General features: G+C 42.6%; 12 protein-coding genes and 2 long non-coding RNA genes across 24 annotated transcripts; 8 read left to right on the forward strand and 6 right to left on the reverse strand.

Annotated features, from left to right (window-relative positions):
• The first annotated feature begins 1,606 nt into the window (after positions 1-1,606).
• LOC127599428 (low choriolytic enzyme-like) lies at positions 1,607-12,145 on the forward strand. The gene is made up of 9 exons (XM_052063400.1): positions 1,607-1,807; positions 1,921-1,948; positions 2,067-2,114; positions 2,291-2,422; positions 5,367-5,487; positions 6,028-6,206; positions 9,359-9,440; positions 10,857-10,981; positions 11,235-12,145. Exons 1-9 carry the CDS (start codon positions 1,754-1,756, stop codon positions 11,237-11,239), a joined length of 774 nt encoding a protein of 257 aa, XP_051919360.1. The 5' UTR covers positions 1,607-1,753; the 3' UTR covers positions 11,240-12,145.
• A 12,674-nt stretch (positions 12,146-24,819) lies between these two features.
• LOC127599392 (low choriolytic enzyme-like) lies at positions 24,820-32,084 on the forward strand. Of its 2 annotated transcripts, XM_052063340.1 has the most exons (9): positions 24,820-25,032; positions 27,381-27,414; positions 27,511-27,561; positions 27,808-27,957; positions 30,077-30,206; positions 30,743-30,921; positions 31,205-31,286; positions 31,694-31,818; positions 31,921-32,084. In XM_052063340.1, coding segments are annotated over exons 1-9 (807 nt in total). In that variant the 5' UTR covers positions 24,820-24,978; the 3' UTR covers positions 31,923-32,084. The 2 variants fall into 2 exon arrangements, with proteins under 2 accessions (XP_051919300.1, XP_051919299.1); XM_052063339.1 differs by lacking the exon at positions 31,921-32,084 and having other exon boundaries at positions 31,694-31,826.
• Positions 32,085-45,788: 13,704 nt separating this feature from the next.
• atp6v0d1 (ATPase H+ transporting V0 subunit d1) lies at positions 45,789-57,338 on the forward strand. The gene is made up of 8 exons (XM_052063288.1): positions 45,789-46,006; positions 47,187-47,358; positions 47,655-47,833; positions 48,583-48,662; positions 48,915-48,992; positions 51,312-51,488; positions 54,326-54,403; positions 55,956-57,338. The coding sequence occupies exons 1-8, from the start codon at positions 45,880-45,882 to the stop codon at positions 56,115-56,117; spliced, it is 1,053 nt and encodes a 350-aa protein (XP_051919248.1). The 5' UTR covers positions 45,789-45,879; the 3' UTR covers positions 56,118-57,338.
• LOC127599437 (uncharacterized) lies at positions 52,280-54,267 on the reverse strand. The gene is made up of 3 exons (XR_007962106.1): positions 54,181-54,267; positions 52,441-52,496; positions 52,280-52,366 (listed from the first exon to the last, which is right to left on the reverse strand). It is a non-coding gene; the product is annotated as an uncharacterized LOC127599437 (long non-coding RNA).
• Positions 57,339-57,945: 607 nt separating the features above from the next.
• Positions 57,946-62,439, forward strand: foxr1 (forkhead box R1). Of its 2 annotated transcripts, none has more exons than XM_052063331.1 (7): positions 57,946-58,085; positions 58,697-58,789; positions 59,465-59,676; positions 59,889-59,951; positions 60,059-60,186; positions 62,029-62,261; positions 62,368-62,439. In XM_052063331.1, exons 1-7 carry the CDS (start codon positions 57,965-57,967, stop codon positions 62,394-62,396), a joined length of 879 nt encoding a protein of 292 aa, XP_051919291.1. In that variant the 5' UTR covers positions 57,946-57,964; the 3' UTR covers positions 62,397-62,439. The 2 variants fall into 2 exon arrangements, with proteins under 2 accessions (XP_051919291.1, XP_051919293.1); XM_052063333.1 differs by having other exon boundaries at positions 59,889-59,945.
• Positions 62,440-70,456: 8,017 nt separating this feature from the next.
• Positions 70,457-99,423, forward strand: LOC127599427 (lymphocyte-specific protein 1-like). The gene is made up of 14 exons (XM_052063399.1): positions 70,457-70,690; positions 77,665-77,802; positions 79,000-79,258; positions 80,693-80,793; positions 81,332-81,521; positions 82,787-82,909; positions 83,626-83,649; positions 84,501-84,542; positions 84,632-84,663; positions 85,474-85,555; positions 85,692-85,823; positions 86,239-86,331; positions 89,179-89,281; positions 99,140-99,423. Exons 1-14 carry the CDS (start codon positions 70,632-70,634, stop codon positions 99,142-99,144), a joined length of 1,383 nt encoding a protein of 460 aa, XP_051919359.1. The 5' UTR covers positions 70,457-70,631; the 3' UTR covers positions 99,145-99,423.
• Positions 99,424-105,400: 5,977 nt separating this feature from the next.
• On the forward strand, positions 105,401-108,224 carry LOC127599429 (uncharacterized). Its single transcript, XR_007962098.1, has 2 exons — positions 105,401-105,660; positions 108,184-108,224. It is a non-coding gene; the product is annotated as an uncharacterized LOC127599429 (long non-coding RNA).
• Positions 108,225-111,210: 2,986 nt separating this feature from the next.
• On the forward strand, positions 111,211-121,293 carry LOC127599380 (troponin T, fast skeletal muscle-like). 4 transcript variants are annotated; one of them, XM_052063318.1, is made up of 12 exons: positions 111,211-111,454; positions 115,112-115,129; positions 115,351-115,371; positions 115,932-115,950; positions 116,027-116,072; positions 117,931-118,047; positions 118,133-118,210; positions 118,469-118,582; positions 118,707-118,816; positions 118,924-119,014; positions 119,548-119,588; positions 121,051-121,293. In XM_052063318.1, exons 1-12 carry the CDS (start codon positions 111,226-111,228, stop codon positions 121,088-121,090), a joined length of 924 nt encoding a protein of 307 aa, XP_051919278.1. In that variant the 5' UTR covers positions 111,211-111,225; the 3' UTR covers positions 121,091-121,293. The 4 variants fall into 4 exon arrangements, with proteins under 4 accessions (XP_051919278.1, XP_051919281.1, XP_051919279.1 ...); XM_052063321.1 differs by lacking the exon at positions 115,351-115,371; XM_052063319.1 differs by lacking the exon at positions 115,112-115,129.
• A 1,686-nt stretch (positions 121,294-122,979) lies between these two features.
• On the reverse strand, positions 122,980-124,780 carry LOC127600092 (myoblast determination protein 1 homolog 2-like). The gene is made up of 3 exons (XM_052064425.1): positions 124,077-124,780; positions 123,677-123,749; positions 122,980-123,417 (listed from the first exon to the last, which is right to left on the reverse strand). The coding sequence occupies exons 1-3, from the start codon at positions 124,644-124,646 to the stop codon at positions 123,254-123,256; spliced, it is 807 nt and encodes a 268-aa protein (XP_051920385.1). The 5' UTR covers positions 124,647-124,780; the 3' UTR covers positions 122,980-123,253.
• Positions 124,781-140,081: 15,301 nt separating this feature from the next.
• otog (otogelin) lies at positions 140,082-193,067 on the reverse strand. 3 transcript variants are annotated; one of them, XM_052063429.1, is made up of 57 exons: positions 192,507-193,067; positions 192,297-192,354; positions 191,902-191,956; positions 189,201-189,987; positions 187,894-187,992; positions 187,563-187,720; positions 186,509-186,630; positions 185,810-186,018; positions 184,994-185,124; positions 184,618-184,724; positions 184,242-184,351; positions 183,900-184,025; positions 183,704-183,812; positions 183,497-183,543; positions 182,702-182,847; positions 182,214-182,346; positions 181,787-181,964; positions 180,137-180,261; positions 179,646-179,858; positions 179,275-179,440; positions 177,392-177,466; positions 176,807-176,850; positions 176,436-176,601; positions 173,300-173,407; positions 172,650-172,788; positions 171,531-171,665; positions 170,430-170,576; positions 170,079-170,198; positions 169,520-169,636; positions 168,452-168,608; positions 168,289-168,315; positions 167,524-167,685; positions 166,922-167,200; positions 164,065-164,182; positions 160,034-160,113; positions 157,492-159,827; positions 157,119-157,296; positions 156,286-156,437; positions 156,123-156,212; positions 155,824-156,010; positions 154,355-154,575; positions 153,873-154,011; positions 153,270-153,458; positions 152,979-153,188; positions 152,777-152,881; positions 151,541-151,645; positions 151,307-151,408; positions 150,214-150,312; positions 150,038-150,078; positions 149,253-149,328; positions 148,717-148,901; positions 148,209-148,313; positions 148,019-148,138; positions 147,577-147,622; positions 147,171-147,242; positions 144,276-144,355; positions 140,082-142,353 (listed from the first exon to the last, which is right to left on the reverse strand). In XM_052063429.1, the coding sequence occupies exons 1-57, from the start codon at positions 192,583-192,585 to the stop codon at positions 142,153-142,155; spliced, it is 10,071 nt and encodes a 3,356-aa protein (XP_051919389.1). In that variant the 5' UTR covers positions 192,586-193,067; the 3' UTR covers positions 140,082-142,152. The 3 variants fall into 3 exon arrangements, with proteins under 3 accessions (XP_051919389.1, XP_051919390.1, XP_051919388.1); XM_052063430.1 differs by lacking the exon at positions 147,171-147,242 and having other exon boundaries at positions 140,083-142,353; XM_052063428.1 differs by lacking the exons at positions 140,082-142,353; positions 144,276-144,355 and having other exon boundaries at positions 146,316-147,242.
• Positions 193,068-199,470: 6,403 nt separating this feature from the next.
• aph1b (APH1B gamma secretase subunit) lies at positions 199,471-206,908 on the reverse strand. Its single transcript, XM_052064027.1, has 6 exons — positions 206,634-206,908; positions 205,857-206,027; positions 204,836-204,909; positions 204,325-204,447; positions 202,590-202,717; positions 199,471-201,910 (listed from the first exon to the last, which is right to left on the reverse strand). Exons 1-6 carry the CDS (start codon positions 206,744-206,746, stop codon positions 201,743-201,745), a joined length of 777 nt encoding a protein of 258 aa, XP_051919987.1. The 5' UTR covers positions 206,747-206,908; the 3' UTR covers positions 199,471-201,742.
• An 883-nt stretch (positions 206,909-207,791) lies between these two features.
• LOC127599807 (troponin I, fast skeletal muscle-like) lies at positions 207,792-213,066 on the reverse strand. The gene is made up of 6 exons (XM_052064050.1): positions 212,990-213,066; positions 212,872-212,908; positions 212,204-212,332; positions 209,347-209,436; positions 209,051-209,227; positions 207,792-208,901 (listed from the first exon to the last, which is right to left on the reverse strand). Exons 1-6 carry the CDS (start codon positions 212,995-212,997, stop codon positions 208,815-208,817), a joined length of 528 nt encoding a protein of 175 aa, XP_051920010.1. The 5' UTR covers positions 212,998-213,066; the 3' UTR covers positions 207,792-208,814.
• Positions 213,067-224,312: 11,246 nt separating this feature from the next.
• On the forward strand, positions 224,313-254,385 carry LOC127599706 (Golgi apparatus protein 1-like). Its single transcript, XM_052063862.1, has 26 exons — positions 224,313-224,671; positions 239,393-239,422; positions 240,114-240,200; positions 241,010-241,225; positions 241,322-241,525; positions 242,894-242,965; positions 243,074-243,260; positions 243,736-243,953; positions 244,412-244,533; positions 244,674-244,775; positions 244,885-245,038; positions 245,679-245,816; positions 246,682-246,768; positions 246,862-246,924; positions 247,179-247,292; positions 247,949-248,037; positions 248,233-248,350; positions 248,441-248,533; positions 249,664-249,801; positions 250,977-251,100; positions 251,190-251,332; positions 251,427-251,528; positions 251,598-251,705; positions 251,900-252,020; positions 252,124-252,230; positions 253,093-254,385. The coding sequence occupies exons 1-26, from the start codon at positions 224,354-224,356 to the stop codon at positions 253,258-253,260; spliced, it is 3,423 nt and encodes a 1,140-aa protein (XP_051919822.1). The 5' UTR covers positions 224,313-224,353; the 3' UTR covers positions 253,261-254,385.
• A 2,018-nt stretch (positions 254,386-256,403) lies between these two features.
• On the reverse strand, positions 256,404-286,355 carry pacsin3 (protein kinase C and casein kinase substrate in neurons 3). Of its 4 annotated transcripts, none has more exons than XM_052063973.1 (11): positions 285,967-286,354; positions 280,483-280,560; positions 273,242-273,342; positions 272,585-272,741; positions 271,107-271,342; positions 270,855-271,010; positions 269,200-269,375; positions 264,313-264,433; positions 262,258-262,400; positions 259,908-260,080; positions 256,404-257,754 (listed from the first exon to the last, which is right to left on the reverse strand). In XM_052063973.1, the coding sequence occupies exons 3-11, from the start codon at positions 273,293-273,295 to the stop codon at positions 257,639-257,641; spliced, it is 1,332 nt and encodes a 443-aa protein (XP_051919933.1). In that variant the 5' UTR covers positions 273,296-273,342; positions 280,483-280,560; positions 285,967-286,354; the 3' UTR covers positions 256,404-257,638. The 4 variants fall into 4 exon arrangements, with proteins under 4 accessions (XP_051919933.1, XP_051919931.1, XP_051919934.1 ...); XM_052063971.1 differs by having other exon boundaries at positions 280,478-280,560; XM_052063974.1 differs by lacking the exon at positions 280,483-280,560 and having other exon boundaries at positions 259,981-260,080; positions 285,967-286,355.
• Between the last annotated feature and the right edge of the window lie 2,003 nt (positions 286,356-288,358).

The raw sequence follows: 288,358 nt of genomic DNA on the forward strand, positions 1-288,358 counted from the left end.
TAGATTATTTGGTGCATTTTGTTGTGATCCTGATAGCAAACACACAAATGTATCTTCTATTATATTAATAATGCTTCTTACCAAACTTCCAGTATATATATTTTTGTTTTAAGCCAAAATTTGGAAGATAATAAAATGAATCACGGCGGCCCGGTCGTCGAGTGGTTAGCACGTCGGCTTCACAGTGCAGAGGTACCGGGTTCGATTGCAGCTCCGGCCTCCCTGTGTGGAGTTTGCATGTTCTCCCCGTGCTTGCGTGGGTTTTCTCCGGGTGCTCCGGTTTCCTCCCACATTCCAAAAACATGCATGGCAGGCTGATTAAACACTCCAAATTGTCCTTCGGTGTGAGCACGGATGGTTGCTCGTTTCTGTGTGCCCTGCAATGCCCGAAGACGGCTGGGATAGGCTCAAGCACTCCCAGCGACCCTACTGAGGATAAAAGCGGTTCGGAAAATGAATGAATAAAATGAATCTTTTTTGTGTGTGTTAGATTTAAAGAAAATTTGTAAAGTCACTCATTTCTCATTTTTGACTGCCATTTGAAAATGGACAGAACAAATAATGGATGGATTCAGCAGTCGTAAAAGGTCACACACTATGATGTAATTGTTATCATGAGCAATTACTGCAAGAAACTTAAGAGGCTGTCAGTTCACACTGGTTGATGCTATTCATTCGTGACACCGGAATGGATAATTAAAATGTTTGGATAAAAGCAATGTGTCATATTTACGCAGGACGGTGGTATGTAGCAATTGGTGGTCGGTAGACAAAAAGTACAAACCCTTGCTGTGTTACACATAAATAGAAGTGGATAATAATGATTTGCAAATCACGTTTACCCTATATTTTATTGAATACACTCCAAAGGCAATGCATTTAGTGTTCAAACTGATAAACTAGTTGATAAAAATAGTTTATGGCAAATAATCTTTAACTTTGAATTTTATGTCTGCATCGCGTTTCAAAAAAGATGGAACGTGAGGCAAAATAAGACTGAGAAAGTTGAGGAATGTCCATCAAACACATGTTTGGAACATCCCATAGGTGAGCAGGCTAACTGGGAACCGGTGGGGGTGCCGTGATTGGGTCTAAAAGGAGCTTCCCTGAGCTGCTCAGTCATTCACAAGCAAAGATGGGGTCAAGTTCACCTCTTTGTGAACAACTACGTGAGAAAATAGCCGAGCAGTTAATTTTCACCCCCACTCCCCCTTTTTAAATGACACAGCCACCTTATGCAGCATATATGCAGTTGCACATCTGCTGAAATCTGATATTTTATATTGCATTCTGTACTGCGGACAGTTCATTTTTCAAATGTATTTTGTGCATGCAAATACTTCATAGTTTTCTACTTTCTTCCCTCCAAATTTTGCTGCTGTGAATTGTGAATTTTGCCATTGTGAGACAAATAAAGGTTTTCTTATCTTATCATATACTGACTTGGTTGTGCTGAAAAATATAATGGTGGTTGTTATGCCAAATGTGACCTCAAAAATTCCCTTGTGATAAGGCTGTCAAATTAACATAGTTTGTCTGAAACGGATGCACTGGTACAGTATTGCTTCAGAACTCAGACACTCCCTCTTTGAAACCAATATAAAGATGATGAGTCGAGCATCTGCATTCAAGGATCAAGACCCTGCTACGAAAGGTACATTTACTTAATTCATTATAACCTTATTCTTGCTCTATCCTCCCAGATTTGAAGATTAACAACAAACGACAACAGAGGGCAATCGTCATTCCAACCATGACTCCAATATTTCCCTTGATAGTCCAGCTGTTGCTGATGCTTCTTTCTCCAGTAAGACTACACACACTCGATAAATATGTGTGAATGACTTGAGTTATCGTACCTCATTATCGTACCAAAAAAATAACTACAGTATATCATATAAAATTTACTTTGTGTTTCAGACAGTATCTGTGACTGGCGATGACATAGGCAAGTGAAGCCATTCACAAAACCATTCTACTGGTCTAACTTGACATAGACACGATTAGCCTACTTGTGCTAATTCTGTGTGTTTTGTCAAATCGTGTTCGCTCTTTTCCCCACCCAGAAAACCTGGATGTCAATGAAAGGATTGCAAGGGCAAATGCTAACACAAGTAAGAGAACACACAACAAGCATTTCTCAACAACTACATCATTGAAGAATACAATGGTTTGATAGATTTCGGGATTTCTTGTGTCATATTTGAAAAATGGCAACATGCAGACAGATTCAACAAACCATCTTGATTGCTTGACGGAAAATTGCATGCAACTGCTTGTTCTTTGACAGCTACACCTTTGATCCACGGTGACATTGCGATCAATCTGCAAAGGAATGCGGATGCCTGCATAGCCGCAGGATGTAAATGGCCTAAAACTGGGGGTTACGTTTACGTGCCTGTCATTATCTCCAGTGGATTCAGTAAGTCACACATCCCACTTGAACACTTATTGGTCGTGTGGACAACTGTTGTCACTTTGAAGAATCGTAAATATCAAGTGGTGAGCTGAATATTATCTTCGGTCAAACATGGCGCCTTAGTTTTGAAGTATTACTCAGTACACATAAACATTTGGTCAAATAGAATTACTCTATGTAACGCATAACCTCGGTTTCCACTGATATAGACAACTGTAAACTTTTCGCTACGACCTGTAAGAACCTTGAAACGTCACTTTTTCAATAACTGTTTTTCCAGCTTATGTATTTGTTTTTAACTGTTGCATAGTTATCTGCGAAAGCATAAAGTAAGGTTGCTGATTATATGATTAGCACTTCAACCTGGAGTGAACAAACGATACAAGTACTGTGGACATCTTTTTTCTATTTTTTTAACCTGCTGGATGCTTCTAATTTAATTGGAAATCTGTATTTCCAAATGATAACAATTCATGCCGTATCCACAAATGTAGCAATTTAATGAAAGAAAACAATCTGCTTTTCCTGAAATGCATTAAAAATAAAATCGTCAAAGTTGAGTTTAGCATGTTGACTTGGCACTCGGCAAGCGTTCAAGTTTCTCATGTGGCCCCTTAGAAAAATTATTTGCCCACCCTTCCTCTAAAATCAAACCACAGACGTGTCTCAATACATTTTGTCATGTTATAATCGCATTCGTTATCCTTCAAAGATGGACCATCTGAAATCACACAGAGAGCAAGAGATACAGAGAACAAAATAGTGCTTTCGAGAATACAATCTCCTGAATTCCCAAATCAAAGTGTTCATTTGATATCCCCGTAATAATAATTAAAAATATACTGTATATAATTTGGTTTTCACAACATGAAAATCAAGCAAACTAGCTGTCAGGAAACATTGGCAACCACCACAAGTTCGATTTTTCTGCAGGTGGCCTTTGGAAGAAAAAGTTAAGACACTCCTGCCTCAATCAAAGAAGTTAATCTGTTCTTTTTATATCTAATTAATTCATGAAAACTACCATCTTTTTCCTTTTTATGAATGTTACGATAAACTTCTCACAGGCTTGTTCGAGGAATCTACCATCATAATGACATCATGTTTAAAGTTTCATTTAATTTGGTCCTGTCTAGACGTTTGTGTATGTAGTGTTCCCAAATGTCTGCGTGCTTGGTTGTCGGGCCGTCTCGGCCGAAGGGCGATTTGCGGAAGTCCACAGTTAGTCGTTTTACAGCAAGGGTGCAAACAGATAGGAGGAGGCTAGACTCGGCTTGGGATGGGAGTAAACAGTTTCGCAACAAAGTGTATTAGAATATCAAAAGAGGGTTTGGGAGCTGGTAATAAGTGACGCGGCCCAGGAGAACATTTGTCATCTGCAAAGTCTGCGACCAGGCATGCAGGTGTCGGAGTATTTGTGCTTCAAAGCATGACAAAAGTTATTCAAATCTCTGACCAAAGGAGGCGTGATATGCAAATATAAGGGGGAAGTGTTTTTCTTGTAATTTGCCTATGTAATCAATAAAAGTTCGACGAGGAGCACGAAGAACTTAGAGCTCGATTTGCGGCGCAACTGCCGTCAGTCGCTCTGGGTAATCGTGCTCCCGTTGGCTGCAAAGTCAATCTTCCCTGAGTCGAGTTCTTGAAGGATACACTTCCACAAGCGAGCTTTATTTTTGAAAACCTCATGATCATACATGTAGAGATACCGGGTTCGATTCCAACTCCGGCCTCCCTGTGTGGAGTTTGCATGTTCTCCCCGTGCTTGCGTGGGTTTTCTCCGGGTCCTCCGGTTTCCTCCCACATTCCAAAAACATGCATGGCGGGCTGATTGAACATTCCAAATTGTCCCTAGGCGTGGGTGTGAGCGCGAATGGTTGGTCATTTCTGTGTGCCCTACAATTGGCTGGCAACCGATTCAGGGTGTCCCCCGCCTACTGCCCGAAGATGGCTGGGATAGGCTCCAGCACCCCCCGCAACAACCCTAGTGAGGATAAAAGCGGTTCGGAAAATGAATGAGCGAATGAATGATCGTATGAGTGATTGATGCCGCAAGTGCTTAAAATGTGTTACTCAGCACTGGCATAATATATCTTTTATTGTTTTATTCCCCATATTTTAGTTGTGACTGCCTTTGGCGGCAGTCACTTACTTCTACACCACATGTGTCCTTCTCTGGAGGTCTTACCCCATGTTAATATCACAAAACCTCCTTTGGACAACATAATCTTCTGGAGGTGTCCCACTGAGCCAAGCAGTCTTTTCATTAAAGTGAAGCCACACTTTGGATCAAAGTGTTTGTGTGCCACTGTGCACCGGTCTTCTTTGTTGGTGGTCAGTGGCCTTCAGACCTTTGTTCCCCCAACCAGGGCCAGTGGATGTCAGGTTCTAAACTGAACGGAAACATGTTTTGGATTCCAGAAATGCAGGCTCAGACAACGTGTGATAAAAATATTCATGACAGAAAAGCACACAGACAAAGTACAAAGTGAAATTGCTGCTCGCAAGGAGCCTGGAAAAATGAACAACGCATAAAACAAAAAGCGCTTGCAAAGAGAATACACAAACGAGACACCAAAAGTCCAATAACGTGAAACCAAAGATCAAGATCGATACAAAGGAAGAATCACACTATTTACAAAGTTCTATGACGTAACGAGAGCAACTAAGAAATATATCGAAAGGTCTAGAATACAACACTTTAAGCAGAACAGCGAGCAAGCTCAATAATCCGACAAGAGACGAGGCAGCTTGGCAGTCCATCAATAGATGGCAAGGCTTGATGGGGAAATGCGGAACAGGTGCCCCTTTTGCAGAGAAACTCCCTTCACTCCAGCTGAAACAATCAAAACAGGCAGAACATGACAGCCCATTTACCATTTACTCTCATAACTGGAACTCAATTGACTCTCTGTTTTTTTTTCTTGTTTGACATTTGACTCCACAGGCTCACAAGAGAGCTTAATCATCATGAACAGCTTGATCAGTTTCTACGAAAAAACCTGCATTCGCTTCATGTGGAAGCGCCACTGGCATAGAGATTTTTTGTTCTTCTTCCCCGGATCTGGGTAAGGCGATGCACACAGGGCATTGACTGTCGATGCGATGTTGGTGGCCTTTTAAAATCTGATTTGGCCAGAGAGCGATGGCTCTTATGTTTTTTAAACCCGCTCATCATTTTATGTCAGGTGTGCCAGAAAAGTTCCCTGATTGGTGTCACCAAAGGTAGATTCCAAATCCAAACTGTCCATTTTGACCTTCGAAATATCCCCTCTGGAGTCCAACACACGTTCACATCTCCATCGCCACAGCCATTTTGACGTTGTCCATGCCTTCAAAACAGGTCTGCTGATAAACCCGTTGAATAGAAAAAGGAAGAAATCAGAAATCAGGGCCAGGTCAGGTGCGTATAGGGAGGTTGTCCAAACATGAGTTGTCCTCCCACAATTCTTATCTCTTCTTGTGCACCAAATGAAGCAAAATGCCAGATTTCTTGGCGGATGCACTGGTTGATCAGCTGGCCCACAGAGAGGGCAATTAGGTTTGAAACATATCTTTTGTGACACCAGTACTGTGGCCCTTTTGAAACATTTCCGATATATGCTTAGGTGTTGGTCGCACCTTGGACGTCTGCCGGGTGGACAGGCGATCTCCTTGCAGAAATTTAGCTGTATGAACTTCGGCATTGTGCAGCACGAGGTTCTTCATGCTCTTGGGTTCCACCACGAGCAAGTTCGGTCTGACAGAGATGATCACGTCTTCATAAATTTTGAAAACATCAAAAGAGGTGAGCCTACCTGACATGACGAGGCCTTGTTTAACCACACTGAAGTTTGTCAAACACACAAAGTGCACTCAGAACTACTCCATTGTTTTCAGCGTATTACCATGCAACCGAAGTGTTGCATCATGAAGTAAGATGTATTTTAAAAATATATTTTCACTGATGTCTGGAACCTCCTCATATTTCCAAACATGATTCATTTTATATTTTTTCCACAAATTGATTCTCATAATCAGTCTTCACATGGCCTATTATTATTATGATTACAATTATGATTATTATAAATACTGTAATTAACTAATCTGAAGTCAACTGCTACAGGGCCAAGTATCTCCCTCCAACACATCAACTGGTCGAGAATTCAGTTGTACAACTCGACCTCTTCCTCACTTACAGTACGTGGTATTATGTTGCCTCAAGATGATGTTGGTTGGACAAAAATTAGTTAACATCCGATTGGATCGGTTTCAGCAGGCCTATTTTGTTGAAACTGGAAAGCCAAAATGCTTGAAAGGTTTAGTCGAGTCAGCTGACTGATTTTCTTAATTACATCGCTTTGTAATCGAGTTGAGGATGACGGAGCCGCAGTCATTAGCTTTTGTCAAGTTCTGTGGCTCATCACAAGTGCCAATGTTCGTAACGTTCTCATCAAGGAAAGGTGATGAACTTACCGTATTTTCCACACTAAAAGGTGCACTGGATTATAAGGCGCACATTCACTGAATAGCGTATTTTGTAATTGTTTTCAAATATTAGCACCGCAGTATAAGACGCAATCTACAATGCATCCACTAAATGGAGGTACGCTCAAGGAAATGCGTTGCAACCGACCAATAGCAACGTCACTCCAGTAAAGCGCGCCTCAGCAGTCCATAGTCCACTGCTCTCTGCTGTACACGCGAGCACGTATGAACATGGTTCGACCAATCAGCGCCGACGCAACTCACGTCACAGATCAAAGAAGCTTTGAACAAACGACAACAGCTATGATAGCTTAGCTGTTGACTGGCATTGCTACACAACGATCAAATGTCAGTAAAACGTATTTAATAAAGCAGCAACACAGCTCACTTAACCAACAGCAAGTTAGAACATTGACTCGTTTACATTAAACTCTCAACTGCGTAACCCGATTGCCGTAAGTTTGAACTCTGCGTTGTATGCATGTCTCTTGCAAGGAGCCATTTTGGGATAACGTATTACCGTAATAACCATACAGAATCAGAATCATCTTTATTGGCCAAGTATGGAGAACACACAAGGAATTTGTCTCCGGTATAACACGCTGCACTAGTATCATCGTAAACAACAAAATCATTGAACCATTTTAGAGTAACCAGTAGTTTTGTAGTACCATTTTGTGGTGCAAGAAGAGTGACTATGTCAGTGACTGTTTAAGGAGTTAATGGCTAGAGGGAAGAAGCTGTTTAAGTGTCTACTGGATTTGGTGCGCATGGATCTGTAGCATCTGCCTGAGGGGAGTGGCTGAAAAAGGTGGGAGGGTGCGGGGGATCCAGGAGGCCTATAGTCGTTCAGTTCCGATGTTGCCGATTTCTTGGGAACTGGGATGATGGTAGACTGTTTGAAGCAGGATGGGACCTCACACAGCTCCAGGGATCTGTTGAAGATTTGTGTGAAGACCGGAGCCAGCTGGTCAGCGCAGACTTTTAGGCAGGAGGGGGACACTTTGTCGGGCCCCGGAGCTTTCTTGATCTTTTGCTGCTTGAAGAGACATCTCACGTCCTGTTCGTGGATCTGTAGTGGAGAAAAAGAGGGTGGGGTAGTAGGTAGAGTGGTTTCTGGTAGAGGTGGGTGTGTGTGGGAAATGGGGATGTCCTTTTCAAATCGGCAGAAAAACATGTTTAGTTCATTAGCAAGACCCTTATTGTTCACTCTTTGGGGGGATGGCATTCTATAGTTAGTGATTGCTTTCAGGCCATTCCATACAGATGCAGAGTTGTTAGCAAAGAACTGGTTTTTCAGCCTCTCTGCATAGCTTCTCTTTGCGATGTTAATTTCCTTTGTCAATTGGTTTCGGGCATGTTTGTACAGTGCCCGATCTCCACTTCTAAATGCGGCCTCTTTCTCTTTCCTGAGTTGCCTGAGTTTGGGAGTAAACCATGGCTTGTTATAGTTGAAGGAGCGGAAGGACTTTGTTGGTACACACATGTCCTCACAGAAACTGATGTATGATGTTACAGTGTCTGTGTATTCATCCAGTGTGAAGTTTCAAAGACGCCCCAATCAGTGCAGTCTAAGCATTCTTGTAGAGCTAGCTTTGCTTCATCTGTCCATTTTTTCACAGTCTTAACAACCGGTTTAACACATTTGAGTTTCTGTCTGTATGTAGGTATTAAGTGGATTAAATTGTGGTCAGAAAGACCCAATGCTGCACGGGCGACCGATCGGTATCCATTTTTGATTGTTGTATAGCAGTGGTCTAGAATGTTGCCTTCTCTGGTGAAACAGTCGATGTGCTGCTTATATCTGGGAAGTTCACGGTTAAGATGTGCTCTTTTAAAATCGCCCAAAATGATCAGGGGTGACTCTGGGTATTTTAGTTCGAGTTTGTTTACTTGTTCGGCTAGCGTTTGTATCGCCGTGTTAGCGTTAGCTTGTGGCGCAATGTAAACACCGACTAGTAAAAAGGAGGTGAACTCACGTGGCGAGTAGAATGGCTTGCAGTTTAAAGACAGCGACTCCAGGTCCGGGCTGCAGTGTGCGTCGAGCTTCGTGACATCAGTGCACCATTCTTCGTTGATATAGAAGCAAATCCCACCACCTTTCCATTTCCCCGATAGCTCCGTGTCGCGGTCGGCTCGGAGAAGGCGGAAGCCGGGTAGATGTAGTGCGGGATCTGGATGGCGGTCACAAGGCGCATCGGATTTTAAGGCGTGTGAGCTTTTAAGAAAATGGAAGTTGCGCATTTTAGTGTGGAAAATACGGTATTGTTTTTGTAACGAATGAAATGATCAATTCAACATGATTATGTTCAGATATTGCCAAGGGACAGTATATGATAGCAATACACGGTGTAAGATCAACTCTAACGACGCAGTGTTTCGGAGACTCAAGCAAGATGGCATGTCTTCGATTTCATGCCTGATAGCGCAATATCATTTCACTGTTGTATTCTTGTCTCCTTCTGTGTGCAGGCATGGAACACAACTTTGAGAAGGAGGAGACGAATAACTTGGGTTCTCCCTATGACTTTAACTCCATCATGCACTACAACAAGTGAGTGTTTATCTACTGTGAATTATGTTGCTCTCTCGTCATGCATCATGAAGAAGGATAAAACATATAGAAACAGCACAAGTGGGTGGCCCAGTGGTCCAGTGGTTAGCGTGTGGAACCGTGACAGTGCAGAGCTTGTGGGTTCAATCGCCTTCCCATTCCAAAAACATGCACGGCAGACTGACTGGACACTCCACTCTAAATTGTCCCTCGGTCTGAGTCTGAGTGTGGATGGTTGTTTGTCTGTGTGTGCCCTGCAATTGGATGATAAAAGCAAATAGGAAAATGGATGGATGGAAATAGCACAAGAATACAGGTCACATTTTTTTGGAGGGAAATTTTATTTGTAAAACTGCCCAAAAAAACATTGAGTTAGACTCTCATCCAAAACTCCCTGTTGCCTAATCGCAGGTGTATTCAGAAATTGGTTAGTCCAGAATTGGAGGACATTTTGGCTTGAAAATTGTTGACCGATGAACTTTCAATTTGCTACATATTCATCAATACTCGGTAAGAAACGATTAATCGGGCGTAACAACTGGTGTATGATGATTTTCATGCTGGTGTGAGCCTCGTTTTGCCTGTTGCTGGGGAAACACCATTTCCAGATCTGTGATGGAGCGACTCCCCAAGCAGTGGGGTGCGGTCCCTCCGATGACATGTTGTTATCTTCTTGGGAGGGGTTAAAGTCTGATGCACAACCTTGCCCAGCAACAAAATTGCACAGCAACCACTTTCCAGATAGCAGGATGTGTGATACAAGTTAAGAGTTAATCATAACAGACAAGTTAATAATGTTAAATGTCCAATTTCCACCACAACTCTCGCTCGAATTGCACTGGCAAGATAATAGAGCCTGTGGTCTTTATTTCTTGGAATTAAAATGCAAAGAATTTTCCCTAAAAATAAATAAGAAAATCATTTGTCTTCTGTCTACATGGAAATTATTATTTGTTTTCTGCACAATTAACAGCTTTGCATGACTATATGTGTCACGTTCATGGCGGTGGGTCCCAAATAAAGCAGGCGAGAGGGAGGAGCAGGGTGGACTTGAGGAATTGTATCTTAATCAAAGAGAAAAACTAAATCCAGAACTCAGAAATGAAGAAAGCAAAAATCCAAAGAAACAAACATAAACCATGGCTGAAGCTAAAAACTAACTGTGACCGTAGCATGATCGAGAACAAGAGCGAGAACATGAACAAAACATGAGCTAGAAACAAACATGACAGGAGCAAACAATAATGACCCGACACCGAGTGGTCGTGCCGGGAGTCCTTTTTAGCAACTCATGACATCATGACCAACAGTTGTGCAGCTGTAGGCAGAGCCCTACAGAGCCACCTGTTGGCCACAAACAGAACCATGACAATACTTTATGCAAAGCTGTTGATTTTGATGTTTCTTTTCACACAGCTTTGCTTTCTCCAAAAATAAACGACCAACCATCATCGCCAGAGGTAACCCTAGCCTGGTGTTTGGTCTTGCAAGAGAGATGAGCAGCAATGACATTGCACGTGTCAATGCGCTATATGGATGTGGTAAGTTTAAAACCACAGGTGATAACACATAAGATAAGATATGTGATAACACAAACTTGCATTTATCATAACATCTCATCTAATTTATTTTGCCTTGTGATGAAACCTAAAAGTAATCAAACTGAGATGTGTTGTAATCTGACCGATAAAAAAAATGTGTGCATATTTAAAACGTGAAATATTTTATATTAGCAAGGATCAAATAAGTTAGTCATTTAATCTGTTAATAATATTCAAATGGGTTTCTTTCCAGATTAATAAAGAATAGAGGGCAACGGGTTGGCTGTCATATTCGCCCAACTCTTACTAAAGCTGACAACATTGGTTGTGTGAACAAAATGAAGACAGAGAAATACACGCCTGTGTTCGCTGGCATCTACACTTTCTGATTACCTTTGCTTTGCTTTTCGCTCTTATCCTATTTGAACAGTGGCGTACTGCTGTATTTGCCAGGTTAAGATACATGTATTGACTCAGAAACTAAAAAAAACAAAACAACGATCAAGTCTACAAATGTGTATCTGTAACCAGTGTTGCACGTATTAAGCGTTCACTGCCTTTGACAAGTGTACTTTAACACAGGGATGGGTGGAGGTACGTCTGATGCTACTCCACTGTAAATTTTAGACATATACACAATTTTACTCATGCGCAAACACCAATAGATGACATTTTAGATACAGTATGACATCAGCAGAGTTTGTGAGTCCACTGGAAGAAATGGTTGCATTTTGTGCAACCTCCCTTTTTTTCTACTGCTGATTACAAAAGAATAGAAAAAAGTAGAAACTACTTTTTTTTAACCAATTGAGAAAAGTCTATTATTTTATTGATTAGTTTGGTGTATAAACAATAATCGACCATGATATCCTGTGGGTCTTGAAAATGTTAAAAAGCTCTGAAATGTCTGGCAGATGTCACTTCAAACTGGAACGTATCAAACAGAGAGGTGTAAGTAAAATAAAATAACCGAATTGAAATGAAACAGTGGTAGCTCGCCAAAGCAACTAAAAATGGCGTCTCTTCTCTTGACTGGCAAGTGGGCTTTTCATTTGAAATGTTTTTCTTTACTTTGGTGTATGTCTCCAACATCATGACTTTTTAGTGATGTTCAGTACATGGTCAATGGAGATAATTGCGAAACAATAAATAAATCTGATCAGACATGTTGTGTATTTGTATTAATGGTGGGTATTTCCTTTGCGCTCGTGTTCGTGAATTCGACATTGTTAATCAATGACACTCATTTGCATAGATGTGGTAACTCTCGGCTTCACACGGTGGACGAGAGGGTTGCCTCCTCTGCCTTTCCTGACTGTTGTTTCTGCCGATATACAGAACAACAGCTCAGTCAGCGTACCCACCCTTTTTGGAATCCTTGGAGGATGTGCTCGGGAGCGCTCCCACTAGGGACTCCCTCACTCTGCTGGGGACTTCAATGCTCACATGGGCGATGACAGTGAGATCTGGAACGGTGTGATTGGGAAGAACGACACCCCAATCAGAACTCGAGTGGTGTTTTGTGATTGGACTTCGGTGCTCATCACGGATTGTCCATAACGAACACCATTTTCAAAAATAAGAGTATCCATATGTGGACTTGGCACCAGGACACACTTTGCCACAGTTCGATGATTGACTTTGTGGTTGTATCATCGGGTTTGCAGCCAGGTGACGAGAGGGGCAGAGCTGTCGACTGATCACCACCTTTTGGTGAGTTGGTCTCAACGGTGGGGAAGATGGCAGTCTAACCTGGCAGACTCAAACTTGAGTATTGTGAAGGTTTGTTGGGAGCATCTGGTAGAATCCCCTGTCTTGAAGGATTTTCAACTACCACCTCCGGCAGAGCTTTTCCCACATCCCGGGAGAAGCGGGGGAGATTGAGTCCAAGTAGACCACGTTCCGCGCCTCCCTTGTTGAGGCGGCCAATCGGAGTTGTAGCCTTCAGGTGGTTGGTGCCTGTCGAGTCGGCAACCCCCGTACGTGCTGATGCACATTGGCACTAAGGAATGCCATCTAGGTGAAGAAGTCCTTACAGGCCATGAAGGCCTCTATTGGCTAAGTGGAATACAGTTTCTTTTTTTGCCTCAGCGGCCGCTGAGACAGAACCTCTGGCGTGGGTGAAGTTTGGTGAGGCCATGGTGAGCCAACTTCCGGAATGCTTTGAGTAAATTCTGGTCCACTATCTGACGTCTCAGGAGGGGGAAGGATTCATTCATCTTCCGAACCGCTTCATCCTCACTAGGGTCGCGGCGGGTGCTGGAGCCTATCCCAGCAGTCTTTGGGCAGTAGGCGGGGGACACCCTGAATCGGTTGCCAGCCAATCGCAGGGCACACAGACACAAACAACCATCCACGCCCACAGTCACACCGAGGGATCATTTAGAGTTCTTGTATTCTTTGGCGTTCGACTCAGCATGACTTAGATTTGTTCTTGATTTTACTGCTTGGTGCTTTCTACCGCCTTTATTACAGATTCGTCTTACTGTTTATTGTGTATGTTAAATCGCTCCATGTACAGCACTTTGTATGCAGCGATGGCTGTTTGAAAGTGCTCTATAAATAATGTTGACTTGACTTGACTAGAGTGTTCAATCAGCCTGCCATGCATGTTTTTGGAATGTGGGAGGAAACCGGAGAAAACCCACGCAGGCCCGGGGAGAACATGCAAACTCCACACAGGGAGGCCGGCGCTGGAATTGAACCCGGTACCGCTGCACTGTGAAGTTGACGTGCTAACCACTTGACGAGCGGGCCGCCCGAGGGCCAAGCAAAGCATCATTAACACTGTGCACAGTGAGAATGGGGCGCTGCTGACCTCGACTCCACCAACACGCCATCCTTTGAGAAAGCAGAGTCTGTGTACTCTGAGATGGACTCAGAGTGCATCTGATTATAATACCTCCGGACACCTCCCTGGTGAGTTGTTCTGGGTATGTCCCACCAGCAGGAGGCCCCCTGGATGACCAAGGACACCACTTGAGGGACTATGTCTACCTATTGACCTGGGAACAACTCGGGATCCCCCAGAAATAGCCGCAACAAGTCGCTTGGGAGAAGGAAGTCTGGGCTTCCCTGCTCAAGCTGTTTCCCATGACTCGACGCTGGGTAAGTGGTCAAAAATGTATGTATGGATGGATTTGAAGTTTAAGTTTTTATTTGATTTAACCTTTACTTATCCAAGTGTTGTGGCTCAGTGGTTGACTGGTTTGCGCGCCTGCCTCACAGCGAAGAAGTGCAGGGTTTGATTTCGGCTCCGGCCTTTCTGTGTGGAGTTTGAATGTTCTGCCTGCGTGGATTTTCTTCGGCTCGTCCGGTTTCCTCCCACATTCCAAGAACATGGGTGACAGGTTAATGAAACATTCTAAATTGTCCCTTGGTGTGAGTGTGAGCGCGAATAGTTGTTCGTCTATATGTGCCCTGCGATTGGCCTGCAACCAGCTTCGGCGTGTACCCCGCCTTCTGCCTAAAGACAGCTGAGATAGGCTCCAGCACGCCCTGCGACCCTTGAGAGGATAAGCAGATCTGAAAATGGCTGTATATATTTTTTTTCAGACTTAGATTTCCTGTGAATCACTTAAATAATATTCAGTTGTAAAACAGGCAACGTAAAGCAATTTCTTTTTTTGAAAGATTTCAAAAGCGGAGGAGATCTTGCACCAAGTGGAGGAGTTCAAGTATCTTGGGGTCTTGTTCACGAGTGGGGGCAGGAGAGAGCGGGAGATCGACAGGCGGATCGGTGCAACGTCTGCTGTGATGCAGACGTTGTATTAGTCTGTCGTGGTGAAGAAGGAGCTGAGCCAAAGGGCAAAGCTCTCAATTTACCGGTCGATCTACGTTCCAAGCCTCATTGACTGTCACGAGCTATGAGTCGTGACCGAAAGAATGCTATTAAATTAATAGCCTTCGAGGAAAAATGGATTGCAAATACTTCCCCCTATAAAAAAGAATTGAATGACGGGGATAACTAGATATTGCCTCAAACGTCAGCCACACCCTTTGTGAAACAAAAACAGCGCTTTGACTGCACATCCATAAAATGAGGCCCTGGTGAGACAGATTGTTGAGGAATGGGAGCTGTCAATTTGCTCTTGGCCCATCCTTGGTTACAGATTCTTTTATCTCTCTATAAGGTGGAAGAAGACCCAACACCACGTAGTCTTTTCTTCAGTTTATCGCAACGCAACACGAATCGATTCGGGCTCCTGTGGGTCTCAGATTTCATCAGGAAGCCCCGAGCAACTTCAGTCACACGTACATATGGGCATAGTACCGTATTTTCACGACTATTCGACGCATCGTACTAATGGCCGCAGTCTCATTAATGGGTGACATTTCTGTATTTTACACATACACAGGACGCATCGTACTAATGGCCGCAGTTTTACAGTGGTAAAACATACGCCAGCTTAAACATACGGCATGCATGCGCGGACTCTATCACGTTAGCTTGAAGCATACGGTAGCATGCCAAGATATACAGATAAGCTAAAAACACGTTTTTAAAAAGGCAACGAAAGCAGAACTGAGTTCAGGTGTATTTTATTTAGCCATCGTACAATGTTCTCACGTTTATCGATCAATCATCACCCAGAAATCCATCAAAGCCCTCATCATCTGTATCAGAAGCAGAGGACTGCACATCCCAGTGAATTGCTACGCATTGCCGAGCGGAAAGAAGGAGCAGCAACAGCAAAGTCAACATTTCTCTCGTGTGAAGCTTTCCCACATTTGAAAGTAAAGAACAGAGCGAAACATGGTGGCAGCGCGTGTGTGTAGAAAGAATTGAACAATTGTGCAAGTACCGTAATCCATCAAAAACGCCGCGTTCCCTCTCGTTGTTGCGTATTGTGGCGTAACTCGCCAAGCGCTGCCTCTCACTCTTTGTAAAGTTGTGTTTGCCGCCGATCATCCATTGTTCCCATGCCGTTTGCAACTTTACTTTGAACGCCCGGTTGATGCCAATGTCCAGCGGTTGGAGTTCTTTAGTCATTTGCTTGACTTGTTTTTTCACCACTGCTGTGAGATGGGCACGCATGCCAAAAGCATAACCGGTGGCTTTAAGTTTGAACTGAGCTTCGTAGGCGTGTCTTTTTGTCGAATTTATTTTCAGGGGTTCTTAGAAACCAAAACCGGAGTTGTTTTGCAACAATGCACATTGCCACACTCTATACAAGTGTTGGTACTGGCTTGAGGCGTCCACTTACACGCCCACCCTTCACCATTGGCGGACTAGCTTGTCTGTCCTCTCTCTCCCTCTCTCTGTCTCTCTCCCTCTCCATATATGTATATATACACGCCCACCCTTCCCTGATTGGCCGACTTCTCTCCTGCATGCCTGGCCACAGTCACTTCCGCCTTTTCTCTATAAACAGCGTGTCGGCTCTCAGTCAGATTTTGGAACTCAGCGCATATAAAGGACGCTCCGCACCATAAGGCGTCCTGTCCATTTTGGAGAAAATTTAAGACTTTTAATGGCGCCTTATAGTCGTGAAAATACGGTATGTTAATTATGTTAATTAGGGGCGGGCAGTACTTCCCCTTATGTAAAAATCTGAAACAAAGAAAGTCAAGCAAAGTTCGATCTTGGCATTTTGACAAAGTACAGAGAATATCTGCTGGTCCACTAATTTTGAGATGAGGTTTCCTCTTCGAAGGCACTTGACAGCCTTCAGGGACTTTTACGATGTGGGGGACGCAAAAGAAGACGGCCAGGGGGCTGTTAATCACTCAAGGGGAATTAGGGCCCCAACTTCACCCTACACTCTTTGTTTAAGGACAAGCAAATGTTCAGGACAGAGACTAGTGTCAATAGTTCTCATAGCAAGATGAAATTCATCAACAATGTTCTACTACTACTTCTAGCGGAATAATTCCTTAACACAGATAAACCTGGTTCCAACAAGTACATTGCATGTACTCATTACAAAGTTATTGTTGTCGCTTTATATAGACTGTAAACGTCACAGTTCGACTGCAAACATGACTGCAATTTTTTTCCATTCATCTTACTCTCACGAAAGGGTGTGAATCCAGTCAGACCACAAAAACATGTATTTGTAGCTGTAACACGTTTTATTTATCTTGCATTAGAGAGACAATAATATAACATTATGCAAATTATATCACATGATGAAAATTAGTGACCTAAGTATAACTACGCAGTACTTGACCCACAATCTTCCTGTGAATTTACAACATCCACAAAGACAGAAGTACTTGTTCAATTGTTATTTCATGCAGTATTTGCCGTTCTTTTTTGTGTTCTTCACAGAAAACCACAATATAAATATTGCAAAGGCAAATACACAAATGAAAGTAAAATATACATAGTTTTAAATGGCAAACTATAGTATTGTTTAAGAGTTACATATGCCTCTTTAAAAGCTGTCTGCTGTGTGTGCAAATGTTTTAAATGACAACATGTCAGCATTGCTCTTTTCATGTTTTCATACAAAAGCCAAGAAAACAATATCATGCTTACGTCAAGTTCTACGAAAGGTTTTACCCATCAACTGTGAGAATCTTAAAGTGAAGGAAACGCCGCCGAAGGAAGGGGAAGCGAGCCGGCGTGCTCATCAAGCTCCGGCAGCGCGGATTTCGAACCCCGCTCCCATCGATCCATCTTGCTAATCTACGATCTCTGCCAAACAAGATGGATGAACTTCTCCTCACAAAGACCAACAAAACCTTTGCACGTTGTGCTGCGCTCTGCTTCACTGAAACCTGGCTCAGTGACCGCCACCCAGATTCCGCGCTACATCTACCCGGCTTCCGCCTTCTCCGAGCCGACCGCGACACGGAGCTATCGGGGAAATCGAAAGGTGGTGGGATTTGCTTCTATATCAACGAAGAATGGTGCACTGATGTCACGAAGCTCGACGCACACTGCAGCCCGGACCTGGAGTCGCTGTCTTTAAACTGCAAGCCATTCTACTCGCCACGTGAGTTCACCTCCTTTTTACTAGTCGGTGTTTACATTGCGCCACAAGCTAACGCTAACACGGCGATACAAACGCTAGCCGAACAAGTAAACAAACTCGAACTAAAATACCCAGAGTCACCCCTGATCATTTTGGGCGATTTTAATAGAGCACATCGTAACCGTGAACTTCCCAGATATAAGCAGCACATCGACTGTTTCACCAGAGAAGGCAACATTCTAGACCACTGCTATACAACAATCAAAAATGCATACCGATCGGTCGCCCGTGCAGCATTGGGTCTTTCTGACCACAATTTAATCCACTTAATACCTACATACAGACAGAAACTCAAATGTGTTAAACCGGTTGTTAAGACTGTGAAAAAATGGACAGATGAAGCAAAGCTTGCTCTACAAGAATGCTTAGACTGCACTGATTGAGGCGTCTTTGAAACTTCAACGGGCACACTGGATGAATACACAGACACTGTAACATCATACATCAGTTTCTGTGAGGACATGTGTGTACCAACGAAGTCCTTCCGCTCCTTCAACAATAACAAGCCATGGTTTACTCCCAAACTCAGGCAACTCAGGAAAGAGAAAGAGGCCGCATTTAGAAGTGGAGATCGGGCACTGTACAAACATGCCCGAAACCAATTGACAAAGGAAATTAACATCGCAAAGAGAAGCTATGCAGAGTGGCTGAAAAACCAGTTCTCTGCTAACGACTCTGCATCTGTATGGAATGGCCTGAAAGCAATCACTAACTATAGAATGCCATCCCCCCAAACAATGAACAATAAGGGTCTTGCTAATGAACTAAACATGTTTTTCTGCCGATTTGAAAAGGACACCCCCATTTCCCACACACACCCACCTCTACCAGAAACCACTCTACCTACCCCCCCCACCCTCTTTTTCTCCACTACAGATCCGCGAACAGGACGTGAGACGGCTCTTCAAGCAGCAAAAGATCACGAAAGCTCCGGGGCCCGACAAAGTGTCCCCCTCCTGCCTGAAAGTCTGCGCTGACCAGCTGGCTCCGGTCTTCACACAAATCTTCAACAGATCCCTGGAGCTGTGTGAGGTCCCATCCTGCTTCAAACAGTCTACCATCATCCCAGTTCCCAAGAAATCGGCAACATCGGAACTGAACGACTATAGGCCTGTCGCCCTGACGTCTGTGGTCATGAAGTCCTTTGAACGCCTTGTGCTGAACCACCTAAAGAACGTCACTGGACCCTGCTGGACCCTCTCCAATTTGCCTACCGGGCAAACAGGTCTGTGGAAGACGCAGTCAACATAGGTCTGCACTACATCCTCAAGCACCTCGACAGCACAGGGACAGTCACTGACGGAGTCACTCTTCTTGCACCACAAAATGGTACTACAAAACTACTGGTTACTCTAAAATGGTTCAATGATTTTGTTGTTTACGATGATACTAGTGCAGCGTGTTATACCGGAGACAAATTCCTTGTGTGTTCTACATACTTGGCCAATAAAGATGATTCTGATCCTGTGATTGGCTTCACATTGGCAGTGCGTATGGTTCTGTGTTTAACATTTATGTTCACAGTAAAATACATTAATTCATTTTATGATCCGCTTGATCCTCACAAGGGTGGCGGTGGATGCTGGAGCCTATCCAAGCTGTCTTCGGGCAGTAGGTAGGGGAAAACCCGAATCTGTTGCCAGCCAATCGCAGGGCACACAGAGACGAACAACTGTCCATGCTCACACTCATACCTCGGGACAATTTACAGTGTTCAATCAGCCTGCCATGCATGATTTTGAAATGTCGGAAGAAACCGGAGTACCCAGAGAAAATCCACGCAGGCCCGGGGAGAACATGCAAATTCCACACAGTAAGGCCGGAGCCGGGATCGAACCCAGGACCACTGCACTGCAGGTTGGGGAAATAGGAGGGGTCCACCCCAAACTGGTTGACAGCCAATCGCAGGCACACGCAGACGAACAACCGTTCGCCCTCACAATCACACATTTGGAGTGTACAATCGACCTTTCATGCACGTCTTTGGAATGTGGGAGGAAAGGGGAATACCCTGAGAGAACCCACGCAGGCATGGGGAGGCCTACCTCTCTGCGCTATGAAGTCGATGCACTAACCACTGGGCCACCCTGTAAAAGCATTGAAAGATACAGAAAGACCAATACCCTCAGAAAAACTGACATGGTCACTGGCGAGTGCAGAAAGCAACTCCGCACAGATTGACCGTGAAGCCCTCAGTCTGGTATGGGGCATTAAAAAGTTCCACCAGTACCTGTACGGACAACGGTTCACTTTAGTGACGGACCACTCACCGCTGGTGTCCATTTTCAACCCCACGAAAGGAATCCCAGTGATGTCAATGACCCGTTTACAACGCTGGGCACTTTTCTTGGGAGCTCAGACAATAGTGAGTTCAAGGGACCAAATTGTCATGCTGATGGATCACGCCTGCCAGCGGCAACAACAGCGGAAGGAAAAAGTTCCTCTGAAGACCCAGCAAAAGTCTTCCATCATACAGTGATAGAGAAGCTACCTGTCACAGATGCCGAAATGCAGAGAAGCACCAGAAGTGAGTCAACATTCTCATCAAAGTTTGAAATGACAATGACATGGGCAGCTCACAGTGATACTTTCAGTCAGACTGGACCAACACTGTGTGTCGAGGAACCTTGCTGTGCGTCATTCCGTCAAAACTGCAAGTCCAGAGGCGTGATCCTGAAAGGCACAGAACGCCTCCCAAGAGATTGTACTTATAACGCCATCTATTACAAATATGGGTGTTGTTTGGTGAGTGTGGAGTGTTTTGAGTTATGGACTCCCACACACAGATTTTAAGTCAAGAAAAATAAGGTGGAAAAAAATGGTTCTTCTGTATTTCATGTCTGAATGCATGCAAAGTGTTGATTTATGTTTGATGTGGTATTCCTCCAAAGAGGGAAGAAGTGTGGTGTATGGACCTACTTTCTAGGCGCAGTTCTCTGCCCCTCCTGCTCCTCAGTGGATACATGCGCGGAGTGATATGCATTGCTGTCTGTCAGTGATTTGCCCCACTGTCTGTGTGAATTCCGTTCGCCACAGTACAGAGCTATTTGTACCCGAGTTCCGAGTCTGCCTCCTTTATTTTTAAGTTGGTCGAGACACAACACTTCCAAAGACAAGTAAATTACACTTTAAAGTGCAGAACCAAATTCATCTGAGCTCTAAGCCTTATTTTAGGTGTGGCAGGAACTAACTGCTCTCAGGGAGGGCATTTCCTGGATGCTACAACAAGTGTTGCACAATCAGACGTCTGTGAAATACACACGAGTCTCTGTAAATATTTTTTATGTGTCCAGCGTCATAGATTGATCAATATAATTTTGTTATTTCTAAAAGCTATCTGATTTTGTTGTTTTTAATGTGATAGGCCCAGATAAAGCTAAATGAAATGCAGGGTAGGTCGTTCATGTTTTTATTTCTCAAATAAATGTCTTGGCCTGGAAACAAGTTTCGATCCTTGCTTTCGTTCTACAATACAGAACGTACTCTTTTAAATCGATGAAGGTGCGAACTTTGAGTATCGAAAGAGAGTGAAATGTGAGAAAATGTTAATGCTTATCTGCGAAAATTGTCCAGTATCAGGTTGTGGAATTCTCTGGGACAAATCAAATCCCACAACTGAAGACAACATTAAGAATTGAACAAAAAGTTTTATCAGAGAAAAACGCAAGACTGACAAAGTACAACAAATGGCACTGGTAACAGGGAAAATGGATGAAATAAGACAAACAAAAAGCCCTTGCAATACGTAATGAAAAAAATTCACACGAGGCGAACAAGATTAGCAAGGTACAAAATACTATTCTACTCCGGCGATCAACTGGTTCGGCATGCACGGATGCACACACAGGTGCGCACCCGATGCGCATACCCATGCATGCACACACGCATATCATAATGAGCATAGCTGTCACAGACCCTGCAGGAACGAAACAGAAAAACAAAGTAGGGAGAGAGTTTGTGAGTTTGTAATAAGCAAATCACTGCCTACCTTAGTAGAGACCCGACGCAGAGGAATAGGACGCACTTTTGCAGCGTGTTAAGTGCAGCAAAATCACGATTGTAGCTCACGTGTACCGGTTTAAATGATCCTCCAGATTCACATTCTTTGCCTGTTCCATCGGTGAGTTACAGATGTAACAAACTTTGAATCAGAATAATAATAATTAAAAAAAAGATATATCACAACAGTTGTGATGGCACGGTGAGATTGTAGACTGTTGACAGCGAACAACTTCCGGTGAAGCAGGCCATGTGCCAACCATAGGTTAAAGGTGACCGGTCTTTTTGCACTACTTTTTTGTGAAAGTTAAACTGATCGAATGCTTAGGGTGCAGTGTACACTAACGCGAGACAGATGTGGCACTGGAGGGAAGGCCCTCCGATCCTGCCAGAACTAGAACACAATACAATACAGAGACATGACAATACCTCAATGGAAGCCTCCTGGCAGACGACCTGGTTTTGAAGCAGGGGCTGAATGGGAGGTATGCCAGAGAGCTGGGTTCGACAGGCTTCAGTCTTGACTCTCAGTCGCCTCCATCTTTAACGGTGCCCAGTTTGCGTGAGATGCCGGCCACATGCAGATTCCGGTTCAAAAGCCAGACCATTCGCCCGGGTTGGTGGAGTGCGTCAGGGCATCTTCGACGGTCTGGGATCTGCCGGTTACATGACACTGCACATGACAATGCTGCTGGTCTCCCTCCAGAACTGGTGGTCCCATCGCTGGTGGAGCTATTCCGATGGGATATCCACTTCAGGGAAGGGAACAACGAGACCGACCTGTGGCAGATGAGACGAGGGTGTTGAGCGCATATTCGTCCCAGGGCAGGTGGGCGACCCAAGACATGGTGGAGGCGCACACAGCGGAGAGCTGCATGTAAGTCCTGGTCGACCCTCTTGGTCTGGCCATTTGTTTAAGGGTGAAAGCCAGAAGATGGGCTCACCTGTGCTCCCAGGAACTTGAAGAATTTCTTCCACATTTTAGACACGAATTGCGGACCTTGTTTGGAGACCAGGTCCACAGGAATACTATTGAGGCAGAAGACATGGGTAATTAATATATCCTTTATTTGTCCCGCAATGGGGAAATTACAATCAGAATTCAGAAATTAAAACGCTGGGTAGGGAAAGGGAAAAAAAAAAACACGCTCAGACTATCCTCTTCGGAGGATAATTTAAGTCCAAGATAAAAAAAGACCCTCGCACATAAATAAGCATATGACAGTTACAACAAGTCACAAGACATAACATGTAATAAGGGGGAAGATGAATGGGAAGGGGGGGGGGGGGGACCGCGACACGGCCGAAATGACCACCGTTGCGCTCCGCATATCGAACCACGTCATAGGGGAAAAAGAATCGGAGACGGTGATAATAAAGATGTGTATGCTCGTGTGGTTGTCCAGTTGTATATGTGTATGCGTGTACAGGTCATAGCTGCTTCGTTGAGGTCTGCTCATCATGAAGACAGTCCCGGCTTATCAGTCCATGGCCGAGAAGGAGGGTGGTGGTGGTGGGGGGCCTTAGACTCCACGCGCATTTCCATCCAGCGGAAATGCCAGATAGCGCTGTTTGTTTTGGAGGGACGACCGCCAACAATTCCAGTCACCGCTTGAGTCTGAGTGTTGGACATTCGCGCCAAGCCATCCAGAGTGACCGGCAGCTTCTTCACTTCCAATAGAGCCGCTCCCGTCGGTTGAATTTTGCGATAGAACAGAACGCTGCCAACACCAAATACCATCTATACCCGTTATCAAAAGGCATACCTGTTATCAAAAGGCCAATAATGTAGATGTCTTCCACATCCTCCACGGACAGTATGCCAGGCACACCGGTCTCCACTTTCTCCATGGATCCAGGGCGTATCCGGCAGCAAGACCGCCCGCTCTTTTCGGCGAAAATTTTTTTGTCGATTACATCGAGACCAGCCAACTAATTCCATGGTTAGTTCTTCGGATGAAAAATACGGTAGGAGGCTAGGAAAAAAGTTAGACAAAGACAGCACAAGGACTAAGTGGCGAGCATGGAAAGGGTGGGGTGAGGGCAGGGGGAGCAGTGCAAAAAGTGTCTGCCTTTGTCGAGAGCCAAGCAGCTCATCGGTTTCTAGTGCAGACAGGAGCTTGGGAAAGGCCACAAAGTCAGCCAATTTGGAGACTTGGTCGACCGCAGTGAGTATGAATGAATTGCAATGTGATGTAGAGAGACTAATGAAATAAAATACACATAAAGCCAGAGAGAGAGAGGGGCGCGGATATGGGCAGAGTAAACAAACAAAACAGGAGTTGAAGTCCCCATACATGTCATGTCATTTTGATTCTCGTATTGATTGCGCTGTTGCAATTCATGTGACTCAAAAGCTCAGGTATGGGATGAAACTACAGAGATCCGACCAACTCACTGTGGTTTCATCTCTCCTGGCCAGTGTCTTGCCATGTGTCCGTGTTCTTTTGTCTCTGAACTTCCTACTTGTCGTGGTGAGGGTTATTCCAACGCATTGGGCAGGATTCTCCCATGATAGAATGTGTGAATATATTTCCTGACTTTTTGAACTCAATTTATGTACAGTATATACTCGTATTTTATGATCAAGAGCATTCTCCAATTTGAGCAGACTGACTTGTATTATGTGATGGAGGGAAGCCACACTGGTGAAACAATAAGATGGCAAAGGAAAGCGTTGAGGTCATGACAAGTGAACTCAACATGATTGAAACAATGCAGTTCAGCCGGAACGTAGCATTATGCCAAACAGGAAACCATGGAAAGTCAACTGGGATGATCACAGATAGAATACATCAGAGACACGCCCAATGTAAAACCTATAAAATGTGACGAATCATCAGCGACCTCAAACACCTGCTTACACCCGTAAGACAAAATTACTCCACTGTTACCTGCTTTATTTTTCTTTCACTTCTCTCCCTCTCTCAATCTGAGACACACGCGAATGCAGACCAATGTGATTTTAACTTTTAAAATTTTGTTTTGTCTTTATTTTCAGACGACAGCAACACCATGACGCCAGTTGTCATCATTGTTCTCCTTGTGTCTGTTACGGCCGTTTCTCCGGTAAGATCAACTTGACAAAACTACAATTATCTCCTGTTCAACTTGGAAAATCACAATCCATTTGAGAGTCATGTCTGTAGTTTTCATGTCATTTGGTCAATGGTGGTAAAGAACACTGAAAAAAAGTTGTGGGATGAATTTGCGCAATTTAATTGTGTCAAGTGGCTGCATACAATAGAATCATCTGGATTTAGATGCAATTTTTAAAAATGTATCGTCTACTTCAAAAAAAAAAAAAGATTTGGATCCGAATGATTTTGTTTCGTGCAACCACTTGAAATAAAGTATTTGAATTATTGGCAGGGCAGTTATCAGTGAAAGAGTAATCATCGTTTCTGAGCAAAAAAAAGTGTTACTTTTCAAACTTTTAATGCTAAAAAGTCTTTCCTGCTATGAGATTAGCCTTGATTATTTGCAACGTAGATTCAGAAGTTTCAAATTCCAGTTTTGTATCTGTAGGATTTTTCTCTTATTATTATGCATTTTCACTGAAAACGACTGAAAGTCTACATCGGTGTCTTCAGAGTTATTTTTTGGAGTGGGCAGGTGCATCTTTTTCATTCAAGCTCTCTTTACCATGAATGCCATTGTAGCTAGCCTTGTCATGTTACATACAATACGCCAGACACTGCAAGCTGAAGTGTCAGGATGAAGCAGCCATTCATTCATTTTGAATTTTTAAATCATCAAGGACAGTGTTTCTCAATCTTTTGAGGAGAGGCACATCACAAGCTGAAAATGTGAAAACCGCTTATTTTTACAATTAAGTGTTACTTTATTATTATAAGCATTTTTTTAAACATTGAAAAATAACGCTATATTATTCTCACAATGCGTGGTGGTGGAGGACCCCAAAAAGCAGGCAAGAGGGAGGAGCAGGGTGAACTTGACAAATTGTATTAACACTGAAAAATAAATACCCAAATAAGCAAAGTACCAAAAAAAAACAAAACCCATGACATAAGCAAATAATCTAAAGTGACAAAACAATAGAAGCAGGGACAGAAACAGTAACAGCGACCGTGTGGGGGACCTGCGAATCCATTACACCCCACCCAGACAGCACCATGGGAGGCGCCTCTCCCGCTCTTCTCTCCCCCGCCCTCCTTTTTTTTTTTTCCTTGAAGCTGTACAAGCCGCCCTGCACCTCCAGTCCCTCCTTCTTCGGGCCCGCAACGTTGAGCAGAATCCCGGCCCTAATTGTGCCACCTGCTCGAAAACAATCCGCTATGACTTTACTCCTATCGTCTGCACTCTTTGCCAACGGGAGTACCATAGAACAGGGGTCCCCAACCGCCGGTTATGGCCCAACTGATCTCGAGATTACCGCCCTACAGTCCCTTTTCGCTGCCCTCGGCTCCAAGGGCCCATTTCAGGTTATCTGGTTGCCTGGCCATTGCAATCTCCTTGGCAATGACCTGGCAGACGAGCAAGCCAAACTCTGCTCCTCCCTTCCCCATCCAAACTCGGATCCTAACACTTCCACAAGGCACGCCATTATACGCAGAAGCTGCATCCCTCACCCATCCCGCCACCCCGTCTTACCTCCCTCTCTTCCCAAAAACCCAACCCCTCCGAGGAGGCCTCACTGTTGAGGAAATACCTCGTCGACCTGATGCAGGTCCGGCCATCACCGCTCTCTCCGATAATGGCAACATCTGTTGGGGATGTGTGATGACTTATGCGGTGAGGAAGAAGAGTCGGCCAAACACCTTTGGCTACGTTCCTGGTTGATCGGCACCATCGACAACTCCTTCGGAGAACTCAGGAGCCTCCCATGCGCTAGTCTAGTGCTACTCAGGATCAACCTGAGGCTCCTTGGATGACTCAATAACAACAACAACTACAACAGCAACAGCAACACCGACCCAACACTGAGTGGTAGGGCATAAAGCCTTTCAAAGTGACAATTAACGACACAATGACCAACATGAACGATAGCTTTCGTGGTATTGTCTCGAGCCGGGAACTTGGCTTGTCTCGAAGTACAAGGCAATCAGCTAGCTTCTGCTCCTAGCTACCAGTATGGAAGAGTACTACATGATTACTCGGTCAGGCGATTGACTGCACAAGCATACATTTTGGATCATTTCCCGCGTCACACCTGCACAGGTTTCGAAAAACACCGATCAATAACATTTTGAAAATAGAACCTTCAGCATGGCTATTTCAGCACGGGAGATATTTACACAGATCAAACCAAGGCGGGACACATACAAATCTTGTCTTTACTATTATTGGTCAAAATGAAAAGGACCAATAGACATAATATATCTTTAATTATGTGTGCGTGGATGTAAAATGGAGACTTAAAAAAAGTGATTCAAAAAATGTTTTTTTCTTTCCAGGTCCCAATGAGTGAAACCGCCAGAAAGAAAAGAGGTGCCTAAAATCAATTGTACAATTAAGTTGTTAAATTCAATCTAAAATTTCTAAAATGCTACTTTTTGATTTTATTTTGTCTCTTTCTTTTTCCAGAAGTCACATCCACTTTTACGAAAATTGCAAATGCAAATGAAAAGGTCTTAGGTAAGTGACAATGGAATGATTAGGATGTGCTGAGCTGTTTCTCTGTGCAATATTCAACTTGAATGAGAGAATCTAATTTTGAATGGCATTCTCATAGGTTTTTTTTGTAATGCTGATTGGTTTTTAAAAATTTGAACTGAAAGTAATTAATCAGTAGGTCATACTGAAAACTTAGAAATGAATATAAAATATTTTCAGACACCCTGTTCAAATAACACTGTGTATTCTCTGTCTGTGATTCTCCAGAATCCCACCTTATACATGGAGATATTATGGCTAGCACGAAAAATGACGACGGTATTTTGAGGAATGCTATCCCTTGCACCAACGCAGGCTGTAAATGGCCCAAAACTGGAAAAAGAGTCAAGATACCCTACGAAATTTCCAATGAATTTTGTAAGTCATCATAACTCAGCTTTTGTTGTGATTTTCTGCCTCATCCGGTGTTGCTAAAGCAAGTCACTCGCATGATTTGCTTGGGACGATTTTAACGCTGTAAATCCTTCCTGACACAACCCTGCCATTCTCATCAGGGCTTGAAAACAGCAGTGGATTTGGGGCCCCTGCTATCTGCTACTGTAACATCAGTGTTAAGTGTAAACGCGATCAACGATGAAGCTTACCATAGGCCTATGTGTGTAGCATTTGGTCCTGTAAAATCAAAAACTCCAGCAAAATAAACAAAGCGACTGTGTTGAGACCAGTCACACTGCAGAAACTACTTGCAGGACAACTTTAAAGTCTGCAAAATGAACCACAAAACACACACGTAAACCCACCGAAGAAGAGTAAAAAGTAATGACAATCATTCGCCTACCACAGCTGTAACTTGTTCAATACACTGTTAAACAGGATAAGTTAAGTTAAGAAAAGCTTTATTAGTCTCGCAATGGAGAAATTCCCAATTAACAGCAGCAAAGCTATGAAAGGAAGAAGTAGAACAAAAAAATATAGGAGCTGCTGGAAAGGCAGCCACTCTCGCGGCGCCATTTTGAAGTTAAAAATAACACAACACAACACATAGGACACAGACAGTCGTGCAATCTTCACCAATTTTCTGCATACACGTTGTCTGAAGCAGTTATAGATGAAAGAGGAGAGGATCAAAGTGTCCTTTCACCAATGGATCAGAGAGGCCATGCTGAAAATGTGCACACGTCTGCTACAAGCTACGTTTTTAAAGCAAACACAAAGCTGTAGCGTCCATTGACGAAAAGAGATTTGTTCACTTCTCCTGTCCCACGTAATCCGCTTCAAACTACAAGCCGCGACTCCCAGTTCCAAATCCGCATCGGCGCTCCGCGCTAACACTCCTTTCTTCTCATCGTCGGCTCCTCAAGCCTTATATCCATCCAGCCGCAGACCGTTCAACAGCACCGATCTCTCCGCTGAACAAAGCGGGGCTTTGAAAAATGCTGCCCATTACAAGCGCAAGACACAAGCTCCCCGGGACTGTCCAGCAATGAGTCAAATGGCGCCGACATTCCTCCCAGTCAAAAACAATGCTGGTATACCCAACTACCGAGCACAGAGTCTCCTCCTTGATGAATGTCGTGGCCAAAAAAATGCTGAAAAAAGTCCATATCAGGTCCACACGACGTAACAACAAACACAAAGTGACAGAACAAACACAAAAACAACAAAAAAAGCAAGGCTCATGAGAGCACTTGCCGACGGCTGCCTACTCGGGCGCCATCTTGACTTCAAAGAAACATGTAAACCCTGAATCGACTTAACTTGTATAAGTTCAGGTAACTTTATAGCAGCTTGTTCAGGATACATGACCAAAGTTATACGAAATATCATTTTCTAATATCAATCTAACGCAATTATTTATCCACTTCAGAAGTCAGCCTGAAGTTGCAATTCATCCCTCCCGAGGAGTTACTTTGTAGAATGCTTCTGGCTTTTGCTATATATGACACTAATGTGTCCAAGGCACGGGTGGGCAAACATTTTCGCTCGGGGGCCACATTGATTTCTCAATTTGACAAGTGGGCCGGGTCAGCACAAGATACGGCACGTATAAAAAAACTGTTGACAGTCCTTACCAAACATTAAAAAGCATTAAAGTATTACCATACTTTTTTTTAATGACAACATTGAAACAACAATGGTATACTGTATGTCCTGTATGAAGGTCAGCATACAGTACAGGTATATGACAAAATATAACAAAGGACTATTTGCAACAAAATCAGATGAGTAAAAGACCTGGTGGATGAACAATAGCACCATGATTATTTAACATGAGGATATTTAAACAACATATATACATATTGATATTATTTTTTTAAATAATGCCATCACACATATTGAAATTTGGTATTTGAGGTGCTGTTGTGGACTTTAAAGTATTCATAAGAGCAAGACATGTATCCCTTGTAAGATTTCCTTTAATTTTGAATTATATTTTGATTTGTGTGGCAGACAAAATGAGTCATCCTTCAAGGGTGAATTTAGGTGTTATTTTTGATCGACAAAACTTTGCAGTATAATGTGCGTGTGTCTGCAGCAAGAAAAGAGAAGAGAACAATAAAACAAGCCCTGAAAGAGTTCAAAAAAGGAGATCGTAGGACCTGCATTCGCTTTGTCAAGAAGACTAAAGAAGATGTGGACTATATATCCTTCATCTCTGGCACTGGGTGAGATGTGAGCATTTAGAACCTCTATGACCTTGACTCAACCCGTTAATCAAACACATTTGCTGTCTTTTCTCTGTCAGTGCCACTTCCCCAGTTGTTTTTTTTTCTAATCAATTCAGCGGATGTGCACCAAAAAAGCTCTCCATCTTTGAGTTGATATATTTTTGCCCTGTTATTTATCTTTGTATTGACATGGTGTAAAAATGTTATTTGGCTTACCAGCTGTGGCAGTGTCCACACAAATCTTGAGGGACCACTATGGACTGTGAAATCACTTGCGGGGTGTTGTTTATTAGACATAACCCAGAAATCTTTCAACAAGATTTGTGCTCTTGCGAAAATCATTTGCCTCGCGTGGTTAATCAGACTAGTGATTCTTTTCCATGTTGAGTTCACTTGAGTTTCGTGAAATGACAAAAGCTCGAATCCAACAATTCATCATTGTGTCTTCAATTCAAGTGGTGCTGCAATTCTGAAAATATGTTCTACATCAGCCGGTTTTTGAGCTCACCTGATTTTGTGCGTTTTTGTGCCAGGTGTTGGTCCTACCTTGGTCGCCGAGGAAACAAGCAGGAAATTTCCTTGCAGAAAAACGGTTGTCTGTACAAAGACATTGTGCAACACGAGGCTCTCCATGCACTCGGATTCCACCATGAGCATGTCCGCTCTGACAGAGACGAACACGTCATCATTAATTTTGAGAACATCATATCAGGTCAGCTTGCCAACAGACCTTTTACAGAAGTGGCATTGGAAGTAATTTGAGAGCATATTGTTTCAGGCTTTCTTTCGATATTTTTTCCTGGATTTGGCTCACACCCAGTCCAGGGTGCAGGCGACTTCCCACTCACTGCAAAAGGGATGATGGATACCAAAAACTAAAAACTTTACTTTTTGTCCCAATGGTGTCGACACCATCGTGTTTCTAAATCTCCCATCTGACTGAACGATATTTAACTGCAGTTCAACATGATGCTTTGCTCTCTCCTTTTATGCAGGATTTGAAAACAACTTTGAGATTGTGCCAACAAACAACTTGGGTACACCCTATGATTTTCAATCCGTGATGCATTACAGCGAGTGAGTACATTTTTCCAGTCATACAAACATGTGATCCTTTTCCATCCTACTCACAAAAGGTTCGGGATATTAGGTTTCACTCGGAATAACAATCACCGTCACAGTTGAACTTGAGCTGAAACAGACCTTCTCCCAACATTGAATCTCATGTCCGACAGCTCCAGGATTCAGTCCTTTTTGCACAACTTGCTGTTCTCTCACAAGGAACTGCACACCAGCGTTAACATTTGCCTGATCCAGATCCATATGTGTGTATTCAAAAATATGAATGATCCCCAATGCGATGTTCAATTAACGATGGAGAGTGTGTTGTTATTAGTTTAGGATTGTATTGGTTCAAGTGATGTCAATTGATCACTACCAAAAGACACATGATATTCTTTTTGCTTTAATTTTATTTTACGTAGAAGTGCCTTCTCCAAAAATGACGAGCCAACCATTGTTGCCAGGGATAGTGCTGTCACTACTTTTGGCACTGCGACAGAGATGAGTGCCAATGACTATGAGCGTGTCAACACACTTTATGACTGCTGTGAGTGAGCATCTCGTCTGATACTTTCTGATACAGTATTTGTTAATGAACAACCAAAATTCAAAGACATTTGCCTTTGTTTTGTTTCTTCTCACCAATCAGGAACTTCATGACCATCACAGGGTTTCCAGGTCTCGTCCAATTCTCCAGTGGTCAAAAAGTGAAGGAATCGAGCGTCATTTTACCTGAATAACATTTAGTTAACCACAAGATTGAGTAACTTTGACTATAGCTCAAAACAAGAATAAACAGAATGGAAATGAAAAGTATGTGGCTTTTTTCTTTAAAGGACTCTTTCTATGACAGTCCACAGCCAGACAAAATAGGTGAACTGTGGGTTGCTAACTCACATTTGAGGTCAGATTGAATGATTCATTTTAAAAATGAAGGAAAAAAGGCTCACTTACTTCCATTCCGTCTTCACTTTATCATCTTTGAGTACTTGGCGATGACGGAAAGTAAAGACATGTCAAGGACAAAGCGTCTTTTAGCGGTGGTGTTGATGTTAAAGTGTTAAATCCACTTTTTAAATTGATATTGTTGAGGATTTTCGCCTTACTATGAGTACTATTGATACCAGTCTCTCACCTGAACATCTGTTTAAACTCTAAAAAACAAAGGATGTAGTGTTTACATCTGCTTCCCCCTTGAGTGATTAACGGCCCCTAAGTGTCTTCTTCTCAACACCCACCTCGGGAAAGTCCCTGAAGGCTGTCCCTTGAGGAGAAACTCATCACAGCAGGAGAGGTGTGGACTTTCTCATCATGCCAAGATCGAATTGCATTAAACTTTCTTTGTTTCAGATTTTTACATAAGGGGCAGAACTGCCCGCCACTCATTATCATATCGTCTCCATACTGTACATTCACATGACCATATTTTTTCTGGGCTTCCTGATGAAATCGGAAACTCTCAGGATCCCGAGTCGATTTGTAAACTGCAGAAAAGAAAAATAAAACCTTCGAAGGTGCTGTTCTTTATCTCCAGCCTGTATTTGGATAACCAACATCCTCATCATCCGAAATTAACGAACACGCGGAGGCAAAGAAAGGCCGACTCTCCCCCCCCAACAATATCCATGTTAAAATGCTAATTCCTCACCAAAAGCAACCTCTGAGTGGTGTTTTCCTCCAATCATCTATCACAGAGCAGTCCTCCTCATTCCACATATCGAAGCAACAGCTCCACCCAATTAAAGAGAAGGTCCTCACTTTTATAAGTCAAAAAGTGAATAAATTAGAATAAGGTTTCCGGCCGCCAGAGGTGGATCTTGCAGCCATGCTGCTGTCATCCTTTGAAACGTAAATTTGGATTGTTCTGGTGTTTTTAATGATCGTTTTTATGGTGTTTGATGATGTACAACGGCGGGACGATGAGACAAAAAATCTTCAAGAGTATTTCTACTTCTAAGACTAAGAGGAAGTCAACCCAATTTTTTTCTTGACAGTACTACTAATGTAAGCATGGCATTCTGATTATTATTGTGCTTGTGGAGTCATGGATGTCAATTTGGTTCAATCAAGTCAGTCAAGTGTACTGTTTAGCTATGAGTGACTCCTTTGAAACAGTTTCAATTGTACGGGGACTCTTAGGCTGAGGTGAGCAAACTACGGACTGTGGGCCGAATTCAGCCCGCCGAAGGTTGGTGCACATTTAAGGTTCGATGGAAATGATTGCATTCATTTTATTTGGACTTGGATCTAAAACAGTGACATGCAAGTGACTCTATATTGCAGTGAGTTTTATTGGAATTGCGAAAACTTTTACGTCGTGGAGATCATGGCATCCAAACGAAGAGAAAAGGTAATGGCCGCGGAAAAGAAAGTGAAGCGTGTCTGATTCAACGAAGCGGGTTACAAAGCATGAAACATTCACGAGACGTTTGAGTCTGAAAGACTCAAATCTACGAGACTTTGAAAAACGAGGAAGCGACTCTTGCTCAGTCCGATCCTGGCTATTTCCATGCTCAGAGTAAATTGGTTGCGGGTCGACAGTCACCGTGATTGGGTTGTAATGTCTTTAATTGACACCTTTATTTGGCTTCATGCTGTCCGCTGCCAACATTTTTAGACACCGGTAAGAAAACCGGTCTTTCCTCGTCCCCCACCGTTGTCACAGTGAAGCCAAGCAGTACATACGCTTCGTCATATTTCCTCGTCTTAGCTTTAGGGAGACTTTCATTTGTCTCTGTATCTCCGTCTATTCATACCCTGTGCTGTGTGCAAAGCGCGCATGCTAAGTGCAAATAAAACACAGAGTGAATGCTCCTTGCGCACACTCTGCCAATGAGAGCGCCACTGCCCCCTAATTTAGTGGAGGTGCAATTGCACTTTATTCTCGGACAGTCAAAAAATTCCAAATAAAAAAGCATGTTCCCTGAGGTCAAACGCACTGCTCCCAGGGGGGCGCACCCCATTGTTTGAGAATCACTGCCCTAAGGGGACATGGAAGAAAAAAGTCACCCTTTGCATTCCCTCTCTGTTTTGCATTCCCTCGCAAAACTTTGCATTCCCTGGCAAAGTTTTGCGTTCGTTCGAAAATATTGCGAGATCCTCGCAATTTTTTATTAATGAATTTATTTTTATGCGCATTGATGTGCTTCCGGGTCAGCTTGGCAAATGTAGACTCTCATGCACGGCTCTTTGAGAGACGCCACTACCTCCTTGGAGGAGAGAATCATGGAGGAGGACTTGGAACCCTTCCCTGCGGTCAAAAAATGGCCCTCATGTGGACATTATCTGTATGAAAAGTGACAAGGTGGGCATACAGGCACACACTCGAACGCAGTGGTTCTTAACCTGCGTTCGATCGAACCCCAAGGGTTCGGTGAGTCGGTCTCAGGGGTTCAACGGAGCCTCTGCCATGGAGGGTAAGACACACGGCTCATCATGGCAATTAGTTATGACACGCCCGCTTGGCCATTATGAGCTGCAGATGGCCACATTACATGCTTGTCCAATCAGTGCCGTGGGAAATTTAATTAGCTTCGTACAGTGTGTGACTGTCGTGATTGTATGTCGTACAATTTAAAAAGAAAAGGTTTTTTTATCTCTTGAAACTTTATTGAATTATTCCTGTTTTTAATAAATGTGTTTTTTTTATATCTTGAATTTGTAAAAAAAATACAAATAAATATTTTCCACTCATAAAGTGTTTGATGAATGTGCATCTTCACTGGTTGGGTTCGGTAGTACCTCTAAAAAGGTTAAGAACCACAGATCTAACGTAATAAGTGTAACGAGAGCAACATAGACACTGACTCCCACACACTCACTTTCCCAACTGTTGATTTTCTGTCTTGTAAAAAGGCTACTGTAGTGCAAACCGTTTGACTCTTTTGAGTGGTAAGACAAACATGATATAAATTGTATTGTTATTATTATTATTATTATTACTGTAGTAGTTGTCGTAGTAGTAGCAGTACTCGTAGTAGGAGTCGTAGTAGTAGTTGTAGTAATAATTAGTAACACTGACCTCCAAGTACAGTGAGAAACGAACTTGGTTGGGAAAGTGAACCCAGCATTTCTATCTACCTACCTGTACAGTTAATGTTCTTATAATTATGACGTTATGAAACTTAAACGTTATGTCATTTAAAAACGATATCAGTTAGTAAATTTGCTGCCGCTTCCTGATGTATTACAGTATTATTCTTATTATATTATGTAATATTGAATACAAATAGGGCGGCCCGGTAGTCCAGTGGTTAGCACGTGGGCTTCACAGTGCAGAGGTACCGGGTTCGATTCCAGCTCCGGCCTCCCTGTGTGGAGTTTGCATGTTCTCCCTGGGCTTGCGTGTGTTTTCTCCGGGTGCTCCGGTTTCCTCCCACATTCCAAAAACATGCGTGGCAGGCTGATTGAACACTTTAAATTGTCCCTAGGTGTGAGTGTGAGTGCGAATGGTTGTTCGTTTCTGTGTGCCCTGCGATTGGCTGGCAACCGATTCAGGGTGTCCCCCGCCTACTGCCCGAAGACAGCTGAGATAGGTTCCAGCACCCCCGCGACCCTAGTGAGGATCAAGCGGCTTGGAAGATGAATGAATGAATGAATACAAATAATGATGACTGCTGTGTACCATAACTCATGTCAATATGTTAAATTTATTTAAAGTTATTATTAGGCAAACAATTCAAGTATCCTCACAATTTATCTCTGCAGGCTGACATGGCAGTAATTTCTATGATGACTGAAGAGCAACTGGGCAAATATATCACTTCCTATGGTGATCGAATAGCTGTCCTTTGCTTTTGTCAACAAAAAATGAAACTGGTGAAAATGAAATGTGCCTCCAAAAATTAAGAAAAAAACATGATCAAGAGGAAAAAAGTGTATTGTACTGGGTGGAACTCCAGGTGTGCTCCAAAACCATGATGAGGGAATGGCAAGACAAAAAATGTTTCTGCAGAAAAGACTCACAGTGAGATTGAAATTGGATGGCTCAGTTTTTATGGCAATAATTACCATCAAGTGAGGACAAGCAATGGTGCAGGAACAAGGCATACCATCATGGAAAAAACAGCAACTGTCCCTCAGATCTTGGAGTTGGGAAAATAGCTCTTTTCCCAGATGGAAGCTCAACCAAAGGACCAGTTGGTGACTTTACTTTTGAGGTCTGTGATTTTAAAAGAAATCAGATATCTTTCGATGAAACGGGTGGCAGACTCTATGAATAAAAGAAATTGAAGCTGCTTAGATTTTACATTTGCCCAAAAGAAAATCCCCCAAAATGTCAACTGGATGAATGCAGTGAAGCTCCTCTATTCGTCACCAACATGGTGGGAAAAAGTTCACAGTTGATTGAAGATGAATCTCACCTTTACACAAATGATGGACACTCGTCTGGCAGTGACATAAGGGAAGTCATTTTGCTCTTTTGGAAAACTAAAAACATTGTGTGTCCCAGCAATGAACATGTTCGCTCAAAATTACATCTGAGGGAAAATTCACAACAATCGAATACTGTTACTGAAATGTAATCGTAATCTGTATTGGTTGCACAACAATGAATCACTGGGCACTTGATTTGAGCATGAAACCTTGTAACTGTTAAGTGGATGTGATAACTCTCATCTCGCGCTGCACTTATACACTATACGTACATTAGATTTATGCTGATTCAGGGTGGCATGGTGTGAATGATAAGCAATGTCTCACAGTTATTGTCACGCTGCGAACGAAGCAAGGACGTCACGCTTCGTTCGAAGTGAATAGTGTTTTTTGGATCCGCAAAATAGCAGACTCCAACAAGAGCTCCGTACAAAAATGTTTATTTCAAAAATCCCACCGTAAAAAATGGAAACAGAAATCGCTGGTCAAAATTAAGGACCAGGAAAATACCCAAAAACCCAAATAACAAAAAGCACTTGCACGAAAGGCAACGATGAAAATAAATTCAAGACTCTCAAAACGAAAACCATATTCACAAAGATATCCGACGTGTAAAACGAGAGCAACTATGACGAGAAGGAGAATAATTGACACATGGGCAACAGCAGTGGCACGGCATACAATACTCCGGCAAACAAATGCCAGTTAGTCGGTCCTAAAATACAGAGATACCAAGACAGATTGGCACCAGGTGTGCAACCAGCAAGAATGCTGCCTGGCTGTTCCCTCCCTAACACACTATTGTCATTCGGTCTGACCTTTGATGTGATGGCAGGAAAACAGATGCTCGAGATAACAGTTACTCTTTTGTTGTCAAACATGTCCTCTGGAGGGGGCCCTAAAAGTAGTGGGGGTCGAGGGGCACTGAAGGTGATTGTAATCACAGTGAGCAGTAAATACCTCCAACAGCATTCTACATTCTTTGTTTTCGTGTGTGAACAGAACCAACAAGAGAGAGGGGCTAAATAAAATCACAGTAAGGAATAAATTCCTTAACAGGGCGAACGGTTGTTCGTCTCAGTGTGCCCTGCGATTGGCCGGCAACCGATTCAGGGTGTCCTTCCCCCCCACCCCGCCTACTGCCATAGGATAGCTGGGATAGGCTCCAGCATGGCCCGCGACCCTTGTGAGCACGAAGCGGATCATAAAATGAATGAATGTATTTTACTGTGAACATACATTTTAAGTACAGAACCACTGCCAATGTGAAGCCAAACACAGGATCACTTTAAGATTCTCACAGTTGATGGGTAAAACCTTTCGTAGAACTTGATGTAAGCATGATGTAGTTTTCTTGGCTCTTCTCTGAAAACATGAAGAGCAATGCTCTAATGTTGCAATTTAAAACATTTGCACACACTGCAGACAATTAGGCATATGTCACTATTAAACACTGCTATAGTTTGCCATTTAGAACTGTGTATCTTTTTCTATATTTGTATATTTGCCTTTAGAAACTTTTTATTGTGGTTTTCTGTGAAGAACACCACAAAGAACAGCAAATACAGCATGAAATAACAATAACACAAGTACTCCTGTCTTTGTGTATGTTGCAAATTCACAGGAAGTTTGTCTGTCCATTACTGCCCAACGGTACTTGGGTAATCATTTTCATTATGTGATGTAATTTGTATTGTGTGACAGTATTACCTTGTCTCTCGTATGCAAAATAAATAAAACGCGTTACAGCTAAAAATACATGTTTTTGTGGTCTTACTGGATTGACACCCATTAGTGACAATAGGATGATGATAGAAAAAAATGCAGTCTAATTGCATGACTCTCCCATTCTGGTGTAAAGCAACAACAATTACTTTGTACTGAGCATACTCAATGGACTTGTGGGAACCAGGTTTCCCTGTCGCCCCAGGGCTCCATTTGATGGATGCACTGTACATGCTTTGTATTTGTTTCACAAAGGGTGTGGCTAACGTTTTAGGCAATTTGTAGTTTCATTTTCATTTTGTTTATTTGTTTATTGAACATAAAAACATACAGTAATAAATTGACAGAAGTAAGGTAAGTAAAATAGTAAAAAGGAAATAGAAATCAGTTATCATACAACACAATTATTATGTTCAAAGGAATAGGAAGAAGTAAAAAACTTATCTCGTCTGACCGCAAGCTATGTATTTATAAATAATAGATCATTTTTATATCAATCAAAAAAGAAAGAAAGAAGAAGTCTCCATCAAGGCTCATGCTTTTACCCTTAACCTTGATATTTTTACAAATATAAATAGTTATTTCTGTCATTCAATTCTTCAAAGTATTTGCAATTGATTTTTCCTCAAAGGCTACTGTTTTAACATTCTTACATTCCATAGCGCACAAGGTTAAAAATTATTTTGCAAATGTACGCACAGTAAAACACATAACATTTGACAAAAGAACACAGCTGAAGTACGATGAGGAAGTATTGTAAAAAGTATTATGTAGAAGTAATGTAAAAATAAGTCATTGAAAAAGAAAGCACACACATGCCGAGAGTTAGTTATTAATTGTTTACTTCGCTATGGTCTTGCAACATTTGCTGATATCTTGCAAAATAAGCTAAAGCATAAACCATTTTTGCTTGAAAGTTTTCCTCTGATTTAAAATCAGATGGTCCCAGAAAACAAGGTCATAAAAAAAATATCTCAATAGAAGTTGCCTGTTATGTCTCCACTGTACAGTATATAAAAACTAAACAACATTAAACATTTCCAAATTTCACCAATTCATCCCACATCACCTCATGATTCATCAGCAGTTCTGTACAAAATAATAGCAGTGAGTTGCAAATGTGAGTTTTCCTAAAAGTATTTTCACGCCTTGGCAACACTGTACGGTAATGTAAATCAAAACATGTAGATAAATGTTCAAAATAATATAATATATAAAGTACAGTCTCAAATATTTACTGTAAAAAGGGGTTCTCTAGATTTATTTTGATTTATTTTTTGTTTCGGAATTAATATTCCTGTCAATCACTGAAATAATATTGAATTGGAAAAGCACATCCGCGCTCACACCTTGGGACAATTTGGAGTGTTCAATCAGCCTGCCTTGCATTCTTTTTGGAATGTGGGAGGAAACCAGAGTACCCATATATACCCGGGGAGAACATGCAAACTCCAGACAGGAAGGGTTTTGAATTTCCCAACTCTGCACTGTCGTCGGTGTATACGCTAACCACAGGAGCACCGGGCCACCCACTTGTGCTGTTTCTATGTTTTATTCTTCATCATGATGCATGAAGAGAGAGCAACATGAATCACAGTAGATAAACACTCACTTGCCGCAGTGCATGATGGAGTTAAAGTCATAGAGAGAATCTAAGTTATTTGTCTTCTTCTCAAAGTTTTGTCCCATGCCTGCACACAGAAGGAGACAAGAATACAATAGTTAAATGACGATGCTATTTGGCATGAAATCAAAGAAATGCCCTCTTGCTTGAGTTTCTGAAACACTGCGTCGTTAAAGTTGATATTATACCATGTAATGCTTTTATACACTGCCCCTCGGCAAGAACTAAATCATGTTGAATTGATCATATCATTCATTACAAAAACAATAAGTTTGTCACCTTTGATGAGAATGTTACGAACACTGGCAGTCATACCCATTCCATTTGTGTTGAGCCATCCAACGGAACAAAAGCGAATGACTGCGGCTACGTCTTCCTCAACTCGTTTACAAAGTGAAACCCCATCCATCCATCCATTTTCCGAACCACTTGATCCTCACTAGGGTCGCAGGGTGTGCTGGAGCCTATCTCAGCCGTCTTCGGGCAGTAGGCGGGGGACACCCTGAATCAGTTGCCAGCCAATCGCAGGGCACACAGAGACAAACAACCATCCACACCCACACTCACACCTTGGGACAATTTAGAGCGTCCAATCAGCCTGCCATGCATGTTTTTGGAATGTGGGAGGAAACCGGAGCACCCGGAGAAAACACACGCAAGCCCAGGGAGAACATGCAAACTCCACACAGGGAGGCCGGAGCTGGAATCGAACGCGGTACCTCTGCACTGTGAAGCCGACATGCTAACCACTGGACTACCGGGTCGTCCTAAAGAGTAGACATTGTTGCAACAAGCAGGGATCAAACACTCAACCGCTGGTGTGGTACTCCATCACGCTACCACTGAGCCAAAGTACCACCAAAGTGAAACCATGAGATGCAATTCAGAAAAACAGTTAGCTGACTCGGCTCGACCTTTCAAGCATTTCGGCTTTCCAGTTTCAATGAAACAGGCCTGCTGAAACGTATGCAATCTGATGTTAACTCATTTTTTGTCCAAACAACATAATCATGAGGCAACATAATACCACGTGAGTGAGGAAGAAGTCTAATTGTACAACTGAGTTCTCGGCCAGTTAATGTGTCGGAGGGAGATACTCTGCCCTTTAGCAGTTTTCATTGACTCAGATTAGTTAATTACAGGATTTACAATAATCATAATCAAAATTATAATCATAATAATGACAGACCATATGAAGACTGTGCCCTGCGATTGGCTGGCAACTGATTCAGTTCGTCCCCTGCCTACTGCCCGGAGCCAGCTGGGATAGGCTCCAGCACCCCCCACGACCCTAGTGAGGATAAAGTGGTTCGGAACATCAATGAATGAATGTGAAGACTGATCATGAGAATACATTTGTGGAAAAAATTGTAAATGAATCATATTTACTCTGAGATTTTGTACATGAACTGTACTGTAGTATGGATTTGGAATCGACCTTTGGTGACACCAGTCAGGGAACTTTTTTGATACACCTGACAAAGTGATTTGGGAGCCATCGCTCTCTGGCCAAATGAGATTTAAAAAGGTCACCAATATAGCATCGACAGTTAATGCCCTGTGTGCATCTCCTTACTCAGATCCGGGGAAGAAGTACAAAAAATCTCTATGGCAGCGGCGCTTCCACATCAAGCGAATGCAGTTTTTTCTTGTAGAAACTTATCAAGCCATCAATGATGGTTAAGCTCTCTTGGAAGCCTGTGGAGTCAAATGTCCAACAAGAAAAAAGAAACTACAACAAAACCAGAGAGGTCATTGAGTTCCAGTTCTGTGAGTAAATGGGCTGTCACTCCAATGTCATGTTCTGTCTGTTTTGATTGTGTTTGAGCTGGAATGAAGGAAGTTTCATTCTTTCCCCATCAAGCCTTGCCGTGTATTGATGGACTGCCAACCTGCCTCGCCTCTTGTCAAATCATTGGCCTCGCTCACTGTAGTGCTTCAAGTGTTGGATTCTAGACCTTCCGATATCTTTCTTAGTTCCTCTCATTATGTCATAGGACTTTGTAAATATTTTCATTCTTCTGTTTTATCGATCTTGATCTTTGGTTTCGCGTTATTGGACTTTTGATCTTTCGTTTGTGTATTCTCTGTGTTCTCTTGCCCCTTTCCTTTGCAAGCGCTTTTTGTTTTATGCATTGTTCTTTTTTCCAGGCTCCTTGCGAACAGCAATTTCAGTTTGTACTTTTCTGGAATCCAAAACATGATTCGGGTGATTCAGAACCTGACATCCACTGGCCCTGGTTGGGGGAACACTGGTCTAAAGGCCACTGACCAGCAACAAAGAAGACCGGTGCACAATGGCACACAAACACTTTGATCCAAAGTGTGGCTTCACTTTCATGAAATGACTGCTTGGAGTGGGACATCTCCATAACATTGTATTGTCCAAAGGAGGTTGTGATATTAACATGGGAAAGACCTCCAGGGAAGGACACATGTGGTGCAGAAGTAAGGGACTGCTGACAAACACGGGCATTTTTGATGAGCTGTCTGCAGGGGGCACCTCAGCATCGCAATGAAAATAAGAGGAGTAAAACAATAAAATATGTATATTATGCCAGTGCTGAGTAACACGTTTTAAGCACTTGCAGCATCAGTCACTCATATGTGCAAATGTATGATCATGAGGTTTTCAAAAATAAAGCTCGCTTATGGAAGTGTATCCTTCCCTAAGTCAATAGATAAGTCACATTTCAATTGGAATTCAGAGGTTTGATTTGAAAATTGATGGAAAATACTCCTGTGAGAAATTCGTAGCACCATTCATAAAAAGGAAAAAGATGATAGTTTTCATGAATTAATTAGATCCAAAAATAACAGATTAACTTTAATCTTTTACTTCCAAAGTCCACCTGCAGAAAAATTGAACTTGTGGGGGTAGTCGATGTTTCCTGATAGCCAGTGGGTCCCCCTTCTCATGGTCTCACCACCCATGAGAGGGGCCAAAGGGGTCGGATGCAGTGTGAGCTGGGCGGCAGCCAAAGGCGGGGGCCCTGACAGTCCAATCTTCGGTTATAGAAGCTAGCTCTAGAGACATGGAATGTCACCTCTTTGGCAGGGAAGGAGCCTGAGCTGGCGTGCGAGGTAGAGAAGTTCTGACTGGATTGAGTCGGACTTGCCTCCACACATAGCCTGGGTTCTGGTACCAGTTCTCTCGAGAGGGGTTGGACTCTCTTCCACTCTGGAGTTGCCCACGGTGAGAGGCGCAGAGCAGGTGTGGGCATACTCATTGCCCCCTGGCACAGTGCCTGTACACTGGGGTTCACACCGGTCGATGAGAGGGTTGCCTCGGGTCCTGACCGTTGTTTGTGCATATGCACTTTTTGGAGTCAGACAAACTGTGTTAATTTGGCAGCTGTATCGCAAGGGATTTTTTTTAAAGATTAAGATATCCTTTATTAGTCCCGCAATGAGTAAATTACAATGCTCCTCTGGGGATAATTTAAGTCCAGGATAAAAAAAAAAGACCGTAGCACATAAATAAGCATATGACAGTTACAACAAGTCACAAGACATAACATGTAATAAGGGGGAGGATGAATGGGAAGGGGAGGGGAGGAGGAGGCATATATGCTGCATAAGGTGGCTGTGCTATTTAAAATGGGTGAGTGGGGTTGAGTCCAGGTTTTCAGGTGTGTCTACTCAGTAGCCTGACAGCAGTCGGCAGGAACGAGCGGTGGAACCTCTCTTTCTTGCAGTGTGGGTGTATCAGTCTCTGGCTGAAGGAGCTGTCCAGTGCTGTCAGGGTGCCCTGGAGGGGGTGGGAGGGTCTGTCCTTCATTGCTGTTGGCTTTGCTAAACATGAACGTAAGAGGTAATTCTTTGGATAATTTTACAGTTTTAATGCTTTGCTAACTTGTCGAAAGCCAATCACTTTCGGCTTTAAACTGCTTGGCTATTTTCTCACGTAGTGGTTCACAAAGAGGTGAACCCGACCCCATCTTTGCTTGTGAATGACTGAGCAGCTCAGGGAAGTTCCTTTTTGACCCAATCATGGCACCACCACCGGTTCACAGTTAGCCTGCTCGCCTATGGGATGTTCCAAACATGTGTTTGATGGGCATTCCTCAACGTTCTAGGCAGAGAACTAACAGCAAAACTGTCTTGGTATGCAAAGACTAGATTGAAGCTGCTTTTGACCTTCCACAAGGTGTGAGTCAAATATGAAGACTGCAAATTGCCCGGACATGAATGATTTATTGAAATTTGAACTAGACTTCCTGAAATGTTTAGGTACTGCATAGCCACTCCCGCCGCACACTCCTAGCACTGTCTGGATCGCAACATCTATTGTGCTGAAAAATTCGCTCCTAGACCCATTTAGCCTCGGTCGACTCAAGCCAACTTTTGATGGTGGCACATCGCCGACAGCCAATCTGCGTCAAAAACATTCTTGTCACATGCAGCAGCAGCTGCACACGTACAAATCCACAGTTAAATAAATTTAAAATGTGGTGAAATAAAAACAATGAAGATCAATATCATTGCGGTCTGTGGGACTCAGCAATGTACCAAACAGCCAGCTTTCAATCCAGGACAGGCACGGCAAAACCAAAAAGGATCTGACTTGGAGAATGGGGTTAAAATACAGGCACTTGGAAACGAGGGTCGTGAGCAATTAGACAGCTGGACAAAGTAAAACCTCTCCTCTCTCATGAACACTTTGAGACAGTAATTCTGCCTTTGACCCTAGTCAGGATCAAGCGGTTTGGAAATTGGATGGATGGATGGATGTATATGTTAAATTGCTCCATGTACAGCACTTTGTATGCAGCGATGGCTGTTTGAAAGTGCTCTATAAATATAGTTGAGTTGAGTTGTCTGACAGCAAGTTATTGGTGTGGCTGAGCTTTTAAAGGCTGATGGAAAACAAGGATATCCGTGCCTCCAATCCTGCAGGGGACAGGATCATGACATACCGCTCTATGTTCAAAATACTTTTTTGTAAGGCTTTTACATTGACCTCCCAATGTTCGCAGCTCTCAGTGAAAACATACAACAGAGAATGCTTTGTTAAAAAATGGGAGTGCCGGCAAATGAGCCATTTATTGTAAATTGCACAAGAAATCTCTAAAAAATAATATTTTTTGCCAGGCGTGATGTGCTTGCAAAGTTTCATTTGTTTTTGCCAAGGTTTACACCCTCATAAACGGCATATTTTTCCTTTGCAAAGTGCACCTTCCGTGTTCTCACATGAGGAAGAGCCCCTTTTAAGCAATGACTGGAAGCTTTTAGCCTTACACCTATGTACTGTCATACAAATCCTCCCTTTTGAAAGTCTCGCTTTATTCTCGCGCATACGTAGAGGAGATCCTGAAGTGGTTTCGCTTTTCCGCCTGCAATACTCCCCACTGTACACCAGGTGTCAGTCGAGAATGAATGTGAACCGAGCATCGAATAATGAACCTTAAAATGAAGCAATAGTTTTTATTTTGCCCATCACAACGGCTGTGCGCTGTTCCTGCCACCACTCAATCGGGTCGCCATTTTCAACCACAAACTGTGCTGTGATAACAATGCAAGGTTATTTTACAAAACATAACGTAGTCTATACGTAGGTTATTAAAGTCAAATTTACAGCGAGTTAGATGAGAAATTGTTTATTTTGAATCTGAGGACAACAGTTACTTTATTTGTAACAGGATGCTTGGAATCGGTTCTAAATGTACTGCAACTTTACTGTCACGCTATTAAAATAAAGATTCGGCGTAATCTAGTGTTTATTTCTTCAAATGAAATCCAGAACAGATGGAGAGAGCGGAAGAGAAATGATGACTGATCAGGTGACAGTCGGTCACATGGTTCGGTCAGCTGATGCTAATGCTAAAGCTTAGCAACTAGTCGGACATTCTGCGGCAGAGAGAGATCTAACGATCAGATAAAATGCCTTTCTCTGAGCTTTATTTTAACGTCGATAACGGCTATCTTGAGGGCCTTGTCAGGGGATTTAAAGCCGGAATACTGTCTCAAGCTGATTATTTAAACCTTGTACAATGCGAGACCCTCGAAGGTGAGTTTAATGTGATAACTGTTCGCTATCCGTGCAAGCTAACTTCACGAAAGCTAGATGTCATTTTGTACTCAATGGCCAGTTAAATTAACAAAAATGAATACGAGAAGTTAAGAACTGCCCAACGTTTATTCAATTTGGGGAGTAACAGTCTATTTGTTCTCCTTGTTTGCTTTGTGTCACTCGTAAAATGGGAACTACAGTGCTAACGATCGAATTCGTGCGAGCGTCCTTGCAGTCATACATTCACTGTACAAGAATCACCTCGTACCTTAGCAAACATGATACGAACGTCATTTCCCCCCTTCTATTGTGGGTAAATGATGGGTTTGGGGTAACCTTTGTGTTCGTGAAACTACCTCGTTTTCGTTGCACACGTTAAACAGGTGTCTCGGGAACATCTTTCTTTTGACTTTTTATGATCAACCCGTATTCGTTCGTGAAATGTAACCTGTAAATGACATCCAGTACGTTGTGGTGTGGAAAAACAAACGAATAGCACTTATACGTAATTATTTATTAATGTTTACATCTGCTATGTAGTGTTTCCGGATGTTGTACTTTTATGTGCTGCTCATCTTTGAGCAAACATTCTTGTTTTAAGGATAATATACGGTCCTCATTTCTGTCTAAAGGACGACACAGTTGCTGATGCTCTGTAGTTCTTTTATTCCCATTAAAGCTATAACAAAATGCACATTTATTCAGGGGCTGCTATTGGCCACAGCTCACGCCCACTCAAACACAACGAACTAGCTGCCTGCTTAAGACAGCTTTCAAGTTTATATGATATGCCTACCCTTTCCGTCGACAATGTTCTTTTGTTATTCCATCCCAAAGACATCTATCTATCTATCCATCCATCCATTTTCCGATCCACTTCATACTCACAAGGGTTGTGGGGGCGTGGGTGCTGGAGCCTATTCCAGCTGTTTTACGCCAGTTGGTGGGGTACACCCTGAACCAGTTGCCAGCCAATCGCAGGTCTCAAAGACATCACATACACATTTTTGACCAAGTAAATAAAGAGCAACTTTTAACTTAATATCTATGACAATAATATAAAACCGTTTACTATCCGGACAAGTGCGTGTCTTCACCATTGCTACAATACTGTAATTTTGTCTTTTGTAACTGCTTATCTTGGCTAAACCCATCAGTTTTTTTCTCTTCCCTACAGACCTCAAACTTCATCTGCAGAGCACAGACTATGGCAGCTTTCTGGCTAACGAGGCTTCACCTCTCACCGTGTCCGTTATTGACGACAAGCTGAAGGAGAAGATGGTTGTTGAGTTTCGTCACATGAGGAACCAGTCATATGAGCCACTGGCCAGCTTCATGGATTTCATTACGTGAGGAAGTACAGCTTGTGTTCCAAGACTTCACACACTAACATTTCCCATACACATAAACTGCACTCAACAGTATTTTGACCAGTTCTCATGACACAATCTCATGAGGTCCAGTAGAAGGGTGCAACAAATAGAACTTAGGGCAGAACATAGGTCTGTGTAAAACCAATAAATGCTGAAACATCATTAAAATAGGTACCCTAATTGTAAAGGGGAATGGAAATACCAGCTGCGCTGCTCTGTTGGGTGTTTAAAAACATTCCTGATACCTCTTGTCCCTCTGATTGTGACCACAGGTACAGTTACATGATTGATAATGTCATCCTGCTCATCACCGGAACCCTTCATCAGCGGGCCATTTCTGAGCTGGTGCCCAAGTGTCACCCACTGGGCAGCTTCGAGCAGATGGAGGCGGTCAATATCGCTCAGACTCCAGCTGAGCTGTATAATGCCATTCTGGTGGACACGCCCCTTGGTAATTGCCCTCTTACCCTTAATCAACAGACACGAAAGCCGCTTTTCCATGACTGGTTTCAGACTTACTCGACACCACACTGCAAGAGGCCACTTGGCCTGGCCTCCTTTGCCTCTCCATTACAACAGGTGTGGGGTGGGATTCTGGTGGTATCAATTGAACTGTGTAACAGTCACAGTGTGCAGGGTTCACCTATATTTCCCAAGTGGCAAGTCTCGGCCACTGGTATTGCGAAGATTCAAAATACGAATTGCCGTTGCATTATGTGCCGATGTCGCAAATGACATGCCATCAAATTTACAGAAGTTTCACATATACCTGTAAACGAAAAACCCATAAGCGATACACAGCTGCCCACCAACTGACAAGACAGAAATACTGTGTGAGTGTGAGCTTCAGTGAATGATATACTCTGTAGACCCACTTTTTTTGTGGGTGGGGCTTGCCAGGCTATGTGTGCAGTGGCATACTTGCTGCATCGCTTGAACTCCTAGATTTTTCAGCCAATCAGTTGACAGTGACATAGTGGCTCAAGTTGACCTGTGAGGTGGTTCTGCCAAGTGGTTCTATTGTCCCGCGCAGCCCTAAAAAAGCTCAATGGAAAAGCGACCCCTCAGAGCCGAGCAAGGCCATTGCGGTGTAGAACCAGTACAATGGGAAAGCGGTTTTAATAGCCTTGTTAGCTCATGAACAGAGGGTGCTTGCAAAATATGAGAAGCAATTCATTTCCTGTTTTACTTTGCTTCCAGCTGCATTTTTCCAGGATTGTATATCTGAGCAGGACTTGGATGAAATGAACATTGAAATCATCCGTAATACACTCTACAAGGTAAAACATTTTCTTGTGGTCACAGATCTTTGTTATTGCATGAAGAATTTACCAACCAAACGGAGAAACACAACAACAGCAGGAGAACCAACAAAGTACAGTGGAAATGATGCAGTTTTATTACCGATAACTTCTGATAAGATGTTGAGACTTTTATGTGGGAGCTAATAGAGACACAATCTTCAATACTGTTGAAGTTGGTTTTGCCCCTGACAATCATTTTATTTTCTGTCTGTGTATTGATTTTCTCAGGCTTATCTTGAAGCATTCTATAAGTTCTGTTCCAACCTTGGAGGAACTACAGCTGACACAATGTGTCCCATCTTGGAGGTAAGTATCTGCTGGGCTTTTAAATTGAAGATAATGCACGGCATTCAGTTGATGCACTTGCAGGTTGTGGCTTCAGGCCTTCTTAATGGGGCTGCTAAGCTCTGATCATCATCATAATTTGCACTCCATGAAAGAGGCATGAAACATTCAGGGTTTTCGCTTGATTATAAAAGTTATAATATGAGATGGTGAGTCATTCTCCGTTTGTTCCCTGGGAGTCTGCCAGGGGTCATTAACCTCCAGAATATTGAATTTATTTGCATGAAATTAGAAAGTGATGTCTTAGGATCTGAATTTGATAGAAATGTAAACTTGATGTATTTCCATGTTTCTGCCCAAGAAACTATTTCATAATTAATCCAATACCTCCATAGGTCAATAATAGTCAGCCTCAAAGGACCGGGGCCAAAGGTCGCATACAAAAAAGAAAATTGCACATATTGGTCTCTTTAGATCAGTGGTTCTCAATTATTTTCTGTCATGCCCCCCCTAGGAAGAGGAAAACATCTCGCGCCCCTCCTTCCCCGCACGACTATAAATAGTATCATTTATCTATAAAATTGTAAAAGTACACCTTTGCATAACACTGTATCCTTATTAATGTATAAGAGAATAAAAAAGAGAGAAATACGGACCAACTTACAACAAAGAACAGCTTTAGTAACTGGAACAGGAAAGATATAAAGTGCATCTGAAATTCAAAAATTACATTAAATCCTTAACCCATTCAGTACCAACCGATTCTAGACAAAGTCTGAAAAGACGTGTAAAAACGTCTTTGGCAGTGAATGAGTTAATTTAACTAAAAATATTTTTTGACTGACCATGTCAAACCATACGATACTGAAAAATAAAATTACATAAAATCATTCAAACTAATCACCAACATTATCTCAGGAGCACAATATTATAACAAAAAACTTTAACCAGCAAAACAAAAATATATAAAATTATTTGTGCTTCTTTTTTTAATTTATTATTTTTTTTAAATCAAAGATGATGTCTGGATTAATGGCTACAATGAGCACGTTTTGCAATGCACAGCTTTTCGAAGCGAGGTTTGAAGCAAGACACAGCAACTCTCGGCTCCTGCTCAATGTCTAGCCGGGACCTGTATTTTAGTTTACTGAAGTAGCAGTCACAAAGCGGCACGATTGTTGGCAATATTCGGCACATTTTCGCTAAATTTTCGCGTGATTGGGGTGTAATGTTTTTAACTGGCGCTTTAATTTATTTAGCTTTTTATGCTGTCTGCAACCAACATTTTTAGACACAGTAAGCTCGCCAATCTTTCCTCGTCTGCTACCGTAGTCACAGTGAAGCCAAGTGCTACATACGCCTTGTCTTATTTCCTCCCTAAGAATGCTCCCTGCGCAAACTCTGCCAATTAGAGTGCCACCGCCCCCGAACGTAGGAGGTGCAACTGCACGTCATTTTAGGATGGTAAAAAAATAAAAAAGCATGTTCCCCGAGGTCAAACGCGTCCCCCTTGACGGAGGGGCGCACCCCACTATTTGAGAAGCACTGCTCCAGATATAACACGTGTAGCTCCTTTGTGTTTTTTCAATTACGTGTCAGTACGGACATGACAAAAAGAGGCTTATGAATATGGATACAACAAAATGTACCGTGTTTTTACGACCATAAGACGCACATAAAAGTCTTAAATTTTCTCCAAAATGGACGGGGCACCTAATAATGCTAGTTGTCTTGTGTATGCACCGAGTTCCAAAATTAGTGAATGCTGTTGTGTGACATCGATGATGAGTCCACTTGACAGACTGGTGTTGTGTTGGCACCTTGCTCATACAGAGAAAAGGTGGACGTAACTGAGGTCAGCATGCGGACTTTAAAGTGGGAAGGGTGGGCGGTAAAGAGGACTGCTCAAGGCACGCCCTCAGTCGGTGCCGGTCCGTGCATTGTGCAAAACAACATCCCGAAAATGGCGCCTACGAAGAGACGCACTTACAAAGCAGAATTTAAACTGCAAGCTACGGGTAGGACCATGGGACTCGAGCAGCCACAAGAGAGTTCAAGATCAACTAATCCATGGTGCTTGCTGCTTTTGTTTTTTGATGATTTAAAGGGGTTTGTTGAAAAAGGACTTGCCACAGGGTTTCCAACAGTTTTAGTGACAGCAGTCACCAGAACATGTGGACACTGCTCTGCATTTTAATGTATGGTTCTTACATTGCCAGTGCACAACGCATATTTCCCATGTTTTGACTTGATAAAAACTGTCTTGTCTGCTCATAGAACGTGGCCGGTTGTGGCATCTGCGGGCTGCGCTGTACTTTAACCTTTCTGTCTTTGCTGTAGTTTGAGGCTGATCGAAGAGCCTTCATCATCACCATCAATTCATTTGGCACGGAGCTTTCCAAGGAGGACCGTGCTAAGCTCTTTCCACATTGTGGCAAGCTTTACCCCGAAGGTCTCGCTCAGCTGGCGCGGGCTGACGACTATGAGCAGGTCAAAGCTGTGGCTGATTACTATCCCGTAAGTTCGAAAGCTTTTTGGTCGTTTTTCGGGCTGCATCTATCGAATATCACTAGTAGACACAGTGATGTCAGAACCACAGGAGGCTTTTGATTTTTGCTGGGGCCATTCAGAGTGGCAGTAGGAGCCACATACAGACACGTCTGCTTCTGCACAAGCTCTCCCTCCTCGGTGGAGCATCGCTTAAATTGGGTTTGGAGCAACAACACTCCAAACACTGTGGGAGACGAGTCAAGTCAGCCGTTACAATGCAACACGCTCCCGGCAACAACTTCAAAATAACAAATATGGCATTGAAGTGGGCGCTCTCACCACGTTGGTTACTGTCATGGAGTGTGTGAACAGTTGTTGCTGCATGCGCCTTGATTACTTCTTCCTGAGGTTATGGCCCGACACACGTAAATGAGTGGGTACTCAAGGCGGGGGAATTTTTTTTTTAATCAAGGTCCTCAAGGTTACTCTGTGATTCGTTTTACCCCAAGTCATCTTTTTCACAGTAGGCCTGCTCAATGCACGGTTATTTTGTGTGGGATGTTTGATAAGTAAATGACAACTTTCAAAATCCCTCTATTTTCTTTCTATTTCGCGTTCAGTTAGTGAGCAGCCGATTGTGCAATTAAACGTGTGTGTGTGTGCGTGCGTGCGTGCGTGCGGGTGTGTGTGTGTGTGTGTGTGTGTGTGTGTGTGTCTGTGTGTGTGTGTGTGTGCGTGTGTTTTTCCTCACACACATAATTATGAATGGCGCAAAGGAGCAAGCCACGATGTGGTCTAAAATTAGCATTATAAATTTACCTGCTTCCTTTGTTTAGACCCATGTGGTTCAGTTGAGTGTTGTTATTTCTCTTGGCCTTGTTCTCAAGACGTCGCTTAATCAGTGCCTTCAGGGTGAAATGTAATATTTAAAACGCATTTGAAGTAATTGACGATTATGTTTGATGTGTGCCACACTCACCCGGACACCGCCATCTTATTTCTTCGGTCGTGGGCTCATGTGGTCAGGAGTACATTCTAAAAGGTACACATGCCAGAGAAAAGAATATACCAGCATATCACTTATTGTTATTTCAATAACTATATTATTATTGTTATCATTACTATTTTAATGTGCTTGTTTGAAAGCGCTCTAAAATGTCTATGGTCACTCCTGCTGTAAATTAACACGATGACTCAATTGTGCATTTCCACTGGAGTCAGATTGGCATTATAAACATTTGACAGAACAGGATGTGGTTTTAAGCAGAGGTGGCAAAAGGACTCACACACTGTATTTGTCACGTCCCGTGCCCACCAGCAGGTGGCGGGCTTTTCCCTCCGCCAACTGCACACCTGTTTGGTTTGGTTTGGTTTGCTTTGGTTTGTTTATTGAACATACCTGTCCGTAATTTCGGGCTGATTACCTGCCTTTATGAAGAGGCTCCGGCAGTCCACTCACTGCCGGAGAATTCCACGCCGTGCCATATTCTCTCGTGCTCTATTTCGCTATTTGTTATTGACTCATTGCCTTCTTGCCTTACGGCCGATACTCTTGTGATTCGCGCTTAGACTCTAAGATTTGTACTTATCGTATTTTTCGCCAATTCAGGCCCTCCTCGTGTTTTGTTTTCCGCGAGCATTTTCAGTTGTTTTTTCCTTCTTTGTTACTCCTGGTCCTTATTTGATCAGCGTTTTTCCCTGTTACCGTTTTTCCCTGTCGGGCTCTTTCTGTTTTTTGTCATTAAAGACACTTTTTGTTCGACAAGATTTTTTCGTTGTCTGCTTTCCGGGGATCCAACCCTTTATTTCCTTGTTCTGCACGAGGCGATCTGGTATCGCCTCGAGCAGAACGTGACAGTATTTCAGTCGAAGGGAAGATACTTGAAAAAAAAAAAGATAGCACAAAACAGATATTGATTCTATTCATTTAGTTAAAGAAAAATACAAAAAAACGCACCCTGAAATGTATTTAAGGACAAAAAGAAAATACTGTCAGTGATATACACTTATGTTTTCATAACTTGGCACCATGTGAAAAATATTTCCCCACATACAAAATAGATGCCCTAATTTATTAGCTTTCATACTGCTTGCATGGAGAGAAAAAAAAAAACAAGTTAACTATCATTGGCTCAAGCTTAAATGCCATCAAAAATATATCCTATTATCTGTTTTTAAATATGGGGAGAAAAGGTCAAAAGTCAAGCAACATTCAGATGGCCGAAAAATCTGAAAAGGTTTGCTTCTACACTACACTCTCAGTCTTGCCACTTACCCAACGCCCCACCACAGACGATCCATCGTTTGAAACCCATCATTTGGTACAAATGGTCTTGTTTCAATCAATATGTCCCCATGTACAAATTTGCGGAGTCCTAATGTTGTTCTAGAACCAGCCAACTCAGCTATCACCAAAAAGCACCGCTAACTCTATGCACCCTCTGATCTTGAATGGGGACTATGCCTCCTGCTTTCACTGGACCAGAAGAACATCTAGCGATGCTATCTTCCACCCGCCTTAACCCCCTCCCCCAAAAAAAAAGAGGAAGCAATTTGACATTCATCCTCGGATAAACATTGTGCTATTTCCTCTGAGGATGTCTGCGGGAATCAAACATCTCCTTGAGCTGATGTCAGTACAGGTAGCGCTTCTGTTTTTGAGGCAAGTGAGGATGGAAACGGTCACCCTGTTTGAAAATTGAATGATTCTTTGATTGACCTGGGTCGATGTCCACAAGATTCTGCATGCTGATATTGGACAGGCAGCTGTTAACACGGTTTCAGGTCCACGTTGTTGGCTGGGGACAGAGGCAAAAACCTTTTTTTTAACTGAAAAGAAGATTTTGTGTGTGTGTGTGTTTCAGGAGTACAAGCTGCTGTTTGAGGGTGCTGGCAGCAACCCAGGCGACAAAACTCTGGAGGATCGCTTCTTTGAGCATGAGGTGCCCATTTGCTGATAAATCCCTTGTTTACTGTTTTTGTTTTGACCTTATCCACTGAAAAAAAATGCTGTGATTTAAACATACTCCGTTTGACATCATGTGATCAAATAGTCCTTTGCAGGATGCATCTTCATGTTTTCAACAGAGTCCCCTCCAAAAGCACCGGAATGGCAAGGTCAATTCCTTCATTTTTGTTCTTATACTGATGACATTTGGGTTTCAGATCAAAAGATGAATATGAGCTCAAAGTTCAAACATCCAGTGTTTATTTGATAGCATTCACATCTAAGTGTGTTGAACATTTCCTCCCCAACCAATACACTTGTTATCGGGCTGCATAGAGACAAAAAATAAATAAATTTCATAGCGCATCAGCTAACCTGTCTCCCCGTCGATGAGCTTCCAAGGTCAATCTAAGTAGGGCTTGGTGATTATAAGATTGAGAAATGATCCCACGTTACCAGCTGCGAGCCATGTGCATATTTCCTCCATCAAATGCGGCAGAAATGTGTGCAGCCAATCAGATTCCAGCTCTTCCTTCTAATTTTGGTTTGCAAGTTGACGTCAACAGAATCCGTCAATCGGTGGTGGAAGACGCAGTCAACAGATAGTAATGGGAACAATCACCGAATGTGCAACTAAACGCCCAGCTGGTGGGCAGTGTTATTTTCTGTTGTTCTACATTTGAAATGACGGGGAAAAAAGTCATACAGAAATTAAATGTTGAATTACTTTGTTGTGAGTGCCAATGCTTCCAAAGTGGCAATTTAAAAGCAATGAAAAATCGATTTTTATACCCCTACACATCGACACATCGTCATGCAAAAAGACGATGGCCGAAAACAAACTGCCATCACAGCAAAGGACTTTGAGGGGGAAAAGTGGACGTTCTTAGGCTGGCCAAGTCAGTCACCCGGCCTGAACCCAATCAACCATGCATTTCACCCCCTGAAGGGGAGATTGAAGGGAGAATCCCTCAGAAACAAAAAAGAACTAAGAGAGGCTGCAGTAAAGGCCAGGAAAAAACATTCGAAGAATTTGTTGAAGTCAGTGGGTCGCAGGCTTGATGCATTTATTGCAAGTAAGGCTTATGCCACCAAATATGAAATGTATGCAAATTAAATTGGGTTAATGTCTGTTTCAATACTTTTGCTCTCTTGACAAGTGAGTGGCTTCAGACAAAGGTTGCTCTGGCCAAGAGTTGTTTAATATATCTTTCTCCAAGCGAATACCATGAAATAGAAGCTGGTATCCTCAATTTCTGTCTCATTTTCTAATCTGAAACCCAAATGTCTTCAGTACACAACATAAACCAAAGGAATTGACCGGAACTATACCTAGTGTGACACTTTTTTTTTTGCGGTGTACTATGAGAGTTTTGTCATGTAAAATGTGCCTTGGCTGCGAACAGCCTGGGAAGCCCCAATCAAAAGCGCCACTTTGCGAAATAAATGGCAAAGGGAATACCTCTCTTTGAGTGGTTGCAACTGATATGCTGATGTTTTGGCTCACTAAGGTCTCTCTCTTCCCGTTCTACTTCCTCCTCTTTCAGGTGAAACTGAACAAACTGGCTTTCCTGAACCAGTTCCATTTCAGTGTTTTCTACGCTTACGTCAAGCTGAAGGAGCAGGAGTGCAGGAACATTGTCTGGATTGCCGAATGCATTGCCCAGCGGCACCGTGCTAAGATTGACAACTACATTCCAATCTTTTAAGTTCCCTCCTTAGCTTTCATCCGACCCATTTCATTCAGTGTTTTGGCTCAGTCGATTCACTCCCGCCTCGGTGTTCAAGCATCTGATGCCACCATGCCAAGCGGCCTTCATTCTTTCATTGTTGGCAGAAGTTGGTCCTCCATAAACCATGTTATGGCCCTTTATACAAGTCTTCATTCGTTGGTCATTGGTGAAGCACTGGTTCTAAACTTTTGGATGCATTGTACTGTATATTCTTCGTAACTCTGTGCTATGCGTATTCTTTCTGATGCCAGGTTGTGGAAAGCATCTTTTTGAATAGTTTGGATGGCATGACTGGAACTGCAACCAAGTTCCGAATAAGAGACTAGTAATGTAAGCAATGCAGGTGACGGTCATAAAATGTGAATATCATGAAAACGTTGATTCAGTCCAGTAATGCCATTCACAAAGTGAATATTTTATATTATATTCATTCATAACATCCAGGCCGATATATTTCAAATGTAATTTTTTTTAAATTTTAATTTAGAACTGACAACTAATGACAATCTCATATTCATTAGCTCCGAAAATTTGAAATATAATTATAATGGTCTGTGTACAATAAGTAATAAACACGTTTCACTTGTTGAGGGAAATTCCTTAAACGGGTCAACTTTTTCATTATATTTTCATTTGGTGACCAACAACCTGCACAGTCAGGGCCAATAATCAAATTAGATTTTCAGAATTTGAAAAGGTTGAGCATTTTCATCCCTAGGCTCAGCCACTAAGGTACCTTGTAGCATAGACGGAGATTAATCACCTCTGTAAACAGTAAAATGGAACCCACAAGTACCCTGACCATCTGTCTGAAGCAAACATTCCGCTACCCCAAGTTGTCTATATTTATGTTATGGGCAAGGACCTGTAGCAATGTTTTGTTGTGCTCCACCCCCAACCCCCAAAAAATCTATAGAGTAAAATGTTAAGTCGCTACCTTCTTGTTGGCTAATTGAGTGTTGTTCAATATAAGATGTGGAATAGAAGATAAGTTTTCATTCTGCATCCAACCTTTTGTGTGATGTTTGAACTCCAGATTGACATTGCAGTAAGTGTATGAAAGATATAAACGTAAGATATTTAAAAAAAGAATCACTATTTGTGTTTTTCCATGCTGTACAAATTACGTGATACAGATTTTGATGTTTCCTGTCAAGTGTGCTGTACATGTAACAAAAATAAATAAGAATCCAGGTGCACTTGAGTCCAATGTTGCTTCTGGTAGATCCATGATTTCTTGTAAGATTTGAATTCGACAGGCAAAACGTTTTACAGAATGGCTCCGCTCACAGAATTCCAGACTCGGCAAATTCAATTTTTCTAAAAGACACCTTATTTTTTTAGACGTTTTTAAAAAGAGTCACTTATATTTTAGTTGCAGACGAAGTTGAATACCCTGGTGAAAATGTGAGAATAAATGCTTGTTTGTGTGTGCCACTGGCGACCAGTCTAGGGTGATTAGACCTTTTGAGTCAGAATGGGTTCATTCCAGCTCACCCAAAAGCGTGACAAGGACATGCAGTGAAGAAAATGGATCTGAATGTCATTTTTTGAAATGGTTCACTCATTTCCTATCAGTTACTTTTCACTCCAAAATGTGAACTGTGGCTGGTTTGTGTCACTTAAAGAACAAGCATCAGTTTCACTTCAAAGTGTTTTGAGTGTTGTCACAATTCGATTTTTGTCCTCTGAATCTTGATACAAATTCCTTCTTAAATCTTTCAATGCAAAGCTAAGGAGCAAACGATATAAAAAGTGTCTCAGGAGGCTGAACTTTTTCTTGCTTTCATTAAGTGCAATGAGCTCCAGCTGCAGCACCACACATGACTTTCCAGCTTCAAACCACTGCCCGACTTGTTGACCTGCACTGCTCTGTCGGTTTGACAGACTGGGATATGGACAAGGAGCTGAAACTGCTCACAACCACTGACCAGTTTTGCCAAGGTGAGTATTTGAACTCCTCTGGTTTCCAGTCACCCCAAATTTTAACTCGTTTGCAAAATAAATGACCGTGCGCGTCTTGCTTTGATGGGTGTTGATGCACTCTCAGCCTTTTGCCGAAACTCCTTTCGCAAAGTGCGCCAACCAACAAACTGATAATAAATGGGCTGTTTAATGCTAACCTAAAATTGTACTGAATGCTTGGATCAGATCCGGATGAAATTTTGACATCCTCTTTAACTAATTCACTCCCAAAGACATATTTAGATGTCTTTTCAGACTTCACACATTCAGTCCCATGTACTTAAGTTTTTTCCAAGATTGAAAGTCTTTATTTTTTTTATTTTATTTTTTTTTTTTAATGGATCTGGAAATGGCTGGTACTGGATGAGTTAATTTTCTGGTTGATTTAGAGTTAATTGAATTCAATGTTTTGCTTACTTATAAATGGGTGGGGGTGGGGGTCTGGTTTTGGTTGATTGGAATTTTATCAATTCCGGAATAAGCTGCATTTGCTCAAGTAAGAAATAAAGAATGTTACTGTCCCCATACAATTCATAAAGGACAATATGATGGCTGTGTGTGTTTTTTTTATTTCGTTTTTAAACCTCAAGATGATAAACTTGGTGACCAATATGTGGCACAGAGGCCTTTGGCAGGAGCGTCCAGAAGAAAAGATGAGTTCATTTGGTATGACAAAATATCAGGTGAGTGTAACTTTTTGACGACAAAAATGTCTGCCCTGAAACAAGGGGCGTAATGATGAGCACTGTAATCAATTCTAAAACAGATTTCTTAGTGACAACCTTAGCTATTATGAGTAATTGTGGCATGCACGTGTTAATTTCTCACAATTGGGGAAAGGCTAAAGACCAATACGCAACACGTTGTTTCCAAAAATGCCTTCCATTGTTTCCATCCATCCATCCATCATCTACCTTTTATCCGGGGCCGGGTCGCGGGGGCAATAGCTTTAGCAGGGAAGGCCAGACTTTCCTCTCCCTAGCTACTTCTTACAGCTCTCCCCGGGGGATCCCGAGACGTTCCCAGGCCAGCTGGGTGACCTTCCATTGTTTACATTTTCAAATGATCACTGATAAAACATTTGTCGAAAATTACTACGTCCTTTGTGAGATATTTTTAGAACATCCCTGCAGGCTACTTATTTGTTCCTTGTGTCACCATGTTGGTGAACCCTTCCTTAAAGCAACAAATTAACAATAATAATCATTTTAAAAAAGGATCATTTCAAAATAAAACATGATGATGGAAAAAGGGGAAATTTATCCTTTGACAGGGTCTGTAGTTTCACTGTCTATGTGCCTGTTTTAGTCTGTTTTTCCCCTCCTTAATCTGTGTGGTTTTTTTTTTTTTTGGGTCAGACACCTTTGTGAAGCCAAACCTGTGGCTCCTCGTCAATCCTAACATTGCCTGTTCGATCGTCGATGGAGAACCTTCAGCAGGTCCGCTGACTCTCCAAGACCTTCCAGAGGAAACCCAAAATCCACTGGCTGTGTGTTCACAAGTCACAAAACGACACGCGTTCTCTCCCCAGAGCAGAACACGCGTTGTTTCCTCATCCACTGACTGCATGGTACAGTATATAACTGCATGTGTCCATAATGGACATGTTACAATACAATTGACATACAATGATTTATAGAATTTTCAGAGCATGGACTGTCCAGTGTGTCACATTTTAGTCTGTACTAAACAAATATTCAGAAAGATTTGGTTGCAGAAGAATATCACATGTAGATTGAAAGTGATGCAAACAATGTTTTGCTTTTTATCTGTGACGCCAAGGACGAAGGCCCCTCTAGCCAGAAGAGACATCGCAGACGCAAGGGGAGAACCCCCAAAGTATGGGTGAGGAGACCTATCACATGGCATGTTCCTAAAAGAACATTCCAAAATGTTGTCAAGAAAACTTGAAATCTGGTTGTTGTTTGTTTGTTTGTTTTTTTCTTTCCCAGGACAACAAATCCTTGAAGCCAGGATGTTGGCCTCGTCCACCAGTGAATTATTGCATCCTCATTGCCCTGGCACTTAAAAGCAGTCACAATGGGAGCCTCAAAGTTCAACAGATTTACAACTTCACCAGGTCAGAAAATGACCACCGCATGTGGCAAATGGAGTCCAAGATGGATGCTTTCATGTCATGATATTAGCCACAACTGATGAAGATTGCAAATATGATAATTACCTTTATCGTCATTGTAGTCCTCCTCACTTGCACCTTTTTGGGAGATGGGGGGGGGGGGGGGTCTTACTGCTTTAATGGGCTTTGGTTGGCGGGAAACAACAATACTGAATTATCATGGATTGCTTTCTTTCACATTTGCGAATACACAGGAATAGGTATGTGTAGTAAGGGTGTGGAAAATAATCGATACATCGATGCGCACGTGCGCGATGCGAGTGCATCGGCTCATTCATTGGGTACGACGCGATTGACGGGTGAAATCGAGATTCATCACGATGCATTGGTGGGTATCGGTAAAATCCGATTCAAGCGCCGTTTTATTCATGTTAAACGTCACCTATCTGCCCATTCCTCGGCGCAATGGATGCACCATCATTGTTTTGCGTTTTGTGTTGAATACGGACGGTAGCCGTGCGTCACATACAGTCCAGTACACAACTAGCGAAGGATTATGGAAGTTAGCGCAAGCAGCAGCAAGGAAACTACTATATTTAATGCAGCCGCAACATTCAAATCTTACGTTTGGAAATACTACGGCTTCGAAAAGAAATACGGAAAGATTGATAAAAGCTCCGTAATTTGCAAAGAAAGTCGCACTACGAAGCCATACAACGGCAGCACCACAAATATGCAGACCACTTAAAACGATGGCAACAGATCACCGACAGGTGCCCCACCCGCCTCCCCGTCCAGTTCCTCGTTGGACACCGGAGAAACTCTTGGCAAACCAGGTCAGGATCAGAAAAAAATCGCCTCTTATTTTGGGGCTCCCCTTGCAGCTCACTGTGACCGCGCAAGTAAAAACTATATATGGATGACTCTTTTGGACATTTCATTTTGACACTCAGTGAGAGTGGTCTGTGTACGCTACAATACACACAGCAGCTTTGAGGCTGTGACTGCCACATTGTTTCAATTGTATTTTTTTTCTGTCCTATGGAAATGGATATTTCATATAAGACACTCGGTGAGTAGTCTGTTTGTGTTTACGCTACAGCAACAGCTGTGAGTCTCAGGTGCCAAATTGTTTACATTTTCTTTGCACAAAACCCAATTGTGAAAGGGCTTAAATAAGTTGTTTTACACGTTCTACTATTTATAAGGAATACATTGGTCTACTTTTTGCAATACCATACTGAATTCCATCTTTTTAACTTTTTCTTTGTATTTGCATCATGTTTAATTGCACACAATATCACAAAAAATTGTACTGTATCGGATCGCATTGATTTGAACTAAATGTGTATCGCGTCGTATCACATCGTGAAGACGGTGAAACGTATCGAATCGTGTCGCCAGAAAATTCCATGTATCATTTAAGTATCGCATCGCTTGTAGTGCATCGATGTATCGAATCGTCCTCAGTGCTGAGATTCACATCCCTAATGTGTAGACACCATGATGACTGCAAACGACTTGCTGACAACAATATGGAAAACATTGGTAAATATTCAACAGAAAGGCAGGAAAAGAAACCTTTTGAGACTCACTTGATGAGCTTGTGATCCAAGGTACAGCACATCATAAGGAGGACTGGCGCAACATTGAGAAGGAGGAATCTCTCAATTTCTGGTTGACTGCAAAACGGTGACATTTGTTGTCTTCACAAACGTCGGAAACCCTCAGTTTATTGTTAACGGCACATACTCAGTAGAAATTAAGTCAATATTTAGGATTTTTGAAAAACTGTAGACATGAATGGCACTGCAGCCTGACCATACACTTTTTGTCATTCCGCAGAGAACACTTCCCTTTCTTTCAGACGGCTCCTGATGGCTGGAAGAACACGATTCGACACAACCTGTGCTTCAACAGCAGCTTCCGCAAAACCTGTCATCAGATGTGCAGGGATGGTAAAAGGAAGTCCTGCTTTTGGCACCTGACTCTAGACGGCCAACACCGACTGAAGGATGAGCTCCACACGTTGCCAGTGGAATCGTTAAAGCAGTTGGAGAGGAGCATGTCCTGTCCAGGTGAATGTGATCAAACTAGAGTACGTGAAAGAGCAAAACAACTAATGTTACTTCGAGATGATGTGATGACCAGTTTGCTCCCCCTTTCTTATGTTCTTTATTACAGATATAATTACAAAACTACTTGGAATGTGATGGCAATTATCAAGGGTATGAAAGAATAAATGATGCAAAAACATTTTCTGCCCCCCGCCTGCTTCATTCATTCAAATAGGCATTGGGAAAATTTCATTTGTATGTTGTCAAAATTCTGAGATAATGCTGAGAGATTTGTGTCAGAATTATTAACACAATTACATCCGCGAAAGTAAAGATCGTGGATGCATTTGTTTCCAGATCCACAAAAATATTCGTCACTATTCACGTTTTTGACATTCATAAATTGTGTGGTATTTCACCCTTTTCAGATCATGAGTATATTCGTAATTTTGACGTGTTTTTGAGACTCAGCAAAAAAATAATCCCCCCCGCCCCCACACGCACACACTTATTTGTGTGTTTATCATTTTGTGCATTTTCTTTTCTGACTGTGGATTGTCGAATATGCGTTTAGGGATTTGCGAACACGCGTGGTTATTTTTGACACCAACATCACGGTGTAGTACGTACGAACGAATATCCACGCATATCATATATTCACGTGTTGAAAGGCCAGTCCCTCCTCTGTCCACCAAGTGGTAGTGTTGTCTCATCCATAAACGCAGTCCAATAGACCAAACGTGATATATATTTTAGATAAACTGACTAAATTTAGTTTGAATTAATGTAGTTCATTAATAAACACATGTAGAGTCGACAGTCGTTTGCAGCTAATGTTTAAACGCTACTAAGCCGTTTTTTTCCTATTTCACAAAAAGACGAGGAGGGTAATTTATGTTTTTATTTAAATTACTAATGGCAGAGCTGTTGATTGTCTTTGTTCAGCTATGGTTGGTTTAACTGAGATTTCAGACGGAAAGTAGGACGGAGACCGTTGGTTTTCCATAAAGTAAATGGCAGTCAACAACGCTGCCTCTTAGTGGACTGAGAAGGGAGAGAGAGAGAGAAATTGTTCTATTTATCTTTTTATTATTTGGCTGATTAATTACGCATGCTGGGGACATCAGCAGAGATACCAGAAATATTTTGATCTGTCCTTGACCTAATGATGCAATCCAAAAAAGACAATGGAAGGTTTGGAGATTGGACTTTCCGAAGAAGCCCCCGTCTGCGTGCAAATTGTGTGCCGTTGCCTGAGGCACACAGGATGCAATGCATTTTGCAGTCGCTATTTTTTAATTGAAATCAATGACACTAGGTTTGTTACAGCTGCCGCTGTTGTGAAAGCGCTATATAAATCAGCATGTATTGTATTGTATTGTACTATAGCATTGGGGGAACAAATATATGTAAAATGGACAATTTGTTTTATTTTTTCAACTTTTGGCTCAGGTAAGGGGGTGAGGGTGCTTACTCTGACTGAATGTACAGATTAACCTACATGTCCACATACAATGCAAGTACCTTCAAAGTAGTTTGCAATTAAAACTAATTACGTTCCGTGACATGTCACAGCCATGACTTGACAGTAGTACATGATAAATGTGAGGGGGGGGGGGGAAATCTGTTTTCTCTGGCTCACTCTTGGGCCTTCAATTTGATCTACAACAGGGATGTCCAGCTTGTCCTTAAAAGCCCTTGAAAGGGAAAACTGATGTCATGTAAATGTAGTGTCTGTTTTATATTAATACTGTGTTAAACCACGTTAATAACCCATAGCTGATAGAGAGAAAACGGGCATACGGTTGTCAAACAGAGGAATTAATGTCAAGCAAGTGCAGAACCCAGAAGCTAATGATATATTAACGAAGTGTATTAGCTACCAGCTTTTGATCTCTTCTAATAGGTTTCATTCGGACAAAACATTCAATGCATTGCTATATCATTTCACCAACGGCTTACTCGGCAAAAGATGAAGTGCAAGGACATAAGGATATCCATCCTATGTTAAACGGTGTGGGTGAAAAATGCAAACCTTGCACTTCCCTACGAAGCAAGTGGAAAATAAGTATGGTTGTCAAGAGCAAAAGAGGATGGTCGCCCCTAAAAGGTCACTGTTAAGAAAAAAACAGAACCTAGCAAAGCAAAGTACCCATCCTTAGAGAAAGACAAGTTGTCTGTCATCTGTCCCACATTGAGGAAGTCTACAGGCACCACCTGCACAAGATAAGCAGAACACGGCGAAAACAAATAATCACCCCGAAACGCCATTGCTGAGATCAGCAAACAAAAAAAACGGTCATTGTCTACTCAGGAAGGATCAATACTAGGCAGCCACACATACAGACATGGTAAAAGCCACAGGCAATCATAAAAAGGCCCAGTAGGGGCCCTTATTATATTTTAATAAACAAAACAACTGTGATACCATTATAATCTACAAACTAAGTTATGGAGTAATTATCAATACCATTAAAATCTAGATAACAAGGAAAGCCAAAGCCAATCAGAATACACAACGCAGTATGACACCATTAAGTTAACAAATGATCTTAGAAACTAACCAATGGAAAGAGAGGGGTTGCCCCTCATATCGCTAGAGGGGTTGCCCTCATAGCGCTATAAAACCTGTGTATGTTCCGGGGAGTTTTTGAGAGTTCTTCCAATGTGCACATCTGTACCTCTCGAGGTTTGATTGAATAAACTCGTTTGTGACCAGCCTGCACCTCGGCCTCTGGACTTAGTTTATTTTTGGACTTTGAACGATCTCGGCTTCAAGGTCTTTGAAACTTCTGGTGTGTCCTCTGATCTGCGGTTTGATTAAGAAACCTTTGATTTTCGCTTCTTTGGTGTCGGCCCACCGGATCCTTCAGCTGACGCCCGGGAACGCCTCGGCGCGCCCCTGGCGTGGGATCTGGCTCCGGGCCGACACATCATAAACTTGAAACATCACAGACAAGAGTATTGTTGATAACCTCGGCAAATTTGAAAGCCTGCACGCAAAAGGGCTCATCCGGGGGGTCACCTCCTTGCTCACATTTATTGCATAATCGATATTGTGGGTTTTTGCTGCTTATTGTATGTTTTAATCTATATTTTATTTTCACAGTTTTGGCATGCTTTCTCCAGGTACTCCGGTTTCTTCCCACATTTCAAAAACATGCGTGGCAGGCTGACTCAAAATTGTCCCTAAGTGTGAGTGTGAGCGCGAATGATTGTCTGTGTGTGCCCTGCGATTGACTGGCAACCGGTTCAGGGTGTCCCCCGCCTACTACCCGAAGACAGTTGGGATTGCCTCCAGCACCCCCTGCAACCCTTGTGAGGAAAAAGCGGATCAGAAAATGGATGGATGGATGGATGTTTTGGTGTGAATTGTACAGCCCATCGATCCTTTGTTTTGTTATGTGGGGAGTACAGCAACTACCCTCCAATGCTATATTGATCCATACATTGCATTTAAATGGACTGTCCCCCCTCATAGATTCTCTAGATTTGATGTGTATTTTGATGGGGGGGGGGTCCATATTTTATTTGAGGGCTGTGTTAAAGGTAGTGCATGAGAAGTACGGTACAAAGTGCAGATTTTCAGTTTTTATGTTCTCTCAGTCAGTGAGTAATCCCAGCCAGTGTTAGCTTCCTCAAACATTCGCAAAACATAATTGAGGACAAGTAGATGTAGAAAATGGATGGATTAAAGTTTCTGTACTTTGCTATTTGTTAGATCTTTGATTTATTCTCAATTTGGACCACACATACTGCATTGAATTTCTTCATGTCATTCATTTTGAGTATGCTTGTATTCCTTCATTGCTTTTCATGTTCCCTCAGGCAGCTTTCTTCATTACATCACCTTTATGGGACAGCTGGCAACATTTACTGCACTGAGTGGGACAAACTTTAGCTTGTAATACAGACCGATTGAAAATTGTATCATAAACATTTAAATAGCTACGCGACTGATAAAATGTGGGCTGATTGGCAGTCTGAAGAAACGCTTAACTGTGTCAGGAATTCACCCATTTTCAACACCGCTTATCCTGAACAGGAATGCGGGTGTGGTGTGCTGGAGCCTGTCTTCGGGCGGAAGGCGGACTACACCCTGAACTGGTCGCCTGTCAGTCGCAGGGCACATATAGAGACGGACGAGCATTCGCATCCACACTAAAATTGACACCAATCCCAATTTTTCTGTCAGCTAGGTCTGTCCAAACTGGTGCTAAATTGTGTTTGGGATCGAAAGATATGTCTCTTAGAATTTTCTGGTCGAGGCTACATGTTACATTAAACAAAATCTTAACATGAAGAATTGGAGACGCAAATGGCTCAATTACTCCATGCAGAACTCAGTCTTGTAACTGGCGAACACTATTCAGCTGCATCAACAAGCAAATGTAGCATGCTCTTCAAGATGATTGAAAGTTTTGGGGGCGGGGACAACAACAACAGCAATCCTCTTCATAGCAAAGCAGGACGTTTGGACACATAAAAGGTGCCATCAAGGTCATCCCGCCACTGTACCCACACACTGCTTTGCCTGGAAGTGCGGAACACTAAGTTCACAATGCACTTTGCTAATGTGAAACAAAACCAGATTTGCTATATAACTATGTATAAAACTGTATTCTGTTACAGTGACAGAACAAAAACATGTCGTTAGATTAACTTGTACATTTCGCAAAAATGTGGATGATTTTGCAGCATTACATTTTTAATGCTGGGAGGGAGGTGGTACAATCACCCGCTCTTTACTGTTGGCAGATTTCCCCAAGTTAAGTGGATAACTGCTCACACTATAGCTCAATAGCCGACTCAAGTATAATTTTTTGTTGGCCGACGATTAAATTACACAGTTCCCTGGCATAGTACGCGTTGGTTTTAGCACGGTCAGTTTGGAAAGTGACTCAAAGGAAATGGAAGATGGCTGTTATGGAACATATTCTCTGGAAGATTTATTTAATCAGTTTAAATATCATTTACAAAGAAACGTGTGAGCGATCAGATTAATGCGGACTGCTTGGTACTGTATTAGGCGCTTGCAGACAGAATACTTTGGAACTAAATTCTTCACTACTTCCCGTTCACCCACAGCTATATTTATGTGTGTAGAGATAGATAGATGCTGTTGACAAAGCATGGTTTCAAAGTTACGAATGTCTGCATGTGTACACATGTATCTATATGGAACACGTCAGGTATTTATCATTTCACAGCTTTTATGTAATTATAATGCAAACTGGTAAGTATTTGAGTTTAAAAAAAATTTTTTTTTTTACTGGCCCTGTTACATATATACGCATGTGCCCGAGTGAGTGTATGAGACGGGGAGGATTGAATCTAGGTCCTTTTTTACCATTCACTCAAAACAAACAATCGTCATGTGGAAAAGTTTGAAAAACGTGAAGCTATCAAAATTAACTTACCTCTTGAGACGAAGTTATTTGTTTCTATATATCCATCTATTTGTCTGTCTGATCTTCTAAAAACAGCTTTGGTTATGCAATTCAGCAATTGTTCGAAATGGAATGTATCTAGCTGTCAAGCAACCATGCTATCTAGACATGGGAAGAGTCGCCTTCAGGGACAGTTCATCCATCCATCTCTGTGCACAAGTGGTTAGCATGTCTGCTCTGCCTCACAGTTATAGTGCTTTGGATTTTTTTGTTGTTGAATCTTTTAAAAACATATTTGGTAATCCAAAGGTTATTGACAGCATCGAAGTTAGATCACTTATTATGGTTCTTGGATTATGCTACTCAATACATTTTATAACAGGCAACTAGTAAGTGTAAATTTTAAAAGTGAACCCTCCGAAACACTGCTAATTTGTTACACCTCTCGATGTTTCATATTCAGCTCTGTTAATTTTCCCTAAGGTACAGGCTGAAATTCAGCTCCGTCGACTTCACGAACATAATCGAAGCTCAGAAAATGTTTGACAAACCAAACTTAATAAACGTTGCACATTCCAACCATACATGCTGCAACAGACACTTTTTGTCATTCTTCATTTCTTTCATTGTACTGTAGTCACAATGTATGCAGTTTATTTTTATATTTGTCTGCAAATTCATCATTAGGTTTTCTCATCACACCTGCACATTCTATTCCTGTGATGTTATTGTGATGTTGATTTTGTTATATTGTGTGAAATAAAAAAACATAAACAAAATCACCACTCTTAATTTACACAACTGACTGATTTACATGTTACTGTGGGCTTCCGCAGCCTCGTACACATACAGTATTCGCGTAACAGCTGGTACCCTGATAGACTCGTGAAACTCCGTACTTACCCTTCACACCAACATCCGTGAAAGCAGCTTCTTTTAGAAAGGGGGTTGGGTGAGGGCGGGTGGGTTGTTTTTATCTTATATCTGTATGCTGTAATAATCAAGTGCGATTGAATTATATGCCACACGTTAACATCCAAGAGCAGAATATTATTCAGATACGTATTGACTGTCTGTTATGAAGTTTTGAGAAAAGAAAAGTGTTGAATGTGACACATTGGTTGGGAAGGGAGCGGGGCATGCTGAGTTGGTTGAGGTAGCGGCTCTGTCCTCTGTCAGGATCAGATTGAGCTCTTCCAACTGTCAGATTGTGTTATTGTGTGGGTGTTGCCGTGGCAACTGTTTAGTGGAATGAATTTGAGTGTTTCAAGTTCCTCTGGGATTTCGGAAGGCTCGCAAGCAAGCAAAAGAACTTATGTTTGAGTGTAAATAAGTGTTGGCTGGAAATGCCTGGGTGACCTAATGTGCATCTGTGGGAGCTGGAAATCTGTTCCACTTCTCTCTTTCCTGCTGCCGGAGAAAATAAGACCAGAGGGATACATATTCAACACTTTAATATCTACTGGACACAGAAAGAATGGCTGCAAAGCTGCTAATACAATTGTTATTAGTATTATTATTGTTATTACCATGATTATTTTATGTCAATGTATCATTTGACACTATGAACCACTACAGTTTGTTCCTGGAACACATTACAGCACATTTAATTAACTAATTCAGTGGCAGGCATTTATATACAGGTATATATACAGTATATATATATATTTTAAATACGTACCCATCTGAAAAGTCATAAATGTCTTTGCAAGTGAAATAATGCCAGAATAACTACAGAAAGTGACCAAGAGTTTGCAGTGCCAATAAAATGTATTGAAAGGAACCAGGTTTTGAGTTACGTTGCGACTCGAGGAGAACTGTGCTGCCCATTAAGTGTGTCAGAACTTGCTGTGGGGCTAGCTGGCACATAATCCATTTTAGGAGAAAGGAAAAAGAAAAAAAGCTCCATTGTTCACATTTTTTTTTCACAAAAAATGGATTTCAACTTTGTCTTGTGGACTACATTTCAAAACTGGTGTTGAACATTCGTGTGTAATAGTGCTAAAGTTTATTTGATGTCATTAAAAATCGAAAGTCATTTCACGATAACCTCAAATGAGGCCAATATACTGAACTTACGACACTGTATTATACATACTGTGTACTTTATATTATATAAATATGTATTGTATGTATGTCGTAATGAAGTAACAAAGATTGGGAGCAATAACTAAACTGTCATGTTTCGGTTTGGGACCAATAGGTGGCACTGTAGGGCTCTACCTGGAGCTGCACACCTGTTGCTCGTTATGTAATTAGTGCTTTAAAAGGACCCCCAGCCCGAGAGCGCTCATTGTTGGGTCATTGTTGCTGTTTGTTGGTTGCTGTTATGTTTGTATCAGTCATGTTTCGGTTACTGTTATGTTTTAGCTTCGGTCATGGTTTTTGTTTGATACTTTGGACTTTGTGTGTTGTTAGGACTTTGTTTGTTTCGGATTTCGTTTTCTGTGTTTTATCAACACAATATCTCAAGTACACCACGCTCCTCCTGCCTGCCTGCTTTTTGGGGTCCACCACCACCTCGCAACGTGACAAAAACAAAGAAATAAAGAGAGACAGTGAGAGGATGAATATTTTCTGTATTGTAGCAGATTCAGTAACATTTCATTTGATTACAGATAATTGCTCTCTAAAATAACAACTGATCAGGGAAGAAATAAACATTCTCACTCCCTTCCAAACAATTTCCAAATGTGCCATAATGCATGCATGCATTGTGATCATAGTTTCTTGGGAATACATTCATCTTGCAAATCCTCTTGGGAGAGTCATGTGACCCCTGTTGTTTCGAGAGGTTGGGCTCAGTCAACACTTGGATGGAAACCTCAGAGAGGGAGGAGTGAACTTTTGCTGAACATAAAGACCTGATATGAAGGGCTACAGATACAGAGTTGAGTGAAGGACGAAAGGAGCAACTGTAGGGATAAAATTCCTGAACCTGAACCTGGAAATAGGCTGGAGGCTACAATACTATCAGGACAAAGAACGGGTCCAGTCCACCATGTCTGAGTCCATCAGAAGAAGAAGCTCCAGCAGACAGCTCCTGGAAAACCTCATCCAGTGAGAAAAATATATGTTGTTTGTGCTGTTAGCAGTTCATGTTTAAAGCATTATTTAAAGTACTGTGTAGTGTTATCCTTTTCACAATCACTTCTGCTTTGTTTTACAAAATTATTTGCATAAGCTATATGTGTCTTATTGATACAAATGTCATTTCATATGGTGTTTAATACAGTGCATTCTTTTTTTTTCTTCCATAAAATTTGAGAATGAATGACATTGGGGTCTGACTACATACATTACCAAATTATGTTTTTTTCTACGCTAATACAAGGGGATTTCAAATTATGTTTTATATTGCAGCTGCTCCTCAGCTCAATGAACGAAAAGGGGTGCTTCATTTTGCGGTTTGTGCGTGTCATTGAACAATATAAAAACCAAGCATGAACGGAGACTAATGAACATTATCACGTGTTGCTATTTGTAAACAAGAAAATTACAGCATGAAAATGTGACGCAAGGATACAGATGATCCCTTAGACCAGGGGTCGGCAACCTTTGACACTCAAAGAGACATTTTGACCCAGCTTCCACAGAAAAGACAATGCTGGGAGCCGCAAACACATTTTGAAATGAGAAAAAATAAATAAAACACTGAATAATAAATATTTCAATATACGATGTGTATATATATATATATATATATATATATATATATATATAGAAAGAGAGAGAGAGAGAGAGATTTCACCTGCCGGGCTGTCGAAGAGTGTGACGTATATGTTTGTTGGTTTGTTTAATTGTAGCTATAAATTGTAGGAGACTTTGTTCAGATATTGTGCAGATTTGGTGTCGCTGGTCTTTTGCGCAGGCCACCTGTAAAAACTGCCTGATCACCGTAATTGCACAAAGTCTGAAGAAAGACTGTAGCCAAACACTGCATTTTCTTAACATTCTATTAACAGCACAACGCTAGTTCATACAACTCACTATAGTCACCATTACAGAGCTCCTCTCCTAACATACAGCCACTTAAAATGTATCTTCTCAAGGCACACAGAGCTGCAATATCAGGATGAAAGAGCCGCAGGCGGCTCAGGAGCCACGGGTTGCCGACCCCAGCCTTCGATGGTTGATGTTCGCAGGTCAGTGCTACTCAGGGACACCGTTTTGATCAATGAAATCCAGTCAACTCCCGCAGCCGTGCATGTCTGTTTAATAAATGACTCTTAACTCATTCAGTACCAGCCAATTCTGGACAAAGTCTGAAACGACGTTTAAAAACGTCTTTGGGAGTGAATGAGTTAATATGGTTGCTGTCGTAAACGTGAGAGTGAATGATTGTGCATAATTATTCAGTCGGCTAATTAATCGAGCGCATACCGAGCCTCTCGCCCAAAGTCACCTGGGATACGTTTCTGCGCCGTGCATGAATGGGGACAATGATATGGAAAATGGATGGTTGGCTTGATAGTTTAACTCATGAAAATTGGTGCAAAATGCATAGAGTGAATGCTTTACCCATTAGAATCCTGTGACAGTTGCCAAGAAGAAAGATTAACCTAACATCAAGGCACTGCAATACTTTCATTAATCAATACTCTATTATCTTCAAGGTTTTTTAATTTTTTAATAATTATTTACAGGTATTTATTTAATTTTTTTTTTTTATTATTGCACGGCTTAAGTCCAGACTTCTTGCTCGTTTATTGTGTTTGATGGTCACTCTATTATAAAACCAGGCCCTATGGTTTTCATTATCAGTGAGGTTTTCGTATCCTCACTTTTTGGTGGAAAATGCCTGTGACTTCACTCTGTTCTCGGCTCAATGGCGTCTTTTATAGTTGCAATTTCCCTTATGGCAATGACATCATCTGGCAGAGTCTCTGAACTCCCTCCTGCTCAGCTGCACTCGATGTCCACCCCCACACCAGCGCATGAGACACACTTGCACAAAATATTTTCTATTGTGCAGTCTACGTTGACATTTTGCTCAATTTTAAGTAGTGGTCACAACATTCTTCTTGTAAAACGTGAGATTCCGGCCTCTTTTGGGTTCATGGATTCAATCAAACAAGGCCTCGCAAGAAGACGACATCATAGCCTCTCTATTTCATGGTAGAAATTGTGAAGCATATCACCGCGAATAATACCCTACTTACTCAGTTTGCATTTAGGTTTCATAGCTTCATAAATTGTATTTCTTGAAGTGGCTACAGTCAAGGATTAGCTTCCTCTTGAAGCAAGGAACGTAATGTTGCAACCATCTGGAGTGGTTTAACTGAAGGTTATCTGCCTTTTACCCACATCGTTTTTTCTAACTTTTCTCTTCAAATGTCGGCATTCAAGTTGAGTCGCTTCACTTGAAGACTAAACGTGGAGTGCATTCCGTTTTTCTTTTTTGTCCATTATTTCCCGGAATCAGTGACTGATAATGGGGCACTCATCTGACTTGTACAGCAAGTGCAGTTTGTTTTCACTCAGTGACATCGGGAATATGAGTGTGACTGTTTTTTTCTATTTCTATGGGTTCCTGTGATTGACTGGTAACCAGTCCAGGGTGGAAGCAAGAATCATTCATGCTCTCATTTACACCCCTGTATGAGAATTTAACCCACACGGTCAGAAGAATAACCAGGTTTTTACTGGCACCCGTTTGAAGAGCTCTTTGGCCAGATATTCATTCAAATCAATGCTTTTTTGCTTGACATAGACCCAAACCTTTTGTAAATCCTACTCTGTGCCAAAATTTCCCTTTCTTCTATTGATGAAATAATGAGCAGCAGACAGTCCAATCAAAAGTTGAACCCTTTTCTGCTGCCTTTGCAACTACAGTGCTGACAGGCATCAAATTAACCTGCAGTGAACTCACACCTGTTAAAAATATGGCCGATACTTGCAGCTCTGTTCAATTCAATCATACTATCTAGGTCACCTCCCAGCATAATGACCACAGTATGTTTGACTCATTTGGCTCACCAGAGACTACGCCAGTGGGAGCTGATTAAGTTACCATGTAGGAAATGGTTTATCAATGATTTCATCCATTCTAAATTTTGTTTGACTGACTGCTTGCCATTTTGGGAAAATGTACAGGTTTGAGGAAAGGCCTTGAATAGATCAGGGCAGGGGTGTCACTAGGTTTAATGGACAGAGGGGGCTCGCTCGTCCCAGGAGATGTATAGGATGTGAACAAATCCAGTGCCAGAGCACAAGCAGCTCACAAAGACCGGTACAGTAATACTGTGTCAAAGTTTAAAGTCAACAGATTAGATTTATAGGGTTAGGTAAACAAACACAGAAAATAGGTTATTAGCGCTCCCCCCCACCCCCAAATAAAATGTACACATCGTACAGTGTATGTCTGCAAAAAAAGGATCAGTGTGTTGTCATGAAATAAGCCAAGCAAATCGTTGTCAATACATTACGGAGAGAAAGAAATGACCAATAATGTAATCAAATTCAAATCAAAGAATGTATTACACAGCAGATCAGCAATTACTGCAGGTCTGGTTGATGACAGACAATTCTTTGAAAAGCTCTCGGTTACAATTTTGAGTTCATTGTCGTGATACAGTAGCTCCAGAAAGAAGATCTCTCTCAGTCTGTTCGACCCGCCTTTGTGGGCCTCTCGCAACAGCTTGAATGCGTAGTTACTGGCGTGAGTGGGGTCCTTGATGATGTGGCCAGCTCCGCTGAGGTAGTGAGAGCTAGTGATGTCTCCAGGCTGGCAACAGAGCAGCTACAAAAATGGTGTGCCTTGACACTGATGAATGAGTCATAAACTGAACTGAATTCTCAAGTTTTGTCCATGGTCACATAGCTTCCATTGTGCAACAAGCTAAACATCATCTCTCTCTTTTGACATTTCATTAGCTTGTAAAAAGGATGTATTAACATCTGCAACTTGCATTCCAAACAAAGTCGTCATTTTCAGCTGTGAGTGTTTCATCTAGTGAGGGAAATTGATGAGGTGTTTACACTTGTATCACAGGTTCGATGTCTGAAACTCTTTCTGTGTGGGGTTCACCTGCCAGTAGTGATGGTCCAGCGACACCGATGCATTGACACATGCGCCGGGCTCACAGAGCAAACCACGTGTCGATGCATGTGCTGCTTCATTACGTCACGTGATTGACACGTGAACTGCATTGACACAGTCCAGGCTTCTAATTGACACACCGGCTGCGTTGACACAGTCCAGGCTGCTAATTGACACATCGACTGTGTTGACACAGTCCAGGCTGCTAATTGACACATCGGCTGCGTTGACACAGTCCAGGCTGCTAATTGACACGTGAACTGCACCGGTGCAGTTTAGACCGCATCGGCTGCTTGGCACAGTACAGGCTGCGCCACTTAGTCCAGGGGGCGTCGACTCAGTGCAAAGGGCGTTGACGCACCAAAAGCCCGCCGCACAGTGTTTATAAGGAAGTGGGTTTGGCGACAAAATGCCACTTGCCGAAACAAGCCAGACCTCACTCACGCTCGCTTGTCGAAGTTCGTGTCAGTGCAGACTTCGTGTTCGTGCCTTGCCTTCCTTGCCGATTATGGAGCAGAGACGCAAATCATCCGCCGTGTGGGACCGTTTTGATGTCCTGGAGAATAAGGTATTATTTATTTATTTATTCAAATCGCCTTCTGTCGCCGAGAGCCTCTCGGCGAGAGGTACTCGCCGAGTGCCTCTCAGATTATTGACACGTGTTTTACCATTCTAATCCAAATACATTTCAAGGTAACTCTTAGTTGCTTCGTATTCACATTTCATTACAGGTGAAATGTCATACACCAACAGAAGCACCTCCACCATGCTGAGGCATTATCGGGCCAAGCATGAGAATGAAGTTCGCGATACACCCAGTATTACGCCAGGTATACAAACGTTCACTCATCTTTTCACGGTTGCTATGTTGATGATTTAATTGACAATCAGTAATTATTATTGGTTGACTCTCCACTCCATGTTTGACAATCAAGGTTCCAGGAAGCAGCTGTACTGGAAGGACCAACACACTTCTTTCCCAAACCTCTCCCACTTCGCAAAGGAGTTCCTTTGTACGCCAGCCTCATCCGTCCCTTGTGAGCGTGTGTTCTCCACAGCAGGAGAAATCGCTTGTAAAAGACGCAACAGGCTGAAGTTTAAAACATTGGAGCATCTTATTTTTCTCAATAAAAATTTGTGAAATAAAAGCCCACAAGCATCCTCATTCAAATGATCTTCACATTATTTGAACACATTGAATGTTGCAAAATGAATGCATGGATGTGAATGATATTGTACACTTCATCATCAAATCGATGAATGACCTTATGAAAATGTTTTGGAACAGTTGTAGATGCAAAACCGTGCTGGCAGCTACATAATAGATAATAAAAGAAAAATATCCCAAACCATAGGGATTCTCCCAAAAACTAAGGATGTGCTGAATAAGAGATCCTTGTACACCTTATACTTTTATTACTTCCATATTTGACCTATTGTGTAGTTTTAAAACTACAATACAAAGCAATCGGAACAATCACTGGCTCCAAATGGACGGAACCCACAAATCCACTGCTTATCAAATTAAACAATGAAATCTCATGACCTGATTGACTTCAAAATCGCCCAATTAATGTACAAAGCACACAATAATAACCTTTGCCAAAAGATCCAGAAGCTTTTTAAAATTCGAGAAAGTTGTCTTAATTTAGGGTGTACTAATCTATACAAAAAAATCCAAAACACGAACGAACATCACACAAAGGAGTGTATCTGTAATAGGTGTAAATCTGTGGAATGATTCTGAAACGGACCAGTAAAATGAGGAACTCTCTTGCTGAGATTAAAAATGAATTCGAGAGTAGTACAAGACAACTACACAAATCAGAATTAAGCTGATAAATTCGATACACTCATGAAATATAGCAATACATCAGAAATACATTGATGAGATTATTTAATATATTAATGAAATGTAGCATCCATTATGAATATGAGAAAATCGACATATACATGTGCTCTAAAGAGTATGTACTGTATATACAAACCTAATGTTGTAAAAATGTATTAGTACAGCATACATAAGGGTAAAAGCATTTGTTGATATTTAGACTTTCTTTCCTATTTAGAAAAATGATCAATTCATATATAAGAAGGGGTAAGACTCGGGGTAGGTTTTTTGCTTCTTTCTACTCCTTTGAACACATATTTGTGATGATGACTATTTTCTTTTCCTTTTTTTATATCTTACCTTCACCTTTTGCCAATTTATTACCGAATTGTATATTTTATATGTTCAATATACAAAACAATTTATCAGTCAGTTCAGTCTGTTAAGTGGGTTGGCTGCAGAGATCTTGAAGGTCCAGCAGGTGGCAGTGGTCAGTGACACAGTATCAGCACAGTATCAACACAGTGTGTCAGTGTGTCGACACGCCTCATGAGGCCTCATGGACCCATCACTACCTGCCAGGCAACAACAAGTGACAAGTATCAGTGACGGCGACAATGATCCAACAGAGACTGATAGAAAGTGGATAATTCAATACAAACTTATGATGAGGAACACCTGGACAAGGCAAGTGGTTGAGGGAGCTGATTGGACGACACAACGGACTGGACTGATGACAACATGTGGACACAACAACCTAACGAGACAGACATGGAAAAAAGGGGCTAAAACGAAAATCACCAAAATCCCATTTAAATAAACAAAAACAGGCCATTACAATGCAACCCGCCCATTCTTAAGAAATGGATCCCAGATTTCCTTAAACAAGCAAAAAAAAAAAAGTGAGAACATGGACCGCACATTGGTGACGCCAGACGCCAGTTGCTTTGCTGGCCCAGTCATGAGGTCGGCCACGTGGGGGCCCACACAAGGCGAGGGTCGGGTGTCAGCCGCAGGACGTGTGCCGCCGGAGCAAAATTGGCTGGCGGCGGTGGCCACAGGTCACCCATAATCCCTTATATGAGTTGTTGACCTGGAAACCTTCTCGGGAGGTTCAAAACAAACATTGTTCATAATGCAATTGTCCCCTGCTTTGTGCAGGGTGACGGTACAGCGCAGCCTTGAGGATGCAGAGGAGGTGGAGCGAGAACGCAGGAGGAGAACCAGGGAGAGGCAGCGAGACGAACAAACCACTCTGTTGGTGCCTCACCAGCAAAATAGATCAACATCTTTAGGAGTGTAAGGCTGGTTGCTGCTTATTTTCTCTTTGAATCACACCTTTCTTCATGATAAATAATCCTTCAGTGGCTTTTCTGACAAGATAAACATTGTCAGAAAACTCCTAATATTATGAAGACATTGCTTCACAGGCTTCAGGCGTTAGTGGTTCTTGTAAATGTAACTTGATTCATAAATAAAGACTTTCCATAGAGCCCCAAGAAAATTGAAAAAAAAGTGACGAAAAAAAGACAAAATTTTAGAATTAATCACCCCCTTAAACTATCTTCCACATTAATAAAATGACAACTCTGAGTTTGCTGACTTTTTATCCGAATTTATTTTGCACAACGAAAGACAATGATTGTCGGTGACCAGCCACCGGTCAACAACTTTATAAATGTCATATATGTTTTAATATGATACAATTTGTTTCTGGACTGATACATATGCATGGATACATTTTAAATCTGGTGCTAGGATATGGCCTGCCAGTCCCTAGTGATATTAGTGTGCGACAAATGTAGATGATTCAATTTGATAGTTTTATTCCAAACCTCCGCTTCTCTCAGAGAACATCATCCAATACTAGATGAAGGATGTCAAACAAGACGCCATGGGCCGGATCAGGCCCTCAAATGGGTTTAATCCAGCCGCGAGATGACTTGGTCAAGTTTGAAAATAAGGATGGCCCAAATTCTGATTAATATTGCATTTGTGGAATATGACTTCAGTGGCAAAATCGACCCATTTTTCGCCATCTCAGGGGGTGGCAGAACAACTGTGATGTCATTTTCAGTTGACAGCGAGTGGCAAAATGGCCGCCCCTGGAGGTGGACAAAAATCGTTGGATTTTACTGCTCAACTCAAAATAAATGCAACATTCATCAGAATACTGTGCGTGGACTAGTAGGGTTGCATGGAATGTACAAACCCGATTCCAATGATGTTGAGAGGTCGTTCAACGTCAGACCAGATTTTAAGGTGCTGCTTTTAACCAATGAAATTTCAAACTGTTTTGCACCAGTGTATGTGAATTAAATTGTGAATTAAAGACATTCACAAAATTATTACCTTCAAACATAAAGAAATTAAAACTAATTTAAATTGGTATCAAATCACTGTAAATAAAGGATATGTTGCCCCCATACCTAATTGAAAAAAATCAACTACAGTTCGATTTAAGTGTTTTGGGGGTTTTTCACTGCCGTTCCACAGGTCAGACGAAGAGCTCCATCCCAGTGGCCGCTTTGTGCAGGAGGAGGATGAGGGGTTCAGTGACTGGAGCCACAGGTTTCACAGATTGGAAAACCGTAATGATCTTGAGCACATCAGGACCAAGGCACAAGAACCGTCATCGATGCAGTGGAAAGCAGGCAGAAATAACAAGAAACAACAGGATGATGAAGAGCAGGCGGAATGGCAGCCAAAACAAAGGAGCCATGCCCTGCAATGTACAAGAAGCCCTCCACTGGGGGTATGCGGCCCTCCTGAATCAACCTTCTTCTTTCACTTTCTCTTCTGCCCTAACTTCAGAAATTTGTAAGTCTTCCCTAACAGCATCCATAAATTTCATCTTTGGTCTTAATTTTTCCTCTTGCATCGAGTCTCCGTTTCCAGCATCCTTTTACCAATCCAGTATCTCAAGTGTTCCTACTCTGAATATATCCCAACCATCTCATTCTGGCCCCTCTATGGTTTTGTCTCCAAAGCTTCTAATCTGTGTCATTTGACAAGCTCATTCTTGACCAGGGGTGGGCAATTATTTTCCCCGGGTGGGGTGGTGGGGGTGGGGGGGTCAAATGAGAAGTTGAGAATATTGCGGAAAAGTTAGAAATAGAAATAGAAAATAAAGAAGACACCACAATGTCTTTGTATGCCAGTAATAATGTAACATTCTCCTCCACCAACACACTCAGCACCGGTTCTCCTCAAGGATGTGTACTGAGCCCCCTGTTGTTCATGCTCTACGCATTTGACTGCTCTCCGACTCTTATTAGCGGCCCAGTTTGTGGAAAGTTTTTAACATGATAACAATAAAACCATTCTAGGAAATGTTCATTTCCTCGAGCCATTAGAAATTCACTCTGAGCATGGAAATTGCCAGAATCGGACTGAGTAAGAATCGCTTCCCTGTTTTTCAAAGTCTCGTAGATTTGAGTTTTTACGACTCCAGGCGTCTCCTGAATATTTCATACTTTGTTACCCACTTCATTTAATCAGATACATATCACTTTCCCTTCCATGGTCATTACTCTATCCCTCTTTCTTCGTTTTCCCCTCCCTCCCTGTGCTCTGCAACTTGAAGTAATTGCGCCACCTGGTGTTGAAATACATGTCATTACAAGTCCAAACGAAATGAATGCAATCAAACTTTAATTGTGCACCAATCTTCGGCGGGTCGGATTAAAAAGACCAGCGGGCCTAATCCGGCCCGCGGGCCGCAGTTTGCCCACCACCATTCTTGACCCTGTCCATTCTCATCACTCTTAAAGGGAATCCGAGTATTTTTACCTCTACCCCCTCAATCTATTGCTGAGGTCTTCTGGTTCTTGCTACCATCTCCAAACCATACAAAATTGCAGTCCTCTCTCTCTCTCTGTCTCTCTCTCTCTCTCTCTCTCTCTCTCTCTCTCCCTCTCTCTCTCTCTTTCTCTCTCTGTCTCTCTCTATCTCTCTCTCTCTCTCTCTCTCTCTCACACACACACACACACACATACACACTCTGTCATTAGTAGTATCTTTTGAATTTTGTATAACATCATGTCCACATAAAGTTCACCCCTGACACTTCACTCCTTGTGCTGTCGCCTTACCCACTCAGTTATTCCACCCCCCCCTGAGTTTACAGTGCATGATTAATAAATTTTTGACAGAACTCACATTTAACTGACTTTCTCTTCAATTTTAGAAAAAAGAAGGCAAGCTGTTTCTGTCAAATGATCCGAAACAACAGCAGGCCAGCGACCCACAAGCAGACACAATGCTGGACTTAGCGACAGAAAGGATCAGGTTACAATGCATTCTACATTCATTATCGCTTTAGCCTCATTTATGTAAATATTCTCATACAATTGACTGAAAGTATTCCTCTGCTTCTACTCGCGCAGGTTTGTCCTTCTTGACTCTTGACAAATGGCAGCCCTTTCTGTTTTTTTGCAAACATTTGAAGGTGTGATGTTGACAAAACGGCAATTACACCAACTTCTCAGCAACTATTTATCTTTTTAACCACTTGCACAGTGAAGGAAATCCAATAACTGGCAGGTGGTATACACCAGCCATCTGCAATCAAGAATTTTCAATTACCTTAAGGTCTTATTATTTGGCATGCATAAGAACCATATAACACTGAAAAAAAAACTCCCACTAATATACTGAAAGTAATTGTGAAAAAAAATCCTGAAGACACTCTTGAAGATTTATGAACATATAATGTATAAATCGCCTTGTATTATGCGAGTAGCTCAAGTCTGAAATAGTAAAGTGAAAAGTGCATATAACTTGAAGTAAACCCTATTTTTTTCATTATTTTTATTTTTTGTAACAGCAAAGGGGTGTGCCTGGCGAAGCAAGAGGAAGAAAGGGTGCAGCAGACTTTGCAGAAGGAGTGGAGGTCATGCTCGGGAAACAGAGCAACATATGAAGTTGATCATGAAGCAGAGGATCTCAACGTCACACGTGAAGAGATGAAGAAAAGGCTCTCAGAGTTTGAGGGAAACCAGAAGCTGACAGAAGAGGCCAGTTTTAAAAATCACTTGACTATAAATGTGACTACTGCTTGTGTTAACTTTCAATTCTCTTAGCACTGAGAGACCAATATGTAAATTCTCAAATGTATACGAGTTTAGATGACATTCACCATACATTACATTTATGCGATGACAGGCAGGACGCAAGAGTGCAATTCTACTTATTATTGCTTTCTCAACTCTTAAGATTCTGATGCGTGGCAAATTGCTAATACTTCGTCCATACATGTTCACCACGCCACAGCACAGTGATCGACTGGTTAGCACGTCAGGGTTGGATTCTAGACTTCGGCCTTCCTGTGTAGAATTTGCATGTTCGCCCCGTGAATGCGTGGGTTTGCACCGGCGAGTCAGGTTTCCTCCCATCCCAAAAACATGCATGGTACGTTGATGGAACAAGTTAAATTCCCCCTTGGTGCATTCTATTAGTTTACCACTAGATGGGACTACATTATCTACACTCTTCCTTTCATGGTCAATTTGAAATGCTTGTTTTGAACTTATCATTGGGCTTTAGCGCAAAGTTTGGAATGGCATTGTGAAACATTAACACAGTTTGAGACATATTTAACTGTTTAATTCCACAAGACGTACGTCTTTTTAAAACTAGGCCCTGCCTACCAAGGACATACTTGTGTGTCTAAGTCTTTTTTTGCGTCATAGAGAGGAGTAGGACATGATGCAATCTGCGAATGAGAATATGCCGTTTGCAATGTAAATCGTGTAAAAAAGCGACCAGCAGGTGACAGGGGTACCTCACGTGCTTTAAATGCATGCTTTTACAAAAAGCTCTTTTTCTCAGTTTTTTTGCCCAGAATCAACATTTTCATGAAACTTCATAAATCAATTTGTAATGCCAATTGCTGAAGAATGGAAAAAGATAGAAATGTTTTTTTTTTTTGCTGAAAGAAGAGAGTCCAAAGTTTATTTTGGTAGGCTCCATGTTTATATAGGATTAGAACCAAATATTCAGTGGGCCTTGCGAGATCAGTCAAAATCCAGTAAAATGCTGGGATTGAGGGTGGTGCTCCAGTGAAAATGGCTGGGATTTAATTAGTTAAAAGGTAGGTGCAAAGATGTGCAGTGCAAATTGTGCAACACAAATGGGGCCCTGTGTGGGAATAGTGAATGAGGGGTGGATACAAGTGCAAAAAAAGAGAGTAAAACATGTCAAACGATTGAAGCTACGATGCAACAATGTAACCTTTTGAATGGAAATTAATGAGTTTTGTATGCTGGGGGGTTTGTTGTAGAGGTCAAAGAAAGAAGGATGCAGGAGTGATGACGATAAAATCCGTCGCGCTGGCCTTTCTCTAGAGAGCAGTGATGAAGATGAGACATTACACTGCTATGGGGCCATGAGCCCAACATTCAAGGTATGGGGAAGAGTGAAAACACTCATCGTGTAGATTCCAAAAGAACTTCAAAGGCCAGTCAAGGGTGGGACTCCTGGTGGTTACAAATGGTCACTACAGCAGCAACTGAAAATGAGACTGGGTGTGAGATGATTAGCTTCTCCTTTACCTCAATCACATAACTGTGTTAGGTCGCAAATGATTCATCTATAATAAGGCTGGCATCAATTTAGTTTCAGTATGTTGCCATGCCTTAGAACTGGACAAACCCTCAACCTGACACCTGCTCAACTGTGACTTCTTTGGTCAGCAGGGGGCGACTCCAGTGTTAAGCCATAAAATCATTGTCTTTGTCACTTGCTTGATTCACCTTTAAGTCTAAGTCTCTATAATTGATTGCACGATCTTGGTTGGCACATTATGTTCCAGTTAAATGTAATGATCAAATTAATCTGGACCAAAGTTCAATTTTTTTGCTGTTGGGTAAATTTTGAATATGGTAACAGTGTAGGACAAAGATGAAACTGCATCCTATTATCATGCATTTAACATTGTTTACAAACATCTGACATAACAAAGGTTCTTGACAACAGAAGTCAAAGCATGTTAGTAGTTCAAATTATTTTTGTCACGTGTGATATGTCTTTGTATAGGACAGTTAATTTAATCAGGTGTTGCTGTCTATATTCATGTTAACTGTCACCAAATATTTCCCTTCATGCTCTTTGTTCCAACAGAAACTCCTCATTCAGTTTTACCCAGTAAGTCGCCTGTCCTCCTTCATATTGTTGATGATGTGTGATGAAGATGGTGGATCGGTGTGAATGGACCCGATTTGAACACTTTCAAAAGAACCCGACACAATCATGTTTTATAAGTAAACTGCATTTTGTGGTTAATGAACTCACCCTTCAGGCCCATGACAGCATCTTGAACTGCTCAAGCATACCGCTAAGCAGTTTGTTCAGATGTGAGGACAGAAAGAGATTTACAGATTCCTGTAAACATGTTACTTATGAAACCAGATGTTTGCTAGTTCGTAATCGTAATTTGGAACTTTCTTTCCTAATTCACATTAAGCATAACATAAATATAGAACAGATCTGAAATAGAATTCTGTCTCGTTGGAAATGGAAGAAAATGTTATTTCCCTCTTGTTCCGTGTCTGGCAGAAAGACGACACCAAACCTGTGGGTTAGCATGGTGCTGCTGAAGTCATTTTCTTTCTTTTTCTTCTTCTTTTTAGACACGGTGGAGTTAAACAGTTATCATAACATACTTAGTTTTATCATAAAAGAAATGTAACATTTCAGCACTGTTACGAGCCAAATTACATGTACATTCATACATAAAGTCCTAAATCCAAATAAAAAAACGAGCAATGATATGCAGCGCGGCGTTCACCTTCGATGCACTTCAGCTCAGTCAAGAAGTGTTATGCTGACATCCAATTACCCAACAATTATTGAAATGGTGCTAGAAATGCGATAACAAAATCATAAGGTCCAACAAGGTATAAGAGGCGCCACCCGATTTGCCGCCATAACAAAGACAAATAGTGTAACAGAGACGAGCATTGACATGCATCTCAGCACAATGTTTCTCTGTGTAGGATGAGGTGAAGAGCAGAATACCAGCAGATGGTAAATGTGTGGTAAGTTGGTATCAAATGACAAAATCTCTGTTAGCATTCGGTGTTCCTGTTATTTTATTTTCCTCATTTTCGCAAAATGTGTTTTTCAGATCACAGAGCGAACGGAATCTCTGAGAAAGAGGTGGGTTTTTTGTGTAATCCTAGAGCAGGGGTCACCCCCGAAAAATTTATGAGTATAGCCTTCAGCCCTGTTAGCTGCGTTCACCCTCTTTTACGCTTTGAAAGTGGAATGATTCGATTCGGTGTGACTCAACAGGACTACGATTTGATTCAATATGGCGGCTACAGCTCAGTTGTAGAGGGTATGATTGAATGACTGATTTTTTTTGTTGTTGTTGTGATTTTACAGACATTTGCATGAACTTGTCAGAACTGAAATTGTGTCATTTCCTCTTAAGGTATATCACTCCAACAAAAGACGATTCAATAAGTATTTCGATACATTTCAAAGTAGAGCGATATGATTCAGTTCGATTTGATGCATTTTTATCTTTCACAGCAAAAAAAATGATTTTACGGTTCAAAATGTTTTTTGTCACACCCCCAACTTACAAGCTTCAATAATATTGTAGTTCACTAATAGTCCAACCAATTTAGAAAATTACTTCGCTAAACGCCCAAAGAAAGTATTTTGACTTTTTCCGTCGCAGCGCTATAGACAACGACAAATATGGTGTCCTTTGTTCCTGCTTTGTGTTTTTATTCCTGCACACACATAAAATATTTGATTTTTAAGACAAAACAAATCCACTGAAAAAAAGTACTTATTTTTTGGTTGCACATGATTAAAGTGTTAACTGATGTAATTTTCGACTTTGATGAACACATTTTAATCATGTAAAACCGATGCACGTGTCCGAGTTGAATAAATCCAAAGGATCCAAAGGATTTCTTTTCAGCATATGATCTGTGTTTCCTCTTTGTGTCAAAGCTCCAACAGCCAGAAGATTCCACAACCCATTTGTGTTTCCAAGATCGACAAGAAACTACAGCAGTATGCGCATGCTCTTGAGGTGACACATAAATACACCAAAACCAATTTGAGATGAAAACTTTGTTTTCAGATAATCGACTACCATTTGGTTGTTGGCTGTGTAAAATCCCACTTTTTTCGGGTAACTTTAAAATAGCAATTACATTTTTTTACAGGTTTGCACAAAGGAAAGCAAACCAGCGAGTCCAGTTCTGGTGGATGCAATGAGTCCCATCGCTCCCAAAAAGAACCTTTTTGAGGCTGGAGTGGCATGGAACCAAAACACACTCGCAAACACACCACCAAAGGTCAGTCAATATCTGACTGGTGTAATATGATACACACACACACACACACACACACACACACACACACACACACACCAGGGAATGCAAGAGTATAGAAGTGTATGTTGGTGCTGAAAGTCTAACAGACTTAGCAATTGCAGTTAAAAAGGGGTGCGTCACAGCGAAGTGAAAGGTCAATCTCTGATGATGTTAATTTTTGCGTCTTCTTTCACAATATCTGTAGTTATATCTTTGCATTCACTTACAAAGATCTTCATTTCGGTTATTTTTGTGCTGAAATTTGTTCATTCTAACCAACCTCTCCAATGTCATCATAAATCAGCACAAGAATTGTGTGTGTCTGTTTTTAGCTAATTAAGCCATCAGATAGCTTTCAGCCCAGCAACGACTTAATATTTTGTCTTTTTATTTTCAGGAAATAAAACCTGGTGTAGTTTTAAGCAAGAAAAATGTTTGGGAGGGCTACAGTGATATAGTTTCTCTCGCTTCTTCGGGAAGGGATACCAAGGTATGTGGTTTTCGTGATGATGCATGATGAAATGCATTCAATGAATTAGTTATATACTGTATATACTGTATATACTGTATATATAGAAATATATAGATAGATATAGATATAGATATAGATATAGATATAGATATAGATATAGATATAGATATAGATATATACATATAAAAATGCTCATCTCACCCCTCAGGTGGTGTCCGTCCCTCATTCAGCTCGGGAGGACCCGAGCTGAATGAGGGACTAGGGGCTTGTCCTCCCATGATGGTCCCATGGTGGTCCCTCTTCCAGCGCCTCATCTACTGTTCCCCATTGTCTGAGACATTCTCTGAGTACGTCATCCGTTGGAGCCTTCTCCTTGATGTATTCATGGAGCTTGGATGTTTCATCCTGGACAGTGGCTCTCACACTCACTAGTCCTCGGCCTCCTTACTTTCGGCTTGCGTACAGTCTCAGGGTGCTGGATTTGGGATGGAACCCTCCATGCATGGTTAGGAGCTGTCGGGTCCTAACGTCTGTGGTCTGAATCTCTTCCTTTGGCCACCTTATTATTCCTGCAGGGTATCTGATCACTGGCAGGGCATAGCTGTTTATTGCCCGGGTCTTATTCTTGCCATTGAGCTGGCTTCTTAGGACTTGCCTCACTCGCTGGAGGTATTTGGCCGTAGCCGCTTTCCTTGTGGCCAGTTCAAGGTTGCCATTGGCTTGTGGTATTCCGAGGTACTTGTAACTGTCCTCAATGTCTGCTATTGTTCCTTCAGGGAGTGAGAGCCCTTCAGTGCGGACTACCTTTCCTCTATTAGTCACCATCCGACTACATTTCTCAAGCCCGAATGACATCCCAATGTCCCTGCTGTAGATCCTGGTCGTGTGGATCAGGGAGTCTATGTTCCTTTCGCTCTTAGCATACAGCTTTCTTCCAGGCAGAGGAGGTGACTGATTGTAGCTCCATTTCTGAGGCGGTATCCATAGCCTGTCTTGGTGATTACTTGGCTTAGGGGGTTCAGTCCTATGCAGAACAGCAGTGGGGAGAGTGCATCACCTTGGTATATGCCACATTTGATGGACACTTGGGTAAGTGGCTTGCCATTGGCTTCAAGTGTGGTTTTCCACATCCTCATCGAGTTTGCAATGAAGGCTCTTAGGGTCCTGTTCACCTTATACAACTCCAAGCATTCAGTGATCCATGTATGTGACATCGAGTCATAGGCTTTCTTGTAATCAATCCAGGCTGTGCACAGGTTGGTACGTCGGGACCTGCAGTCTTGTGCGACTGTTCTGTCAACCAGGAGCTGATGTTTGGCTCCTCTGGTATCTCTACCAATGCCCTTCTGTGCTTCGCTCATGTATTGATCCATGTGTCCACTTTATCTTAGCCGCAATGATGCCTGACATGAGCTTCCATGTTGTGGAGAGACAGGTTATTGGCCGATAGTTGGATGGGACCGCACCCTTTGAGGGATCCTTCATGATCAGGATCGTTCGCCCTTCGGTCAGCCATCCTGGGTGAGTCCCATCCCTCAGCAGCTGGTTCATTTGTGCTGCTAGGCGCTCATGGAGTGCTGTGAGTTTCTTTAGCCAGTAGGTGTGGACCATGTCCGGGCCTGGTGCTGTCCAGTTCTTCATATCTGAGACTCTTTGCTGTATGTCTGCCACTCTTATGGTAACTGGGTCCTGTTCAGGGAGGTTGTTGTGCTCCTCTCTCAGGGTCACCAGCCATTGTGCACTGCTGTTATGTGCAACCTCCTTCTCCCATATGCCTTTCCAGTACCTTTCAGTTTCCAGTCTTGGTGGGTCAGCTCTGTTGTTAGGACCCTGTCACTGAGCGTACACTTTCGCAGGTTGTGTTGCGAACACCCTGTTTATTCGTCTTGCCTCATTCTCTTTCGTGTACCGGTTTAGGCGGCTGGACAAGGCCTGGAGCCTTTGTTTGGCAGTCTCGGGTGCTTCAGGTATGGTCATCTGGATGTACTTCTCTGGTATCGGCCTTTTCATCACACCTCTCTGGGCCTCTGTCAATTGACTCACATCTTTCCGGGCCACCTTGATCTTAGCCTCCAACCGTCTTTTCCATGGTGGGTAACGTATCTCATGGCTTCCATGGTTGCTCTTATAGCCAAGCATCTCAAGGATCACTGATGCTGAAGCGTATATCAGCTCATTGGTTTCCGTGATCGTTACGGTAGGGATCGCCCTCAGTGCTGCATTCACACTTTCCATGAGACTTTCAGATGGTACTTCACATAGCCATTGTAATCAGTTTCTAGGATGCCCAGGTTTCATTCTTGCCATGATCTTAGCTTTCAGGTCAGTTGCTGCCTCGCTCAGCATTTCATTCATTGGGGCTGGCCTCCCAATCTCATCATCTGCATTCATTGGGGCTTGCCTCCCAATCTCTGGTATGACCTCCTCCTCTGGTCTGGCAGCCTGGGGCCATTCACCATGGAACCTGCGTTGTACCTCATCAATCTCAAGTTGTGACAGCAGTTGCCATTTATGGATATTGGAACACTGAGTTACTAGTTGTTTCGTCGTCAACCGTGAGTGACAGTTGAGATAGGCTCCAGCACGCCTGCGACGCTCATTAGGATAAACAGATTAGAAAATGGATGGATGGATGGATATGTTGGTACCGATTTGGGTTGCCTGTGTATGGCTTTTAGCAAGCACTTGTTGGTTGTTTCATATGTGCTAAAACATCTTCAATATGTGAAGGTTTTCGATGCAAACTGCAATTTGACATTAGACGTGACATTCACATCAATGATGATGGATTAAGTCAAAAACATTGCAATTACATTAAAGTGTAATCTGTGTTTTTTTTCTTTTCTTTTTTGAAAATGAACTCAGGAATGCTCCGCCGGTAAAATGTATAAATTTGTCGCGATGGCTCATGGCAAGTATGAGAAGGTTTCTGATGAGGACGCCCTTAGAGATGATGCAAACTGGGCAGGTAAGCTTGATGTTCAGCACTACCAAAAAGACATTATACCAGGAACAATTTAAAAGTTTGCTCTGATTTATTGCGGGACTGTATTATTATTATTATTATTTTGTCCTTTTTGGGTAAAGTATCTATAAGTTGCAGTTTTGCTTGAATGATTTTGTTGTCTTACTCAAGGTACATTGTACACCAGGGATGCCCAAACATTTTTGACCTTAGATCTACTTTTCGATCAATCAACCTCCCGTGATCAGCACGTTACCGTGCACGCGCGCATGAGCAACAGCCATAACGGCTCATAAGATGAACGAAACTGAAAAATAAAGTAGACACAAGAGTTTATGAGTTTGTAAAAATGATTTCCTGCCTACCTTAGTGGGAGACCTGACGCAGATCTATGCAACACACGTTTTCAGGCTGTTAACTTTCGTAGCTCACGCACACCGTCTAAAATGCTTTTCTTGGCACTCCATATAGCCATTGTTTGCCAGTGCCATCGGGGAATTGTACACGAAATGAACTTTGACTTATAATTAGAATAAAAGCTACATCGTAACAGCTCTGATCGTAAGGTGCAATTGTAGACTGCTGAGCACTAACAATTTCCGGTGACGTACGTCACACGCCACCTTAGGTTAAAGGTTACTTTTTTTTTAATTGAGACTGATAGGATGATTAGGGTGTGGTGTGTATTACCACAAAAAGTATATTATTAAAATCCACAGAGATACACAAATGTTTGTGTGGTTGGGTATTTTTTTCCTCTGGACGCCTCACTAGTCCACGCGGTACCGGTCAATCGCGATCGACGTAATGGGCATCCCTGTCAGAGTCATTGAATCAGCAACTTAAAATAAACTCAGTACATCGGGAATTCAGGAAGTTTAAGTACAGCTGTAAAAGTGTCACACAAAAAGCAGAAACATGACATATACTTTAGATCGGGAAACCTGTTCATGCCAGTCTTAAATGAGAATTTTTAGGTGGATGCCCAATCGCTATCCTTATTCGTAACTTGCTTTACCAACACAAGCCACTGCAGGACTTGCCTTGGGGTCAGCTGCCCTCTCAGCTATGCAGGTCTTGGTTGTCGTTTTTCATTTATTTTTGGGATGCTGTAATTGATCAGCCAAGTTACACACTCACAGACTCTTTCCGGTTTGGCACCGTATGCAACATTCATCTAAGTAGAAGGTCATATTACAATTGGCAGTAGAATTTGTTTCAAAAAAATGAAAAAAAGTGTCATGTTGACTTGAATTCGTGTTTGTTTGGTTTTTTTTTGGGGGGGGGGGTTGCCAGCCGATTTCACAAGATTGTAACAGGTGTGTTATAAACGAGGTTCAAGATAGCTTATAGGGATAAACAATCGGTGACAACGTGATGTTTGCATAGACTTAGATGGGTATCAGGATTTCACGGCTGTGTTAACACCCTCTGTTGGTGAAGCTTGAGACTACAGACAGTTGGTCACAGACCAGTGAAGTGCATGTACGTGTGAGAAGAAAGCCCAATGAACTGAGTCGCCCTTCACAGTGTCGTCTGTCTGATGATTGATGTGATCGCAAGCAAGAAAAATCACAGACATCACCAATTAAATCCCACATAATAAAGATTATTTTTCATTTTAAGACAGTATGGGGGAAATTCAGAGTCAAAAGCTTTACAACCACTCTGCATACTCTTACGATCACAACAGAAATGACCTCTAAACTGGCACTATTAAATAATGCCTTTTCTTCACTTCCTTTTCATTTTTGTCTCCATACTTAAGACCCAACCAGCATTCCATCATTATTATTTCATTCTAACAGTCTCCATCCCCAAGCCAAAAAAACAAACAAAAAAAAAAACAGACAATGCTATCAACTGAATCACAGTTACATTTCGATAGCGCAACTTATGATACAGCTAGTGGTACTTTGGTTTCCTGGCTTGGTTGATTGGCCAAAAATGACTTCCATACACATTTCCTCTCCAAGTCTAACTTACAGAATTATTCAGTATTTAAAAATGTGTCACCTAAGTTAATTTTGGAATGTAAATCCAAATTTGTTACAGTGGTTTAGACCTCAGCAGTGAACACCCTTAAATACCAATGTGCAGTGTTGCAAATGATATACAATACAACTATTTGAACTTACCTATAAATACACCCGAAGTTTTAAAGGGTTCCTGTTGTGCCATTTATTTTGACTTTTTTTTTTATTTGCAAATGAAAAATGTAAACTCGAAACTGAAAGCATATGGTGCACCTTAGATCAATGTGCCCTCACATGGTTAAAAAAAAAACAGTCCTTGACCTCTTGAATCATTCAACAGACTAATTAATCAACCCCAGACACATCTGTCCAAGTTACAGTTCTTTTGTTTCAGCCGGTCAAAATCCTCTGGCATTCTATTGAGTCCTTGTGATCATCCTGCCGAGATTTTCGCTTCTTTAGTCCCCTTTCAAACACTGCTGCTATTTTTGTCAATGGCTTCTCTTCTGCCACTTTTAATTTCATAGCATCAAATCGAGGCCCGTACAGCAAAATCGGTAGGCGATTGACGAAGGATGGGACCTCTGCCTGGTCGTCTTTGGCGGCCTTTTTCTTTTCGGTCGTCTTTGGCGGCCTTTTTCTTTTCGGAATCCTTTTTGGCTGTGTTCATCTGCTGCATGATTCGGTCTTTAGTTGAGAACATCTGAAAGAGGAGGGCATCCCACATTTTCAGTGCCCTGGGACTCTCACTGTTCTTGACCAAGTCTTGATTTTCACAGTGACCTGCTGACAACTTCTCCCTACCATCAGTGTCTGAGCTTTTGCTGTCACTGGACTCATCCCGAGATTTGGCCGGTGGCTCCGGAAAGGCAGGTTCCACTGGTTTAACCACCACGTGTTTCTTGAGCCGTGTCCATCCACTCAGTTTGCCCTTAAGATCTTTTGGCTTCTGGGCTGCCTTTGGCTCTGTAGGTAAGCGAGATGTCCCTGGTCTAACTGTGTTTCCCTCGGCAATTGAAGATGCAGGTGATGTCATTGACTTCATGGAGGATTCGACTGTTGGTCTCTCTGCCACTGCTGGTGTAGCCTTCATCTTCAAAACATCCTCGTCTTTGAGTCCAGTGATTTGTGGAGATAGCAGTGAAATTCCTTTGTTTGGGGATGGAGTTGAGACTGACACTGAGGCCTGGGGCGAAAAGGCAGCAGTGGGAGAATCAATCACAGCAGCTTCAACTTTGCATGATTTCATGACAGTATCTGTTGCTGACTTTACAGGCGAAATGCTCTCAACTAGCTGCTCTGTCAAATACTGGTCTTTACGGGCAGAAAGGTTTATCTGGACTGGATTGTGGGACTGCACAACAGAAGGCTTTCTTTCTACAGTGGCAGGAGAAGGGCATATTGGAACCTCCTTAGATCGATGCGCGTTTGGACTGCAAATCAAATGAGAGAAAGGAGAGCTGCTTTTGGTTTCCATGTTTAACTCTAACTTTGTTTGAATTATTTTTTTGGAATCTTTTGGAATCTGGTTGAGCAGAGACCTGAACAGTGGTTGAAACTGAGTTGAAAGAAATGTTCTCATTTTCCGCAGTATACTGGAGCGGGGGCGTTGATAGGCGTATGATAGGAATTGGGAAAAATTGAATGAAAGGCTTGTTTTGGTGTATTGCACAATCTTGAGTCTTGGAACAAAGGGATTCGTGGGACAACCAAAGATTTTGTTTGTGCTGTGGGGATCAGCAAGGTAGGCACAGATTGAGTGATTTTAGTTAACGAGAGAGTCACAGCACTTTGCATATTTACTGCACTATGGGAAATGTTTTTAATATTTACATTATGAATGTCAGTTTCAGCAGCTTCTTTGGCAAAGTGCCTGTTGTTCTCAGCTTTAGTCTGAATGCCTGATAAATTCAAAGAAGTTTGAGCTTTTTCATCAGCCTCGGGGTTTTGACTCCGCTTTAAGTTGTTACTCATTAAGTTTGCAGTTACACAGTCATTTGAAGTCAAAACACTTTTCACAGGATTTTGAATTCTCGTCTCCTCATATGGTGCGAAACGAGGTTCATTTTCAATATTTTTCGCTACTTTATTCACAGCTTGCTTCGTTGTAATTACCTGTCTTCTTAGCGGAGAACGTTTTGGAGTCACGCCCCTCATTGTAGGGCTCAAGGGCACGTGACTTATGATGCGGGCTGGATGACATAATGCTTTACCACTTACCATTGGGTCTGTTAAAATAACCTCTGTGATGAGAGGATTTCCACTAATGTTAGATTTGTTTGACTTAGTTGGATGCGGAACACTTCTGTCTTTGAGGTTTTCAAGGGCACCCAATTCCAGAGGGGCAACCACGTTGTTGCTGAAAGCATGTGAGCCGACAAGCAATGTGCCGCGTTGTTTACTGAAACTGTCAAGCAGGTTCTGCAGTGTTTTTACATTTGAAAGTTCTGAGGTGTTTTTGGTACCAGTAAATGTGGCTTTTTGGTATGGTAGGAAGAGACTCTCCTGGTAATTTTCCAGCTCCAACACCAATGCCATCGGTTGGCAGAGAAGGCACAGCAGAATTGTGTGCTTTCACATTTGCTTTGCTCAGGTCGAGAGTAATTTTAGCAATGTTATTTTGAATTGTTAGAGATTCTCGTGGTCTATCTGTTGAGTCCTTGCTGGCGGTAACGTTGCAATTTTCTTCATGGCTAACGTTACTTGGCAATCTGGAATCTGGAACCCCATTGTCACTTGTTTTGTGAAGCTTTACAGTTTCTATATTTGATTTGTGGTCTCTCTCCAAATGGAATATGTTCAGGGATTTGGTTGTCATTATTGGTATGACAGGGAGCTCGGTACCGAGCAGAGGGTTATTGGTTACAAAGTATTTACAGGGCTGGAGCTTGTTTTCAAAGCACAACTGTCACCAAGGAAACACATTTTGTGGCCTGCTGTATCACTGGGCGCGTGATTGTGTCCACAATTTGCAGAAGCTGTGATAAGCTCATGTTGAAGCTTTGAATCTCTCGTTGTGAAAGTTGGGTTTTAAATTCCGGTTTTCAATTGGGGGCCTCTGTTTGCTTTTTCAGGGATTGTGTTAGTACTGGCCACGGCAGATGGTAAACTGTCATCAATGTTCACATTGGGGTGTAAAATCAATTCAGTGCTTTCTTTCATTTTTTGTTGAAACTTCTCTCTTTTGTTTTGCAAAGCTTTGTTTTCCACTTTGGTAAAAGGCCTCGTGTCTGGTAGATTCTTTCTATTATTGGCTTCTATTGAGCCAACACCACTTACATGTTTGCCTAGCTTTTGCTTTGTTTTTGTGACATTGGGTTCTTCAGAAGTCTTGTCTGCTTCATGAATGTATGTTTTGTCATTTTTTGTACATTTCTCAACATCTATCACTTTTTGAAACACACAGTGTGTTTCCGGAATCGAATCTACCTCCACCAGCTTTGCGATTGCATCAAAGAAACTGCTGCTATTTTTTAGGCGTGGGGTCCTATTTAAAGCTGCCTCCACAGGAAATATTTTGACGGTCTGAGTGTGTACCTCACCTGCTTTAGGAATAGGCTTTGGAACTTCAGAGTATGAGGCCTTTCGCATAGATACATCACCTGTGGACTGGCACATATGCTTCTGTATCAAGCCAAGGGGAAGCTCAGGTCTTATTTTTTCCAAACAAGATGTTTCAAGTGAAGGTGTTTCCACATGCTGAGTTTTGACTTCACGACTTTTCTCAAATATGTCTTTGACAGTCCGCTTTGTCTGGTGCTCCGAATCTTTTGGCGTTGAAAGTGGATGCAAAGTATTTGAAGTTTCACTCTCCAACGATGGACGCTTTTGATGTCCACTAAATTGCTTTGTTGACTCAAATTTGGAGACACCGACAGCATCCACTGAATGTGTTTTGGTGAAAGAGGTCCGGTGAATTCGACGGGATACAAGGCTTTGATACGATGTCCGAATCCTACCATGAGCAACATACTGAAGAGGAGTAAGTCCATAATATGTTGATTGTGGTTTTGACATTTGATTCGCCAGTAGTGATGACAAAGACTTGCGCACCTCGACAATTGGACAATGATAGGTGGGTGACAGGTGGCCCAAGCTTGTGAATTCCTGATACATCAATGCTGTCTGAGTCTTTGGTGCAGTGCAGAAAAATGATGGGACCGTTGGCAAATATGCAGCCTCTCTATCTGGAATTTGGTCTGTTTTCAAGTTTGGAACGGATTCTCTATGGGCAGAGTTAGGCTTAGTACCATTTGATGTCCAAATCTCAGTAGGAGTGTCAGTGGGAAAGCTTAAGTTCAGAGTACTCCTACAGGTATTTCGGATACTGCACCCTTCATAATTGGCATTTTGCTTTTTGTCATGATTGTTGATTACATTCTGCTGGACTTGTTTTTTAGGAGCACACTTTGTACTATGAGGAACCTCAATGGAATTTGAGGGAGCAAATCCATCTTGATCGGAGTTCAAAGCTGTACTTGTGTCAGATACAAAAGGATCGGTTCTGGATAGTTCACAAGAGTCAGTGGATACTCTTGACTGTGTGCAAGATGTCGTCTTGGGCTTTCTGTATAAAATTGAGGGCACAATTGTTTTGGGGTCTTTTGTTTCCTCTGCGGAGTTTTTCTCCATGTACGAAACTGCTAATGATTCTTCTTTGTAGTTTGGGTTTATCTCTGAAAGGTCTTGATGGGAAGGAGGCTTCGAGAGCTCATCGAGTGTTGCTTTTGATGTATAAATTGAATGTTTACGGCCATCACACAGAGTCTCTTGGGATAACCGCCTTACCAATTTATCATTACTGATAGGTCTTGGTATCCAAGACCTTGATGTATGGAGTAGAGTACACTCTTTTGAAATAGTGTTTGTTTCCACATGGTTCGAAGCAGAATGCTCTTTTTGTGCGTTTGAAACTGATAGAAGTGCAGAAGGATCAGGAGGCACCTCTGCAATTTGAGAAAGTGATGTTGGGTCTGGGCCACAGTTGAAGATGGCTGAAGATGGTGTCAGGTTATGACTTGCCATTTTCGGATTGGACTCAGATACAGTGACAGGATCCACTGTTGTGACAGACTTTGGGAAATTCGATGGCACTGAATTGAAAGCAGCTTGATGTGATGATGATGGACCCTCCTTCATTCTTGGTACAGGGTTTGAATTTGTAGGTGATATCGTGTCAGAAATCAGTTCATCAAGTAGAAATGTGGAACATTCGTAGAGTGGTGCCACCTGCTCTTCGGAAATCTTAATCTGTCTTTCGTTGGACTCTGGCAGAAGGCCATCAATTTGCTTGGAGGTGCTGCTTTCCAGGAGAGGAAATGCAGATACAGATTGATCAAAGGAGTCTACAGTGGACCACAAGGATTCCACCGTGCAGACTGAATCTGGTGTCTGTGGTGGGCTGGACAGGTCACTGTACTCGAGATCTGTGCAGGCTTCATTGACAGGTGACAAGCAGGAACGAAATGGAATAGGAGTCTGAGAGAGACTACCCTTTCTCTTGACTCTCCTCTTCTTTAGTTGCTGAAGTCTCACATTGTCTTTAGCAGGTTTTGGCAGTAAGGGTGGTGGATATTGCTGGGAAAGACCAGACTCAAACCTGCTGCTAACTTCCATCAGCGCATCAGCATATCAAGTCCTGTAAAAGACACAGAAATCAAATCAAACTTTTTATGGGTGATGTGGGTCATTGTGTTCATTTGGACCTTTGAAGTGGCATCAATGTTTTAGGACCCTTCTGCTGCTCTTTGCCGCGATATAATCCTGTCTCGGCGGTTTACGGACAGTTCCTCTGACCGGGTTTGTGCTCAGGCACTGTCAACTGTGGAACCTTACATAGGCCAGTGTGTGCTTTTCCAAATCATTTGCTACTGACTTTACCATACATGCACATGAGTTTTGGAGTATTCATTTATTTATTTTTTTAATTGCAAAAACTATCCCCCAAAAACTTTTTCACACTGTCACTATTGTGGGTTGTGTGTAGAAAAAAAAAAAGATCTATAGTGGACAGCCCGCATATTCTCGGTTCACCACTCGTGGATTCATTCATTCATTCATTCATCTTCCGTACCGCTTGATCCTCACTAGGGTCGCGGGGGGTGCTGGAGCCCATCCCAGCCGTCTCCGGGCAGTAGGCGGGGGACACCCTGAATCGGTTGCCAGCCAATCGCAGGGCACACATAGACGAACAACCATCCACGCTCACACTCACACCTAGGGACAATTTAGAGTGTTCAATCAGCCTGCCATGCATATTTTTGGAATGTGGGAGGAAACCGGAGCACCCGGAGAAAACCCACGCAGGCCCGGGGAGAACATGCAAACTCCACACAGGGAGGCCGGAGCTGGAATCGAACCCGGTACCTCTGCACTGTGAAGCCGACATGCATTCAGTTTTTTTTTTTTTTTTTTGGTCGGGGGCGTTTGCGGCAGACAAATCATGTTTTTTGTGGTATAATTTTAATACAATATACAGTATGTAGAACAGGGGTGCCCAAACTTTTTGGATCGAAGATCTACTTTTCGATCAACTAACCTCCCGGGATCCACCCTTACCGGCGCGCGCATGCGCACGCGCACACACACACCCACGTGCACGCCATGATGAGAAACGGCCTGAAATGGAGGCATACGACGCACTTTTGCAGCCTGTTAACTATCGTAGCTCACACGTACCGTTTTAAAGTGTTTCCCTGGGCCCTCCTAGATTCCTATTCTTTGCTCGTGCCCTCGGTGAATTGAACACGAAGCAAACTCTGAATGAGAATCATGACGATAAAAGATAGAGCCCAACAGCTCTGATCACAAGCTGCAATTGCAAACTGCTGAGCGCTAACAACATCCGGTGATGTAATCACGCGACACTGTAAATTGAAGGTTTACTTGCTTTATTTAATTTTTATTGAAATATTTTTTTGTGAAAATGAGACTGATAAGATTATTAGTGTGCAGTGTATATTAACACAAAAAATATATTACAGAGATGTACAAAGACGCAAAAATGGTTGTTTGTTTTTTTTCTTCTCGACACTGCTCGGATCTACTTGGGACCTGTCTTAGATCTACCGGTAGATCAGGATCTACCTAATGGGCACCCCTGATGTAGCATCTATATATAATTTTTTTTTGGGTGCCTGTAATTTTTGTTTCATGATTAAAATATCAACATATAGTATATTGCAATATCTTCCAAAAGCAGCAGCAAGACTTCAAACGAATATTTGAACAAAATTGAGATTTACATGGTGTGTCAACCGCTCCACTTTCTCATCAGGCTCCTTTGGAAAATTATTTGCCACCCCTCTCGCAAGGCAGTGACCCAAAAGACACTGTCAAAACAGCAAAGAAGTTTGGGGGCAAGATGTCTAAGGTTTTACACTCCCCATTTTGCCTGCTAACTGATTGAAAAGAATAACCCTAAAAAAACTAAACAAAACTGCAGTAGAAGCCTGAAAAAAACCATCACAGGAATGAAGAATCCAAACTTTTTGCGATGACAGTTGCTCACAAACTTGATCTTATCTCTTTTCAGTCCACAGCAAATACACGGAATGTATCAAATATATGAAAGACAAGTAAGTTACCTTGCCTGAGATTGGATGAATAGCGTCAGCTCCAAATACATCTTAAGATAGTCTTCTCCAGTTTCACTTGGTTAAAAATTGCACTTTTAATTGAATTTTGTTAGGGTTGAAACCAAAATCCATTTTAACTTAAAAACAAATGTGTGTCAAAGAGACATCTCTTTGATCAAAACGTTTTCAGTAATTAGTTCATTTTATATACTGTACAGCATATTTTCAGCTTTGGGAAAATCTCCAGCACCATGTTCATTGTTTCATCTTGCTGAGTAATAAGTGCGATATTTTCCTCTTTTTTCCAGCCTGAAGAAAAACAGAAGTGAAACATGCCATTTGGATTTCAAAAGAAAGGTTTTACTGCAAAAACTGTAATCATTGTGATTTTAGTCATCTGTGTATTTTAACAGTTTTACTCCAACTTCCAATTTACTCGAATGTTCGAAATGTTCCCTGTCAACACTTATTTCTCTCATGAGTAAAAATATGGAAAAACTATCACTCCGCTGTTTATTAGACAGGTATTCATCAACACTACGGTACATTATCTTTGAATTGAATAAAAGAATGATTTTTTTTCTCAATCTCATGTGGTTGCTCTGATTTGTTTCTTTGTATTTGACTGCAGAAGTCATGTTCAATGTCTATCATGTTCTACTCTGAATTCTTCCTGCCTGCTCTGACACTGTATAAGATGGCTTCATGTCTCCGAGGCAAATCTGTTGCTTAAATTAGAATTTGAGCTCTCATCAGGACACATTTACACATTTTGAACGTCTTAATTGGGTCCCGAAGATGATGCCATTCTACCAAAGGCACTACTATTAGAAATAGAAAGGCATGTAAAGCTGTTGCTTATGGCAAGCCTGCATTCAACTGTTGACAGGCTTCTTATGGAAAGAGTCTTACAAGGAGGCGGTCAAAGCCGAGAATGACATTGGCGTGACATAAAAGTAACTGACACATGCACAAGAGGGTAAAGAGGTACACGCATGCAGGGAGGGCCAAGGACCATTAGCCAATGAGGGAGTACTTTGGAAACTGCTATATGAGAAAACGAGACATTTATTTTACGAGGAGCTTAGGTTTCGTTCAAGGAAAAAAAGATAGATAGATAGATAGATAGAATGCAGTATATCACCCGGTATGACAATGACTTCATATGGTTAGACTGAGGTTTGTTTTGTTTTTTTTACTTTGCCAGAGAACAGAATGACTTTTATTTATCATGTACCATCGCGGCCAGATTAGTGGAATTTCCTTCTTTCAGTATTTGGTTGACACTAGAAAGGGTTTGCAGTCTAAATTTAGTCTGAGGGAAATAAGAGGAAACATTCTGACAGTGAGCACCTGCTGCCTGATGTCTTCCACTCACAGAGACAACCTACGTCTGTTGGAAATCAATACGAGGCACAAAATCCTCCCAGAGCTTCTATAAGCTTGGACTTGTGTCTCTGAAATTTTATTGGAGTCACAGTCACAGACTTTGAGTGAATGTGCAAACCATTCAAATGTGTTTTTCATGAAAAGTACTCAACAGTTGAAAGGGGAAGATAATATCTATGTTTATAAATGAACACCGTTTAGCCTATCGGCAGTCAGTATAAATTAGGGCTGTCAAAGCACCTCCAATGGCAAGGAGGTAAGCGGACACACGAGAAATCCCTTTTTAAGGCTCTGTGCTTGGGCGTCTTGGCTTACGTCGAAGCAGCTCAAAGTGTAAGATCATCTCTGATAAGACTGTGCCATGACCTCAACGAATGTATCTTTAAATAACACCGTTAAACAAAACGGAGATCAAGCCCCTTTTATCGTATGTGTCTTGTGGATATACAGTCTTGTCAATCTGAGGAACATACTGTGCGCCCCGCTGGTAGAAACACTTGTTGCCTTTCTTTTGCAACAGCTTTTTCTTTGCAACAGCTCAGTATTACAGGTGGGGAAGAAACACTCAAGTCTTGTTCCAAATCAAGTTCATAAAAAGTAAGAAGATATCACGGACTAGTTGCACATGTTTTGGGAAGTACTCGCTCTCACTCACTTTCAAGCACAACATTGTGCGGAATTAAAATAAAATCTTTCTTTTTCTTCCCTATTTTTGCACCACCTGTATAATGTGTATCATACATATCAGATTTCCAATTACCCACATGCTGCTAGCAAGTGCAGTGCGCTGCATGGAGGAAAGCATCTGGCACCAGACCAGACAAGGACACATTGAAATATCACCGGCTTGTCAATCAAGCAACACAGTTTGACCGGTTTACCTTAGGTTAGAGGATGTCGGGACAAACTGCTCTTTGCTTGTTAATCCCGGCTCAGAGTGCTACTAGGCCGTCTCATCCTCCAGTGAACTGGTCCTTAAGGAGAGAGTCGCAGTGCAGTGGGTACTCCAAAAATAAAACACTTGCCTCCAATTCATGTTGGAGGCCAACATGTTTTTGTTTATTCCGCCCCAGGCTGTCTGACATGATCAAGGTGCAGCCCCTACAGGCAGCCAATAGCCACCCCACCTGGAGGAAGGCGATATCTTCACGCTCGAGTATGCCGTGGGTTACAGATTAAAAACAACACTTGTAGTAAATTGGACAGTGTATGCCCATTTTAGGACTGAGTACAGCCTGCCCGCATTGAACAAAAGCTTAAATCACGGGTAGCACAGCGTCCTAAAGGTTAGCACTTCTGCCTCACAGTTCTGAGGTTCAGGTTTCGAATCTTGTTGCATCTGGTTCATGTCTGGGCTCTGGGTGGGCAACTCAAGGACATTTGCATGTCTGATTGAAGCCACTCATTTGTGATTTAAATTGTGTTCTTAGGATTGTTGTCCTTTTGGAAAGAGAAGCTTTTCGTATGACGGCTACAGCTCCTGCATTGCCAACGCCATGCCTTACTGTTTGGCTGGAGCGACCATCGGCTTCTTGGTCAGCTCTCACACCAATGCCTTCACTCCTCATTGCTCTCTTTGGCTTTAGGGACCGTCATAGTAGTTCTAAACTAGTATTTACGAGTCATCGAGGTAATGCTTTTCAGGACATTTAATGCAGTAGACATTAATATATATATATATATATATATATATATATATATATATATATATATATATATATATATATATATATATATATATACACACACACACACATAGAGACGAACAACCACCCACGCCCACACCTACGGACAATTTAGAGTGTTCAATTAGCCTACCACGCATGTCTTTGGAATGTGGGATGAAACCGGAGTACCCGGAGAAAACCCATGCAGGCCCGAGGAGAACATGCAAACTCCACACATGGAGGCCGGAGCTGGAATCGAACCCGTTACCTCTGCACTGGACTACCGGGCCACCCTATTTTAAATATATACTGTATATATATATATATATATCGATAGATAGATAGATAGATAGATAGATAGATAGATAGATAGATAGATAGATAGATAGATAGATAGATAGATAGATAGATAGATAGATAGATAGATAGATAGATAGATAGATAGATAGATAGATAGATAGATAGATAGATAGATAGATAGATAGATAGATAGATAGATAGATAGATAGATAGATAGATAGATAGATAGATAGATAGATAGATAGATAGATAGATAGATAGATATTCTGAAGCACACCCACTATGGTGCCACAGAGAGACCACACTGCATGCCTTTTTATTTTATACATACATATCCTTTGGCCTCGTGGTGAACATCCATCCACCTGTCTATCCATTATCCAAAACGTTTAGCCTCACAAGGGTGGCTGGCGTGCTGGAGCCCATCCCAGCTGTCTTGGGGCAGTAGGCAGGGGACAGCCTGAATTTCTTGACAGCCAGGGACAGAGACAAACAACAATTTATACAATAGTTGCATATTTGCAGCAGTCCCCCGGAAAGCATAAATGGATGGAGAGTTTTAAACAAATGGGATAGGCAACAGCATGCCTACCACTCTAGTGGATAATGAACGGTTGGATGTTGTCAACTGTTGGCAACAAGTGAGTGACAGCAAAGGCTCTATCTTTTGAGATGTCAAACACTTTCAGTCTTCTCATTCAGAAAGTGTTTTGTCAGACCCTGTACCAGTTAATTATGTGTCACAGACATTGGTCCAGTCATAGTCTTTCACTGTATAGAACAATGATTAAAAACTGTTGCCTAAATCTACCTCATATAGTATGTCTAAATACAAAAATGTATTTATACAATAAAATACAAGGTTGATAGTTGGTCCACAGCTGATTCACTGTTCAGAATCACATGCAGGTTTTGCTTTGCGAGGACAGAGATATGAGCTCAATGAGGATCATGAGAATCCATTAAAAATAACAGCTGCAAACCTGAAGGCAAGATTAAATTGTTATTATCTGGATAGCGTGTCCGGATACATATCCCATTTTAACACCAGTTGTAAAGGTGATCTGATACTCCGATGGACTGGACTGAACCATGATGCCCTCGCAATTCAGAAAATACCTCAACTGGACCGCAAATGAAATTCTATTCAATTCTACATTTTGCTCTAGGTGCTTGTGTGTGTGTATGTGTGTATATACTGTATATATATATCTGGGAATTTTGCATACATTTTATCGGCTCAATTTGATTTGACTCTTTGACTTTACGGAGAATGCAACAATGCGTAATACGGCCCTAAATAGCATTTAGAAATGTGAAAACAATGAGGTGAGCTGAACAGTGAGCTTAGCACCTCTGCTGGCATTCTAGTCTGTAACAGAATGTCATATTCTTACCTGATGCATATTCTGTAGAATGTCAGGCATAGCACTGCCACCATATTTCAACTGGCTGTGCGCCTTTCCAAATCGAACAGGGAACTGTTTACACTGTCTTTTACAATACACTTTTGCAACGTAGATACATGTAACATGTAAGTGTCGACACAATGTGTTCAAGTGGGTTGAACATCACACAATGAGCCAGAGACGCAGTGATGAGTCCAGTGCTGACCCTTTTGGACGAAAGAATCTGCCGTGTTTTGGAAAGGACTCCCACCTACAGCAGCAGCTTGCAGGTGACTCAAGGTGACTCAACGTGTGCCATGCTGTAGAACAGGGGTGCCCAAAGGTTTTGGACCGAAGATCGACTTTTCGATCGACCCTTACTGCGCACGCGCACGCACATACAGTACACACACACGCCATGATGAGCAACAGCCTGATACGGAGGCATGCAACGCACTTTTACAGCCTGTTCACTATTGTAGCTCACACGTACTGTTTTAAAGTGCTTCCCTCGGCCCTCTAGATTCCTATTCTTTGTCCGTAAATTGTACACGAAACAAACTCTTAATGAGAATAATGATAATGATAAAAGATACAGCGTAGTTGTTCTGATCACAAGCTGCAATTGCAGACTTCCAGTGACGTAGGTCACGCGCCACTGTAGCATACCTGTCAACTCCTACGGTTTAGCCATAGTTCACACGGTTTGTTTCCCCTAACAGGTAGTTCCGTTTGCTTTTGTCTACTCGAATGCTTTCATTTCCGGTAACTTTCCAGTAAATTACGTGGTTCCTACTTGAAAACATTTGTTGCATACTTCGGTAGTGTGCAAGCAAGTTCTACAAGGAAACAAATATATTGTTCATATTGGGCAATGGAACCAACAAGAAAGAGAAGTAAAACGAAACACAGTGGAAGGTTTCTTCAAGAATGGATATTGCAGTTTAATGGTGCAACAATGCCTGGAAAGACAGAAGAATATGCTCATTGCACGATTTGCAAACGCGAAGTAAAAGTTCTTGCATCTGGAGTTCATGATGTGAAAAAACATTTGAAGTCTAACTTGCACCAAAGGAATGCCCGAGAATCACAAAAGCAGCCGAGTATGATGCAATTCACGAAGGATAACACAACCAGTGCTCCAAAGGATATCCTTAGTAAATATCATTGAAAATTTCGTGGGGTTTTTTTCTGCCGTTATTTTGACATATAAAATGCTTTGGTATGTTAAAAGGATTTTTTGCTCTTTATAACGATTTTTTTGGTAGTTTATACAGGTTGGCGCTTCGAAAAGTTGACAGGTATGCCGTAGGTTAAAGATTTACCTGCTTTATTTGATTTTTTTATTCTTTTTATGAAAATGATACTGATAGCATGATTAGAGTGCTTTGTACATTAACACAAAAAAATATGTTACTAACATACACAAAGACACACAAATGGTTGTTTTTTCCTCCTCTACACCCCTCGCGATCGATTGGGACTAGTCTGTGATTTACCGGTCGATCGAGATCCAAGTAATGGGCACCCAACCCTGCTCTAGAACATAGCAACAATGTCAAAGTGGTTGTGATCATTCCATTTTTGCCTGCATTGTTCTGACTTTTGATTGTGGCATTCTTATATACAATCCCTGACAGGGATGCCAGACTGATTGACAGATTGATTCACAAAGTAGCCGATAAACACACCTTGACAACCACACAGACAGACACACACACACACACATTCACTCTCTCCATTGTCTGGATGCCAAGCTGATGTGTAACCCCCTCCAGCCTTCCATCACTGTAAATTTAGCAACAGAAGCTTCTCAGCTGCTCCTTTCCAAAACCCGAGCCCTCGTCTCCCATCCCCAGTATTTCATCCATCTCCTTCTCTGGGGTCATGGCTGGCCCCCTCCCCACATTTCCCACACACAAACATATAGACTACACCCACACTTCACTCTCATCCCACAGCCAATAAGGGCCAGATGAGCTCAAGTATCACTGTAACACAGGGACATATTCTCTGAGCAGAGGCTGCAGATTGTACACACCTTCATCTTGGTCGTCACTGGAGCTTCTTCTCTGCCTCTCTAAGGTAGGCACCGGGCACATGAGCAAATTGACTTAAAATTAAATGTGCTTGAATTCAATTTTTACTGCTTATTCATTGAACATTTAGCGGGCCGATCTGAACTGTGTGATTCAGGAGAGTCAGAAGAAATTATAAAGTGGTGTATATATCATTATTTATTTTATTATTCATTGTATATATGTATATATATATATAACATTTTTTAAAAAATTAATTATATCCTTTTTTATTGTATCTATGATATTTCGCTCCATGTACAGCACTTTGTATGCAGCAATGGTTGTTTTAAAGTGCTTTATAAATACAGTTAAGTTGAGAGTTGAATATATTTAAGAATTTAAGAATGCGGAGTCTTCTAACCTCCAATGCTCAACATTTGAACCATATGGGAATATTTTTTACAATTCACTTCATATTATTCTTGAGTGTGGGGTAATTATTTGTGAAACTTTCACGATAATCTTTTTAAATTGCACACTTACCATTTGATTATCGGGATTCATTTATTTCATGCACACTGGTGCACAATGGAAGCATAATCTCTTTTACTTTGAATTGATAAAGAAAGAAATACTAATAATGGGTAGACTCTACTAACTCTACTACTCCTACTAATAGATGAATAATAGTCAATAAACAATATTCGTGATAGTGAACTTGAACTCGATCAGTTCACGCTAAAGTTATAAAAGCATCACACGGTGATATAATAATAATAATAATGCATTTTATTTAGAAGCGCCTTTCAAGAAACCCAAGGACACTTTACAATAACAAAAACAATAAAACACAATACAATCACAATGTCAAAGTATTTGAATTCCAGTCAGAATGTTTATTTTTTTTCTCGTTGATATACTAAAGTTCACATTGTTTACATTTTTCCTTTAAATGACACACCTACCATTACATTACAGTATTTCTTAAGTTTATGTCAAAGGTTGAGATGAACTTCCTCTTGTGTATGACAGTTATGTGGGTACTTGTACCGACATCTGCAAATGATGTCTATGTGTGTTCACAGATTTAGCTACATCGTCTCGGGTTCGACACAAGCAGACTGGGAAAACAGTTTCGATATCACTGAAGCAGTAAAATATTAGCATATTTATCACATTACACATATGCAATTGAATCCTGCTCCTCTCGCATGTCAGTGTAACGAACTTCAATCCAATATGAATGCCGGGCCTCGGAAGCCGGCTGTCGCTTTGTGATATATGGCCAATGGATACTGTATTAATATACCAAGTCCGGTTGGCTGGTAGGGAGGCTTTTCACTCACTCACATCGCCCTCTCTCGCTGCCCCCCCCCCCCCCACACCCCATCTCTCTCTCTCCTCTCTCTCGCTCCCTGTCTGACTGATGTATTGGACTATTAATACAGCTCGTTTCTGCAAACAGTTTGGCCGAGGATGCGCGTCTCCCCGGGCTCACCTGTTCCGTTGCAGTTTTAGTTTCAGAAAGACTCAGAAATACTGCTCAGAATTCAGTGTTCTCATACTGAAGACATGAAGTGGCCACCCACTAAATATACAGAGCGCTGACGTGTAGGTATGCCCTGGCCGAATGCGGAACACAAAGTAGACATGACTGTCAGCTCTAAGTCGATCAAAGTGCTCGTTTGTTGGAAGTTGAAGCTGATTGGCTGCCGGACTGCAGCGGCTCCTCCCTCTGATCCAAGGCTGAGGATTAAAGCAGCTATTTGGACCGTGCTCCCCAGCTGATGGGTAGAAATATGATCCTGAGCTAATCCTTTAAGTCCTCTGCACCTGTGCCCACCGCTAAGTGTGAAGGAGTCATCCAACGAGACTTTTTATATATCCAATATGATACAGTCGCGTACAGTATGCAGAAATCCTGACACTCCGGCTCCAATCGAGCTCTTCCTCTGCCGGATTTAAATAGTGAGGGTGTTGGAAGTGGTGTTTAGGGTCCGCACACACTCTTGAAACATGTTCTCACTTTATCGTAGAATTGCTCTTGTATTGGGAATTTTCATCACTTGTCACAGGCATTTGAAATTGCTCCTTTCCGCTTGCCGTTAACCTCTCAAACAGTTGATACCTAATTTTGCGGTGACACTTTCAATTCACACGTCGTAATCGTCATCTATGTAGCGCTGCAACATGTTCAGATTTGTTGCTGATCAGCATTACCGCACAACTGGACAATTATATTGACTCTCCATAATGTATACATTTTTGCTAATGTCCTAAACGTATATTTTGTGATTGTGGCATTTTAAAAAATTGAATAATGATTCCCGTATTTAATTCTTTTTCTGTGGTCCTAGAGTACGGTGACAAATTCCTTGTGTGTTCTCACAATAAAGACGATTTTGATTCAGATTTTGTGATTGGATGGAGAAATGCAGCCAACCTGTGCGATGTGTCAGGCTGCTCAGATGCTATTTTTCGACCTTTCCGTCAAATTAAAACTTAATACAGAACTAAATGAGAAAGTGACGCCGAGGCAGTTATTTCAGCAGGATGGTCTCATGAGGCTCTTTGTCTTTGCCCTCAGCTGCAAGGTCTCCCGCCACCATGTCCGACACCGAGGAACTGTAAGCGCATCACACATTTGCAATCACTAAACACCCCGCAGTCACACATTGACTGATGATTTTCACCTTGGAGAGAAACTGTCAAAGACAGATGAATTTTCATGTTTAGTTGACTGTGACTTGTGTTCCTATTTCAGGGATCAGCTCGAGGGTAAGTAACCATTCAGGAATGTTTGATTGTGTTTGCAAGTATCCACGATTGTTTCAGCTGTCACGCAGTTGCCAGATCAGGCATGAAAGACACTTTCATGCCTGATCTGAAAGTGTCTTGGACATTGACAAGATTACTTCTTTTTCCTGTTGTCGCCTTGACGAAGAAAATTCCCATGTCAACACCTATCCTAGATTAAGAGATTGAGTACAACGTGCATGACTGAAATGCATTGCTAGAAGTTGATTGATCTGTACTATTGTGTAATAGTAAAGTACAAAATACATACTGTACCTGATAAAGTCGAGGGCTCTATTTTCGTTGACAGCACATCTGCAGTGAGGCACAAATGCCGTCAGATGCTGATTTTCTGGCCAGCACAAGGCTCACTGTATGTTTATCAATTGGGCAGCCCGGCTCCGCCAACAAGGGTCAGCCAGTGCAGCAGAGTGCGTGTTGTTGAAAAGGCGCCTGGCAAAGTGACAATTTGGTGGTCGAATGTTAATCTAAACTTGGGCTTGCTTCCGACCACGTCGGCGAAGCTTTGCAAGTGTGTGCGCACGCAGCGAACGTTTTATTTATTTCTCTATTTATTGATTTATTTTGGGGTCAGGGTTCATTCAAAGTTTCAAACAGTTGCAAAGACGTCCACCAGCCATTCCCAAACAGTTTTAATGTTTGCAAACAGTTGTTTCTGTTGCAAAAAAAAAAATAATAATAAAAATAAAAATAAAATGAGACCATTACAATTGTTGGGGAACGCTTGTTAGGTGTGCACACACTTGCAAACTTTTGCTGCTCCATCAGATGCAGCCTTGAGTGCTGGCACAGGGTAGACAGCTGGTCTAATGCAATCATGGTGAGGCAGGCAGACAGATACTGAGCTACATGGACATATGTGGGTGATGTCAGGAATAGTTCACTCATAAATATGTGAAGGGCGGGTCTCAAAACCTATGAATTGATTATGATTACGATGATTAATACTATTGTAAAGCACTTTGTGCACTATATGTTGGAGACAAAAACACCCCATTATTATTACAGTATTATTATCATTAATATTATTATAGTTCTTACCCACACAAGTGAGCAGCACCGCTATGGGGTGGCGCATGACAGGGGTGGGGGCGAGGGCAGTTTATAAGTGCCCACTAGACAGTGCAGATGTTGAGACTCGAATGCAGGGGTGTTAAAGTCATTTTAGTTGCGGGCCAATTTGGATTTACATCTTCCATCGGAGAGCCGTTATGACAGTGAAACCATAAAATGATTACTGACACAACCAATGAATAGATTACTTGTTTTGAAATAAAGTAAAGATGATTAAAGTAGTTTGTTCAACTGTGGTTCCAATGAGGGTAAACAGGGTAACATCATTATTGCAAAATCTCAATGTTATTTATCACACTTGACAATTTGACATTACAGATGTCAAATTGACAGACGGTACAGATGTCAGCAAGCGTGATTTGCTTTCGCTGGCCACATAAAATGACCTAGCGGGCCGGATCTGGCCCTGGGCCTTGAGTTTGACACATGTGTTCTAATGCATGACTAGTCCACCTCATTTAAAGACCACCTTCCACGGCGGCATAGACCTCCTTCTCTCAGATGAGTCGGCCTGCATTCATCTGCAAAACTATGATCGAACCACCTCCACACGGCTACGCTGTGCAGAATTTACGCCATCCATGAAAATAGAGCCCAGTATGTCAGGGGTCCTTTTACAGTTCAGTGAAGGCGATGTTAACCAAAAATATGTTTGTTTTCTTTCCCATTCCATGTTTGTTACCTTTACAAAACTGAAGACGAGGAAGGTAAAGATGACTGAACCGGTTCCGAGCTCTGAGGACCTGTCTCCACTAATTTGATAGCTTCCGGTTCCATGCTTAAGTTGAAGTGTTTGGCACAGACATCTGCTGTTTATTATATATTGTCACCAATTTAATGAGTGGGTTTTTGCACTTCATTTTTCAGGAGCAAAACCTAGCGTGAGTGAATACATTGAGACATAAAGAATTCAAACTCCACCACAGACACTAACTGCTATATATACACATTCGGTCACATCCCAAACAGCAGCCAGTATTCATATAGGATGTTGTTGTTGTTCATGAAGAGCAACGATAGGTATCCAGCGAGTGAGCTCTATGTATGGGTCTCTATATAAAAGAAAATCTTTGATTTTCTGGTTCGGCACAAAGTTAACTAACGCACAGCTGTCAGTCAAACAGTTCAAGTTAAGGGTGTACTGCTGATTTCAGAGTGATGTTTGAAATCACATGGTTAAGCGAAAAATGTGAGTGAGCTCTGAGGCTCACTGCATTTATTTTCTTGCCATGTGATTCGTGCAGCTGTCATCGACATATTTCGCGCACTTGCCACGGCGGTGGAAAACTATCTGGAAAAATAATTTCACAATGATCTATGAGCGAGTGATTTTTTAAAAATATTATTCAGCACCACGGTGGGCCAAATGATTGGTCTACTTTTTGCCCAAAGTCAGCTCACCCCCAACCCCAATAAGAAAAAATGCTGCAGAAAAGGAATTGATGGACACAGATATTTATATTGTGTTTATATTTACATTTAGTGCACATTTATAGTCGACGTGAGAGTTTTTACATTGTATCAAGACACAAAAATGTTTCCGTTAGTTTCCCACTTTATCAAGTCCACCGTGGCTTCTGTGTGAATAATCGAATGACTCCCAGCATCAGCATCATCATCATCGTCATCATCATCATCTGTTTCTCTCTTTGTTTTCCAGCAGTGCCGTCCCTCGCTCACCAATCCATCTTCTGTGTAACTAAAGCAATCTCTCATTTTTGTTTTTAATGGCTCTGTCATGTCTGTGGTCTTCATTAATGGCCTCCTCCGACACCCTCTCCTTGGCGGTTTGGTGCATGCCGTAGCCCAGGAGGAGCTAGTAGAAGTAGAAGTAGCCCCTGAGGCGGAGGCCCAGGTAGAAGCAGAGCCAGATGTAGAGCCTGAACCTGAGGTAGAGCCTGAACCCGAGGTAGAGCCTGAACAAGAGCCTGAACCCGAGCCAAGGGCGGTGGTTCGTGAGGAGGAAGGTACGTGCCGTGGGCAGTCTCTTCACCCTTCTCCTGCTACCCTCTCAGCCCTCTGCTCTCTAGGACAGTAGTCGGTACTGCAAACATAGTCAGCCAACCCACTGCATCGCAAGATACCCTATTGGCCCGAATAGAAGACAGTGTTTTTTGCATTGAAATAAGACTGGAAAAAGTGGGGGTCGTCTTCTATTTGGGGTCTTGACATTATACCCATTCACGACGCTAGATGGCGCCAGATACATTGACGCGAATGCTGAACTTCATTCCCCAGGCCAAAGTGAACCCGTCACAAAGAATAAAAATAAAAATAGTGGTAGCACGAAGAAGATAAATAAAAATAGCAGAAAGAAAGAAAAGAGAAGAAAATAATAGAAGAGATAACAGAAAATGGAGAAACATAGTGACAATCTGGAGAAAAATGGGTCGAAGATCGGCCATGTTAACCGGCAGCCGAGGAGAAGTTATGATGTCATTTACATTTCAAAAACCAGAAGCCATTCATTTACGAATGTGATTGCACTTTATTACATGTTTACTTTATTAAATGTTCAGATATTAAGATTTGAATGAGGCAAAATGAAATTTTCTCTCAAATATATAGATTTAATCATTGTTTCAGATGTACTATAATTATTTTCTGTATAAAAATTAATTTGGTTGTTCAAAAAGTCTTTTTTCAAACTTGAGTCTTAAAAAGAGGGCCGTCTTATAATCAGGGCCGTCTTATATTCGGGCCAATCCAGTAAATTGAATTCTCAAAATTTACCTTTGACGTAAGCCAGGGGTGTCCAAACTTTTTGCCAAGGGGGCCAGATTTTATGTGGTAAAATGTCGGGGGGGCCGACCTTTGCTGACATTCTTTACATTGAACAACAATATTGTTCAACAAATTTTAGTAAGCCAGTCTGTTTCACATTTCCATTTTTATTTTAATTTCAACAATCTTAAGAATTTCTTTTGGTTCATTTGAAACAGGAATTTGAAATATGACATATCAGTCAATATAAACACGGAGTGATGTCTTGTTAACTCGTGAGTGATGCCCTCTAGTGTCTAAATGCTATTACTCATTTAGTGAATGCTATTACTCATTTAGCCACTAGAGGGAAGCAGTACTCTATGAAACATCACTCGCCAGTCTACGAGACCTCAGTCAATGCAACACGTGTTCCATTGCGCCCAACCTGCGGGCCAGACGGCACTGATTTTATGACGGGGGCCGAGGGCCGGATGAAATTCGACCGCGGGCCGGATTTGGCCCGCGGGCCGGACTTTGGACATGCCTGACGTAAGCCATATGCTGTCCAACTGTGCAACTTGAAGCTCTTTATAGGGCATGGAAACATATTTGGTAATTCCAACTCAGAGGAGGCCAAAACAGATGCCACTCACATTGCTCAAAGGCAGAGGAACCATGTCATTTAGCCATTCATATTCATAGATGCATCATTATTTTATTTAAAAGAAATACGTAGAATTTTTGAAAATGACTTGAGTAAAACAAAATCTTCTGGAGTTAATCTAATTTTCTGTAGTTAAAATGTACTCGCCTCTTTCAGCCTTTTGCCTAATAAAGGGTTCAATGTTGCAAGAAAATGATGAAAGAAAATACGTTTTTAAAAAAGTATATTAGTTTCTGAAAGTCACTAGCTAGATACTAAAATGATATCACTTTACATGATTCATGGCCGTTGCATTTTAGAAGCATGCAGGCAGCAAGCATTGTTGTGCTTTGTGAAATCACAAACATGCATGGAGGCAACTGAAATTGCTCATTTGGGATTTCAATTGTAAGTGGTTGGACCATCATAGAAACATGTGGATTCTTTTCGAGAATGACCTGCTCACCAGAGTCCCTATATGCTAAAAACAGAAACCGATTATAACTGATAAAAAAAAAATCTGGTTATTCTTTTCAGAGGAGAAGCTTGGTTCTCAAAAGGCAAATTGTATTCTGAACTACACCTTCAGCAAATATAAAATTTACTGAACATGGCAAGCGTCCCAAGTGCAAGCCCTTTCGTCACTGCTACCACAGTACACACCAGCCAAGGCATGTTAAATACCAATACTGTGCTCCAGATTTCATCACCGCCTCATATTTTTGTCTCCAAACTGATTTAACACTTGGATATTTCTTGCCAAAATCCTCAAAGAACACTTCACAGTGTGGGTAGACTCTGGCAAACAGAGCTCTGTTGCACCTTGCACTTCAGGCTGGTTAAAAAAAACAAACAAACAAACAAACCCCAAAGCGTACCTATAAAACCCATCATGAACCATTGTTTTGGGAGTGAACTGCAGCAAACATTTACAAGGCATTCACATTGCCACCAGTGTCAGCTGATAACATAATCAAACCAAAACATCCCTTTCGCGTTTGCCCTATTTGTGTGTTATGAAATGGGCATTCAAATATGCTTTTACATGATTGAACTACTCCATCTCATCCGAGGTCTTCAATAAAATTCAATCTTGTGTTGAAATAAACGGAAACCGTTTTAAAAACGGATACTATTGTGAAAGGTCATCATCACACCTTAGATGACGTGTCCTTTTATTCCGACATCATGTAAAAGCTACTTGTTCAACCCCCATTATTCCATTGTTAGAGTCTCTCTGTTGTTGTGAGTAGATGAGTAGTGGGCGTGGCAAACCGCAAACCGATGATATTTACACTGGGGTGTGCTTTGAAATTGTTGCAGTTGAAATCTTTTTTCAAATTTGACTTTCTGTCAATGGGGAGGCCCGGTAGTCCAGTGGTTGGCACGTTGGCTTCACAGTGTATAGGTACCGGGTTCGATTCCAGCTCCGGCCTCCCTGTGAGGAGTTTGCATGTTCTCCCCGGGGCCTGCGCGGGTTTTCTCCGGGTACTCCGGTTTCCTCCCAGGCAGGCTGATTGAACACTCTAAATTGTCCCTAGGTGTAAGTGTGAACGTGGTTGGTTGTTCGTCTCTGTGTGCCCTGCGATTGGCTGGCAACCGATTCAGGGTGTCCCCCGCCTACTGCCCAGAGACAGCTGGGATAGGCTCCAGCACCCCCGCGACCCTTGTGACTTTCTGTCAATTTGTCATTCGTAGCAGGGGAGCCACTGCATTCGTCTCAAGCTTGAATATGTCAGCCTCAACATTTCAAATGGGAACACAAACAGCATCCAAATACATCTTCTCCAAATCCAAACAAAAATGGAATATCTTTCTTACGGAGAGACGCCGAATATACCGAGCGTCACTGATTTTGAAATCAGCCCGCAAAATCTGCTGTGACGTGGTGATTAACATCAGTTGTTATATCAGGGAACTATCAAAGGACCACTATGATTCGACAAATACAAAATGCTGCTGAGATTTAACTCGATGAAAAGTTTCAAGCACAACTCAAAACCAATTTTTGAGCTTCCTTCTAAGCATCAAATTGACCAAACCATAAAAGTGATCCAAAAAAAGCAGCTGGGAATGTCGTGATGTATATGGGACTGTGCAGTGGCTCCCGCTGAGCATGCAACACCCCAGTTTGGTAAATGGGCCTCATAAGCAAAGCTTTGGCCTGACTAAATAAAACCCCTCCCTTCACTTCAACTTGCTAAAGCGGCAGCAAGCAAGTCTGATCACTAATGATTTCTGTTCTGCTCTTGCTTTGGACGCTTGCTGCATGCAGACGACTATGAAGAGGAAGGTATGTTGGTCTAGATTTTCTTAATTGATTTCCTTGTTTTTCTGTGCAAAAAGCGCTTAGTTTTTTTTCTTCCCCTCATGCGCCAACTTGGTTTCCCGAGAAAGTAATTTAGTCTCTCCGTTAGCCAACTGAGGTGTCATGATGAACCAAAAGACGCAGAGCCACGGTTAAACAACTCATCTCTGCCTCTTCTCTTCTTTGCATGAATGTGATCCCACCAGTGGAGGAGGGAGATCAAGATGGTATTTTGTATTTCCTGTTGAGTCGCTGTCGCTTTGCTTGTTTTTGATTTGTTCCTGTGTTGGAATGGGGCTCCCTTTAAGACAACTCCAAGATCATCCCGAACCACAGTATCTAAACTGTCCCTGTGGGAATCTAGCTTTTTTTTGTTTTTTTGTTACCATGCACCTCTATTAACAGTTAAATTGACTCATTGGTGTCAAACTATTGAGATCATTTGGAGTACAACACACTGATTAACCGGTCCTGTTTCCTTTACACACTAATTGACTAAATTAACTCAATAAATCAGGTAATACTACAGTATGAATTTGAGGGACTTAACAGAACTCTGACAGCGATGCTGTGGAAAGTTTTTCTAAAATTAAAACTCACATCATTCAATCGTCGACCGGAGGTGTGAAACCACTTGCAGCCCTGTGATGTAACACAGCTTGTCCACATGGATCGTACCCCTGATTAACCAACATTTTGGATTCCCTTCACATTGGCGCCTCTAACCATGTCATCTCTCACCTCTCTCCCTCTTCTTCTTCTCGTTCTTATGGTGCCCAATATCCAGAAGAGAAGCCAAAGTTCAAGTGAGGAAGTTTCTGACTTTTGTGGATGTATTTTGTTGTCGCCATGCGGGTTACTCTGTGTGTTATTTCGTTACAGACCGACTGCTCCCAAGATCCCCGATGGGGAGAAGGTTGACTTTGATGTAAGTTTACAGTTCTAATCAACATGTCACTCGATTTAGCCATGTTTAAGATAATATGTGGGCCAACTTTTACTATTTTTCATATCCAGACGCATACCATAAAATACCACAAGACGGCGCCAAAGCCCACAATTGGTGCTCGGGAAATGTATTTGAAGCGATAGCTTTTGACTGAGAGATAAATCTAAACGGGGGCAGCGATTTCTTAGTTCCACTGTAAGCATAAGAAGACAGACAGATTATGCCAACATTTTTCAAATGAACGATCGATGAGGTACATGATGCCCGACCTTCCTATAAGACTGTGAAAGTACAACCACCACTTCAAGAGGGACGGCATTGTGAATATGAGAATGAAAAAATGATGAAGGGATGTTTCTGCTACAGCTGAGGGAAAGTAAAAGCAGGAAGTTGAGAATAAGAAAACAGATGGTGGACATAACGACAGTATTTTATTTCACTTTCAGCTCCTGTCAGTGTCATTCATGACCTGGTCACCAAATAATTTAGCCCAAATAGTATATGTGATGGGCAGTGAACTGGTCAGCATGTCCACCTCCAGTGTAGAGGTGCAGGGTTCGACTCGTGGTTCCAGCCTTGTTCTAAAGAGTTTGCATGTTCTCCCTGTGCCTGTGCGGGTTTTCTCCGGGTGCTCCGGTGTCCTCTCATATTTCAAGAACATGCATGGCAGGTGAGTGGGACACTCCAAATTGTCCCTAGTTGTGCCTGTGAGTGTGAATGCTCTTTGTGTGCCCTGCGATAGGCTGGAAAGCGATTCAGGGTGTCCCCCTACCTACTGCCCGAAGACAGCTGCGATAGGCTCCAGCACCCCCCGCGACCCTAGTGAGGATTAAGCGGTTCAGAAAATGAATGAATGAATATATATAGATATATATGTCTCCTGCATTAAATGTCCTGAAAAGCATTACCTTGATGATTCGTAAATACTAGTTTAGAACTCCTATGACGGTCCCTAAAGCAGGTGGCCCAGCCAAAGAGAGCAATGAGGAGTGAAGGCATTGGTGTGAGAGCTGACAAGAAGCCGATGGTCGCTCCAAACAGTAAGGCATGGCGTTTGGCAATGCAGGAGCTGTAGCCGTCATACGAAAAGCTTCTCTTTCCAAAAGGACAACAATCCTAAGAACACAATTTAGATCACAAATGAATGGCTTCAATCAGGCATGCAAATGTCCTTGAGTTGCCCACTAAGATGGCTGGGATTGGCTCCAGCATGAACGCGACCCTTGTGATGATAATCAGCTTAGATAATGGCTGGATGGAGTGTATGTGACGGGTAAATGTGCAAAAAACAAGTTATGAGCAAGGTTATTGTAGTTCATGAAAATTAATGAAATAAAACTATAATCGAAAAAAACATTTTCATTAACAGAAGAGTGCTGTCAAAAATAGGAACTACCTGAACCAAACTATAATTACATCAATAATGTACTCCATTTTTTCTTTGTCAATTAATTTTCTACAGCTTTTTTAAATGTATTTATTTTTTTATTTTTTGGATGACTGTTCAGCCTTGCCGAAGAAGGAAGGTTGAAGAGTCACTTTATTCCACTTAAAACACTTTTCATGACTTCCTTTTTTTAAACTTGCACTTGACAAATAATTCACGTTAAAAAAAACTTAAACCAATTTGAAAACTAATAAAAACTAAACAAAAGCTGAGCATTACCACCCCCCCCAAAAAAAATCAGCGAACAAACCCGTTCTAAAACTAATTAAAACTTTTAATTTGAGAGAAAAATGGTCAACAAGGAGGGCCTACTAGAATGAAAAATCAAAAATTATACCTTGGTTTGCGCTCATTTTTGTCCGTGAATCATCTTTGCTTTGTTTCATGCAGGACATCCAGAAGAAACGTCAAAACAAGGACCTTTATGAGCTTCAGTCCCTGATCGATGCTCACTTTGAGTGCAGGAAGAAGGAGGAAGAGGAGTTAATTGCTCTCAAAGAAAGAATTGTAAGATGTCCCACAAGCAGAAGGGTGAAGCATCGCCGTTGCGTCTGCTTAGCGTGTAACTGTGCATTTTGTTCGGTGTGTTCAGGAGAAGCGTCGGGCTGAACGATCAGAGCAGCAACGGATTCGAGCTGAGAAGGATAAAGAGCGCCAAGCCAGACGGGAGGTACAACATGCGTCTTCCCTTTCTTTACAACAGGAGAAAAAGTGCATTATTCAATCGACTTGTTATCGATATTCACACAACACCCACTCGTGCGCATCACTTGTATATCGGTTTGTCTAACAGCGAATCAGCCGCCACACGTGATCTTACCGTTAGAGGGCAGCAAAAACGGGGTTCTCCTTGAAATCCTAAAACTGAAGGGCCTTGTTGCTTCTCAGGCTCTATCGATTGTTTTGATTGTGAATATTAATGTGACAGGCAGAGAGGATAAGAAAGGAGGAGGCCGACGCCCACAGAAAGGCGGAGGATGAGGCGAAGAAGAAGATTGCTCTGGCTAGCATGGGATCGGGCTTCACCAGTCATCTCCAGAGGGTATGGTGGATTATTTATAGCAATTCACGTTTCCTTTCCTTGCTCGCATTTAAAACGAATACATGAAGTCATAAAATCTCAAGCGAAGAATACTGAGTTGAGAAAAGCTCCACTGCCTTGACAGGTGGACCAGAAGAGAGGAAAGAAGCAGACTGAGAGGGAAAAGAAGAAGAAGGTCCTGGCTGAGAGATGCCAACCTCTGGCCATTGACCATATGAGTGACGACAAACTGAGGTAACGCGCCGAAGCCACCGAGCTCATTGTGATCATTTATTTGATGATGTTGACAATTTAGTGATCCTTTTCCATTCCATTCAATTTTGCTGGTTTGTGTTTGTTAGGGAAACGGCAAAGCAGATGTTGGAGTGGTTGCACAGCCTGGAGGAGATTAAATACGACCATTTAGAGAAACTCAAGAGAGAGCGATATGAGGTCTGTCAAGGACATTGATTATTGTTTATGTTTTTTTTAAGATATACGGTATATTTTGCACCTCATACTTCTGAAGGTTTGTGTGAGCCAGCCATCATCAAGCAGTATGAAAGAATTCTGATTCATATCTGAGTCAGACAATGTGTGAATATTGATGATACATCTACTCTGGTTCAGTTTACCAGCAGTGACACATCCGCCTGATTCAGTTTTTCCCATCACATCCACATTCTTCTGTTGTTAAAGGATCCAGGAATGCATTGATCAATTGGATAAGCATGTGATAACCAACACATTGTAATCATTCGCTCAATCATTGATATCAATCTTTTACAACCACTTGAGCGCTACGTTTTCCGCTCCGTCTGACATGTCTGCAGAATCTATAAAAAGTCACACTGTAAGAAAAGTCTAGAAAAGGGTTTGATTGTTTATGTTGTTTTAAAAAAAAAGTTTTAAAAAAGAAGCCAAGAAATAACCGGTAAATATTCATGCATCTAAAGTGTTTGCAATTCACTCATAATGTCTTTCAGGTGATCTCGCTCAGAAATCGCATTGATGAGCTGCAAAAACAGTAAGTATACTTTGGACAGGTACTACAACAAAAAGGCCACATATATAAAAAAAAACATCACAGTGCAAGCAACAATATTGTAAAATGACTTCAAACAACAGCTTCAGAATCAATTTGATGAAACTGAGGGGGAGATAAGCAATGTTAACTCATTCACTCCCATAGACGTTTTAAACGTCTTTTCAGACTTGGTCCGGAATTGGCTGGTCCTGAATGAGTTAATGGCAAAATCCCTTACTTTGGTGCTTTGCAATATTACTGGACCAGCATGAAAATTTTTGTAGTGTTTACCCTGGTGCAGTGGTTCTTAACGTGGGTTCGATCGAACCCAGGGTTTCGGTGAATCGGTCTCAGGGGTTCGGCGGGGCCTCTGCCATCGAGGGTAAGACACACCCGACTCAAGATGTCAATTAGATATGACACGCCCGCTTGGATATTGGGCACGGTACCTCTAACTAGGTTAAGAACCACTGCCCGAGTGTAATTGTTCAAGTGATTATGCCACGGCTGCGCAAACTTTGTTGCGCCAGTACATACTGCACCGTAACGCTGACGAGTTTTGTGTTTTCTTAACGGATGCGCTACTTTCTTTCGCATGTCTTCTTTCACTTCTGACCGTCTTCTGGTTTGATTAGCTTAAGGTCAATTGCGCTTTAAATATCTAACAATTTTGCCACTACATCACAATGAATGACGACTTAGCTTTGTGCAGGGTGTGGGCGGTGTTTTAATAACAAATGGATTTGTAGTAGCCCCAAAAAAATTTCAATGCCGGTCTCATTTTCTCAATATACAGTATGGACTGTTGTTGATTTGTAGCTACATCATTCATTAAAAGTAAATAATACTGAACATAAGAATTCAGATATCCCTTTGTATTATTCATTCATTCATTCATTCATCTTCCGAGCCGCTTGATCCTCACTAGGGTCGCGGGGGGTGCTGGAGCCTATCCCAGCTGTCTTCGGGCAGTAGGCGGGGGACACCCTGAATCGGTTGCCAGCCAATCGCAGGGCACACAGAGACGAACAACCATCCACGCTCACACTCACACCTCGGGACAATTTAGAGCGTCCAATCAGCCTGCCACGCATGTTTTTTTGGAATGTGGGAGGAAACCGGAGCACCCGGAGAAAACCCACGCAGGCCCGGGGAGAACATGCAAACTCCACACAGGGAGGCCGGAGCTGGAATCGAACCCGGTACCTCTGCACTGTGAAGCCGACGTGCTAACCACTGGACTACCGGGCCGCCCTTTGTATTATTATTTGCTGAAATAATTATAATGTTTGCCTTTTATAGACACATGGCGAACTAAGTAGCCTATTTTGTATCAGCCATACTGTGTAACATGAACAAGTTGAACCTTATCATATTTTTCTTTTTTCATTCAGTGAGGTCTCTTCACAAAATCACTTTCCAGAGCTGACCCCGTTTTCCCTTTTGTGTGTGCGCCTTGTAGTAGCAAGAAAGGAGCCGCCACACGCCGCCGCAGAAAGTGAGATCTGCGCCAGTCAAGCCGGAGAGCAAACATCGGTGCCCAATGTCGCAACCACCACCACCACGAGACACCTGCAGTACAATCACAACTGGACATCTTGCTGCCTGATTTACCTCCACTCAATACATCAAAAGTTCATCAGTGTATATGTATGAAGAAGGTGTAACTGTCCAGAAAATAAATGTTGCATCTGAAATAATCAAACACGTTTCACCTTTGGATTGATTCATTTTACAAGTTCAACAATGCAATTTCAAAACGTGATTTTTATTGTTAGTTTTCAAACTTTAAGCAGCAAGTTGGCCGTTTCTGACCAAGGATTGTGCTGTGTTTATCAATTATTACAACAGAAGCAGATGCGAGTTCATCATTTGAATTTGATCTGATCCGAATTAGATTTTTGATTCAGGAGAACCACATGTTTGCAGGCGGTTTCACTGCCAGGCAAATATGTGTGTGTGTGTTTATGTGTGAATGTGTTTGTTTTTTTTATTTTGTAAAGATGGAAGTCAGCACTTTTTCCGGAAGTCATCCCCCATATTAAAATGTTTTAATTTTTAACTACAACTCTTTATTAAGTGTGTGTGTGTGTTTGTGTGTGTGTGTGTGTGTATTTGTTTGTTTTTTATTTTACAAAGATGGAAGCAAGCGCTTTTTCCGCACATATCAAAATGTTTTCTTTACACCTTTTTATGAAAAATAAATAAATAAATAAACGAAGGACATTAGCGGCACGATGGGCGACTGGTGAGCATGTCCGCCTCAGAGTGCAGAGATTGAGGGTCCAAATTAGGGCCCGGTGTTCCTGCATGCAGTTCGCATGTTCTCCATATGCCTGCGTGGGTTTTCTCTTCCGGTTTCCTCCCACAATCCAAACACATTCATGATAGGTCACGGGGACACTCAAATTGTCTCTCGATGTGATTGTTAGTGGGAACGGTGGATTGTCTATGTGTGCTCTGGAATTGGCAGCCAAGATTGCCTGCAGCACGCCCGGCGACCCTTGTGAGGAGAAGCGGATCAGATAATGGATGGATGGATGGATGGATGGATGGAAAAGGGCCAGAGAGTAAACACTGACCATAAAGTAAACACTGAGCCGTATCATTGACTGTACTGCTACTGTCAGCAGATGTATCATTGACATCTGTGTGGTTTGGTTCTCTCGTCAATCCGCAAAATGTGTGAAATAGGGTTGAAATTTCACTGTCAAAGGCTTACAATTTACCCCTCTGTGTTCAATTCATTACATTTGTTGGGGGAATATTTGAGACTCAAATGTAGATTCCTTTAATCTGTGTGGCACATGAGACTTTAAAACAGAATGACGTAACTTGCACTTCCTATGTAATGGAGTCGACAAATTCTGCGCTGTAGTATTGTGTCAAAGCTTCCGAGATCCATTCATTCATTCATCTTCCGAGCCGCTTGATCCTCACTAGGGTCGCGGGGGGTGCTGGAGCCCATCCCAACTGTCTTCGGGCAGTAGGTGGGGGACACCCTGAATCGGTTGCCAGCCAATCACAGGGCACACAGAAACAAACAATCATTTGCACTCACACCTAGGGACAATTTAGAGTGTTCAATCAGCCTGCCACGCATGTTTTTGGAATGTGGGAGGAAACCGGAGCACCCGGAGAAAACCCACGCAGGCCCGGGGAGAACATGCAAACTCCACACAGGGAGGCCGGAGCTGGAATCGAACCCGGCACCTCTGCACTGTGAGGCTGACGTGCTAACCACTGGGCTACCGGGCCGCCGCTTCCGAGATCCCACTAAGCTAAAATGACACCTTGAACCCAGAGTGCCTCCTTTCAAAAACATTTATAAAGTAATTTTAGTCATCAGACTGGAGATTTAAAATGATAAATATTTTTTAATAATAGTTGTACAATGGGGTCTTGTCTTCTTTTTTCCAAAGGTCCATACCATTACCATTTATGCTGGAGTACTTGGACAGAACCTGTGCAAGCAGAGGGAGGATGTGTAAATTCCACACTCACATACACACAAAAAAGCCAACCCTTAATCCAAATGGAACCATCTTGCTGTGAGGCAGCAATGCTTTCCCGATTACCGCTGTCCTTATACATGACCTGCGCAATAAAGGTCAATTACGGCCTCTTCGGCTGCTGTGGAAAAGAAGTCTTTTGGTCCATCCATTTCAGGCAAGTTTCACAAAGTGGAGGGCTGTTCTGAAGGGATCCAGGGTCACGGGGACCACACTATCGCCCAGAGAAGTCATTGCCTGGTCTGTGTTGATGCGCTCCACGATGCTGGTTAAACAGTCCAAACTTGAAAGGAGTGATGGTGCGCTCTTGTTAGAATCTGGAAAAGGTCAAAAGTCAATACAGTGTCAGTGGATGAGTTGTGAGGAGTGACAGGAGAAACTATTAAAGACATGGATGCGTTGGCACACTAAAAACGTTGTTTCCCCTTCTTTTACAGGCCAAAAAAATTGAAAATCATTCATAAACTGAGGTAAACCCACAAGCATGAATAAGTCCGTTCAAACAGAAATAGGAAATTGGGCTACAGAAGTAAATTGTCACTGATGTTGAAAAAAAGTCAGAAAAGGGAAACTGACCATCTGTGGTCTGGGCACAGTAAGACGCATCGTTATTTTCACTTCTGGTTGATCGCGGAGAGGAGAAATCCACCTAAAGACAAAAGTTGTTTCATCAGCTTTCCAAAATGACAGCAGTGATTCAGGAAGGGAACTTCCCGGAGCCCTAAAAGCGTCATGACATCGTGTTCTCGGCAATGCTACCTCTGATCTGAATCTGTTTGCGTGGCCAATTAACGAATCAACAAATGTCGAAGATTACGACGACAATATCGATGTCAATGATGCGCCGCCAGTCCATTTCAATTCTTGCTACGGTTCAACATTACATTGCGACTTAAGATGCTCGGCGGGACTTTTGAGTACTTAAAAGAAAGCAAAGGGCACATTTTATGAGCCTCTCAGCTGTTCTGGGACTCACCATGCCCTCCGAGCAGTTGGAGCGGGGGCTGGAGGCGCTCACGTCTGCACCGAAGTGTTCAAGCGCCGGGTAGAAGCCGTCGTCCCTGTTTGACCTCAGCAGAGCCTGCAGAGACTCGATGTAGTCGATTGCATTTCTCAGGACCTCCACCTTAGGCAGCCTCTGGTTGGGGTTGGAAGCTGAGCATCGCTTTAGAGCCTCAAAGGCATCGTTGACCTTACTGAGACGTCGCCTCTCCCTCATTGTTGCCGCCTTCCTCCTGTCTTCGTGCGTTGTCTTCTTCTTGCACGCTTTGCAGGCCCATAGCAGACAGTTGCCTCCCTGGTGGAGGTCCCGTGGAGCCCGCACATGCTTGTCTTCCTCTTCTGCCACTGGGACTTGATGGTTGTGTTGGTAATTGTCAAGGTCTTGCGACTTGGGGGGCTCGGCACCGTACGGTTTGCCATCCAAGTCGTCAAAAAAGTTCATGTCCCCACCGTTGAAGCAAGGGTCTTCGTAGAGCTCATCGGCTGAAGAAAGCGGCAAGCAAAAGTCGTACAGATCCATTTTTCCTCCGCAGGAATGGGACATTTTTCAAAAGTTCCTTCGTCGAGTTCCAAAATAATTCAGGTTGTTGGACAAAGAGGGTAAAATGAAAACCAGAAAGTGATAAGGTATTGATTTGGTCAAAAGGTAGTTTGCTAGTAATAGGCAGTGCTCTCTCAGGGGTCAGTCACACTTAACACTCTGTGGTCTTGGTGACTGTTTATATTCAGTAGCAGTCACTTAAGGGGCGGGGCTACTATGTGGCTGACCAATGTGTCTGTCTGCAACGGTAAATGTAGCAAGTATAGAAAGTCACGTAAAAAAAATGCTTCCAGAGAATGCGAATGGATATTAGCCTCTTATTCTGTTTGTCTGCTTTTTGTTTTATCTGATGAGCGTGAACAGCAAAGAAAGGTTGTAAAACAACAGATGCATTTTACTCATCACCATTTCAATCAATTTATTTTTCAATAATAGTGATTTTTAATCACTATTTTATAATTGTGGTGTGTTTGGAAAAGCTGAATACACATTTGTGTATCTTTATGTGTGGAAGAAAGCAACTTTCAATAACATATGCAACAATACCGTATTGAGCTTGAGCGTTTCCAATCCGGTAAGCAATTGACGTTTCAAAAATAGATTAGTTAGAACAGAAAAGAAATGGGTTCCAATTGTTGCAGGTTATTTGACACACACAATTAAAAACAACAGAGATGACCAAGATACACTGTCACTAGTTTCATGCAGTTACAATCAGTCACTTCCTCATTAAGTCAAACCTTGAGGCCTTGAAAGTCATCAAAATTATTTTTTTCTTCTTCTTGAAACTTCCTAAATTATTTTGGATGATTGTAGTGACTGGAAAAAGAAAAATAGTTGGTAAAACTCTTTGATTAAAAAAAAAAAAAAGAAACCAAACAATATTTGTTGCATTAAAAAAAATTATTGGTGTGTTTACTTTTGGATGTTTCTTCTTTTGACATGAAAATAAGCTTTGTCCGCATTGTGATCATGGCATTTCTGCGACACCGCCATCAAACTGCTCAGTGACACCAAAACGGGGCTGCTCCATTCTCGTCCCGTTGAGGAGATCACAAGGTCCTAAAATGGTCTCTGATCTGTGGAGGACAAGCAGCCCCCCTGGTGAGGGTCATCACTGGATAACAGTTTAAGACACTTTGTCTAAACAGGTGACATGATGGAAACTGGGTGGCAGATTCAGTTTTCATTTGTTTTTGCTTAAGGTTCATTTGAAGTTCTTGTCTGTTGTTTATTCCCCCCCCCCCCCCCCACACCTTTTATCTTGTCAAGTTATCTTTTGCTTAAGCACCATGTTGTATCGCATACAAATTGACAGGTTTATTTGGCTTCTTGAAGCAACCTTTTATGTTCATGAATTGTCTTGTGCATGTGTCCTGTGCACGTGAACAACAATATTTTAATGGCTTCAGAGATCCATGACGAGTGTAAGGCTCTTAAAGCTTTGATGGGATGGCAAAAGTTTAAATTTAGCAGCTCATGAAATCCAAGACAGGTGACCTTTGGGCTTTAGCGGGTATTATTATGAAATAATTCACCTCACCTCCTGCCCGAGACACTCATTCACGCTATAAATTGTCGAATGCTACCAAGAGGGTGCCAATCTATTAATGTTGGCTGACGTGTCCAAATCTTACACTAATTCCACAATTGTATTCCAACATTTCTACATACGACCGAACCCTTGTGTCCTTTCCCAAAGGGAGTTCGTTGGCTGAGATGCAGGAAACACTCGATTTACAGTATATTGCCAAGCGAGTTCCATCATCGAGACAAAAACGTGAAAAATCAACATATTTTGTACATCACTCATGACCAGCATGATGCCCACTTGTCCAGACTGATTATGACCAGAAGTGTCTGGGTCTAATATTAAATAGCAATGCAGTACATTTTTACAACAACAACAACAGATATGAGCATTCAATTAGAATTGAACAAGAGACCAGCAGTGTAAATCTAATTCAGTCCTCAATTCCACAGTCTGTTTATAACGCAATTATGTTTATGGCATTTTATCCACCTTGGAATCGGGAGGCCTGATGATCGCCTCTTCATAGTATCAAAAAGATTTGAAGTGAATTTCCCAACCTTTGTTACTGTAACGGTGACAGTCTCTCAAGGATTCAGTCATCAACTTGTGATCTTTTACTGCTATTTTGAAGTTTTAGAGACGATTCTTCACCACTTTCACCACTCCTCCGCATTGCTGATCATACGAGGATGAGTGTACTGCCTGAGAACAATACTCCCCTGCACTTACAATCCAGCATGCTGCACTGTTGTGAGCTGGCATTCCCACGTAGGACGTTCAGGCAGATAAGTTACCTCATGCAGGGTGATAGGAAAGCTTTGCATGAAGCCTAGAATAAAAATATTGTCTTCATGCTGCACACTATTGACCTGATCGTCTTACAAAACAGAGCACAACAATAGAAAATATGCCATGGACATTTTTCAAAATAAAATGTACAAGATTGTGGAAATGAAATACTGTTGTTGTTGAAAGATTTGCATGCCAGTTAAACAGCAATAAATATTGCGTTATGTTTCTGAAAAGATTCCAAAATATGGTCAAAAAGCACTTATCTAATAGTTGCTCTATAAAGTCATCATATGTGGATGTTGAAGTTTTGGAGAAATTAGATGTTAGCCTCGAAGTAGTGCTGCCGGATGTATTTTGAAATATATGGGGCTATTTCTTTAACCACAGAGATTTTATATTCGCCTCAAATGGGCCAAATTAACATTAGCGTTTGTCTGCCCTCTGATTGGAGGATCAGGAAGATGGCTATAGAACATGCAATATATAATTTTAAGAAAGATCTGGGCTTTTGTAGAAATCACAGCCAAAAATCAAGTGTCAATCAATGAAGCTTGTCCAATTTGATTTAGTGAGAAACATGTGGTAGTTATACATGTGTCATAAACCATTGCACTGTTTATGTTATCAGACACTCACATGAAAGCAAACAAACCTTAAATCATCTTCCCACCCTCATGTCAGCAACCTGACCATCAAAGCCCAAATTAAGAAACCATGAGAACTCTGTAAGGGAACGTGTTGGGACTTGCAGGAACTTGCATAGATATGAATTTCCAAGAATCTTGGTCTTGGTTTGCTTTTATGTGGTATTCTCTTTATTCATCTTCGAAACAGTCGTTGTGACAGTACCTCAGTATTGACAATATTCAAGGCAATAAAACAATGAGAGTTAAATTCAAAGTAAAAAATAAAAAATAAACAAATGTGTACTTTTGTCCAAATCCAAATAAATGCAGTGATTATTTGCACAATTCTAGTATGACAATCAACAATGTCTTTCGAGAGGAACAATGCATAATAACTGCTGTTGTGAGGGTAGTTAATGGCATTATTGACTAGACAGTAAATAATATTGTACTGCATTTGTTATTGAGTGGTTAAAGACCTTTGACACTGTCAATCATGGCGCCTTGTTCAGAAAATTTGTGACATTCGTCTTTCTGATCGTGCTGTTGGTTCTCAATTGACTTGTCAGGGGGAGCGCAATGTATAAAAGGTGTACATTTTGCTCAGTTGTCTTCTTCCTTTCCTCATGTTTCTAAAGGGGCTCTCGGAGCTCTGTTCTAGGTCTAATGTTGTTTTCCATCTATAGCAATGATATCTATCAAAATGTGTCGAATGCCTGATCTAATATTAATGCTGAGCACACAGTCAATTATTGTTCCTCCCCTGAAACTGAACAAGGTTTTAATTTTTTTTACAGTCTGCCTACAATATTGTATAGTCTCAAATACTGAAATAAAACTGCAACCTTTTAAAGACATACTGTACATTGATGGTCTTGAACAATAAGAGAAGCTTATATTGTTGGTTCTCAATCGGAAGATTTTTTTTTAAATTTTATAGCAAGGACACGTGTTATCTCCACAACTTTTTTTACCTTTATTGGATAGTGGTGATCTGCTTTTTATTGACCGGACCAGCATCACACCTGAAGAAATTGGATCGTGTGTTGTGCAGTGCGTTTTATTGCAGGTTTTGGAAATCCACGTCTGCAGAGTCACATGCTGGTTTGTTTTTGTTTACAAATGCACGTTTCCCTCCTCTGGTTCGTTGGCAAGCCAACAAGCAAAACACATCTGAGGCCATTTGTACATAATAATATATTCCATATTTCATATATATTGGGTTTGTAACATATTTTTTCGGAATCTTTTTTGCATGTTATTGTGATTCTAAACTACACGAGATGATGTCCATTGCACTGCTTGTTGTGTTTCATTTGTATAGCAGTGATCATTTCTATAATTGCGATGTGATAGAGGTGGTAGTACCAAGTGGATCCAGACCTGTTCTAAATGGATGGTACTCCGTTGTTGAAATGCATGCGAGTTAATTTTGCTTGTGATTTTTCTGTTCCTAATAAGACTCATAAGTAAATTGTCTAGCAAACAGCTGCCTAAAGTCGTGTCAATGCAAAGGTGGAGTTTGACAGGTGGCCAACTTCTCTCGGGTGGTCCGACCGACTGGTTAGCAACTCAGCCTCACAGTGCAAGGGTGCAGAGTTCAATTCCGTCTCAGGGTTTCCTGTGGGGAGTTTGCATGTTCCCCCCGTGCCCACGTAGTTTTTCTCTGGATACTCCCGTTTCCTCCCACATTCCAAAAACATGCATGGCAGATTCATGGAGTACTCTAAATTGTCCTTACGTGTGAGTGTGAGCGTGAATGGTTGTTTGTCTCTGTGTGAGCTGTGATTGGCTGGCAGGCAATTCAGGGTGTACCCCACCTGCTGCCCGAAGACAGCTGGGATAGGCTCCGGCATGCACGCGGTGGTGAGGATTGTGAGGATAAATGGATTCGAAATTGGATGGATGATGAATAGACAACTTCTTTCCTGACAGGTGGAACAACGTCACGGTTGAGAATGGGAATTATTACTTCCAGTTGTGTAAGTGAGGCGGTTGACCTATGGGCACAGAGTGACTGACTGAGTGTCACGAAGTGTTCAGTTGGGGCATGATTAGTGTGCAAATGGTTTTAGCATCTTTCTTTTTCGTACAGCTGATGTCAGCGGCCTTGTCCTTGTCATCTCATTTTTCCCATTGCAAAGGTGAAACAACATCTTTAGCTGTTGTCACCGGCCTAGTAGCAGGTCCCTCACAGGGGTGGCCAAATTTTTTGGTTGATGGCGGCTGCATCCAGAAAAATGGATAGGTCACTTTAAAAGTTTTTTAAACACACTGAAGACAAGCAAGAAAGCAATTATGTAAGTTTTTGGAGTAGCCAACAGTGGTGAAACTCACAAAGTAGATCCAGCTCTCACCTAACAGCACCCAAATCCAATGAGCACATTCAGAGCAAAAAAAAACTGTAGTAAGGTGCCCCTTTTCAGTTACTTGAGGATCATTAATGTGATGTCTTCATAAATCAGCCGTAGAGTATAAAATAGATGGAACAATTTTCGGCTGTCAAATTTAATTACCGGTATATTTAGTCATTAGTGTTTTGAAGATAAATTGTGATCTTTTTTTATTCTTAAATGATGTATTTGCACCTTAGAATATGCAGAAATGTTCTACAGGATGTACTGTACCTTCTCGCGCTGACCACCTTCACCTTTTTCAACTAACCTTGCGGTCCATGTTAAAACTCATTCAGTACTAGCCAATTCTTGACCAAGTCTGAAATGACGTTTAAAAACGTCTTTGGGAGTGAATGAGTTTTTAAATGTCATTTTAAGTTTTTTTTTTTTTCCGTCATGTCTTGGGCCACTGAAAAATGGATGGCGAGCCACAAATGCCCCTTGGCCTGTAATTGGACCCCACTGCTCTAGATGCATGTAATCCTTCTTAAATGTGACTGACACATAAAGGAAAAACTCAATAATTATTAATTATTTGATTGAATAACTATTCGGTGAATGTACCAAGCTCTCACAAAAAATGTTACATATTCCAATTGGTATACACACACACACACACACACACACACACACACACACTCGCAAACGCACTTCCTCGATAGCTCATGGTAACTCACGAGCCTTAGCATTTAATTAATCTGTGTGCATGAGAGAGAGAGGAGACACACATCCATCCATTTTCCGACCCACTTATCCTTATCTGATCCGTTGGACCCCTCAACCTGCTCTGCACCCAAACATGTCAAATGTATGTTTGAACTTGTAAAGGTAAAAAGGTAAATCAACAACAACCCACAAGTTATCAAATACACATACTTCCACATTAATGTTGTAATGTTATTGTATTTGTCTTCAACATCTTGGCTAATAAGAATTTGAAAACCAGTCACATTTTGGTCAGCTCACATGTCATAATATGCATCCATCCATTTTCTATACTGCTTGTCAGCATTTAGATACAGTAGCATGGGAGCTGGATGCCGCTGATTTCACTCTGGATGACAGGGTAGAGATCAAATATACATTCAAAGGCACATTCAAGCCTGTGGAGCAGGTGTCACCAACATTTTTGAGGGTGAGAGCAACTTCATGTGTACCGATTGTGTGAAGGGCTACCAAATTGATACACGTCTGAAATAACATATTTGTCCAAAATACCTTCAATAATATGAGGATGTGTTATTTTTAATACTTGATGATTTAAATTGTCAGACTTTGATCGTGTTTCGAAATGTCTCACAGTACTGCCAATGTTTGCATTTTTAAATCATAATTTCTACTAGCAAATCACAATGTCCAGGCACTGGCGGGCTACTCAAGTGGTCTTCACGGGCTACCTGGTGCCCGCGGGCACCATGTTGGTGACCACTGCTGTGGAGTATAATTAGCCTGAGCATGTTTTGGGGATGTTGAGAACATGCAAACTCCACGCAGGAAGGCCAGGGGTGACATTTGAACCAGGACCTTGATGACATGGACGGAGATGTGTAAACCACATTTATGTTCAACCATGTAATGACATGTGCTTAATATGTGCTAGTAGTGCTAGCATCTCGGTCGGTGAAGGCCCTCGTTATCGAGGAATGCGGCCCCCAGGACAGGGCGACGGCTCCTGGTGCTTGTGTCTCCGATGACTGTGGAGGCCCAGTCTTCCCCGAAAACCCCGCCCGCAGGATTGACAGAAGTGGGTTGGGGGGCCGGGCGGTTGCAGGGCCCTCTCCTTCCTCCGCGCTCGTCGGTCCTCCTCTGCAGCGACGCGTCGAGTCTCGAAGACCCGGACCCCGCCCCGCACAGCCCCACGCCAGGCCACCCGATCCGCGGCCAGGTCAGCCCACTGTGCCGGGGGAATCCAGCACCGCTGAAGATGACCCTTTAGCTGGTCTTTGAATCGTCTTTTCGGGGCTACGCTGGGACGGGTGCCCTCCAGCAACTCCACGTAGAGGAGCTGCTTCGGGAGACGATTGTCGCTCATCCGCTGCACGTGGCCGGCCCACCGCAGTTGGGCCAAGGTGATCATGGCCTCGATACTCGTGAGGCCAGCCCGGGTGAGGATCTCATTATTAGTCAATCTCTCCTCCCAGGAAACGTTGAGGAGAGATCGGAGTCGTCCTTGGTGGAACCTCTCGAGCCTCTTGATGCTGCTCCGATAGAGGGTCCAACATTCGGCGCCATAGAGAAGGGTCAGGAGGACGACAGACTTATACACCATGATCTTCGTGTTGGTGGAAATGGCGTGATTCCTGAAGACCCGACGACCAAGGCGTCCAAAGGCTTTGTGGGCTGCCTGGATACTGTGAGTGAGGTCCTCCGTGAGGCCGGCGTCCTGCTGGATAATGCTACCCAGGTAAGGGAACGCCGAGACCTGCTCGATGGGTTCGTCGTCTACGGTGATTTGGGGTGGATGATGGTTCAGACGGAGAGGCCAAAGGTCCTGTACGCCGCGGCGAAGCCATCCGCGATGAGCTGGAGGCCCCCGGAGGAGTTGGAGACCGCAGCATTGTCATCAGCGTACTGGAATTCGCTGACGGTCGTGACCATGGTCCCCCGCTTGCTCCTCAAACGGCTGAGGTTGAAGAGTGACCCTTCAGTTTGGTAGTTTGGTAGCGTAGAGTGATTCCGTGCTCCTGGACAGGGGTGACGTGGTGGATAAGCGCGGCGATGTAGAGGCATAACGTCGGCGCCACCGTGCAGCCCTGTTTGACACCGGTCCGAACCGGGAATGGGGGAGTCATTTCGCCCTGAGTCAGGACACAACCCTTCATGCCGTCGTGAAACATCCGGATGAGGGATATGAATTTGGGGGGGCAGCCTTGACGTTCCAGCACTTTCCAGAGTGCTGTTCGGGGCACAGAATCAAACGTTTTGGCCAGATCATAAAAGATGGCGTGGAACTCCCTCCGCTGCTCCCGGCACTTCTCCAGGAGCTGCCTGGCGCAGAACACCATGTCCGCGGTTCCCCTGCCTGGACGGAAGCCCGCCTGGGACTCCGGAAGAACCCGCTCAGCGAGACAGGTGAGTCGGTCGGCCAGTATACAACAGATGAGTTTTCCAGCAGTTGACAGCAGGGAAATTCCACAATAGTTTCCACAGTCGAGTTTGTCGCCCTTCTTGAATATCGTGACGATGACTGAGTCCTTCAGTTCTCCAGGCACCGTCTCCTCGACCCAGCATTGAAGGATGAAGGTGTGGAGGCGGGTGAGGAGACGTGCACCCCCAGCTTGTAAAAGATCTACGGGGATGTCGTCAACTCCAGCAGCTTTGTTCTTCTTCATCCTCCTCAGGGCTCCGGAGATCTCCCGGAGAGTCGGCAGCTCCGTCATCCAGTGTTGCACAGGGAGCTGGGGGACAGGATCGAGGAAGCCGTCTGCTGCGCATGTCGGACGGTTCAGGAGCTCCATGAAATGCTCCTTCCATCGCTGGTGAGTATCCTTCTTTACCTGCAGGATTGTGCCATCATTTGCCTTCACAGCCATTGGAGGACTGTGAGCTGGACCGATGATCTTCCTCGTTGCTTCGAAGAAGGATCTGGTATCGTGACGGTCAGCGAAACTCTGCATTTGGTGGGCAAAGTTGACCCACCATTGATTTTGGATCCTCCGGATCTCTCTCTGTGCTTCACTCTTGGCCGCCCGGTAGACTTCTTCAAGTCTCTTGGAGGAAACACAGTTCTGCCATGCAATGCGAGCCTCTCTCTTTCTTGAAATCAGTGGCTCAATTTCTTCCAGGTTTTCGGCAAACCAATCGGGATTTCTCCTCTTCTGGATACCGAGGACCTCTTCCGCGGATTTGGTGAGCGCAGTTTTCAAGTGCTCCCAGTCTGAGTGGACAGTGGCAGGAAGGGTCCGAGGTTGAGTGTCCAGTTTGTCCGCGAGGGACGTCTGGTACTGTTCGAGGACTTCCTCAGCAGCCCAACATTGAAACGTATCCTCTTGGGAATCTTCTTCCTTCTTTTCGCAGGCGCGATCTTTAGCCTAAGTCTTGAGGCCACCAGCCTGTGATCGGACCATCCGTCATCCATGGAGCGGATTGCCCTCGTGACCATGACGTCCGCTCGGTCGCAGATGCGGGTAAGGACGTAATCGATCAGGTGCCAGTGGCCGGATCTTGGATGTTGCCAGGTGGTCTTGTGCTTGTTGGCCATCCGAAACAGTGTGTTGGTTATTACCATTTCCGTCTCTGCGCAGAGATCAAGGAGTAGTTCTCCATTTTCGTTGCAGTTGCCAACGTCTTCCTTCCCCAGAATCCCTCCCCAAAGCTGATGGTCCCGGCCCACCCGCGCGTTGAAATCCCCCAGAACCAAGAGCTTATCCCGGGGGTTGACGCGGAGGATCAGGCCACGCAGTACGGCATAGAAGGACTCCTTCGCCTCCTCCGAGGCGTCCAGGATAGGTGCATAGGCGCTGATGATCACAAGGGATTGGGATTGACATAGAGGTAGAGTGATGGACATGAGTCTCTCAGAAGTTCTTACAGGGATGATGTTGTGATCCCTAACCAGATGTGACTTAATGCAGAACCCTACACCGTGAATTCTTCTCTCCTCCACAGCTCGTCCGCTACAGAAGAAGGTGTACCCGTGGCGAGGCTCCTCGATCTGCCTGGCACCAGGGAGACGGGTCTCGGAGAGGGCAACAATGTCCAGGCCGAGCTTCTGAATCTCAAGGGCGATGAGGGCAGTCCTGCGCTCCGGTCTATTTGCTCTTGCGTTGTCCATCAGGGTTCGTACATTCCAAGCGCCGATTTCCAGGAAAGCAGTCCGGTTATTGTGTTTGTATTTGTTTCGCCCGCATGAAGGATGAATCTGCTGGAGGCGGGTCTCCAGCCGATCGGTGGCGGTGATGGGCGTGTTTAGGCCGCCTTTTATTGGCCCTTCCTCGGATTGAGGGGAGCAGCGCTACGACTAAAGAGTCCTGCTCCGCCACCGTGGTCGCTGCCTCTCCCCTGCACCATCACCAGTTCGCAAGGGGAGCGACCATCATGCCACGGCCGCCGACGTGTAGTTGTGGAACTAGGGACGCGGGCCCTCATCTGAGCCTGTCCCCGACGCCCCGCGCCATCGCCGCCGGACTTCTTGAGGTGAAGGGGATCGGGAGAAGGGGGACACGGGTTGAGGGGGAAGGAGGGGGAGGGGGGAGAAATCGCCATCCTGGGGGCTATGTAGCGTGAGGGAGGGGGACGGGTCACAACCCCGCCCCCGCACTTCGACCCCGTGGCCAGGGTCCACGGCAGCGCGGTGGCCGACGGTGGTGGTCCAGGGGGTCTGCAGCACCCGAGGTTGGACCGAGGGTGCGCCGGGCCCTGTGTTTTATTTTGAAGGGTGGGCATTCCTTCATAACCCAAGGTGGATGGTCGGCTTGGGGATCCGGTCCGCCGCCTTGCTAGGCGCTTAACGCCAGGACTGCGGTGGATTTGTATACCGCCGGACGCGGTCCCGCGGGATTTTGCTGACCCGAAGGTCATTACCACTTCGCACCAACTCTCCAGTGATGTAAAGTCCCGTCAATTTGGCGTGGAGGCTCCCTTATGGACTTCACTGCGATCCACTAGGAATTGGCGACGGTTTGATCCGCACCTTTGAGCCGAGGGATCGCAGATCTTTTGCGAAGCATCTACAGATAAATAAATAAATTAAATAAAAGGTTCAATCATGGACTTAGATTAATTTCATCACAAATGTATTTTAGTATTTGCAGTGATATTGGGAAAAATAACTGAAATAAGGAGGATGTTTTTTTTTAAAGTAATAAGTATAACTATACTGTCAGAGAAAACAAATTTTTCTTACGCCAGCTTTGTAATATTAGTTATCAGCACCCTGCGACGGTTTCCTGTGATTTGGTCTTGAGAAGAGATCACGCAGCTCTGTTCTCTGACGGGGTCAAAGGTTAAATCAATTCAACCTGCTCTCTCTATCTGCTCCTGCTGTGATGAAGCCGTCAGGTTACTTCCTGTTGAGGGGACAAATGTCCACGGCTCTCTCTCGTGGCCGCGGCCTGGCTTTGTCATCAGCAGCCTCTGATGACATTGGGATGTTTTTTCACTCCCTCCTTCTCATGGAGTAAATCAGGTCAGCTCGGTCCTGCAGTTCAAAGACGTGATGTGGAAGAGAGCGAGGACTGATGTGGTGACAACACTGACATATTGTTTTATGAGCTTGTTATCTGCACAGGAAGTTGAAAGTCATCAGCACATCAACTCAAATGTATTCGCAGTTGAATGAGAATTTTAAATGGAACAAAATCAAAAATGTCATTTTCATTGGAGAATTAATCACTTTCTAGACAGCTTCCTGTCCAGATTTCAGTGGCAACGTTTGGGTTGCCAACATTTGTATTTGCATCACTTGTGGACCTGTAAAACTTCTAGAAATTGAGACCAAGACAAGACTGAGACGAGATATATACAGTATATATATTTTTTTAATAAAAAATACATGTGTGTGTGTGTGTGTGTGTGTGTGTGTGTGTGTGTGTGTGTGTGTGTGTGTGCGTGTGTGTGTGTGTGTGTAGGGTGTGGTGAGGACGTCTGACTCATTGTTGCTCAAGCCCTCCTGTGTGGGCTTCTTCCCACAATAATGAAATTGTCAACAGGTGTGAATGTGATTGTGAATATGTGTTTGCCCATGTGAGAGTCAGATGGAATTGGCTCGCAGCTCCCGTGATCCTAATGAGCACCAGGGCTACATAAAATGGATGGAAAATTCATCCAGTCCAAAACTGCTTCGTTTGTTGCGAACAGCTCTGGGTGTCATTATTGATTCCCAGCACCGCCAGCCTGTGCAGGGACACAAGCTCAGGGCTGCGTACAGGTAACTTATTGTAATATACAGTAATACAAAACATCGTGTGACATTTGCATTTGAATTGTATCACACCGCCACACTGTGACATCACAGCACGAGCGTTTTTCTCCCAAATACAAAAAATAATACATTTAACACGAGAGAACTGTAAAAATCTTTGACAAGTGGGATGAGGATGAAAAAAAAGATACATCTTCAAAAATCTAATTTATTATTATTTTTGTGACTTTTTTTTTCAGTTGTCAATTGATAACACAAGAAGGCACAACAAAGACAAAGACCATAAATGGAGTCCGGATGCGGTGCGGTAGGGATTCATGGGGGTTTCAGGAGTGCAGCTGTCATGACGAGATTATCAACCCCCCCTCAGTTATAACGCAATGTTACCTGTCTAGCTAATGGAAAAAGTATCAAACTGTGATGCGTGAAGCAAAGATTTCTTGTCACATTTTCAGTATAAATGTGATGCAGATATGCATGTGCATATTCAATAAGGGTCTACATGTCACACCAGTGCAAAAAAATGGTGTGCAAATGTGTAAAGAGAAGCATGTTTTGGTTTTGGGATACTGTATATGAATAATGTACTAGTGCAGGGGTGTCAAACTCATTTCAGATTGGGGGCCACATACGGCCTCGGTTGATGTCATGTGGGCCGGACCATTAAAATTATACCATACTCTGCTATAAATAACCAAAATAATGCCTTTCCTTTGTTTTGGTCTAAAGAAGCACAAGAACATTTGGAAAATGTTGAAATTTAATGAACATATCTTTTACAAAAGATTTCATGAAGTACCTTAGATTTCCTTAGACAAATGTGCAATTTACTTTTATCAATCACATAAATGCATTGCGACTGATCCCACTGATAGTAGAAAGACACAAAACCTTAACAAGTAATTGGTATTGAAAAATATAGTAATGCATTTTAACCCTGGAGAACCCAAGAACCCTTTTCTTATTTGGAAAATTATGAGTTATACATTGAATGACTGCTATATGTTCATTGAAAATCCAAATATATGTTTTTTTCAAATATTTAATGCTTAAATCCTTGAGATTTAAGGGTAGCATTTGAGTAGCAAAATTTATAGGGGTCAAATTTGACCCCGTGGGTTCTCCCCCCGGTGGTTCTGTCGACCGTTGGTCCTCAATTTTAACTAGTTTCATGAGAATTAGCGATGCTGAATCTGTGCGTCCAAAATAAATACGAAACCATGCGAGTGTGGTGCGAGTTTAAGCAGACCGTGTTTGTTTATTTTAATGAAAATCAGAAGTTATGACTAATTTGTTATGAAATTAAGCTTATTTAATGGCTCAAATGTTCTCTGTAATATTTCCTGAAAATTAAGTGAGGTGTGACTGTGTGTCAGAGTGAAAAATCCTCAATATCATCCGTGAGTCAAATCCACTCCAATGTTCCGTGAAGATATGTCAGAAGTTTTGATGATGATTGTTTCTTTGTGTGACAGAAAAGGAGGCAAATGGAAATACTTTGTAGATGACACATCTGCTGACAGTAGTAGTCCAGTCACTGCTCCGGCTCAGCGTTTTTCCTAAATGTTCTTTTATTATTTCCTCCATCCCTTGCGTGTTTATGCCGACGTTCATTTTAACGGCACACTTCCAAAGACTAGGTCTCTTGATGTACTTGCCATGCCAAACTTAAAATCATCTACTTTAGTAGTTATTATATTTGTGCATGGCTCCGTGTTGTTGTGTTGTGTTTTTTGCTTGTGTTTGCTCAGATTTAAAAAAAATTAAAAATGTATCTCTTGTGTTGTTTGCTAACAGCAGTGGTTCTTAACCTGGGTTCGATCAAACCCCAGGGGTTTGGTTATTCGGTCTCAAGGGTTCAACACAGCCTCTGCCATGCAGGGTGAGACACATGGCACTCAACATGTTAACTAGTGCCAGTGATGCCCGCTTGGTCATCACTGGCTGCAGATGATCACATGACATTGCTTGTCCAATCAGTGCTGTGGGAAATTAAGTTCTCTGAGTAGTCAACATGTGACTGTCGTGGTAGTACGTCGTACAATTTAAATTTAAAAAAGTATACTTATCTCCTGAAATTTTGTTTACTTCTGTTTTTAATAAATGTGTTTTTTTAATATCTTGAATTATAAAAATATTTATTTTTCACTCATGAAGGGTTCGGTGAATGTGCGTATTAACTGGTGGGGCTTGGTACCTCTAAAAAGGTTAAGAATCACTGGCTTAGAGTATGCTCAAAATTGTTGACTGTTTTTTTTTTCTTTTGTGTGTTTGCTGCGTACTACTATACTGCGCCGTTAAATACAGTAAATCAGTCTGCCTCACGGTAAGATGGTTCTGTGTTTGAATCTCGGCTTGGAACCTTTCGGTGTGTGTGTGTGTGTGTGTGTGTGTGTGTGTGTGTGTGTGTGTGTGTGTGTGCGTGTGTGTGTGTGTGTGTGTGTGTGTGTGTGTGGTCCCCATGCTTGCGTGGGTGAGAACCTGTACCGTATGTTAGGTTGATTGAAAACTCTTAATTGGCCATAGGTGCGATTGTGAATGTGAGTGAGTGTTTGTCGATATGCGCCATGTGATTGTCAATCCCTCCACCACTGTTCACCCAATCAATCGTAAGGAGGAGAAATGATGATGAATGGGGGCCCTAGCAAATTGTATTTTTAATTTGCGCGATTAAATCGATGGAGCCCCAAGTAGTATTTTTTTTTCCGGGGAGCCCAAATAGTTGGCAGTGCACCTGGCAGTGACCCTGAAAAGGATCAATCATGGAACATTGTAGAATGAATGAATTAAATGTTTAGTAGAAAAATGAATCGGGAAAGCCTCGCTTACCAGCAATATTTGCTGCAGCATCTTCTCAAATGGCATGAACAAAGTAAAATATAAGGATATATTTACAAGGAACTCAAATGTGTACCATGGAAAAGCATGATCCATTTTCCGATCCGCTTTATCCTCACAAGGGTCACGGGGCATGCTGGAGCCCATCCCAGCTGTCTTCGGGCAGTAGGCGGGGGACACCCTGAACTGGTTGCCAGCCAATCACAGGGAACACATAGTCGAACAACCATCCGGGACACCGAGGAACAATTTAGAGCGTTCCATTCGGCTGCCATGCATGTTTTTGGAACATGGGAGCAAACAAGAGTACCCAGAGAAAACCCATGCAGGCACTGGGAGAACATGCAAACTCCACAGAGGACCTCTGCACTGTGAGGCCGAGGCTAATCAGTTGCCAACCATGCCGCCCGTGGTTGATATATACCAATAGAAATTTAGCAAGTGAATTATGATGAAAAGACCGATAATATACTTGATACTTTTATAGCTTTTTTTTAATTTTAATTTTTCTTCACAGACTTAAAACAAAAAAACAAAAAATGAAACCAAATTCACAATCCCCTTCAATGAAAATGTGTTTTACTAAGCTGCAATGCTTATTTTTGTCTCGGTGGCTCAAGGATACAATTACGGTATGCTTTGTCAGTCCCAAATAAATAAAGTGCTCGACGCACAACTGGATTTAAATCAGGTAAGTCACAATCATTCGTGTAATATAGTATCGAATACAGTAGATAATAATTGCCGTTTCAAATATACGTTTGTTATATATGTGAAATGTCAAGGAATTTGATATTTACAAAAGTTGTTTGATAAAAACAATATTTCCAAAAACTAGGAGGAAAAATCCAAACAATGGATCACCAGGCATTTTTCTAAAAGGTCTTTGAAATGCATACACATCTACATCTCCACTAAACCTATTTTTAAACAAATGTAAACACTGCAGTGGGGCACTCTTAACAAGATTCATCAAATAAAAATGTAAAAGAATCCTTTTTAATTCCTCTGACATTTAGTCCTTACTGGCAGTTGCTTCAGAAACTTTGAAACTTTTACCTCACGATAGGGGACTTAAAATTGCTCAATTTTGAAGATAAGGTAATATAAGGAACTCCATATAAAGGGAGAACAAGCACTAAAAATAGAGGATAATAATGATTTTTTTCCATTCCTGAAGCTCTCCTCAAAATGCCAATCACCTTCCTGTATCATCCATCCATCCATCCATTATCTGATGTACTTATCCTCAAAAGAGTGCTCATGCTGTCTTCGGGCAGTAGGCGGGGGACATCCTGGATCGGTTGCCAGCCAATCGCAGGGCACACAGAGACATACAACCATTTGCGCTAACAATCACACCTAGGGACAATTTAGAGCAGGGGTGCCCATTACGTCGATCCTGATCTACCGGTAGATCTAAGACAGGTCCGAAGTAGATCCGAGGAGTGTCGAGGAGAAAAAAAACAAACAACCATTTGTGTGTCTTTGTAAATGTTCGTAATATATTTTTTTGTGTTAATTTACGCTGTACCCTAATCATCCTATCAGACTCATTTTCACAAAATAAATATTTAAAAAAATAAAATAAAGCAGGTAAATCTTGAATTTACGGTGGCGCGTGATTACGTCACCGGAAGTGGTTAGCACTCAGCAGTCTGCAATTGCAGCTTCTGATAAGAGCTGTTGCGCTCTATATTTTATCGTCATTATTCTCATTCAGAGTTTGCTTCGTGTACAATTCACCGAGGGCACAGGCAAAGAATAGGAACCTAGGAGGGCCCAGGGAAGCACTTTAAAACGGTACGTGTGAGCTACGATAGTTAACAGGCTGCAAAAGTGCATCGCATGCCTCAGTTTCAGGCTGTTTCTCATCATGGCGTGCGTGCGTGTGTGTGAGCCCATGTGCGTGCGTGCCGGTAAGTGTAGATCCCGTGAGGTTAGTTGATCGAAAAGTAGATCTTCGGTCCAAAAAGTTTGGGCACCCCTGATTTAGAGTATTTCATTCACCTGCCATATATGTTTTTGGAATGGGGAGAAGAAACCAGAGCACCCGGAGAAAACCCACACAGGCACGGGGGAGAACATGCAAACGTTACACAACCTTCCCGGATCACTTCTCTTAAAGTTTATCAATGAAGCATAAGTCGTTGTTTTGGAGGTGTTGGGGGGCAGTGGTGGGGCTACTCTTTAACTATTCTTTTCTGTGACTATATCTATCCCTGCAATGTAAATGTGTCTCTCTCTAGCCCTTTGGAGGTCAGAGGTCAAATGTCACAGTGCGCTATGTGTTTGCAGCTGCCAGCTCGATGCTTCTGCGCCGATCACTTCCCTCCCAGAGATGCAACAACTTTTTTTCCACAGTATAATGACAGCCAGAAGATTGTTTGACATACTCTTCTGAGGTTCTGTAGGTAGGACCTGAACCTGTGCGTGAGGGAGGGTCGTTGCAATATGCGTTCTAGGACCACTGGCAGGAACAATCGGTGGGCTCTTGAATGCTGTAGCTGACCCAGGTGGAGTTGCCACTGCAGTAGAGCTGCACAGAGCGCCGCTGCAACCCCATCTCCCGACAACACTTGCAGAAACGAGCGTACGTGTTGATGTTGTAGTTGTAGATGCTGGCAGACGGACACTTGCCGTCACATGACACAATGTTGACCTACAGGAGAGAAGCAACCACTAATGATTGTGTTCGGTACAGATGATACAGTAAAAATGTGAAGTCAACTTGACATTGAAACACAACTTCATCAAATGTTATAAAAGTATGAAAGTACCTAGTTGAAAAAAAAAGTATGAAAGTAGTAATAATTGATTGATTCATACTTCTTTGATTCATACTTCTTTGATTCGCACTTCTTTGGCACATTTCCTAATTGAAAACTTTTTTTATGCCTTCAATGATAACTAGTCTCTGTGGGGCATGGGGTGGTTTGCAATAGATTGTCGGATAATATATTCTCGAAACAAGAACTGTAAATATTCTTTGAACATCGCTGTTATTTACTGGTAGCTGTGGTTTTCTAAATGTCCCTGTACAAACTACAGTAACAAACATCAATCACCACATTGTTAATCTCTTAATTTTCAGTCAATAACTAATACTATGCAGCTATGAGAATGTCACATTTAAAACAAAAGTACATATAGTCAACATTGTCATACGTGCATTTAGAAATGTTTCTTAAAAGTACAAGTACGACTCTACAACACCGCATGGACATCAGGGACAGTGCCTCTAGATTGGTAGTCCGGGGTGGTGGTCCCTCTTTGAAAGAAGGGGGACTTCAGCCTCCATTCTATTCGGGGGTGCTGAAGAGGAGGGTCCGTCGGGAGGTCGAATCTCAGACTCAGGAGGAGCAATGTGGTTTTCGTCCTGGCCGTGGAACAGTGGACCAGCTCTCCACGCTCAGCAGGTTCCTCAGATAGGCATGGGAGTTCGCCCAACCAGTCTTTAGGTGTTTTGAGGACTTGGAGAAGGCGGGGAGTTCTATGCGAGGCGAAAGTATGGCGTTCCGATCCCCCTGATAGGGGCTGGACAGTCCCTGTACCACCAATGCCAGTGTTTGGTCCCCATTGCCAGCAGTAAGCCGGATTTGTTTCTCGTGAGAGATGGACTCTGCCACGGCTGCCCTTTGTTACGGGTCCGAATCCTAACTTTTATGGACAGAATTTCGAAGAGCAAGCCTTGATGAGGTCCGCTTTGGTGGCCTCAGTATTGCATCTCTGCTTTTCGCAGATGATGAGATTATGCCACAAGTGGGTGAGTTGAAGTGTCTCTGGGTCTTGGTCACAAGTGGAATGGAGTGTGAGATCGACAGGCGGATCGGTGCAGCGTCTGCTGTGATGTTGACTCTATATCGGTCTGTTGGGTAAAGAAGGAGCTGTGCAGAAAGGCGAAGCTGTCAATCTACCGGTCGATCTACGTTCCTACTCCCACGAAAGAACAAGATCCTGGATAAAAGTTGCCGAAATGGGAAACCTCAGCAGGGCGTCCGGGCTTTCCCTTAGAGATTGGGTGAGATGCTCGATCATTCGGGAGAGGACTCAGAGTCGAGCCACTACTCCTCCACATTGAGAAGAACCTGATGAAGTGGCTCGGGAATCTGATTAGGATGCCTCCTGGATGCCTCCTTGGTGAGGTCTTTCGGGCATGTCCCACTGGCAAGACGCCCCGAGACGACTCAGGACATGCTGGAGAGACTGTCTCCCTGTTTGGCATGGGAACGCCTCGGGATCCCCCGGGAAGAGCTGGGGAGAGGGAAGTGTGGGCTTCCCTGCTAAAGCTGCTTTCTCTGCGACCCGAACCCCAAATAAGGGGTAGGAAATGGTTTGGTATAAGGTAGATGTAAAAGTAGGAGCGGTAGTGGCAATAGTGATGGTGGTAGGAGTCATAGTAGTAATAGTAGTTGCAGATGTAGTGGTAGTGGCAATGGTCTTAAAACAAAAATGCTCATCTCATGGTGTGAGTGAGTGAGTGAGTGAGTGAGTGAGTGAGTGAGTGAGTGAGTGAGTGAGTGAGTGAGTGAGTGAGTGAGTGAGTGAGTGAGTGAGTGAGAGAGACACAGGCATAAAACATACCGGTCTGTTACTGCGACAGTCATTCTTCCTGATAGTCATCCTCACTGTCACCTTCTGACACGACTTGCCATCTTCTTTGCCTGTTCAAACATAGACAGACCAAACCAAACCCAATTGGCACAAACGCAACACACACAGCACCCTCGCCTGTGACACAGCAATCACCTTGAGGAAGGGGTGCTTGAAAAAGAGAGGAGGAAGAAGAGCACACTGATGTTCACAATCATGCAAAAGGTGCAGGATTGAATGATTTTGATGAGGAAGGACATTTTTAAAATGAACGAGCTGATTAGGACCATATGACCATAAAAACACTTGCTTCTTGCTTAAGCTAAATGAAAATTAGAAACATTAAATCAGTGGTACATACCACTAAATTTAAGATTGTGTGTTTTAGTAAATAGGAAGAGCGTATGTGCTGCATATGCATGATTTTTGTATTTACTGTTTGTTTGCTTCCACATACATTGATGGTCAACATCTGTCATGGTTACCCAGGATTGTTCTGGGGGTAGGGAGGGTGATTTAAATCGAGTATAATATGGCAGTTGAGATGTTAGTCCTGGACCCTGATGACTTTGAGGATGTCAGTTGTGCTATTTTTGGTTAGCTTTTTCACTTTCAGTCACATGAACCACAGCAGAAAACATCCTGTAGCTATCAAAGTGCCAGTGGCGGATAGAAGACTAATCTCACCGTCAATCTATTTAATTCTGTGACATAACCATGAAAGACAGACAAGCTTGCTTTGTTCCAACCGCCGTCACAGCAGGTTAAAGTGCTTCAGTGATGATGCCAGAGCCGCATTTGTCTCTGAATGATGATATATGTACTCAATGTGTCTCGGACCTGCTGACCGCTCAATCTATTAAGAGACTGTAGTCATGTCTGTGATTTTCAAAAATTAAATCAAATAATTATTTGTATACCAATAAAACTAAAATCAATAACTCTGGCAGTTTCAATAAAAATATTGCCTTTTGCAGCTCTTTTTATATATGTCTTATATAAATATACAGTATATATAAATTGCCATGGGCGGTTAAACGAAGGACACTTCTATTCTGTGTGAAAATATTTCATCCTTGTAGATCGGCTTTAAATAGAGCATCGGGCAGAATCAACTCTGTGAACTCCTTCTGTCAAGAGTTGGGCACAGTCAAGGTTTGTGTTACGGGGGAGTCACAGGAACTCGAGCTCCCACAAGGTGACTGTCATGAAAGTCATCCACAGGGAGTGTCTTTTGCACAAATGCGTTACGATGATATTGTTTGAATCTAAAAATATCATTATTTGTGCCAGTGACATACATTGGTCAATTCAGTGTAATATTTAGATGACAATGTGTACTTTTAAATGTCTTTTTATATGGGGTGCTTTGTTGCAATTGTTATTAGAAGTTTTATTTGCGTGTACTGGTATGCACCAAACTGGAAATTGCCACGTTGAAGTATCATAAACGCTGGTTAAAATACATTCTACTCTATTGTAGTCTAAAGATCAGGTTATAACACAGGCATGAAACATCATGGTAGTTGATATAATCAACTATATATTGTATGATTTCAATTGCAGGGGTTAAAAAGTGTGCTTATTTTGTTGAATAGAATCATCAGGGCAGGGCTACATGTACATGTTGTCTGTGAGAAAGAGTGAATCTAGCTCTCGGAAGGCCATTGAACTTGGGTAGCACAATATGTCACATAACAGCTTAGTTTCCCAACAATTTGGTGGAAAAATGCAGCAGCAAGCCAACCGTCTCGAGCACCTACTTGGGAAAGTTGAGCACAAACCTACAACCCACATCACTATTGACTATTGAGGACATGCAGACATCTAAGGCCAACTACTGGGCCTCTACCAACAGCACATTGTTGGCAATCAACAATGCACTGCCCAGACAGTGCTAAATGTGGAGCGAATGTAGTTTTGTGTACAGATAGGGAAGGCAGAACACACATATGTCCTGTACATGTTGCAGTCCTCTCATGTGTGACCTCTTTTTAGGTCTCTAGAAGGACCGCCACCTCATTTCGAGCAGTGAAATATAAAATATAAAAATAGTGCGTTTATTGTTATAACAGCCTTAGCTGTTATAAGCTTTCATGTGTTTTTCCAGTATCGAGGTAAGTCCGAATCTAGAGGTGCGTGCTTTCTGTGTAAAACCATATTGTCAGATTGACATAAAAGGTGCATGCGCCGGTGCATGTGAGAACTGGAAATTGAATAATGTGCTTCATATGAAATCCGTCTCACTGCACGTTGCACATTAAGTATTTTTGCTTGTTCTCAACCTTTTGTGACCCATGATTTCTAATTATTTTTTATTTTTAACTATCTGGAACTCCACATGGTCCTGCCGAAACAAAGTTGTGTTCAGGTCCAAATGTGGACAATCCGGATTAGTTGGCAGCTGTGATTATATCGTTTTGTTGAACATTTTGGTGTTTAAATATACAAAGAGCTTGAAACAAGGTTTCATTTGGAAAACTATGTTTTAATGAATATTTTGTTGAGCATGGGGGTGAGGGAAAAAAAGGTCTCTCTCAAAGGTGGATTTTCACCTATTGCAGATGATCTGGAAGAAAAAAAAATTCCTTGCGATGAACAGGGATTGACTGTGCAGCAAATACTGTTCAGTTTTTTGGGGGGGCTGGGGGTTGTGTGTGTGTGTGTGTGTGTGTGTGTGTGTGTGTGTGTGTGTGTGTGTGTGTGTGTGTTGCATGCAGTTTCTACTACAGTAAGTCTGAAATGAGATCACATTTGAGAGGACTGTCCTGCTTGGGACCCGGAGGTTGCAATCAAACGTTCGGTGTGTTATATCAGTAACATGGAGGGAGGGAGTACATTGTTGAATATCAACAATAGCACTGGTCATCCTAGTGTTTTTGGTACCTCGTTCACAGTTTGTGTTTACTGTGGGAGTCAGGGAGCTAAGAGGGAAAGGGAAGCGAAGGAATCCAGTACCTGGTGGGATTTGTACATGTTGATAAGCTGCAGCACATCAACCACTAAGCCACTTTCATGTTTTCAGGTGCTTTTCAGTGACGATTTTAAAACAGCAGCCTGTTGCTTTCACTGAAAAGTACACTGACAAAAGCACACTAATGTGAATACTCAGAAAACAATCGCAACGGCAAAACCAGAGACAATTTTGACCTTTGTGGCGGGGAATTTAAACGGCTCGGGAGAATATTGTGTTGGAGGAATGCTCGGCGACAGGCGAGTGACAGCTGCAGCCTATGACTCTACACTAACTACAGGACATTACAGCTGTGCTATGCTCACACCACAAACTCACATGTCTTGCAACATCCGTCCATGTAACTTACGACAGTTCCTCCGATCTGAGTGCAAAAAGAGAGCAAAAGTCATGAATCACCGCAACAATAACACAGTTGATCATTGGTGTCATTTCAAGGGGTGGAACTGACTGTTATTTATAAAGGGTAACAATAGAAATCCGTTCATCCAACCATACCACTCATCGTCATTTGGGTCATGAGTGAGCGAGCAGAAGCCTCTCCCAGCTGAATTTGGGGGAGAGGCAGGGCACCCTGTGAATTGGTTGCCAGGTCATAATAATCAAACTAATGATGGCAGTAATGACAAAAATGATAACATTTTTTACCCTATACTCAAATGGACACAACAGACTGTTTATGAGACATTTGTGTGTGTGTGTGTGTGCATGTGCGTGTGCGTGTGTGTGTGCCTGCGTGCGTGTGTTTGATAATGCTGACCTTGATACACTCTGTTTCATTGAAGTGGGGACAGCTGAAGGGGTAGGAGATCATTGTCGGGCCAGATCTAGTGTCTGTGCATTCAAACTTGAGGCAGTTGGACACCCATGATTTCCCTGGCTGGAAACACTTTCATATCAGCGACTAATGTATATTATATGTATTGATCGTATTGACACTCATTGCCCACCTTATAGAGAACCGTCGACCCATTCTCATGAGTGTAGAGGCAGGATATATTCTTACAAACACCACAGCATGTTGACTGGTCTTTTGCAGGGCTATAGATCTGATTCTACAACACACATTAACATTGAAGGTAATCCAACTTTATAGAAGGTCATATGGTGCAGGAAACAGCAGTCTTAACAGTTCTTATCGAATGTTTACTTGGAAAACTATTAACACATTAATTTTTTACTTACAGAATAACTTTTGCTTAATTCTTGTCGAATAGGTGTACAAAGACCGAATGTCTTACTATTAAATAATAGATATTTCCCCCATAATACCGAAAGAATTGCATTAAACACCAGGCCTAATTTACAAATCAGAATTCCGGCTCCTAGTCACAGAGGACCACAAAATATTTTTGTAAAATACCAAGAAAAAAAAAGGTTTTAAATATTTTACTTTTAATTCATTGTGAGACAAGTGAGGATTTTCTGCATCAAAAAGGTTCCCAGTTCATATCTTACGAGCTGGCAGAGGGCAGAGCAGTTGGTGGTGCTGGTCCGCAGTACGTGATAACCACTTGACATGTCCATGACGCGGCTGCATTGTCGACTGTAACATAAACCGTCCTCGCGATGTTCCACCAGGGTCTGACCGGGCCGCAGCACCCCCTGTGCCACGCCCTGGTACACACACACCGCCTCTCGCACTGCACACACATACACAGTTGCGGGGGTTGACATACAGTGTGATTTGGAGATGAGTCAAACTGTTCATCATTTTGAGACCATATTTTTCCAGCCAAAAAATAATAATAATAATAATATTTCAAGCCAGTTCATGATCCAGATTTTGGTGCACCTTAAGTTCAACTTCCTGTGAAGGAAGGCAGTGAAGGGGTTAGGTTTTGACAATCTCTGAAATGGACCAGCCACTTGGGAAAACTCATGAAAATCCTAAAGGCCACCATACCCCTGGTGAGATGCAACGGTCATTTCATGTATGGTGTTCCACAGGGTATCTGAAACATTTTGAACCAACTTGGACCAACAATACTCACCACACTTGTATCTTTTGCAGCCACATTGATTCTGTGAGTCAGACAGTAAGGCCTGCTCCAGCTGAGAAACCTCACCCTACACAATACAATCAAATAGCACAGTTTACAAATTGAATAAACTGTGAGCATCGCTGTAAAATCATTTGCGCAGGGTGATTGAACAAAAAATATTGTCTTATTTTATTTCAGTTTCTCAATAGCGTCTGAAAGAATTATTGTTGTGGACATCCGATGCATGTACCTGTGCCTGTCACAACCCTCAACTTAGAGTAAAAAAACAAATGTGTCGAGACAGTTTCTTCGAAAAGGGGAACGGACCAAATAATGAGACCTACTTGTCCCAAAAGGTTCCCAAAGGAGGCTTTAAAGCCATCAAAACTGCTTCAGCACATCGATGCCAAGCGATTGACATTAATCCTGGCAAACCATGGGAGCTTTTTGGGGAGAAATTAAAATATACTTCAAGATGGGACCGGCTCATTTTGAAGAAACAAAATTAATTACGCAACTAAATCAAGCTTAATAGTGAGTTGTGTTTTGAATAATTTGCTTCCAAGTTTGTTGCATGTTTTTATACCAGCCAACCATTTTAGGAACCACTTATTCGATACGTCCAAAAAAAATTCAAAACCTGACACTGGTCCAGCAAAATGCTTGGAGATCGCTGATGAAATATTATCAAAGACAATATTTAAACAACTTGCATATAGCTCATACCTTCCGTAATAGATAGATAATTTAAAAAAAAATAACAACAACAACTGAATTTAACAACTTGAACACACCAGTTCACATTTAGGGGGCGTAATCTGGTCACAGGAACACACTGAAAACAGAAAAGATGACATCAGGGGTGGAAATATTTACATGATCAAGCAATGTAAAAGAATCCTACTGTCAATGCAACGAATCGTGATAGTTTTAAGAAAATATCATCTATTTTATATCTTGCATGCTGTACCGCATGTGTAGTTGGGACAGCAGTGGTCTGAACTGGACACTGACACCAGTGACATCCCAAACGGGCAGCTGAGCTGAGAACACCTGGAGGGCTCACATACTACACACAAACACACACGCACACACATACACGTGATTGTAATGAAGTCGGGACGTTCATACAATGATTTGCAAATCATGCTCAACGTATATTTAATTGAATACACGACAAACACAAGATATTTAACGGTCAAACTGATACACTCTACGGTCTTGAAGCAAATAATCACCAACTCGGATTTTTATGGCTATCACACGTTCCAAAAAAGCTAAGACAGGGCCATGATGTTTGCCACTGTGTTACGTCACCTTGTCTTTTAACAACATTCAATAAGGGTTTGGGAACTGAGGACACCGATTGTTGAAGCTTTGTAGGTGGAATTCTTTCCCATTCTTGCTTGATGTATAGCTTTGTAGGAACAGCCGGTATTTGTTTTGATTTTTCTGTTTTTAATTGCTATTATTTAAGTATATTCTTATTTTATTTTCGCCGTAATTATTCTCTTGTTTGCCCTTCCAAGTTATAGTTAAAGTAGAGAGCACTTTTCCTTTCTCAGAATTCAAGAACACGAGGATCAAAGGACTTATTGTGTCAAACAAACACACATTTTTCCATGACGTGGCACGAAATACAATACCCGATCCCAGGTTAGCCCAGTAAGTCCCAGGTCTTGTGAAATAACATAATGAGGCTTATTCAAGGGTTCAGTTTGTGCAAAGATGCAAGAGGTGTGGATGGCGGCCTCTAACCTCCGGTCATGTGTGCAGACAAACTCAGAGGAGAGTCTCTGGGCAAAGATGGACAAACGTGGATTATGGATAGTTTGAGTTTTACTTGCTTGCTTTACGCTTGCTGGAAAAAGTCATTTGCACACTTTGAAAATCCAAATTGCATAGCGGTGGTTCATCAAAATTATTAATCATGAGCCATATGTGTACATTTTCAATATTTGGAAGAATTGCGCAGTTACTGTCAAAAGTTAAAGCGTAAAAGACGAAAGTAAAAAAAAGATGTGGTTTAGGCGCGGGAAATGTTTGTGTTTGTGTGAGCTGACCACATTGGTAGGAGGGGCAACAGCGGTCTGTAGTTTCCCGGCTAACAGTCAGAACTTCCCCATCCCGACACAGTGGAGGCGTGTCCACACAAGATGAACAGACTACAGGAAACACATTCGCATTGAATCACAATGTGCGACACAAAAATGATTGCAGTAGGAAACCTGTAAAATAGGAAATCCTGCTGCGACACTAGTTTCTAAAATGAGTTTTTAGAAACGGTCGATACTTACCGCAGATGTGAGTCAGGCAGCAGCTATCATCAGCTCTGGCTGCGATTAAGAACTGGTCACTTCGACAGGTGGGAATCTCTGCCTCGCAACTTGTGGGATCACACTCTGTAACCAACGTCCAATTTCGTTAATGTCGAGATAAAGGACTAAGAATACACGTGTGGAAGTTTTGCAAGAACAAAACTGTTTTAATGCAGAATATAAATGTTGATGAAGTCAAGGCTTGTTTCAATTATGAAGTGGGCATTAAAAACATTCTCTTAGGATCAACAAGCATGTGTCCTACACCAATGAGTTTTAACCATTTAATATACGTCACCGATAGCAAATAAAGTAAAAGAAGATGGAATCAGCACGTTCGTGTCAAAGACCTGTTCTGAAAATATGCATTTTGAAAAGGCGCACTAAAAATGTTCTGCAGAGCTAACAGTTGGTGTCGCTGTTCTGAGGCAAGACAGTGAACTACATGACCCAAAGTTATATTGCGGCGTTCAGGATAAAAGAGGGACCCTGATAGGTAGTGTCGTCATTGTGATATCTTATATTTATATATTCAGCTGTTACATCACTTGCTCAATTCAGACGTAGAAGTGAAATGTCTGCTTTTGAGGAATAAATTATTTGGGGGATTAATAGAAGAGATAAGTAGAAAACCTCTGCTCTCCAGAATATTTTATTTTGAATAAACAATGCTCGTGCGATAAATTTAGTTGCTGACAAATGTTCGCACTGGTACCGGGACCAATCGACCTCCGTTAAGGCAGTCCTGTTGAGTTCTTTAATGAAGGACTTTGGTGATGTGGCCTTATAATAGAATTTTCAGAAAAATGTGATTTCTCATTTTACTAATTTTCTCCTCTATGCTTATAGAAAACAACAAATAGCATTATTCAAAAACTGTTTTGCTTTTTATTTTTTATTTTTTGCCTTCTGGGATTTGCTTGATTTCAGACAAGCTTTGAAACAGTTTTGTTCTTAATTCAAGTTTTGTTTTTTTGGGCATGACCTTGTATTAACTGAACTTAAGAAATAGTACAAATGTTTTTTTTCTGACTGTTTTACGAAACTAGCTCCCCTCTCTGTTTGCAACCACGTGGTTAAGGTCAGCAACGCAAGTCAGTAGAGACGTACTTTGAACTACGGAAGCTACTAAATATCTGAAATTAACTAATAAAATGGATTAATTGGCCAGCACTGGGCTTATCTTTGGTCAAGAGGTTGTCACTGTGTACTCACCACACACGTAATCTGGACAGCACGAGTCCTTTTGGTAGTATGACACGAGCTTCTCCCCATAGTTACAGTCCGGAGGCAGGAGCTCACAGTGAGTCAGATTACACACTGCAAAGTCAGACGACATCATCTTATCTTTTTAATAGATTGCTGATCTCCATGCTGCACCGGTGGGCCAAACTCAAAAGCTCCTCTGCGGCCTTACCACAGACTTTTCGGGGGCAGCAATTGGTGTCGTCCGCCAGGCTGACAACGACCTCCCCTGTTCGCTGGCACACAGGCGCCGTGGTGGTGGAACAGTTGTACTCCACAGGGATGACTGTGTCCTTGTCGCAGCGGAACATACAACAGGAGTCCTTCGAGGCCTTCCACACTTCGCCGTGTGCACGTGGAACCTCAGAACTGTCAGTGCAGGCTACACAAACATCACAATTGACGACTCCAAGTGCTTACATGCCATTTTTCCCCCAAACAGATCGATATTAGGGGCCCTTACCACACTTGCTGGAGGGTATGCAGAGGGCAGTGTATGGCCGATGGAGCAAAGTTCCTTTGGGGCAGGCACAGCCCTCGGTAAGGCCTGAGCAGTGGGCTGGTTCTAAGTCAAAATCCTGATTGGGACATGACTGAGACGTGCAGGCTGGCAGACAGGCTTGATAGCGCAGAGTTTCAGGGCACGTGAAGGCTACAGGAAGAGAGATGAGATCTGTTTACACAAAGGAAATGTACTGGACAGCGTTTCTGGAAATAAAAAGAGAAAATGCTACCATTATCAATGGAATTCTGTAGATGCCCAAACGGTCTTTATGTAGGGTTTTAACAGGTTAGGCAGACAAATGCCCACCTTGCCTCTAGTGTCAATCACACTTGTGAAAACAAAAGGATGCGCCACTTAAAGATCACCCCAGTTTGAACGGTGGATTTACGGTTTAAATGTACTTTAAAAGAATAATTAAGGCCTTCATTTTGGAAAACGGATTCCTGATTCTTTCAAAATCAGTGAATACCTGTTTATGTTATCTTTTTGCTGACACAAATACTTTGAAAATCTCAATTATGGTTGAAAAACGGTGAATGTGTTTTGAGGTTTCAATCTTACGACAGAAATCTGTTCTCCTCCACTCGATACAGACGTTGAATTTGTGGCAAGAGGCTACGTAGGCAGCCAGTGCCACACACTGGTTGTTCACATACTCCACATCTCGGACCCAAACCTCGCAAAAAGTACTTGGGGAGACCTAGAAAAAGAAAAACATGATTTCATTCAGCTTTGGTTAAAGATAATGCCCATCAACCTTTTGATCTCGATCATCATTTTGATCCATGAAGGATCATACTTCCACACCTCCCTTGGAGGTCCAGGTTTGTCTGCCCCTTGTGGGCCACCACACAAACTTGTAATCACTTGATTTCATAATAATAATAATAATACATTTTATTTATAAGCGCCTTTCAAGACACCCAAGGACACTTTACAATAACCAAAAACACAAATGTGGTGAATCGTCTGACTGGTTCGGCCAATTTAGGCTGAGGAAGCACAACAACATGGTAAATGACTTAATAAATGCGTAAACCTACATAGGCGTGGCATGGGAAGAAGGATGGTTTCTGCAGCATGACAAGGCACCGGGAGCAGTCACTGGTGGAGCAGTTGAACTCTCTCCGCCGACTATGACTGACATAGCTGGTAGTGTTGGGAACCTGCCAGCTGTCGATGAATGCCGATGGATCCTCATTCCTTCCCACAGCGGTGCCATTGGCCAGAGTCAGGTCATTTCTTCTGTCTCCATCACATAAACCTAAAGAGTAAGGTGGAAATAAATACAGTTCGTAAGCTCTATGTTCTACTGCCAAGGTTATGTGTTTCAATGATTGATAACGAAGAGTTGTGATAACTACTCAACAATCATTACCTTGATGAGAGAGTCTGAGATAAATTCGGTCACATAAATTATTCAAAAGGCGGCCCGGTAGTCCAGTGGTTAGGACGTCGGCTTCACAATGCAGAGGTACTGGGTTCGATTCTAGCTCCGGCCTCCCTGTGTGGAGTTTGCATGTTCTCCCGGGCCTGCGTGGGTTTTCTCCGGGTGCTCCGGTTTCCTCCCACATTCCATAAACATGCAAGGCAGGCTGATTGGACGCTCCAAATTGTCCCTAGTTGTGAGTGTGGACATGGATGGTTGTTTGTCTCTGTGTGCCCTGCGATTGGCTGGCAACTGAATCAGGGTGTCCCCCGCCTACTGCCCGAAGACGGCTGGGATAGGCTCCAGCACCCCCCGCGACCCCAGTGAGGATCAGGCGTTTTGGAAAATGGATGGATAAATTACTCAAAAGCAGATAGATTAGGGCAGGAATGCCCAATGTGTCGATCACGATTGACTGCTAGCAAGGGATGTAGGGAGAAATGAAAAAAAAAAAATTGTGTGTCTCTATGCATGTTGCTAAAATTATTTATTTTTGTGCTAGTGCACACAGCACCCAAAGCATCATGTCCGTTTCAGTTTCACACGAAAAGCTGGCCACCTTTAACCTACAGTGGCGCATGATCTGCATGTCTGCAATTACAGCCTGTGATCAGAGTTGGATCGAACCCACAACCTCTGCACTGTGAGGTTGACGCGCTAACCACTGGGCCGCCATTTGTGTTTTACATGTTTTACATTATATTATTAATATTTCCAGATGAAAGTTAAATTTGTTACTGCGTGAAATCCTAAACTGAATTGAAAATCAATCAAAGTGAATCATAAGATCGCACATGGAATTGAATCATGTCCTGGTGAATCAAACCGATTTTTAGAAATCTAAGTCCAAGCCTTATTCAACATTCTTTCACTTCAAACATTTACCTTCAGAAGGAAATAAAAGTATTACTTGAGCTCACATTTATCCATTTTTGATCGTGCTAATCATCCATAAAACAAATAAAACAACCTTTAAATCGATTTTCTAGCTTTGAACATTGATCTTGGCATTGTGTGGACTTGGCGAAAAGAAATGCCATGTTGCATACACTACTTAAAATTTACTATTTAAACGGTTCATACCACAAAGGCCCCTAGTGGGCAGCTTCTTGCTGGGGCTGTCACTGTCGATCACCATCATTCCAGTGCTGTGATACCACTGCAGCTGGAGACCAGCCGGGCTTCGGATCAGATACATGTTGCCCGTGTCGTAGATCTCAAAACCAAACTTTTTAAAACGAGGCCTGGCATACCGTGAGTTGACATTGAGCTGTGGGGAGAGTGTGCAATTTGCTCGGGTTAGTGACTTATTTCACATCGGAGCTTTACTGCCCTCATGCGTAAGCTACTACATACAAAGCAAAGAGCATGTTTGGTCCTACCCTCCTTTGGAGCCTGTCAATGACGATGTGGTTGGAATTGTGGGTGATGTTGAGTGTCACTAGACACAGGTTTGTAAAATTCCACCAAAGCTTTAAAAAGAACGTTCACATTTTATAAACTGATTTACATTTAATTGACAGTAAAAGTATGAAAGTGGCTTACTGGCGAATCGGATGCATCAGGGCACTCCTGTATCAGAACGCTGACTGTCTCATTGGGTAGCTTAGTGACTATGAACCAGGCCGCTTTATAGATGGCAACACTATTTCCATCAAACGTGATCACATTCAAGTCTGGAAACACAGAACAGCGACCTGGAATAGAAACAATCAAATAGTGACATAATGTTTTCTTTGAAGTGAAGGAATGGAATCTACAAATTAAATTACAATGACCTCTTGCTTACTTAACACTGGATTATATCTAAATCAGTGGTTCTTAACCTTATTAGAGGCACTGAAGCCAACCAGTTCATATACACATTTACCAAACCCTTTATCACTGAAAAATAAAAATTCAAGAAGTGTCCCTTCAGTTTTGCCGGTGCGAGACTGGAGTTGCTCAACTTGGCATGACAAATCGTGCAGATAGGATGCTGAGACCCATCCTGTTCCGTGATGCATATGAATCCATGCGGTACATATTCGTCCGACCACTTTGTTTGTTTGTTTTTTGCTCAACATAGTTAGCATGTATTGAAACATTATTTTAAAAATCATACGACGTACTATCTCGACAGTTACACGTTGACTACTGACCGAACAAAATTTCCCGCAGCACTGATTGGACAAGCGATGTAATGTGATCATCTGCAGCCAGTGATGGCTAAGCGGGCGTGTCATAGCTAATTGACATGTTGAGTCAGGTGTGTCTTACCCTCCATGGCAGAAGCTCCGTCAAACCTCTGAGACCGATTCACTGAACCCCTGCGGTTCGATCGAACCCAGGTTAAGAACCACTGAGCTAAATCAATTATTTTTTTGTGTATGTCTTACATGGACAGTCCCACTGGGGGCAACATTTGTCACCGTTGACCAATATGGCAAAGCCAAGCAAGCCACAGTTGACTGGCTGGGAGGAGAAGGGGCAGCTTTGGGACTTGTTGAACAAGACCAGCTGGTTGTTGACACAGATGAACTTGGTGCACTCATCAACTATCTCTGCATACGGAGGCTGATTTGAAAGCGTCAAAATGGTTGAAACATTAAAATCATGTGAAGTTTTTTCAGTAGCTGTGTAAATCATGTAATGTTAGATTTCTTTTCAATGGTTGCTTTGGGCAGTTACATCTATTATAATAATCGAATACAGTACCATGAAAATATAGTGAAATGGCAAGTAAATGTGGATGATGTAAACTGAACCCACCGTACACATCCTTGTGAGTGATACAGCCATAGACGTTATGCTTTCTGAGGTGGACTTTGTTTTTTCCACTGGCCCAAAAGGTGTTGTTACACCAGGACTGGTGCGATTCATCCTATCCAGCACAGTTGTCTGGACCGTTCTGCTTACAGGGATGGACGTTATGTCAGGAGTAAGAACACCAGGTTTCTGAGTCTGGACGGTTATATCAAGTGGTGGGGATGTCATTGGTTGGGAAGAGACTGGTGCTGCCTCAGATTCCAGGGTTGACAGGCCGGAGATTGGTATGGTTGGCGCAGGCATGGGAAGTGGGGCCACTGTGGTGGGCATTGTGGTTATGGCTGCAGAAGGTGTTGCTTTTGGTGTGCTCACTGTGGTCAATGCTTCTGCTGGTGTTGTGGATATAGTTAGAGATGGAACTCCAAATACAGTTGTTGAGGTGGTTGGTTTGGTGGTTGCTGCCAGCGGTCTTGTTTCTCTCTGTGTCAGTCTGGGAGAGGTCATCTGTGTGACTGCAGTTGTAGTTGTTTCACCAGATGTAGATGTAACAGTTGAAACAAGACGTTCGGTGACCTTGGCAGTGGAAGTTGTTTTTCTTGATGTTGAAGAAGTCGTGTCAGGTAGAGAGACAGATAAGATTGGTGGGATTGTGTCTCTTGTAAATTCCGGTCTGCCCGTTATTGTGTGTGTTGTCACAGTGACGGGTTGGACTGTAACAGGTCTGAGGATGGTGGTGACAGTGGCAGCTCTTGTAGGTCCTGTGGTGAGAGACGTATCAGGGACATCGGGTCTTGGGGGGAGCACTGTTGTAACATGTGTCTTGGTCGTAAATTCACCAGTAGACACCCTATGAGATGTAGTCTTAGCAGTCATGGCTGTGATTGCAGCCAGTGCAGCAGAGGTGATGACTGGCCTTGACACCGGAAGCCGAGGCAATTCCGTTGTTTTAGTTGAACTGACCATGTCTGGAACAGTTTGAGAGGTGCGCTGTGGTGTTATCTTTGTTGTAGGACTGTGCAACTGGCTGGAAGAGGTGAAGAAATGGGGAGGACGCCATGGCCGTGACGACTGTGTGGTGGTGCTTGGTGATAGTGGAGGAATAAACGTTTCCTTGGGGATAAGTGGTGGTACAGTTGATTTTGCTGATAAAATTGGGCTAATGGCTACAGTAGTGGCTACAGTTATTCTTGGAGGTCTTGAAGTTGTAGACTGAGTGGAAGTAGACCCAGAAATTGTGGTTGTATGCTGAGGGGGTGGGTGAGTCGTTGATAAGCTGGCAGCAGTTGCTTTGGGCACAGGAGATTCAAGTGTGGTTGTTGTCTTTGGTGTTGCGTGCCGGTCTGAGGTAGACGAGGTAGGACTGGGCACAGTTGAAGTCAGCACGACTTGGGCTGGCAATGATGTTGGTACCTCAGGAGCAGCTGGGGTGGTTAAAAATACCTTCTCAGTGGTAAACGTAGAAACGGGAGGGGCCATTGTCTTTGGACTAAGGAATTGTGATGTTGAGCTGGTTGTAAAGGGTTCAAATGGAGTGACTACGTCTGTGGTTGTCGCTGAAGTGACTGTTAGCCTAGACAGGGTTGCTGTTTTGACAGGAGGTGGGGTAAGCAGTGAGGACGTGGATGAAGAGGCAGTGCTTTGTAAACCAGGAGCGATGGGTGCAATTGGAGACCTTGGGTGACCTTTTGTGCTCGTAGATTCTGTGGATGTAGTGTCAGTAGATCTGGGCATGGTCACTATAGAACTCTCTGAAGCTGCCGGAGTTTGAGAAGTGGTTCCAAATGGGAATGCCACAAATGAATGTGTCGTCTCTGTGGACTCCTTGGTGGCAAGAGGAGAAGTGGATGTTGACCCCTCAGTAGAACTTGTAGTTACTACTGTAGTGGGTGTGGATTTTGTGGTGTAGCGTGGCCGGAGGGCATCAGTGGGCCTGGTGGAGGAAGTTTGCCGGAAAAGAGAAGTGATTGCAAAGGGAGTACTGCTCAAACTGAAGATGCTGGATCCAAAGGGACTCATGGTAGCACTCTCAGCTGTGGTACGGGCTGTCACTTTTAGAGTCGACAGAGGTTCTTCCATCTCAGGCCTTACCGTGGGGGGGAAAGGCAAAAGAGGTGCTGGTGTTTTGGAAGGTTCAGGAATTGCAGGAGGTGAGGGGAGGCTTGGTCTACTTGACTCATCAGAAATTGGAGCAGATGTTGCTGTGCTCAGAGCGGGAACTGTGAATTTTGGGGTAGGAGTAGACTGAGAAGGGGCAGATGGGACAATAGTTGTCTTGAGTGACGCAGTGGCTGTTGTGGAGGACGTAGTTGCAAGTGGCAAAATAATTGGGGCTTTTATACCTAAACCCAAAGCCATGAACAGCATATAAGAGGAGAACAGACATTGATATATTGTATTCAGACTAAGTTATATCGCTGATAGCTCCTGTTCATTTCATAGCGCAATGCGTTTATAAATCAAATTGTGAATATATGCAGTTTGACCACACACATACGCGTCAAGTAATTCATAACCACCAGTGACATCAATAATTGTTTCTACTCACAGTCTTCGACAAAGACACAACGACGAGTAACTTCATCTAGGACCATTTGTGGGGGGCAAACAGGAAGACAGCCCTCCACTCTGCACAGATCAATACAGCAAACCAATATGTTACGGAAAACAGGTCCAGACTTAATTATTTATGGTGGCATTTTCTACAAAAATTGTGATGATGATGAGCTGAGTGAGCTCAGTCTCTACGCCATGAGGAATAAAAGTATGATGCTCAATGTTAATGTATGGAATATATTAAGAAAATTCTAAGTCCATCCATTCATTTTCTTTTCCACTTATCTTCTTCAGGATGACCTTCAGATCATCCCCGTTGACTTGTTTGTTTGTTTTGTTTGTTTGTTTGTTTATTGAACATAAAACATATACAATAATAATTTGACAGAAAATAAGGTAGATAAAACAAGTAAAAAGAAAGAAATCAGTCTTCATTCAACACAGTTATTATGTTCAAGGGAGTAGGATGAAGTAAAAAACGTATCTAGTCCTACCCCGTTATGTGTTTATATCTACTAAATCATTTTTATATCAATCAGAAAAGAAAAAGTAAGAAGAAGTCTCCATTAAGGCTCATACTTTACCCTTAACCGTGATATTTTTACAACTTTTGGTTTGTATCGGGATTATATACATCCTCACCCTGGCACTCTTGTGTCAATTTTCTCTTGTATTCATAATGGTTATTTCAATACCTTTCTCTATTTATCAACTTAGTTCTGATTTATCATTATATTTAATGTTTAGAATTTATCATTTTAACTCTGATTGATGTAGGTTGTTTGTATTATTTTTTTGAATTTGTTTTTGAACTCAGCAAGCGATTTACTCATTTTTAGGTCCGTTTCGAGATTATTCCACAGATTAACACCTTTTCTAGATACACTTCTTTGCTTGATGTTTGTTCTTGTTGAGTTTTTTGAATAAGTTGGTACCTCTTAATTCATAGTTGCCTTCTCGAATTTCAAAAAACCTTCTGAATGTTTTGGCAGAGCAGGTTATTGTGTGCTTTGTACATTAATTGGGGGATTTTAAAGTCAACCAGGTCATAACATTTCATCGTATTTAATTTGATAAATAGTGGATTTCTGGGTTCCGTACATTTTGATCTATTAATAATTCGAATTGCTTTTTTTTGTAGTTTGAGAATAGGGAGTGTATTTGTTTTGCAGGCATTTCCCCATATTTCCACACAGTAGGTCATATATGGTAATAATAATGAAGTGTATAATGTGTACAAAGATCTCTTATTTAGCACTTCCTTGGTTTTGTAGAGGATCCCTACGGTCTTGGCTATTTTTCTTTTTACGTTACCGATATGTGGTTTCCAACATAGTTTTGAGTCTCTTACTAATCCGAGAAACTTGGTTTCATACGCTCTTGCTATTTCAATTGAGTTTACCATAATTTTAGCTTGGTGTTTGATTGGTCTTGTGCCAAAAACAATTAACTTCGATTTTTTCAGGTTAAGTGACAATTTATTTCTGTCGAACCAGTTTTTTTAATTTGTTTAATTCGTTTTCTACGGTTATCAGGAGCTGTTTCAGATTTATTCCAGAACAGTAGAAAGTTGTATCATCAGCAAATAGGACGCATTTAAATAGTTTTGAGACCTTGCAGATATCATTTATATATAAGATGAATAGTTTTGGACCAAGCACTGACCCCTGAGGTACTCCGTGAGTGATTTTCAGTTGATTCGTTTTTTTATTGTTGAGTTGCACGTACTGATATCTGTTTTCTAAATAACTTTTTATCCATTTATAAGCTACACCTCTAATGCCATATCTTTCTAGTTTTTTCAATAATATACTGTGATCTATTGTGTCAAAAGCTTTTTTTAGATCTAAGAAAACCCCAACAGTAAATTCTTTGTTGTCTATATTAGTGGCTATTGCTTCCACAAACTTCATAACTGCCATTGAGGTGTTCCGTTTTTCCCTGAAGCCATATTGATTCTCACTTAACAGCGCATGCTTTTGTATAAAACTATCAAGTCTGGGAGAAAATAGTTTTTCTAATATTTTTGAAAATTGTGGTAGTAGTGATATTGGTCTATAATTTGTAAACAGATGTTTTTCTCCACTTTTATAGATTGGAATAACTTTAGCAATTTTCATTTTTGATGGAAAGATACCAGCTTTGAATGACAGGTTGCATATGTGCGTGAAAGGTCGCACTACATATTCTATAATCTGCTTGATTATTGTCATATCGATATTAAAGCAATCAGTTGACTTTTTATTTTTAAAAGTTTTTATAATATTTGATACTTCTTCTTGTTTTACAGCAGTAAGGAACATCGTGGAGGAGTTTTTTTCTACGTATCTATCTATTTCAAGCAGGTTTGGATCAGGAATTTGTTTTGCTAGGTTACTGCCGATGTTGACAAAATACTCATTAAATTCAGTTGCTATTTCTGCAGTTTTTTCCAAAATAGTATTTTTGCCTTTGATAAAATACTCTGGATAATCCATTTTTTTAGGACTATTTCTGATTACTTGGTTAAGTATTTTCCATATTTCTTGTGTGTTACCTTTATTCTGCTCTAATAGTGCATGACAATGATCTCTTTTACTGGTTCTTATAATATTTACTAGTTTATTTTTATAGGTCTTATATTTTTTTTCTGCTTCTTCAGTTCTGAATTTTAAAAACAATTTATATAAATTGTTTTTCTTTTTACATGCGTTTTCTATGCCTTTCGTTATCCATGGCTTACTTGGGTCTTCATACTTTTTGGAGACTTTAGTTAATGGAAAATGTTTATCATATAAGGAGATTATGGTAGACTGAAATACTTCAAACGCTGTATTTGGGTCTTCGTTTGAGTAGACCTCGGTCCAGTTTTGTTTTTCTAGGTCTTGCTTAAAGGCATCGATGGAACGTTGGGTTCTTAGTCTTATTTCTGTTATACGAGTTGTTGATTTAGCTTTTCTATCGAAATAATTATGAAAAACTGCAAAAACAGGTAGGTGGTCACTTATGTCATTAATGAGAAGTCCACTTCTCACATCTTATTTATAAATATGTTATCTATTAATGTGGCCGTGTCAACTGTTATTCTGCTAGGTTTCAGGATTACTGGGAAAAAGCTGTTGCTGTTGATAGTATTTATGAAGTCAGTTGTTTTTTTGTGTCTATTTGGGTTTAATAAGTCAATGTTAAAGTCACCACATATTATTCGTGTTTTCTTATCGTTGTAGTAACTGAGCATATCTGTTAGTTTTTTATTGAATGTGTCAATACATGTTCCTGGTGTCCTATAGATGCAACTTATGATGATATTTGATGCCTTTTTATTGTGTATTTCAATGGTTAGACATTCCATTAGGTTTTCTATATCTCTCGATTTTACTGCATTTAAGTGCTTTGTCTACATATATTGCAACCCCCCCCTCCTTTTTTGTTTTCTCTATTAGTTGCAAACATTTCATAACCTTCTATTTCCATTTCAGTTGTTTTATCTTCATCAAGCCAAGTTTCTGATATGGCAATTATTTTAAATTTATTGAATTTAGTCAGGTATTCTTTAATTTTTGTGAAGTTTTTATAGAGACTTCTACTGTTTAAGTGTATTACCGAAAGTGCATTTTCCAATTTTATATTAGTGTTGAATTGTTCATCCAGGTAATAGTCAGAATTTGTTACCCTTTGTTTGTTGTTGAAGAAGTTATTGTCTGGGTCCAAATTGTTCTCGGTATCTCGAATGGCTAATAGTCAATATCTTCAAGCCTTGGACAAAAGGGGTGGTAAACCCTGCTATGGTCAGCATCCAAAAGTATTCATACTCATATTCACACTGATGGAAAATTTCAAGTCTTCTCTGAAAGATGTATTCTCTTTATTTTTATTTTTTTTTATTTTTTGAGGTAGAGTACCTAGAGAAATCCCATGCATGCATGAGGACACAAACTCTGCATTGAACATTAGAAGTGTTAGGCAGACGGGCTAAGATTTAAGTAACAAAATTATTCCTTATGAGTACGGCTGTCAGCGTGAATGAAAAAGTTCAAGTCTCACTGTGGGATGGCCACACAGGCTACTGCTGATGGGTCGCTGCAGGTCTTGAAACAGGGGCTGCTGCAGGAGTCATATCTCCACTGGCACTGGGGATGAGGCAGGGCGTCTGAGCCAGAGCCTCATGAAAAACACAAAACAAGCACTTTTAGAATTGTGACAATAGATTTTTGGTGTCCTGGTGCTTTGTCGAGATTTGAATGAATAAGCCACCAATCTCAGTATGCAAAGTGGTGTCGGTGACAAGCACTCAGATTGGCCAATAGCCAGCAAATGCAAATCGGCTCATGAGATATAAGTCAGGTATCTGGCAAAGAAAAAAAAACATTAAACAAGAACCATTGTTGATTCTGGACAGATCCATCACCAGAGCTCAGTCTTTAGGGGGCCACATGTAATGCATAGTGGGGCCCCAATTATTCAGACCCTATGAATAACTGCATGTGTGCGTGCATGTGTGCCTTACTTGCAACTGTGCAAACACACATACACATTTCGAACACAAATTTGCAGCATGTTGCAGGTTGGGTGGGGGGGGGGGGGGTTAATGTATGGGTGATAAACAACTCAACAGTAGCATATCTTAACCCAAAAATAGAAACTATGATTTTAGGGGAGTTCGGCTACTTATTCACTGATTCAGGTAAATGAGCTCACATCACAGCAGTGTGTTGGTCAAATACCACGTGAGGCCAACTCAAAATGATTCCCAACAAATACACAGGGTAAGTGTTTGTCTTTCCTTGATCTTCTCCATTTTTTCCTCATCCACTTCACTTCTATCCTCATACAACACTGGTACACTATTGTGGGCTATGAGTGTTTGGTTATGGAGGTGTTTACTGTATGTCACTTTCCAAAAGAAAGACCTAAAATAAGCCAATCAATGTGTGTACTCCATTTATTGATATTTGCTTGGGCATGGTTAGAATAGCAACATTTAAGCAGCAATTTCTGTTGTTTTATGTTTGTTATTTTATATAAAATGTTCTCCAAAGCCCTTTGTTACAGCTACAGCTCTTGTGAAAGCTCTATATGAATATGTATTGCATTGTATTGTATAAAACATTTACTGAAAGTTGGAGTAAAAACAGGCACAAACCTGACTGCGCAAACAAACAGATGTGGAAGCTAAGCAGCGGACAGAACTTTTCCACTCAATAAACGTTTTAGAAATGGCAATAAAAATCGTCATGAGACATCATCTTGTGCAGTTTTGGAGCTTCTGAATGAACGAAGCGAGGACTTGAAGCCAGTCACAAAAAGTCGTCAGGCCAGATCAACGAGGATGAAACTCACTTGCATTTCCATGTGTGTGGGTCATTCATTTCAAGCATACTATGACAATTGGTGCTGGCCTCTCCCATTTTTTCTGCGGTGCCATGTTTTCAATGTAATGTTATGCAGGATGGGCACAGACCTGCAAATCCAATTGCCTCTCATCCTAGACAATCACATCAAACAAAGCATACCTTTAACATTACTGCTGGGTTAACCAAACTTATTAGAGCAAAGGATTTATGATTCTGTTTGTTTACCTCTTCCGCCAACTCTTCCAATTCCATCTCTTCGAAGTGAATTTTGTACTTACTACTCTCCCAAATATTCCACGGTGATAACCATCAATGCAATCGAGAGGGCAAAACTCTCTTTTAAATACAGGATGTGATCTGTCAGGATGTTTCAGGTGCAAAACCATCTCCAAGAGACGAAAAGCTCGACTGCAGCTCTCCTCGCGTACAATTCCCTAATAAATTGGCCTTATGAATGCCAAAGGCTCCGCCATCTGAGGAGAATTTCTTGGTTGTCTGAAGTGTTACTTGAAATCACCACCAAAAAATCAAAAAAGTTGTGAACTTTATTTCCTTGGAACATTTCAACTTTTAAATGTGTCTCATATCTCGGCGGGATTGCAGCCCTTTTTACACGTGTCGCCAACAGCACGTGCAATCTCTGAGTGAGTAAACAAGTAACTTCGCAAGCGCTATTTAGTATCTTAATAAAAGACCCAAATGTTAAAGAAATCACATGAAGCACACCCAGCAACAGCCCACGCAATCAGTTTGAGCGACAATTGCAATTGGCCCTTACTTTTAATTCCGCTTCACAGAGAAAAAAGGAAAAAAAAAATTCTAAGACTTTCCGAAAAGCACTGTAAACAGGAGACTAAAAAAGAGGTCAAAATTGTCATTTTCCTATATCATATGAGGCTTATCATTTGTAAACAGTATTACGGTGGTTTGAAGACAAGTATTGGCAGCAGAACGACATAAAATATAGCAGACAATCACAATCCTATTATGTAAATGGTATGAAATCTCAAATAGACAAAAATCTTGACAATATAGAAGGTGTCATATCCACAAGCATGACTAATGTATAAAAAAACATAATTGTAATGCTGCTTCATATCTATATGCAGTAAAACTAAGACTTGGTCCTTCACAACGGGACAGATGCCGCTCCTTTTTTTAGCTGCAATAACAATATATCCACAAGTGTTGACTCTTGACCCAAGGAGGAGCACTGACACCATTTGAACTCTGTGTCAAGACCTCACGGACAGCTGAGTGAAGCCTGAGAAACCCACTTAGGGAAATTTTTTATCATGCAACCTGTCATACAAAGACGGTAATATCAGCTTCACATTTATTTCGATCATCTCATAAATAAGGTTATGACAGGTAAGCCTGCTGACCTTACAAAGAAAAATAATTAATTTTGGATTAATATCACTCCTGTTATTTCTTGCACACCACAGCCATTATATTTTACTTACTTTCATTTCCTCACATTGTTCCATCAGTTTCTGTGTTATTCAACTTAATGTGAAGTCCTGTAGCAAGTCGGTGAGTAATACCTGCGAGTTTGAAAAGAGTGGCTTTCCGGAAGATGTCAGTGTGACGATATTTGAGCAGGTGGAGGCGAGGGAGGGTAGAATGTAAGAAGAATCCAGGCTTTGCGTGGGACTCCAGGGAGTCATACCCTGAGAGCCAGGTGTCCCTGTGGAGCACAAAGGTGGCTCCATCCCGGAAAGCCTCACTTTGCTCCCACTTGACCAGCTTCACCTGCCCACTGGGGCTCACATACAGAAAGTGATTGGGCCTGTGTGCTGCCTCAAAGGATATCCGTGATGTATCTGGCAGAAGAAAAAAACAATGCGAGAAATCTCATGACATCGGTTTCCTGAGCGTTTTGTGAAGAGACAGTAATTCACACTCAAATTTAAGAATCACAGATGAACGTGTTTGGAACTGTGGGAGCAACCTGGCGAGATCACATTCAAGCACAGCGAGAATTTGCTAATTCCACAAAGAAAAGAGTACACAACAGATTCAAACACAAAACGTATGTGCTTCTTATAAAAATTGAGAAATGATCCCAAGAGTGAGTTCTGTTGATCCTGACCATTAATGACCAGTCGTAAATGTGAACCCTGTTGAGTTAATAAGAGAAACACACCATGTGGTCGGGCTCTGCTCAGGCCTGGTGTCATCATAAAATGTGAGAGGGCGTCACTCAGGTTTCCTCGCTTCACAAACACTGAGCCGCTGGACCTGCTGGCAACAAGCACCAAAGTCCGATCTCTGAAGGGCAGCAACCTAAAAGGGCCTTTACCAAGAACTGCAGAAATGATGAAGCTGTGTTACTGCAGGTTGTCGAAAAGAAATGTGCTTCATTTTGTCAATAACCACTTTGTAAGACCTGTGATTTATTCCAAGAACAAAAACCAGAAGGGCAGGGAGATGAGAGAACCTGTTTTTGTAATCCAGGCACTAAGACCTGGACTATTAGACACACAAATGATAATAAATATTACGTAAGCATGAAGTACAGTGCCGATATAGTCTGGAATATAATTCAAACAATGAAGGTCTCATACATTAAGAGGTCAAGCAACTCAAGCTATTAACTCTTGCTAATGCACAGCTGTGAACTGAAGGTCATTGCAGGTCATCAGACATCCACATCATCAAGCTGACTGAGAAAATAAGATGTGCAAAGGTGTTGTATGGGCAAAAGGTGCCTACTTTGAACCACCTAAATTATAAAACAACTGAACCCAAATAATTCCATCGGTATTTCTTCATAAGGCAGATGATTTACAAATATAATCTCCAATTCAGTACATTTTATAATAATGAAAAAGCACAGAATTAGAGTGTTTCCAAAGTTTTGACTTGTAGTCTCTACTTGCATCAACATAAAGCGGAGAGGCTGCTGTACCTTTGTTGTAGAATTCACAGTCGTGTGCTGCAGAGAGAAGTAGAATTTACAGTAGTAAATATGAGTAAAAGACACATTGGATCATGAATACATTTTAGGGATATGTAATTTGGAAAACGTAAATGGATGTAATACAGTATCCATGTATTACATTCCAACTTACGGCACAGAGAGGGTGAGCGCCAATCGACAGGAATTCCCTGGTGACAGCAACGCTGGGCATACGCTGCCACACTCGTGCAAAAACATTCACAGTCCCCTCCAAGATTGCAGCCACATGTGTCTGCCAGGCAGTTCATGTAGAACCAGGTGACATCCACCTGAGGGCAATGAAAACACATCAAGTAGTGCAATCAAAGCAGCGGTTTGGAACTATTTCTTCCCAAGTGACAAACAGCAGCTGGTGAACGTTGAATACATAACAGCAGTTTTGCACAAACATATGGCCCGCGGGCCGGAAACGCCCCCCAAGGAGGTTCGATATGGCGTGTGGGATAGTTTAAAAGTGAAAAGAAATGCATTAAAGACACAGAATGAATATTTCAAATAAAATGCAATTTGTGGATTATCCACTACGTGCACACTGCTTTGATTACCGTAGTAGACAACTTTGTCTACTATCGAGTCCGTATGTGGCCCACAATGTGGAATGAGTTTGACACCCCTGCTCTATGGGCTTCCTCCCGCATTCCACAAACACGGATATTGGTTTATTTGAATATATTATTTGAATATATTAAATGTTATATGTGTGTATATTAGAGTGTTAATAGTTGCTTAGGTAATATGTGCTGTGTGACTGACTGGGGACATATCTCTTATTTACCGTTCAGAATTCGCAGATAGTCGCTGATTTTTTTGTGAGGAACCTATGCGCTGTTACTCTCGCACGTGTTTTCTGTTCGTAATATTATTACTTCGGTGCCATCTTGTGGCATGTTGGTGCCAAAGAACTATGTTGAAGTGCTTCATTTTGGTAAAGTTGTGCTTTCCTGCCAACTAGCGGCATCTTGTTGTCAAGGAACTATGCAGAAGTCAATTGAGAAGCTTCATTTCAACAAAAAATGAATTGTTGCGTCTTGGGTCAAGAATCAAAGAAATGTTCAGGTGAAATGAGGAGCTTCATTTTGACAAAAGTAATGCTTTGTCACCATCTTGTGGCAACTATCGACAATTCGAAACGTCTTTTTCGAGGCACCAGTTATTGCCATCAGATAGTTCCACTACTCACCACTGGGTGGCAGGCCTGGAAGACTTCACTTAGCAGAACAGCACACTGCTGCTTGGCAAATGGCTCTTTGAGTGGAGTTAGAGTGCATGGGTGTCTCATATCTGGACCATTCACACACTCAACACAAATTAACAAGAAATGGTGAAGCAACATCTGGTGATGATTATTGTACCACAGATATTTGGAGCGTAATAATGTCCTGTCAAACACCCCTCATCTATATATATATAGCGCGTCGTCCCGCACGTGGTCTGTCCTTCCGTCTGTGCCTTTTCAAAACGTACCGACTTCACCGCGCCGCTGCGCGCCGCCACTGCGCTCAGGCAGTGGCTCACTACGATCGCGCGGGCATCTTAGCGAAAAAATGTTGTCTACCCACAAGCATTGCAATGAAATTGTTAGTTATTTAGTAGAGCTAAACATCTCTTTATTTTCGCGATAAGCAATGAAGATGAACAAAAAGTTGAACCAAGCAACAACACTTTTGTGGCTCGGAGGGCGGCGAACCAGCTAGTAAGGTAGTAAAATGCATCACAATGATAATATGTGCTTGACTCACCTCAACTGCCGTCCAACTGTTTCCAAACTCTTGTGCACTTGTTGTGTCAATGTTGTCGGGTGTGCGCATCTCGTTCACTGTCTTCAAGTCAAAGTTTCCACAGAGACCACTCAGCTTCCCCTTAACACATCATCAACATTGAGAAGAATTACCGGTAACCTTTGTTTAGACATCGAGAGCTTCATCATGATTGGCTAAATCAACGGTGTCCAAACGAGTCCAGTCTGGTGGGATACAGGATTATTGGCCACCTCAAAATCTTGAAAAATCATTAAGTATTTGCCTTATCACCTTTGACAGAAAGCCGTTATGTTGACGTTTATTGCTTTTATATTGGAACGTGCCACATACCTGCCAATGAGGTCCAACCTGGATGTGGATGGTGGTTTTACGGTCCCATAGGATGGTGATTTCCTCCTCTGGGAAATGAATCACAGTGAAGTGGCCGGCAGGCCAAATGACCATCTTCTGATTCCTTCCAAGGACACTAGTTGGGGTCTATAATACATATTGTACAATATAAATTAATTCATGAATTAATCATTCAATCCTATGCAACCAGCTCAAAAGATATTGTATTTGGGGCATTGCAGGACAGTGGTTAAAAAGTTAATAGTATCATAATAATAATTATATTAATAACAATAATAATAATAATAAGAAGAAGAAGAATTCTTTTTGAGTCCACCAGGGGTCCATGCTCAGCCTACAACTATTTAATTTGAATATCAATGACATCTTTAATGTATCCCAACCACAAAAAAATGCATTCTTTTTGCAGATGACACCAATATATATATGTGTGTGTGGTCTGTCAAGTGTAAATGTGTGCTTGTTCATTCCTTACCACTGTTATTGTCTATTACCATTGTTGGTATGTGTTGTCTTTACCATTGCTGGTATTGTTTACCTTCCACTACTGTACTTTACTCTTGGTGCAATGAAATATTTATCTGCTCTGTTATTTGTTTATGGTGACGCCACCATGCTGAGTCCTTAGTATTTTTTTTTCGCTAATGTAATATTCAGTGCTCTCTGGGTACTTTTTCCATGTGTACAATGTAATTTGCTCGCTGCACACCCATGGACAATGCTATAAGTATATATACTTCTACCTTGTCTGCATGAAGATGAGAGTGCTGTTTTTCATCTGGTGTCTCAGAAGCCTAATTTACGAGCGCGGACTCGCTCACATTATGGACATAACGTCCTACCTCTAAGCTCATCTTCCATATCTTGCTTGCGAAAAATACTCAGCACGGCATTTGTTTTTAATTTCACCTGTATGGGCATGTCTCCTGTCCATCACCCCATCTCTCTGTACATCACTCCTCTCTGAAAAGTTATCTCCACACGCTCATGTGCCTGTCTGTTCTTGTTGGCATATGAGGGCTTGACAAAATGTGTGCATTGTTTGCTGTTTCTGATCGACAACTTGCAAATTTGACTTACAGGCTGCCCAGTGTCATCATCAAAAGCTAGGAAGGATCTTCCAATGTTGATCAAAAGTGATTTCCTGCAGATTATGCCATTGCCAAAACAATCAATGTTTTCTGCTGTCACACTGAGAATCACATCAGCACTACTCTGCAGGAGAAAAAACCACAGCAAAGACAAACACTGTCAAAGTCAGATGATTTTGAAATGTGCCCCATTCATATTCATACATGAATACTGTCTGTGAAATAAAGTGGTCAGTTCTCTGGTCTCACAATGCAAGACTGGCTGAACAAGACAGATAAAGAACAAACAGTGCAAAATATCTGTCACAATCATTAAATAATACAGTGCTGTGATTCGATCATGGTTTGGATGGAAATGATTTTGATGGTTGTATTGAAAATTGCAATGCCAGATGAACATCTCAAGGCAGGGATGATGAATTTAAATGATGGAGTGGGCCACCAGTCTTTCATCAGTGCTACAGGGGGCTACATAGAAGCACACAAAAATGTATTGGAATCATGACTTTACTTCTGTGTTTGCATAGGTTCATGAAATACTATGATAAATTCCCATTTGTGTACAGATTTAGGTTACATCGCTTCATCCTAAACCAGAGCCGCTTGAATCATCACATTAACGCAGTTGCTTTTATCTGCCATAATCAGTGGAAATTCTTTTCTACTTTATTTATAGAGACACCCATTTCTTTTCATCCTGTGTTGGCTTTCTCTAAGAATGTCGGCATGACATTTTTGGAAATAAACATTAATAAAAATAAAAATAAAACAAGTAGCCTTTATTTCTTTGACTAGATGACTCAATATTGTATATTTCGATATACCCGGTAATTCATACACAGGTCTGTTTGTAATATTTGCTTCGGTTAATTTTAAAATCATCTTCAGATTTTTTTATGAGACCCCAAGAAACAGAGTGATGTCAGTGCTGCAGTTAAAGCCATTCACATATTTACTTTGCGGGCGATAAAGCCTCAGCTGAAGAATTGGACATCCAGCAGTGGTTGTTAATGTTAATATGTAATGGCTAATGCAGTGAGGAATATGGTTACCATGATCACATACATTTACTGAACCAAAATCCTGAAAAAAAGATAATTTTTAGTACCTTTACAAGATAAACTTGACAAGCCCCGATGTAGTCAAACAGCAGGCCATCAAAAGTTCGGTAATGACGATCTCCGTAAGTTGTGCACATGGATGGACATGGACGAAACACACACTGGAATGTCCCATGGTGGCAGACACTACAAAGACAGCAAAGTTTCAGTTTGGACTTGTCACTGCATTACAAAGACAGTTTGTTCACATGTATTGGCCACTCCTTTTGAAAACTGTCTACAGCTGAATAGGGAAAATGGCTGAATCACTATTAGGCTGTCATCATCATCATCGTGTTCTACCTGGATTACAAATGGGCAGAAAGAGTGAGATCACTGGGAGAGGGTTATCTTTCACCACTGATGAACAACAGAGAGAATCAGAGTTATACAAGAACCCACTTTATTTCCCAAATCTTTTCTTCTCTGTGACAATAGAATTATGATATCAGGTGGACCCTTGCACTGCTCTACTTCAACACCGATTTCAGGTCAACTAAAACTATGATGTGGCAATGCTGTTGACGCTTTGTTTCATTGTGTTAGATCACACAGTGGACATACTGTAAATGAGGAAATCACACCGCCATTTTAAGAAATAAGTTCCATCCTACTCTCAATGATGCTGAATAGACATAAACACACTGTGGAGACATACCACTGATGGCAGGGGGACGACACTTTGTCACCGGGGTAATACTCTTTTCCTTTCCACAGACAAGGGCAGGCCTCAGGCTCAAAGCACTCGTCTCCATGTTTCAACAAGCTGGTGGCAAAAGGAATCGTGAGCATGAGATCGTTCTGTGGAGTCTTCCGATTTAGTTCTAATATGTGATGAGGTGGTGACCAACAACAGCCGTCAAGGAGTGACTGCATTACAGGCTTTGCCTACCCATCAGTTTTGTCTTTTTGTCTGCAATTGTTTGAGCAGTGGGGTGTTCCACTTTTACAGGGGCTAATAATTAAAATAACAAGCGAGTTCTTTAGAAGGTAAACTGAATGTTCAAGTAAAAATGTCAGACAACAGTGATGGGGATGAAAAATAGTTCCCACTTTCAGGAACTCTGTGTTGCTAAGAACAAAATAGTTCAGGTCAGGTGAGGAACGATGCCAGAAAATGAAAGGGCCGCCAAGTTGCCTGAGTGAGCACGGTTGAATAAAAAGTGGTTCGCTACATGAGAAATCTGGACAATGAGGATTCTCACACAGGAAGGGAGAGACAAGTCTTTTTTTTGTCTGGTCCCCTCCTCCATTTACTCCTTGCTCTGCAATGCGAAGCGGATAAGTATCTTGTAATATCAATGGCTAGGTTATATCCGAGTCTAGACAATGTCGTGACAAACTGAATGACCCCTCCTGAAACCCCCCGATGCAACTGAGTAGAGTTACACCCCAGATAAAACGCTGTTAACAGTTTCCTTTGTCCGCCAGCTAAATTGTTGTATCACTTACCCCACATCAAAGTCGCCAACATTTGTGACTGTGCCAACAAATATGCCCACAATGGGAACCAGCAAAGAGAATCTTAATGCAACAGAAGACAATGTAATTGTCATGTGTGGTTTCCAGTCGAGTCTATAGCATGAGTGTGTCGAGAGAGTTCAAACCTTCGTATTTTATTGTGTGCAAACTAAATGAAGAAAACGAAAGTGATAAAAATACATTCGCAGAGTGACTAAAGAAAAAGCAGTCGTGACTTTACTTAACAAATATTTGACATTTACCGTAATAAAGACCATGGATTGATCATCAGTGTAGTCCTTTGTGTGTGTGTGTGTGTGTGTGTGTGTGTGTGTGTGTGTGTGTGTGTGTGTGTGTGTGTGTGTGCGTGTGTGTGTGTGTGTGTGTGTGATTTGCTCAGGTCCTCTTTCCCTCACCACAATAGTGTCAGTCGCTTGTTTGTCATTTCAACAGCTTAGAAGTAATTACGACCGAACGTAATTTTTTTTTCATTGACTTCGGCAGCAGTAACTGAGTCATAAGAGCTCTGCCAAGCAAAACATGACTAAGAATATTGTCAGAGCAATAATGTTAGTCTTGATTGCAGCATCTATTAGAATGAATGTCACTACTATTATTAATGAATACATGAGTTGTTTGTGGGAAAATATCATATCAATATTATTTTATGTGCAATTTCTCAGATTTTTGTTGGAAGAGAAAATATTTTTAGTTTTAACACCATTGCATAAGAAAGACTTTTGCTGTCACCTCACTAACATATTTATTCATCCCGATGAGGTATATAAACGTTTTGTGTCAATATTCACAATGACAGTCGTTTGTATACTATCAATTACCGGTACATGAAATGATGGCATCCAAGTGTTTGGCATTTGAAAGGTCATCTCGATACACTGGACTTAATGACTCACCCAACCCAGCTAAATGACGCAGAGTCCTGAAAATTAGGAGCTGTTTGTGCACCTGGCACCCTTTTCTCTTTATAATGACGTTAGCAAAAAACACTGTTGTGCTTCATGGTATCATGCTGCTGAAGGGGGACATTTAGAATTGAGAAATTTGATCACATGGATCCACAAAAAATGTTGCTTTCGTGATTATTTTGGATGAATGACCTACTGCTTTATGGGAAAGCTGTTACAAATACTGGATATGGATCTTCACTTCAAAGGGACAATTTTAAATTGTGGCCATAATACACTGCATAACATCAAGAAAAACTGCAGATTTCTGGTCACAAAGTACAAATTTATGGCCACGATAGAGGTATAATGCAAACATGAAATACGAGTTTGTTGTCACAAAGTATAAGTTATAATGTTCACACTAAAAAATTTTTTGTGCACATATTAATTTTAGGGCAATTACCAAAAAAAAAGAATGTTCCCCATGTTATATGTGGGGCTCCATATGTCTCCAAGATTTTGAAAAAAACTAAATGTGGTTCTCAAACCAGCTCCCTGTGCCATATTGATGATGTAACTACTGTATTAGTATTTTCAAGCTGTGGAGAGACAAATTAAGATGTCTGGGGGTTTTTTTGTCCATCTTGAAATTTTAGATGCAGTTTCCAAATGATTCCAAAGGTCTGCTAATAGAGCAACATTTGATTTCCCGGTATGTAAAAATTATTTGACTGAGCGCAAAACAATCTCTGCCAGTCAACCCTGTAATCTGTGCAAAGGGGTCATTAACTTGTATAAATTTCTTTAACCCTGCCAGTGTGCACTGTTATCTTGATGACTTTTTGCTTGGTCTCACAGAACAAAACTACTTAACCCTCTTTTGGGGCATGTAGCCAGTCTGGATTAAAGGGATCAAATAACTGTGCTCATGGGGAGGTCCTCGTTGGAATACTGCGATGACGTTAGGTTCAACGATTTGAATTCTGTACTCTGCAGTAAGAGTTAGCATCTATCCTCCTTTTCTTCCATGTCCACATCCAAAACCAACAAGATGCACACTATCAAATGTCATTTTCTCAAAATGCGCAAGGATTGTATATTGCTCAATCTGCGTTATAATCACGGACATGTCCGACTCAGGACAACCGGGTACTCTGGTTTCCTCCCACATTCCAAAAACATGCATGGCAGGCTCATCGAACACTCTAAATTGTCCCTAAGTGTGAGTGTGAGTGTGGATTTTTGTTCATCTCTGTGTGCCCTGCGATTGGCTGGCACCCGGTTCAGGGTGTCCCCCGCCTACTGCCCGAAGAAGGCTGGGATGGGCTTCAGCACCCCCCTCCAGCGCCCTCCTTGTGTGGATAAGAGGATCGGGAAATGGATGGATGGATGATGGATGGATGGATGCATGGATGTCCGACTCACCCAGAAGGGCAGGTACATCCACTGACACATGGCTCATGTGCTGAGCAGGTCAGGTTGAGGAGGTAAGATTCACAAGTGCGCTCACAGGCCACACCTCTTCCTGGAAGGAGGCCATTCTCCCCATCAGAGCAGTTGTGGTAAAACTGACTCGCAGGGCATAAGCTGTCTGCAAGAACAAAACAAATCGCACATCGCGTAAAGAAGGCCAATCATTCCGCAACATATTTTGCACCCCAAAAAACGTTAATTGGACTCTGCAGTGATGAGATGAATGAGAGCTAATCAAAGTCTTAAAAGCCAAAACTGAATTTTTAAATGTAAACCCTTTTATAGAGTCAAAAAGGAACAATTTGTTTTCAAGTTGAACTTACCCGCGTCTGTTGTTTGTGACACAAATATACCATCCAGACACAACCTAGAAAGACAACAGAAAAGCTCAGATGATAATGAACTCATGCACATTAGAAAAGAAAAAGTAATTTAGCTAAACCATTACTTTCGTTTTTTCTTTGTTTCTTCCATCTCAGAGTGGGGCTAATGAGTCAATATGTGTTTTGAACCATTCAACACTTGAAGGGGAGCTTAGGTGAAGAGAGGACTTCTAAATATCTTTCGATTGGGACTAACATGAAATGAAGCCTCAATGAAACACATTGTCAAGGTCAGTGTCACATCTGACTTGCTGTAAATCGTCTACTTGTAAACCGATGTGCCATGATTACTCAACCTCCATATGTGTTTCTCTCTTGGTCATTGTAATTACATTACAATATAGTTTGCTTTAAGATTCCAAAAGCAAGTGTAGGAACTTGAATGTGTGTGCGTGTGTGTGTGAGTGTGTGTGTGCGTGCACGTGTGCGTGTGCGTGCACGTGTGTGTGTGTGTGTGTGTGTTCTGTAGTGTGCAGTTCCATTTTAAACATGAAGGAGAAGCAGAGATGGAGAGGAGGGTCTTACTGAACACCAGCTGATGTCATGATCACGTCTCCTGGTTCATATTCAGCACCGAGGAAAGTGCAGGGACACTCTTTCCTGCAATATCACCAGAAAAGCAGTCCGTGAATGCAAATGTGAGTTGAACAATTACCAAAAAACTTCAAAACTACAATAAAATAAATCTTGCCAAATCTCTCACAAGAATTATTTACTCGCATAAGGCACAGCAACAGTGTCACCGGCCTACTGAATAAGTTTATTGATCCGATTGGTGTCCCATGCACTGACTCCACTTGCCCAGCAAAGTATCCCCACTCACCCATTTTAATATTTATGTTTTATATTTTATATTTATTTATACAGTTTTGTCTTCTACTTACTCCCTTTCATAATTTTCCTGTTGCGAATTGGGAATTTCTCCATTGTGAGACAAATAAAGGGTTTTTTATCTTATCTTATCTTATCTCGTCATTCTTTATTTCATCTTGGAAAGTGGTCATGATCCATATACAAAATCTCAAAATGAAATCCAGACACATGTCTGTGTATCTCTCACATAATTAATATATATTTAATTCTCCATATAACTAGGCTGGGTCGGCGAGAGTGTTGCTCTCTCTGTTGTACTGCGATTTCTCCCACGGGCCCAAAAGCTGCCTGGGTGCTCTGGTCGGTCCGTACCTCCCTTATCAAACCCAATCCATGCTCCAATCCCACCTACGGCCTCTCCACCCTGGGGTCGGTATGTTCCCGTATCTTGGGGGGGCTTTGGGGTGGGCTGCACCTGGCCTGTGGGGTGGCCTTGGGGATGATCAGGAGGGGGTGACCTGGTTTTGCCGGGACACCCACCATCTACCTTATTGGGTGGTCAGGCTCTCAGGTCATTGTCCTTTTGAGACACTTCACAAACATGGTGCATACACATTTTCCCAGGGAACACCAAGTCACACTAGATAGCACTTAAGGCGGCTGCGTGATCTTAACCAAATACTTTAGCAACCACTGCGACGCATACAGAGTGGTAAAGCTGAGAACTGGTGCCGCAAAACTATAGTTGTTTATAAATCTGAGGACTTCTGGGATGGCCGGAGATACATTTAATACAAATCAGTATACCGCTCAAGTGCTTGTCTATGTTTTCGCCTGTCTTTGTTTGTTTTGCCTTGCTTCTAAACGTGAAACACAACCTTTCTTTGATAAGTTTTAGCCTCAAACCATAATAAAAGTGCTCAATTTTCTGTTTTGTTTGTTTTATAGGTTCGCTAACACATAAATGAAACTTGTCGGTTGCAAGAAAAACATGCATGTTGCACATCTACGTCTCGAATACATGGTGCTTTCCAGCCATACAGTATATAAACATGCAGACAAAAAGTAGAAATGTTCGTCCATCTCGATGGATTTTTTTTTTCCTAAAATGTTTACTATGACATGTTTACAAAGTCATCTAAAATTCAAGTCAATCTCTTATATGGTAAATGGCAAGTCTTTGTGACATATGGTCCACACATTGGCCTCTGTCTTACAAGTTCTCCCTCACTGGTTATCAGATATCTGTGTTGTCCCGAGCCTAAGTGGGACTGAAAAGGGGGTTTCACGGTCACTTCCTTGAAGTAACTCTATCACAGAGTAAGTAATGCTGCATAGGGATGTAAAATCGTGGGACAGTTACGAGCAAGTAAGCTGTATGGTTCCCATGGCAAAGCAGCCTGAAAGGGCGCGCCCGATGACTGAACTCTCAAAAAGTCCCGTTTCAGTCCAGCTCAACAGTTCGGTATGGTGTGGTAACAATGTAACAAGGGCCATCCTGTCATGGGCGTCATCCCCCTGGTGGATGAGGGTGTTCAATAATACGCATGCTTTTCGTGCTATTATTGCACAGCCCGCCCCTCAGCCTGCCTGACCTGTGCACGCAGGCGTGTGTTCGCTGGTCGTAGAATAATTCCGGTGGGCAGACGCAGCCTTCTTCGCACTCCCTCCCACAGTGCTGCGAAGACGAGAGGGCTGAGCAGCGGCGTTGGCACGATGACACACACATTCCATACTGCATGGTGGTGGGGCAGGTAACCGCTGCAATCAGGGAGGCAGATAACATAAGCACAAAGTTTGAATTGGAGGGTTTGACATTTGTAGATCATTCTGAAAAGTGCTATTGGATGTTTGTTATGTTAAGTTTTCAAAAAATGGACAACACAGTGCCTCTAAATAGGATGTTGGTAGTAAACTGCACAACACCGTCTTTGCGAGATAGAACATGAATGTGTCCAATTCTTACCACAATCATCTATACGTGATCGGAAATCAATGAGAATGGAGAATCTGCGGCAGTGGCGAGCATAGTGAGCCAGAGCAGAGCAAAAGCAAGCTGTTCCACATTTGCATGTATCTGAGCGGCACTGCTGGTGAAATGGCACTGGACTGAGGTACTCGTGGCAGGGGGAGAAAAGGTCCTGGTTCAGAACATCGCACATCTCGGATGCATAGGCCACTGAACCAAAACAAAGAAGAAAGGGGGTGAAAGAATGTGAGTTCAACTCCCCGTACAATCTGACTGCATCGGATAAACCTACTTTACAGTACATGCGCTGAATATTTGGACTTACTCTGATGAAGCAATATTGATCACAAATATAAAATTAATTTAAAAAAAACATTTCTTCGAATGATTTAAATGAATGGGATGAATTTAAAAACATTGAGAGGCACAGGTAATAGAAAGACGATTTCGAATAATGACAACATGAGAAATAAAAGGAAGCAACGAACCAGCTTGTTGGTGTGTGTCGCAAGGGTCAAGCTGAGGAGGGATCAAGCTGAGTGTACAAGCTGACGAGACCTTCCAAGCATTTCCAAACAGTAAAGGAGTGCTTTCTATCATACCAGAAGGGGACCTGAAGGAGGACAAGCTTACATGAATTCAGTAGCGGATGACTATAAGTCATAGTGAAGATGATCAGTTATTCCAAGAAAATGTTATGCTGCTAAGAATTACTGTACATCATAATGCCTTCAAATGTTTCAAAAAATAGAAATATGAGTGCTGCCAGCACTGGGGAATTGGAGCTCATTGATAAAACCATGAATGCCAACGACTCTTGTGACATTGTCAAGCAGAGCATGAAACCCTCCCTTCAGAAACTGCACCACAGACCAGTATTCCAATAGACATATATAGCCCCCGCCCCCACCAAAAAAAAAAAGTATTTTATATAGATATATATCCATCCATCCATCCTTTTCTGATCCGCTTTAACCTCACAAGGGTCGCAGGGCACCCGGTGATCAACTGAGGCAAGGAATGTCTTAGGGCACAGGCCAATCATTAAAAATAGACGTCAACATTTTTTAGCATGCTTTAAAGTCATCCATCCATTTTCGAATCCACTTATCCTCATGAGGGTGGCGGGCATGCTGGAGCGTATCCCAGCCATCTTCAGGCAGTAGGCGGGGAACACTCGGAACCGGTTGCCAGCCAATCGCGGGCACACAGAGATGAACAACCATCCGCACTCACACTCACACTTTGGGACAATTTCGAGTGTTCAATCAGCCTGCCATGCATGTTTTGGGAATGTGGGTGGAAACCAGAGTACCCGGAGAAAACCCACACTGGCACGCGGAGAATATGCAAACTCCACACACGGAGGCTGGCGCTGGAATTGAACCCGGTACCTCTGCACTGTAATCACCAACAACTGGACCACCAGGCTGCACACACCCACACACACACATATACACATTGATGTGTATGCAATATATAATTGCAGTTCTGTCAACACTGGGCTGGATTTTTGTCAGCGTTACCATTCCTCAAAAGACGAGAACAAAATTCCACTACCGACAGGACACAATGTGTGTCGACTTTGAGAATGTGAGTGAAATCCACTTTCTTTCTTGCAATACTGTATATAGCCCCCTCTGGTCCCAGACTCGGATGTATATCCTTTTACAGCTGTTGAACAACATGCGCCCTTTATGGTTGCCCATTACGACACGGAACAGTGGACCTCTCACAGTAAATTCCTTGTTGAGGAGCAGTGTCCTGTTGGGCACTCGTGTGAGCCAAGCAGTGTGCATTACAGAAAGTGTGAGAAAGAAGTTCACGTTTAGAGCTGCACAATAATGATGTTATAAAATGACAATTGGGCAAAATGCCTCATCATGACAGGAACTGGCTGCAGTCTGGAGTGGACTAAAGCAATGGTTGGCCCCCTATATGTTCTACATACCTCCCTGTACTTTGCACATCTACTTATCTTAAACACAAGTCTCCAGTCAAGTCAAAACCACTGCGCTGCTTGATATCGAAATTACTTTGTGAAAATAAAAGGTGAAAGCGTCTTGCTTTGTGCATATCACCGGGCGTCGTCTTTTTCTTACATTTGTCTGTTAGTGAACAGAAAGGCGCACACTTACAAGAAGTCATCTTGAATGTTGCCGTTGAAGGTTCCACAAAGTCCCACTGTGTCATCCTTCCATTGTGCGCCGACCTGCAAGTAGAGACGAAACTCCTTCCAGGCGTACTGCAGACGGAGGCCAAACATCGTCTTCACTTGGAGGAACATAGACGACAGCTCCTGAATGTGGAAGTTGTCTGCAAGACATCAAGGATGACTATATTAATAAAGTGCAAAACAGCAAGATTTACATGCTTGTTTTTGTGAAACTAAGTAAACTGGAATATTCATCAAGAACTTCATTGGTACTTATTGATCATTGCTACTGTACATCGCTCATCTCGACACGGTAGATGCATATGGTAAAAAGGACGTTCATGGATAATATCTCATAGAGCACACAAGATTGAAGTCACAGTGCTGGAAGGGGATAAATGAAAGGTTACCGTCAGAGTAGGGCAGGGAGATGCGGTAATGTCCGGCAATGAAGACCTCACCATTGTGGCTCAGTTTAATCTCCATTCTAGGATCCTCGTCAATAACTAAATCGACAGATTGGATGCAAGACCCGTCTAGATTCTGCAATCAAAAGAAGATCGCACACACTCTCAGAGTCGTGTGTGGGCGTCAGAGTGAATTTCCGAATGTGACACTACGTTCATTGTCTGGGCATTAATACAGTATCAAATTAAAAACAAATTTCCCCTAAAAAAATACATTTTTTGGGGGGGAAATTACAATTTACAAGGAAGAAAGATACCAAGGAAACCGGGAAAATAGCAGGGTAAAACTACAATTAACAAATTTATGGTGACAAATGAAAAGCCGCAATACAGTGAATCCACAACAACCGAACCGAAAGTAGCGAAGGGGCACTGTCTTCTTTGTACAGTACTGTACAAGCAAACTGAAATCAAACATGCAGTTGACTCACAGCTCCACAAGGGGCATTCTGGATGGTGACGGTGAACTTCCCTGAGATGCGACTTTTGGCTAGGACGTACTGACACGTTGCTGGAAAAGTGTAGATACGCCCATCGAATGACTGGAAATAGATATCACCAGTAACAGAGCATTCACCTGTTGGGCAAGGGGAGGAATTTCTAAATTAGGCTGCAATTTGCTTCGTGCTTGTTTCAAATTGGGTAACTACAGTAAGGGAGAAAATGTATGGAAATGGAAGCTATGGTGGTAAAATCCTATTCTTATTCGCATTTATGCTGGAATAGAGCAAGACGTTGCAGCAAATAAAGCTGTGCTTCAAAAAGACATTGCAGCAAATAAAGCTGTGCCTCAAATACTAATGTACCAGACTTCAAGCAAATACAGTACATAATAGATTTCCATGCATTTTGTTTCACTTTGCCAGCAAAACATACCAGTAACCTCACATCCAGTTCTCCTCAACATGAATTTTTACCGGTACCACCACAAGTGAGACGTTGAATCTCACTCACAATCACACCAAGGGACAATTTCAGGTGTTCAGTTTTGGAATGTGGGAGGAAACCGGAGTACCCGGAGAAACCCCACGCAGGCACGGGGAGAACTCCATACAGGGAGGCCTGAGCTTGAATCAAACCCTGCACCTCTGCACTGTGAGGCGGACGTGCTAACAAGTCAGGCACCGTGCCGGCCTAAATTAACTAGTGCTACTAATCATTGCATTGTGATACCTGATCAGATAACTTTGCAAAAATGCAGCCATTACGAGAGGGTGGAGACCAACCTGGGCAGTTGTATTCGGTGCAGTTCCACAATCCAGCTACACATGTGCTGACACGCAAAGGAAATACATTGGTCATCTGATTATGTGGGGCAATTGTGACAGATATTATATTTAGCAAAAAATAATGAAACACCAGTCTGTCAATGGTTCATTTAAGGCACACGGGCTGAAAGGATACAAATCACAAAAGGCCATAATGTGTCTTACCAGTTTCTACATTCCTCTTGTACGATTTGTCCAGATGGGTAGGACACGCCATGATACTCACAGGGACAGTCAGAAGGCATCACACAGCTGCCGTCCTCAAATATCAAACCTGAGCACAGAAGAATCTATGATGATTTTCATTTCTTCAATGGTCAAAAAATGGCGTCATACAAATGGAAAATGATTATCGAATCACCATTGGGACAATAACATCCATCCAGGCAGGCCAGCCTGCTATCGATGCATGTTCGCTCTTGCTTGCAGGATGATGGGCAACAGCTGATGCATTCAAGGTACTGCAGACCTTCAGGGCACTCCTTCACTGGTTGCAATTAACCCAAAAAGAAATAAGACATGAAATGATTCGAAGATAAATCATCAGGTGAGTATGCACAAATCTGATTAAAATCGGCCTCGGCATTTCCTCGTTCTTAAGTGTGTGATGAAAACGTATTCAAATTTAGCGTCTATCCCAATTAGGAAATAGGACATTTTGGGGCATGCTCATCCAGAATAAACAGAAACATCAGAAACATACCACACTGAGGAATATGGTCCCTCCAACTGCTCAGTGGATGATCAGCATGAGCACAGGCTCGGGAGTACTCCGTAAACACTTGACATACCGCATCATCAGTTGGACCCGACCTTTAAATAAGGGTACACAACTAGGTTAATTTGTAATGGCTTTGTATTGTTGCTTTATTCAGACATTAACATTTACACACTTATTAGAGTGAGTGAATGTATAGGTAGAGGAGACGCAGATGATTTATGTTCTCTGTAGAAGGATCACTGTCGAGCACTTTGAAAACTCCTGAGTTACGATATATTCCACACAGGGCTTCTGAGAGAGAATCTTGCCACACCTGAAAATGACAAGCGCAACTTCTTGCAGATTTTTTTTTTCTTACAAGCAGATGTCGTTGAAGCAGCTGGCCATGTAGGACAAGGGGCTGACAAAGTCATGGCAGCTTTGGAATGGTGAATCCAGCAGCATTAAACATATTTCTTCCACTTTCTGATGGAAAGAGCAGGAAATGAATTATATTTATAGCAACAATTTTTAAAACTATAAATGAATGGTAGTGGTTGACGCAATGTACTATGCCTCCTCCAAATGTTTGCAATACTATATCACTACTATAGTCAACAAAAGAATTAGGTCACAATAATTAGGTTAGCTCATATAAAAACGACTCACTCATATATATACATATATATATATATATATATATATATGTTTTTTGGGGGGGGTGGGGCATGAATGAGTCTTTGTCAGATTCTTACCAGCAAGAGATGCACATCGACTTCTGTACAAGGTGAAGGGAAACCAAAAGGCACCGTGGGACATGGGGCCTGGAGTGGCGCCGTCTCCGCCCAGCTGTTTCCAAACATTTCTATTTCATGAGTAAGGACACCTGCAAAAGTTGCACAATTTTGCTTGTCATAATTTTCAAGCAATGTCATATATGTCATTTGGTTTTTCATCTAAAACAGTCAACTGTGGACTTCTAACCAAAAGCATTTCAACATGGTCAGCTGTTCCTATTGTTGGACCTGCCGGTAATTCTGTATTTTACAAAATGCAGATTATTGTGGCAAATCTTTAGAATACACTATATGTCAAAGGTTGCTGATGTATGCTTTACAAATGCTCATGTGTGAATGATATAACTTTATGAGAAAAAGGAGCGTCAGCACAGAGCGCAGATGTGTATGTGGAACTGTGAGTCGCCGGTTGGAATTGAAGCGGATTTACATGGGACAGGAGATGTGAGCTCATATTTTTTTTTTCGTCAATGGACACTACAGCTTCTTGTTTGCTTTCAAAATTAGCTTGTAGCAGTGCACATTTTCAGCATGAAGTATTTCATCCACTGGTGAAAGGACAATTTAATTCTCTCCTCTTTCATCTATAACTGCTTCAAACAACAAACCAACAGCTGTATGTTTCACTTAGAGCACATTTGACGATAAAGTTGATTTGACTTGAATTCACTGTTTTTAATTATTTTTTTTTTTAATTCATGACCAAACCAAAAATAACCTGCATATCATCTCCAAAAACTCACTTTAGACTGCTTGCTAACAAGGTGATCTTACCGTAGCTGGCCCTGAGGTCGTCCTGTACATCTGCATTGAAGTTCCCACACAGGCCGCAGGTTCTGCCCACAAATTCTGGGCTGAGTTTAATGTAGACTGAGCCGCTGCGTCCTTCCCAGGCCAGCGTGAAGCCTTGCGTCTGTGACACCAACACGTACTGGGAGATCTGCTCTAGATGCAGGTCATGGATGTGATGTGGAAGCTGCAAACTGGATTACAGTATTTTTTTAATCATAAAATAGAATCATGAATTTAAAGGTCTTCAGTAGCACATTCTCTTTGGTACATATAAATAAATAAATACATATAAAAGGCTGATATTAAAATAAATATAGAAATAAGTTATTCAAAACCCAAGCTAAAAAGATGTGCCTTAAGCCTCCTCTTAAAAAGATCATCAGACTCTGCAGACCTGATGTTCCGTGGCAAGCTATTCCATGGTTGGGGACCAAAATGGCTGAATGCAGCCTCGCCGTGTATTTTGTTCCTCACCCTGGGAATAATTAAAAGGCCAGTGCCAGAGGACCTCAGGATCCGCGGCGGTTCATATGATAAAAGCAGGTCAGCTAAATAAGATGGCCCAAGACTGTTAAGACATTGAAAAACTAATAATACAAACATATTTTGAATCATTTTTATGAAAGAAGGACCCAAAAGTTAATGCACAATAACTTGTTCCATCTTGTTTAAACTCCTAACCTTTGCCCTTTGAATGTCACGTAAGTGGCGTGCAACCGGATCTCATCCTCCCATGGAAGGAAAAGGCTGACCGAGCGCTGGCAGCTGTAAGACTCGGAGCCACAGTCTGCGTCATTGTGCACCTGCGACATAAAAACATGTCCTTTTTGAATCACATACACCATTGTACAAGGACAACATTCTCTTTAGTTTGGGATTGTTTAGTTTAAACTTGTCTGTCCTCAGTTCCAGATTTATGATGATGTGATGATTTTATATACATGATGAGAAAAATATCTTAGAATTTCCAAGAAAAAGAAACCTCTATTTACATTTTTGTTATTTGTTTCTTTGCCGTACAAGTCAACATATTACTGTACGTAAAAATAGTCCATGGTGCAAAAACAAAGTTTGCAGACCACTGCTCAACATAAAATGTGACTGTCAATAGTTGTCTGCTTTGGCAGTCCTATGATTGAACGGTAATTAGTTGGCGTGGGGGTGGCTTCAAGAAACTTCCAGCTTCCCTGTATCCATGAACTGGAATAGTCAAAGAGATTGTCATGTTGACGTTAGGTCATCCAGGAAACCATTGCAATGGACTGACAATAGCTTCATAAAGCCTGACATTTCAACACTGCACACTTCTATTATTAACCTTGCTTGCCGTTTGTTCAAAAGAAATGTTCTAGACACCTCGTTTGTGGTTAGTCATTCTTGTTTCAATCGTTTTCTTGTTTAGTAAGTATTTTTGGATTTCTTGTTATTCTTGGATTATTTATATTGCGTGTATTAGAACTTTTGATATTTCGTGGTGTGCATTTTCGGCTATCAAAGTTACTTTGGTGTTTGCAAGTGTCTTTTTGTTCTAATTGGCTTTTCCTGGTTTTGTGTTGCCAACGATTTCTGTTGATACTTTGTCAGTTATTTGCTTTTCTGCAAATATTTTTTGTAACATCGTCTGTGTGAGTTTATTTGATCCGCTTACCATGTGGTCCATTTTCGGATTGCATCATTAATCCAACAAATTTAGAAACATTGAGAAAGGCTTACGGTCCTCATGTTCCCAACTCACCTGGACAACGATGCTGGCCTGAGTTGTTTCCTCGCAGTCTTTCAGTAGCGTATATGTGCATCGGCCGGGGAAGTAGTAGTAGAGGCCATCAAAGGTCTCAAAGTTATATTGACCCCAGGTTCTGCATGTCATCTCCCTCTCAGCTCCAGGATTTGGAACTGAGGACATGAACCGGGAAGTCAGAAATAATCAAGATTGAAATTGCAAGTTCAGGCTAAAGAAGAGAAAGAGTGATCAAATCATGTGTCCATGCCCAAAGCATCAGGCCTAAATTACGGGGGCTTCAGTCACACCCTGACTGGGTATTTTTTAAATTATTCTTAAGATGTACCTGTCTGACACCGGTGGCCAGTGGCCTGAAATAAGCTGCAGTCACAGGACTTGGATTGAGTGCACCAACCACCATTCAGGCATCGAAAAGAACATGACTCTACAAAAGATTTTTTAAAAAGTAGTTACAGTACACTGTTGCTCAGGAACATGCTTTTTAGACAGAGATTACCCATCCATTCATTATCTTACTTTCTATGAGATAGATCCTGGACTGGCCGTCAAGCAATCGCAGTCCACATGCACACTTAAGACAAACAACCATTGACGCTCACACCGATGGACAATCTAGTCTTCAACTATAGATGTTTTTGGAATCTGGCAGGAAGCTGTAGTACCGGCACTGGGTGATCAGGCAAACTCAACACAGCAAGGCGTGAGCCGAGATTCGAACATGCTAACCATGATTCCTCCGTACTGCCTACTGCACCCAAAGTGCACAGCCAAGCTTCAAAATTGTAAAATTCAAAAGTCCCCATCTGGCCTTTGGAGAAGTGGGGCCCCTCCAAATTATGAAGCACTTTAAGTTTGTTTAAAAAAGCATTTTGATGTTATTCTTAACTTGCCAGTAACTGCACACATCACCAAACACTGGCTCCTCACTTGGCCTATGACACCATCTGTTTGTTGGGCTCCCAGCATGTGTGTCCACTCAGCCACATCACACACAAGTGAAGGTATCAAACGGAGGAGTTCATTAGTCAGACAAAGGCTGTTTTCCTTCTGTTCACCAAGTGGGGGTTTCACGGAGAGTTTCAATTTTTAAAGTCACATTCAAAGATGGGGGGGGGGGGTGGATTGTAGAGACACACATCATTTCCTCGACCTCACAGTGCAGAGGTACGAGGTTTCAAGAGGTACTCAATTCCAGCTCCGGCCTCCCTGTGTGGAGTTTGCATGTTCTCCCCGCACCTGGGTGGGTTTTATCCAGGTACTTTGGTTTTCTCCCACATTCCAAAAACATGCATGGAAGGCTAAATGAACACTCCAAAAATTGTCCTGAGGTGTGAGTGTGAGCATGAATGGTTGTTTGTTTCATGGACCCTGTGATTGGCTGGCAACCGGTTCATGGTGTCCCCCTACCTACTGCCCGAAGACAGCTGGGATAGGCTCCAGCACCCCCCGCGACCCTAGTGAGGATAAAGTTGTTCCGAAAATGGATGGATGGATGGATGGACAATTTCGAGTCTTAACTGATCATACATGTTTTGGACAGGCGTAAAACCCACACAGAAAAGCTCAAGTTAAAACAGATTCGTAACACCGACTGCATGCATTCATTCTTGTGTTTATGAAGTGAAAATGTACCTGAAATCAAATGAAACCGCAGGGCTTCTTTTGCCTTTCTGGTAAAAACCGAAGCATTAATTGGGCGTTCATCATGTGAGAAGATTCTGTTTGCAGGGTTTCCTGTTGGGTTACTTGGTGCTTGGGGTGATGGTTTGCCTGAACCAATCGGAGATTTGTCAGAGGTAGATGGATTTGATGACGGTGGGTTGGTCAATGTGTCTGATGTTTGTAATCTATTTCTGGATTGGTTGGCTGTTTGGCGTGTAATTACAGAAGCTACTGCTTGGTTGACTGGAAACTGGCTTGCTGTTGATTGGCTGGAGGATGACTGACTTGCCTGTATCTCTGCTTGAGTCGATGGGGTGACTGAGGACTTTCTGGCTAGTGTTGTATGTGAGGATGTTGTAGGGCTGTCTGATTGGATGGCTGAAGCCAGAGTGGTTGGTGACTGGCTCCTGAGCACTGTCTGGGTTGAGGATGGCTTCGAGATTGCTGAGGTGGTGAAAGATTGTTTGGATTGTGCTTTGCTGATTGAGTCCATGCCGGATGCTGCAGTTCTATTTGGTAGTTGGTTGAGAGATGCTGTGGTCACTTGTAGTTGCTTTGATTGTTCTGGCCTTGTTGGTAATGTACCGGTTGATACAATTGATGAAAATTTTGTAAAGTTCAAGTCCAGTCTTTTTTGGGAGATGAGAGATGTCTTCGACAAGTCCTTGGCAGTCTTGGTTGTGTCGTTTTGACTGACCAGAGATTCCATTGAAGATGATGTGTTGGGAACTAATGGCACATCTGTTGATTGAAATCCCTAAAAGAAAGGAAATTATCACTCCGTTGGCCTTTTACTGGCATAACGAGGCAACCTAAAAAAATGTAACCTGATCCTGAAAGGATTTAGTAACTAGGGTGCCTGGATTTCATTAGAACAACTATAATCACACAGAAGGCTACAAAACGCAAGAAATTGTAAATATCGTTGCAAGGAGAATGGTCATTTTATATGAATGAAAGTCTGGAATTACCAACGCTTTTGTATGTGAAACAACACTTCCACTGACTAAGGTGTCTACCTGTCCATACATACAGAGATTTTTAGAGTACAGTATAGAGAGCAGTACCGGTACTTGAATATTGTTATGAGTGATTGTAAGCAGGGGCCCGTTGGTAGTCCAGTGGTTCAGAGCCCTGATATTTGGGCACCTGGCGCGGATTTGGTTTCCGCTCAGTTACACACATGGACAAGAAGTGTCAGTGATGGGGCACTGCTATGGAATTTGAGAATTTGGCTCAAGGGGACCTTGGCAGTGTTGAGGAAGCAGACCAGCATCACTCCAAGTACAAGTCCCACTTCCTTCTTCTGCTAGTGCTTTCTTAGATGTGGCTTCAGCTTAAACCTACCTAGTGCCTGCTTGGGCTCGGTGCATTGGGGAGCCTGTCACCTTGGGGGGCTTACAACACTAGGATGGCACAAATGAGCAATTCCGCCCCTGACTCACGTCAGTGCTGTAAGGTGGCAGCCCCACCAGCAGATATTAGGGCATTCTCTGAACTTTGTTCCAATTTTAGGTAGCTATAACACGACACCTGTTGCTTTGTGACGCCTCAAGTGACTGCGACTGAGTCTTCATTGATGGGTGACAAAGTTTACCACCAAAGCATGCCACGGAATACACTCCATGAGATACAGTACATTCAGAATATGCTTTACTGAAAAATAAATGTACAAGAGGGCGGTTATTGTAATGCCCTAGTAGTTAAATAAAATTAACTTGAGATAGTTCACGTCTACAGACAAAACAGGAAATGCCCCTTAGACTCGAGGTTCTGTGGCTACCTGAGCTCTGAAGCCAAGTCTTTCATCTCAAAGAGCAAGAACGAAGCAGATGGCAAAGGGAAGTATTGGGGGAGGGCAGATCCAATTAATTATTCAGCAACGGTCAGAAGCGGAAACTGAGAGTGAAACAAAACTGGCCACGTTGCAGCTGACCCAGATGTCAAAGATCGGACAACCAACGTGAGGCAAAAGTTTTTGGGGGGGATCTAACAGGAGATAGGTTTGCTCCGTGCGCCTGTGATCTGCGACCCGCTACCCGTGCTCCCAATTGTTTTGTTCCTTTTTATAGCTTCTGTTGTTTTCTCACGCCTTTCTGAGCCAAAGGAGAGTTGGACAAAAGGAACAACCACACTGGGACTGATGAGAAACACTAATAAGTGATAGTGAGACAACCAAAGAGTTTCTGTATTTTCCTCTTCGGAATTTCTCACGTCTGTTCCTACAGAAGAAATATTAGGGGAGTTGTTTCGAAAAGACATTTTATGGGAGTTTTTCATCAAAAGTGTTTTCCTCATGTTTATTTACAAAACCAAGCTGATGGAGTCTAGGCTATGCATTTATTTCGTGGAGTAAAGTACCGGTATATGAAAAAAGATTGAACCTATTATTTTTCTCTAGTGGTAAAACATCTAAAGAACATGTAGCATTTACAAAATATAATCTGACACAATCTTATATCTATACTTTGGGTCGAATATTATTCTTTAAAAAAAGAGCAGAAATGACCAAATAAGGAATAATGTCTAATGTCATGAGAGATGGGCCTGGCGAGAGAGTTGTTACAGTCCTTTCGGTGGCTCATGTTTTGGTGTAAGTAGTCAAGATTTTGAAGGGGATCTCACTGAACCAGCAACTCCATCAGCATGGATGGTGAATGTCGCTGCCTACCTGCCTTCCCTGGGAAGTGGTGTCCCATTTCTGCTGCTTTATCCTGGTGCTGTTGCTGTTGGGAGAAAGAACAAGGACAGGTCTGTTCCCGCTGCCACTCTCCCTCATGAACCCCCATCAGCATATGAACCAGAAAACCAAATTGTCAACAAAGGGAATAATCAACATCTGCCTGTTTAAAAATATCTCCCAAAAGGCTATGTCAAAATTGTGCCAATTGCCTTCTGCAAAAAAAAAAAAAAACCTCAAAAAAGATTGCGTATCCTTTGAAAAAAATATCAAGGCAATTAACAGTTTCACATGAAACAAAAACCTCTTTGCGACTGCGAGTAGAACAAATGAAGCAAGTAGTCCATATATTCTTTTCATTTAAAATAATGCAAATGACAACTTACTTATATAATTCATCGGATTTTGAATTATCCACGTCCACATCACTCCTCGACAGTTGCACTGAAATCAAGGTAAATTGTGAGGAGAGTAATTATATTGTTTCGAAATACAGGATGGAAAAGCAAACAAACTCGTCATTTTATCAAAGAGTTTTTTTTTGTATTCATGACAGTAAATGAAAGTTGTATCACCATTTTATCAAATTGACTCACCTGGATAAATTAAACAAAAATATAAAATAAAAAAGTACAAAAGCCTTTCCCAGCTCGTAAGTCCTAAGTAGGGATCCATTCGTGTTTTGCAGATCCTCAGTCAGGTTTCGACAGCATCACCTGGTGAAATCCCCCCGGCTGGACTCCCGCTGCTGCCTGCTCTGCTCCATCCGGCTCATCCTCGAGGCGCTTGGCGAGCACCTGAAGAGCTGGCGCACTTGCTCATTAGCATAAAATATGCATAGGCGGGTGAGTTGGTGGGCGGGACCAAGCCAGTCAGGTTGTCGAAACGCCTCTGCGGAAATATTAAACTTTACTCGTGTGGGCATGCAATATCAGGGTTAGCATGTCTGCCGCAACTGAACTCTCAGTAGCTGATCAACATGACCCCTGAACAATCCCCGAAGAAAGCCACAACTCCATTTTCAGTGCGGTATGCTCAGTCTCTCCAGCTGCCCTGGCTTCGATTGGCATGTGAAGGGCATTAACCACCCCAGTATGCTTTGCGTCACACAGTAAGGGAGTTTCATTTTTCAGATATGGGAACAAAATCAGAATGGAAACGTGTAGGGAGGAAGGACATTTTAGGGACTCGACATTGAACCAAAACATTAAATGGATCTGCTGTGCATGTGCCATAAATTAATGGGTAAACAAGTGTCCATTTAACCAGGTGTAAGTACCAGCACCCACCCACGACAACTCTGGAATGTTGTCGTGTGTGTGTGTAGTTCAATACACCATGAATGTCCCCCCTTCATGGTGTATTTTCTCCTTTTCGGCAACCATAGTGTGAGCATTTCTTTGCGCTGCACCCATTCCCATTTCGAGCAGGTTTCAGATGTGCATTCACCAGTCCTGTGTTTGTTTTTGCGATGAATTCAGTTGTCTGGAGTTGAAGTTTAGGTTCAATCTAAGAAAACGAAAAAGCACAGGAGGAGTCTGAGAAAGGGCATTCTGGTTTATTTTCAGGTAATGCAAAATATGCACTTTTTTTTAACGTGTCTTGTATTTGTACAGCGGCAACCACTCATGTACCGTTGCATGTGCTTAAACAATGCAGTTACTTAAACGGTACAACAGAGACATTTGTAAGAGCACAACAAATGTTCACAATTTTGTCGATGAAGGTCACATCATCTTCATCAATGTCAGTGAAATCTACGGGGAGAGTACTTTGCAAAATTGTGTACTTCTGACAAAGATTCTTGGTGCTAAGCAACTGGTGTTGCCCAAGTAAACAGGGTCTAATTGGTTTTTGCCATAAGTGAAGGCTAGCCTCTTATTTTCAGCCTGATCTGAATGCATCTCCCTGCTCACATGAAAACTTGGGTTTGCTAGAACTAAGTCCCCGCGTAGCAAATGAAAATTGCTTAGCTCCTGTGATGAACTTATAACTTGTGCGACCTCCCCAGCCATTTGAAATGAAACAAGTTGACCCTTGTGGGCAAATGGCGATTAGGTATTTCACCGTGTGCAGTGACTTCCACAGGGAATAACATTGTGCACTTACTAACAAGTTACTTGGTTTTGCAATTGATATTTCAAATGAGTGAAGCATGCACACAGTCTTCTCGAAGGTACTGCTCTGAAAGAGAATATCTCAATGATTACGTGTCTGGCCAGAGTGACACAGTGTTTGAAAAGCTTGCGAACAGTGGTGGAGTCAGTGGAAAAATAATAGGCAAGAAAATCAAAAGACAAGTTCATTCGAAGCTTAATTAAAGTAAGCATATACTGCTGAAATGATGTGAGGTCTGACGACGTATGTTTCAGAAAAGGAGCTACAAAATTATAAAGTGTCATCAGAAGTGAAACTGTTGGTAAACCAGTCAGAATGTTTACCTTTTTATCATCGCTTTTGAGACTCATCTCATTTAGCCCAATTCCTTTGAACAGCATATTTTCACTTGAAATTCCGACTCGAAAGAGGAAGATTCCTCTACAGATCCGATAGTAAGAATCTCAGATCTGGTATGACGATTGCTGCCTTCTTCTGAATGAGGACAGGAGGCAGCTGCTGCAGCAGCTGATGATTATGCTGAGAATTTTCTTGCCTGCTTAATTCTTTGGCGTTTGCGCTTCTGCCTTCTGTTGAACAAATCCAGCTTCTTTCTCCTCTTCTTTCCATGTTTAAGGACGGATGGATGTTCACTCTTTCCCCTAAAAGAAAAGCAAGCGCCAGGTACATACTTCATGAATGAACAAAATCAGATACCCATAACACAATATTTCATTGATCTTTGACTGAGCACATAGTTCCTTTTTAAGCACATTGAGTGTCCTTGTGTAGGAAATGTGCTGTATACAGTAGAAAAACTGCCTTGCCTTTCCTCTCCATAAATTCAGCAACTTATTCTCATTATTCGCACAACCAATGTGCAGGGGCACGCCCAGTACATAATCATCATTATTTTGGTTATTAATAAAGTTGAGGGTATATTAAAATAACTATACCGCTTACGTGCTCCTCTTCTCGGCTGTACCGCAGCTGCTAGTATTCTTCCCGCTTCTCTGGTTTGAAGTCGGTGTTGTCTGTCGAAGATAAAATGGTTGGCAAAGTAGCCGGTTTCAGCCTGGGTCAAACTATACCCATGTACCCAATGCTCTCTGCTAAATATTTGTTGAAGCACGCCTGCTCGAAATGATCAGCACAGAGTTTGGAGTGCTTGCTTGGCACTAGTGATGGGTCCATGAGGGCATGTCGACACACTGACACAGTGTTGATACTGTGCTGATACTGTGTCACTGACCACTGCCACCTGCTGGACATTCAAGATCCCTGCAGCCAACTCACTTAACAGACTGAACTGACTGATAAATTGTTTTGTATATTGAACATATAAAATATACAATTCGGTAATAAATTGGCAAAAGGTGAAGGTAAGATATAAAAAAAGGAAAAGAAAATAGTCATCATCACAAATATGTGTTCAAAGGAGTAGAAAGAAGCAAAAAACCTATCCCGAGTCCTACCCCTTCTTATATATGAATTGATAATTTTTCTAAATAGGAAAGAAAGTCTAAATATCAACAAATGCTTTTACCCTTATGTATGCTGTACTAATACATTTTTACAACATTAGGTTTGTATATACAGTACATACTCTTTAGAGCACATGTATATGTCGATTTTCTCATATTCATAATGGATGCTACATTTCATTAATATATTAAATAATCTCATCAATGTATTTCTGATGTATTGCTATATTTCATGAGTGTATTGAATTTATCAGCTTAATTCTGATTTGTGTAGTTGTCTTGTACTACTCTCGAATTCATTTTTAATCTCAGCAAGAGAGTTCCTCATTTTACTGGTCCGTTTCAGAATCATTCCACAGATTTACACCTATTACAGATACAGTCCTTTGTGTGATGTTCGTTCGTGTTTTGGATTTTTTTGTATAGATTAGTACCCCCTAAATCAGGGGTGTCCAAACTTTTTCCCAAGGGGGCCAGATTTTATGTGGTAAAATGTCGGGGGCCGACCTTGGCTGACATTCTTTACATTGAACAATAATATTGTTCAACAAATTTTAGTAAGCCAGTCTGTTTCACATTTCCATTTTTATTTTAATTTCAACAATCTTAAGAATTTCTTTTGGTTCATTTGAAACAGGTATATCACATGCAACTGCTTATTCACTTGACTTTTTCTTAAACAGAAGTCTCCTGAGTGCAAATTGATTGATTTGAAACATAAAATGTATCACCATGACTTTTCAATAGTCACAAAACCTTTGACTCGCAGTTCACGTGTCAATTAGCAGCCTGGCCTGAGTCAACGCAGCCGATGTGTCAATTAGCAGCCTGGACTGTGTCAACACAGTCGATGTGTCAATTAGCAGCCTGGACTGTGTCAACTCAGCCGGTGTGTCAATTAGAAGCCTGGACTGTGTCAATGCAGTTCACGTGTCAATCAAGTGACGTAATGAAGCAGCACATGCATCAACACGTGGTTTGCTCTGTGAGCCCGGCGCATGTGTCAATGCATCGGTGTCGCTGGACCCATCACTACTTGGCACCCACTATTGCCCACACTTTCCCCACTTCCGATTGACTTTCCGGATCCACTGGTCACGTATTGCTTCGTCCCTTGGGAAGCTAAAGAAGCTCTTGCCACTGCCATTACAAAGTACAAAACATTCAGGAGACGCCTGGAGTCGGAAAGACTCAAAACTACGAGACTATGAAAACCAAGGAAGCGTTTCTTACTCAGTCCGATTCTGGCAATTTCCATGCTCAGAGTGAATTGCATGTGGCTCGAGTAAATGAACATTTCCTAGAATGGTTTGATTGTTATCATGTTAAAAACTTTCCGCAAACTGCTAATAAGAGTCGGAGAGCAGTCAAATGTGTAGAGCGTGAACAACAGGGGCTCAGTACACATCCTTGAGGAGAACCGGTGCTGAGTGTGAGGGTGGAGGAGAATTTTACATTATTACTGGCATACAAAGACATTGTGCTATCTTCTTTATTTTCTATTTCTATTTCTAACTTTTGGCCCGGCCCTCCACAATATTTTCTGCTTCTCATTTGCCCCCCCCCCCCTTCCCCCCCCCGGGAAAATAATTGCCCACCCCTGCTCTAAGGCATAGGTGTCAACGTCGGGTCCTGGAGGGCCTCCGTCCTGCATGTTTTCCAAGTGTCCCTGTTGCAACATACATGATTCAAATGAACAGGTTCAATGTCAGGCTTGCGCAGAGCTTGATGATGACCTGTTCATTTGAATCAGGTGTGTTGCAACAGGGACACTTGGAAAAGATGCGGGACGGCGGCCCTCCAGAACCTGACTTTGACACCCCTGCCCTCAGGTATAGGTGTCAAACTCAGGTCCTGGAGGGTTGCTGTCCTGTATGTTTTCCAAGTCTCCCTGTTGCAAAACACCTGATTCAAATGAGCAGGTTCAATGTAAGGCTTGCGCATAGCTTGTTGATGATCTGATCATTAGAATCAGGTGTGTTGCAACAGGGAGACTTGGAAAACATGCAGGACAGCAACCCTCCAGGACCTGAGTTTGACACCCTTGTCCTAAGGGGACATGGAAGAAAGAAAAAAAAAGTTGCGAGGTCTCGCAGCTTTTTTTTTCCTTCCATGTCCGCTTGGGGGCTCCGTAGTCGGTACAGAATTAGGGTGAGAAATATAATGCGGTGTAAAGCCTTAAAAGAAATACTTTAAAAAAGGATAGAGTGGTAGTGAGACGAAAATGGGTAGTGAGGAAGTTAAACTAATACTTAAATTTAGGAAGGAAGACAAAGACTGTCAGGTTGGTCCAATTTTACACTCAGGAATAACCAAAAGGAGGAGACAGGAGACTCATTCTGGTACCAGGAGGGAACGAGGAGAAGCGTTCGGTTTCAGTTCTCGGCACGTAACCCTAACGATCTCTCCCTTCACCTCCTCATTTATTGGGAAAGCTACTACATAGGTGTGTCCAACCTAAAGGGTGGGGGCTGTTGAACACACACTGAACTTGTTTGACTATGTGTGTGTATGTGAGTGCAATTTACGTACATGTGTGCAAATGTCACAAACATCACGTTGCAGCTGGTGTTGGTGTCTCCATTCACTGTTCACCCTTGCTCACTGTTTAGTCTTAACAGTTATCTCTTCCCAACAGCGTCCTCGGAAAGGTGGTTGCGACCCTAACCTTTCACACAGTACAGCAAGCAAAAGTGATCATATAATGAAGAATATATAATGATTATAGATGTGAGTAAATAAGAAAGGATATATCTTTATTGAAAGCATAAGCGTTCTTCATTGCAGGCAAAGCCAACTAATGATTGCAAGCATAAGCATTCTTCTTTGCAAGCAAAATCAAACTATCATGACAGGCAGAAGCATTCTTCTTTGCAAGCATAAATTGACGACGCGAGAATCAATCGAATAATACACGAATGTATGATTACTAAAAAATAATAAATCCAACAAAGACAAAGGTTTTAGCCCTGTGCTTTTCAATAAGGAAATACATGCATCCATCCATTCATCCATTTTCTAATCTGGGTCGCGGGGGGTGCTGGAGCCTATCCCAGCTGTGTTCGGGCAGTACGCGGGGGACACCCTGAACTGGTTGCCAGGCAATCGCAGGGCACATAGAGACGAACAACCATCTGCGCTCACATTCACAACTAGGGACAATTTTGAGTGTTCCATTAACATGCAATGCATGTTTTTGGAATGTGGGAAAACCCACGCAGGCACAGGGAGAACGTGCAAACTCCACACAGGAAGTCTGGAGCCAGAATCAAACCCCGCACCTCTGCACTGCAAGGCCGACGTGCTAACCAGTCGTACACTGTGCCGAGCATTTCAGTCATTCCAGCAAATAGCTTCATGGAAGGAGACAACGGCATATCTTCACACAGTCCATACAAACCACGTTGTGTTAAGTGATTTTTTTTGAAGAACTGAATGAATGTAATTACAAAGATAAATATGTTAATGATCTTGTGAAATATGATTTTCCATTCACGATCTGTTTCTATGGTTCGCCATTGTCAAGTGAAGTCACAAAAATCAGTCAGTGAACTGGGGTCCTTTTTATTTTCAACTTCACAACTTGGACCTCGCAGTTTCAAGGAGCGTTGTAGTGCGCTTTAACTGTTTTGAGATTCAATCCGGTCAATATGGGGGTGGGCCAAAGGAAAAATGGCATTTTAGCGGGTTTTCAACTTATTTGGTATTTTTTAAAACTATTCAACTTTTCTTTTCAATCTTTGGTCCCAAGAGAAGCAGATCTACTCAGAAACTGCAAATTTTTAGTTATTAGATTAAGTAGATTAAAATTTGACGCATGGGATGTAAAATGTCTTCCAATTCTGGAATGAACCCACATCATGAAATTTTTTAAATAGATCCAGCAGTTAACAAAGTTAAAATGTAATTATAAAGCACTTGCTTTCCCTGTAAAACTAAAAACAGCATTTAATCACAAAGTCAATAATGACATGCAGCATTTCAAAACAGAATCAAACGAATTTATTTGAGAGAATTGCAATGCAAACAAGTAAGACACTTTTCTCCTGCATCATCCATCTATGATGTGAACCGCTTATTGGTTCAAAAACAAATTGTGAACAAACCAGACTTCTATGTTGATTTGTTTTTTTAACTTAACAAAACAAAAAGAAGCTTGACATACTCATCTAAACATCTGATACTGAATGTTGCGGGAGAACTCACCTAGGATGCAGAAAATAAAGCAATGTTGCATAATCATCCATCTATCCATTTTCTAATCCACTAATCTTCACGAGGGTCGCGGGGCGTGCTGGAGCCTATCCCAGCAGTCTGGACTGGTTTCCAGCCAATCGCAGAGCAGATAAAAAAAACAAACAACCATTGGCACTCAGTCACACCTTATACTACCCCTGAAGTCCTAAAATGTGAGTCAACGCTATGACCGCCCACAAATGTAACTAAATCATTATAGTAAAGGCAACAGAAAACATTTAAAAATTCTAAGCTTCAACAGCCCAATTTGTTCTTGGTGACCACAAAGTGTTTGGAGCAAGCTGTCAAATCGGTCAATTAAGATAACATGGCATAAATAACAGAAAGGAAAATCTATTTTACACATTACACTGCTGTAGGTTGTCAAGCAGTTACTCAGTAGCAATGATGACCGTTGGGTACACACATTTTTTTTTCACTTTACTAAATTAAAAACCTTCACAAAGGTTTCAATGTTGGGCAATTTTGACAACTGGTATAGAATATGTTGAAGCAGTGACATTGAACATTGAAACTTCCTGTAACATCGCAGCAAAGTAAAATCATGGACACCGTTCAAGCGTAGGAATTCATATTTGTGAGCAAAACCACATTCCATCTCAATGAATTTTCATAAACAAACTGAACTTTACCTAAACTGGATGTCAACCTCTTTCAAAATGTTATCTTGCCTCTGCAAAGCAGTCGTTGCTTTTCCAGATCCTTACAATTATTTTTTTTTTAAACCTTGGGTAGGGATGGGTCCCAAAGAAGGTACCGGTACATTTTTTCCCCTCGTATGAACCAATTTGGGCCAGTACTCAAGAGCCAAATTGGGTAGTACACATGAAATTAAACGATACCAGGTTTCGGTTCCACAGTGAGTCTTTCGAAGTCTTAAATGTGCGAGAGACGCTCAACTTGAATGCCACAGTACACACACATCAGCATAATGACTTCACCCATTCATGCAGGATTTCACACACTAAAAGTACATTTCAAGGTTTCAAAAGCAAGCGGGACTCGCCTGCCAGCAACCCAAGCAAATAGTTTATGAAGTACATTGTAGTGCTGGTGAAGCCTCACACTTTCTAGCTTTGGTTGAGCATTCGGGGGAGAAACTTTTCTGTGCCGTCCCCAGATCCACACAATAGGTGTGGGGCTGACAAGGAAAACGAGGACGCATCACCTGCCTCTGCCCAGCACCAACAGAAAGGCTCGTCTACCCTCACTAAATTGAATCATGCTGGGAGCTGCATGGCTTTACCATCGTTCCAACATGTAGACATTGTGTTTCAGAACAATATTTAATACAGAGTAATACTACATTTTACATTTCATTTATAATTTCATATGGGTGAAATACTGAAAGATTTTAGCCAAAATGTGGTGAGCATTATGCATCAGGTCGGGTAAATTCAAATGATAAATATTACCCCGATTATTCTTCGTTCTCATTCACATTCTCTTCCAACTGTGTTTATTTGCACTATTTCAGTCCAAGATGCATTTTCACTCATCATGCAGCATAGTTTTTGTATGACTGTATCACTTCCTTGTGTTTTCATTGCCAAAAAAAAAAACAACCAACTTTGCTTCACACTTTGTATTTTATAATAATTTGTATTATTTACTGTTAATTGATAAATGCAATGCCGTTATTTTTACAACAGGTTCTCTGGTTCGTTTGAGTTGAATTGTGTTGTTTTGTTCTTTGTCCAGGTTTATAATTAATTATTTTTTTTAGATTTTATTGTTTTCATTTTAAATAAATCAGCACAAAAGTACCCAAAATTGGTAATGTTGAGTACCGGTATCAATTCCCAGGTATCGGCAATCGGAAACGAACCAGTTCAAACGTGCAAGGTACCCATCCCCACTCTTGGGTTCAAATTCAAAATTCTGATTAACCGAAAACATGCATGTTCTGATAGTGTTCAGTGTGTGTGAATGTGTATGAGTGTGTGTGTGTGATTTTTGAATGGAGACTCCTGCGAGCTCCCTGGAGAGTTGCGTTATCTGGGCCGGTGGTTGGCAAGCAGGAAATCTTTGTCTTTGCAGGTCAGGCAAAGTTTGAGGTTCCTCAGGGACCCACCAGCAGAGTAAAAGGCCCAAATGCCCATCAGGAACAAGATTACGTAGGTGGGAACCAGGCTGGCAACATACTCCGGGTTCTGGAAGGTCTGTGAAAGGACAGAGCCAACTAAAGCCAGTGGTAAACAGTGAAATGCCACTTCATTTTTGTATATTTCAGATTATTAGAATTTTTATATGAATGGACTATCAATAGGCCTCCCGAGGATGAAACTGGGGGCACCCATCTTACAATGCCACTCTTTCTGACAACTTCTATTATTTTTTTCACTGTTCGAAGAGCCTGTTTAAGGCCAGGATATCCCTGTATGAAGTCTAAAGAACACACTTAATTGTTTGGATCCACCATTCAGAATATCTTACCAGAATATCATTAATTGTGACCTGAAGAGGTTAGGTTTATATTTAACAGGAATTTGCTTTCATTTCATGTCATGAATTTGCTTTCATTTCATGGTGAATATTTAAGTAGGATTCAGAGATAGATCTTTGGAGATACATTTTTTAAATTGCATTTTTACCGATAAAATGTAGTGCTTCTCCCAGACTTATTGGAACAACTGTATGTCAGACATGGTGACAGTTCTTTTGCCATAAGCACCGAAAATAGCGTGGAAATACGGGGGAGAAATCAATGTATTCACGTTATGCGGAATTAGCAATTGGCAATGTTAGATGGCCGCCAGTGGTTTCACTCCTCTCAACGGCAAGTGAAATCCTTTGTTTATTTATATGTAAGGCTGTAACCCTAACTGCACTTTCACTTACCAGACAGGAAACGACCAGGTGGCTGATGACAACGGCAGCAACTGCCCACCACTGCTGCTTCTCACAGGCGTCAAAGAAAACCACGCCCCAGAACATATGGAGAAGGATAATGGCCATCGTCATGAATGCTAGGAAGGGAAAAGAGAGAAGAGTAAAAATGCATGCACTGTGCATTTCCCTTTTTCCACATTATCAGTGTACGTTTTCATAATATATCAGTCTACCATAAAACATGAGAGTGGGGAGATGTTTGTGTATTTTGCATATAGTCCTGCGACTTCAATCACAAGATGTGGCTCAAGAAAAAACTGTTCGGTTTTAAAGCTTGTTGTGATAGCCATGTGAATGAGGGACAAAGACATTAATGGAAGGAAAAGGAAGATACTGAGCTGGGATGGTAAACATCTGGTCATACTATGCTGCTCCCTATCAAAAGCAACAAATCAGTAAACAATCACGTCAGCATTTGCCAATTCAGAGATATCGATCGTCTTGAAACCTATTTTATAAATACATTTTCAAAATTATATTTTTTCTTTTTTTCGGGGACTCCAGCTAAAGCAATAAAATATTTGCTTTGATGGCATCTCGTAGAATCTGTCCAAAAACTATATTTCAGTGAGTTGGGGAGCTTTAGTTACACAAAAGTTGTACTTTGCCACCGTCTTGTCGCATCCAAAGGTGTAAGTCGTTTTACAGGGTGGCAAGGAGTGGCAGCTGCCACTCACATTGCATCCTATGCGCCTCCAATTGAGCTCCTGACATGTGACTGATACCCCTGTGCTTTTGTTTATGATGGCGGCATCAGAGTGGCAGCAGGTGAAGGGTTTACAATGGAAAGTAGTATTGTAACAGTCAACATTCCATCCGAGTGAATTCACATGTCAGTTTGATGAAAAGAAATACTGAGAGACATGTGCAAGCTGGACCGTTTCATAACACGATAACTATCACAACATCGGGTGGAAAGAACTACAATGATGAGTCCTGGCAGTCTTAAAAAGGTTACAAGATCAGGTTATGGGCCATGTATACTTCACCTTGCATGGCTTAATCTTAGAGACGACAAAATGCGGTTCATGAGAAAGCAAGCCTCAGCCTTGCAGGGCATCTTTCCTCTTTTGCCATGGGCAGGCGAAGAGTGGAAACCAACAAGGCGGCAGGCTCCACGGCAAAGCAGCCAAGTGGATCTGCGCACACCTCTGCCTCACTGCCGGGCGGGTGCCTTGGCCTCGCTCTTGAGCGGGCGCACCGGATATGGAAGTGAGTGGCAATGGAGGAGCCGTCCGCCCCAAACGCCCGTGCAAGGCTATTTTTCTCTTTGCAAATCAACAAGTCCACAATGTCACAAATGCTGCTCTGCCGTTGTATTCTGTTGCAAGCCGATCATGTCCAGCTGCTCTCTCACAGTGAGGTGAGATGGATTGCTCTTAAAAGGACTGGCCCTTAATTATTTGTTTTAACGAAGGAATGAAGTCTTCTCTTTTCTTTTAGAGAAACATTCAATGTTTTAAGTTTTTAAACTCTTAAGTGTATTTGATTTAGTTATTATTAATCATAATTTCCAAATGGGCTGTTTTGTACGAGAAATGTTGGGCTTGATGGTATTTTGTAAAAAAAAAAAAAAGTTGGGCCCCAAATTCAAAAAGATTAAGAGCCCCTGTTCTTCAGTGTGGTCAGGCAAAGAGAAGCATGAGGACAACAAAACCGCTGAAGCATGAGAAGAAAGTGTTACCTGAAGACAAAAAGTAGTGCTGCGAGTCTCCATGGATCCCAATTGTTCCTGGGCCAACAGAGTCAGACAGAATGTTCACCACAGAAAAAGCGCCACTCATGAATCCAAAACCAAGGCCAGAAACTGAAACAGATGACAAGCAAATGAGCATTTTTATGACAGGAACTACACCGCAGACATGGCGAATTACTTTGCATTGCTCAATACCAACATCAACCACAATCCTAATTTCTAAAACATAACTACAGAACTTCAGAGTATGATTTAAAAATCCCTAAATGTGTATCCCTAAATGATCACAGTATGCTTTTGTAGTCAGGATTCTGTGCTATGGAAGTAGCATTAATATAAACAGTTAAATCAATGGACTGGAAAATCACTTTTTAATAAATGTATATACGGTGTATCTTAAAATATTTCAGGTGAACAAAAATGTGGTTGTTTCATTAACTTCAGCGTAAGCTTGATTAAAACACATTTTTATGATGTTGTCTTATTTTTGCAAGTGTACCATAGGCCAGTTGTCGGATGGAGATGGGCATGGTTTCCTCCTGACTGAGGGTGAGGAGCCCTTCATTTGCTTTCCTGCAGACAGAAATGCACAGATGCCATACAACAACATTGTCAACAATAGGCATCAATAAACAATATGGGTACCACTGGCTGAAAGACTGGCATGTGGTATGAAAATGATCCATTCCTAGAAACGAGGGATGGTAGAATGGTGGAACAGAATGGTGTATCACAGCAGATAAACTTTTGTTTATCTGCTGTGATACACCATTATCTATATTTAGCAATATATTATACATTACATTTTATATATATATATTATACATATACATTAGCAATATCTTTTCAGGGAAGTTGGAGTTGGTGGGTAGGGGTTGATGCGTGCAATTAACGAAAGTGTGCCTATTTTCTTCCACTGCTTTGAAAATGAAATACTTTACCCTTTAGACATAAGGATTGAAACACAATGATTACAAATAATGGAAGTATGGCACTGTAGTTCCCACTGAATGCAGCAAACAAGTTCAATCTCGGATCATAAAGATTTTCCAGCTCTCCAAAATAAAATACTGCTCTGTCTCCATCGAAAATTTTCAGGGTTGCCACCCTATGGGAATTCATTGAATTTATCTGAATTTTTATACACAAACCAAACCGTTTTTTGGGGACTATCCCTGACACTATAAGGGTCTATAAGTCGTACCAGTGGAAAAAAGATAGCTAGCTCGATGGATGAATGAATGAATGAATGAATGAATGGACGGATGGACAGATGGACAGATGGACAGATAGATAGATGTCAAAGAAAAATCTAAACCAACGTGGAATAACGGAAATTATGTTAAAGTCTGGCCATTTGACCTCTGAAGTTATGTCATTTTTGAGAAATTTTCCCAAAAGATTCATGAATTCCAGCCTATCCAAATTCACAGGGAATCAATCATCTGTAGAGTTTCCATTATTTGCAGCAGTATTGTGTAAAAGCATCCTAAAAATTGTGTGGGTGGAACATAGCTTACTTCAGCAGCTTGTAGTAAGCGAAACGGAAGGTCTCTTGCAGGAGCACAGATAGCACCACGCCAAAGATGAGAAGGCCTTTCTGCTGAACCGCACTGTCCTTATTACTGATCTGAACGGAGATGAACCAAACCAGAGAGGACAGCAGGAGAGACACAAGCCAGAAAAATGCTCTGGAAGAAAAATAAGAAAGGATGCAAAAATATGATGCCACTGAACAATTTCATTTGATGTTTGCAGAAAGAAAAATCAGATTTTAAAGTGAATGCACACATTCCAAACTAATCTTGATTAGTTTAGAGAAACATTGAACTAATTGGCCCTAATTAAGGTTGCAGTAGAGCCGACTACCCAAACTGACATTGGGCGAGCGGAAAGATATGCCCTGGACTGGTCAGATTGCTAGTCATTTGTAGAGCACCTTCTGACGATTAACCTACCATGCATGTTTTTGGAATGTATCATGCTACATTTTGTTTGCAAGTTGGTCAATGAGGTAACTTTGCTCTGCTTGCAGATTAAGACAACAACTAAATTTGGTATAAATGGCTTGAATGTCTGCGAAGCAGACATGTTAACCAATACTACAGGGCTCCACTCTGCCCCGACATGGTCTCATAGGTTTGTGAATCGACAAAGAAGGCTAATAAATATAGCGAGCTCAGCTAGCACGCTAGCCTCACAACGACTCGCGTTTATCGAGCCGAACACGACCAAATCAGCGTTGTCGTCCCCACAATAAAAGCCTAAAGCTCCCACGGGGAAGCAAAGTGACTCACCCTGCTATGAGAAAGATGACCCTCAGAGGCTCCCGGGCGATGGTAAACAGGAACAGAGCGATTGCAGGGCCGAAGGCAATGAAGGTACAACCAAAAAACACCGCCGCCGTCATTTTAGGTGATTGTGCAGAAAGACGAACCACCCAAAAGCGCGTTGTACTGACTTCTACCCGATATTTCGGACACTTTTTAAAAAGGACTAACAACAGCAAATTCGCTCTACTTCCGCCAGTTTCAGGCGGCTCTCGTGATGTCACGTGACCAATGGAATGGAGACGTCAACGCGCAAAAACTTTATTGACATATTCCAAACAGGGAGCATTGTTTTCTAAATATTTACATTATTTGGCTCCGTCAAAGGTTTGAATTAATTTAATCTTGTTTTTGACCAGGCTCAATATTTGTCTCTTCTCATCCCCTATCCTCTCCTCTCTTCTCGCCTCTTGCCTCCCCTCGTCTCCTCTCTCTTTCTTCTCTTCTCTCTCCTGATATGCAGAAAAGCAGAGCCTGGAGGCGCAAAACCAAACTCCAGGTTCATTATGACAAATCCAAAGACGGTCTTCACATCTACAACCAGGAATTTAAAAATGTAAGACAATTATTCTTCTCAGAGGTGATCAATAGAAACAGTAATAATGTCCGTACAATTGTTTGTTGTTGCTGACAGACTGGCAGCATCAGTCCCTTCTGAACTGCTGTGCAAGTCATACAATGACTTTGATGCCTTTTTCACAGATAAATTAAAGCATAATGCAAAAAGTAAAAGTCTCACCCTCAGGGGGAAAAAATGACAGTGTTACTTGTGCCATGTCGTTCTGTAGTTAGTTAATCTTGAACGTGTTAACTTTCTAGACGACAATAAATAGTTTTGAAATTAACATTTACAATATTCTGTCTTGATATGGTTCCTTCACAATTTTTCTAAATTGTTTTTGTTTGCTTTTTGTTTTTTGTTTGTTTGTTTGTTTTTATCTCCAAAAGTTTTCTCTAGTCATAGTTTTTCAAAGTTTTTCAAAGTCATAGTGAAAAATTCTATTCAATCCGGGAAGTTTCCCCAGGCTGCAAAAATTGCAGAAATAAAAGCCCGACCCAAATTATTCCACAGTAAGTAATTGCAGTTACAAATCTTCAGGTTTGGGGAAAAAAACATTGAAACTGTTGTTTTCCAACACATTCACAGTTTTATGATGCAAAATGATCTATTAAATGCATTTCAGTCTGGATTTTGACCACTACTCAGCACTGATACCACACTTATTTAAGTAATAAATACGACTTCTGAATATTGATGCCTTTAAAACCACAGTCTTGGTATTGTTAGATCTCAGTGCTGCATTTAATATACTGCTCAACAGATTAGAACAGTGGGTCGGATTTACTGGCACTGTGGTTGGTTCAAATCTTACTTGCACGATTGGGATTCCTTTGCCTCAGTTGGTAGTCATGAGTCTGAGCAAACAAAGATCACATGTAGGGCTCAATAAGGGTCCATTCTTGGACCACTTCTATTGAAATCTACATGCTGTCGCGTGCTCAGATTATGGATATGATTATGACACGCAACTTTACATTTCAGCATCATCACATGACTGTGGTCTCTTACATTCATGAAATGTATTCATCAAATCATTTGGTGCATGGACCAGAATTTTATCCAGCTCAATCCAGCAAAGACAGAGGGGATTGTTTTTGGCCCCAAAACTGAAAGGTCTGAGATCAGTGCTCGTGTTAACGCTGTGTCATTGAAAGCTACAAATCAATTCAAAACTCTTAGTGTAATTATTGAGTCAGAACTGAAAGTTAACAACCAGTTCAAAGCACCTGTTGGAATCATTTTAATCAATTTTTTAAAGATGATTTTTGCAATGTGTTCATGTTTTTTCTCTTTTTGTAATGCTTTTAATGTTTAATGTAAAACAGTTTGAATTGTCTTATACATGAACTGTGCAATACAACTAAACGTGTCTTGCCTTGTAACAGTTATTATAAAACAGGAAGTATTGATCGGGGATCCTTCCACCTACTGTTTCACCAACTAGTGTCAATTTGTGTTTTTGTCTGTTTAATATGATCATTTTCCTGATATATTATTTTGTGTACTTTACATAACATTGTTAACAATATGTTTTGATGTAAAACACTGAAATGATGACGCTCAACACCAGAAGAATTCCCAGGAGTTTAGGCCTCTGTCTCAAACATTTTCTTCCTGCCATCCATCCCGGCTTTGTCCTCAATTTTCTTTCTCCAGTCCCCGGTTTGTTTCTCCTGAGTGAGACATAAGCAATCAGTTAGTTATGCTTGGGCCAGTGTGTTTTAAAATACTACTGTTTAAGTGAACTAGAAGAATTAAGTCCGGGAAAAATGTCAACTTTGCTGAAACTATGTTATCAGCTTCTTGTGTGTGATTTACCAACCTCGTCTTTCATCTCCTTCTTGACCTGCTTTAGGTTGCCCCTCAGGTCCATGGACACTTTGTGTTTGGACCCCAGCAGGGCAGCTAACATGTCTTCAGCTGACATTCGTACCCTCTTCAGGGTCGGCTTCTTAAACTTTCCATTCAGATCCTGAACCTTTAACTTCAGGTCGTTGATCTGATAGGGCAGGGTTGTTATCGAAACAACAATATTGCTATTATATGGCAAAAATATAAGACATAACTGCAACATTTTCTTTATCATTATTGATGTGGTACTAATAGATGCAGATTTACCTCTTGGTCAGACTTCTTCACTTTCATTTCCATGTCATACCTTTCGTCATCTACCAGATCAATCTGCTTGTGAAGTTGCCGACAGAGCTCCTGGCAATGCATAATACAGACAATGATGAATTTGAAAAGTATGAAGAAAGTTGCATCTATTTGCTGAGAATACAGTGTTTTTGTGCTGCCCCTTGATAAGAGCCAGACGTTTAATCACACCAGTGGCTCCTCAACCTTTTGCATGTGGAACACATTTTCACAGACCCCTAAACAAGAGACGACATTTCTTGATCGGGACATTCAAGTAATTCATGTATTTCATAACATTTTTGAATGTCATGACAATTAACATTTAAAAAATCTGAACTTAGATGTAATTATTGTTCTGCTGCTGTTCCTCGTTTGTCCATCCATCCATATTCTAATCCTGCATTCATTATTAGGGTGACAGGTGAGCTGTAGTTTTCCCCATCTGATTTGGGGAGAGAATCGAGTGCGTACACCCTGTAATGGTGTGACCAGCAAATTGCAGGGCACATGAGGCTGTGTCCTGCGAAGGCCACATTATCGGCCGCATGATGCCAAATTCACCATGGTTTATGTGATCCACAGAGGCTATATAAGAATGCGCCTTTCAAGGTGTCGAAGGACTCAAACTGCGAATTGTCTTTCTATAATTTGGAAACCATGTGTAGTCAAGTCATGTGGCCCAAAAATGCAGGCAATAATGCAGCCTTTGGATGATGCAGCCTCTGCATTTGGACACAGCCATCATTTAGACCAGGGGTGTCAAACTGCAGTCCTTGAGGGCACTGAGTTCTGAAAAGCATGCTAATGATCCTGGCCATTTGAATCAGTTGTGTTGGAGAAGGGAAACATAAAAAAACACTGAATAGGGGGTCTTCAAGAGCCAGGGTTGGATACCCCTGATATAGACAAACACCACTCATTTTTTCCTTTTTTTACACTCACTAGGGTCGCGGGGGGTGCTGGAGCCTATCCGAGCCATCTTCGGGCAGTAGGCGGGGGACACCCTGAACCAGTTTCCAGCCAATCGCAGAGCACACAGAGACGAACAAAAATCCACGCTCACACTCACAACTAGGGACAGTTTTGAGTGTTCAATTAGCCTGCCATGCATGTTTTTGGAATGTGGGAGGAAAGCAGAGTACCCGGAGAAAACCCACACAGGCCCGGGGAGAACATGCAAACTCTACACAAGAAGGCCAGAGCTGGGATTGAAACCACGACCTTTGCACTGAAAGGTCGACGCACTAACCACTGGCCCACCGGGACACCACCGCTGTAATCCCTCATTGGGAAATTCAAATCACTCTCTGCTGTATATTTGTGTTGCGCAGTACTTGGAGAACCATATCACACATATGCAAGCATGGCAAGGAGAGCTGTCAGAGTGATTGGCGCCCGCCTACGGACAATTTAATGTCCAAAGAATAGAACATACATGTTTTTAGAATGTGGGATGAAAACCCGCACAAGCATGGAGAGAACAGGCTAACTCCACAGCAGACGACCGGTGGTGAGATTTCAACCTCGAACCTCAGAACTGTGGGTTACAGGGCCAAACACGGCCACTGCATTGCATTTTGTCCCTGTGATTTGCTGGATATTATTGCTGATAAGATTTGCTCTCTCTGTGAATGAAGGCCATTTCTAGATTTTGTGAAAGATTGAATTGAATTATTAAAGTGATATCTGTTCATTGTTCAGACAATCCATCCATCCATTATCCGAACCGCTTATTCTCCCAAGGGTCGCAGGCGTGCTGGAGCCTATTGTGTGATTCCATCAACTGAAAAATTCATCTTATAAATGAAATACAGGTACAGATAGAAAAATAGTACTTGCTCATTGCTGAAATTTATGAGTCAAGATGAAAAGACAGCGGCCCAGTCGTCGAGTGGTGAGCACGTTGACTTCACAGTGCACAGATAATCCAATGATCAATTCCAGCTCTGGCGTTCCTGTGTGGAGTTTGCATGTTCTCCCGTGCTTTTGCGTGGTTTCTACGGTTTCCTCCCACATTCCAAAAACATGCGTGGCAGCCTGATTGAACACTCTAAATTGTCCCTAGATGTGTGTGTGGGTGCGAATGGTTGTTCTTTCTGTGTGCCCTGCGATTGGCTGGCAACCGATTCAGGGTGTCCCCTGCCTGCTGCCAGAAGTCAGATGGGATAGGCTGCTCCAGCAGCCCCTGCGACCCTTGTGAGGATTAAGAGGTTCGGAAAATGAATGAAAAGACAAGATCTGTTAGTGATCATAAATCCAGATTCTTGTGGTCAAAACTGACAGAAAGACCATTGATTTTCTCCCCCTATTGAGGTGTCTTGCCTTTCATAACTTCATTGAAAATGATCATTTTGGAAATACTGTACTGATCAGTGAAATCAAGCTCAAAACTTTAATTAATCATTATTTTGCCGTTTTAACTACATCCATCATCCGAATTACTGATCATCACGAGGGTCAAAGGCCTGTTTTAAGTCATTTGCACATACTGTATTGTTCATTTAAAGTGAACTGAGCTTGGACCAAAAATTTAACCAAGAGAAAATGAATGCATTGACTTTGTGAGCTTGTGTGATTTTTCTCATCCAAGTCAAATTGGCACAATGGCAATATAAACAAAGGAATTGAAACATAAGATAACCTTTATATCCTTTATTTGTCCCGCAATGGGGAAATTTACAGTCAGAGTTCAGAAAGGAGAACACTGGGTAGGGAGAGGGAAAAAAATAGTAAAGAAACATGGACTACTTCACGGTCTCATTGGTTTGGTTTACATTATCTAGGTCAGAGTTCATTTTGTGTTTTTGACAGCTGATGATTGTAATGTGATGTTTACCTGCAACTCATGCATGCAGTCAGGGAGAGCGAGAGGAGGGCAGTTCTCCTCCATGTATCTGGTCTTCTCCTCCTGGGCCTGATCAGCCACCTCATCCACCATTGTCTGACCAATATGTAACAGCAAACTCTGAGGAGAAGGATGAGCAGAAGGTTCAGCACCATAGAGATTTGTATTTGATTTTGCATTTGTATCAAATAGATTGAAATAAATATATGTACAATGCCTGACTGGGGCTTTAAATTACAAAACCAATTAAGTGCAGTTTTCTGAAAGCTAATTTTGAATAATTGAGACTGTTGTGAACAAACATAGCTGATAGATTTTTCATGTTGTTCTGGTCAGCACCAAATTGCAAGTCATTCTAAATAGTAAGGTATGATTAGGGAATAACATATCCTAATCTTCACTTCTGAATGGGTGGGAAACAGGCTCATGAAGCACGAAAATCCTGATAGGTCGCAGAAATCTGAAGTCTGAATTTAATTGTGTGATTTTCAACAGGCTGTGTCCAGAAAACTCACATTTTATTTAGCAGCAAATTTTCAGCGCTCTCTCAAAGTCCATTTGTACGGTTTATGTGATCAAATCATCAATGTCAATAAACAAATGACATAATACAGCTCTCCAGAAAATCACAGTTAGTCATGACCGCCATCATACTTTACCTTGAGGTAATTCCTACGGCTTAGTGTCATCTTTTTCCTTCATAAAGAAATATGGGAGATTACTGTGAGTTTTGTGGATTAACGAATTAGATGTGAGAGAGTTGAGATGAGGACTTACTCTGCCATTTTGAAACCGCAACCGATTCCTCTGTGGTCTGCGGGGAAGAAGTGAGATGAAGGTAAAAGCTCCTCTCTTATAGTTTGTGTGTGTCTGTGCGTGCGTGCGTGTGTGTGTGTGTGTGTGTGTGTGTGTGCTTGTGCGCATGCAACCAGTTGTCTTTGGAAGCTGTGGGTAGAATGTGGGATGTAAAGAGGTGACAGCGGCAGCTGAGCAACAAATGTTCCAGGAATTCTCTTCTAGAAGCTAACAGTGAGACATTACGACAGTGCCTCACCTCAACTAAAAATGTTTAGTATTTTTAACAGTGAAATGTCTCTTACAGTGTGCTGTAATGTGTCTAAATAAATCAATAGATTGATTTTGGAAATGCATGCTGCTGGGATGGATGGGGTTTACGTCAAGAAAGGTCTGTCCACCCCTAACCCCCAATATGGAAATACACTGTAGTTTTATAATGTTATGTTGCTATGTTTTTTCTTCAGACTTTTTTGACAGCCAACACTATTGACAAAATTTGGGAGAAAGCATGGAAAGGAAGACCATTTTTAAAGAGACGATTGGTAAAATGTTATCTATATAAAGATAAAGCCTATTTTCAGAAATGTGTTTTTGGTTTTCTCTGTGGTAACAATGCTTCTTGAGAATAATTGCTATAGCAAGCACTTGAAAGCGCCCTTGGTTGCAAGCACATCTGAGCATCGGCTCTTTTAAAATGGTAATTTGATTTCTGCTGCAAGAATTGGCCGTGCCTCATTAGTTCTACTCAACTAACCGATTAAGTAGAAGCACAAGAAGACAAGCAACCATTCACACTCCCATACACACTCTGTGGTCAATTTATAGTCTTCAGTTGACCTAATGTGTGTTTTAAGAATGTAGGAGCAAGCTGGATTACCTTGGGAATACCCATATATGCATGCCATGGGGAGAGCCTGCAAACTCCACAAAAGAAGGCCAGAGAAGAAAACACCTCAATATACTGTAACATGAATTCACAAGAAGCATTGCCACAAGACAGAAATAAAAGCTATCAAACATAAAGCAATATTATAACTTTAAGAGCTGTACTTTTACACTGATAACGATGTGGCGAATCACTATTACAACAGTTCTGTGTGCTAAAGGATCATTCACGTGAGTCTGTCTCATCTGTTGTTGAAACTGCAGGTTTATGTGCAATAGATGCTAGTTCAATATCAGGTTGAGATGACAGTGAAAGGGAAAGCAGTGTATTCCGCAATGACTTGCTTTGAGGACCAGAGCTATGTTTTTTTTAACCCTGAAGGCGGGGAAAACACCCAGAGCTGGTCATCAGTCAGTCAGTGAGTACATTTGGACCCCCCCCCCCCGCCACACACACACACACACACACACACACACACACACACACACACACACACACTTTAGTCAATTTAGAGCCTTCAATGAACTTATCATGCATATTTTTGAAATATGGGAGAGAGCGGCCATACCCGAATAAAACCCACCAGAAGAACCTTCAAATTCCACGCTACACAGAGCATCTTGACTGTGAAGCAGATTCACAAACCACAAGTTTCACAGTTGCATTTAACTTCTTTATTGTGTAGGTTGATTACACAGGGCCTGAAGTGAGGATTTGTTCAATTACTGAAGGATCTCAACTGCATGATGCATCTTTGAAATGCAAGTTGGAACTAACGCTGAGAGGAGGGCGGATTAGAGTGGCTGATGAAGAGCCAGAAAAAGGCCCTGGCAGCTGTCACCTCTAAATTTAGGAGGATTTATTGAGCTCCTGGGTTCCCAATCAGCTGCTTTGTAGACAGGCATTCAATTTTGCCCACACAAAAATACAAATACACCTTCAGTTTAGTTTAAAGTGAGAATTATCTTGATCTATACTTATTTTTTCTTGTTACAGAAAACTCATGAAAAACGAGTACCAATCATTAAAACTATATAAAAAGAACACATATTTTGAAACCCTTACATAATCCAGACCCACTGCAAACTATAACCAGAAAGATGAACATCCATTCATGCATCCATCCATCAATTATCTGAACCGCTTATCCTCACTAGGACATATTGCTCAGTAATACCTCTGATCGTGTCAATCAAAACAAGCACAACTTTGTAAATAAGAAGATAATTTTAAACTGTTCTTGTTATGTATATCATTGTATCGTGGCAACCTGTCATATTGTTGTGTCTGAAGGTCGGTGCACTAATTTCATGGATTTATTTATTAGAACATCACTTCACATCTGCTTTTATCAGCATTGGTAATCACCAAAACATCTCATCTGATTCCTATCAATGCTGAGAAGCAACATCTCTACTCTGAGCCCATTCCAGATGACCAAGCTTCTCACTCTAGCACTAAAGGAGAGGCCGTGCAACGGAAACTTATTTTAGCCACTTGAATGCGTGATCGTGTTCTTTCAGTCATGACTCACAACTCATGCCCATAGGTGGCAGGCAGGAACATACTTCAACCAGTACATCAGCTCCCTCTTCATCATGACAGACCGATATAGAGTGTTCATCACTACACGTGCTGCACCAATCTCCCGTTCCATTTTTCCCTAAAATACTTACCGGTAAATAGCATAATTTTAATCACACTAGTGGGGTTGTATAGAGCATATGATAGTTTTGGAAAGAAAATTGTGAGGTTGACTTCCCTTTTAAGCCAATCATCTGTGACTGTTTCATTCTTCTTGCTAAAATCCGCACCCCAATCGAAGAAAACTGTCTTCGCTTCGAGTAATGCTTAGCAATTGCAAACATTTTTCACTACCAAAAACCATAGCTGCAGTTTCTGTCATGTACATTAATTACACTGTGTGATCAAATGGCAGCATTGGCACACTGGCGGCAATGCACCCCAAAATTTAAAACAAAAAAAGGTACATAAAATGTTTTGGTGTTTTGTAATGGCATGTCATGTCACTAATTGGTATTTTTATGGGCAACGTGTGCCCCCTTGTGGAGCCAGCCTCTGGAGAAGAGATGCAGGGTCGAAATGGGTGGACGTGGGGAATTGTGCGAAATGGCAATTAAACTTTCCGTAAACATTTAAGAAAAGGTCAAAGCCATCAGCTGTTCTGAAGAGAAGAAACGAGCAGATTACGTAGGTATTGTTCTATAGTTACTATAGTATGTTGTTATGGGGAGAGTGTTTCCAACTTGCAATTGCTCCTTACTTCTTTTGTGATGTTTATTAGTATATTGCTTTAGATGAGGCGGCTCGGTAGTCCAGTGGTTAGCACGTTGACTTCACAGTACAGAGGTACCGGGTTCAATTCCCGCTCCGGCCTCCCTGTGTTGAGTTTGCATGTTCTCCCCGGCCCGCGTGGGTTTTTTTCCAGGTACTCCGGTTTCCTCCCACGTTCCAAAAACATGCATGGCAGGCTGATTGAACACACTAAATTGTCCCTAGGTGTGAGTGTGCATGGTTGTTCATCTCTGTGTGCCCTGCAATTGGCTGGCAACCGGTTCAGCAGGCAGGCCTCTCCGTGAGCCATCACCTTACCGTGGTGGAGGGGTTTGTGTGTCCCAATGATCCTAGGAGCTAAGTTGTCTGGGGCTTTATGCCCCTGGTAGGGTCACCATTGGCAAACAGGTCCTAGGTGAGGGACCAGACAAAGCACGGCTCACAAAGCCCCTTATGGAAGACAAAATCAATGGTACTCAGTTTCCCTTGCCCGGACGCGGGTCACCTGGGCCCCCCTCTGGAGCCAGGCCTGGAGGTGGGGCTCGTTGGCGAGCGCCTGGTGGCCGGGCCTACACCCATGGGGCCCGGCCGGGCTCAGCCCGAAGAGGCAACGTGGGTCCCCCTTCTCATGGTCTCACCACCCGTGGGAGGGGTCAAAGGGGTCGGGTGCAATGCGAGCTGGGCGGCAGCCAAAGGCGGGGACCCTGGCGGTCTGATCCTCGGCTGCAGAAGCTAGCTCTTGGGACATGGAATGTCACCTCTCTGGCAGGGAAGGAGCCCGAACTGGTGTGTGAGGCAGAGAAGTTCCGACTGGATATAGTCGGACTTGCCTCCACACACAGCCTGGGTTCTGGTACTAGTCCTCTCGAGAGGGGTTGGACTCTCTTTCACTCTGGAGTTGCTCACGGTGAGAGGCGCAGAGCAGGTGTGGGCATACTTATTGCCCCCCGGCTCAGTGCCTGTACATTGGGGTTCACACCGGTGGACGAGAGGGTTGCATCCCTCCGCCTACGGGCGGGGGGGCCGGCACCTGACTGTTGTTTGTGCATATGCACCAAACAGCAGCTCAGCATACCCACCCTTTTTGGAGTCCTTGGAGGGTGTGCTGGAGAGTACTCCTGCTGGGGACTCCCTTGTTCTACTGGGGGACTTCAATGCTCACGTGGGCAATGACAGTGAGACCTGGAGGGGCGTGATTGGGAGGAATGGCCCCCCCGATCAGAACTCGAGTGGTGTTTTGTTATTGGACTTCTCTGCTCGTCACGGATTGTCCATAACGAACACCTTGTTCAAACATAAGGGTGTCCACATGTGCACTTGGCACCAGGACACTCTAGGCCGTAGTTCGATGATCGACCTTGTGGTCGTGTCATCGGATTTGCGGCCGCATGTTCTGGACACTCGGGTGAAGAGAGGGGCGGAGCTGTCAACTGATCACCACCTGGTGGTGAGTAGGCTCCGATGGTGGGGGAAGATGCCGGTCCGTCCTGGCAGACCCAAACGTATTGTGAGGGTTTGTTGGGAGCGTCTGGCGGAATCCCCTGTCAGAAGGAGTTTCAACTCCCACCTCCGACAGAGCTTTTCCCATGTTCCGGGGGAGACAGGGGACATTGAGTCCGAGTGGACCATGTTCCGTGCCTCTATTGTTGAGGCGGCCAATCTGAGTTGTGGCCGTAAGGTGGTTGGTGCCTGTCGTGGCGGCAACCCTCGTACTCGCTGGTGGACACCAGCAGTAAGGGATGCCGTCAAGCTGAAGAAGGAGTCTTATCGAGCCTTTATGGCCTGTGGGACCCCAGAGGCAGCTGAAGGGTATCGACTGGCCAAGCGGAACGCAGCTTTGGTGGTCGCCGAGGCAAAAACCAGAGCATGGGAAGAGTTCGGTGAGGCCATGGAAGCTGACTTCCGGACGGCTTCGAGGAAGTTCTGGTCCACCATCCGACGTCTCAGGAGGGGGAAGCAGTGCACCACTAACACTGTGTACAGTGGGGATGGGGCGCTGCTGACTTCGACTCGGGACATTGTGAACCGGTGGGCAGAGTACTTCGAAGACCTCCTCAACTCCACCAACACGCCTTCCTTGGAGGAAGCAGAGCCCGGGGACTCTGAGGTGGGCTCTCCTATCTCTGTGGTTGAAGTCACCGATGTGGTTAAAAAGCTCCTCGCTGGCAAGGCCCCAGGGGTGGATGAGATCCGCCCGGAGTTCCTCAAGGTTCTGGATGTTGTGGGGCTGTCCTGGTTGACACGCCTCTGCAACATCGCGTGGTCAACGGGGAGAGTGCCTCTGGATTGGCAGACCGGGGTGGTAGTCCCTCTTTTTAAAAAGGGGGACCGGAGGGTGTGTTCCAACTACAGAGGGATCACACTCCTCAGCCTCCCTGGTAAGGTCTATTCAGGGGTGCTGGAGAGGAGGGTCCGTCAGGAAGTCGAGCCTCAGATTGAGGAGGAGCAGTGTGGTTTTCGTCCCGGCCGTGGAACAGTGGACCAGCTCTACACCCTTAGCACGGTTCTCGAGGGTATGTGGGAATTCGCCCAACCAGTCTACATGTGTTTTGTGGACTTGGAGAAGGCGTTTGACCGTGTCCCTCGGGGAGTTCTGTGGGGGGTGCTTCGTGGGTATGGGGTACCGAACCCCCTGATACGGGCTGTTCGGTCACTATACCACCGATGTCAGAGTTTGGTTCGCATTGCCGGCAGTAAGTCGGAATCGTTCCCAGTGAGGGTAGGACTCCGCCAAGGCTGCCCTTTGTCACCGATTCTGTTCATAACCTTTATGGACAGAATCTCTAGGCGCAGCCGAAGCGTTGAGGGGGTCCGTTTTGGTGGCCTCAGTATTGCATCCCTGCTTTTTGCACATGATGTGGTGCTGTTGGCTCCTTCAAACAGGGCTCTCCAACTCTCACTGGAGCGTTTCGCAGCCGAGTGTGAAGCGGTTGGGATGAAAATCAGCACCTCCAAATCTGAAACCATGGTCCTCAGTCGGAAAAGGGTGGAGTGCCCCTTCCGGGTCGGGGGGGAGATCTTGCCCCAAGTGGAGGAGTTTAAGTACCGTATTTTCACGACTATAAGGCGCAATTAAAAGTCTTAAATTTTCTCCAAAATGGACAGGACGCCTTATGGTGCGGAGCGTCCTTTATATGCGCCGAGTTCCAAAATCTGACTGACAGCCGACACGCTGTTTATATAGAGAAAAGGCGGTAGTGACGGTGGCCAGGCATGAAAGAAGTCGGCCAATCAGGGAAGGGTGGGCGTGTATATATACAAATATGGAGAGGGAGAGAGAGCGAGAGAGAGCGAGAGAGGGAGAGAGAGGACAGACAAGCTAGTCCGCCAATGGTGAAGGGTGGGCGTGTAAGTGGACGCCTCAAGCCAGTACCAACACTTGTATAGAGTGTGGCAATGCGCATTGTTGCAAAACAACTCCGGTTTTGGTTTCTAAGAACCCCTGAAAATAAATTCGACAAAAAGACACGCCTACGAAGCTCAGTTCAAACTTAAAGCCACCGGTTATGCTTTTGGCATGCGTGCCCATCTCACAGCAGCGGTGAAAAAAACAAGTCAAGCAAATGAACTCTGAGCTTGCCGTTATTCCCGGAGGCTTGACTAAAGAACTCCAACCGCTGGACATTGGCATCAACCGGGCATTCAAAGTAAAGTTGCAAACGGCATGGGAACAATGGATGATCGGTGGCAAACACAACTTTACAAAGAGTGAGAGGCAGCGCTTGGCGAGTTACGCCACAATACGCAACAACGAGAGGGAACGCGGCGTTTTTGATGGATTACGGTACTTGCACAATTGTTCAATTCTTTCTACACACACACGCGCTGCCACCATGTTTCGCTCTGTTCTTTACTTTCAAATGTGGGAAAGCTTCACACGAGAGAAATGTTGACTTTGCTGTTGCTACTCCTTCTTTCCGCTCGGCAATGCGTAGCAACTCACACTAGCATGTGATGCATTCAATGACAACTGAGATGTGCAGTCCTCTGCTTCTGATACAGAGGATGAGGACTTTGATGGATTTCTGGGTGATGATTGATCGAAAAACGTGAGAACATTGTACGATGGCTAAATAAAATACACCCGAACTCAGTTCTACTTTCGTTGCCTTTTTAAAAACGTGTTTTTATCTTATCTGTATGTCTTGGCATGTTACCGTATGCTTCAAGCTAACGTGTTAGAGTGCGCGCATGCATGCCGTATGTTTAAGCTGACATATGTTTTACCACTGTAAAACTGCGGCCATTAGTACGATGCGTCCTGTGTATGTGTAAAATACAGAAATGTCACGCATTAATGAGACTGCGGCCATTAGTACGATGCGTCGAATAGTCGTGAAAATACGGTATCTTGGGGTCTTATTCACGAGTGAGGGCAGGAGGGAGCGAGAGATCGACAGGCGGATCGGTGCAGCGTCTGCTGTGATGCGGACGTTGTATCGGTCTGTCGTGGTGAAGAAGGAGCTGAGCCAAAGGGCGAAGCTCTCAATTTACCGGTCGATCTACGTTCCAACCCTCATCTATGGTCACGAGCTATGGGTCGTGACCGAAAGAACGAGATCCCGGATACAAGCGGCCGAAATGAGTTTTCTCCGCAGGGTGTCCGGGCACTCCCTTAGAGATAAGGTGAGAAGCTCGGTCATCCGGGAGGGGCTCGGAGTCGAGCTGCTTCTCCTCCACATCGAGAGGAGCCAGATGAGGTGGCTTGGGCATCTGATTCGGATGCCTCCTGAACGCCTCCCTGGTGAGGTGTTCCGGGCATGTCCCACCGGGAGGAGACCCCGAGGAAGACCCAGGACACGCTGGAGAGACTATGTCACCCAGCTGGCCTGGGAACGCCTCGGGATCCCCCGGGGAGAGCTGGAAGAAGTAGCTAGGGAGAGGGAAGTCTGGGCTTCCCTGCTAAATCTGTTGCCCCCGCGACCCGGCCCCGGATAAGCGGTAGAAAATGGATGGATGGATGGACTGTAAGGAGCGACGGCCCGGCGAAGTGAAGTGAAGTACTCGGAGAGCGGTGGTACACTGTTTTATTTCAGCAAACGTACGATCATTTATATACCAGCAAAGCGGACGTTACTGTAAACAAACGTCCAGCCCACCCGGGGGCTGTGATTGGTTGGTAGCGAGCGGCAGCGGGGGCCGCCGATTGGCTGATCAGTCTCGCGGCGCGAAATTCAAATGTCGGAGTTCTCAGAGGGCATTTGTGGTTGCTACAAATACTCCCCTGTTAGAGAGTCCTTGGCAGGCTGAGTCCGAATTAGGATAGTGATGAAAGTTCATGGTTGGGCGTGCAGGCGGTCGGGCGGGCGGACGGCGCGTCCGGCTCGAGTGATTGTCAGCGGCGCGGGTTCGTCGTCGTCGTGGTAGGCCGGTTTCAGGCGGTCGATTGAGACCCAATCCTGTCGACCATGGATGTTGAGGCGGTAGGCCTTGTCGTTACGTTGCTCCACGGCGTACGGGCCGCGGTATGGTCGAGTTAGAGGCGGGCGGTGGGCGTCGTTCCTTACGAAAACGTGAGTACAGGTTAACAGCGACTTCGGTACTCGTCTGCTGCGCTGGTCTTGGTAGGTCTGGAGTACGGGTCGGTACTTTCCGACGGTGCGTCGGAGATCGGCGAGATAGGCCGTGGAGTCGGCGGCGTCTTGGCTGGACGGGAAGAACTCCCCGGGAACGGCGATGGCTTCACCGAATACCATCTCGGCTGAGGAGACACCGAGACCTTCTTTCGGAGTCGTCCGCATTCCGAGAAGTACCCAGGGCAATTGGGCACTCCAGTCTGGTCCGGTGCAGCGGGCCATGAGCGCTGCCTTCAACGTGCGGTGAGTGCGCTCGGCCATTCCGTTGGCGGCAGGGTTGAAAGCAGTCGTATGATGCACAGTCGTTCCCATGAGCTGACCAAGGGCGGTCCAGAGCTGTGACGTGAATGAAGAACCTCGGTCGGAGGTGATATCGTCAGGGACTCCGAATCTGCTGACCCAGCCTTGGAGAAGGGCGGCGGCGCAGTCTTGTGCAGTGGCTCCTTTCATTGGGATCGCCTCAGGCCATCGAGTCGACCGCTCGGTGGACGTGAAGAGATACTGGTAGCCTTCTGAAGGTGGCAGCGGTCCAACTATGTCGACGTGAAGATGGCCGAAGCGACGTCGGGGTTGTGGAAACTGGCCGATACCGGATTCTGTATGTTGGCCGATCTTACTGGCTTGGCATTGGAGGCAGTTGCGAGCCCAGGCTCGTACGTCTTTGTTGATTCCATGCCATACAAACTTCTCGGTCATCAGTTTGGCGGTTGATCTTCCAGACGGGTGTGATAAACCATGGATGATATCGAACATTTGACGTCGGAGCGTTTTCGGGATGAGTGGCCGAGGGCGTTGCCTTTCAACGCCTCATGGACAGCATCCTCGGCGAACTGTCGTACTGTGTATGTTACGTCGACGACATCCTCATCCATTCGAAGACGAAGGCAGAACATCACGACCACGTCCGAAACGTCCTCCAACTGCTCCGCGACAACGGCTTGGTAGTACGACGAGACAAGTGCGTTTTCGGCGCGTCGAAAGTAGAGTTCCTCGGTTACGAGATCGACGTTTCCGGAGTCCGCCCCCTGCCCGCTAAAGTCAACGCCATCCACAAGTTCCCTACGCCGAAAACGATCAAGACTCTCCAAAAGTTCACTGGGATGGTGAACTATTACCATCGTTTCCTGCCTCGCCTCGCCCACGTCATGGCCCCGCTATACGATGCGCTCAGCGGCAACCCGAAACACCTGAAATGGACCCCCGCCCAGAGCAAATCGTTCGAAGCTACGAAAGCCGCCCTCGCCAAGGCCGCGACATTGACATTCCCGAAGCCGGCGGCTCCGCTTCAGCTGACGACCGACGCAAGTAACGTTGCTGTAGGAGGTGTGGTGGAGCAGGTCATCAACGGTATCCCGCAGCCTCTGGGATTCTTCAGTCAGAAGTTTACGCCAACCTGAAACCCGATACAGTACGTTCGACCGCGAACTTCTCGCCGTATACCTGGCGGTGCGACATTTCCGCCACCTGCTGGAAGGAACGCCGTTCAAGATCCATACCGACCACCGCCCCCTCGTACACGCCTTCACCAAAGCTGGGGACCCGTGGTCCGCCCGTCAGCAGCGTCATCTCTCCGCCATCGCAGAATTCGGATGCGAGATAGAGTACGTCCCTGGTGAAAAGAATCCAGTAGCCGACGCCCTGTCACGAGTGGAAATCAACGCCGTCCATCTTGGCGTCGACTACGGAGCCATCGCCGACGCCCAAGTGGCTGATCAGTCTCGCGGCGCGAAATTCAAATGTCGGAGTTCTCAGAGGGCATTTGTGGTTGCTACAGGACGGTTCAGCAGGCGACACCCTCGCCTGATGCCTGGGGACGGCTCGGATAGGCTCCAGCACCCCCCGCGACCCTAGTGAGGATTAAGCGGTTTGGAGAATGAATGAATGAATGAACAAATACTACATATACAAATACTTTATATGAGCCCCTGTGATTTTTCTTTTATGAGTCTCTCGCTAGGATACTTACTTAATTGCGTCCAATACTTGTTTTCTTGTTAAAATTTCAGTTCAAATAAACTGACATCGAATTATATATTTTTTTCTTTTGAAATCACCAGGTCTTCAAGAAGCTCTGAGAAGCCTGATAACAATCTTGATCTTTTGAATAAGACATGTTGGTGTACATTTAAATGTGCTGGACAGGGGCCACCGAGGACAGGGTTTGGACAATCCTGCGGGAGGGGATTGCAACTGGTGATGATAACCTTTTGTCTATTTATTATAATGTTTGCTGAAATGATGGTTGTTTTTGTTCAACAGTATTTTGGGTCAGATAAAATGCTATTTAAACCAGGAGGACATTTTCAAAGTGAGCAAAATCTCACATGAGCATCATAAGCATTAGTTAGGATAAGCGGATCATAAAATGGATGGATGGATGGATTATTGCACGGGAGTTCCTGTTTATTATGTGATGTACGTGAAAGCTAAAAGTGAATCTGACAAATCAGTCATAAAATGTAAAGCCTTTGTTGTTGAAATGGCAGTTGTGTTTTGCTTCACACCTTGACTTTTATTGTGAACTAACTGACCGGAAGTAGTACAATGTTGTGGTTCTCACAGGGCTAGCTTACCGGTGGTGCGAAGATGGCGACGTACGGTAGCTCTCCGCTGCTGCTACTGCTGTCATCATACGTATGTCTCTGTGGCTTCGGCTCCGCCTTCGGCCTCAAGGCAGCCAGCGGTCCCGCCGAGCCTCCAAACAACCCGGTCGTCCTCAGAGCCGTTGAACCACAAGCTAAGGATGCACCTGCCGCCGCCGCGGGGGCCTCGAAGCCTAGAAGGGCGACCGGTTGGAAGCTGTCCGAGGAGGAGGCCTGCAGAGAGGACTTGACCCGGCTCTGCCCCAAACACACTTGGGCCAATAACCTGTCCGTGCTGGAGTGTCTACAGGACCGCAGAGAGGTAAGCAGCGCCCGCCGTTTCGTGTCCTGATGATGATGATGCTGGCTGTGGCGCCGGGGTCGCGCTGCTTTTGATCCACGGATGTCAGCTGGACATTGAGGTGGAGGTGAAGCTGCATTCGGGGACTGATGGACTGATTTGTTTAGGGAGAGACGTGTTCATATTTCAAATACACTATAAATAAGAGATGCAAATCCATTTCCTCTAGCCCATCGCATGCTCTATTTTGAGGTTGTTACCTATCGCCACAGTCTGTTTCTAAAATGTTCAGTCTGCTTTCAAAACACATACTGTGGAGCCGGTTAGGGATGCAAAAGTAAATCAATGATACACACACCAACGAAAGTGAATTTTCATGCAGGACCTCACGAAATCTACTTGAAATTGACGATGGTATTTTTTCTCGAGTGCAGTAATGTTTTTCTCTTTCTCATTTGGTGTTTCTGATTTTGCCACGGTCCAGTGTTAGCGTGTCGACCTCACACTGCAGAGGTCGTGAGTTCAAAACCCACACTGGCCTTCCTGAGTGGCGTTTGCATGTTCTCCCCTGGCCTGCATGGGTTTTCTACGGGTACTCCGGTTTCCTCCCACATTTCAAAAACATGCTTGGCAGGCTGATTGTACACTCAAAATTGTCCCTCGGTGTGAGTGTGAGCGCGGATGGTTGTTCGTCTCTGTGTACCCTGCGATTGGCTTGCAACTGGTTCAGGGTGTCCCCCGCCCACTGCCTGAAGATGGCTGAGATAGGCTCCCGCACCTCCACCTTGTGAGGATAAAGCGGCTTGGAAAATGGATGGATGGACGTATGGCTTTCATGGTGGCAAAGTAACCGAGTGGTTTGAACACCCAACACAGTTATGAGTGAAATTGCATGTTGTCTTTTCTATCGTTACATCATGCTCACACCATGACCCTAATGAGCATTAAGCAGGATAGAAAATGAATGGATGCTTTTACAACATTTTCTCTTGTTCGTCAACTCCAAGTAGGCTACTATCAGATGTTACAAAAAGTAAGTCAAGTTGCCCTATAATGTTTGTGACATCTCTACAGTATATGGTTGCTCTCTCAGTGAGGCAGGAGCTTGTTGATAACATCGATGAGAACTGGTGACAGGTTAGTTCACTGCTATCTTTTTTACACATTCATTGACAAAGATGGATCCTCAGTCAATTTGCTTTAAAAGAATGGGTGGTAATTACACACTTGCTCGCCCAAAAGCATGCGTGGCAATTTTTGTAAGCTCTTTTTCGAAAGTAACTCAGTTACTTTTTAAAGGTGACTGTGGCAACATTGTTTACAACACACTGTGAGCATATAAAAATGAGCTCAGTAGACACTTCCAATCATTAACAAAGCATTACAAGCCAGACATGGTGAAAATGTTCATTTAAAGCTCATTTAAAAAGCAAGACCCCTGTGTTGTTTTATTCTATTTCAATTAAATATTAAGAACTGTCTTTATTGAAGGTGCTCAACTTATTGATTGACAGGCGTCTTGTGTGTTGTCAGAAGTGATACAGATATGATGACATATCCTAATTTTTCATTTTCTAAAGTCAAATATTGATTTGTATTTATTTTTTTTTACAGTAGCATTAGCTAAGATTTGGGGGATCCATTCTGGACAGCCATATATTCTTTTGCTGCTTTCCATCAACAGATGTGTGTCTCCACTGCCGTAGTGGTTTGGCATTGAGTACGTTGCACATTACAGCTGTCGGTGCAAAGTAGGGGCAAGAGACTCATAAGTGCTTTATACGTTGGTGATCATTTAAATATGGTAACACTGCAGTACGACTGCGGAAAGGCGGTCCAGAAATAAATAAAAAGCCTCGACAAAAATAATTACATGTGTTATTTTAAAACACAGTCAACAGTTTGCTAATATTCGCTTGTTGTTCATTCAGGTCCATGAATATTGGGACATCGATACAATCTCATCTTTTTGGCTCTAAACAACACCATGATGTATTTGAAATGAAATGGAAATCTCATGCACACTTTCAGCAAGTGAACAGTGTAGGAACACTACAACACTTTGCATATATGCCTTCCACTTATTCAGGGACCAAAAGTAATGGAACAAATGAACAGCGATCATAAATCACTCTTTCACTTTCTCGCACTTGTTTGCAAATCCTTAGCAGTCAATTCTAACCTGAAGTCTGGAATGCAGAGTGGGACTTTTTTTCTCCCTTCAGTTTTATCTTCAGCAAGTGAAATGCATGCTCAATCGGATTCAGGTCATATGATTGACTTGGACTTTGCATCACATTCCAATCCTTTGCCTTAAAAACTCTTTGGTTGCTTTTACAGTGTGCTTGGGGTCATTGTCCACCTGTACCGTGAAGTGCTGTTCACCGGGTTCTGCAGCAGCTGAATATGCGCAGATAATATTGCATGACACATTTGAATAGTTATCATGTTGCTTTGGGTCAGCAGTTTCATCAGCAATAAATGTCAAGGCAATCACTTTCTAGTTTAATTTCAAATCCATAGTGGTGGGGTTTCGAGTCAAAAAGAGAAGAATTGTGTCAATGTCGCTGAAATTCATGGACTGGACATCATTTTTTTAAACGTAGCATGAGATACTAAAATGCATATCAATGAGTGTTCTCGCATTTGTTCATATGTGCTGAAAGTCTGCATGTGTGTTGATTAATTAACCTCATGTGTTTCTGTATCTCTGGTAGCATGGCACCATGCTGTTCACCACCATGCTGACACACACACACACACACACACGCACGCACGCACGCACACATGCGCACTTTCTCGCTGCCCGCTTCTGTGAGGCCCGGTCCTGCTCCTCCGCCGCAGCCTCGGCGACCCCTATGCGGATGGTGTTGCGCCAGGTGGCTCGGTCTGCTGCTGCACTCTCCCATCTGTTGGGAACCACCCGGACCGCCTTTAGGTCACGTTTGACAGTGTCCTTGTAGCGCAGCACACTCCGGCGTCCCTCAAGCAGCTCGCCATAGAGGATTTCCCGCGGCAGCCGGTGGGGGTCCATGCGGAAGGTATGGCCGATCCAGCGGAGCCTCCTCTTCATCAAGGTGCATTGGATGCTTAGGAGGCCGGCTTGTTGGAGGACCGCGGTGTTTGGAATCCGGTCCTGCCACCTGATGCGCAGCAGCCGCCGGAGGGCACATAGATGAAAGGTGTTAAGTCGCCGTTCCTGCCTAGCGTAGGTGGTCCATGACTCACTGCCGTAGAGTAAGGTGGAGAGGACGCAGGCCTCGTACACCATAACCTTGGTTTTTGCACTGAGAAGGCTGTTTTCCCAGACGCATTTCGACAGCTTCGCCATCACACCGGCAGCCTTGGCGATCCTCGAGCTGATCTCGGCGTCGAGTGTTGTTGCACATGTGACTGTTGAGCCTAGATAGGTGAAGGAGGCGACATTTTTCAGCGGCGTGTCCTCGATGGTGATAGAGGGGGCGACGGTGGTTCCCTGGCTAGTATATTTGTCTTCTTTAGGCTGATCGGGAGCCCGAAGTCCCTGCACGCACGCGAGAGTCTGTTCACCAAGTGCTGGAGTCCTGCCTCACTATGGGAAGTGAGGGCAGCATCGTCTGCAAACAGTAGTTCTCTTACCAGGATGTTGTAGGTTTTAGACTTGGCGCGCAGTCTTGCCATGTTAAAGAGGCTACCATCTTGCCGTGTGCGGAGGTATACCCCCTCTTCGCAGTCGGAGAAGGCATACTGGAGGAGGATGGAAAAGAAGATTCCAAATAGGGTTGGTGCAAGGACGCACCCCTGCTTCACTCCACTGCTGACTGGGAATGGCTGGGAGGTAGCGCCGTTGAAGCGGACTGTGCTTTGCATGTCTTGATGGAAGGAGCGGATAACGGTGAGTAGTTTTGGTGGACAGCCTATCTTCTCCAGTATTTGAAATAGCCCGCTCCGGCTGACCAGGTCGAACGCTTTGGTCAGGTCAACGAAGGCAATGAACAGAGGTCTTTGCTGCTCGCGGCACTTCTCTTGAAGCTGGCGGAGGGAGAATATCATGTCCACTGTGGATCTTTTAGCCCTGAAGCCACACTGCGATTCGGGGTAGACTCGTGAGGCGAGGCGCTGAAGCCGTTTCAGGGCGACGCGGGCGAACTCCTTCCCAACGGTGCTGAGCAGAGAGATGCCCCGATAGTTGTTACAGTCGCTGCGGTCCCCTTTGTTCTTGTAGAGGGTGACAATGGAGGCATCCCTCATGTCTAGGGGGATGTGGCCCTTTTCCCAGCAGAGGCTCAGAAGCTGGTGCAGCGGTTGCAGGAGCGTGTGTTTCCCATGCCGCAGTACCTCAGCGGGGATGCCATCCTGGCCTGGTGTGTTGCCATTGACTGGGTCGGCAGTGCCACAGGTGTTTATGCGCGGCTTACCCTTGGTCTTGGCGTGGTGGATTCTGCGAGGCTGCAGCCTCACCTTACTGGCGATTAGGGCGTGGTCGGTGTCGCAGTCTGCGCTGTGGTAGCTCCTCGTGTGGAGGATGGCGTTCAGGCTGGATCTTCTTGTAATTGCTAGGTCCAGCTGGTGCCAATGGTGGGATCTAGGGTGCCTCCAGGACACCTTGTGGCGGTCATTGCCTGCGAAGAAGGTGTTGGTGATACAGAGGCTGTGGTGGCAGCACAGCTCGGGGAGGCGTTGCCCATTCTCGTTCAGTCGGCCAACTCCATGTGGGCCGAGGCAAGAGGGCCAAGCCTGCCAATCGGCCCCCACACGTGCGTTGAAGTCGCCGAGAATCAGGACGAGTTCGGTCTTGGGGATACGTCTCACTTCATTTTCGAGAGTTTCGTAGAACTCATTCTTGGCTTCTGGGGAGGACGTCAGGGTGGGGGCGTAGGCTGAGATGATGTTGGCATACCCTGCTGTGGTCTTCATGCGCAGGGAGAGGAGACGGGACGTGCCGCCGGTCGGTGTTTCCACTGCGTGGAGCAGGGAGTTCCTCACTGCGAAGCCCACGCCATGCTGGCACGGTTCCTTCTGTGGCCGACCCTGCCAGAAGAAGGTGTAGTTTTCTTCCCTGAGGGATCCGCTGTCTGGCAGTCGTGTCTCCTGGAGGCAGGCCACATCGATGTTCAAGCGGGCCAGTTCCTTCCCAATTTCTTTCTTAGGTCAGTGATCTGAGTCGGGTCGGGGGACATTCCGGGGCACATAGTTCTGACGTTCCAGCTTGCTATGCGAAGTGCTGGGGACTTCTTTCTCTTGCGTGTTTTGCCTGGTGCATGGAGGCACTCGCTTTCCGGGTTTCCCCTGCTCTCTACGCACCCAGTAGAGCAGGCGAGTGTGACGGGCTAGCACCCTATTGACCGGGGGCTGCCCAGTTTGGGGCGGGCGGTAGCTAGCCAATGGAGTGCGATGAATCCTCCCACCGTCGGACGAGGCCCCTGGCGCTACGGCTCCACGCCAATTGGCCGGAGCTCTAATGAACCGGTAACTGCCTCTTCCCGTGGTTGCTTTACGAAGTCTTGCGACTTCGGTGGAGACCACTCTCCAGTGCGCGTCGAAGGCTTGGGCGGGGGATATGGAGACACTGAGTTGCCCAGGCTGTAGTGTCCCCCTCTCGGCGTCACCGATCGGTGCCCAAGGGAGAGGATGGCCACTTGGGACCGGGTCTGCTGCAGGAGTTGCCAGGGTCGCTGACTGCGTGTCTGACCCTGCCTGTCGGGGCTCCACTCCAGGTACACTGGTAGGGTGTACCACCGTAGCCAATGCCTAAGAGGCAGACCCTGCGAGGCAGCAGGGGGATTTGGATTCAGAGTTGCCTTCTCCTAGCCTTTGTCTAAAGAGACCCAACCTACAAGGCAGCAGGTTTTTACAGGGTGAGGTTGTTAACCTCACGCCCAACCCCCAACCTGGAGGGCCAGTTGGATGCAGTTTAATGTCATACCCAGGACACTCTACAGATATAGATACAGTATATATATACAAGAATAAGAAAACCTTTATTTGTCTCACAATAGAGAAATTCCCAATTACAACATCAAAGTTATGAAAGGAAGAAAGTAGAAGAACAAAAAGTATACAGTATATATTGATCTATGGATATAGGTAAATAAATAGACATAGATATAGATATGGGCGGCCATGTGGTCCAATGGTCCAGTGGTTTGCGCGTCAAACTCACAGTGCAGAGGTCGTGGGTTTGATCCAGGCTCTGGCCTTCCCGTGTGGAGTTTGGATGTTCTCCCCAGGCCTGCTCGGCTTTTCTCCTGGTAACTCTGGTTTTCTCCCACGTTCCAAAAACATGCATGGCAGACTGATTGTACACTTTAAATTGTATGACGTACTATCACGACAGTCACATGGTGACTACTGACTGAACTAAATTTCTCGCAGCACTGATTGGACAAGCAATGTAATGTGATCTGCAGCCATCGATGGCCAAGCTGGCGTGTCATAACTAATTGCCATCTTGAGTTGGGTGAGTCTTAACCTCCATGGCAGAGGCTCCGTCGAACCCCTAAGTTTCGATCGAACCCAGGTTAAGAACCACTGAACTAGTTACAACCCAAAATAACTACTTTCTCTCCTCTAAAAAATGGTTTATATCTAATAATTTGGATTGCTTTTCCGTTTTCAAAAGACATTTAAAATTCATAGAACGGCCAAGTAATTGCATATAAACTTCAGTTTTTACTGAACTTATACTGAACTTTAAATTGCATGACTTGAAACAAAAGTAAACAATACATGTATTTCCAATAAATAAATCAAACGCTCCATATTAGATTATGTCAACAACCTGTACCTCTATGCAGTGCACTATGGTCACAGTACAAGCGAGCATATATACACAACCAACATTGTGGTTGAACTCTGTATTCTACAGCCGAGTAAAGTCAACTTACGATCTCAGGCAAGTGGTCTTGCAGACATTCCATGCATTAAATAATTACAATACAATACAATACATGCTGATTTATATAGCGCTTTCACAACAGCGACAGCTGTAACAAAGCGCTTTACAAAACAGTTAACATAAAGTAAAATAATAAACACAACACAAATTCTTTATAATGTTAACAGTTAAAAAATAGAAAGCATGTTTCCAGTAACTGCAGCAAATTAAATCAACTCTCCCAACTTGAGACAAATAGTCTGTAGAACACAGACTGAAAGGCTGTCGTACATTTTCCTCATTCTAAAACGTTAACAGTTAAACAACCTGTAGTTCATTTAAACACTGAATTTCAGCTCCTAAATCTTGACCCATCAATATCCTCCCTCCATAACACGCCAGAGGAGCTACAAATGTTTTGGAGCAATGAGACGATCACTCCGCTGTCGTCATTTTATGGAGACACCTACTAAAGATGACATTGCGTCATTTACGGGTGTCACAAATCTGTCTGCGTCAGATGTTTTACTATCACCACATAGGTCCACTTTCTGCTTTGTTTCAAGTCCAGTTAAATCCAAGTCAAAAATCGACACTGTTACACTTCACAACTCTGCAGATGAGCTCGAGTGATGTGTCCTAAGCGTGTCTCCTCTACCCCTAAACCCCCAACGCTCACAGTGTACATTTGGAATGGCAGACTATCAGCAAATGTATATATATTCAAACAACAATAATAAATAAATGACAGAATCATAGATTTCAACTCTTTAATTTCAACGCCTCCATCGTTGACGGTCCTGCTGGTACAAATTCATTTTCATGCGTCACCATCAAGGAGCTACAGGACTTCACATCAGACCAAGAATAGGGAAGTTCACTGTACTGTTACGTAAAATAATAGGGACATGATAAGTGGTTCAATGCTGCTTTACACAGCTTCCTGATATGCCCATCAAGAAGCTAATCCTGCAGCAGAAAGTGATGGGATTGGCGGCAAACAGGAAGTGCCTGTGGGGCTATGGCGAAATTCTTCCTGACTAATCAACGGTGCCGCTTCTCTGACATCAGAATTGAGGGCTCTAACCATCTCAAAATTCAATCTTAAATGCTTTAATGTGACCTCTTGCTGCTTTGCAATGTTTTGTGTGTGAGTGTGTGTCTTTCTCTCCAGAGAGGCAGATTTATAAGGAGCCCTTTGCTCTTCTGAAGGCCACAGCTGTTACAAAGCAGAAGCAATGCAATTATCTCAGAAAAGGGGGCTGAAGATGAGCAGGAAAGAGAGAGGTCGTGCGCGCGTGTGTGTGTGCGTGTGTGTGTGTGTGACGTGTGTGTGTGTGTGTGTGTGTGTGTGTGTGCGTGTGTGTGTGTGTGTGTGTGTGTGTGTGTAAGACACTGTCCTAGTCTTCCCTTTCTTTTGTGACTCATGTTATTTTGGCGCTCCCAGGGATTTTCCCCCCATCCCATTCACCCCGCTATCAAATGCAATTACTCTGTTATCTCAGCGCTTTGATAATTTGCAATAATATATCTCGTTTCCAGGCCTTTGATCTGAATAGAATTCTATTAGCTTTAAGTAATAACGCATAGCCTGACTAATTGGTCTCTTATATCTTGGGTGTCGATGAGAGTCTTCATTGTCATTATTCATGTTGTTCCTATGTCCTTGTAACATTTAGTGGAAGTGACAGTTTCGAGTCAAGAAAATGATTTGTGTCCCTGCTGCTGCCAGGGGTGAAAGAGCTAGATTTGCGCTATTGTGTGACCTTGTCTTTTCTATGTAAAGTAAGACTGGTCAGCGTTCCCCCATGAGTTTCTTGTGTTAATGTAAAACGTTTTGTGTGTGTGCATGTGAGTGTGTGCGTGCACGCACGCACGCGTTGGACAAAGAAATGTCGTTTGCTTGTCACATTTATGAAAAAGACATCCCACTTTGATGTTATTCCCAGTTGACCACATTACCAGGCTTTGACCAGCACAGTACTGTGCAACATGAGACTAGTGAAAAATGTTCACTAAATGTTTTAATCACAGATACTAATAAACTTTTCTATATTGATTTTTTTGTGCTGCTGCCGAGTCTGTCACGTCCCGTGTTTGCCAGCAGGGGGCAGGCCCTGTTGCCATCCTACACACCTGTCACCCATTAAGGACTAATTACACTGGCTTTATTTGTGCGCTCTGGCAGTTGACTTACTGCCGGAGAATTCCACGCCGTGCCAAAATTTCTCTCGCCCTATTTCTACTTGCATTTGATTCGTTGCCTCTTAGCCTTGTGCCTGTTATTACGCGTCGTTATTCCTCTTGCGAATGAAATTTATCTTCATTGTCTAATCTGACCCTCCTTGCTATCTTTTTCCGCAAGCGTTTTCTGTTGTCCTTTTATTTGATCCCTGTTCCCTATTTTGACCAGCACTTTTTGTTATTCTCCCTGTCGGGTTATTTTGTGTTCATGTTAAAGCCTCCTTTTGTTCTTTGACAAACATCTTTCTGTGTCTGCTATTTCGGGGATCCTCTTCCTTATTTTGTTGTGCACGGAGCGATCATTCTATCGCTTCGGGCACAACGTGACAGAATTCTCCGGCCACCATGGATCCCGCAGACTTAGAAAGGATTTTGTCCGCTCTGTCCCGCCGAGAGCAACAGTTGAGTCAGCAGGGCCAAGCCATTACGGAGATCAGCGGCGCGGTTTCCATGCTGGCTCACAGGTTCGATGATTTCGAACCCCGTCTTGTACGGGTGGAGGAACGGAGAGCACCTCCCTCCGTGATTCGTCCTGCCACCCCTGAGGCACCCGCATCATTTCCCACAATGATGAGGGAGCCTTCGCTTCCAGACCCCCCACGTTACGGGGGTGAGCACGGGCAGTGTGGGTACTTTCTCCACCAGTGCTCACTCGTCTTCGACCAACAACCTTCCCTCCATGCTACTGACGCCGCGGAGGTGGCATATATTTTGAGCTTGTTGACAGGTCCGGCGGCGTCATGGGCGATGGCGACGAGCGACGCGAAGCCGAGCCTCCCGTCCTCATTCCACGACTTCGTAACGGCGTTTCGCCGGGTGTTCCACCATCCCGTGCGGGGCAGAGAGGCGGAGGGCCGGTTACTCGAACTCCACCAGGGGAGGCGATCGGTGGCGGACTACTCAATCGAGTTCCGGATTTTGGCCGCCCAGAGTGGCTACGGTGACCGGGCGCTGTGTGGACTGTTTCGTCGCGGATTAAACACCGAGCTCAAGGACGATCTGGCGACCCGCGACCACAGCTCCGACCTGGAGGAGTTAATCGAGCTCTCCCTACGGTTGGACAACCGCCTGAGAGAGAGAAACCGGGAGCGGGGAGGTGATCGTTTCCCGTCCCGGCGTGCCACGTAATGCGGGGAGGAGCCGATGCAGCTGGGTGGCGAAAGCGCTGGATCGGAGTGGAGAAGGCGCCGGTTCAACGATCGGGCTCGGTCTGACAGCAGTCAACGAGGACCTCATGCTGTTCCCAGCCGTCCGGAACCTTCCCCATCCTCGTTCTCCAAAAGTTGTGAGTCACGACCACGCGCAGAGCCTCCCGTGCCTCGGCGAACCGACTCCCGGCCAGGACACCCCAGGAGACTGGAACTCGAAGGCGAGATATATGGGGGGTCCCGGTCGCAGCGGGTTAGGGCTCTGATAGACTCGGGGGCTGATGGTTGTTTTATGGACACCGACTTCGCCGCTGACCTGGGTTGTTATGTCGAGAAGCTGGCCGATAAAAAGCGGGTTTGTGATCTCGATGGGCACCTTCTGGCGGTCGTAACGCAAAGAACAGAACCATTAAGACTCAAATTATCCGGAAACCATGTCGAGCATCGACGGTTTTATTTAATGCGGTCTCGAGCCGCTCCGGTTGTTCTCGGTTTGCCCTTGGCTCAAGACTCACAACCCCGTGATTTCTTGGGAGCGCCCGGCAATAGAGAGTTGGAGCCGGAACTGTTATGAACGTTGTTTGGGTTCAGCCGTAGGGGAGCTCGAACGTGCCGGTGACGACACCCCCGAAACTATCTGCCTCGACGGAGTGCCAGACTGCTATCATGACCTGCGACAAGTGTTCAGCAAAGATCGCGCACGCTCGTTGCCCCCGCACCGTCCCTACGACTGCGCCATAGACCTGCAGGCGGGCGCTCCGTTGCCGAATTCCCGGCTATATCAGGTGTCTTAACCCGAACGAGAGGCTCTTACGGAGTACATAAACGGCTCGCTCGCTGCAGGTCTAATTAGACCATCGCGATCACCGTTAGGGGCGGGATTTTTCTTTGTGGGGAAGAAAGACAAGACGCTGCGACCGTGCGTGGATTATCGTGGTTTGAATGAAATCACAATCAAAAATACGTATCCGCTACCATTGTTGGACTCCACCTTCGCTCCGTTGCAATCAGCCACAATCTTTTCAAAATTAGATTTACGCAGTGCTTACCACTTGGTTCGCATCCGGGAAGGTGACGAGTGGAAGACTGCTTTTAAGACCCCGGAGGGTCATTTTGAATATCTAGTCATGCCCTTCGGGCTGACAAATGCTCCAGCCGTTTTCCAAAGCCTTATCAACGACGTGTTGAGAGACATGCTGAACATTTTCTGTTTCGTCTATCTTGACGATATTTTAATTTTCTCCCGGTCAATTCAAGAACACAAGGAACATGTCAGACTGGTGTTACAGCGTTTATTAGAAAACAGGCTCTTCGTCAAGGCAGAGAAGTGTGAATTTCATGTACCTGTCATCTCTTTTCTGGGGTTTATTATTGAGCAGGGCAAACTGAGAGCAGACCCCACCAAGACGGAGGCGGTGACAAACTGGCCAACACCGACAAACCGGAAGGAGTTACAGCGCTTCTAGGGGTTCGCTAACTTCTACCGTCGTTTTATTCGCGGCTACAGCCAAAAGGCACTCCCGTTGACCCGTCTGACGTCCACTAAAGTCCCATTCAAATGGGATTCGGCTCCGGACTCGGCGTTTGCTAGCTTAAAAGCCGCATTCACTAATCCTCCGGTATTGCAACATCCCATTCGTCGTAGAAGTGGACGCCTCGGATTCGGGGGTGGGGGCAGTGCTGTCCCAGCGTTCCCCGGTCGACCAGAAGTTGCACCCCTGCGCCTTTTTCTCTCGTCGTCTCAGTACAGCCGAGTCGAACTATGACGTGGGCAATCGCGAACTGCTGGCTGTAATCGCCGCCTTACAGGAATGGCGCCACTGGCTCGAGGGGGCTAAGGAGCCGTTCACTGTCTACACCGACCGGGAGGTGTCCGTTGAGGGGGGGGTACTGTCACGTCCCGTGTTTGCCAGCAGGGGGCAGGCCCTGTTGCCATCCTACACACCTGTCACCCATTAAGGACTAATTACACTGGCTTTATTTGTGCGCTCTGGCAGTTGACTTACTGCCGGAGAATTCCACGCTGTGCCAAAATTTCTCTCGCCCTATTTCTACTTGCATTTGATTCGTTGCCTCTTAGCCTTGTGGCTGTTATTACGAGTCGTTGTTCCTCTTGCGAATGAAATTTATCTTCATTGTCTAATCTGACCCTCCTTGCTATCTTTTTCCGCAAGCGTTTTCTGTTGTCCTTTTATTTAATCCCTGGTCCCTATTTTGACCAGCGCTTTTTGTTATTCTCCCTGTCGGGTTATTTTGTGTTCATATTAAAGCCTCCTTTTGTTCTTTGACAAACATCTTTCTGTGTCTGCTATTTCGGGGATCCTCTTCCTTATTTTGTTGTGCACGCAGCGATCATTCTATCGGTTCGGGCACAACGTGACAGAGTCTGCCGTGACTTTTTCTCGAGCACATCAGGTTGTCATAATAACAATAATTATAACATTTATAATATAGTACAGTGGTACTTGTACTTACGAACGACTCTTCGTACGAAATTTCCAAGTTATGAAATTTCTCAACAGGAAAATATTGCCTCTTGTTACGAAAGAAATGTCAAGATACGAAAGGTAAAAATACATTTCCAGGAGCTGCTCGTCGCAGCTCCGAGTTTCCTCTACGCAACATAGTTTTAGCTGCTCTCCCTTTGGCTATTACCGAGCATCATCCTGCCATCCGATTGGCTAAGAGGGACTGCTACTGAATGTGTTTTTGTGGAGAGATAGATAGATGTGTGTCTATGCAGCGTCCTCGTCATTCGCCCCTCGCTCCAAAATTTTTCCGTAAATGTGACTCACCCAGAAAAAGTGTTCACCAGTCGGGCGTGTTTTGAAACACTTCTGATACTCAATTTGAATGAATATCAAGTTGTATAAAGGATCGTCAGAGATAGGCACTCAGAAATAACGACAAGACACTTCTGGCTACCAACAATAGGCACTTTATTGGTCCCACACAGAAATGATAACACAGTTCAAACAAGTTGTATGAAGCTAAAGAACTCTTACCGTGTGCCAGTAGGCTGGAGAGCCAACACCCTCAGCAGAGTGAGCTTCAATACGAGCTAGGCGTTTGCACGGAAACCCATAGCGGACTCTGCTGAGGAGCATCGCTCCCCTCCTTCTATCCTCTAAAGTGTGTGCATCGGGAGAGGTGAGTGGCCATTCTCATCCCTCCCTATGCCACAGTTTGTTGTGTAATCAAGTGGCATTGATCTCAATCAAGTTTTGACAATTCAAACAAAGCAGAATATGAAGTCGTCAAGGCAGGGTAAATAGTTTATCTGAAGTCGTCAAAGCAGGCTCCAGAGTCCATCTCTGAAATTGCGTAGGCAAGCAAGTCACCAAGTCATGCAATCATCTAAAAGCAGTTTTTTCACTGAGAAGCAATACATTGATTAAAGAAAACATCACAAAATATCTTAATATACCAGGGCGATATACTGATGTTTGCATTGGACATTTTTGAAGGATTTTTAAAAGTCGACAAAAGCAAACATCCTTGGATCAGTCCTTTACAAAACGCCAGCCAAAAAAAAAAAAAACACTTGGGAGAGAGAACATGAACTAAAGAGGGCAAAAAAAAGACGCAGTTAAAAGTTAAATGACCATCATTTATGTATTCTTCATTCTTTGTTTTTTACATTATACACAACTCTCATTTATTGTGCAGTAATCTCATTATAACATGCATTTGTTACATATTTTGGCGCGTGTTTCTGCTTTAGGAAACATTTATGTCAGAATTTTGGGGGGGGGGGGGGGCTTGGAACAAATGTATATGGAAAACGCGTCTCTACTTACAAAATGTTCAAGTTAAGACATTTCCAGAATCAATTAATTTCGTAAGTAACCCTAACCACTGTATTATTAATATATTTTTCATATGTTAATTACACCTTTCAGCAACAGATGGATTTTTTTCTGAACAGTTATACTGTAGCTATAAACAACACGTGGTAAGGTCAAACTTAAACCCCCCCCAAAATGAAAATATTAAAACCTGATGTGCTCGATTTTTTTATTTCATTTGTTAACTTTTGAAATCAGTGTCAAAAATATTTTTAGCGCAACATAAAGCCATATTTGATTAAAATTTGCTGTTGACCAAGTGATATGATTCGCACATTCCACTCTGCGTTTTCATACATGTTATAAATGAGGAGATCATTTACAAAACACAATTGTTGGATACTGGCAACCAGTTCAGGGTGCGCGCAGCCAACAGCCCCAAGACAGTTGGGATCGGCTCCCGCACGCCCTGTGATCCTTGTGAGGATAAGCGGATTAGAAAATGGATGGATGGATATGTTGGATATATTAAAAGGTTTGGTATTTGTAACAAAGGTTTGATATTTGGTACATTCCCAACTTGCTGTACAAAATCCAATATTTTCATAGAAAAACTGCATTTAAATGCATGCCACTGCCACAACTGTGGTTTTTTTCCTACATGTGATAAATACATAACATAGTGTTCGTGTTTTTGTGTCTGCAGGAAACTGAAATGGCTCCTGACTGCAACCATGTAAGTACTTCAATACAATTTATTCTTACCTTGTCACAAAGAACGTTGTGTCTGCATTTTTTGTGAACTTTGTCTACTTTGTTTTTTTTTGTGTGTGTGTGATTTAAATCCTTTGTTGAATGCAGTTCACGTTCTCAGACAGATTTCTGATGGATGTTTACTTGATGGAGACAGATTCTGTACCCACTGAACATAATCTTAAAATGTGTTAGTTGACGCTTAAAATGAAATGTTTTTTAATATAAATGCACATTTGTAGAATAATCGTGATCTTTAACTCATTCAGTACCAGCCAATTCTGGAACAAATCTAAAAAGACGTTTAAAAACGTCTTTGGGAGTGAATGAGTTAATGAGCATGTTTTTATAACGAACTAACTAAAAGCAAGTGAGACACATGGCACTACCCGATGTTTTAGACCAGTCTGAACATAGCATTTGCTTTTGAAAATTTACATAATAACATGAAATCTATCAAATAGACTTATGGTATGATTAGAATAAACTATTTGATCATCCAACGTTTCACAACCCAGTGCCCTTTATAGATGATATATTTTTTTAAATTGAGCCGTTCATTGATATTGTGCCTGATAGTACGGTGAGCTAATGTTCCGTAAAAGACGGTAAATATTAATAATAAATTAATAATAAGCGCTTAATCTCTAACACTGAATAACTCTCTTCACCAGCTCCTGTGGAACTACAAATTGAATCTGACCACAGATCCAAAGTTTGAGTCGGTGGCCATAGAGGTTTGCAAGAGCACTATCACTGAGGTCAGTATTTGGCAAAGCCGTCTAAATGTTATCTCCTGTATCTGCATATATATTGGTTATGGCAGTCACTGATAGTGTAGTGGTTCACTCGCCTCACTTCTGTGCAGGCAGCTTGAGTTCAGTTTATCTGTTCCGATCTGAGCCCTGTGTTTGACTGACAACCAACTTCACCCAATGTCAGGCAGATAGGAGTCATTTTAAGGTTTAAAACAAGAGCATTGTAGCACTACAACAAAACACAATGAGGTCATGCATTTAAATGCATTGTCGTGTGTTCAGACAACAAAGTGTATGTAGAAAAGTGGTAGAGATTGCACGACTGTCTGTCCTATGTGTTGTGTTGTGTTATTTTTGGTATTTTGACTTCAAAATGGCGCCGCGACAGTGGCTGCCTTTACAGCAGCTCCTATATTTTGTTGTTCTACTTCTTCCTTTCATAACTTTGCTGCTGTGAATTGGGAATTTCTCCGTTGCGAGATGAATAAAGGTTTTATCTTATCTTAAAATCGAATAGTGCATTCTCTCTGTCTGTTCTTTGCCAACATGGAGGCATTCTGATGGTCCTAATCACCATCTGCTCTGTCTGTCCTCAAGCAAACAAAACAAAGATACAAATGCCTCCTAACCAGACAACTGACTGTAATCTCAAAAAATTGCAGTTGTTTTCATGATTGCTTAAGGTAGTAGTTCTTACATGTGTGCAATTTGACTTTCTTTTTTTAAAATACGTACCTTTTGCTGTGAGACATGCCTACTTCTGTCAAAACCCGTAATCTCGTTAATTTTCTCCTCTTTATTCATAAACATAGATTAAGGAGTGTAATGAGGAGGAACGTGGGAGGGGCTACCTCGTATCTTGTCTGGTCGATCACCGTGGCAACATCAGCGAGTATCAGTGCAGCCAGTACATCACCAAAATGACAAGCATTATCTTCAGTGACTACCGCCTCATCTGTGGCTTTATGGACAAATGTAAAGAAGACATTAACAATTTACGCTGCGGGAGCATCAACATAGGACACAAGGTGACTTTTTCTTCAAGTGAATGTCTCATAAACGTGAACAGTGTAGGTCTGGTTCCTTTGATTCTTGAATTTGCTGCGGTTGGCTCTGCACATCAGGACATCCACAGCCAAGGGGAAGTTATCGCTTGTCTGGAAAAAGCACTTGTGAAGGAGGCAGAGCAACAAGGCCAAGTTCGTCCAATCAAAGAGGAGTGTCAGCATGCTATCCTGCGAGTTGCAGAACTGTCATCAGATGACTTCCACCTTGATCGACATCTCTACTTTTCCTGTCGAGACGACCGCGAGAGATTCTGCCAAAATGTAATTACAAACTTTTTTTCTCTTTTTTGAATGATTCACATAATTAGCATTTGTCGGAATAATTTCCATCCACATTAGTCAGTAGTTGCTACCTTCACATTGCAATGGAAGATTTAAACTAGAAATGGATCATAACTGACATCAAATGCTACATTAGAACTTTTGTAGAACCTTCACAGCCATAAATTTCCACCGGTCGTATTCAAACATTCACGGGTTATTCATTGTGTCAAAGAAAGAACCCTACTGATACATGCAAACATCCAAGATGGCGCCGTATTTGCAAGAGCTCTTCAAGAGCTCTGCTTTTTGGTGTTTTTGTGGTTTGTTTTTTCAATTGTGGTTGTTGTCCTTCGTGCGGACCCGATGTGAACTGTTTTCAGCATTTTGGCCACGTCATTTATCAAAGAAGAAGAATCTGTGCTCGGTGGTTTCGCCTTCTCAGCAGCATGTGTGTACGAGCACTGGTTTTGATTGGGGAGAACAGTATTTGACAGTCGCCGCTGGATAGCAGCGCCCCTGGCATTTTTGTGTTTTGCACTTGTAATGTGCAGCATTATTCACAGCCCCGTTTTGTTCAGCAGAAATGTCGGCGCTCTTGGACAGTCTGCGTTGATGCGGCTAGAAGGATGGCTTGTGGAGCGGAGGATGAGGAGAGAGGAGCGGAGCGGAGCGTATTTGGAACTGATAGTCACTGCCTGCGATTTACATTGGACAGGAGAAGTCAACCAAAAGCTTTTTTCATCACCGGACGCTACAGCTTCTAGTTTACCTTCAAACTTAGCTCGTGGCAGACGTATGCACATTTTGAGCACGAGGTCTCTGATCCACTGGCAAAAGGACACTTTGATTCTTTCCTGTTCCATCTATAACTGCTTCAAACAGCAAAGCGTACGCAGAAAAAGTGGTTATGATTGGATGACTTTACGTGTCTTATGTGTTGTGTTTTATTATTTTGTATAATTGTTCTGTAAGGCACGTTTTACAGCTGCAGCTTTTGTGAAAGTGCAAAATAAACATAGATGTGTTGTAGTGTAGATCATAAAAAAATAGGCTCGAGGCAGCTGATGTGACATGACAAATTGGAACAGCCCTCCAACATATGACAGATGACCAGTCTCCGTTGTAGCTGGTTTCTCGCTCAAAGTCACTCAGCATAGACAGTGGTTCATGTGCGACCCGAATGAGGACAAGCGGTATCGAAAATGGAAGGATGGAGGGAAGAAGGAAACACTCGGCACTGATTGCATTGTATGATGATTCAATTAATTTCATTGAAATGTCTTCAAAAGTGTTGCACTGAAGGAAAACCAAGTATGGTCTTTTTTACTGAATAATATGATGCCATTTGTATTCTCTTTACTCTAGACTCAGGCAGGAGAGGGAAAAGTCTACAAGTGCCTGTTCAACCACAAGTTTGAAGAGGCCATGTCAGAAAAGGTGCATCCAACTCACTGATGCTTGTTTTCTGGTTCATGACTTGCTTGACATGGTTGCATTTCTGGAATAGAACATACAGGAAAATCTTGTCTTTCCCCTTTCTTATAGTGCAGAGACGCTCTGACAACACGGCAGAAGCTGATCTCTCAGGACTACAGGGTCAGTTACTCTCTGGCTAAAGCCTGTAAGCTGGACCTGAGGAAGCACCGCTGCAGCCTCGATACCAACATGCCACGTGCCCGCGAGGCCCGTCTCTCATACCTGCTCCTGTGTCTTGAGGCCGCTGTGCACCGAGGTGACTTCTTAAAGCAATTTCAACTTGCAAATTCTCATAAGAAATAGCACATATTATGCTGAAATTTGTATGACTGGAACACAAGATAAGGGTGAAATGAGCTCCAGTGGCAATATTTTCAGAATATTGGGTAACTGGATGAAAGAACTGACAGCATGTTGCTTAAAAAGCCCTGCACAAGTGCAGGTCATTGACCATTTCCATCTGACTGCACCGATTCTGTATGCTCATGGACAGGACACACTGCCCTTGTTGATATCCTGATGCTTCGTAACATGATCCAGTATGAGCAGCCAAAGAGGCCCATATGTCCACCAAAAGTGTCTTATTTGCTAAATCCTGGCTGAAAATTGTTGTTGATGAAATGATGAGTCATGATTTTGATGTACAAGGTGCGAATCATGACGTTATCATTATCATCCGTTATCAATCCCCCCTACCCCCACCCCTTGTTGTTGTTTTGTGTTGTCTGTAGGTCGCCCGGTCACTGGCGAGTGTCAAGGTGAAATGTTGGACTATCGGCGGATGCTGATGGAGGACTTCTCTCTCAGTCCAGAGATCGTACTGCACTGCCGGGCTGAGATTGAGACTCACTGCTCCGGCCTTCACCGCAAAGGCCGCACTCTGCATTGCCTGATGAGGATGGGCCGTGGAGACCGTAGCGCCTCAGTTGACGGTGTTTGCCAGAGTGCTGTAAGTAACACCAGGAAAGACAGAAACAATGGTTAGAATGTTTGCTTTTACATTTATGTGTGCCCCCCCTCCCCCACACACTCCCCAATAGAAAGAAAGCAGCTTTGCTGTCAGCTTATACCACCGTACTTGGCTAGTATGCACACCAAATGGTGCCAGATGAGATTTGGAGTGTTTGCTAAAAGCAAACACTACTGAGTTTGGAATGCTTGTTAGTAACTTGTGATGTGCCATGGTATAAAGGTTAACAGCAAGCGATCGTGGAAATTATCCCAAACAACCACAGACGTTTATTTGCACTTGGCTTTCTGGCTCTGGTTCCAGAAGATGTAAAAAAAAAAAAAAAATAATAAATATATATATATATATATATATATATATCACATTTTGTAGTCCACAGTGTTTTCTTTTCCAGCTGTTGCCTTGTAATGTTTCCATTAACTGTGCTTCCACCACAGCTTCAGACACTGATCCAGTCAGCCGACCCTGGTGCTGATTACAGGATCGACAGAGCACTCAATGAGGCCTGCGAGTCCGTCATCCAGACAGCTTGCAAACATATCCGAAATGGAGACCCAATGTGAGGACACACACACACACACACACACACACACACACACACACACTGAATGATCAGTCTTATCATTCAGATGAAAAAGAACCTTTACGAGAGCTAACCCCTCATTGTATGTGCGTGTGTGCATGCGCGTGTTTGTATAGGATCTTGTCTTGTCTGATGGAGCATCTGTACACAGAAAAGATGGTGGAGGACTGTGAGCATCGACTGTTGGAGCTCCAGTATTTCATATCAAGGGACTGGAAGTGAGTGTACGCTGTGATTTGTGATTGAGCAACAAGCCAGTTGCCCCGACATCTGAAGCGTGGAGTGACAATTTTTTTTATCAATGGGCCTTCTCATTTGTTATTCCAGATTGGACCCTATATTGTACAAGAAATGCCAAGGCGATGCTGCCCGACTATGCCACACACATGGCTGGAATGAAACCAGTGAGCTGATGCCACCAGGCGCTGTCTTCTCCTGCCTGTACCGCCATGCCTATCGCACTGAGGACCAGGGCCGCCGGGTATGTATGATATGACCCCAGAAACTCGAATCTGAATTTGACATTGAATTGGAGGAATTCCAAGTTGTTCGTGTGATTAAAAAAAAAAAAAGAAACTCTTCTATGTTTTTGAATTTAATAGGTTAACGCTGGCATTCAGGTAAGTAAGTGGTTAGCAACCTCTGCCAATCAATATGCTGGTGAAAGATGCAAATGATTGGACTGATGATGGTGAATCAGTGTTGGAGTGACGTTGTAATTTGTATGCATAACGTATGCGGTGCTGGTTTCAGGACCTTTAAGACTTGATAGATAAACTACAATACAAAAAAATTAGCTGATGTGGCATGTTGGTATTGTGATTATTCAGCACCACACAGCCAAAACTTTATGACCACTTGCACAGTACAATGATATTCAATATTACTACTTTGGAAACCAAGAAGCACTGTATCAAAAATGATAACTGTTGCAAAAGTAATAGTTGTCAATTTGGATGGGCACTGCCAGAATGGTTTTCGTTTCATAAGATGGTGATGGTCATAATATTGAGGCTGCTTGGTCCACATTCCAATGACATGATTTAATTTGGTTCCAAATGGTCTCATGTCATATTTGGGTCTTTATTCAGCGTTTTACAATGACAGTTGTGTATCTGCAGTTATCTCGAGACTGTAAAGTGGAGGTTCAGCGAATTCTACACCAGAGGGCGCTGGATGTGAAACTGGACCCTGAACTGCAGAAGCGATGCATGACGGATCTTGGCAAGTGGTGCAGCGAGAAGACCGACACTGGACAGGTCAGACAAGGGACTCTGTAAATCTGATGATGATGCAGGTTGAAGCATAGGCTTGTTTAATTCTGTAAGCCTACTTTGTGAGCTTTATTTGGTTTATTCTTTTCTCTTTGTCCACCGAATTACATGCTATTGATCAGTGGTTCTCAACCCGTCTCAAGCCCAGGCGCGTATTTTAGAAACGATGCACAAAATATCACAGGGTGCCATCTAACACAAATGCCATAAAAAGTACACACACACACACACACACACACACACACAAGGCTAGAATGAGGATCCTGTCTCAATTTACTCGCAGCAAGCCATGCCGTAGTCTGAAAGGTAGCGGTTGGATGCACTGTTTTTTGTACATTGTAATTGTTCTGCTTGCCTCTATACCTAACAAATATTAATAGATGAACAAAGGAACATTATACGAAGTCATTTGATAACACGTTTCGGACCAAGTAAACCTTCAAAAAATAAAATAAAATAAAAGAATGATTGTTGCTGTGGACATGCGTACAACACTAAAGTTGATAGAAAGGTTTTCCTATTATTTATTATTTATAGGTATTCCTTGAAAACTATGTCATTATCTATCTTTTGGTCAACTATGAGCCTTGAAATTTACCATGGCTGCTTCAAAGCAAAATGGTCACGTTGAAATTCTTTTTGGTGCATCCTAGATTGAATTCCATGTCAATTGATGAAAATGGTGTCAAAATGTCCAAGGAGGTACTACAGACTGAGTTTTGGGGGTTTGTGTTTGGGACACAGACCATTCAGGCGGCACATTTTCACAATGTAAAATCTAAAACTATGTTGGCAATCTCGAACTATTTTGGCAATTTTAAGATGCGTGTGTTTGCGTGTTGCTTCTCAGGAGCTTGAGTGTCTGCAGGAACATTTGGAAGACCTGGTGTCTGCCTGCAGGGATGTCATGGGCAACCTGACCGAGTTGGAGTCAGAGGTCAGCAATGTCATCGCTTCAGTAGTCATAGGTGCAGACCATAAATTATACCACAACATTGTTTCATTTTCTTATTTTTTTCATCTCTCACAGGATGTCCAAATAGATGCACTGCTGATCAGAGCTTGCGAGCCCATGATCCAGTCCCACTGCCACGTGAGAACATTTCTGCCACCTTCTAAGCACACACACACAAACACTCCTTCCAGAAACAAACAACACACACACACACACACACACACACACACACACACACACACACACACACACACACACACACACACACACACGATTTAAGATGTCTGACCAAGTCTGTGTCATACTTGGTCAGACTTGGTCGTCTCCATTATTTAAATAGAAGAGTAGGAGGCATTAAGCCTTCGACTTTGCGTGTGTGTGTTTGTTTTTAGGACTTGGCCGACAACCAAATCGACACCGGTGACCTCATGGAATGTTTGGTTCAGAACAAACACCAAAAGGAGATGAATGAAAAGTGTTCTGTTGGCGTCACACACTTCCAGCTGGTAAGTTTCTGACGACCTCACAGGTGCGCTAACAGGTTTTCACATTCAGCAAGGGTAAAGGGGGTTTGCTGCTTTTTCAATTATTTACAAAAAGCATGACTTGGATTAATCATGCCGACAGATTTGAAAAAGTCAAACGGGACGGGTGGATTGTGAGTCTCTGAAAGCTGTGTTTATATTTTTATATTTTTGAATTTTCTGGGCTCCGGTTTCCTCCCACATTCCAAAAACATGCATGGCAGGCTGATTGGATGCTCTAAATTGTCCCTAGGTGTGAGTGTGGGCGTGAATGGTTGTTCGTCTCTGTGTGCCCTGCGATTGGCTGGCAACTGATTCAGGGTGTCCCCCGCCTACTGCCCGAAGATGGCTCGGATAGGCTCCAGCACCCCCCGCGACCCTAGTGAGGATCAAGCGGTTCGGAAAATGGATGGATAGATGGATGGATGAATTTTCTGGTTTGGCCCTTTTCCAGTAAGAGGGAATTCTTCACGGTGGTTGCCAAAACCTTTTTGGCCAATTTCTGACTTGGAAATTGATGACACCATAAATTTAGACTCGCTGTGTGAAAGCGCCCCGCAATAAATAACTGAAATTTGACGCTGTGAGAAAGTTACCGCCGATGCCCAAACTCACCGTTTCCTTGTCTTCTTGTCAAGATTCAGATGAAGGATTTCCGCTTCTCTTACAAGTTCAAGATGGCTTGTAAAGAAGATGTGCTTCGATTATGTCCAAACATCAAAAAGAAGTATGTACAATCCCATTCCAGTTTGTCGCGTTTCATTTCGGTCTTACTTTCTCTCTCTGTCTCGCGTTTCAAAGTTTCCTGGACTAATATTGTCTGACTTTAATTGGTTGCTTATTCTGGAAATTCCCCTCTGGGGATCAGAAAAGGATGGCGCTGTCTTATCTGATTGCAAATGATCCCCTGTCTGGCGTTCAGAGTGGACGTGGTCATCTGCCTCAGCACCACTGTGAGGAATGACACGCTGCAGGAGGCCAAAGAGCAGCGGGTCTCCCTGAAATGCCGCAAACAGCTGCGTGTGGAGGAGCTCGAAATGGTTGATATGTTTGCGGTGGCCTGTCAAACATCATTTCTGCTTTTCGAAGCCAATACACATTTCAGCTAAAATTGACAACTCTCCTTCTAGTCAGAGGATATCAGGTTGCAACCAGAGCTGTATGATCCTTGCAAGTCCGACATCAGTCGCCTGTGTCACAACGTGGCCTTTGGCAATGCTCAGGTAAGATGAGCAAAGTTACGGGAGATCACCAGCAAATTCTTGTTTGCTGGTGATTAATTATTATTATTATTATCTTAAACATATAGAAATTTGGCAGTAATTAAAGGCAAGTAAAACTGAAACAAGAAAAACAAATACAGTATTTCCCGCACGAAAAGGCACACCTGAAAGCCTTCCATTTTCTGAAAAGCTCACAGCGCCTTAAAATCTGATGCGCCTTGTGTATGGGCATTACGGTAATATTTCAACCCCAAAATGGCTCCTTGCTTGAGATATGCTGACAACGCAGAGTTCAAACTTAAGGCGATCGGTTACGCTGTTGAACAGGGAAATGGAGTAGCAGCAAGAGAGTTCAACGTTCACGAGTCAATGTTATAACTTGCTGTTGGTTCAGTGAACCGTGTCGCTGCTTTATTAAATATGTTTTACTGACATCTGATCGTTCTGTTGGTGTTTCCTTGAGCGTAGCTCCATCTAGTGGATGCATTGTAGATTACGTCTTATAATACGGTGCTCCCAATGTATGAATAAAAAGACAAAATAGGCCATTCATTGAAGGTGCGCCTTTTAGGGTGGAAAATACGGTAGTCATCATTCAGCACAATTTACCTGTTCAAAGCAAGTTAGGAAGAACATATCTAGTCCTACCCCTTGTTCTTTGTGAGTTTGAATTTGTTAGCCACTAGTATAGTTATGGATCATTCATTTGGTATATCTCACTCTGAAAAGAAAAGGAAAAACATCTACATATGAACAAATTATCTATTCCTACAACTTCCGGTTTAAACAGGGATGTTATCACACACTCTGGCACCTTTATATGTAGTTATTCTCTCATGTTCCGTTACATAACAGCGTTTAAGCAATTTATCAACTTAAATCTAAATGATATGGGTTAAAAAAAATTACTTGGACCTGTTTTTGAATACTGCATGGGTTCAGTGTATTTTGACCCATTAATCATTCGAATTGTTTTTGTTTTGTTTAGTTTTTTGTGTACTTCTAAAACCCGAAGCCGGTTTGTGTTTCCGGCGTTTCCCTCATATTTCCACACAGTAGTTCAAGTATGGTAGTATTAATAAACTGAGGCTTCTTCAACCCTTCTGACAACTCACTCTTCACCTCTTCAGATAATTGAGTGTCTGAAGGAGCAGAAGAAGCAGCTCAGCCAGCGCTGCCACCAGCGGATCTTCAAGCTGCAGGAGGCCGAGATGACCGACCCGGAGCTAGACTATCAGCTTATGAGAGTCTGCAAGCAGATGATCAAAGTGAGGAGAAGCAGAACAAACAGAACAGACAGAGGTCCATACATACTAGCACGTGGTCGTGGACAATTCTCATTATTTTCTCTGTAAGCACCACCGCAATGAATTTGAATAGAAACAAACAAGTTGTGCTTTAACTTTGCAACTTTGATTTAAGGGTTTGTACATCCAAATCAAGTGAACACTGTAGGTATGTTTGGATATGTGACCTCCCTTTCTAAGGCACCACAAGTACAAAGGTTAAAGTTAAGTTGCAGGGCTCCAAAACGAATTTATGAAACAAAATGTGATAGTGTAAAATATGCACATTTATAGCGTGCGAAAAGCCACAGTGGTGAAGGACTGAAGTTATCTAACAATTTTTTATTAAATTATATTTTAATAAAGGTTTGACGCCCCGAGTTTTTTTTTTTTTTGAAGGCAATCGAGTAGAATGGCTGACCTCAATCCAATTGAGTATGCGATTCACTTGCCGAAGACAAAACGGAAGGGAAAACTGAAGACTGTTGCAGTAGAGGCCTGGCAGTGCATCACCAAGGTTGAAACCCAGCGTCCGGTGATGTCAGACTTCAGACTGACATTGTCTTTGCGACCAAGTATTAGAAAGTTTCATTCCTGATTGTTAATATGTTCCATTACTTTTGGTCCCTAAAATAGTGGAAGACATACAGGCAAACCGTTGTACTTCCTACAGCGTTCCACCTGCTTAGGATGTACTGTAAATCCCCTCAAATTAAAGCTGAAAGTCTGCAGTGAAATGCACATCTCGTTCATTTCATTTCAAAGCTTTTGTGCGGGTGTTCAAAGCCCAAAAAATGGGAATTGTCCATGTTCCAATAGTGAATGGATCTGGCTGTGTGTAAAGTTCTACTCGGTAACATCGACAGATGTACTCGACACTCTGTACTTGTGTAGTCTTTGCAATTATGTAAAAATACATAAATAAAAATCCAATCCGAAGAATTGGCAAAAGTACGTCACAAGCCCCATTAACATTGGTGAAAAGGGAAAAAAAATGTTTCTGGTGAATCAATACACAATTTGTTTTAATAACTTGAAAAGGGAAGATAAAAAAATTATAAGCAGACAAAATAGACTCATATCAAGTCCTTGTATCTGAAAAGACTGAATCCACATTGTACTTCCCACCACTTAATATCCCAAACTCTCTTCTGAAGAGATTCTGCACTGAAGCCGACGCCAGAAATGTTCTGCAGTGTCTGAAGCAGAACAAGAACAGTGAGCTGATGGATCCAAAGTGTAAACAGATGATCACCAAGAGACAGATCACGCAGAACACAGGTAGCTACACACACACATGCGCATGAGCAAGCCTGGCCGTGCAGCTTTTGAAGAAGCCGACTGATATCTGAATTGACACCATCGTCCAGACTACCGGTTGAACCCAGTGTTAAGGAAAGCGTGCCGAGCTGACATTCCCAAATTCTGCCAATCCATCCTGAACAAGGCGAGCGAGGACAGCGAGTTGGAGGGTCAGGTGATCGCCTGCCTCAAGCTCAAATATGCCGATCAGGTCAGTCCAATAAACGGACATCTCCCATCCCTGTGCAAGACAAAGCCGGACTTTCCTATCACCGCGTCACCTGTCATATGCCGTTTCGGTTTAGAGATTGTCTCCAGACTGTGAAGACCAGATCCGAGTTATTCTCCAGGAGTCGGCGCTGGACTACAGACTGGACCCGCAGCTGCAGATGCACTGCTCGGATGAGGTACGCCCGTCATTCGGAAGCTGGACCTTTTCTTTCCGAGGTTCCCTCATCTTGCGATTCCTCCCGCAGATCTCCCGGCTTTGTGCGGAGGAGGCCGCTGCTCAGGAGCAGACCGGCCAGGTAGAGGAGTGTCTGAAAGTCAACCTGCTCAAGATCAAACAGGAGGCCTGCAATAAGGTGCTGAATGTGTAACTGAAAAAAAGTTCCCATGATATTTGAGTACCCGATGCCCACAGCTCACTTGGGGGGTGTGGGGGGTGGGGTGTCCGGCCTTGAATTTTGAAGCAATGTTCATTGGAAATGGCTCTACGTTACTATAAAGGTCAAGATCTTTGTTCATTGGATTCTTCTCCCTGGTTTCTTGTGTACAGGAGGTTTTTAACATGCTCAAGCAGAGTAAAGCAGACATCTTTGTGGACCCGGTCCTCCACACAGCCTGCGCCTTGGACCTCAAACATCACTGTGCCGCTATCCCGCCTGGAAGAGGAAGACGTGGGTGCTCTCACACAATCATTGCGATGTACTTTTGGCTTCAAATATGAACAAAGTGACAGGATGAGGGCCTGCTGGTGGTCTTTTTCTTCTCACCATGCAGAGATGTCATGTTTGATGGACGCACTGCAGGACAAGCGAGTTCGCCTGCAGCCCGAGTGTAAGAAAAGACTTCAGGATCGCATCGACATGTGGAGCTACGCGGCGAAGGTAACCACAAGAACAGGGGTGTCAAACTCATTTTCGTCACAGGCCACATTGTAGTGACCGTTTCCCTTGGAGGGCCGTTATGACAAATGTGAAAACATATGAGGAGGTCAAGAATATGGATCATTCAACTATTGTTTAAGTTTGTGTAATGAGGAGTTTGGTGACGAGAAAATGCTTGCAATATCTCCCCTATTTATCACATATGAGAAGTAGAATTCTGTTGTACAGATTTTAGCCATCACTGTAGAAGTTGACATGTTTGATTTGCTTTCGCGGACCACAAAAAATGAGGTGGCAGGCCAGATCTGGCCCCCGGGCCTTGAGTTTGACACCAGTGCACTAGTAGGAGCCATTTTCGCTTTGATTAAATCCTTTTTATCAGCGGGACAGGAAAGTAAATCCAATAAGATTAGTTGCGAGTGAGCGCGAGAACATGAATGTGAGAGTAAAAAGGAAGGAATTTTACTTGATATTTGCGCTCCCACTGACCGCAAGGGTATTGTCCCGCATTGTAACATTGGAAACATAAAGCCAGAAACCCAAAGCCATTTTATTTCTTTATTTATTTATTTGAGGGGGGCGGGGGCAGGATATTGCAATTTCATTTTGATATGTGATTACTTTTTCAAAGTCCTCTTCCCTTGTATATTTTTTTTTTCAACAGACCCAAGCAATAAATTAGTCTGCATTACAACAAATATCAGATTCATTATGCTTAAATGTTTTGGTCTTATACGTTTGGTATTTGTTAAAATGAACCATGAATTTACTTCTTGGTGAACAATTGAAAGCCTTAAAAACCATAAAAGAAAGCCTTATCTGCCAACCGACCGAAATGAATCTGCTCTTATGTGTCCTGTAGGTGGCACCAGCAGAGGGCTTATCAGATCTGGCAGTGCAGGTGATGACCTCGCCCTCGAAGAACTACATCCTGCTCATGATCGCACTGAGCCTGTGTGTCCTCTTCCTGTTGGGGCTGCTGTGCGGTCGAATCACCAAGCGCGTGATCAGAGAACTGAAGGACCGGTAGAAGCCAGAGAAGTTCCGTAACCTGCTTCACCCCTTCGTCCTTGTCCTCTTCCACCTCAGTCTGCCACCAACCAACACGCCCAGTGCCAACACCATTGCAACACACGTGGTCCTCCTCTTTTCAAGCTTCGCTGTAATATTGCCCAACAGAGAATTTCCAGCCAAATCAAAGCTTTTTTTTTTTCCCCCCCAGCAGTGTTACTCCTAAATTCCTTCTTACACCCCGAACCTTTTCTTGTCTTTTTGAGTTGGACATGGTATGAATCAGTATTTAAAAAAAAAAAAAAAAAGGAAAAATAAGCACTTCTTGTGGCGTGACTGAGGACCGCTGAGGTTCGAACTCTTTCTTAGTTTTTGGTCATGTTTAAAGAACACTGGAGCATGCAGCGCCTCATTTCCTTTGAAGAGACGTCAAATAGCAGCTTGAGATGTCGAGGCAAAATTGGAGACATTTTGCTCTCGCTTTGAACCAATTTCGGGTGATCCGTCCTCTTTGCTTGTGTACAGGATCTGCTTTGGCTCGCCACATGAGGCTAACGCTCACAAAGATCAAACTGCTCATTGTGATCATGCCAATTAATATGGTGTTTTGTTTCAATGCCTTTTTTTGTATTGTTGATTGTTTTCAATGAGAGGGTGTGCAGATAGGGGTTTGCTGTATTTCATGTCGACTGTATTTAATATCTGATCAGTGGAGTGGAAGCCAAAATTGTTTGGGGGTGTCGAGACTCGTTTCCACATAGTTTCCTGCCTTCAAATCCCATCACTCATCACAACGCAGACAACAAAAGGCATCCTGCTTTTACCACATCTGTCAGCATTGCTTTATGGAAAATTTGATGACACAATTCTTATTTTTCAGCAGAATTATGACACAATTGCATTTTATACACACACACCAAACTTGTAACATTGACTCCCTGATGAGGAAAAACAATCGTTAATTATTTAATAATGCCTCGTCGCGATTAGCCTCTATCTAACATGAGCTTGCCGTTCAAGAGCAACATCTTCTCCTCAGCTGCTTTCACGGAAAGCTGTTTCAGCATTTATGTCGATAACCAGCTCACGTTTTTATTCTGATTTGAGCACTTTCAATAAATTCATCGGAGCATTTATTCAATAACCGACTCTTTGCATTGGTGTCTTGAGATACGAGGTTCCTTTGTTCCATGACCACACTCATAACTCGAAGCATTCATATTGCAAATCATCTTTGCGTATTGAAATGAATGGAAAGGCCAAGAATCTGTTGCAGTCCCCCCAAAAAGAAAATATCTTAGATTTTGATTAAAGAGATATAACACACTATAATGTACGTCATAACAACATAAAGTGATGACATAATTCAATAGAATACATTGAAATTAAACCGTTTTTTCCACACTATTTGCTTTAATTGAATGGACATCGTGTTGCTCTTTCTGATGTGTGGTGGCAGTATAATTCAGACCTACAGAGGAGATACACACCTCTCAGTAAGCTGCGGTGTTAACTGTTCTTCACTGAGGATAAGAAACATATGCCCGTTAGTCTAATATAATTGATGGTGTTTGTTCATCTGTCAATGGTGTTTCAGGTTGATAGCATTGAGCTAGCAGATTTCCAGCAAAAGCTATGTGGTTGTTTAAATTACAAAAAGTGTAATTGTATTTTATGTTCAGTTTGACAGCTTCTATCTCCAAAAACTCATTACCGGTAATTCTGGTCACTCATGTCTCAAGGCACCATTGAAGCATTTGATATCGGCGAAACGCTCAAGACTTTCCATAAATGCTGTGTGAGCATTTATTTGCAGGGCAAGTTTATATTCTTAATTCGGTGCAGTCATAAGATAGCGAATAAAGGCTCAATCGGCTTTATCGGGGGCAAATCAGGCTCAAATTATAGACCCAATTATGCATGTTTAGAACAAGCAGAGGGATGATCTTTTTCTATTACGGCCACCTGAGTGAAGGGAACCTTGAAGAGAATTAACTTCCATGCTTTCATAATTTTTCATGGTATGGTCATCATTACAAAGATTTCAGCTAGGAGTTTCTGTCGGCAATTATACATACCTAAAATGCTCCGTTTTGATTAGTGTTAGAGGTATTTTGTTTTGACCAACGTGGGTGCTGTCTAATGTTGTTAAATCTTGCGAGTCTACACAACCTGACACGTTAACTGGCTGACATTGTCTCCCGCTTTACGATGCGTCGTGTCAAAGCATCAATGCTCATGTCGCCTTCAGCAATGATAAGCAGCATCTGCAAATCTCGCTCCTCCTTCACGCACCGCACTTGTACAACTGCAGACGTGTAATATTGAATCAGGAAACAATAAGTGGCACAATAATCAATCATTCTCTGTCAACAATATACATTTGAAATGTGAGCATTTGTTGCGATGGAATCTGCACCTTTTTGTACATGATTCGTGTATTCCCGTTGGATTGAGCAGTGTAGTGTTTGTATTGAACTCTGCCAGACATGATACCGTGGTCGCAAAGACTTAGTTTCATGCCGTTATTGCACAAGGGGCAACTACCAGTACGTTGCCTCGGAGGCAACTTTGTTCCTGGAGAAAGGGTTCAACGTCCAACACTTTGCTGGATATGCCCCCCCTCCGTCCTTTCCATCTGCTTTGAAAACTTTTTTCAAAAATAATTCAGTACAAATTTTAACCTCAAATTGCAAATGAAGATGAACCTGAAGAAATCTGGGTACTCACTTCACATGCTTATTTCAGTTTTTATGGTTATTTTGATGTCCGCGTGATTGTCCATGAATCAAAAGTTCTAAGGAAAAAGAATCAAATGTTCTAAGGAAAAAGACAAATATATTAAAAAATGTTTGAATGCAAATATACAAAGGTGTATATTGTTTTCAGACCACAAGTAATGTGAATATGGAGCAGTTATTGAGATTTCATTTTGCTGTACAGATAAGTCAATTTCATAAAATTGTCTGCACATTTTCCTAACTTTGCTTCAGTATGTCTTTTTAACAGAGAAAAGATAATGCTCCATTTTGACCAACGTGTGGTGTCAGGTGAAAATGTGTTTGCTTTTTGGAGTTGAACGTTCTGGTTTTAAAATAAAATACTGAGGTACTGTACGCCGATGTAGGTATGAACAAAATGTAATATGAACGGCAGTGAAAATGTATTGTAGAAAGATCTTTATTGTTGCTTTTTACAACTTGATGCGCTGTACAGAATACACAGTGAGGGAAGAAAGGACTCTGAAATGGGTGCAGACGCTTTTAAATGATGTTAGAAAGGTCATTGTCATTAAATTAATCCAATGAAATTATGACAAATGTCAAACTTGCCACAAGCCTAAACCCTTAAATGGAAACATTTAACAAGCGTGCTACTTGTTGTTTGCACGGCAACTTAAACCACACCAAAGTTTGACACTCAAAATCAGCAGAGATCAAATCTTCGAAGTCTAGCCCCCCAGCATCAGTATAGTCAAGGAAACCAGAAATATGAAGAGAAAAAAAAGCCATTACACACAGCTATAAGATAGAACAGGTCAAGTGAATGCAATGTCACAATCAACATGAACGTGCCGTACGTAGTCATTAAAAAGTGAAGCTCAGGGAGGGCAAGGGAGGGTGGCAGATTCACTGAATTCATGTCACAAATATCCTCCGGAAACTGCTCCTGGGAACAAATACACTTTTGTGCATCCTCTGCTGAGATGACGGCAGGCCTTGAGCACGGCACCATCAGTCAGCAGGCGATGTCATCCCTCAGACAGACAGGAGGGAAGAAAAACCAAAGTGAAGCAATCTATAGCTGAACTCAAACTTCACCTAAAATACTCTTTTGGTTTGAAACATATATTTGACTTTTCAATATAACTTTCTGTTTACAATATTTCATTGGATTTTAGTGTTGAAAAGCGACGACTGTAAAGTTCATTGTGGCATTTTATCATGCAATGCCACTCATATGTTGCCACAAGTTAGCTTAGCTTATCTTTGAACCTGGCTAGCATTCGAGCTACCGTGCGTAGCGTCCCACTGACTTAATGTCAGACTCGATTCGGACACTCTAGAAAAGTATGATGAAGTTAGGTGGCTGCTCCCTCGAGATGAGGGATTTCTTCTTTCATGAAATGCGCATGTAACAAGATAACTCACGAGAACATGTAAAGCCGAGAATCACAGTTTGGAACCAAACCTGTTTCATATCTCTTGGTAATTCTTTCTATGTTTTGTGCTCAACAGACAAATAAAGAAGGGGAAAAAAACAACTGTGATGAGTTTTACACATGAATTCGGAATTGTCCAAATGTGCCGCCATGGCAGCACTGATCGTTTTGGGATTGGTCCAGGCATCTTGAGTTTCGTTGTACCGTCAGCCATGTGGACGGCGAGGGTGGGTCATCAGGATGCACCCAGCTGGACGTAGTTGGCGGGATAGAGGCCCACTTGGCCGCTGCTCAGCTGTCCTTTACACCAGCCCTGCTCGTCTTCCTCGCCCAGCTTCAGCAATTCGTCACCTGAAAGAATGGAGACAAACATTCACTCCCAAGCATGTTTGTTTGAACCTATGGATTCCCATTCAGATCCAGGTACAAAAGCACCTACAGTCACTCGCATTTGAAACTGACCGCTGACGGTCATAACCAAAACACTGAAACCATCAAGCTGCCAAAATAAGAACTGTTATAATCCATTTTTCTGATAGGTGCTTTCCCTGTGCTTGTGTGCACCTGTGCAATTAGCAATGAAGTGCTGGCCAGATGGAAAACAAAAAGAAGAGGAAAAAATAAGTAACCCAAGGTAACAAAATCTGTTACCTTTAAGTATGTGAAGTAAAGTCTGGTTTGACTACTACCCATACTTCAGCAACAGAAAAAGAAAAACATTTAATAAATGAAGGGGACATGTGAAAAACATTCCTTGGAAAGTTGCTTTTTAAAAAAAAAAAAATAATTGTTTTTCCACTCGACACACATGCATTTGTTATATTAGTATTGACCTTAGTTCCTGTATTGTTTTTGTGTGTGTAAATATATTTACACACACACACACACACACACACACACACGCATATATAAGAAACAGAACAAAATCCAAACAGATTGAGCCAGGAACACACACATGTAGTGAAAAATACCTAATGTGCTTGGTGGTTGCGCCTTCTTGGCAGCACGCCTGTACCAGCACAGATTTTGATTGGGAGGAATGTCGGCGCCATTGACTGTCGGTGCAGGACAGACCTGGGGCGCTTGTGTTTTTTGCGCCAGTAATGGGCAGCATTTTTCACAACCCCGATTTGTTCAGTGGCTATGTCAGCGCTGTTGGACAGTTGGCGTTGGTGCGGCTGGATGGATATCCGCTGAAGTTGAGGATGAGGAGAGAGGAGCGTTGGCGCAGAGCGCCGATGCGTATTTGGAACCGTGAGTCGCCGCTTGGAATTGAAATGGATTTCCATGGGACAGGAGAAGTGAACCAATCTCTTTTTTCGTCAATGGATGCTACAGCTTCTTGTTGACTTTCAAACTTAGCTTGTAGCCGACGTATTTTGAGCATTGTAATCCATATAATACTGTACATGTTTTATGTCAGGTTCACTTCCCCAAACCAGAAAGCCGCATCACACGATTATTCTCTGAAGGAGCAGAACAACGCATTCCTGATCTTCATCCAGATGTCAATCTAACCTTTGTCAGGAAATTGGTGTTCTGCACTTCCACCCAAGTCTCAATTGTGAGTTTGGGTGAGCAAGACCTCACATCTTGAAGTGCTCAAAGCATGTGTGTACGTTCACTGATCCAGTGGTTGTCACCGGTGTTGGGCAGTAACGCGTGACGAGTACGCAGTCACATCTGTCAGTAAGTAATACTGACAGATAAACGCAGGAATCATTACAATATGGTGTGTTTATGTTTACTTGTTTAATTCATTCTGTGTTGGCCGGCTGCAGTCGACTGCTTCCTTTTTACGACGGATTGCGCGTTGCTATGACAGCCGCTGTACAACAGATGAACAGCACGCATCGTGAGCGTGTATTCAGATAAGTGCGGTCATGGAGAGTCGTGGCGAGAGCAAGAAGAATCGGAAATATGCTCATTTATTTTACTTTAGTTAAGCATATTAGACGAAAACATTTTGGCCACACATAAGCTGTATCTTTCTGGCTCAAAAGGTCCTCCATCTACGCGACGAAAAGAAACTCGAATGTGCTGAAACACCCCCGTGAGCTGCATGCTTCGCAAAAGCCTGAAGCTAACCCGGCGTCAGGCCACCAAAACAACAGCGACTTGATTTTAACTAGACCGTTAGCCGGGGACACATCAACAAATACTCGTGGGGAAAGTTAAAGTCTGACATGAGAGTGTGTGTGGAAATGAGGCATCACAGGAGGATTTTAAAACACTTGTTTTTTGTTTCTGCCTACTTTAAGGTCAAACGTCCATTTTAGACATTCACTGACGTGCGTTGAGTAAGGATGCCGTTTTTGTTTTCCGTTGCAGGCTACATACTACGGTCGGGCACCAGAATTCATCGATCATGAATAGTCGTTTGACTATCGAGTCTGGAAAGGACATAAACGTTTTTTGTCCCGTCAATGTTTTATTTGAATTCTTATGAAATGAATTGAGTCCTGTGATGCCTCTCGTCTTGAAGCGTTAGTGAGGGTTAATACCTGCTTTGAAGCTGAGTTCGTCAGCCTCCTGGCCCGAGTAATCATAGAGCGCCCGGACTCGCACACCCTCTACCTGCGGGTCCCCTTTATCCCCCGCTTCTCCAACACCGTTCAAAGCCAACTTCTTTAGGTTCTCCTCGTCTGACCAGTCGGAAGAATCATCCTTCACAACCCTGAGTGAGCAGATGATAAAATTGGGAGCAGTCACATTTTGGTACTTTATAGATGGGCGACACATTTCTGGCGGAGAGACGACCAGCTTGTACAAACCCTAATTCCAATGAGGCTGGGTGGGACGTCGAGTAAAATTTTAAGTCAATAAAAGCCACATCGACAACACCCAGTAACATCACCAGCTTCTTTGGGAGCAAGCTGATCTGAAATGGACTGGTGCAAAGTGGAAAAGTGTGCTGTGGTCTAAATTAGTCTAAATTAGAAATTGTTTTTATTTTATAAATTATGGATCAGTGGTTAGTGCATCAACCTCACAGTGCAGAGGTACCGTGTTCAATTCCAGCTCCGGCGTCTCTGTGTGGCGTTTGCATGTTGTCCACGGGCCAGAATGAATTTTATCACCAGGTACAGTGATCCCTCGCTACTTCGCGGTTCGTTTATCGCGGGTACAGTGGATTTTTGCAAACATATAAAAAAATATATACATGGAGCACAGTACGGTATATGTTGCTCTATGTGACACACTGTTGTTTTGCAGCTTCTCGCGGACCATTTGCGGACTTAAAAAAACCCCACCTTTTTTTAACCTGTTTTATGTTATATTGAATCCGTAACTACTTCACGGATTTTCGTTTATCGCGGCTGGTTTTGGTCCCCATCAACCGCGATAAACGAGGGATTACTGTACTCCGGTTTCTTCCCACATTTCAAAAACATGTATGACAGGTTGATTGAAAACAATGAAATGTCCGTAGGTGTGCGTGTGAGCGCGGATATTAGTAGATATTAAGTTAAAAGTAACTGGGCAATTAGGGTAACCATAAATGTAATTAGAGTCCAGTTACCAAGCGGTATTTACTTTGACTGCTAATAAGCTCACTCGGCATGAAACGACAAACTAGGCAGGAGATAAGCGCTTTCAACCTTCAGAAAAGCATTTGTGCCCATTGCAGAGTCTGCTGCAATGAATCCACAAGCTGCTTCTTTCCATCCAAATATAACAAGCTCAAAACCCTGAAAGGAAAAAAAAGAGTACACAGGTCTCCGTGTGCTGCCGAAGCCCTTTTAACGTGGCACCGTGCCCGCTTTTCATCCATGGGATGTGCTGTGTATGACTCATTTCGAGTCAAACATTTTTTCTCGAGGACAAACTGCAAGAGGAGGGTGAACATAGGCTAATGATGTCCCCCTCCCTCCCACACTCACACACACTTCTCAGCTAACTCGAGAGCGTTACACAGACAACGTTAACCCCTTTGGGCAAGGACCAACACTAAAAAAAAATCATTACAGAGGAGGAACTAACAGACTTGCATTCTGTTCCTCAAAATCTTGCTGTTGTCCATAGTGGCCTCATTTACTCAACTGCAAGCATGCCAGGCCTCCAGTAGGGGCTGATGTATTTATGAGGGAGCTTTTGTTTGTACAAATGTGCTTTAAAATCAAAAAATATATATTCATAAATTGATTCTTCATATACCCTATTTTCCGTACTATAAGGCGCATACTAAAATCATTCCATTTTTCTCAAAAGCCTACAGTGCGCCCAATATATGGATCAAAATTTTGATTTCCTGGCAGTATTTTAAATGTTCTGCAAAGCGCTTTGTTAACACTGCAACTGTTGTGAAAGCGCCATATAACTTAAGCCGTTTTGGATTGTATTGAATTCTCTTTAGCATAGCACCATCTAGTGGATGCATAGTGCAACTGAAGCCACAATTGTAGCTTCTATTCTATGCCTCAAAATGCGGTGCGCCCCATACATGAAAACTGTTTTAAAATAGGTCATTCATTGAAGGTGCGCCCGATACTCTGGAGCACCTTATAGTGTGGAAAATACGGTACTTAATGATTGCAATTAAATGCATTGCTTAACAGCTTACATTTCACTCTTTTTTTGTATTTGTTACATTTTTTATAACCTGCCTGAACTAGGTCCACCCTGTAAGCTTTAATCTTCATAAACTATTTTTTAACCCTCCTTTTTTTTTTTAAGAACCAGACTTGGGACCGGCAGTGGCTGATTACGGGGAAACAGCCTGGGAATCGAATAGGCGCCATCTATGCAAAAAGCAACAGCATGTACCACAACACTACCAACTCATTTAGTGCTCTACTTCACATTTGATGGCCCCAACCAAAATTTGCTGTGAAGGTGAAGAGTGTCTTGTACCTGATTGCATTCTGGGTGATGGGACTAGGTGGGACGTCATTTCCTCCCGAGGAGACGATGTTGGTGAGGGTAACGACGCTGTCGTGAGAGTTTATACCTCGCTCCTTCCTGCTGATGGTCCGATTTGTCTCCGGAGTCCACTCCTGCGTGGACACACATGCAATTTGACTCCTTTCTACAATTAACACTGAGAATGCATTACAAGCAATTAAATTTGTAAACCCTGGAATTTTTGTGATTTTCTTTTCTTTTTTTTTTCTAATCAAGTCAGTTTTGCAAAATGTTTTCATATATTCACATTTGATTTATTGAGTCTGGGTGTGGTTTGATGCAGTTCAAAGTTAGCATGATAAAGTTTTTTTTCTTAAAAGAACGCACATGCAATGTTTTTATTTCATACCTCAAGGGTTTTTTTTTTGTTTTCATACCAATGTTCAGTTGAATTAATAATGACTGCTACAGCGTCAGCGTAGGTTAGAGATGGACTACTGTGTGTTCCAATTTAAAAATTTGGGTTGCCGCTGCAGTAGTCATTCTGTCGTAAACCAAGAACCCCAAGTATTGCTGATTTTGAGTCACTTCTTTGGTATGCGTCTGACTTGTTCCTGTTCAGCTCTACATCCAGAGGCACGTAGTCAAACACTAATTTGTCATTCAAGCACCCAGTCGTCATGGCAGGTTTATGCCAATTTATCCAAATTGGCCTTTGGGGGACAAATAATCCTGTTCTGCAAATTTGCTTGGTCACCAGTAGTCGGGAAAACATGCCATGACCCGAAAGACAAAAATATCAACAACAACAACAATAAAAAAAACTGTTTTCCGACATTATTTATGAGTTGATGTGCGTCGAATTTGAGGGGAAACAATGACTTTATTCCATTACTTTCCCCTTCATTTACTATTTTGGAATGAGCAAAAGCAAAATGTGGAAAATGTGAAGCGCCGTGGATACGTTCCAGTCGCACTGCATGTCTGACTTCCTGCAGCTGCACCTCACCTGACTCAAATGCAATCACCGATTTGATTTGAGCTTAATTATGCTACAGTACAGGACAGTACTGTTCCCTCTAATTTTCAAAATAGCTTTATTTCAAAATAGAAAAAAATCATTGAAGACTGATTTGTTTTACAAATAAAATGAGCTCAGGTTTGTTACTTTTATTTGAGCACAGGTGATTTAAAGCATAATTAACTAAGTCTCAATACAATCTGTATAAATAAGGTCCCTCATTGTCCACTCTTAAATAATGGAATACGTGCCATTTAATAAAACACAAACATTTCTAGTCACCTAAACTCTGAAAGGTATCTCTCTCTCTCATCATAAGGAGTGGCTTCATATGACAGCACAACCGATTTCATTTACATGACCACATCTGACATCTGCTTATTGTCTGTTATGATGCCCTAAAAATAGGACAAGCGGATTCCAATTATGTCCTCGCTTGCAAATCAGCATCATAAGTTGAACTGTGGGTGGGTAGACAGCTGCAAGGAAAACATTGAATTCTGTTGAGTGACTGCATGGGACCTCTTAGGATAGTCCTGAACAGCAGATTTGTGATTTCAGGCCTCTCCGAAGTGAAGAGAATGGGTCTATCTTCACAAAGTAAACCCACAATAATGAGTGCGCTACTTTACGTTTAAGTTTTATTTTACAAGTAATTTTTTGGGGAGGATGGTGGGGGGGGGGGCAATCTTCAGTTTGTAAATATTTTGGGGCATTACAAGCCCAGCTTTCCACTAAAAGTCTGTGGATAACTATGTGTTTTTGTGTGTCTGCGTGTGCGCGGCAACATTCCACTGACCCACTCAGGACTTCGTAACACAAAAGGGCTTTCACAAAAACCCTATTTAGTATTCAGTTTGTCAGAAGCGAACACACACAAAGTATTACTGACTGGCACGTACATATAGGAAAGTTAAAGACGAATGAGTGTTTTGACAATATATGATTGCATTGACAGTAATTGATCATTTCAAAATTTCACTGACAGTTTGATTATATTGTTCACGTTTTCTTCACGTCTATTCGCGTATGTGTGTCCCCACCTCATACTGTGGCCAGTTCATGCTCATGCCAGGCCCGTGGGTGTTTCTCCACCATCGCAGATCGTCTGTCTCATTAGCTGCTTGGATGGTCTGACCTAGGTCGCGATACAGCTCTCGGAACCTGTCAGAGGAGGTGGCAGGTTAATACTCACATGCACACACAAGTCTCTGCACTGCTGAGAGTATTTCATTGGCGGTGCATTTTGGGTGGGCTGATTTACTTCTTTTCCCCATTTTCCAATTAACAAAAAGATAATTTAGGTCACACCCACAAAACAAAAACAATTGGTGCACAAAAACGGGAATGCTACTACGATTGTCAACTTTTGCAGTTCTCTATTTGTTAGCATAAATCAAGCATGTCCAAAGTCCGGCCCGGGGGCCAAATCCGGCCCGCGGTCGAATTTCATCCGGCCTTCGGCCCCTGTCATAAAATCAGTGCCGTCTGGCCCGCAGGTTGGGCGCAATGGAACACGTGTTGCATTGACTGAGGTCTCGTAGACTGGTGAGTGATGTTTCATAGAGTACTGCTTCCCTCTAGTGGCTAAATGAGTAATAGCATTCACTAAATGAGTAATAGCATTTAGACACTAGAGGGCATCACTCATGAGTTAACAAGACATCACTCCGTGTTTATATTGACTGATATGTCATATTTCAAATGATCCTTGCAGTTGTGAATATGTGTATTGCTTGTTCATTTCCCTGTTGTTCGAGTCAAAGGTTTTGTGACTATTGAAAAGTCATGGTGATACATTTTATGTTTCAAATCAATCAATTTGCACTCAGGAGACTTCTGTTTAAGAAAAAGTCAAGTGAATAAGCAGTTGCATGTGATATACCTGTTTCAAATGAACCAAAAGAAATTCTTAAGATTGTTGAAATTAAAATAAAAATGGAAATGTGAAACAGACTGGCTTACTAAAATTTGTTGAACAATATTGTTGTTCAATGTAAAGAATGTCAGCCTAGGTCGGCCCCCCGACATTTTACCACATAAAATCTGGCCCCCTTGGCAAAAAGTTTGGACACCCCTGGCATAAATGGAGTTGAGTTGCAAAGTTGTCATGACATTGCTGCTTGTATGTGAACTTGGCAACTTGGATATAAGACCGTAGTAACGCAAGGTGAAATCTTGCGGCAACATTTCGTGAGCTGCATCTGAACCTTAACAATGACTTCTCGGTCAAGTGGGGGTTGGGGCAGCAAGGTTAGTGAACATGCAAGTGCTTCCTTTCTAATGCCGGAAGATATTTTGGATTTGGAAGGACATTCCCTTTTGTTGGGTTAATTATTCATGCCAGCACAATTGCATTGTTTTCCCACTACGTGCAAGTGCAACAGTGCCATATTTACAAATCAGATGTTGCCATGATGAAAATAGTTACATTCTCTATCTTTCTCATACTTCTTAGCACGTGTTCGCACTTGCAGTTTGGTGAAATTGTACAGATTACAGTGCCGGGAGTCCCATACACCATGATTGCGAAGAGCAACTTCACTCTAAGACTGTGCATGATGTTGGTTTTCAGCATGGAACATGTGGAAGAGCGTTGGCAGCACAAAATGAAGGTTTAGCAGATGGAATTTCAAGTGTTAGTGGAAAACGTGAATAATGAAGTTACGGAAAAGAAATATTTCCCTCCAATACCCAACATTTACACAAAAGCCGTGTTTTGTTTGATTTAACTCATCCTAAGTGCCTGCCCGCATAACGTTGCATTTAAAACTTGGGACAGCACACAAAAAAACTGGCGAGTGTTTTGAATGACATGAACTTTGAAAAACAATATACAGTGCCATGTAAAATAAAAAATGTATATATACACACAGGGCGGCCCGGTAGTCCAGTGGTTAGCACGTCGGCTTCACAGTGCAGCGGTACCGGGTTCGATTCCAGCTCCGGCCTCCCTGTGTGGAGTTTGCATGTTCTCCCCGGGCCTGCGTGGGTTTTCTCCGGGTGCTCCGGTTTCCTCCCACATTCCAAAAACGTGCATGGCAGGCTGATTGGACGCTCTGAATTGTCCCTAGGTGTGAGTGTGAGTGCGAATGGTCGTTCGTTTCTGTGTGCCCTGCGATTGGCTGGCAACCGATTCAGGGTGTCCCCCGCCTACTGCCCGAAGACAGCTGGGATAGGCTCCAGCAACCCCCGCGACCCTAGTGAGGATCAAGCGGCTCGGAAGATGAATGAATATATACACACACAAACACACACACACGCACACACACATACACACACACACTGGGGGCGGCCCGGTGGCCCAGTGGTTAGCACGTCGGCTTCACAGTGCAGAGGTACCGGTTCGATTTCAGCTCCGGCCTCCCTGTGTGGAGTTTGCATGTTCTCCCCGGGCCTGCGTGGGTTTTCTCCGGGTGCTCCGGTTTCCTCCCACATTCCAAAAACATGCATGGCAGGCTGATTGGACACTCAAAATTGTCCCTCGTGTGAGTGTGGGCGTGGATGGTTGTTCGTCTCCGAGTGCCCTGCGATTGGCTGGCAACTGATTCAGGGTGTGCCCCGCCTACTGCCCAAAGACGGCTGGGATGGGCTCCAGCACCCCCCGCGACCCTAGTGAGGATCAAGCGGTTTGGAAAATGGATGGATGGATGGGTATATATACTGTAATATATTAGAGCTGTCAAATGATTAAAATATTTAATCTAATTGCAACTGTCATAATTAACTCAAATTCACCAAAAATTAATCAGGATTACTCACGCATTTTTGATCATTTCTGAATTTCCTTTGATATTTTTTTTGTCCTATTTTTCCCAATTTTAATGCTCTCATCAACATGGAATTATGAATCCATTTTCTATGTGCAAAATGCAAATATTTACTGAAATAACAATTTCAATTTTCAATTTTACATGAACATTTCTCAGTTGGAGCAGTTATTCACACATTACTGTCTATCAACAACAGTGAACAAAATATTTTGTCACACAACAGCTGCTTCGACAGCTCTTTTTATGGAATCAAAACAGAGCAATATAACACTATAAAGTGCACATCTAAGGTAAACTAGAACTCAGCCTATAGTGGATTTAATACGTGGTTGCATAAGTTTGCTTTGAACACAGCAGTCAGGCTATGTTGATTCTGTTGGTCCTTCTTGCACGGAAGTCTCTCTACGGTTTTGTGTAGACATCATTTCGGATGACTACACTTGGTTCGATGACAACACTGGAGACGTTTTATTTTCGCTAGGTCGCTACCACTGCAGCGCACCGTCACTGTCAGACGAACACAGAGAAGCTCCACCCACTCTATTTATATTGACACGGAACGCTGTAACCTTCCACACAAAATAGTTCCAAACAAGTAAAAATTGTGTCAGTAGCATACATTGTATACCTGTATGATACAGATAACTTTGGTCTTGTCAGTGGAGCAATCTGGCAACGTTTTAAAAGTAAACTTTCCATTCATAAACTCTTTAAGTATCCGTTTTCTGTGTCTCGCACTGCCGTGGTTGCTTGAAACTTGTTTGGACCTGTGCAGTGTGCTTGTTGTTTTGTTTCTTGGGTATTTATCGAGCAACGTAACATCCGCTGTGATGTGTGCCGCGTTAATCTCGCAAGAAAAAATTTAATCACGTTAAAATTCATCTAAATTAATGCCAATACAAACGCGCTAAAATGACAGCTCTAATATATATATATATACATATACATATACACGCACACGCGTGTGTGTGTGTGTGTGTGTGTGTGTGTGTGTGTGTGTGTGTGTGTGTGTGTTGCTATCATGACAGCCTCTGTAAATACAATTTGTGACAACAGAAGCCAAAGTGCTCCATCAGGAACTGGGGTCACAGAAAGAGGACAAGGGTCTTTCATTCGTCTTTTTGCCACACAGTGTTCTCAACTCACAGTCAAAGCTCACCGTAGCCATTAAATCAACTTTGATTGGACTCAAAACAAGTCATTGCAGAATCTCCACAATAATGCGTTTGGTGTTCAGACCTCATTGGATGTTGCCAACAAGTTGTTATAGTAATGGTGGACTGTTTAAACAGAATGTGAGACCAATAGTTAATGGACAACAGCAGGGGTTTTTCCATTAACTTCGGTGTACACAAATTTAGCGCGGGCACACATAAGGCATGCAAGACTCGCATTCCTTTAAATTGAGTCAGGAATCGTACCTCAATATATTTTAAATTCAGCACGGGAAAAATCTGTATATGTTAGTTAATATGTCAGTTGACCCACATCCTTATATTGTCAGAATAACAATTATAATATATGTTAAAATAAATGTCTTAATAATCATTTCAAATATTAATGCAAAATGATAAACAGTGCATTTTTATTCTCAGGTTTAAAAGGCTTAAAAGGCTTTTGGTCCAAGATCGTTGTGGTGATCGTTTGGTCCAACGTTTACGCAAATTTGAAATAGTCAGTGTTACTTTTTGATGAGGCCCACTATGAACTATCTGAACCTAATTCTAAGAGTTTTATTTTTGGGGTGGGGGGGTGGACAAACTGCACATGACCACAACGCAACAACTCCAGTGAAGCCATTTGAGGGTAACAAAGCTCCAGGTGTTCTTTTTTACAAAAGAGGTCATGTGCATTTTTTTCAACATGCCAGTCACCCAAAGCATACAATTTACATCCAACAAAAAATTGTGTCAGGAAAAGACAGATATCTCAGAAATGTCCCAGACAGAGCCCAGACCTAAATCCAGTGGAAAGTGGAGTACACCAAAGAGGGATTGGAGACGTATTATGCAAAGTTTTTTGCAATTCAAACAGCTTCCAGGACTTTATTCGATGAACACGGCATGCTTTTGTCGAACTAACCTAAGAATCACCTGCGGTATGTATATAAAACATACCGGCTATTATTACATTTCCGTTCAGGTGTCTGTGTCCTACCCTTCTTTTCTGGACAGGTCAAGGTGTGTGTGGATATCCAGCAGGACCTCTTTAAAGAAGCACAGCCTCTTGCGCTCAGCTTCCTGGGTGAGGTCAAACACCTGCTCCATGTCCTCCATGTAGCGGGGGTTGCAGCGGTTCAGCTCGTCCAAGGCCTTTTCATAACGCTCTTTGGCCTGCAAAACACACAACCTTTACTCAGGAACATCGAGCTGCATTACTGCACATACCGACCCGTGCAATATAGTCCATGTTTTTAAATCAAGATGTACATAGCGAGGTGGGACATTTATTCAGTAGCATGAAGTGCTTTTATGCAGACTCTTTCAATTGCAGTGAGCTCTCAACCACTACTCTGACTAGGAATGGGGCATTTCAAACTGAAATGACCTATTTATAGCCAAAGCAGTGTTTCTCAGTCCAAAGGCTGACTGTGTTTCTCAGTCCAAAGTTCAGAACTTTCAAAACCAATATTGATTTTTTGGGGGGGCGAGGCAGAGGGTGGTTCAGGGAGGCAAGTAAATATATTGGCTACGCTCAAGGAAATGCCAACAGAACAATCAGATGTCAGTAAAACTTATTTAATAAAGCAGCGACACAGTTCACTTAACCAACAGCAAGTGATAACATTGACTCACTAACGTTGAACTCTCTTGCCGCTGCTCTTGTTCCATTCAACTGCGTAACCGATCGCCTTAAGTTTGAACTCTGCGTTGTCAGCATGTCTCGAGCAAGGAGGGTCGAAATATTACCGTAATGCCCATACACAAGATGCATTGGATTTTAATAGTGGAGAACCCATGGGGTCAAATTTGGCCCCTATAAATTCTGCTCCTCAAATGATACTCTTAAATCCCAAAGGGTCAAATTTGGCCCTAATCATAAATTAGGATTATAGCATTAAATATTTGAAAAAAACATACCGTACTTTGGTGTTCAGTGAACATATAGCAGTCATTTAATGTAAAATTCATCATTTTCGAAAGAAGAAACGGGTTCTTGGGTTCCCCAGGGGTTAAGGCGCGCTGTGAGCGTTTAAGAAAATGGAAGGCTTTTAGGTGCACCTTTTAGTGCGGAAAATACGGTAATGTAGAGGCGCTTCGAGATCTGCACGTAGCTGTTGCAGGAAGAAAAAATAAATCAGCAGTTTAATGATGCCATACCAGACATGGACTACTACTCTGACTATGAAGAGAACTAAATATAGACTAATTTCCACCATTTTTTATGTTATCTCACTCTTCGTGGAATCATCATGCAGGTTTCTTGTTAAAGACCTCTTGGCTGTCTCACACTCTGTGTACTGACTGATCTAGAATTTGTCAAAGGATTTCCTTCTGTTTGGTTGATCGTTTCCCCTCTTCATGACCTGGAGCTTTCTGCCATTGCAGAGTAGAAAACACAGGAAACAAGTCTGGTCAGGTTTCAAAGTCACAAAACACACATGTAGGCAAGTTTTTTTAGATTCCCTGACACACCCAGATTGAAGCCAGGACTCCACATGTACTGTATGTGTGTGCTTATCTGCACGTGTGTGCGTGTCATCATGCAGCGGTTGTCCATTTTAATATCCAATGGCGCCGCTAACGACTCCGTGGAAGGTTAAGTTTGGACATGCAGATCATCAAGTGCGCGGGCGCATGCAAGTGCCATACCTTTTCGGCCTCTTGGTTGCATCGCTCCGCGCGGGCCGAATATTTGCGGACTTCCTCTTGAGACTTGGATGGGTCGGCCTTGGCGTGCGTTTCCCTGTTCATGGCTGACCACTCCTCCTTCCTGGCCTGATAGTAGCTCTTTTTACTTGAATCCAACTGGATACAAAAATAAATGCACAGTGCTACCTTTCGAAGAACACACACACCCATGAAGTCATCCTTAAGAAGCGCATAAAAATGGATGCATCGGACCTCTTTCAATTTGCGGACCCAGGGTTTCTGAGCTTTGCGGAAGCCATCGTCAGCCTCCTTTGTCTCCCGGAAACTTCCAATCATCTGCTTGTGGAAGGCTTCTTTCTGCCAATTTCGTATCTTCTCGTTGTCTTCTGCTGCCAGCCGGTCACGGAGCTCCTGATGGAGCTCACTGAGCCGATCGGCCGCCTGCATGAACGCGTGCCACGCCTTCTCCAGTGTACCATACTGAGGCCCTGAGAAATAAGTACAAGCAAAGACAATGACTTGCTCTTGTTCAATTTGATTAGAGAGAAACTCTGACATGTTTGATATTGGTCAAAGTGGCAGAGCCCGGTTGCAGAGAAAATAGGGAATTACAGGGCTTACAACGTAGTTCCGTTTCAATGGCAGTGCCTTAACACGTCGATGGGCCGTAATCTATCACTAACATACCCCACTGGGGTAGTAAAGTCATAATAACAGTAAATTTATATGAAAACTACTTCCAGGCCATGAATATATCACGGTCATTGGGATAACATTCCTCTCATGACAATGTATTTTGACCATGCTGCCATCACCGCATGCCATTTTAACCTCAAAATGTTAACTCAACTCAACAGTATTGATAGAAAACTTTCAAACAACCACCGCTGTATACAAAGTGCTGTACATGGAGAAAAACTACCGGTAATTCATACAACGACAAACAATCAAACAAATTAAGAGCGAAAACAGTGGAAAGCACAAAAACAGTCAAAACTAAAAATCAAGTTTCATGCCGAGTCAAAAGCCAAAGAATAAAAGTGAGTTTTAAAGATGGGCAGCAAGGGGGGGTTCAATATTTGCATGAAAAACTCTTCTCACTTATAAGCATAATAATAATAATAATTGAAAATGAAACGCTGCTCAACATTAAATATAGCATGTAATGTTTTCATGTTTACAACATGTCCTTCTCTGACATCAATGAAAAAAAACAAAAACAAATGCATGAACATAGGCAAACGGGGCTTTTGCGATCTTGGTTCAAATTATTTCTATTACATTGCAGTCGATCGGCGATTCTGCATAAAATGCTAAATATCGACTGATTTCTAACCAGTCGATCCAGTGTTGCAGTATCTGAGCGTGGCACCTCAGGCGGCAGTACAAAAGTTTATAGCGCCGTTCATCACGCCAAACTTCATCCGTGTTAAAAAAGATTAAAAAGGACCGCCTTGACTAATAATGTGCAAGAAGGGAAACATTGACATGTACCATCACAGCTTGTCAGCGACTCTGATATTTTACAAGGAGGATTTTGTTAACCACATGCCAAATGTTTTTAACTCATTCACTCCCAAACACGTCTTTTCAGACTTGGTCTAGAATTGGCTGGTACTGAATGAGTTTAGCTCCTACAATGTATTTGGATGGTTCTTTGCTGCCTTTTTTTTCTGATGGGATATGCACTGTATGGTACACGTGGATGCAGCCAGTTTGATCCTACTCACCTTTCTCAACCACACTTCTCCACCTCTTGGCCCAGTCACTGAGCTGAACGGCGTAGCTCTTCTCGATCTTAGCCCGCTCCTGGAAACAGCTGACCAACTCATTACACAGCCGGTGGCCGTCATCTACCCGCCTCACCGTCCTCTTGTAGTTTCCGGGCTTTATGGAACAAAAAGCAAATCAGACTCAGGACACAATAAAATGACACTCCAAATGTATTTTTGATTGGCTCAGCATTTTTGCAACGTGATTATTAACCGATGTATCGGCCTCAAGAACATCTCCCTTGCGATGCAGAAACAGACATTGAAGATGCGACAGCGTTTTGGTGGTGAACAACACTGAGGTAGTGTACGACGACAGATATTCTCAGGAGATTGCGTAGATATCCAGACGTTAAAGCAGAAGAGCAATGCTGTCATTTGAAGGCATGGTGAGCCTTTCAAAACTGCTCCAAATTAAAAGTTCTACAATGTACGATCTAAAAAGGCACTGTGCATTTTGGCCTTTGCTATGACCACATCTATTTAAACATCCACAGTGGGGAACTGTGCAGGGACCACAATGAGTTGAGGTCTACGGTCTGGTGGAAATGGAACATGGGCTTTGTTGTAAAAACAACTCTTTTTGAACAGTGAGTGTCTTGTAGTTTACCATACCTCCCAGAAGCTATCGCAGCTCCCGAAGTCACTGAGGTCTCCATTGGAAGACATTTTGCTGTCGGCCTTACAGCAGAGAATGATGGCGACTGGAGACCAAACTGTGAGAAATTGATGAAGATATCGTTTAGATGAACACATAATACAAGACGATAAAGTCATCCATCAATTTTCCTATCCGCTTATCCTCACAAGGGTCGCGGGGGGTGCTGGAGCCTATCCCAGCCGTCTTTGGGCAGTAGGCGGGGGATACCCTGAATCGGTTGTCAGTCAATCGCTGGGCACGCACAGACGAAAAACCATCCACACTCACACCTCAGGACAATTTAGAGTGTTCAATGAGCCTGCCATGCATGTTTTTGGAATGTGGGAGGAAACCGGAGTACCCGCAGAAAACCCACACAGGCCCGGGGAGAACATGCAAACTCCACACAGGGAGGTCGATCAAACCCTCTGCACTGTGAGGAGCTAAGCACTCGAGCACCGGGCCACCCTAATATTCTTCATGATAAAAGACAGATATTTTTAGCAGGCTGATTGCCTTGTATTCATTATTCATTTATCCAATCCAGACAAAATCGACACTAAACTTGAATAACACTGGCCAACAAATGTTTACAATTTTTAAAATCTGTGATGCAAAGAACTTTACAGATGATTTTTTTAAAATTCCGAATCTTTCTTCATTTTCCCCTCTGTAGCACATCAGGTTTTAATATCAGTTATTGGTAATAACATGTTTATATTAGAGCTGTCAGTTTAGCGCGTTTTTATTGGCATTAATTTAAATGAATTTTAATGGGTTAAATTTTTTCTTGCGAGATTAACGCGGCACACTTCACAAGCGGATGTTACGTTGCTCTATAAATACACCAGAAACAATAGAACAAGCGCGCTGCAGAAGTCCACGCCCATGTCTGTTTTTCCAGCCACGGCAGCGCGAGACACCGAAAACGGATACTTAAAGAGATTATGAATGGGAAGTTTACTTTTAAAAAGTTGCCAGATTGCTTCACTGACAAGACCAAAGTTACCCGTTCTTCTCTCTCTGTGTATCATACAGATATACGATGTATGCCACTGACGCGATTGTTACTTGTTTGGAACTATTTGTGTGGAAGGTTACAGCGTTCCCTGTCCATATAAATAGAGCGGGCGGAGCTTCTCTGTGTTCGTCTGACAGTGACAGTGCCCTACAGTGGTAGCGACCTAGCGAAAGTAAAACATCTCCAGTGTTGTCATCGAACCAAGTGTAGTCATTCGAAATGAGGTAGACACAAAACCGTAGAGAGACTTCCGCGCAAGAAGGACAAACACAATCAACATATCCTGACTGTGTTAGAGGGAGTGAACCCCCCCTTTCAGAATGGTTTGCCCCTGCAGCACGGGGGAAGTGCGTGTGCTTGTTTGTACGGCCGGCAGTTTTGAATACAGCGGCACATAATGAACACTGGTGTCCGGTATCTCGTTATTCTTCAACAAACATACAGAAACAGAATGCTGTGTTCAAAGTAAACTTGAGAAAAACGAAGTATGCAACCATGGTTTAAATCTACTATAGGTTGAGTACTAGTTTACCTTAGATGTGCACGTTATAATGTTATATTGCTCTGTTTTGATTCCATACAAAAAGCTGTTAAAGCAGCTGTTGTGTGACAAAATATTTTTTTCACCGTTATTGATGGACAGTAATATTGTTTGAGAGATTATGTGTGAATACCTGCACCAAGTGAAAAATGTTCATGTAAAATTGAAAATCGAAATTGTTATTTCAGTAAATATTTGCATTTGGCACATAGAAAACGGATTCATGATTCCATGTTGATGAGAGCATTAAAATGGGGAAAAAATACGACAAAAAATGTAAAAGGAAATTCAGAAACGATAAATGTGTGAGTTATCACGATTAATTTTTTAGTTCATTTGAGTTAATTATGACAGTTGCATTTTTAATTAGATTAAATATTTTAATCGTTTGACAGCTCTAGTTTATATAGATATTTTCTAATTCTATAATACAATACTGTATAATAATAAAAAATAAAGCTGACTTCTTCATGGATTTCGCCTATCACATGTTCTTTTTGGAACATAAGAACCACTATAAACGAATGTTTACTGCATTGTGCATGCTTTTACAGGTCAAATTTTTAAAAATAGAAATAGAAACATTTAAAAAAACAATATGCGATAGATATTTTTAAAATCAGCATCAAAAATATATTGAGAAACACACAGAGCCATCTCAGATTAAATATTTTTGTTGACCAGCGTAATGGGAGGGATGAGCCCCACAATTTTTTACTGGTAGCAACAAAAGTAATTTCCCTCAGTCAAACCTTAACACAAACTGGGCATAGGAACCTCTATGTGAGAATCGGGGTTAAAAAATAAACAATGACATTCTTGCAAAGCAAGTTGTCAGTTTACTCTTCCGAAATATTTTTCAGATTCGAAGCACTGGCGGAAATCTGATGAACTCTGCCCAGAATTCACCGTGACCCAACTTCTCTGTATATCTACATCCTTCTATTTGGCCATTGAGGAGAAGAGTCTTTCAAGGCTAGACAACTTCCTACCGCAGACACAACAAAGTGAGATGAAAACAACCATTGGTCAAGGCCCCACCATTCTCGACTCTATTATCTAGCTTGGGCTTTGTGGATGAACGGCATTACGGTTGATGTGCAGTAGTTATTAGTATACAGTATAATTTAACCGTGTGCGCTGTAGAACGATAATCAGTTTGCATAAATCACGCTAGTCATGCATGTAGTCCAAATGGATGTTAAGGATGACATATTGAGACAGAAGAAAAATACCGTAGATAGACTTTTAGATATACCATTTTTCTCTTGGTTCTTTTTTGTCACAATTTAGTCCAAAATAATACATCAAAGAACAGAAACATAAAGCATAATCAACAAACAGCAAATTATAAAATACAGTCCACTAAGATTGGCGCAGATATTTGACATTTTGATCATCGGCCTTTTTGAAAAATCTGAGAGCCAATAAGAGATCAATTTGAAACTGTGCAAATTTAAGGGAATTATTTTCCATCTTTAAATGTTCATTTCACTTCATAACCGATGCTGCTGACGTTTTTGTATGAAATTAGAACAAACTAACCAACATACCAATGTCTCTCTAGTTCTAATCAAGTAGATTCCTTTTCCTCATCCAAACCGACATGAAAATGCAGTTGTTAGATATTGCATGACTACAGTAATAGAGAACACATTTAAAGAGACTGCAGGTATAAAATGTGAAATTGACTTTTTCAAGCATATTTACACTACTGGAATTAATATAAAATGAATACTTTCACAGGGCTTCTGCCAAATACTTCAGGTGGCTTACTTGTATTGCCCTAATGTCAAAAAGAGGCAATCAAGCTCGACCTAGCAACAGATCCATTTTTAGGTACAATATAGCGAAACTGTAAACCGCCTTGTATGCTTTATAGGTGTCATGCGTAATGTTCCAAAGATGAGAAGAGGCACGCCACACGTCTCAAGACACAAGCTAATCCTGTTTGGACTGCTAATTTACACAGGAACTGAAAGGTGACGAGGGGATACCGCGCGTCTCTGTCTCGCAGTGGAATGTAAGGCATGCGAACAGCACAGGAATTTGCCAGCAGCATGCTAGAACATGTGGGTTCAGGAGAAACCTAACTTTACTGAGGGTTGCTAATTGCTGCTCGTGCATCTGACAGGACAAAACACAATGTGTGTCCACACAACGTTGAGGGTTTGTGTGTCAATATTTAGTTGCCGTGGGTACGGACGGTTGCAACAGCAGTGACAGAGGTTCACATACTGTAGCATATCTGAATGCCATGGTGTGGTTTTCTGAAAATAGGTTCAAGAGCACCTGCTGAAGGGGTGCTAACATGTAAGTTACCCAATTGAATGCGTTTATCAAAAACCGAGCAGGTACGTCTTAAATGTAGTGTAATGCCCACAACAAATGTCAAACTGTCAGGCTGAAGCCAGTCAAGAGATAAGTACAACTATGAGGTTCGTTTACTTTCTACTCTATCATCTTTGAAGTCAAGATGGCTCCTGAGTAGTGCTCTCATGAGCCTTGCTTTTTTTTGTTGTTTTTGTGTTTGTTTTGTCACTTTGTGTTTGTTGTTACGTCGTGTGGACCTGATGTGGACTTTTTTCACCATTTTTTGGCCACAACACTCATCAAGGAGGAGAATCTGTGCTTAGTGGTTGCGCCTTCTTGGCAGCATGGGTGTACGAGCACCATTTTTGACTGGGAGGAATGTCGGCGCCATTTGACTGTCGTTGCTGGACAGTCCCGGGGCGCTTGTGTCTTGCGCCTGTAATGGGCAGCATTTTTCACAGCCCCGCTTTGTTCAGCGGAGAGATCGGTGCTGTTGAACGGTCTGCGGCTGGATGGATGCAAGTCTTGAGGAGCCGACGATGAGAAGATAGGAGCGTTAGCGCGGAGCGCCGATGCGGATTTGGAACTGGGAGTCGTGGCTTGGAGTTTGAAGCGGATTACGTGGGACAGAAGTGAACTAATATCGTTTCGTCAATGGACGCTACAGCTTCGTGTTTGCTTTCAAAACTTAGCTTGTAGCAGACGTGTGCAAATTTTCAGCATGACGTCTCTGATCCACTGGTGAAAGGACACTTTGATCCTCTCAGTCTTTCATCTATAAGTGCTGAACAATAACTGAACAACGTGTATGCAGAAAATTTGTGAAGATTGCACGACTGTCTGTGTCCTATGTGTTGTGTTGTGTTATTTTTGTTATTTTGACTTCAAAATGGCGCCGCGAGAGTGGCTGCCTTTCCAGCAGCTCCTATAATTTGTTGTTCTACTTCTTCCTTTCATAACTTTGTTGCTGTGAATTGTAAATTTCTCCATTTCTCCAAAGGTTTTCTTGTCTTATCTTATCTTCAAGCCACTTTAGTTTCAGGATTTACCCTGAAGCACAGATGAGTTTAATGCACGCTCCACAGCAGACGTGCATGTGCATGAGTCGAGCATGACCACACCAGAGGCCGACGCCCACTTGTCTCTGGCGGTTCAGCTGTCTGTGCCTCTGTACTTTCCTGCTTGCCTCTAATTGGAAACGGGAGACCTATGAAAAGACCTTCCAGCTCCTGTCCCACCCATGAATGTGCATATACAAAATCAATTTGACCCTGGTAACAGATCAGGCTTTCCTGACGGAAAAAAAACTACAATTTATTTAAAAAAGAAATAAATGTGTAAAGATCTAATCCCTCGAGTGATGACCAGGATTCGTTTTGTGTCAATCTACCTCTTGGAATTGTGGTTTAAAAAAAAAAAAGTCAACTTTTGTTTTATGAGCGTATTACAAAATTTGGAACTTTCATTTAAGATTTCCTTCACGATGGCAAATGGCACAAAGACAACACTGTAAAGGAAGTGCACAATACCAGCAGTGAAGTTTGCTGTTCTTCAGCTGTAAACGGGCTTTAGTTAAAATGGAGACAGACATAGAAAATCCATTCTGGCCCTAAACCATCAAATATACTGTAAGCTAGGATCAAATTAATGAAACAACACTGCCTAGCATGCAGCGGCCAGTAGAGTATGCCCAGATAAACTATAATTCAAGTTTTGGATCTGCCTAATCATAAACTAAACCGAAATATTTTGTGTAGCATGGTGTGCAAACAATTGCCTGTATACTGACTGACACTGACATTGAAGGGAATACAATCAAATATATAAGCCCTGCATCTTAACAGACACATCTATGCCAGCTTTTGTCTATTTCTAAGATTAATCAAGTTTGTATCACTATTCGTGGTTTTTCTAATACCAACACTGTTGCTCAGAATTGACAGCAATATATCAAAGATACAATTCAAAACACAATCCAGATTTGCTGCTGCTAAAAAAGGGCAAGTACTCTGACTGTTGGTTTACACCAAAGTGGGTCAGGAGGAGGGAGGGAGGGAGGGAGTGACGAATGGAGGCCAGTCCAGACCTCATAAGCCCCCACTGGTAACCTCGCTGCCATTAATCTGATTATTGTACTCTTTTACAAAATACTTGAACACATACCACAAGCGCAGCTCCACTAGCATAGTTTGTAAGCTTGCTTTCTACATTCCAGCAACATTATGGATGGTTTCTAAGGTGCCCATTAAGGACTGGAAGCTTCCAAAATTCTATAAACAGAAGCAGTTGGAATCTTTTTATTTTATTTTTTATTTTTTTGCTTCCGCTGCTTCAACACTGCCCACATGTCTCCATGTATCACAGCCCAAGACCAAGTTCTGTTCACCAGTGGGGCCAGTGTCGTTTTTCCCGAATGAAATTATCTAAGATAGGAAAGTGTTTAAAAATGTCTCTCGGAAATCTGAGAAAACATCTCTTTTAAGATGGGTTCAGAAAAATATACATTTTGGTTTTATGTTGTTTAAATCCCTTAGTTTATGCTTATTTTACATGTATGTTAAACGTCAACCATTTCATGGGGACACAAGTGGATTCTTCACTGACATGACACGACTTTTAACTTGTTGTACAAGCTCCCAAAAATATTTTTAAACTGTATTTTGAAAAATGAGAGGTATTTAAGTCAACCGTCTGTGTGATCTTACTGACTGCAAGCCAAGGTTAGTTTTGGACAGCAAGTCGAGTCAAAATTATGGTCTGGCTCCAAAACTTGACAGTAACTATGACCATTTTCTTCATTCAATGAAAATAAATTGAAAAAAAACCTAGGATGCTACAAGGAGATTAACTGTGTGAGAAATGTCTACCAGTTTGCGCTGTTAAATGATGAAAGGAGTTGAGTGCTAAGTAAAGCTAACCAGCTAACGATGTGGCCAGCTACAATCTAGTTTAGTTTAAAGGAGGAGGCTTCTGGTACAAAGGTCAGTTGAATGAAGAGAGGCAGCACAGAAAGGGACAGGTAACTCAAACAAACACACACACACACACACACACACACACACACACACACACACACACACACACACACATTAACGTGGTATCAACAGCTGCCCTTCGTTTGATCTGACTGGACAACATTTGGCAGCATTTGAAAAACTGGTTTATAATGCCACAGTTCATCATGCCTGCCATCGTTCTATACAAAATATTTGCCATCTCCAAAATGAAAAGATGCTAAAAGCAAAGCAGGTCACAAAGCGTGCCTGATTTTACAGGACAGAACTGAAAAAGAAATTGGAGTGCCATGCTCGAGGTCAGTGAACCGACAGAACTTACCTTACCAGAGATGAAAAACAGAAACGGACAGATGTCCCAAAGGATGTCTCCTCAGGCCTGGGAGACAGAAGAGAAAGGAAAGCCTGCACAGGCAAAAGATGAGACAGCAGAAAGGAAGGTTGTTTAAAAGCAGACTGGCAGCATGTAGTTAATGATGCTCCTGCAGAAAGACACGCGTTACGCCCACTGCTGCTGCCCATTATATAGCTAGGAGGTTAGAAGTTGGCACATTTGGGGAAACGCAGTGAAATGCCACACGTACAGCCTGTTGGCCAAGTCTAATGAAAGAGCAAGGGAGGTCAAAGCCATCGACTCACGTTGCTAAAATAACCTGGCAAGGCCTTGTGAATGGAGGCAAGAGGACCGACCACAACAGGCATTGTGGAAGTGTAATGTCCTGCAAACTCTCATTGCAATTCAATTATGTAAAGACACATTGAAACAATGTCTTTTTACATCATTTTGCCCTCAACATTCAGTTGTTTATTCAGAAACTAAACTCGTGTGGACAGTGCCTCGTGTCTTTATTTTTATTTTTAAATGTATTGAAATCATTAGAAATGGGCGAGTACCAATACCGGCTACCGGCTTTATTTCAAGGTATTGAGTGTTTATTAAAGATGCCGATACCACCCACTGATATTTAAGACGAAAACATTTTTTGACAACGAATAATAACTACTTGCCAGTAGTTGGTGTTACAGTGAAGCTAACACATCCGTGAATCATGTGCGCAAAGAAAATATTTTGTTCACAATTACAGTATGTGTCAATATGTTCGTTGAAATTCTATGTATTAAAAATACTAGTGGTATCAGTGTAGTACTCAAGAGTCAACATTCGTACTGGTATCGGTTTGAAAAAAGTTATATGGACAATCACGAGGAATAATACCAATCAATGAACTGGCATTCAATTCATTCAACAATGCTTTAAGTGAATGTGAGGGACTTTTCTCATTCTTCCTTTTTTTTTTTTTTTAAGATATGTGACCTTGAAAGATTAATGTTCTTTCCACACGAAAAATAAACACTATGTGTCTGGATTGTCAGAATCATGGGAGTGAATGCAATGAAAGCCAACTAAAATGTGGGTTAGCAAAACAAAATTTGTGCTTTACAAACAAAGCGGTTACATGTCAAGAGTCATGAATGTGCAGCATTAATAATATTGTATAGGCGGCGACGCACACTGCCTCAGGTCTCAATAAATATCAATTACTTACAAGTCACTGCAACTTTGGTCCAGAGTAGAGCTTTGACCAAAGCAAAACATGTACGCACACAAAAGCGTAAAATTATTCATGACTGCCATTGTAAAAGAGCATCCAAGGAATGCAGTGCGGCCCACAGTCAAGTCTGTCAGCAACGAGGGGAGAAAATTAAATCTGGTCACAAGTATGATGTGTCTTGAAACGCTTGTATTTTTCATACCTTTTGATTTGGATCAGGTGGTATAGCAAGGGCCCGACCCATTAATTGCCTGATTATAACCCTTTAAACATTGGCAAAAATAACAGGCCAAGTGGTTGATGTTTGACAATTGTTTTTATCTTTTTGTACAGCAGTTGTACAAAAGTAACAAAGTAACACTGGGCTCATTATTTGTTACACCTAAGTCTATGCCATAACCTTGTGTTAGTGATGGTGAAATCAAGCCTCGTGAGGCATTGTACCACTTCAAACAAGTGTTTCAAAAAAAAATGTTCATTTCTCAAGTCAAGTCAAGTCAAGTCAACAGTATTTATAGAGCACTTTCAAACAGCCATCGCTGCATACAAAGTGCTGTACATGGAGCGATTTAACATATACAATAAACAGTAAGACGAATCAGTTCTCGAATCATCGCACGCACGCAAAACCGCCCACTGGTCACGTCAGGTGTATAATCACAAGCAGCGTGTGTTTTGACTTTTGGCAATGATTTGGAATTATCCCCCCCCCCCCCCCCTCCCAAAAAAATAGGACCAAATCTTTTCCCAACATAAAGTCTATAGGCCAAATAATGTATTTATTTGGCATGTACTGGTACATTTTTCCCACATGCTAACACAGTAAATGGGGATACAGTATTTTTTACCCCCTTCTCAGTGAGGTGTTGTTATTGGACCCGATTTCCTTGCAACACAAACAGCTTATCATTGGATACAATATGTGAAAGATTCCAACTTTTGATAAACCAACCTAATGCGTCTTATGTGACTTATCCAACCTGGTCCTGTCGCAGGTTCGAAGCCAAATATCTACCGTCCCGGTTGAAGGTTAAGAGCTCAACTGCTGTGCTGAACATCAGCCCTGCTGATAATGTTGTCACACCTTCTTTTGTAAGGATTGCCACGAGCGAACTGTGCGTATATTTGCACAGCGCCAGGTGACGTTCACTCTCCAGCTAAGAATAAGAAAACTTTTATTTGTCTCACAATGGAGAAATTCTCAACTAAATACATTAAATGGAATATCTACCAAACCATGGTTACATTTCTTTACATATTCACTTTATTTACAAGTCACCAGTCAGCGTGCAATGTTACAGTACTCATTCCACATTTTCTTTGTGGATTTTCTTCCGTCTTGTCGTATATGTCACACATGCCACAGTTGAATTAAATGGTGAGAAACTTGATAACTCTGATTACTCTATATTGGTCGATATTCTTTGAATCACCGTTGTATTCAATTTAATTCTTTGCACTTGCCTTGAAAAAAGTTTTACCATAGCATAGTTTGATTGGAACTTTTGCTGATGTTTGCTGATATCCATCCATCCATTTTGTAATCCGCTTATCGTCACAAGGGCCGGAGGCGTCCTGGAGCCTCTCCCAGCTGTTTTGGGGCAGTAGGTGGGGGACACCCTGAACTGACTGACAGCTAATGGCAGGCTGCTGACAATTGTTTCATTTTATTTACTACAATTTTGAAATAAAATTAATGGTATGCTCTACGTGTGTGTCCATAAAGCCTGGACACAGAGGTAAGAATACAACTTCAAACAGCATATCAATAGGAATACATCATTTTATGATACTAAATGAAATGAATAACAAAAATATTGATTTTGGTAAGTATTGTTTTAAATGAGAGCCAGTGCTGGTTCTGGCAGGGCCACCACAACTTGGCTCATTGTCAGGACACCCCCCAAAAAGGCTTTGTGTTAAATCATGAGATATGGTTACAGTTGACCCTGCTATTGGAGGGAATGGGGACCAGGCTAGAGCACGAAGAGCAAAAATCCACACGTACAGGTAATTGATCTCCATTAAAGCAAATTGGGTGACATTTTTATTTTACTTGATGCAATTTATATCATTTAAATTAATCTGTCTGTTTTTTTCCTGCCAAAAATCAGCATCAGCCTCAAAAAATCCTTGATTGGTCGTAGGCTCTTTGTACTGTACTTTACTGAGCAACATCAAACTCCACATAGGAATTGTCTCAAAAGATAAATGTTTTCAAATTATTGCCCCAGTCTGAGCCCTGACCTATATCCAGTTAAAAAAAACATTGAGGTAATGTGAAGAAGACTATTAAGAAGGCGAGGCCTTAATAATACGTACATAAAAAATAGTACGTAGAATTTATACAATGCGAATTAGGGAGCGATCACATATCGCCAAGTCAACTCAACTATATTTATAGAGCACTTTCAAACAGGCACACAATTAAGCCACAACATTATTTGAGAGTTTTGTGCCAAATCATGTTTGATAGATTGGAAGTTTTAATTAATTTTAACCGAGAAAATGTTAATATTACAGTACAGTACTGAATAATATAGTTGTTTGCTCTGACATCAGCCTGAGGCCCTGTGCCCCTCTGGCGGAAGGGGTGGGGGGGGGGGGGCATGTGACAGTTCAGTATTACAACTGAGGATAGAAATTAAACAAGGGCCAACAGATTGTGGCAAATGCAGCAGAGTCGACGAGAATGGGATAGCTCAATCCTGTTCTCCCAGCACATTTCATTCCATCACCACAACCGTGATTGGGCCAGGACCGCCTCTGCGCCATCTACATTCAGAGGGACGCTGGCTGAGGGTGGCTTGGCATAATCCGCTACATGTCACATGCAACACTGCCAAAGATTAACCCAGAATCTGATTGTACTGCTGTTCACCCAAGAAAACGCTTAGCACAAACACGTCTTGCTTTTTTTGTTTGTTTCTTTTTATGTGCTGTGAAAGTGTGACTTCTTTGGGAAGAGACTCAAAGATAAGACATGCTTGACGTGAGGGAATTAATATCAAGCATTGACATGTTTTAGTGTTCCACAGAATTCCACGGGCTTTGAAGCTGGGGGAGGATTCAATCCCCCCCCCCCCCCCCCCCCCTGGGCCCCACCCCCGTACAGATCCAGCTTTTATACCAGGGCTTCCCAATCTCCCCCACATAGATTCCAATCAGACTACAGACCACTGGTCAAAAAAGGCCAAGCTGATGAAATCTGTTGGTAGCAGATATTTAACAAGTGCTGGTGTCCTTGCTTTTGCACACTTGTCTGACATGACTGGCAATCGTTGCGTTCTCTCTTCCTGATATCACAGTCTATCTCGTTCATGTTTTGGGTACTCCAAATTTATGACATTGACTGAATGTTTTCCTGAGCAGAGTTTTAGAGGTCATGTAGTTAATAAACACACGCGCGCGCGCTCACTCACACACACACACACACACACACACACACAGAATTGAGGTTTTCTTTGTGCCACACTCGCTTAACCAGCAGTTACAGTGACTACCGCTGCATGTCATTGACATCCCATCGCCACGTCCTTTGTAATCTTCTAGTAAGAATTGGAGATACATTTGAAAATAAATCAACACAGCCCTGTAATCCTGCATCAGAAAATATAGTTTACCTAACACGACAAAACGTTGTTGATGGCCATCGTGCTTGTGACGATAACGTTCTTACAATAAAGATCAAGTGATTGAAGGGTTACTTTTCTCAGTTATACAGAAGCAGCAACAAATGAAAAACAAAAGAACCGCTAAGCGATACCTGGAGTGAAGTTCCACTTGTACAGTTCCAATTGGTTGGTCGGGAAAAAATACAAAATATGAAAATGTCACACTGCCCGCAGCAAATTCTATGTTGAAGTGCCAAGGGAAACTCGTGCTCGATTAAATATGCTACCTGCGTGATTATCGTGCATGTTGTCTTATATGATGCTCGATTAGTTTTTAAATTATATTTATATGTATATAATAAATTGGCAAATAACAGCGCATAACAAATTATATGCATCGTACGTCGGCTTAATATGTTACAATGGTGGTTACAGTGTCAAAGAGAAAAAAGACCAGTGACCAAATGACAAGATCACAGGAGTCTTCGTCGAACACGAGTCACCGTGCGCCATATGTCAGCATTTGATTCAGAGGGACCGTTTTCGTCGCTTCGGAAAACACGTTTTGTTTGTTGTGCTCCAAGACGGAAGGACAAGTATTACGTTGTCCCCTCTGCGCTTAGTCAACAGGTGAAGACGCTTACCTGTTTCTCTCCGAGCTGGAGGAACAAACCAAGAGGAAAATCCACCTGGGGTCGATCGGTCGCTTCCCTCCCAAGGCGACGCTTCAGCAGTCCGATGTTCGGTTCTTGTGTTTTCTTCACTTGTAAAACCTTCATGAAGTGTGACATGAACTGATCTGAAGTTTTACTCCACGATGACAGGACGTCGTCCACCTTCGGCCATGGTTACCTCTGCCCGAGCCGAATAAGTTCGTAAGCTCGGTGTATTCTCTTCGGTTGAAACACACAATACTGTTTCACCAAAACATGTGCGCCTACCTCTAAAGGTTTATAGAATGGGTTTTACTAGAAAGCGACGTGTCCTCCTTCCACGATCCTGACTGGTGTCTATAATCAGATGCTGCACCGCACAATATCCATTCATCCTATTACACTTTAACCCTTCACTGTCTCTGCAGCGCCGCCATGCTGCCTTCGAAGGCCGTCAGGAAAACAGCAACTTCGCTCTGAATGCCCCATCACTTATCACTGTACTTAGTCTTACCTCGTTCACTCCACAAGACATTTATCTCTCAGACTCTACAGTTTCAATGCCAGGTTTTTCAGAATTGGGGTGAAAAAAGTGGTCTGAAAATGGCTGGTGCTGAATGAGTGAATGTTTATTTGCATGCGACTACTGTATACTTAGGAGTTGACTTTTACCTGTCTATGCATTTTACGTAGCTTTACAGCCACCTGTTGGTTTCAAGGTGCAACTACAGAAAATGTTGCACAGCAAAAATGCAGGTCATTGTAGCGTGACACATTCCGTTTGATAGGTATTTAACGATCTATCACCGTTTCAAATTCATTAAGTCTTATGTAGGTCAACATTGAGGCATACACAATGCTGACAAGCTTTTGTTGGATGACTACAAAAATATGCAGTTGTACGAAAAAGTTTGAAAACCCTGAGTCCACGTTTGGAGGGTCCGGAACTCTCCAGACGCCCGACACAAAGATTTTGGACAGCAGTGGCGCTCAACGTCGTGTCCTGACCTGACATTCATTCGCGTTCATTCATTTTTTTCATAGTCAGGTCAACATGTGTTAGAACGTGGCAGAAATTTCTCTTAGTCTTCAGTCACCTGATTGTAATACTGTATGGTCCTGCAGTCACATTTCTAACTGTTAACGGGCATAAGACTCACGCATTTCTGTCAAGGTCAGGCCAACAAACCTTTATTTAATTTTTCACGCAAAAAAAAAAAAGTTTCGTGAGAAAACCAATGTTTTGGTCATTGTTAAAAAGGTGGGCTGTTGTTTCGGCGCTCTGACCTCTGATTGGACGTTTAAACGGTCAGTTACGCGGTTAGAGTCAGACGCGTGCCCAAACCCATATCCGACGTGCATACGGTTGTTGTTTCCCTGCTCCTGGGAGCCTCGTCGTGTTTGAGCGGCTAGTTTTGTTTTGTCTGTATAGTGTGTACTAGTGATGGGTCCAGCGACACCGATGCGTTGATGCATGCGCCGGGCTCACAGAGCAAACCACGTGTCGGTGCATGTGCCGCTTCATTACGTCACGTGATTGACACATGAACTGCATCGGCTGCGTTGACACAGTACAGGCTGCTAATTGACACGTGAACTGCACCGGTGCAGTTTACACTGCATCTGCTGCTTGGCACAGTCCAAGCTGCGGCACTTAGTCCAGGGGGCGTCGACTCAGTGCAGGGGGCGTTGACGCAGAAAAAGCCCGCACAGTGCCGATTGCCGGAACAAGCTAGACCTCGCTCGAATAAAAATATTTGTTTGGGCAATACGGAAAACACACTGATTATCAGAAAAAAATGTGTCCGTCTGACTTCTAGCGTCATGCCGGCTGTCATATAATAGGCTATTATTATATGAAGTGTTTTATGAACGTTTGTACTGTACGTCATACTCCAGTTGATGGAGAGGTCCCGCCTCTAAGGGGGAGTTCCAGAAAGTGACTGCGAGTGAGCACACCGCATGTTTGATGACTGCCACGTTGCTATTAAAAGTCACATAAAACGTAAACATTGTCTGCTGACCATCGTTACATCGGCTAGGCTAGCTTAGCTGTTGTCGTAGTTCAAAGCTTAATATGTGGCGTGGGTTGGGTCGGCGCCGCAAGTAAATGCTCGCGCGCACAGCTGAGAGCAGCAGACTATCGACTGCTGAGTGCTGAGACGCGCTTCACTCGAGTGACGTTGCTACAGTACGTGCATATTATGGAGCAGCTTCCGGACAAATACAAATTGTCCGCCGCGTAGAGCCATTTTGATCTCCTTTTGGAGAATAAGGTATTCATTAAAATCTCCTTGTCTCACCAAGTGCCTCTCGGATTTTTGACATGTCTTATTCCATTGTGTGTGTGTCTTCTCCACAACAGAGGAAATAGCATGCATTA

This window comes from Hippocampus zosterae, chromosome 4, assembly GCF_025434085.1.
Source record: "Hippocampus zosterae strain Florida chromosome 4, ASM2543408v3, whole genome shotgun sequence".
NCBI classification, from domain to species: domain Eukaryota; kingdom Metazoa; phylum Chordata; class Actinopteri; order Syngnathiformes; family Syngnathidae; genus Hippocampus; species Hippocampus zosterae.

Coding starts and splice junctions, on each gene's coding strand:
- LOC127599427 (XM_052063399.1), top strand. CDS start 70,632: ATGTCTGAGTCCATCAGAAGAAGAAGCTCCAGCAGACAGCTCCTGGAA. Junction 79,259..80,692: donor CAAGAAGCCCTCCACTGGGG/GTATGCGGCCCT, acceptor CTTCAATTTTAG/AAAAAAGAAGGCAAGCTGTT. Junction 84,543..84,631: donor CAGCAGATGGTAAATGTGTG/GTAAGTTGGTAT, acceptor TGTGTTTTTCAG/ATCACAGAGCGAACGGAATC.
- foxr1 (XM_052063331.1), top strand. CDS start 57,965: ATGACTTTCCAGCTTCAAACCACTGCCCGACTTGTTGACCTGCACTGC. Junction 59,677..59,888: donor CCTCATCCACTGACTGCATG/GTACAGTATATA, acceptor TGTGACGCCAAG/GACGAAGGCCCCTCTAGCCA. Junction 62,262..62,367: donor GAGGAGCATGTCCTGTCCAG/GTGAATGTGATC, acceptor TCTTTATTACAG/ATATAATTACAAAACTACTT.
- atp6v0d1 (XM_052063288.1), top strand. CDS start 45,880: ATGCCTTTCTCTGAGCTTTATTTTAACGTCGATAACGGCTATCTTGAG. Junction 48,993..51,311: donor CAATGTGTCCCATCTTGGAG/GTAAGTATCTGC, acceptor TCTTTGCTGTAG/TTTGAGGCTGATCGAAGAGC. Junction 54,404..55,955: donor ATCGCTTCTTTGAGCATGAG/GTGCCCATTTGC, acceptor CTCCTCTTTCAG/GTGAAACTGAACAAACTGGC.
- otog (XM_052063428.1), bottom strand. CDS start 192,585: ATGGATCCCTACTTAGGACTTACGAGCTGGGAAAGGCTTTTGTACTTT. Junction 184,725..184,993: donor TCGATGTGCATCTCTTGCTG/GTAAGAATCTGA, acceptor TCTTTCCATCAG/AAAGTGGAAGAAATATGTTT. Junction 177,467..179,274: donor ACACACGCCTGCGTGCACAG/GTCAGGCAGGCT, acceptor GTGATATTGCAG/GAAAGAGTGTCCCTGCACTT.
- LOC127599428 (XM_052063400.1), top strand. CDS start 1,754: ATGACTCCAATATTTCCCTTGATAGTCCAGCTGTTGCTGATGCTTCTT. Junction 2,115..2,290: donor AAGGGCAAATGCTAACACAA/GTAAGAGAACAC, acceptor GTTCTTTGACAG/CTACACCTTTGATCCACGGT. Junction 5,488..6,027: donor TTCTTCTTCCCCGGATCTGG/GTAAGGCGATGC, acceptor ATATATGCTTAG/GTGTTGGTCGCACCTTGGAC.
- LOC127600092 (XM_052064425.1), bottom strand. CDS start 124,646: ATGTCCCATTCCTGCGGAGGAAAAATGGATCTGTACGACTTTTGCTTG. Junction 123,750..124,076: donor CCAACTGCTCGGAGGGCATG/GTGAGTCCCAGA, acceptor TTTTGTCTTTAG/GTGGATTTCTCCTCTCCGCG. Junction 123,418..123,676: donor CTGTGCCCAGACCACAGATG/GTCAGTTTCCCT, acceptor GACCTTTTCCAG/ATTCTAACAAGAGCGCACCA.
- LOC127599380 (XM_052063318.1), top strand. CDS start 111,226: ATGTCTGTGGTCTTCATTAATGGCCTCCTCCGACACCCTCTCCTTGGC. Junction 118,211..118,468: donor AGCGCCAAGCCAGACGGGAG/GTACAACATGCG, acceptor TTAATGTGACAG/GCAGAGAGGATAAGAAAGGA. Junction 118,583..118,706: donor TCACCAGTCATCTCCAGAGG/GTATGGTGGATT, acceptor CTGCCTTGACAG/GTGGACCAGAAGAGAGGAAA.
- LOC127599392 (XM_052063339.1), top strand. CDS start 24,979: ATGACGCCAGTTGTCATCATTGTTCTCCTTGTGTCTGTTACGGCCGTT. Junction 27,562..27,807: donor TGCAAATGAAAAGGTCTTAG/GTAAGTGACAAT, acceptor GTGATTCTCCAG/AATCCCACCTTATACATGGA. Junction 30,922..31,204: donor TTTTGAGAACATCATATCAG/GTCAGCTTGCCA, acceptor CCTTTTATGCAG/GATTTGAAAACAACTTTGAG.
- pacsin3 (XM_052063970.1), bottom strand. CDS start 273,295: ATGTCTTCCAATGGAGACCTCAGTGACTTCGGGAGCTGCGATAGCTTC. Junction 271,343..272,584: donor GAGAAGTGTGGTTGAGAAAG/GTGAGTAGGATC, acceptor CTTATTTCTCAG/GGCCTCAGTATGGTACACTG. Junction 262,401..264,312: donor TGAACTGGCCACAGTATGAG/GTGGGGACACAC, acceptor GTGTCCACGCAG/GAGTGGACTCCGGAGACAAA.
- aph1b (XM_052064027.1), bottom strand. CDS start 206,746: ATGACGGCGGCGGTGTTTTTTGGTTGTACCTTCATTGCCTTCGGCCCT. Junction 202,718..204,324: donor GCACTACTTTTTGTCTTCAG/GTAACACTTTCT, acceptor TTCCCTTCCTAG/CATTCATGACGATGGCCATT. Junction 201,911..202,589: donor ACCTGGTCGTTTCCTGTCTG/GTAAGTGAAAGT, acceptor GTCCTTTCACAG/ACCTTCCAGAACCCGGAGTA.
- LOC127599706 (XM_052063862.1), top strand. CDS start 224,354: ATGGCGACGTACGGTAGCTCTCCGCTGCTGCTACTGCTGTCATCATAC. Junction 244,534..244,673: donor ATCCGAAATGGAGACCCAAT/GTGAGGACACAC, acceptor GTGTTTGTATAG/GATCTTGTCTTGTCTGATGG. Junction 246,925..247,178: donor TGATCCAGTCCCACTGCCAC/GTGAGAACATTT, acceptor GTTTGTTTTTAG/GACTTGGCCGACAACCAAAT.
- LOC127599807 (XM_052064050.1), bottom strand. Junction 209,228..209,346: donor TGAAGAAGTCTGACCAAGAG/GTAAATCTGCAT, acceptor CTGCCCTATCAG/ATCAACGACCTGAAGTTAAA. Junction 208,902..209,050: donor AGAAGGAGATGAAAGACGAG/GTTGGTAAATCA, acceptor TGTCTCACTCAG/GAGAAACAAACCGGGGACTG.